At 42.6% G+C, this 245,241-nt stretch overlaps 17 protein-coding genes and 1 long non-coding RNA gene across 34 annotated transcripts; 12 read left to right on the forward strand and 6 right to left on the reverse strand.

Annotated features, from left to right (window-relative positions):
- Positions 1 to 866: 866 nt before the first annotated feature.
- Positions 867 to 12,644, forward strand: rnf41 (ring finger protein 41). 2 transcript variants are annotated; one of them, XM_052059536.1, is made up of 8 exons: positions 867 to 960; positions 2,146 to 2,312; positions 3,437 to 3,513; positions 3,590 to 3,704; positions 7,765 to 8,036; positions 8,387 to 8,522; positions 9,463 to 9,566; positions 10,893 to 12,644. In XM_052059536.1, exons 4-8 carry the CDS (start codon positions 3,615 to 3,617, stop codon positions 11,245 to 11,247), a joined length of 957 nt encoding a protein of 318 aa, XP_051915496.1. In that variant the 5' UTR covers positions 867 to 960; positions 2,146 to 2,312; positions 3,437 to 3,513; positions 3,590 to 3,614; the 3' UTR covers positions 11,248 to 12,644. The 2 variants fall into 2 exon arrangements, with proteins under 2 accessions (XP_051915496.1, XP_051915495.1); XM_052059535.1 differs by having other exon boundaries at positions 868 to 960; positions 3,434 to 3,513.
- Positions 12,645 to 17,722: 5,078 nt separating this feature from the next.
- dgkaa (diacylglycerol kinase, alpha a) lies at positions 17,723 to 45,121 on the forward strand. The gene is made up of 24 exons (XM_052059443.1): positions 17,723 to 17,942; positions 28,351 to 28,464; positions 29,894 to 29,970; positions 31,473 to 31,602; positions 33,024 to 33,098; positions 33,181 to 33,230; positions 33,544 to 33,618; positions 33,765 to 33,881; positions 35,259 to 35,376; positions 36,042 to 36,130; positions 36,224 to 36,343; positions 38,459 to 38,557; positions 38,685 to 38,762; positions 38,834 to 38,907; positions 39,221 to 39,295; positions 39,711 to 39,796; positions 39,961 to 40,050; positions 41,029 to 41,189; positions 41,306 to 41,370; positions 41,463 to 41,553; positions 41,614 to 41,800; positions 42,943 to 43,060; positions 43,509 to 43,569; positions 43,658 to 45,121. Exons 2-24 carry the CDS (start codon positions 28,389 to 28,391, stop codon positions 43,736 to 43,738), a joined length of 2,193 nt encoding a protein of 730 aa, XP_051915403.1. The 5' UTR covers positions 17,723 to 17,942; positions 28,351 to 28,388; the 3' UTR covers positions 43,739 to 45,121.
- An 869-nt stretch (positions 45,122 to 45,990) lies between these two features.
- Positions 45,991 to 55,180, forward strand: tamalin (trafficking regulator and scaffold protein tamalin). The gene is made up of 8 exons (XM_052059524.1): positions 45,991 to 46,435; positions 48,211 to 48,266; positions 49,290 to 49,344; positions 50,856 to 50,958; positions 52,093 to 52,186; positions 53,269 to 53,335; positions 53,694 to 53,760; positions 54,667 to 55,180. The coding sequence occupies exons 1-8, from the start codon at positions 46,232 to 46,234 to the stop codon at positions 55,158 to 55,160; spliced, it is 1,140 nt and encodes a 379-aa protein (XP_051915484.1). The 5' UTR covers positions 45,991 to 46,231; the 3' UTR covers positions 55,161 to 55,180.
- A 15,250-nt stretch (positions 55,181 to 70,430) lies between these two features.
- LOC127596696 (tubulin alpha-1A chain-like) lies at positions 70,431 to 72,994 on the reverse strand. Its single transcript, XM_052059504.1, has 4 exons — positions 72,827 to 72,994; positions 71,865 to 72,087; positions 71,641 to 71,789; positions 70,431 to 71,515 (listed from the first exon to the last, which is right to left on the reverse strand). Exons 1-4 carry the CDS (start codon positions 72,827 to 72,829, stop codon positions 70,535 to 70,537), a joined length of 1,356 nt encoding a protein of 451 aa, XP_051915464.1. The 5' UTR covers positions 72,830 to 72,994; the 3' UTR covers positions 70,431 to 70,534.
- A 4,660-nt stretch (positions 72,995 to 77,654) lies between these two features.
- Positions 77,655 to 80,684, forward strand: LOC127596695 (tubulin alpha-1B chain). Its single transcript, XM_052059503.1, has 4 exons — positions 77,655 to 77,815; positions 78,990 to 79,212; positions 79,289 to 79,437; positions 79,565 to 80,684. The coding sequence occupies exons 1-4, from the start codon at positions 77,813 to 77,815 to the stop codon at positions 80,543 to 80,545; spliced, it is 1,356 nt and encodes a 451-aa protein (XP_051915463.1). The 5' UTR covers positions 77,655 to 77,812; the 3' UTR covers positions 80,546 to 80,684.
- A 2,483-nt stretch (positions 80,685 to 83,167) lies between these two features.
- pmelb (premelanosome protein b) lies at positions 83,168 to 89,281 on the reverse strand. Its single transcript, XM_052059457.1, has 12 exons — positions 89,105 to 89,281; positions 88,155 to 88,250; positions 87,761 to 87,907; positions 87,376 to 87,504; positions 86,769 to 86,930; positions 85,966 to 86,298; positions 85,648 to 85,875; positions 85,159 to 85,296; positions 84,961 to 85,063; positions 84,459 to 84,664; positions 84,292 to 84,382; positions 83,168 to 83,569 (listed from the first exon to the last, which is right to left on the reverse strand). The coding sequence occupies exons 1-12, from the start codon at positions 89,163 to 89,165 to the stop codon at positions 83,407 to 83,409; spliced, it is 1,857 nt and encodes a 618-aa protein (XP_051915417.1). The 5' UTR covers positions 89,166 to 89,281; the 3' UTR covers positions 83,168 to 83,406.
- Positions 89,282 to 91,602: 2,321 nt separating this feature from the next.
- Positions 91,603 to 97,245, forward strand: coq10a (coenzyme Q10A). 2 transcript variants are annotated; one of them, XR_007961529.1, is made up of 6 exons: positions 91,603 to 92,443; positions 93,835 to 93,984; positions 94,198 to 94,390; positions 95,022 to 95,123; positions 95,215 to 95,547; positions 95,624 to 97,245. XR_007961529.1 is itself a non-coding variant. In XM_052059554.1 (5 exons), exons 1-5 carry the CDS (start codon positions 92,307 to 92,309, stop codon positions 95,380 to 95,382), a joined length of 750 nt encoding a protein of 249 aa, XP_051915514.1. In that variant the 5' UTR covers positions 91,603 to 92,306; the 3' UTR covers positions 95,383 to 97,245. The 2 variants fall into 2 exon arrangements, 1 of the variants encoding a protein (XP_051915514.1); XM_052059554.1 differs by having other exon boundaries at positions 95,215 to 97,245.
- A 1,097-nt stretch (positions 97,246 to 98,342) lies between these two features.
- Positions 98,343 to 111,487, reverse strand: cs (citrate synthase). Its single transcript, XM_052059494.1, has 11 exons — positions 111,319 to 111,487; positions 107,381 to 107,431; positions 106,599 to 106,706; positions 105,354 to 105,419; positions 104,771 to 104,902; positions 103,675 to 103,863; positions 102,799 to 102,998; positions 102,022 to 102,151; positions 101,825 to 101,926; positions 101,281 to 101,490; positions 98,343 to 99,898 (listed from the first exon to the last, which is right to left on the reverse strand). Exons 1-11 carry the CDS (start codon positions 111,367 to 111,369, stop codon positions 99,728 to 99,730), a joined length of 1,410 nt encoding a protein of 469 aa, XP_051915454.1. The 5' UTR covers positions 111,370 to 111,487; the 3' UTR covers positions 98,343 to 99,727.
- On the forward strand, positions 109,813 to 118,573 carry LOC127596750 (uncharacterized). The gene is made up of 3 exons (XR_007961534.1): positions 109,813 to 110,137; positions 117,318 to 117,413; positions 118,295 to 118,573. It is a non-coding gene; the product is annotated as an uncharacterized LOC127596750 (long non-coding RNA).
- LOC127596662 (inactive dipeptidyl peptidase 10) lies at positions 112,334 to 152,492 on the reverse strand. Of its 4 annotated transcripts, none has more exons than XM_052059438.1 (25): positions 152,375 to 152,492; positions 139,667 to 139,781; positions 138,936 to 139,031; positions 137,605 to 137,699; positions 135,707 to 135,778; positions 127,502 to 127,554; positions 126,934 to 127,015; positions 125,790 to 125,910; positions 125,515 to 125,669; positions 124,733 to 124,830; positions 122,719 to 122,842; positions 122,249 to 122,290; positions 121,792 to 121,899; positions 121,282 to 121,373; positions 119,265 to 119,312; positions 118,326 to 118,444; positions 117,672 to 117,719; positions 116,824 to 116,922; positions 116,106 to 116,172; positions 115,809 to 116,003; positions 115,677 to 115,731; positions 115,484 to 115,583; positions 114,605 to 114,663; positions 114,180 to 114,252; positions 112,334 to 114,089 (listed from the first exon to the last, which is right to left on the reverse strand). In XM_052059438.1, exons 2-25 carry the CDS (start codon positions 139,725 to 139,727, stop codon positions 113,866 to 113,868), a joined length of 2,286 nt encoding a protein of 761 aa, XP_051915398.1. In that variant the 5' UTR covers positions 139,728 to 139,781; positions 152,375 to 152,492; the 3' UTR covers positions 112,334 to 113,865. The 4 variants fall into 4 exon arrangements, with proteins under 4 accessions (XP_051915398.1, XP_051915397.1, XP_051915396.1 ...); XM_052059437.1 differs by lacking the exon at positions 152,375 to 152,492 and adding an exon at positions 148,247 to 148,646 and having other exon boundaries at positions 121,792 to 121,896; XM_052059436.1 differs by lacking the exon at positions 152,375 to 152,492 and adding an exon at positions 148,247 to 148,644.
- Positions 152,493 to 152,601: 109 nt separating this feature from the next.
- racgap1 (Rac GTPase activating protein 1) lies at positions 152,602 to 161,088 on the forward strand. Its single transcript, XM_052059451.1, has 17 exons — positions 152,602 to 152,723; positions 153,828 to 153,928; positions 154,858 to 155,060; positions 155,184 to 155,326; positions 155,485 to 155,554; positions 155,646 to 155,699; positions 155,784 to 155,861; positions 156,058 to 156,178; positions 156,333 to 156,475; positions 157,076 to 157,240; positions 157,731 to 157,826; positions 158,027 to 158,225; positions 158,493 to 158,598; positions 158,685 to 158,817; positions 159,286 to 159,409; positions 159,500 to 159,599; positions 160,336 to 161,088. The coding sequence occupies exons 2-17, from the start codon at positions 153,844 to 153,846 to the stop codon at positions 160,406 to 160,408; spliced, it is 1,893 nt and encodes a 630-aa protein (XP_051915411.1). The 5' UTR covers positions 152,602 to 152,723; positions 153,828 to 153,843; the 3' UTR covers positions 160,409 to 161,088.
- Positions 161,089 to 161,323: 235 nt separating this feature from the next.
- Positions 161,324 to 165,100, reverse strand: si:ch211-210c8.6 (uncharacterized). The gene is made up of 5 exons (XM_052059543.1): positions 164,845 to 165,100; positions 163,286 to 163,391; positions 162,922 to 163,028; positions 161,741 to 161,913; positions 161,324 to 161,668 (listed from the first exon to the last, which is right to left on the reverse strand). Exons 1-5 carry the CDS (start codon positions 164,999 to 165,001, stop codon positions 161,390 to 161,392), a joined length of 822 nt encoding a protein of 273 aa, XP_051915503.1. The 5' UTR covers positions 165,002 to 165,100; the 3' UTR covers positions 161,324 to 161,389.
- On the forward strand, positions 163,413 to 171,482 carry bin2a (bridging integrator 2a). The gene is made up of 13 exons (XM_052059500.1): positions 163,413 to 163,599; positions 166,119 to 166,214; positions 166,300 to 166,380; positions 166,495 to 166,549; positions 166,632 to 166,726; positions 167,348 to 167,443; positions 167,801 to 167,908; positions 167,991 to 168,076; positions 168,176 to 168,251; positions 168,335 to 168,417; positions 169,355 to 169,919; positions 170,638 to 170,697; positions 170,790 to 171,482. The coding sequence occupies exons 2-12, from the start codon at positions 166,131 to 166,133 to the stop codon at positions 170,671 to 170,673; spliced, it is 1,365 nt and encodes a 454-aa protein (XP_051915460.1). The 5' UTR covers positions 163,413 to 163,599; positions 166,119 to 166,130; the 3' UTR covers positions 170,674 to 170,697; positions 170,790 to 171,482.
- A 681-nt stretch (positions 171,483 to 172,163) lies between these two features.
- On the forward strand, positions 172,164 to 176,369 carry LOC127596743 (small cell adhesion glycoprotein-like). 3 transcript variants are annotated; one of them, XM_052059591.1, is made up of 5 exons: positions 172,164 to 172,423; positions 172,597 to 172,711; positions 173,969 to 174,016; positions 175,694 to 175,747; positions 175,850 to 176,369. In XM_052059591.1, the coding sequence occupies exons 2-5, from the start codon at positions 172,639 to 172,641 to the stop codon at positions 176,020 to 176,022; spliced, it is 348 nt and encodes a 115-aa protein (XP_051915551.1). In that variant the 5' UTR covers positions 172,164 to 172,423; positions 172,597 to 172,638; the 3' UTR covers positions 176,023 to 176,369. The 3 variants fall into 3 exon arrangements, with proteins under 3 accessions (XP_051915551.1, XP_051915553.1, XP_051915552.1); XM_052059593.1 differs by having other exon boundaries at positions 172,167 to 172,423; positions 172,697 to 172,711; XM_052059592.1 differs by lacking the exon at positions 172,597 to 172,711 and having other exon boundaries at positions 172,169 to 172,423.
- An 892-nt stretch (positions 176,370 to 177,261) lies between these two features.
- On the reverse strand, positions 177,262 to 184,360 carry dazap2 (DAZ associated protein 2). Of its 2 annotated transcripts, XM_052059581.1 has the most exons (5): positions 184,173 to 184,360; positions 183,258 to 183,376; positions 183,153 to 183,185; positions 182,937 to 183,086; positions 177,262 to 181,627 (listed from the first exon to the last, which is right to left on the reverse strand). In XM_052059581.1, the coding sequence occupies exons 1-5, from the start codon at positions 184,183 to 184,185 to the stop codon at positions 181,499 to 181,501; spliced, it is 444 nt and encodes a 147-aa protein (XP_051915541.1). In that variant the 5' UTR covers positions 184,186 to 184,360; the 3' UTR covers positions 177,262 to 181,498. The 2 variants fall into 2 exon arrangements, with proteins under 2 accessions (XP_051915541.1, XP_051915540.1); XM_052059580.1 differs by having other exon boundaries at positions 182,937 to 183,185; positions 184,173 to 184,359.
- A 2,201-nt stretch (positions 184,361 to 186,561) lies between these two features.
- On the forward strand, positions 186,562 to 198,198 carry pou6f1 (POU class 6 homeobox 1). 4 transcript variants are annotated; one of them, XM_052059456.1, is made up of 12 exons: positions 186,562 to 186,920; positions 187,488 to 187,567; positions 190,436 to 190,515; positions 191,206 to 191,386; positions 191,473 to 191,612; positions 191,982 to 192,213; positions 192,990 to 193,255; positions 193,348 to 193,476; positions 194,750 to 194,983; positions 195,079 to 195,214; positions 195,307 to 195,475; positions 196,193 to 198,198. In XM_052059456.1, the coding sequence occupies exons 4-12, from the start codon at positions 191,215 to 191,217 to the stop codon at positions 196,536 to 196,538; spliced, it is 1,824 nt and encodes a 607-aa protein (XP_051915416.1). In that variant the 5' UTR covers positions 186,562 to 186,920; positions 187,488 to 187,567; positions 190,436 to 190,515; positions 191,206 to 191,214; the 3' UTR covers positions 196,539 to 198,198. The 4 variants fall into 4 exon arrangements, with proteins under 4 accessions (XP_051915416.1, XP_051915413.1, XP_051915415.1 ...); XM_052059453.1 differs by lacking the exon at positions 190,436 to 190,515; XM_052059455.1 differs by lacking the exon at positions 190,436 to 190,515 and having other exon boundaries at positions 191,476 to 191,612.
- A 629-nt stretch (positions 198,199 to 198,827) lies between these two features.
- On the forward strand, positions 198,828 to 208,455 carry tfcp2 (transcription factor CP2). Of its 6 annotated transcripts, none has more exons than XM_052059488.1 (16): positions 198,829 to 199,189; positions 199,369 to 199,567; positions 200,632 to 200,783; positions 201,459 to 201,535; positions 201,896 to 202,001; positions 202,289 to 202,395; positions 203,094 to 203,246; positions 203,351 to 203,461; positions 203,820 to 203,908; positions 204,001 to 204,049; positions 205,418 to 205,511; positions 205,659 to 205,749; positions 205,855 to 205,961; positions 206,215 to 206,357; positions 207,389 to 207,440; positions 207,517 to 208,455. In XM_052059488.1, exons 2-16 carry the CDS (start codon positions 199,446 to 199,448, stop codon positions 207,552 to 207,554), a joined length of 1,491 nt encoding a protein of 496 aa, XP_051915448.1. In that variant the 5' UTR covers positions 198,829 to 199,189; positions 199,369 to 199,445; the 3' UTR covers positions 207,555 to 208,455. The 6 variants fall into 6 exon arrangements, with proteins under 6 accessions (XP_051915451.1, XP_051915448.1, XP_051915447.1 ...); XM_052059487.1 differs by having other exon boundaries at positions 199,384 to 199,567; XM_052059489.1 differs by having other exon boundaries at positions 198,829 to 199,164; positions 199,384 to 199,567.
- Positions 208,456 to 209,001: 546 nt separating this feature from the next.
- Positions 209,002 to 221,218, forward strand: csrnp2 (cysteine-serine-rich nuclear protein 2). The gene is made up of 6 exons (XM_052059495.1): positions 209,002 to 209,609; positions 213,238 to 213,473; positions 214,245 to 214,409; positions 214,488 to 214,750; positions 215,852 to 216,148; positions 217,183 to 221,218. The coding sequence occupies exons 3-6, from the start codon at positions 214,250 to 214,252 to the stop codon at positions 217,834 to 217,836; spliced, it is 1,374 nt and encodes a 457-aa protein (XP_051915455.1). The 5' UTR covers positions 209,002 to 209,609; positions 213,238 to 213,473; positions 214,245 to 214,249; the 3' UTR covers positions 217,837 to 221,218.
- Positions 221,219 to 245,241: the final 24,023 nt, after the last annotated feature.

Genomic DNA, 245,241 nt, shown 5'->3' on the forward strand with positions numbered 1-245,241 from the left:
ATTAATTCGGTAGTATCGAGGGCTTTGACTATTGAATACTTTTAGAACCACGCAACTGCAGTGACATATGGTCAAAGATTAAGACCACCAAACAGTTACCACTCTGGATTATTTACCGGTATTTGTTTTGTTAGTTTTTTTTTAATGAAAGAAAAATGTGAACATGCTTTTTTCTCACCACACTGGCCTCTCGGTGGCCTCTTTTACACAGAGACCCGCAAAGGACATTTATCCGCCGATGCCATGAACACGAAACCTACAGAAACAGGATATTGCCGCAACCGTTGGCCATTGCAAAATTCTTGATTTCATCCATCCCTGTTGTGGAGTACAAGCCAAGTTTTACAGGGACAGGTTTGAGTCACAGACGCTATTCTGACTAATCAACTGTTCCCAACCTCCTCTGGCAATAACATCAGACTCTTCTATCTGGCAGGACCAGTCTGGGTTTGGCCAACATAAAACATCAGCATGTCTGTATTGTGCTAACTAATGTTTCCTTGGGAATGGATGATTTTTAGCTTTGTGAGAACTATGTGGAGAGGGCCTCAATTGTTTATCGGGGTAGACGGGCCATAAAGCCATGCTGGGATGAGTTTGGTGTGGAAGAACAAGAATGGATTCCTCAAGTCTCACAATTGAGACTTCTAATTTCATAACTAGACAAAGTCCATATTCCTAGATGATTGAATGTTGTTTCAAACATATATTCCTTTTTTTTTATTCTGTTAATTACAACTTCATATGCTCTTTTGTTATAGTGTGAGAAGAATAAAGGTGACCGTGTTCTGTGGTTAGAGTTTGCCAGTTGAATAGGACAGATGATAACTGCATGTTCATGTTTATGTAATTAACCTCACCTAACGAGAAATAGCAAACAGAGCCATCAGTTTGGATTTGAACTGACTCTTAAAGCGATTGTCCTGTCCCATCTCTACACTCATGCTGTTGAACATTTTGGTCAGTATTAGGGGCGTGCATATCTCTATCAAAAGAGGATTCAATATGTCTCGGTACATAAGGGTACAATATGATTCAAGAACGGTACATTTTCAAGTGGAATTATTTTATTTGGTTCGTTTCAATAGGATTTGATTCAATATGATACGACGGCCCGGTAGTCCAGTGGTTAGCACGTCGGCTTCACAGTGCAGAGGTACCGGGTTCGATTCCAGCTCCGGCCTCCCTGTGTGGAGTTTGCATGTTCTCCCCAGGCCTGCGTGGGTTTTCTCCGGGTGCTCCAGTTTCCTCCCACATTCCAAAAACATGCGTGGCAGGCTGATTGAACACTCTAAATTGTCCGTAGGTGTGAGTGCGAATGGTTGTTCATTTCTGTGTGCCCTGCGATTGGCTGGCGACCGGTTCAGGGTGACCCCCACCTACTGCCTGAAGTCAGCTGGGATAGGCTCCAGCACCCCCCACGACCCTAGTGTGGATCAAGCGGCTCGGAAGATGAATGAATGATACGACGGTAGCTTTTGTCACATTTATTCATGGAACAACATGTAAAAATCCCCAAACTATTGAAGTTAGTTAAATTTAAAGAAACATCAAAACTAATGACCTGTGCAATTTTCACAAAAGACGATTTGACACGTATCTCGTACACAGGGTGTGATCCAATTCAAGAATGGTACATTTTAAAATGTAATTCCGTTCAGTTAAATCCAAATCGATTTTCCAGTTGAAATTGGATTTCATTACACCATTAGTAAGTTTGCATTTGGAAACTAATCAGTGATTCTCATCTATATTAGTGTGCTGTGAGAGATGGAGCAAGATTCTTCACTTCATGTATTTTCGTATGCATTGTATTCATTTAAGAGAAATATCGATTGTAGTTGTCAGAAAATACAATTAACCTGTGGATCCAACTGTTGCAATTCATACAATAAAATAATACATATGCATTCAACTAAAAGGCCCACATTTAACAATAGCTACGTGCATTTGTGATTAGATGGAGACGAGATCATCATTATTTCAGTAGACTTTTTGTGACTTGTGTTTTCTATCTAAGATTTTTTTCAAACGTGTTTCTTTTCATGTTGAACTGGTGAATGCTGATTTAAAAGCATTGTGATCTACATCTCGACATACAGTATGTGAATGACCATGAATTAATTCCAACCTACATCTGATGAGATTTTGGCAGAACTTCCGTAGTGACGTCATCGACCGTCGGCGTTCGGGGTGACGCAGACGGCGTTGGACGTAGCACGGCAGAACGGACGCGACTAGCCCAAGCTAACAGTCACACGAACCAAGCTACACAAAAATCCTCACCGGCAGCTGTTTTACTACACCAGCGAGTAAGTCCGTCGCTTTGCTACGGTGTTTTGGTCGAGTGCGGATAAGGCTTGACAGGTATTTGTCGTTCCGTGGCTTGCTAATATTACAGCTCTGACTGGTTAGCTGCGAGGCTAATGTCCAGAGGAAAACAGCGGCAGCATCGATGCTGCTAAGTAGTTCGCTTGCTAACGCGCGACGTGACCGAGTCGGACACGATTGCAACTGCACTGCAAGGATATGCGCATTTCGATGTACATCCGGCGGCACATTGTGTGCAAAATCATTACGCTGCTAACTTTGAACCACGGCTTGTGTTGGGGGATTGATTCAGTGAGCGTGATGGGGGAGAATGAGGGCGCAGCATCACCTGATTGCCTGTGTGTATTCCATGCTACATGGCTGGACCATGGTAATACGAAAATATTAGTCTTGCGCTGATGTTGTTTTGATGTATTTGTTATTTTAATCGTAGCTGAAAATTACAATGCATATAGAAAATAGCGCATAACTACTCCACCTTTAAAATAATTAAATAATAAGACGACGACATCAGGGGTCCTTAGAATACAACGCATTTGATCTCCGGCTGCGACAGCTTTTCATGTTTGTTGGAAAAGTCAAGTCGCGTTTATAAAACGGCGGAACATGTATAGCATATATAATGCCGCAACACAAACGAATTCAGTCTAAACTAATGTTTGGAACCTTGATATATCACATTTATTTAAAATATAAACAGTAAAAGCTTCATTGTGCCTTGAAAAAAATAAACCTCGTAACTGCGCATGACGTTGCCAACCAAAGACTCCCTTTATGTAATTAAACAGGAACACAACAATGACAATAAGCTGGTTGTACACACCCTCTAATGCAAGCTTGAGTCTTTTGTCCACAGTTCTAAAATATTTGTTGGGCGGTTTTTGTGCAAAGTAATTTTCGTCTGTAATGTTTCTTGGATTGTCAATGGGCATTTCAGTGTTTTGTGTTAAAAATAATAGTGTGGTGGTAGTACTTCTGAAAAAAAACGTGTAGGTCTGTAGGATAACAAATCAAATCCAAAATAGCCCAAGAGATGTTTAGGGGCCTGTGTGTGTGTGTGTGTGTGTGTGGTTTATTTTATTTATTCTTTTTGTTTTTGCAGCAGCAGCATCTTTGTGTCGGTCAAAAGGTCTTGCCCAGTCACCAGCTGAATGAAATCATGCAAGGCTGTTTGTGAGTCAGGTAACCTGTCATTTTTTGTCTTCTCTGCTATCTTTTCCTCTCTTAAGTTGGCTATAAAAACAGAATTATGTGATAGGAGGTGGTCGTGCAAGTGATGCACCATGGGCTATGACGTGACGAGGTTCCAAGGGGAGGTGGATGAAGACCTACTCTGTCCCATATGTAGCGGAGTTCTCGAAGAACCAGTGCAGGTATGTCACTCGGTATATTTACATGCAGTTTAGAGGAGCAGTAGCTCAACTAAGGCTGGATTTGCAATGCAAGTGACCCACATTCCGATTTGTTTTTTTGTTATTACAAGATGGCAACAAAGTTGGGTATTTTTTAAATTTATAATCATTTACATTCTGTGCCGATGATGTTGACATGTAGTTGTTTGCTTGTTTTCTTTCATGTGTTCGCTAAAGGTAACCACTGTCAATGCTTCGTATGAAAAACATTTCTCACCCATAAAATATAAAGGAGTCAAATAAAAAAACGTCAGGATGGTGGTAGCTGAGCTTGCCTTCTTGTGCAACCTAATGAAGTATTCTTATTTCACACTGCAAAGTCATTCCTGCATGTTGTTCGTGATCTCAATATTAAATAAAGTACGGTACTGTGCTTTTTTTTCACTCAGCAAATCAATAATATTTGATGCTGATGTATCAATGCTGAAAATATACTTGCTTTCTGCTGGAATGACGTCAAGTTACTGTGAATGACGTACAACCTAAGATGTATTTTATTATCTTTCTAATTGCTCCACTTATGCATCTATTGGCAAAGCGATCAATGCACCGTGTCTGTTTTAAAGAGCCATTTGGCGCTTCACAGTGCCTGCAGGTTTGTGTGTATATAAACTTGCATGGCTTCTTTTGAGAGGGTCAACTCAAACGTGTTTATAGGACATAAAAACTGTCACAACGTGCTCTACAAAAAGAGTGAATAAAATGGAAAAAAAAAAGTCTGGTCTCTGGTTCAGATGCAGCAAAATTGAGTTTATGAAAACATAAAAGACAAGTAATAATCAAATAATACACATGACAAACACATCACTAAATCCAGGATGAGGATACATGTTCACATGGCTCGAGAGTTTCTCGTAATCAGTTTTGTGAAGAAGTGGACAAAAAAGTGCCCTTGCTTGTGGGGTAGGTGATCAGGGAGAAATGGATGGCCAAACTATGGTCGCGGGTTTTAAAATTTTTTAATTACCGTATTTTCACAACTATTCGACGCACCGTACGGTTGGGCGCAGTCTCATTAATGGGTGACATTTCTGTATTTTACACATAGACAAACCGCACTGTCTTAATGGGCGCAGTTTTACAGTGGTAAAACATACGCCAGCTTAAACATACGGCATGCATGCGCACACTCTAACATGTTAGCTTGAAGCATACGGTAGCATGCCAAGACATACAGATAAGATAAAAACACGTTTTTAAAAAGGCAACGAAAGCAGAACTGAGTTCAGGGGTATTTTATTTAGCCATCGTACAATGTTCTCACGTTTTTCGATCAATCATCACCCAGAAATCCATCAAAGTCCTCATCCTCTGTATCAGAAGCAGAGGACTGCACATCCCAGTTGTCAGTGAACGCATCACATGCTAAAGTGTGAGTTGCTACGCATTGCCGAGCGGAAAGAAGGAGCAGCAACAGCAAAGTCAACATTTTTCTCGTGTGAAGCTTTCCCACATTTGAAAGTAAAGAACAGAGCGAAACATGGTGGCAGTGCGTGTGTGTGTAGAAAGAATTGAACAATTGTGCAAGTACCGTAATCCATCAACAACGCCGCGTTCCCTCTCGTTGTTGCGTATTGTGGCGTAACTCGCCCAGCGCTGCCTCTCACTCTTTGTAAAGTTGTGTTTGCCATCGATCATCCATTGTTCCCATGCCGTTCGCAACTTTACTTTGAACGTCCGGTTGATGCCGATGTCCAGCGATTGGAGTTCTTTAGTCAAGCCTCCGGGAATAACGGCAAGCTCAGAGTTCATTTGCTTGACTTGGGTTTTTCACCGCTGCTGTGAGATGGGCGCGCATGCCAAAAGCATAACCGATGGCATGAAGTTTGAACTGAGCTTCGTAGGCGTGTCTCTTTGTCAAATTTATTTTCGGGGGTTCTTAGAAACCAAAACCGGAGTTGTTTTGCAACAATGCACATTGCCACACTCTATACAGGTGTTGGTACCTGCTTGCGGCGTCCCTTTAGCGTCCACTTACACGCCCACCCTTTACCCATTGGCGGACTGCTTCCCAGCATGCCTGTCCTCTCTCTCTCCCTCTCCATATATGTATATATACACGCCCACCCTTCCCTGATTGGCTGACTTCTTTCCCGCATGCTTGGCCACAGTCACTTCCGCCTTTTCTCTATATAAACAGCGTGTCAGCTGTCAGTCAGATTTTGGAATTCAGCGCATACAAAAGACGCTCCGCACCATAAGGCGTCCTGTCCATTTTGGAGAAAATTTAAGACTTTTAATGGCGCCTTATAGTCGTGAAAATACGGTACATGAAATTAGCACATCAAATGGACAGTTTAAACTTTCCATCTCCTATGGCTCATTGGTAAACATGTTCAAATAAAAAGCTGCGTTGAATTGCTCAACACAATGGCCAGCACACCACAGAGTTGGCTGGAGGAACTATTCCTTCATCTTTTTTGTCTGAGTGCTTCTCTGTGTGCTGTAGGGTGTTCCGCAGGGTTCTATTTTGGGCCCTTTGCTGTTTTCACTGTATTTACTGTCCCTAGGTTCTATCCTAAGAAAACATGTTGTTTCCTTCCTTCCTGCCATGTTGATATTTGGCTTTTGGATGAAAATTTAAACGTTTTATTTGTTTCCAAATGTTTTACCTCTCTGAGCTCCCCCACCTCTACGCACCTACCCAGGGCCTCAGGTCTGCGCAGCAGATGCTCCTGTAGGTACGGAGGCCTAAGCGGATGCTCGCAGAAGATCGTGCCTTTTCTGTTTCCCGTCCTTCTTTTAGGACTGACCTTCCATTACATTTTAATCTAACTCCCTCTCTGCCCATTTTTAAAACTCGTCACATTTTTATTCTTTGGCTTCTAATTCAACGTAAGATTTGGCTTGTTTAAGTGTTTCATGGTGTCTGCTGTATTTGTTAGTGTTAATTGATTGATGAATTGATTCATTAATTGTTCATTATTAATTACAAAAATATATATTTATGAATTTGTGTAATTAATTTACTATATTCACTGTCTTTGTTATTGTATGATTGATTTTTACTACATGTACCGCACTTTGTTTGCAGTAATGGTTGTTTTGAAGTTCTCTATAAATAAAGATGTGTTGAGTTGAAAAGTTGCAAATTCAGATGACATTTCCACCCTAAAAGCACCAGCTCTGAATATTGAGGTATCACACAAACCCACGTTAACACACAGTTAAAGATTGAGGTTATTCTTCCTCTAGAGGGCGTCCAAGTAGCTTGAAACAAGCAGAGACCAGAAGACATGTATGGCGTTACACATTTGAAGTGGAAATGTCCTGCCGTGCATTTGGTCCGTTATGCACATTAGGAAGTGGGTCCATTTGCAGACGGAACCACCCTTTTGCGTCAAACATTGGCCTCCATTCTAATAAGAGTTGTGTCTCGACTATCAATTGCCGGGTGTGTCCTGCACTTGTCCTCTTTCTAAATAGACACCACTGAAAGGAAGAATGGTAACTGTAATTATCACAGTGCAGTGATGCTATTTTGCACACTTACTCAAGTATTGCTCACGCTGGTGCTCACCAAAACAGGAGGCCCTCATGACTCACTGGTTCTGAGTTGCATCAACAGTCTCTCAGATGAATGGCAAGTGTATAGTCTTACCGGGTCTCTCTTGGGCAACTTTCACTGCAAGCCTTAGGCCTTAATGATCAATTTGGATTTTCCGGTGAAATCCGATTGTTTTCTGTGTGTGTGTGTTTGTGTGTCTGGGGGGCTCACATTACATATTAGATGCGACCTCCGTCTGTCTGGTGTGTGAACTTATGTGTCCCCCACGTGACCCCTCTGCGCAAAAGAGGAGGCAACGTCACTCACAACGTAGTGTTTGTGGAAGTAAATGTGGTTTGGCATGTCGGGGCCAAGCACGTGGTAGGGACTCATCTTTTTATTATCTCAGAGGAGCGGGGGGAGTAATACATATTTTGGGGAAATGAGACGAAGCTTTTCAATCTCATGTCATGGAGATGTCACGAAAGATCATGTCATTGCCCCACAACTGAACAACTGTGCTGTCATTTTCAGGCTCCCCACTGTGAGCACGCCTTCTGCAATGCCTGCATCACGCAGTGGTTCGCCCAGCAGCAGATTTGTCCCGTGGACCGCACGGTCGTGACGCTTGCTCACCTGCGGCCCGTGCCACGCATCATGCGCAACATGCTGTCCAAGCTGCAGATCAGCTGTGACAACGCCAGTTTCGGCTGCACGGCGACGCTTCGACTGGACCAGCTGCAGTCGCACCTCAAGGACTGCGAGCACAACCCCAAAAGGCCCGTCAACTGTGAGGAGGGCTGTGGGTGAGTGGCTGGCGTTCTGTTCATCTGATGCACTTCTTGTCCACTTGAATGATCTTTGTGAACATGCAGATCAGGTGTTTCCAGATCCAGTCCAAAGGAGCCACTATCCTGCACGTTTTAGATATTTCCCCCCTCTAGCACACTTGATTCAATTAGACACCCCTGCCAGAGACCTATTAAGTCAGATAATAGTGAAATCCACCATTGATTCTAGATGTCTTGACAACACACCTAACCCTTGCTTGTCCGGATATGATCATATGTAAATCCAACATGACAAAATACATTCTTAACAATCCAAAGCTGTCTGAGAAGCACCTCGTAGCTCATCCTTCTTCTCCCACCGGCAGCCTGGAGATGCCAAAAGACGAGTTGCCCAACCATAATTGCATCAAACACTTGCGAAGTGTCGTCCAGCAGCAGCAGAGCAAAATTTCAGATCTGGAGAAAACTGTGGCTGAACATAAACACCAGCTGGGCGAACAGGTAAGTGCGTCTGCGCGTGTCTTTCATAAGTCAAGTCAAGTCAACAGTATTTATAGAGCACTTTCAAACAGCCATCGCTGCATACAAAGTGCTGTACATGGAGCGATTTAACATACACGATAAACAGTAAGACGAATGGTAATAAAGGCGGTAGAAAGCACCAAGCAGTAAAACCAAGAACAAATCTAAGTCATGGTGAGTCAAATGCCAAAGAATACAAGTGAGTTTTGAGGCGCGTTTTGAAGATGGGCAGTGAGGAGGCTTGCCGAATGTTCAGTGGGAGGTCATTCCAGAGAGAGGGACCAGCAACAGAAAAGGCTCGATCCCCTCTGAGCCTCAGTTTAGTTCTTGGTACTTCTAACAAAGACTGGTCCACAGACCTGAGGCGCCGGGCAGGTGTGTAGGGGCGGATGAGCTCAGAGAGGTAAGGTGGCGCGAGATTATTTAGAGATTTGAAAACAAAGAGGAGGATCTTGAAAATAACTCTAAAATCAATGGGGAGTCAATGAAGGGATGCCAGAGTACTAAACAAATAGTCGTTCTTAGGAGCTGCTATAAATGTCACTTGCCCATACTCACAAACTGATTTGGTGTCTCTGCGACAGATAAAAGGAGACTTTTTCACCATGCTCATGTAAATATTTCTATTTCTTGGGCAAGTTCTCAATCAAACACGTCAGGTTCCCTCGCGTCATTGTCAGAGTCAGTCTCGTTGCCGTACGGCTCATCAGAATTGATTTCGGCTTTTGCGAAAGCTTGAACAACGGTGCCAGCAGACGTTTTAGCCCAAGCACCGGCTCTTTACAGTACGGTACTCTATTCTGTGCTTGCAAGTCCAAATTCAGAGTTGCGTATCGTCAGTTGGTGGTCACTTTATGACCTAATGACTGTTGAAAGTGTTGTGTTATAGCCTACTCACTGTGGCACTCTCCCACTCCAGAAGCGAGACATTCAGCTGCTCAAAGCGTACATGCGTGCCATCCGCAGCGCTAACCCCAATCTGCAAAACTTGGAGGAGACCATCGAGTACAATGAGATCTTGGAGTAAGTCCCTTCTTCTTCTTTGCTCTCACTCTGAACTCACCGCCTCAAACTTACCGAAGGCTTGAGAAGTCTCAGCATCTTTGCACCATTTCCACAACTGCGGCGACAATACGGCTCTTTTCGCTATTGATGCGTTTCCATAAGCACAAGCAGTTACTATTCCTCAGACCTTTTTAGTATGAAACAACAACTCATCGTTGGTGTAAACCACTGCTACTCGTTCATTGATCGAGATCAATTGTCATTGTAATGTTTGTGGATGCTTAGCTGGACTGTGCCATGATAAGCTTACGCTGTTGTCTTAGCTGACAATCTCCACTTTGGCCTCAAATAGCATTCACCTCCTAACCGTGCCTAACAGCCAGAAGCCATGAAATTACAGTTGCATCTCGATAAAGTACAAAAGTTAATTTATTTAGAAAATAATAAAAAATACAACACATTTATAAAGACATGGACACTCTAGCACACTAGTGTAAAGCCAATTCCAATGAAGCTGAGACATTGTGTTGAAGATGAATAAAAACCGTAGACAATGATTTGCGACTCCTGTTCAACCTATATTTAATTGAATCCACTCGAAAGACAAGATATTTAATGCTCAAATTGTTCAACTTTGTTTTTAGCAAGTGATAGAATTTTATGACTGCAGCACGTTTCAAAACAGCTGGGACAGGTGGCAAAAAAGACCGAGAGAGTTGAGGAATGCTAATCAAGTACCTGCTTGGAACATCGCACGGGTGAACAAGCTAACTTGGAACAGATGGGTGCCGTAAGTGGGTATTCCCTGAATTGCTCAGTCATTCACAAGCAAAGATTGGACAAGAGTCACCTCTTTGTGAACAACTGTGTGAGAAAATATGTCGAACAGTTTAAGGTTGGTGTTCCTCAACGTACAATTGGCAACATTTTTGTTATTTCATCATCTACAGTCCATAATATCATCAATAAATTCAGAGAATCGGGAGAAATTAATGCACGTAAGCGGCAAGGCCGAAAACCGACTTTGAATGCCCGTGGACCATTCTCATCCAAGACAATGCCACCGAACCCAAAACACAATTGAAGCTGCGGCTGCTCTCTGGGGAGTCAAGGGTGAAAATGATCACGAGGTTGACCAACACGATCATACCCTGATCTCGCCAATGATCTCCTCCTATTTTGATGGAATAATCCAACTGCTGTCTGTTTGGCACTGACTTGGTCTGCCTCAATTCAAGAATGTTCACACCTGACCGAATGAAGAGCACCGAGAATGAACATAAACTGCATCCATGGAGCCTTTTGCTTGCGCAAGCCCCCCTTTATCGACGGCTTGTTTTTCAGGTGGGTGAACTCCATGCAGCCCGCCAGGGTGACTCGCTGGGGCGGCATGATCTCCACCCCCGACGCCGTGCTGCAGGCCGTCATCAAGCGCTCGCTCATCGACAGCGGCTGCCCGCTCTCCATCGTCAACGATCTGATTGAGAACGCCCACGAGCGCAATTGGCCGCGGGGGCTGGCCTCGCTGGAGACGCGGCAGATGAACCGGCGCTACTACGAGAACTACGTGGCTAAGCGCATCCCGGGCAAGCAAGCGGTTGTGGTGATGGCCTGTGAGAACCAGCACATGGGGGAGGACATGATCCTGGAGCCCGGCCTGGTCATGATCTTTGCGCACGGCGTGGAGGAGATCCTATAACTACACTGCGACCAACAAATCTGGCTTATTTCAGGAAATTTAAAAAAAAGTGAACTGTTGATACCTATGCCTTAAGGAAGGACAAAGATGCTATCAACGTGGCAAGTAGAGCAAATAATGTGACTGATACAATAAACAATGAGTGATGTTTACATCAAATTATATTTAGTGCATTATACATTCTGATTGTTCTGGTAATCGCATTGTAGAGTGAAACACTTTTCAACGGTTCATTCGAAGAGGAACCGTTCTGCTGCATGGGTTTGCCATGAACTCTGAAGCTTGTCTGGCATCAAGCGAACCAATCGTGGCACAAGAAACAGTGGATTTTGAAACTATTTCAGCCATTTGGGTCCATTGTTTGTCAACACGCTATAGACTTTGCTTGCTAACGGGCTACTCGCGTCTTATCAAAGGCGTGCATGTACCACCATCCAGCACACTCCTATTTGCGCTGGATTCATGAGCACCACGTTATCAATTGTATCAATGCGTTGGTACCTCGACCATGTAAATGTTTGTAAATACAAATACTATATTGACACGAAGATGTCATTATCTTCCTCCCTTCTCTGATTCCATATTTCCCCTGCTTCTTTTTTTTCCATTGAAAAAAATGATTCTTTGGTTGGTTTCACATATTTGTGTTTAACGAGCCGTTTCCTGGCTTTAAGATAATTGTCGCGCTGTTTATATTCCTTCAAGGTGTCCAATTCGCGTTGTCGAATTTTCTGTGCCATTTTGTTTTATTTATTTTGTTGCCTTTCACATGCCCTCGCGCAAACACACACACAGTGCTTGAAGAAGAAGTTTGCCTTTTTCGGTGTATTTGAAGTTTGTTGCAGGAACAAGATATTGTGTTTTCTGTAGTTTTTTGTTGGTCAGCTGGGTGGAGATGTAAAGTGATGCGCTAAAGTTCAAGTTTAACATATGTATAGGAAATATGTGTTAACCGCAATGGTTGCCTTTGTTCTTTATGTTGTCCATGTAGTCTGCATTCAGCAAACATCTCGATCTAGTGGTCACAGCGTGGAGATTGTAAAACATATTAGTGAAGTCACGCTTGTGACTTAAAAAGTATATCCTCTCACCACTTATCCTCATAACTGTACTGAGACAAATATGACCCACAAGAGCAGTAAAAGCAACTTTGTATTGTATCCTTTTGTTATTCTCTTTGGTAATGCTTTTCATTTGTTTTGTGTTCGTGTATCTCGTGGTACAGACAAATGAATGAAATGTCAGAAGTTTATTGTCAGTGGGGTAACCGTGAAATTTCAGCATTCCAGTGCCCTTACAATAGGTCAGCAACCTTTTTGAAACGTCTGCTTCTTGGTTACTAAGGCTAATTAAGGCTACCACTTGTATGTGTGCTTCTGAATTAAATTTGTTGAAATTATGTTGGGTTAAATCATCACTTTGCACCCTCTGGCTTGTCTCCACCAATGCGATGTGTTGATTGTGACAGTTGACTGATTTTTTTTGTTTAATATTAGCGGTAGTAATTACCCAAATTTCACCAATGTGTGATTTAAAAAGGAGTGGTCACAAAAATGAGATACTGCTCACTCCTAATTGGTCAAAATTGTCCTGACTGCTGTGTACATACGATATGGGTAGGTCAACAGTATTATGCAGCTAAAGAGGTACTTGTGAAGAAAAAAAATATTGGTTACCAGAGGTTAAAAAAATATTGTAATAAAATAACCAATAGATTGAATATACTGTAGTCACTTTTTAAATTACATTATTGGTTTAAAAAATAGAAATAAACACATCCACTGTCTCATTGTAACTTTGCCTTTCTTTTAAACCTCATCTTTGAAAGACCTGGCCGATATGTCTGTTTTAGAAATTGTACATGGCCCTTGAGTACAAATGTCATCCCACCGATGCTATACAGTACAATTTGAACTACATTGATAAATTGTTTCATTCTTGGTATGTTTTTTTTAATCTACATTTGTATTGACAGTGTTCAGGATAGTTTGATAATATGAAAAAAATGGCGGGGACGCATCATCTTCAGAACAGACTGGATGGTGGACGGATTCCCCTGTCCTGTATACTGTAAATGCATTTCCTTTTTAGCCACACCGTGTCATCAGGAGCCTTTAGGTGGCGCTGTAGTCCCAGGGTGCTGTCATACATTTTGTAAAAGCTCAAATCAGGCCAGCGATTATTTCAAAACACGGCTCATTGCATTGGGGTCAAGCCGACGGAAAGTTTTAACCGCTAAACCGTTTCACGAGCGCCCGAGTCTTACCTCCCGACCTGGATGACCGCGCTTTTGTCTGACACCCACATGTTTTCCATCGCTATTATCCTATCCAGCCTGCCTCATCCTCATTGTGCCGTCTAATCCGTCTCCATTGTAGCCACTGGAATGTGAAATCGTGCTTCCCCAAACACTGTGGCTCTATTGTTGTCCCCGTACCTCATTACGGGATGTGGTCACAAAGGCTACATGCTCAGCATGCACTATTAAGTGAATGCTGGCCTCTGCAATGTCAAATTTGTGTAAAACTACTCAATGCTTACACAAGAGGAGGACATATTTATAGAAAACTAAAAGGTAATCATTTTGAATGTTTCGATATAGTATAAATAAAACTGTTTTTAAACACAGCAGTTTAAATCATATAGGCTATGTTAAAGTCCATGACTCAAAAAGCATCTTCTTAAATGGGAATGGGAATATTGAGGCTATTATGTGACACTCATTTTACAAAGAAAATAACAATGCCTGACTCTTTATTGGTTGGAAGTAAATGTTGCGTGAAGCCTTTGTGAGGAAACATTGATGTGAATTTTGAACTTAGGCTAGCTTGTTCGCAGCATGCGTAACTAGCCCTAGGATTGTTCGTGTAGTGAATTATAATCTAGGGTGCCGCCGGAAATGATCAAATTTCATTTATTTGAAACGAAAATTATTTATTTAACTACTGCTTTGACTTGCAAGCTAAAATCTGTGATAGCGCTGTATGTAGGCACTGACTGAACTCAATTTAGGGCACTTGACAACACGCACCAAGGTAAGCAGAATGTGAGCTTTTTAAAATCTGTGTTACAAATGTATGGAGGCACTGACTGAATTCAACTTAAAGCACTTGCCAGCAAGCGGCAAGGTAAGCAGAATGGGAGAGGGGGTTTGTTTTGGGTTTTTTTTAACAGCCTTCAGGCTGTTTTAGCCACCTCCCAGTTTGGCTTTACTGTCAAAGTAAACATAAAACAATGAGAATTAGGCATGTCTTTAAGACAATTAGCATATACGTTTCCTAATGGCCACGTAGTTTAATCATAACAATACTCCCAGAAATATTTTTTATCTGCTGCCAAAGAGACTAATATGACCACAGCTCATGAGGGGAAATATGCATGGTACAATACAATACATGCTGATTTATAGGTTAATTGAAGACTCTATATTGTTCGTAGGTATGAATGTGAGTGTGAATGGTTGTTTGTCTATATGTGTCCTGCAATTGTCGAGCATCCAGTTTCGGGTCTATCGTGCCTCCCGCCCCAAGTCACCTAGGATGAACTACAGCACACCCAAAACCCGAGAGAATAAAAGCAGAGCAGGTCAGGTACAGAGAAGCCATCGCTTCTCTGTACCTGACCTGCTCCCAGGTGGCCAAGGCACCCACACCAGAAGGAACAGCTGCAACATATTAATTGCATTTTCATTCATTTCTGTGGGGAAAGTGTTTTGAGCTCCATGGTCTCAGAGTAATTAAATGTGTAACACCTAAATCACAGCTGCAACTTGGTTCATCTATTTATGGCAGTGACATATCATGACAGAACAATAAATGCCCTTCCACTAGATGGCAAAATGTACAATAAATCAGTCTGTCTATTATCTCACATTCGTACAGTAGTTTAAGTCATGTTTCACTTACTGAAAGTATATCAGTTTTATTTTGAACTAAACCTTTTGGAAGTAAATTGAGACAAACGCATCATTATTTCAGTTTTTTGTTTGGTGGTGTGCCATGACGTCTTTCAATTATAAAATGTTTGCCTTGGCTCAATAAAAGCTGGGAAACATTGAAATAGCCTTAAGTGTTAGTACTGTGATGTTTGTTGTTTGACAAATGCCAAAGTATAATGAGGGCAAGGTGGCTGACTCAGTAGAATGTTGCAATGGTTTTTTTTAGTTTTTTTTTTTTTAACATTTCCTTTACAAAGTAGGTTATATGGTGTTCGGTGAAGTCAATCTAACACACATGGTTTCGGGGTTACAAACACTAACAGCATGAAATGAAGTAGTTTGCCCTGCGGCGTAACGTGTCATCATGTGCCAAAAGAAGAAGCCACACTCATTTATGGACTGCAAGTATTTTTCATACAAATATCAGCGTATGTCTGACTTGGGTTGGTGATAGACTATACCATGGTGTAAGAATCCCTTTTCACATGGCACAAGAGGGAACGCTCAGTTAATGCAGTATGTAGAGTTATAGCCTAGAAGAATCTAGACGACATAATTTGAGTATTTGAGTACCTGCTGAACATTTCACCCAAATGACATTAAAGAGGCTTCATTTGAAAAAATAAAAGATTTACTAACCAGTGATATATTCAAACAGATCAAGACATTGTTATCAATTTCACTAAGCTTCACAAACGTGTTTTCAACTTCCTCTTTGATTTTTTTTTGTGTGATGTCCTAATTCACTTGTCAGTTGTGTTTATGTTGTATTTCCTCAAAAATGAACACTGCGCACTCATTTGCTTGATTCAGCATATTCTGACAAGGAAAATGCGTCTTCATTGCAAGTGAATGTCTTTTTTTATTTACCATAAAACAAGAATGATCAAACATTCACCTAAAACTGAACTACCGTAACATTAAACTTACGCAAATTGCCAACATTATTGGTATTCTTCTGTTCATGAAAGAAAACCCCACTTTGGTCACAGAAATAACTGGAATCTGACAAAAGTCATATAATTAACCAACTGAAACTTGACACTGCTTTTGACATTTTGTCAACAGAGTTATTTTTTAAAATAAATGAATGAAGCTCATCTGGACAAAAATGATGGTACCCCTAGAAAAGACAGAATCATTTGACCATAGAGATAGCCATGGTGTGTCTTCCAATTACCGGTAGGTGTCTTCAAACTTGTAGTCAGTCACTCGGTCGATTTAAAGGGTAGGAAGTAGTCATTGTGCTATTCGGTGACATGGTGTGTGCCACACTAAAGATGGACCAGAGGAAGCCAATTTGAAAGTTATCTCCAGAGATTCTAAATAAAATTAAAGACAAGCACCTTAAAGTTAAAGGTGATCAGACTACTTCCAAACAGCCTGATGTTCATGTGTATAGTTGGAGCGTGTTTTTTTTGTCCCTCTCCCTCCCTAGTGGTTTCCTTTCTGAACTCTGACTGTAAATTTCCCTAGTGTGGGACAAATAAAGGATTATCTTATCTTATGAGACTGCAGTTGCACATATTCGGAAATTTAAGATCCACGCGACTGTGACCAATCTATCTGGATGAGGCTGCATGGAGAAAATTGATACATTGAAGAGATTGATATGAGAAATTTGAACTGAAGAGCCCAGGACGACCTCCAAATAAATTAACGGTGAATGCCCAAGTCAAAGCACATCAGTGTCAGATTGCACCATCACTCGTTGTTTGAGCCAAAGTGGAGTTCTTGGAGCGAACTGTGGAGGTGACCACAGTTAAATAAGAAATTCGAAAAAAGTGAGACAGGAGTTTGCTGAACTGCTTGTTGACAATTCACAAAGCTTCTCGGAAATTGTCCAGTGGTCAGACAAGACAAATCGGCAACTTTTTCATAGGACACGCCAACTCTGTGTTCACAGATGCAAAAATGAAGTATAACAAGAAAAGAACACTGTCCCTACTGCGAAGGAGTCTCTGTTATGTTCCAGGGTTGCTTTCCTGCATCTGCTACAGGGTGTCTTGAATCTGTGTTCTTCTACTAGATGACGAAGTTGCAGCTGATCCGTCCAAAGTTATGTGTCCATCCACCTATTGCCATCCATACAGGTGAATTATTAACTGCCATCATTTTAGTTAGCGGAGATACTTTGCTACATATTTTGTGCGCTGATATTTTTCTAAAATAATTTGTGGCTCAATAAATATTGGGGAACAATATCTTCAATTCACCTAGCTGCGTGTTTTTGCCAAACAACAATAATTTTATGACATTTGTATGGTAAATAAGTTGACTATTGTGCATTTTCTTCTTGATGTCTGGATCAAATCGGCCAGTGTCCTCTTCAGGGGGAATCGAGAATAGTTGTGTGAAATGTACTGAAATGAAGTTGTGACCTAACCCCGCACAGCAGTCCCTCTCTCTGGTTTCTCTCTCTCTATCTCTCTTTCTCTCTCGCTTTCTCTCTCTCTCTCTCTCTCTCTCTCTCTCTCTCTCTCTCTCTCTCTCTCTCTCTCTCTCTCTCTCTCTCTCTCTCTCTCTGTCTGTCTCACGCAGATGCAGCTGGAAGGGAGGGAGTGGGCAGGAGGATCCGAGGCGGCGCCTGCTTACTCGGCCTCAAGAGTCACTGTCAGCCCGGTTCACTGGCTCGGGTTCTCCTCCTCCTCCTCCTCCTCCTCCTCCTCCTGCTCTTCCAATTCCTCCACCTGGGAAAGTCAGCGGACACTTGAGGGCCCCCGGAAGCTCGGCCGACCAGCTTCAGCTCATTAGACAGGTAACGAACTTCAGCGGAACCGTCAAGTCCGCGTCTGTCCGTTCCGCTGCGCTCCGTGTCGGTTGCAGTCCCGAGAGCGGGACTCCTTGCAGCACAGCTGGTAGCGAATCCTCTACGCAAATGCACTTGCAACAAGACCAACAAGATCACAAAATGTGTTTCCTAGTTTTTAAATAGAGGCTTATAACACAGTAATCCACTTGACAGTTTAGAGGCGTGCATGTGTGAATTGCCTTTGCCATGCAGTCATGTCATCGCTATCGCCACTCTTATTAAGTTACAAGTGCGGGTCCCGACTATTTAAAGAGGACTCCGGGTCATGCGTCTGCAGTTTTTAGACACTCTCTGCAGACTTCCGGCCTTAATTGTTACTATTAGGTAGTGTAGTTGCGTTGAAATAAAACATTCTCAAATATCTACTGTAAAATCTTTTTTTGTGAGTATTCCAGCCACCATCGTCCAATGAAAGAAAACTCTTTGTCACATTATTCCCTACCATATTTTCTAGTCGACACGACTTGCGCGTGTGTCTCAGTCGAAATCCGTGAATCCCAAAATGTTTGTTGCGAATTTTATTACCCTCTCACCCCTCCAGGAAGACACACTTGCACCTGGTTAGCGGTTTTCATATGTTTTTTTGTTTGTTTGTATGTGTTCTTAGCCCTTATTCCCCCCCCCCCCTACACTTTTTATTTGAACTTTTTCAAGTTCATCTTTCTTTGTGCCTCATCGCTTCTGCAGGTAGTGTGTGTTGTGATAATGATGCTATCATGACACAGAATACAGTAGTCGGCTGGAGGTGTGTGTTTTCCACTCACTGTGCTGTGGGAAATTAGACGTTTTCACCAAATGGATCATAGAGTCAATATGCATCTACTGTACTACAAATAATTTATCACTGTTTTATTCATATCAGAACTCTTTATGCCAGTGACGTGTCGCGATAGGCAGAACAACTGAAAGCTCTTCTACTGAATGGGAGAAGGTACATTTAGAATGATAGCTGTGGTCAACTAAACCGGCCTAAATTTCACACTAAGTACCTTTGTGATATCTAAAATCAAGACGACATGATCATTATTTCAGCATACTGTAGTGGGTATGTTTTTTTTTCCTTAAAAAAATTTGGTGGTATGCAGTGAAAGTTTTGTGATATAAAGTATGTGCCTTGGCTCAATAAACGTCCAAACGTTTTTACAGTATGTGGGAAATGGATGACACTATTAGAACGCTGTAGCTGTTAGAGCAGAGGCCATTATTTGACCAAATACATTAGTGTCTATCTTCCATCCATTTTCTATAGTGCTTGTCATTATTAGAGCTGCGCATATGCATAAACCTATCTGGTTGACTTTGGGCAAGAGGCAGGGTATACCCTTCCTGTCAGTCAATTGGGCATAGATAGAAAATGTGTCATTCACCCTCTCATTCACACCCAAGGACAATTTAGACTATCCAACATACCAAATAGACACGTTTTTATAACGTGGGGAGAAGCTGGAATACCCGGAGAAAACCCAAAAAGAGCTGAGATTCAAACCCTGAACCACAGAACTTTGAGGCAGACACGCTAACCACTAGTTCTGCATCTCCTCTGTATCTTTATTTAATGCAAGCAGTCAAATTTGTGTACTTTGTCCCGACAGTTTTCTCATGTAAGGTAAACCTCTTCTTTCATTTAATTCATCTTTATAGTGCAGTGGTACTGTCTGTGAAATCCACTTTGTGGAACCTCAAAGTTCAAAAATCCAGCCTGCTCAGGGCTCAGCTAGCGAACATGACAGGTCCAAACTCAGAAAACAGGTGAGCCATGATTTGGTCGTTGACCGAGCCCCGAGCAAACGTGATGTCATTTTCATTCGAAGAGCAAGTCGCAAAATGGCCGCCCCCCCTGAGATGGCTAAAAAGGTGGATTTTGCTGCTTAATTCATACTCCACAAACACATTTTTAATGAGAGTACCGTGTTTAGACTAGTGGCAGCGGATAGAACATATAAAGTTAAAGAAACCTTTTTGACTTGACTTCCTCTTTGACTCCTACTAATACTTCAAGGTGATATCAGATGTGACATCATTATGTCTGTCTATCTTTCTGTCTGTCTGACTATATATACGTTTCTTCATTCAGTTGCTATCCAGGAGTGCAACATTAGCGCTGAATACAGATACTGTCATTGTGTCGATTGAACTTCTCTATACTACATCTGGTATTTGGCTTTCGCTTCCTTTTGTCAGGGCACTGCTGCCAGTCAGGTTGCACATGCAGTTACTAAAATCAAAAATCATGTAATGATAACACATATTTCTTCACATATTGGCAATCCCACAAGAGAGAAATTGTATCCAAACTTGTACTTTCAGCAACATAGTCATGCTCCGTGATGTGTTCATTTTAAAATGTGCTAGCTGTATTACATACTACTGTATATACTGTAGTTAACTCACTCACTTCCAAAGACGTTTTTAAACGTCTTTTCAGACTTGGTTCAGAATTGGCTGGTATTGAATGAGTTAACGATCAATCCATTCTTTATTTCGATAGCTCAAAGGGAGAGTCTAAATATTAGAAGCAGCTCTCCTCCCAGGTTTCATGAACTGATTAGCTCGGCTCAACACAAACATTTTAAAAATAAGTACCATCATTTTGTTCAGCTTTGACGTGTTCCCTCAAACTCGAAAATCTAACTGCTTCCATGTGAGTGATGTTTCTTTTCCTTTAGCATGGCATTGAAAAAAAATGGTTTGTGGTTTAAAAAAAAAACATCCTACAACGTCATGCTGGACTTTAGGGTTTTGTTTGATTACGTTTGCAGGCATGTTAGTGGCAAAAAACAAAAAAAAAACTGGCAAGCATATCCAAGCAATAAATCATACTGAAACTGAGCATTAGCTGATGGTTGGACTCATAATCCTTTGCCCATTGATAAATATAGTAACGGATTAATGTAAAAGCCCAAAGAAGTGAAACTGTCAATCAATTGTACAAATTAATATCTGCCATATGGACAAAAGTTTTAAGACAATTAATCAATCTGAAATTCCAACCAGATGCCTTAATCTTAATTTGTAATTTTAGGAAGCCATTTTATGCTATCGTTTGCTTCCAATTTTGTTGGAACAATTTGGGGAAGATCCTTTTCTTTTCCAAGTGGAAGGTCCATATAGACCTAAGTTTATTGTGGAAGCACGCCGCTCAGAAAGCTTTGGCAGTCGGCCCTACTTTACAGCCAAAACATCAGCGAACTCTGACACCGCCAATATCTCACCGACACACTCCAACAACTTCAACTTCCCAACAAGCTCTAAAAGCAACAAACACCACTTTGCTTTCCGCTGTGCACTTCCCGAAGGTGCCGTGTCCAAATATTTTTTTTCTGTATTCGTGTAGTTAACTTTCAACGACGAGCTCGGGTTGCATTTCACTTCCTGCTTCACATCGATCCGTGGGTGGGCGAAGCGAGACTCCCTGATACACGCGCACTCCCACCAGAAAAGCAAAGTGGCTGCTATGACAAGTCGGAACAGGTTGTTTCACCCCACCCACCCCCTCTTATTTTTAATGCAGTATGTAGCAGAAGGCTGCCCCCACAAGAAGCTCTTACATAAGTCACACTGCAGTCGGAGTGATAGGCAGCCAACCATTCCTCCCCTTCATTTTCCAAGAAATTTGTGATTCACAGCGCCGTGACTCTTTTGCCGCTCTTGTGTTATTTCATTTCACGGCGCTTTCTTTTCTTTCGTCTCGCTCTCGTCGGATGTCGGCGTGCGCGGTACAGCTCCTCAACAAACATGCGTTTTCAATCTCTGCTATCTTTGAATTGAAAGGTCCGCAACCGCATAATGAGCTGATACCAGACCAAAGGATCTTTGTACCCTGCAGTGTTTGCATAATGGTGCACCATGTTTTTTGTTTTTTACACACTCATACATACCGTACATTAAAGCAACATAATGCATGTCTGACCTGACAGGACAAAAAGCCTTTACTCAAGCTTTTGTGTTAAAGAAACTAGGCCGACTAATACCTTTGCGCCAAATCGAATGTTTCATATACTTAAAAAAAGAAAAGAAAAGAAAAATGAAACTGCATAGAAAAACATTGTTTTCATGAAGGAAAAAAAAAATAAACCTACACGTCCGTCAATGAACATTTTGTGTCACAAGGGCAATGAGTTGTATTTGTGTGTTGTGTTTCTCAACAAAGTGACATTGCCAACTCGTGGCCCAGCATGCATATAAAATGAATGGTTTGTTGAATCATGTTGTCTGTGAATGAAGATTAAAAAAAAAAAAAAGGATATTGTCATGTAAAGGTGCACAAAGTATATCTCCAAGTGTCTGCCACTTGTGAGCTAGTGCAAAAGATATAAAATGTCAAACAGAGGAAGTCGTGGTCACAGGGCTGCACGAAGCGGGAAATGTTGTCTTGGCTGTTTTATAGTTGGGTATTCTCATCAGGACTAAAGTTAAAGAAACAAAAAAAAGAAATTAGTTTACATTTTGCGCAAATTTGGTTGCTGACTGTTCATTGTGCTGTTTCTATCAGCTAAGGTGTGTCAAGTCTTTTAAAATGGTACTTCAGAGGCATGTTGTGATCTTTATTGTTATTTATTTTCTTAATTCTTGTTTATTGTGTTGCTGTCATTTTAACGTTAGCGGACTTGCAGAGTTGACTTGTTTTCGTGGCTGCACCGCAATTGCTTTGAAATTGAAGCGCTGTTCAGTTTTGTTTCCTAAAGTGCAAGAATAGAACTGTAGCTTTTATGTGAAAAGTAGCGAGGGAGCGTTCGCTCTGTTCCTGCTATGACTCACACAGTCACATCTGCATGTTGAATGCAGAGTGGGGGCATCGGCTTGATAGGCCACGTAAGGTTGGCGTGGGCGGAGGAGGAGGAGGAGCTACACAGGGAAGACTTCTTGCAACCGGGCTCCCCCTGTTTTTTTTTTCTCTGAGCTGGCTGCTTTCCGAGCTGTGTCCCCCCCACCCCACCACCACCACAACCCCGCCACCACCCCCTCCACCTCCCACATGTTTGTCAGAGGCTCTCTCAGCTGCTAATGGAGGGAAACACGCTCCTTAGCAACCAAATGTGTCCTCCGTCTCGCCGCCTCCGCCGCTATCTGCTGCACACGCTCCAGTGAGGCGGATGGTGGAAAATATTTTCTTCTATTCAGAGAAGTCTTTCTAATCTGAAAGAGAGAGAGAAAAAAAGTGGCATTTGAAGGTTGCACAACAGCAGATTTTCTCGTCGGAGGCGTGGGCTTTCACAACAGCCGTGTGGAGAAAAAAAAGGTCATTCCCCATGTGCACTTTGAAGTGATTCTAGTCGAGTGCTTCTTTTCTGACAGTAAGACTTTATTATGGCTGCTGATAAGAGGGATGTTTTTAAGGGGAAAATAAAACTGGTCAGCTGTGCATTTTAAACAGAGATGGCGTTTTGTGTGCAATTTTTGAAGCGGATCTAAAAAAATCATTAACTTTTTTTTCCCCAGATTTTGGAAATATTTTCTGATTTTGTTTTTAAATTCAGCGTTTCGCAGCCGAGTGTGAAGCGGTTGGGATGAAAATCAGCACCTCCAAATCTGAAACCAAGGTCCTCAGTCGGAAAAGGGTGGAGTGCCCCCTCCGGGTCGGGGAGGAGATCTTACCCCAAGTGGAGGAGTTCAAGTATCTTGGGGTCTTGTTCACGAGTGGGGGTAGGAGGGAGCGGGAGATCGACAGGCGGATCGGTGCAGCGTCAGCAAAAAAAATATATAGAAAAGTTTTTTTGCATCTCTGATTTAAAGAAAAGTTTAAACATTGGTTGACGAGTGTAATTGGTGGTGCAATCATACTACAATACAGCCGCTGTCATTTGTCAAGTACAAATCAAACCTGAATGCTGGTCACCCCCTAAATCCCCTCCCCATATTTTGGTTGGATTCCAAATTGTATTACAGTTGCAGTGCCCGGAATTTGACCTTTCGCTGCAGCCGGATTTTCTACAATGCATTCCATTTAGTGGAACCACTAAGGTCAAACATCATCCAGTCCAGTTGGTCGGTCAACGTTCCGTTTGTTTGCCCGACGTCTGCTGAATTTGCCCCCACGCATGTCCTTATCGAAGACAAGCTATATTAAAACTGGCTGGAAAATTCCATTGCGAATATAGACATTATTAACTGTTATTAAATGTGTTTCGCTTTCTTAATTTTCATTCAAGTTTAAAAATACACAAATTTATCACTGTACTGCTGAAATGTTGTAACTTGACAGAAGTGTCTCATGACAGATGCACCTCGTTTACCTTTTTGTTTACGCTTTTAATTAATCCCTTTTAATTAAAAGGGATTAATTTAACCCTTTTTTAAAAAAATGGCCAGTGCAAATGGTAAAAGTAGTAACTTGAGATATGAGTTTCGTTTGTTCTGTTACCATGCTCATAACGCAAAACAATTCTTTCCCCATAAAAATGAACGGAAATGACTTAATTAAGGCAACTTATTACCATAACTATATTCCCCAGCCCTACTGCTGTGTATTAACAACACACATTGGACAGAGAGAGAAAATCATTGTCATTTTCAGGATGGAATCAGGTAAAGCTCACCCTGCCTCTAGAGGCAAATCTGCATGGGGGGGTTCAGTTCTTACCTCCTCCATGGCTGTGATGTCCCTTTTGTCGCTCATATATCACTGTTTTATTCATATCAAAGCTCTATTTTTCTGCCCAGAATCTTCTGCAGAGGGTTGTCCAAATTGTTTCTAATTTTGCTATTTTAGCAGACCCGTGCAAGCCAGCATATTTAAAATGTGCAGTTGTGGGCGTGAGCACAGCCGACTTGCAGTCCGCTTTCCACCCCCGATCTTTTGTGAGAGTGCGTGTGTGTGTGTATGTATATATATATATATATATATATATATATATATATATATATAAAATACACACACACACACACACCAAAATATCAGGAAATGCCCTCAGTGCACCAGGATGCCCAACCAGCAAGGCATAGAGAGATAAAAACAGGCACATCGAAGCTTGTGCCTGCACGAAAATCAGGACCTGGCAGGATTTCCATATGCGCTGTCTGTTGAAAATAGAGCCCAAAATGTTCACCTCTGATATGTAAATACAGTAACATGACATCTCAACATGGGGCAAAAAGTGTCTGTCCCCCTTTGACATAGTTATGTCATCTTTGTAAAGACTGAAGGAGCTGATAAAAGGCTGGATGATCGTCTACCAGTTACATACTCAAATGTGACCATATTCACGTCATAAGGTTCATTTCACTGTACACATAACTAGTTACACAAATAGTCTGAACGGTGAAATCTGCTGGGCTCCCAGCAAGTAGGGCAACATTTTCTATTTATAGTCGTCTGGACCTTTTTTAAGGTCTGAAAATGATGGAGCCAATCTGCTCTGTTTTAACTGAAATCATCAAACTACAGTAACCGTGGCTTTTGATTGGAGGCCAGATGTCTGCACATATAAACAGACTGCCTCAAGGGAGGCCAGCGTTCTTTCTCTGCCGTCCATTCACTTGTGAGAGAGCCCTCAATCATGCAAAAAAGAAGGAATAATTTGCAGTATTATTGTTAGCTTTCATCTTGAATCCACAAAAAAAAAGACTCCACATGAGATATGAGGATTACCAAAGGGCACCCCATACATAATTCGGAAAAGTGATTACGAATCGCTTAATTACAGTAATTGTTCATTTTGATATATTATTGACTTACTGTATGTAATAGTGAGCTTGGTATATACCGATCAGAATACATTTCACCAGATTCGTAGCATCGCGGAGGTTTGCATGGCCCAATTTCCCATCGCTGATGTCACGCAGTTACTTCTTAGACAGCAAACCGCTTGAGTGACCCAACAGCGCCTCTCCTAGTTGAAAGAAGTTCATCATTGTCCACTATTACCGAAAACGATATACTTTTTGTGGGGGAGCACTTTTCTTTTTGAGTTAGTATAAGTTTGAATAGAAGAAAATCACTGAGGTTTTTGAAAAGTATTCTTAGCTTTTCGACTTGGCCGTCAAAAATTGCCCTCATTATTCTACATCCAAGTTCAGTGAAAAAATCAGAATGCCCTTGTGCCGTTTTAAAAACCCCTTGAGGTAAGCAGCAGGTCAGGGTGTGTCATGTGGCGAGTATTAAGGCTCCACAAAATACCTGCAAACCCCTGAATGAAATATTTATAGCTGCTTCACTAATCCAGATCAGAACGGCACCGTTGTTTTTCCAGAGTCATTCATTTCTAGGATGCTTTTTTTTCCACCTCTCTGTTTTTTCCTCTGGGGTCATTTGCGAGGCTTGATCAGGAAGTGATTGCAGAGAGGCTGGCGGACTGAATGACATAAAAAGAGCCTGATGGGAAATCATGCTGATTCCTCCTGTGGAAAGTGAACTTGAGAGGTCAGCAACTTGTTTTGAGTTGATTTCCACCGCCCTGCTGAGTCCTATTTTTAGATGAATCGCTTCCAAGGCATCGATCCTGCCATGATTTCTCCATGTGGCACTTGGCCATCCGTGCTTTCCTAGCCCGCTTGATCAGCCGCAAACCTGCTAGGCAACGCTCCTGACCTTTGGAGGGAATTAAATCAGGGATAGAGCAAAGCTTTTTCAGTGAGTCCAGCAAGAGCAAGCAGACCTTTTCACTTTTTTTTTTTTTTTGTCAGACAGCAGCACTTAAAACTTTAGTCATCATCAGTGTAGGATGGGGACTTCCTCCTCTCCAATTTTATCCGCCTTGTCAATGATTGATGACATTTGCCTTGTTTGTTTTCCCACCATTCAGGGATCTCCTTTTCGTTGTGTTCTCACATGGCGTTCAAGCCTCTTTCGTGAGTCACATGCTAATTCTTTACCCACATCGGACCTTGTTTGACATTTTGAGTTCTTGACTTTGTTCGCTGAGGCGAGCTGTGTGTGTATTTGTGCAGCTTAGCCAATGTGTTGGGTGATTCTAGTGAGTGGATGTCATGGGCGGATGGCTCAGTCCCGGGTTCCAGCCTAAAATACATCTCATGCTATATGGTTTTTATAGGCCAATGAGAAAATGCAAAATTATTTCGGGCCCATCGACTACCGGGAGTCAAAGTTTCACTTTTAGCCTGACATACTTTGGGGAAGACAGCTTGTAGTGGATCACCATTTATTATGAATGATGGCAATGCAAATACAGGCTGTGCAGTGGGAAGCGATTCGTAAGGATGCTGCCCAACATTCAAGTTTGTTTGGACAGAGATGATTCAAAGACATTATGAGTTTGCTGGAGGTCAATATGTGCTGTGAGTAACCGGAAAAACAAACAAATCATCGGAATAATCCATCTTTGCTGTTTACTTTTGCTCAGGTCAGAACTGAGACAATCTGAGTGGGATCATTCCGATTTCCCACTTTCCTCAAATGCAGCATGAGACCCAATGTAAGTGCAACCAAGCCATGTCTGTCATCTAGTGGTGAATGGTGATGTTACAACTTAAAACTACAGCCAATCCCCACAATCACAGTTCGGCACCCTCATGTTTCCATTTATCGATTTTGTTTCCTTTTTTTTCCCAATTTTTTTTCATATGTTGGATTTTTCCTGAGGGCCCCCCCCCCCCTTATTTTTTCTCATTTACTTAGTTTTTTCGAGGAAATGTATATTAAATGCTTATCAGCGGGCGGACCGGTGTTCCAGTGGTTAGCGTGTCGACCTCACAGTGCAGAGGTCATGGGTTCGATCCTGGCTCCGGCCTTCCTGTGTGGAGTTTGCATGATCTCCCCGTGTCTGCGTGGGTTTTCTCCGGGTACTCCGGTTTCCTCCAACATTCCAAAAACATACTTGGCAGGCTGATTGAACACTCTAAATTGTCCCTAGGTCTGAGTTTTAACATGGATGGTTGTTCGTTTCTGTGTGACCTGCGATTGGCTGGCAACCGGTTCAGGGTGTCCCCCGCCTACTGCCTGAAGACGGCTGGGATAGGGTCAAGCACACCCCGCAACCCTTGTGAGGATAAAACGGTTCCGAAAATGGATGGATGGATGTTCAGCAAGTTTTTTTTTTCAATTAAATAATTGGGGCGTTTGTAAAAACAAAATAACAATAATTTTTAAAAATTTAAAAGTTGTTCATTGCTGTGAATGTGGGTGTGAATGAGTGTTTGTCCAAAAGTGCCTTGTGATTAACTACCAACCAGTCCATAGTTTACTCGGCATTTCACCCTAAGGGAGTTAGTTGGGCAATGCTAGCTTTAACCCACCACCTTAATGAGGACAAGAGCTATTTAAAACGGGATGGATGGAAAATCAAGCACTCGAATGCTCTGCGTCATAGACGTCCACAGTGCGAGGTGTAAAAAGTTGTTTTGACTTTGCTTTCAAAAGCAGACCACAATCCGCCTACCTTGTCTCTTGTCTCCACAGTTTCGCCTCCCCGCGTCTCGCACCTGAGCTCACGCAGCATGTCCGCCCCCGCCAGCAAAGATGTGAAGGAGCTCAACCCTGTCGACTTCATCCAGCTCCAGCAGTACATTGAATGTGAGTACATTTATCGATATTTCAACCCCCTCGCCCCAGGCGCACATGCGCTCACCTTCATGTTGCACTTCTACCCACTCACACACTCGCCTGCAGCCTTGGTGTCTGAAATTGAGACAAGCTTTCAGTCTGAACACTGAACCCTACACCAGGCAGGGGTGTTGAATTAGATTTTTTTTTTTTTTTGAGTCAAACTTCCACCATTTTAAAGCGTTTATGAGCTAAAGGTCCAATCAAACCGGATGAACAAAAAGTGGCCATTCGCAAACCTGCTCTGAATAAACGGTTTGACGGCGTCGTGTTATGTAGGAGGAATTAAAATGGACACAAGTGGTCTGTGTATTTGCGTCATGCATACATTTAGTTTTCTAACAAACAGAAAAAGCGATCAGAAAGCTGCACGTGTTTAAAAACAATTGTGCAAGTTTGCTGTTAAATTGGAAGCGCAAGTTCAATTAACATGCCGCAGGACAGCCTTCTCAGGAACTGTGCTTCAGATGTTCACTGAAAGGAAATCTCATAAGATTGGCTAGTCACCTAATGTACGATGGCCAATCAAACGTTGTGCCACTTCGAGGCAGATTTTCAAAAGAAAAAATTTGCATTAAACCCCAAAATGTACATTTGCACCCTGTAACCTATAACACGATAAGCTGTCCACTGTAGTAACCGCCGTCCATGAAAGGGTTAAAGAAAGCATTTCAGATTGAATTATCATTTTAAAAATAATACATTTTAACGAGACAGCGCTTTTTGAAGTACTTGAATGCACTTTACAAAATCAAGTATAGCCCTTAATCACAAAAGGCAATAAAGAGCACAATCTAATTCAGTGTTTTCATTATTTTGAATGGCTCTCAAAGATGTAACTTGAATTGACTTTTTGGTACTTTCACATAGTCACTGATGGTGTAGTGGTACACTCACTCGCCTGACTAGTGTGTCAGGCAGCATGGGATCAGTTCCCACTCAGTGACGGTGTGGATGTGGGCGTGAATGGTCGTTATGTGCTCTACGACTGACTGGCGACCAGTTCAGAGTGTAGTCTGCCTTCCGCCCAAACTCAGGTAGGATAGACTCCGGCAAGTCCCGGCGTCCCTCTTAAGAATAAGCGGTGCTGAAAATGGATGGATGATTTCATATTCTAGAAATCTTGCAATAAAGACACCTTTTTGTATGTTCTAAAATCGTGAAATTTTTTTTCCTTCGATTAACTCATTCACTCCCAAAGACGTTTTTAAACGTCTTTTCAGACTTGGTCCAGAATTGGCTGGTAGAGAATGAGTTAACTGACTGTTCATTTTCAGTTGATTCATGAGGAAAATTCTCAACCCCTACCACACTCAGACCTTGTCATATGTTGCCGTCACGTGATAAGCCTCAAATATCTGCCCTTGCCTTTGCCCCTATATTCTGTGACCTCTTCCAGATTGCAGCCTGAAGGTGAAAGACGTGCTGCGGGAATTCGATGCAGATGGCCGCCTTTCCCGGCACAGGCATGGAGAGGTGAGAGCACGGCACAGCACGGGATGTCCTCTTCATTTTCAAAGCTGCTCAAGTTCTGACACGTGATGACTCGGAGCATGCAGAAAAGAAGCGCGTGATTCATTCTTACGTGGGCACGTATTAACAGCCCGAAAAAGGGCTAATGAGATTCAAAGCCGCCGATGGTGTTGACTGAGCACTCTTGTGAGAGGCGGCGCCGTTCTACCGAGATTGCAAATGTAAATGACGTCCTCGCCCGGGCCCACACATCGAAGCCTTGCCGAATGATTTCAGAAGTTTGAATCCACTTATGCAGCGAGCTAACGTAGTCATTTCTGATGGCCTATTACGGGGGGCATTTCAAATTGGTTTTCCTCATAAAAACCAAAAGAATGAATCCCTGGCAGCGTGGCGACCTTGTGGTGGACGCGACTGCCTCAGATATTTGCGGTTATAGCAAGTGTTTTCGAATATGGACGGATGGATAAAAGCTAGCGTAGCACCAAGTATGATACAGCATGGCGATAACACAAGGAAGTATTCCAGTTAAATGTCTTAGTGGGGTTGCAGTGAGTGAATTATTTATTAGTGGGGCAGCACTGCAGGGCATCGGCGTCAGCAAGAAATGGGTTTGTGGTTCAGCATTATCGAGGGAGTTCAGTTTAAGCCCTGCAGCATCCAATCATGAAATTCACTCCTACCAGGCCAGAGAGGTTCGGTGCGCACCTCTGTACCGACTTCTGCTTTCTGGCATTGGAGGGCTTGAGTGCCGAAATACAAGCGGGAGTGGCGACGGATGAACACTCAGTGGGATGCGCGCTGGAGTGCTGCATTGGAAGCAATCACTTTCTTTACCCAACCTACTTCTTGCTTTTGCGAAATAAAATGAGCTGCTTTGAGAAGGCAGCCCAGACTCATGGCCTGGACATGTCACGGTACGCAAACACCACTGGCGTCAACATATTAACCAAGCAATTATATGTGCCGCTGATCATCTGTTAGCGAACGCTAATCCATGCAGCCAACAAGATACATTGGAGCTCCTGCTCACCTTTTGACTTTGATACAGTTATGATCGCAGAGGCCTCACGCCCGTGCGCGATCGTGTTTCAGACAGCCTGGCCCGGCGGCCGTTCTCCAGCCGTCACTTGAAGGTGGATTTTCGCTCAGCTTCACTCCTTATTTCATACGTCAGGCATAGTGAGGCGCGCTTATTTGCGTCAGTTCGTGCCTGTGTTACGTAACGGTGGTACGCAAGTACAGTTGCTGTCGAACAAATTGTCAGAAATAAGCATCAATAACTGACGTCTGTTCTAATTGCCATGAAAAAAAAAGGGGTGGCCACACAAATAAGCGTGGGAACAACGAAAAAAAAAACATTTACAGATTTTAAAGACAAACAATTTGTATACAAACATTACAAAAGTAATAAAAATGGTAACATAATTGATCATTCTTGAAATTTCTTTCAATATCCGCTTTGAAAAAGACACGCCTTTCACTCAAAGTTTTATCCGTTCCAGTGCATCAATGAAGAAGGCTTCCGTCTCTTCTTGAAGACTTATTTGGAAGTGGACGACTTCCCATCAGATCTGTGCCAGCGACTCTTCCGCTCTTTCCAGAACTCCGAAACTGCCCGGGAAGACAGCAGCAGTAAGAACACACACACACGGATCGGCACGCTTGCAGCCGGCGACAGTCTTATATCAATGTCAGACCAGTATGGCAATTTTTCAGCTTTTTGTGCTCTTCCAAGATATTGAAAAAAAATGATCACAGAGTAACCCGTAGCGCAATGTCACCAAAATATTTTGCACATGTTGATGATAGTATACGTATATTTGAAAAACATGAGGCCATTATTGTCTTTTTTAATGTTTATTTTATTATGTTAATAGAATGTCGCGGACACCCCTTTCAGTAAATAGTCAAGGAAAAACTAATAAGAATCAAACATAATACAGTATAGGTTTTCTAGGGGTTTCTGTTAATAATCAGTGTTGGTGTTCTGGTCCATTCTTATGACTTCCTTGCAAGCAGCTTAGTTTGTGTAACGTGTGCAATGCTCGAAAGAAAGTTTTTCCTTCGAGGAGCAATTTTGCTGGTCAATGATTTAATTTGAGGAGCAGCTGTGTCATTTTGAGGAGCAATTTTTTCCAGGTTAATCCCACAGATCTGAACTAAATATTTTAGTAAACAAAACAAACCGACACCCCCACCCCCACCCACTCCCAAACAATATAATGGGGGAGTTTAATGTTTGCCTGTTGCAGTATTTGAATATTCATCCATTCATTCATTCATCTTCCGAACCGCTCAATCCTCACTAGGGTCGCGGGGGGTGCTGGAGCCTATCCCAGCTGTCTCCGGGCAGTAGGCGGGGGACACCCTGAATCGGTTGCCAGCCAATCGCAGGGCACACATAGACGAACAACCATCCACGCTCACACTCACACCTAGGGACAATTTAGAGTGTTCAATCAGCCTGCCATGCATATTTTTGGAATGTGGGAGGAAACCGGAGCACCCGGAGAAAACCCACGCAGGCCCGGGGAGAACATGCAAACTCCACACAGGGAGGCCGGAGCTGGAATCGAACCCGGTACCTCTGCACTGTGAAGCCGACGTGCTAACCACTGGACTACCGGACCGCCCAGTATTTGAATATACAACTGAAAATTCAATTCAGTATACTAATTCAGGGTTTTAGATCAAATATAGTTTTACATACTGGTAATACCTGTATGTAAAACTATATTACATACAGGTAATGTAACACCTCGTATCAAACAAGAAATGGGTTTCCTTTTTTTTTTTTTTTTACATAAAAGTTTTTATTCATTCAATTCACATTGTGAATCGCATTTTATTGTCAAGAAGCATTTTCAGTAGGGGCGGGGAAGCAAACAGTACAATCCATATTGATGCAACTGACCAGGGGTGTATTTGCCTTTTTTCCCTGAATCGTCTGAGATCGTTTCCAGCTCACCCACGGCCCTCATGAGGGCAAGAGCTTTTAAAAAAAAAAAGAATTCATGGACAATATCTGTTGTTCGACCGGCTTCTCTTTACAGAGGAGGTCTTTCTCAAGGATGTTTCGTGTTACTTCTCGCTTTTGGAGGACGGTCAGCCTCGAGACAAGCTGGAATGTAAGTCCTTTTCTTGTCCCCCGCCGCCCTTCCCCTCCAAAATAAACGTCACTGTTCTTTCATTTTGTTTCTTTACCCGCAGTTGCTTTCAAGCTCTACGATCGAGACGGCAATGGCGTTCTGGACAGCTCGGTAAAAACATGCACCCCTGAATATAACGGTTGATCACGTGACATCAGGCAGCACGACTGCTTCTGAAGGCATTGGGCACATTTGATTGAAATGGCAACACAAACGCATTGATGCAATTTGATTGGGCAAAATGATCTTCCTTTGTACGTCCTCATTAGCTCCTGAAAACCACGCGGCCAAGAGAAACACGACAAAATGAAGGGAATAGACTGTTAGGAGCACCGTTATGCAATTGAATAGAACAAATGTGCTTGGAAACGTCGATTAGTGCTTCTGATCATATTCAATTCTTTTTTTCTTTTTTTCATGGCAGGAAGTGGATCGAATTATCGCCCAGATGATGCACGCTGCTGAGTACTTGGGATGGGACGTGTCAGAGCTCAGGCCGGTAAGTCCCATGGTGGCCCCGCTGCACCAGTTTTGTCAACTGACAAGCTTCCCATCCAACAACAACGACGACGACCAACCTGACACTACTCCTAAAAGCTGAGAAACCAGTTTTGCGTTCAAATGATTACGGAGACATTCCCGCAGGTTCTCAAGGACATGATGACTGCCATCGATGCTGACAGCAGCGGTACTGTTTCTCTGGAGGAGTGGGTGGAGGGAGGCATGAACAACGTCCCCTTGATGGTCCTACTCGGCCTGAAGGTGAACGACGTGAACGCTTTTCGGGCTCGTGCCAACGTCTCGCCGGCCTTTGTCTCCTAGTTCTCATCTCTCTGGCTTTTTTTTTTACATACGGCACTCAAGCACGACTAAGTGCATGAATGTCATCACCGACGTGTGAGTGCTCTAGCGTGCTTTTTTTTTTATGTTTGCACAGGTGTTGGCGTTGACTAAAAAGATTAAAACAGAAGATAATAAATGAGCTTTTGGCTATGATTGTAAATGACATTTTTTTTTCCAACAGCAGTTACTGTAACTCTGATAAACCAGAAAGCTGAAAGCACATATTTAAATTCATATTTAAAAATTGCTACTTGCTGTCACTTTTTGTGGAAACAACAATATTTACTTTGGTTAAACGCTCCCAGCACGGCGTCATAAAAACGGCGCCCCAAACATCTCCTTTCTGAAAGCATTCATTGTCACGTTGCGTCAAAAGAAATGAGGCAAAAAGTTAAACAATGGGGGGGGGGGGCAAAAGTGTGTTGCAAAAAGCAAAACCCAAGTTGAATTTGAATTCGATTTTTCCTCAACTGTGCACTCACTCATGTGGAATGCTGACATCTATCGTGACATCACACACATGTAAGTTTCTTCACATGCTCCCCCCCCCCCCCCAAATGTTTGCCGATTTATGAATTATATTACGTTTTTGTATGACCTTGTAACACTCTATTTTGGCTGTGATAATGATCTCATGATACCGGCGATACATATTGATGTCTGAGAAACTGAAAAACAAGACAAACGTTTTTTTTTCCCCCCTCGTCCTGCTTGAAGGATGCATAAAATGTTAATGTGGTAATACAAAAACAGTGACAGAGATGTTTAGAATCGTTTTTTAAAAGCTTAACATTCAACAACAACATCTGTCGCGTATCAATTATTAATCGCCAAAGCTATTGTGACCTCTCTGTCCCTCTTATGCTATTTATAACCGGGCAAAGAGATGGATTCACCTGGTGGAAGGGAGGCGGGGGGGGGGGGGGGGGGGCACTTTCACATGTAATTTGGATAAAAGTACTTTTGCCCAATTCCCAGATTGAAGCAACCTCATCATTTTGTGCGGATAATTTGCGAAGATTAGCGTGCTGATGTGAACGCGCCGTGCTGCCCGGGACGCAATGACACATTCTCACATAATCAGCAATGTCATTAGTGCGAGGCGAGGCTCGCCGCGAGTGGGTGTGAAATAAATGTGGGACACTTCTGTTACGAAAGGAGCTATGTTGCGAGCATCGGGAACGGACGCTCAACTGACCTGAACTCAACTCTTTGTCCTGTTAATAACCTTGATAACCGAATTGTCGCGTTGTTTTTTTTTTTGTTTTTTTTTAACCTGTGTTTGCTGTTTCACAGATGACACAGACAGACGGACAGCACCTGTGGAGAATGAAACATTTCAACAAGCCCGTTTACTGCAACGTGTGCCACTGCATGTTACTGGGTCTCAGGAAGCAGGGCCTGTGCTGCACCTGTGAGTAAGCGCAACCCGACGGCGTGCTTGCATACACGCAACCGGAGCATCCGTCAACACGCTTTCTGTTGGTCTTATCTAGAGCCGTACTGGAAATTCCACATTAGTGGCTTTTATTCGATATCCAAGCTTACTTTTACACTCTTCATTTTTAACCCATACTAGCACAAATAATGATAACCTACATCAGGATTCTTTTCTCAAGCGTCTATAGGCATGGAGAAAAAAAAAAATAATGGCATTGTCTGGCAACACACATAAGGGTCCATTGCAGTGGTTGATGCACAACTGTGACATTAAGATGAATTAATTGAAGCGAAAACAACATTTGAATAGCCGTCCACTCTCGTAACCGCTGTCCCTGAAAGGGTTCAAATATGATGTCAGTACTTTTTACTCTTTGCTTATGGATCTTGCTTATTAAAGCCAATGCAGAGGACAATAGGGTGTAAAATAGGCGTAAGTACAGAGAAGTAAAGTCGAGCACAATGTAAATGAACGAAAAAGAGAAAGCCACTCGTCATTCTATTTTTGCTGAAATACGGGAGCTGAATCAGCACTTTATGCTTTTACCAGTCGTGTCTTTACACAAGTATCTGTATTTATACTTAAGTTCAGAGTGCGATCAGTGTGTTCAGAGTACTTTTGTCACCTCCAATCGACAGGCTGTAAGTACACCGTCCATGGCCGATGCGCGAACAGGAATCCAGCCCCCTGTGCCAGAACCTATGTGAAGTCCAAGAAAGAAACAGGGGTACGCTACAGTCTTCATGGAAACCTGAACGGACTGTGTGTGATTTTTTTTTTCTGCCCTTGTGGCCACAAATGAGACTTTCCTCTTTTTCAGGTTTCAGCGCACGACTGGGTGAGTGGCAATTGTGAATCGAGGAAGTGCGACAAGTGCCAGAAGAAGATCAAGAGCCTCCAAGGCCTGACAGGCAAACACTGTGTGTGGTGCCACTCCATGGTGAGGAAGGCCTGTGCATGAGTGACTCATGCTGGTTGGAGTTGAATTATGGGTATCAAGACAAGACATTTTGTTCAATTGTCCAACTTTGGTTGGAGGAGGCCTCCTTTTTTTTCCTCCATAAACGCATGCTTGGATGAGTTTCGGGTTGAAGAAAAAGTCTGTCAAACACCTTTGTGGTCATAAGAACAGATTGGTGATGTCAAAGAAAGCGTGTGTGTGCGTGCGTGCGTGTGTGTATGTACAATATGTACTGTATATATTCATATATGTGTGTGTGTGTGTGTATATATTTATATTAGACAATTGACCAAAATGTCTTTTGTCTTGATCACCCATTTTATATATATAAATATATATATATATAGAGAGAGAGAGAGAGAGAGAGAGAGAGAGAGAGAGAGAGAGAGAGAGAGAGAGAGAGAGAGAGAGAGAGAGAGAGAGAGAGAGAGAGAGAGAGAGAGAGAGAGAGAGAGAGAGAGAGAGAGAGAGAGAGAGAGCCTTCTCCATGAATACATCAACGAGAAGGCTCCAACGGATGACGTACTCAGAGAATGTCTCAGACAATAGGGAACAGAAGATGAGGCGCTGGAGGAGGGACCATCATGGGAGGACAAGCCCCTACACGGGATGTACCACCGGACCATAACTGAATTGGCCGATCTCAAGAAGTCCTATCAGTGGCTAGAGAGGGCTGGGCTGAAGGACAGCACAGAGGCACTCATCCTGGCTGCTCAGGAGCAGGCCTTGAGCACCAGAGCCATCGAGGCCCAGATATACCACACCAGACAAGACCCATGGTGTAGGTTGTGCAAAGAGGCACCTGAGACGATCCAACACATAACTGCAGGGTGTAAGATGCTGGCAGGGAAAGCCTACATGGAACGCCATAACCAGGTGGCAGGCATAGTCTACCGAAACATCTGTGCGGAGTATGGACTGGAAACCCCAAGGTCAAAATGGGAAACACCTCCGAAGGTGGTGGAGAATGACAGAGCGAAGATCCTGTGGGACTTCCAGATCCAGACTGACAAGATGGTAATGGCGAACCAACCAGATATCGTGATCATAGATAAAGGGCAGAGGAAAGCCGTTGTAGTGGATGTAGCGGTCCCAAGTGATGGAAACATCAGGAAGAAGGAACATGAGAAACTCGAGAAATACCAAGGGCTCAGAGAGGAGTTGGAGGGAGCCTGGAAGGTAAAGGTGACAGTCGTGCCTGTGGTGGTCGGAGCACTCGGGGCAGTGACCCCCAAACTAGATGAGTGGTTGCAACAGATCCCGGGAACAACATCGGACATCTCAGTCCAGAAATGTGCAGTGCTGGGAACAGCAAGGATACTGCGCAGAACCCTCAAGCTTCCTGGCCTCTGGTAGAGGACCCGAGCTGAATGAGGGACGGACACCACCCGAGGGGGGGATTTTTTTATTTAAAAAAAACAATTATGTTTTAGTCTTGCTGAAACTATCATGTTTTACTGCTCGGCCAATTTGTTACTGTTACGACTTGGGGCATATCTCTGAGTGGTTGCAGTTTGGTCCCAGAATTTTTAAAAAATGTGACTGTGAAGTCTGAAGCACAGGTCAGCCCCTACAAGAGAGTGTGGCTTCGGTTTTCCCTGATGGAGTCAGCAAGTGTCTGGATTCAAGTTTTGGGATGTCACCGAGCAAGAAGACTAAATATTGTCAAAATAATGCGAATCTGTGCACCCAAGAAAACTCAAATCATTTCTGCTTGCCTTTTGGCATTGACATAATGTCATGTACTATGTCATGAGCGGAGAAACATGTTGCGGGGCGGTTGTTTTTATAAATCAGCCTTATTGTTTTGTAACAGTTGGTTTAAGTTCAGAACACGGACTAACTCATAGATGCATTTTCAGGAATAAAAGAATAAAGATTTTCTTAATGGCTTACGGTAATTTCCCACTTGGCGGGAAGGCGGGCGATCTAGACTCCCAACTATTGGTATGCAAAATGTCAAAAAGTTAATTTATATTTGTATCCCTCTTTCGCAGGTAAATGTGTTTTGTGAGTTGTGATGTTAAACCACAGATCCAGGAAAGACGTTTCTCTTAATTGTTTTTCTCTTTGACATTGTATTCCGCTTCCCAGCGCCACGACGCGTGTGCAGACGAGGAGCCGAGCGAGTGCACGTGTGGCCCACTTCGAGACCACATCCTGCCTCCGTGGGCTGTCTATCCTGTCATCAAGGTGGATGGATGGATGGATGGATGGATGGAACAATCGATCTATCGACCAACATTAGATAATCATCTCATGTCTGTCATCATCAATCATCTAATCAGCATTTACTTTCCGTGTTCTCTGTGGGATGAAGGAGCGATCGAACAATGGCTGCTCCGGCCAAATGGATGACGCTGAGCTCAATACAACACCTGATGGACAAGTCCTTCAGGTACTTATACTTGAAATCTCGTGAAATGATTAGAAAGCCAGCAATGTCCTCTTAACTTATTTCTGTGACAGATCAGCCCCGTGCCCAATACGCACCCTCTTCTTGTGTTTGTCAATCCCAAAAGTGGAGGCAAACAGGGAGAAAGGTGAGCCTCAACAACAAACATTTGTATTGATGCATCTTTGTACCCACGTTACGCAAATCGTTCCATGTGATGATTACAACTACAGGAAGACAAAACATGATAATGCCTCAAAACTTGACGATAAAGTCATGTGAATAGATTATAAATGTTAAAAAAAATCAAAAAGCTTGACTGAAAAAAAATAGTTCAAATGGGTATGTTACAAATAATTTACCTCCACAAAGCTTGACTAAAAATGATTCCTCATAAGCCATCTTAATAAATATTTTTAAAAATCACACATCTTTCAAGTTCGTTTTTTTATGCATTTCAGGGTCCTCCGTAAGTTTCAGTATTTGCTCAACCCTCGGCAAGTGTACAACCTTTCCAACGGTGGACCAGCTGCAGGGTGAGTGACTGCTGCCAGAAAAAAAAATGATGCAAACACCCTCAAACAACTGCTGTATTTGCAACAGCTATGTTTCCATAAACTACTGAGAACAATTTGGGCTACTGGGCTTTTTAATGAAACTTCAGGATGAACCAAAAATGCACAATAACTTTTACAGCTGAACCTAATTTGACCTTGTCTAAACTTGTGTCCAACTCTTCAATGTTTCGATCCTTTGTATAGAATTTGCTGTTCAGCAGCAAGGTGCTGAAGAACAGCAAAACTCACAATATCTGTTTCAACAGTTGGGACAGGTACAAAACTTCAGAGGTCAAATGAAGTCCACCTGTAAAAATGTTCGATTCATCTCAATGGCCTTAAAATTTTTATAAGTTGTGTTTACATGCATATTAAATTGTTGTCTCTTGATCAGCCTGAGTTTCTTCAGAAACCTTCAGGATTACAGGATCCTGGTATGCGGCGGAGACGGCACCGTCGGCTGGATCCTGGATGCCATCGGTGAGCTCGACGCACAAAATCACTTGCAAATGGGAGACCCAGGAGAGCACGGACCTCCGCCGAGGTCAAACGATTCTTTTCGGGTGTGCGGCAAATTAATATTTGTCATTTTGCTGCAAAATCTCTTCTTTTGTGTATCCTCCTACTTCTCTTACCCAATTCAGACAAAGCCAGTCTGCTGGTGCGGCCGCCGGTAGCCGTACTTCCTCTGGGCACAGGAAATGACCTGGCGCGATGCCTGCGGTGGGGAGGAGGTGGGAACAAATGATACGTTACAGCAACAACCTGATGTAGCATTTGTGACAAGATGCTCATACAAAGCGTAGCAAAGATTTTCACACTAAAAGGCGCACTGGATTATGAGGCGCACCTTGAATGAATGGCCTATTTCGTAATTTTTTTCATATATTGGATGCACCGCGTTATAAGATGCAATCTACAAAGCATCCACTAGATGGAGCTATGCTCAAGGAAATGCCAACAGAACACTACACTGCACCAAACCCTGATGTATATGGCAACGATCAGATGTCAGGAAAACTTATTTAATGAAGCAGCGACACAGTTCATTGAACCAACAGAAAGAAAGTTATAACAATGACTCGTTAACGTTGAACTCTCCTGCCGCTGCTCTATTTCCGTGTTCAACTGCGAAACCGATCGTCTTAAGTTCATTATAAGCATGTCTCTAGTAGGGAGCCATTTTGGGGTTGATATATTACCGTAATGACCATACACAAGTGCATCGAATTTTAAGGCGCACTGTGAGCTTTTAAGAAAATGGAAGGCTTTTAGGTGCGCCTTTTAGTGCGGAAAATATGGTACTACTCAACAAAGCCAAAGCATCTGAAAATGGATCAGCATTATATTGTACACCCTCACAAGCGGGACATGTCTAAGTCACTCAGGATGCATATTCCACACGTAAGCCCAAAGTCGAGCCTATTTCCTCTAATTGTGGCTTCTGCTCCAATTTGCGGCATTCATGTTGACTGTGACATTGGCTATCAGCATGTGTCACCGTCCATCCATTTTCCAAATGAAATGTTAAAATGCACCTCAGAACCGTGAGACAGATTTAGTAACCACTAGTCCACCGTCCCCTCTGCAATTAACCCTTTTGGGGACAGCGTTTACTACAGTGGACAGTTTGCCATGTTATCAGGTTAAAGGGGGCCCGAAAGGAGCAAATGATTTATCATATCAAAGCACGCTCCAACGTCACCCCTTAGGATACGACGGTGAGGACCTGAATAGGATCTTGAGGGACATTGAGGGAAGCTCTCAGGTTCTGATGGACCGCTGGAGCGTGCAGGTCATCATGGAGGAAGGTGAAGAGAAGGGCGACCCAGTGCCATATGAAATCATCAACAACTACTTCTCCATCGGAGTGGTGAGTCCCCACAAAGCTGTGTGTGTGTGTGTGTGTGTGTGTGTGTGTGTGTGTGTGCGTGTGTGTGTGTGTGTTTATGTTTCTGGCTCACTGATGCGGCTTTGTCACGCCAAAAGGACGCCTCCATCGCACACCGCTTTCACACCATGCGAGAGAAACATCCTCAAAAATTCAACAGCAGGTACAGACTGGATGACATTTTTGAGAATATCTCACTTTGCGAACCTCTTGAGTGTTAGTTTCTGTTTTGTTTGTTTTTTTGTGTGTGTACAGAATGAAGAACAAGCTGTGGTATTTTGAATTTGCCACCTCTGAGACCATCTCAGCCTCTTGCAAAAAACTGAACGAAAGTCTCACGATAGAGGTGAGATAGCAATAACGCAACAACAGCAAAGCGTTTGTTGATTTTGTCTTCTGTCGCCAGTGTTGCGGGACACCTTTGGAGCTCAGCAGCCTGTCTCTAGAGGGCATCGCTGTTCTAAACATTCCCAGCATGCACGGCGGTTCCAATCTCTGGGGTGAGAGCAAGAAGGGGGACGTTAAGGGGCCGAGCGGTCAGGATGAGCCCGATGTGATCGTGGACCCCGAAATCCTGAAAGTAACCGGCCAAGGTACTTGAACTCTTGATGGTCAAAGCAGAAGACTAGAATAGGGTTGTGAAACAACAGGACACAACATTAGGTACAGCTGCACAACCTATCCATCCATTCATTTTCAATGAGGAAGCACTAATCCTCATTTGGGTCACAGGTGAGCTGGAGCCCCTCCCAGCTAAATTTCATGGACAGTTTAATAGTTTTCAATGAACCGAATGCACATGTTAGCATGAAAACCCCATGCAAGTGCTCCAGGAACATCAAAACTGCACCCGAGAAGGCTGACGCTGGGTACATACAATCTGAACTACTTGCCAGCCAATCACAGGGCACACAGAGACGAACAACCATCTGCGCTCACAATCACACCGTGGGACAATTTAGAGTCTTCAATCAGTCTGCCATTCATGTTTTTGGAATGTGGGAGGAAACCAGAGTACCCGGAGAAAAGCCATACAGGCATGGGGAGAACATGCCAACTCCACACAGGAACCCACAACCTCTGCACTGTGAGGTCGACGTGCTAATCACTGGACCACCCGGGCCGCCCACTACAAAATCTAATGAGCGCCAATTCAGGAGTTGGATCATACATTCTGCTTTTCCAAAAGGTGGCAGCAAAGTAGCATTTTTGCAACCACTACCAGAAAATGGTCACTAGATGGCAGCAAATGACGATATCATATCTTGACGACCCAGTGTGGTCACAAGCAGCCATTAGTGGCCATGTATCACACGAACACGAAGCTGTGTTTCATAAATGGAAATTGTGGCATGCCATATTTTTGTTCTTTAGCTTTGGATATTGGTGGGCATGCTGCATTCTGGTTCAGAGAGGAAAGTAAACTAAAAGCGTAAAAGATGAGACTCACGCATGGTGATCGCCATCCAATCTCAACACACATCTAGACAAACAAGCATTGACACATAATTGGAGTATTCAATAAACATTTCGTATGATGTTGGAAAGTGTGTGTGTCGGGGGGAAGGCGGGGGGGGGGGGGGGGGGGGCATGCTGGTACGGTACAGGGAGAACATGCAAACTCTACACAAGAATGCCTGAGCTAAGATTGATAACCACTAGTGCACCATATTGTTACAAATACTTCCCTGAGTGAATAAAAAACTCAGAGTACTTTGATCCTATGGCTCTCCAGACCTGAGCGACCGTAGACTGGAGGTGGTGGGCCTAGAGGGCGCCATGGAGATGGGACAAATATACACGGGCCTGAAGAGCGCCGTGAGGCTGGCGAAGACAGCGCAGCTCACCATCAGGTGGGGAAAACACAAGAGACACATTCAGACTTCTCATTGGGAGCTGACAGTTTCGGTTCCCTTCTTTTCAAACATGATTGACTTCCTGACAAAAGGTTTGCAATGCTGAAAACGTGTCAGGCTTTTTCATGTTTCCAAAGGGCAACCTCAAGCACATAATTTGAGTCCTAGATGTGCTCCTCAGCATAGAGTTTGTCAAGATTATCTTCAATTAGAACACAGAACTCCACTAAGGTGCAACTGTAAACAAATGTGAATCTGTAGATGTTTGGTTTTCACACCGTGCAGGTGGTATTCCACAAACAGGGCAGGTTGGCCATCGGGAATTTGGGGAAAATATGCAAACTTTTTCCAAACGTCCGGTGTCTTCCCGGGTTATCACGGCCGCCAGTTGACGTTCAGTGGCGGTAAAAATGATCTGTTTCCGATTTGATTTGTTTCTACTCAGGACCAAGAAAGCGTTGCCGATGCAGATCGACGGAGAGCCATGGATGCAGCCGCCCTGCACAGTATGTACAAACATTTGGATTGTCAAACTGTCTGGGTGGGGTTTATTACTGTTGTTCTCGTCATGAAATGTTTGCATTGACTTTTCAGATTCACATCACGCACAAGAACCAAGCGAGCATGCTGATGGCTCCACAGGCCAAAGCATCCGGATTCTTCAACTACAAATAAAAGCAAACGTTCTGTCTGCAGGCAATATTGTAACTTCTAAAAAATATATATACACATTCGTAAAATGTAAATTCCAGAGCTACAAATGGACATCTGCTGTTTCTGAAGACTGACATGTCCTATCACTTTGGATTTGTCATTTCTGTTGAAACAAAACTTACAAACTATTATAGGAGTACCACAGGGAAAGAAAGCACTTACATCAACATTGCACGCACTCAGAGATGAAAGATTCAGAAAATAATTTAACCATTTAATTTTGTGTTTTTAAAGTGGTAAATTTCCAAGAATTCCAACAAGTACACTAGAATTTTAATTTTCCTGAATTCAATTTTACTTAAAATATGAATTACACAATGGCGCCTGGACCGCTCTACTCCGTGTACTTGATTATTGTATATAACCGACTGACATCTTACAAGGCTTTAACGTCACGCAGTGTAGATTATTTGCGTGATTGTGAGATTTAAAAAAAACAACAACAACAAGACAAAGAAGAAGGTCTTATTCAATACAATCAACGCCTCCAATGCTTCAGGTCGACTGCTGTGTAGGAATGTAATGTTAGTTTGCTTTGAGAAGGACGAGTGCTTTTTCGATTGCTTCTGCCTAAATTGGGTAGACACACTGGGAATTGCACATTCCTAGTTGTTGTACTTCTGGCTCAGAAGTATATTATAATGAGAATGTAATAATAATATTGATGACAATGATGATCAATGATGGTAATAATAATAATCATAATACATTTCAAAAGGACCATGAACTAAAGATTGAATGTGGCCGAAACAATTGTAATACTATTCTATTCAATTCAATTGTATTTATAGAGCACTTTTGAACAGCCATCGCTGCATACGAAGTGCTGTACATGGAGCAATTTAACATATACAATAAACAGTAAAACAAATCGGTAACAAAGACGGTAGACGATGGTACATTTAAGAAGGAATATCTGATAATGTGTGTGTGTGTGTGTGTCTGTCTGTCTGTCTGTCTTTCTGTCTGTCTGTCTGTCTGTCTACTGCCTCATGTTTGAGGGACGTAAGGCCATTAGACTTAGCCTTCAATTATCACCAATATGAGACAAATCGTTCAGGTGTAAAAGAGGGTGTTTGTGTGTCTGCCATGTACCCCAGTACCTAAAAGTTTTTGTAAAGGTTTACGTCACTATGTAAACGCTCTATGGAGTCAAATAATTTCAGTATACCAAGAGCGTGTTGTGACTACAGTGTGTTTGAAGGGACAGAATGTGCAATCAAGGAAATCGTGCCGTTTACTTTTCTGCCACAAGAGGGTGCCATTACTTGTGTATTGTTTTTTTCATTCCTAGTTCTGCTTTAGCTCGAAATTTGGATTAAAGACATCAAACTTTTTACAGTATTAATGTTGTACAAATATTGCCGCTACTCTCATTTGCTTTTAGTTAATAAGGAGTAATTTATACATTATAAATAAATACTGTACTTACTATAATGTCTTCCATTGCCTGCCTGCTATTTACTCCATTCATGTGGGTCTTGACTCCTGATAATAGGAACAAAATTATATAAATTCTTCTGTTACTTTGAATTCAAGAGAACTGCACAGATCAGAAGATTACATTTAAGGAAAGTTGGTGGAAATAGCTCACTTGTACGACAGTATTACCTGCTTGGTTGCTGTAGTGACATCATTAGTTTTCCCTTTGATTGAAGAGGAACAAAAGGTGAGAGTCGACATCTGACATGCACCGTTTCGAGGTTCCGAACATTGGCATCAGCGTAACATTATGTCGTCGCGTGACACAAATATTTAAAAGAGAAACAAAGACTGGCAAAAACGCCTACCGCACAACTTCTGCAGTGTGGCAACAACAAAGATAGCAATCGTGCTCAAGGATTAAATACACGTCCCTTTGACTGGTTGCTACATGTAATTTATGTACGTGATAAGCAACATAATGCTCAGACTTGTACCAACCAGGCTAAATAATAAACAGTGAAGCCCCTCCGTGATTTTATTTGATATTCTAAAATGTATAAATTTATTTTTCTCAGGCCTCTATGTATTGGTAAAGTCCCCCTCTAGCCCAGGGAGAGAACAAATCCTGGAGTCGTCCCTGATGTTAAAAAAAAATTGTCAGGTGGCACATGAAAGGCAGGTCCAAACGTGAGGTGGTGCACTGTCCCCAATTGACCGCCCGTTTCTGCCACCATCCCAAAAAGAATATTTCTAGTTAACTTTTGCGTTCAGTGGGGTCGTTTCGAGTCTCCAAAAAGTCCGGGGTATCCCCAACGCCACACCTCGGATATTTGCCAACAGCAATTGGGTATCCTTTCTTATCAAGCCCCGCCCCCTGCCTTTGCATCCCTCCCCGAGACAACAAGTTAAGGGCAACACACTCACAAGCTCGCACGCGGGCACGCAAGTACTTCAACGTTTGTCGCCGTGGTCCGCGTTCTCCGGCGGATTATTTTGGGTGGACTTGCAACAAATCTTTTTGGAAGCGGCATGACGTTCCGGAGGCTGAAGATGGTCGAATCAAACGGACCGGACAGTGCGGCGGCGTCTCTTCCGGACAACGATGTCTATTTCCCGTCGTCCCAGTCGGACAGCTGCCAGCGGACGGCGCCTCTCAAGAACGACTCCTCGGAGGTTTATAACTACAAGACGCTGGCTTACTCCGGAGGCACTCTGCCCAGAAACTTGAGAAAGGTAAAGTAATCACCTGTTGAAAGATTTAAACGGCTGTCAATTGTCGGCTGCATAGAAATCTTCGATTGGAAATTCAAAAGGAGTTAGCGTGCTGCCGTTAATTAACGTATGGAGCTGTTCTGCTGTGTTAAAAACCCCCAAAGTAACACTCAAAATAGAACATTGGACAACTGGGTCCCCGGGTCACCCGATTATTATTATTACAAGAATGCATTATTTATTCATCTTTTTTTTCTCGAATGATGCTATAAACGTTCACTGTACATCACACAGCATTTCACCAATTGTATTTTTGGCGCTCCGTTAATGGTCACGAATTAAACAAGTCAGGATGAAACTACCTAGAGATTCATTTTGTGTGAGTTAAGTTGCACAGCTGACAGAAATACTCACACTCTGTTAAAAAAATCGTAAAAGTAGAAATACGGATTCAAATTTTCCGAATGACTTTGCTAAAAATAAAGTGAAATATAGTATGCAGTAACAAGATTTGTACTTCATTACTTCGCACCACTGATTTGATGTGTAAATTAGTAATATTCAGTGCTAACATCTTTATAAATGTTTTTCTCCATTTGTTTTCAGGCGGTTTTTTACATTAAAAAACATACGTGCCTTCCGACATTACCACAGGATCAAACATCCACAACTATAGTGCTTTGATGTCGTCTCAACGGCCTGTATTCCATGCTACAGTGGCTCCTTTAAAAGTTTGAGCACAAACAGTTCCAGGGTCAAATTGTTCCCATCTTAAATTTTAAGACAGTATTATTTAACACGTTTAGTGTTGAATTAATAAAATCAGCAACGTTAATTCATAAATTCGCTTTGCATAATTCTCACTCGATTGTATTATATTTTTTATCTGATCGGCCATTGTTGAGGCTGCTGTCTCATTTTTTAAATTAAATCTTGAGGAAATTAAAAAAAATTCCTGGCCTGACGTGCTCTTGAGAACATTTTCATCATCAGCATGTTTTGCCACCTCTACGACGGTAGGAGTGACATAACCTTTATTTCGCGTTGCATAACGCTGGCTAACTGCAACACTTTTTTTTCCTGGCTGTTTCCCCTCTCTGGAGCCCAAAAGTCATTTGCGTGCCAGTTGGACATTTGGTAGCTGAGAAAGTTGACTTGCGCGTCCAGACTGGAGGTGCAACAAGGGCGCATTGTGGTATTGTGAGGGCAGCCATCCTTGCTGTAGCACCCCCCCCCCCCCACCCCATTCAGATGTTGCCCTGTGTGGGTATTGGGGGAATAATAAATGCTCTCATTGAGAAGTCTGCATGACAATTCTGTAAGTGAGGAGACTTAAAGAAAGCAACAGTTTACGAGCTGGCACAAAGCGGCCTTTCATCAGAAAAGGACTGAGTTGGAACAGAGCTAAGAAGTGAAGCCTTGTGGGCAGATATCGTCTTTTATTTATTTTGGTGGGCCCAGTTTGACTTGGGTTCAATGTACATACTGTGAAAGACTCCACCTTTCTTTATCCCTAATGGTCGGAAAAGCATGTAGAAAGGTGACTGTAGCTTCTGCTGAAGTAAACAAGTGTGACACACATTTGTAGTTTCATTGTGGACTTTCGATGACATCGGAAGCCTAAAAATACACCCGTAAAGTGCACATGTGCGTTGGCTTGACAGACCAGTTTGTGCGGTGTGTGTGTGTGTGAATGTTTGTGTTGTGTGCACACGTGAGGTGGGTGTGCCCAGGAAAGGCCCGGGAAAACCCTCATAAGTCAAGAGTGTCTTGACGTGCTTGTTTCTCTTTTGCAGGCTGGCGGCTCACAGAAATGGAAGCCCCAAATCCAGTCACCAGCAGAACCACAAAGGTAAAAACGCGATGACACACCTTGTGCATGTACAAGACAAGTAAAAAAATAATTGTGGGGAGCAAAACACATTGATGGCTGCCTCATACACAGAAGAACCTCTTAGTCTCCGGGGGACATTGATTGAAAAAAATAGCCCTTTCCTTTGCAAATAATAAGAAAAATCATAGAAATGTTTCATCCCGTAGTCTAAACCCAAACAGGTTCTACAGTCAATGTTTTAAGTAGAATTTTAACATTCTTAATTCATTCTAAGTGTAAAGAGAAGTTAATCACTGTGAATGGTCAAATGTAAGTGTACATTTAATGATAACAGCATAAGGTGGAGCTGAATATGTATCACATATACGCCTTATGCATCAAACTATCTTAACTGTCATACAAGTGTGAAAAGAAGTTCACCACTTTAGATGGATGTAGAGTGGTTCCTTTCTGAATTGTTCCAGTGTAAAAGTTCTGAGCATATCCACCACAAGCTTTTCTGCAATAGTTTCCTGGCATACCGCTTGTAATGGAGTGTTGTTAAATATTATTTAACACCCTTCTGATTTCTATGCATATTCATCACATGTAAAGGTTTTAGTTCATCAAACCAATTTTAACATCACACAGAGACTACCCGAGGAAATACAAAATTAAGTTTCTAAACACCAATTTAGTTTATTAAGGCACCCAAAAAAAAACTTACTGTCCCTATTGGAAAAAGAAATTGCCCCCTGAAAACTAATAGTGGGTTGTGCTACCTTTGGCAGCAATAACTGAAATCAAGCATGTGTGATAATGGGCGATGAGTCTTTTGCGTCCCTGTGGAGGAATTTTGGCGCACTCTTCACAGAATTGCTTCAACTACGCCATATTGGAAAGTTTTCTAGCTTGAACGGCCCGTTTCAATACTTTTTCATGGCACTGCAGTTGGAGAATAGTGTGAGACGACGCATCAGGAGTGAAATCTTTTTGGCCCTGCTGTTGCCACTCTACCAGTTAAAAATTCTGATGAATTTGCCTTTTTTTTTGCATCCCCAGGAAGGTGGTGGTGCTGGAGAGGATGGACGGACAAACGTTTGGTTTTGAGATTCAGGTAAGAGAAGCAGTCATTGGGGGTTTGTTTTCTGTTCAAAATGGTGTCCTCGGAGACGGATGTAACATGAAGTGGCGCACTGTCTCGACGCAACCATACATGACATTGTTATTTTTATGGTTTGGGTGATCTCCGGATCTCCGCCCTTCCTGCATCTTTCTGTAGCCAGAAGGAAATGAACTCAAGAGGCTCAGTTGGGCCACCATTTTGACGTTCCTGTTTTCTTTCGTGATGTGCGCCATGGTGCGCGTGTGTTTATCAGGTGGCCCGGTCTGGTTCCTTGTGGGTTCTGTCCGTGTCATAAGAGCATGTCTGCTGTCGCTCTGCTGACCGATGCAGTGGCGCACATGAGGAAGTCGCAACAGCTGTTGTCATAACAACAAAATGTTATGTTAGCTATTGAGGTTTTACATAAGCGCAACTAAATTCTGGCCTGAGACCGATCGATGTACATTATTGACAGTTTGAGGGAAATGGCACCACACATACAGTCTACACTTTGGATCCCTCAACATGCGTCATTTAACATCCAAACATAGAATTTCTCATCAAAATGTCCATGAAAATCCTTATCTCTGCTGCTTTGAAATGAACAAACTGGCTAACCCGATATGAAAGGTGGTTTCAAATAAAAGGTGACATGTACTGAATTTCTTTTACGATTTAAAACAGCCCCCCCCCCACGTGACTCTTGAAATCGTGCTTATGTTCATTTGTGAGACACAAACGCACACAAAACTTCCTTGCTGAAGGAATAGCTACTGACGACCAAATGCTTGTCCTCCAAAAGACATCTTCTGTTGTTTATAGTCAACTAATGATGCCGTCGTGCCAAGCGTCTCAACCGCATGAACCACAGTCTCATCTTTGGAAGGTTGTATCAGGGCTGAACGGGTTCCCCGAACGGGCTCGGAGATAAACTATTTCTTCTGTGTCCCAGAAAGAACTTTTAGAAAACGCAAAGAAAATTTGCTGTCCTGCCAGGTCGTCGTCATGCACAGTCAGTGAGATGACACTAAAAGTGCACATCACCGCAAACACTGGAGCCCTTTTGGTGCAGATCTAAGCATTTTCATTTTTTTGCCATTAGAGCCTGCTTGCAGTCAGTGCCAAGTATGACAGCACTCTTCCAAATCTACCGCTTGGCCCCCGCTTGGGAAGGACAGAGAGAAACATTCTCACAACATATGTCCAACAAACAAGTCAGACATGCTTAGCATTGTACGCCACTGACTGTCATGCATTTGTTGATGAAAGTTTCAATGGCTGATTGTTGCGCGGCAGCGCGACACCTCTGGATCTTGAGCCACGTGGTCTGCGGTCTGCTATGGCTTCCTGCGCGCGTCATTCTCTGCTTGCGTTATCAGCACACTGTCACACGGCGCCCACACTTCCAGTGCAGTGACATCAATCATGTGGCGGCGGAAGCTCCACGACAGCAAAGAGGAACTTCTTCTTTTTTTTTTTTTTTCTGGTGTTCAGTCTGACGGAAGGCCTTGTGTGTCTTTCAGACTTACGGCTTGCTTCATCAGGACCAAAACACGGTGGAAATGTGCACGTTTGTGTACAAGGTGCATGATGGCAGCCCGGCCCAGCTTGCAGGACTTAGAGTTGGTAAGTTTAAACTCCATCTAGTTATTTTGTAGCGCTCATCCGGCTCAGGGTCTCTGCTGAGCTAAACCTATGCCGATAGACTTTGGGTGGGTCAAGGGTTGCTGAGACTGGTCACTAAGTCGATTACAGGGCACAATCAGGGACCTCAACCATTCACACTCAACCAAGACCACATTTAGTCATGACTTAACCCATCTTAGGCATATTAATAAGAGGAAACCACGGTGAGGTTATCCAAACTTAATTCAAAAAAGGCCAGAGCTGTTTGTTTCGAGCCCAGACTGAGACACAGACGTGCTAGCCACACGCCTGGCGAAAAGCAACAAAAAAGCCCAAACTGTATCACTCAAAGGCATAACAACCATGCGGGGTTAGACCACAGTCTCCTTAACTCCTCCTCAACATTCGAGTGGTCATAATTGATCAAATATTTTCAAAGCTTGCACATCTTACTCAAACCTATTCTTCTTAGTTTAAAACCTTGAACGCGAACTGTTTCGGAGACCGGGACATTGGTGAAAGGAGGACTTTGAGGGATTTTAGGAAATGGAGATAAAATCATTCCCATTGTAATGGCTTAAAATCATAAACCCCTTTTTGACTATGTGAATGTTTCAAGTAACATTCCTAATGGTCTTTCAAGTGTAAAAATAAGAGTTAAGGTTCCAGTTGCGGATGAGCTGGTGAATGCTGGGCGGGCGCCAGCCAATCACGAGGCGCTTGTAGACAAACAAACAGCCACGCTGACACTCCACACCCTTGGACAGTATCTGTCAGCATTCACATGAAATGGTTATTGGGATATTGTTACTATTTTTAGTGTCGGTCAATACCAACCTGTGAGTGGTTTTTTTTCCACTGATATAAGCTGAAACAGAAATAACAATGTTCCCAAGCTAGTCACTCCGCCATCTACTTCCTTCTTCCTCTTGCTTCAGTTTCACTTCCTAAATTCCTCTAGCACGCTATTATGCTAACACACAAAATGAAGCCCAGGCAGGGAACTGTGCTTCGGGATGGAAAAAAACAAAACCGCTTCCACTTCCCCTGAGAGATGCACATGTCTTACCCGTATGTGGAATCGAACCATTCGATCCAAACGGAACCAAGTGACAAATGTGTGCGCTGTCGCAGGGGAGACCATCGCAAGTGTGAACGAGGCCCCTGTGGAGGGATTTCGACACAAGGAGATTGTCCAGCTCATCAAGGCGTGTGGAAACACTCTCAGGTACAAACAAGTTTAACACACACACACACACACACACACACACACACAAAATGTTTGTTTGTTTTTTTTGGGTTTTTTTCAATTCAATGCATTGATATTCCACAATACAATACATCTTTATATAGTGCTTTCACATTAGCTGCTTCTGGAACAAAGTGATTTACAGAACAGTGAACATAAAATGACGGAACATATAAAAGAAACCCATCATAACCGTCATACCATTGTAACAACTATTCCTGCATAGGCCTTGTTGTTTGAAGCGGTTATCGAATCAAAGTCTCAAAACGTACATGCCGTCCCGCGTGTCTGCTACAAGCTAAGTTTGAACGTAAACAAAAAGTTGTCGTGTGCATTGACAAAAAAAGAGATTGGTTCACTTCTCTTGTGCCATGGAAATCCGCTTCAATTCCAAGCCGCGACTCTCTGTTCCAAATATGCGTCTGTGCTCCGTGCCAACGCTCCTCCCTTGTCATCCTCAACTATAGCAGCCATCCACCTAGCTGCACCAACGCAGACCGCCAACAACGCCGCTGAACGCCATCCATTTAGCTGAACAAATGCTGTGAAAAATGCTGCCCATGACAGGCGTAAAAAACCACAAGTGCGCCGGGGCTGTCGAGCGGCGACGGTCAAATTGCGCAGATACCCCCCATCATACACGCGTGCTAACGAGAAGGCGCAACGACCATTAAAAAAAAAAATCCCCCGCAAAGCTCCTGAAGATCTCTTGCATTATGCTCTACTGCTGTCACTTGGAAACGACTAGATGGAACATTAGCGGTACCCGTCCGTCTTGAAGCTTCTGCAGTATGAGGCGAGGTGAACCGCATCAGAGTCCCATGGCTGGTGAACACAACAACATAGACTGACATGAAGGAGTTCGCCAACAATCCCTCACAGCACAAAAACACAAAGTGTGAATGTGTAGTTCTTCTTCACATTGGCCTCCTCAGTTTCTGGTTTATGAAAAGTGCCTTTGATAAGGTTCAATGTCTTACCCACACTTTTAAGACTTAAAGAAAAAAAAATAACAACTTCCTCTTTTGGCTGTTAAATCCTGTCGCCTTCTTTCCTTCAAGGCTGGAGACGATTTATAGCGACGCCATCCGGAAAGCCGAGCTGGAGGCACGACTGCAGTATCTGAAGGTGAGCCGTTAGTCAACACACACACACACACACACACACGCGGAGGCCTGCCGGGTTCCCCCCCCCCCCCCGCCCCCCCCAATCCACACCTGTCACTCACACCTGTCACGTCAGCGTTTTCTCCAGCACGCTCTCTCACATTCTTGCATCGGAGCTGTTGTCGCAGCTTCCTGTCAAGTGGTCGAGCAGCGCCACTTTAACCCCCTAAAAGATTCCAGCAGCTGTGCCTTTAATCCCACCAGCCGCCAGCCCTCTCGCACACTAATCCAACTTTTTTACAGATTAACCACCAACCTACTGCATTAGACACTCTGAAAGGATGCTCATTTCCAACTGTGGATGTCTTGTTCCTTTGCAGCAAACGCTCCATGAGAAGTGGGAAGAGTATCGCTCGTTGATGGTGCAGGAGCAGAGGCTTGTTCATGGTAAGCCGCATCCTTTCTTCGTGACTCACTTGCTCGTCAGCCAGCGCACCTGTTTCCATTAACATCAAAGACGGTGTAGTCTTGCGATAAAGGTAACTTGCATGTTGTTCAAAAACATCAAAGATAAGTTGGTCGTAAACAACCTGATGAGCATTTTCAAACGGCAAAGGCAACCGTAACGTCACGTGTGCGTTTTGTCAGCAACTGACCAGTTTTGACTATTCCATATTCATTTCCCGTAATTAGCAGTCATTACCAAACCTAACTTGTTTCTTTATCACCGGAGAAAGTGACTGACAGCATTTAAAAAAAAATAATTATTTTAAACAAAGAAGAAAATTTAGACCTTCTGCAACTTAGTTTGCCCCCGGGCCATTTTTTTTTTTTCCGAACGCACAACCCTCAAAAACGTCGCAGTCCTTCACTGATCCCGACGCACATGCTTTCTAGTTCACAAGGAAGATAATTTAGTCTTCAATAAACCTAAACGAGAAACATCAAAGCAACCAACCGAGCAAAATTGTTTTCCTTTCGTCAACCGACCCAAACCAATTCGACAGATGCGCAATCCAACCAGCCTCATGTATATTCTTATCTCATTCACTCCCAAAGACGTTTTTAAACGTCGTTTCAGACTTGGTCCAGAATTGGCTGGTACTAAATGAGTTAATTGACTTTAGTAATTCATAGCAACGCTAACATGTTTTCAAAGCCACCAAAGGCAATGTAGTCTTCAGTGCACAAGTGTTTTTGAATACGAGACCTTATATGCGTGCGTGTTGTTGTAAACATCTGGGGAACTGTAGTGTGACAATTGAAACGGGGGTCTGTTTTTATTGGACATAAGCCACCGTGTCCAAACTTTATCTGATCCAGAGGCGATGTATGTATCATCATGTATCTCAGGTATCGTGATGAGCGACGCCTCCGTGTACGAGTCCCTGGAGTCGGCGGGCGTGTACGGCAGCCTCGGAGCGCCCAGCCCCGCCGCTCGCCGCTCCCTGCACGGCACCGGCAGCTCCAGCAGCAGCGCCAGCGTCCTCAGCGCGGCCACCGAAGACGACCCCCTCTACCAGACGTGCTTGTATCACGCGGACGCCGCAGGCGACTCTGACGTCAGCGGGGGCAAAAGGCACAAACAGCAGCAGCAGGCGCCGCCGCCGGCAAGGAAGCAGCGCCTGCGGCCCGCCAGCGAGCTCTTCGCATCGGCCAAGACGCAGTTGACACGCAGCGCCAGCACTCGCAGCCACACGCGCGCGCCCTCGTCCGCGCCCGCCGCCGCTGACAAACCGCCGGGCTTCAGCTCGTTGCAGAGGAAACACAGAAGCTTCCGGAGGCACCTGCTCAAGTTCATCCCGGGCTTGAACAGGCCGATGGAGGAGGAGGAGAGCAAACTGTGATCTGGCTTCCCCTCTCAAGACTGTCTGGGCAAAAATCCTCACAAAAGCTTCAAGTGACCAAAGGCTGTTTCTCCAGCCGCCCGTCTTCCAAAGCTGTATAGAACTGCTAAGTTTACTTTTCATTCTTTTATTTATATTTGGTTATTTATTTATTGGAAATGTGTCTGGCTTTAAGTCTACAATGAAGAATGAAGGGGTTCTTTTTCTGTTTTTACTGCATGGAGCAACTTTTCTTGTGAAAGCTGACGAATCATTTTGTAAGTTTGATGTTTACTCTAAAGAGTCATGTTTTTTCTGCCAAAAGTATTGTTTCAAAAAAAGGCATTTCAGGTTTAATTCCGGTTTGTTTGTTGAAAAAAATAAAAATATAGAATTCTAGTTTGTTTGCCCTTTTTTTACGCGGGTGACATTGAATTAATTGATGATATCCACAAACATGACACAAAACGAGATGGGAGATACTCACATACTAGAACGCGCCACCGCATTTACACATTCCACTTCCATTGTAACATACAAGTAGAAGTTTGACCAATTACCCACTGAGACTTTCTCGAACACTTTCTAATTTTGATTAGACACCTAGGCCGGCCCGTGACTTTCCAATTTGTGGATTTCATTGTGAATGTCTGCAACGTTGCATTTCTGTGCACATACGAGTGTTGGAGCATCACATGTGCGCTGTGAAATACAGAATAATCCTTCATACTGTCGTCATTACAAGCGAGTGTTGGTGGCTTAAGGGGGGGTGTCACGCATGTGAGGTGTGTAGAATGGTGGCTCTTGTATCAGCGCTGACACACTTTATTGTCAGGAGGAATGTGGAGAGGAAGGCATGACCCTGAATTCCAACCACAACCACTTTCTTTCTTCCAGCTGCTCATTACACCTCTTCCCATATTCCCATGGCTGCCTATTTGTGTGTGCATGTGTATGTGTGTTTGTGTTGGAGGTGGGCGCTGGAAGGCTTTTCTTTCTTAGCTGACCCCTGAGGTCAAGCTGGTCACTCGCTCGCTTCATTCAGCAAGGCTGAGCCCTTTGTCAGCAGGTTGAACATGGCGAAGGGACGGACATAGTAAGCTGTTTTTTTACAGCCGAAAAAGACGACCATATAGTAAGGAGTTTTTTACCGGAAAAAAAAACGATCAGGGATAATTAGGATTTTTTTAAATTAAAAAAGAAAAGACCAGGTATAGTAAGGCGTTTTTTACCGAATCCCCCCGCTTCCATGTATAGTAATTAAAGCCAAGTAGACCCCTCTTCCCAGCCCCCCCAATGAGTTTTAATGTAAAAATAGAGGTTTTGTGAAAATCATATTTTTCACAACAGAATTCATGGTATGTGGCCATGTGTTTTGCCCCCTCCCCCCCACACACACACACACAAACACACGCCTACCTCCTTCCATCACTCCATTGCCCAGCTTCCATTACCTCCTCGGAAATTTATTTGCACATGAACTGAGACAATGCAGTGAGGTGTTACACTGCAAAAACACTAACGAAGGACTGATTGGGCATGTAATGGTTCTCATTACATCTGAATGGGCCGTTAAGGACCCACCGGAGTCCTGTGGGGGGTCTAGGCCGGAATACTTTTGTGAATGTTTGAATGGCACCCTGCAGTGAAAGCTCAGCTGTTGACCAAAGACAAATGAAGCTCAGATAAACGTGTGTGGTGGCCCCTTTGTGCACTACCAAAATGACTTCTTGAAGTTTCCCACATTAGGTCAATATCCCACTTTAGGAATTTGGTGACCCGAACACGCAGCTGTGAGGGCACTGGAGCTAACGCTCCTGCCAATAAATTTTAGGTGTTAGGATGTGAAGTTGTGGTGATGTTCTGAAGCATAAGAATGGGGGTGGCGATGACAGGTTGCGCTCCAAATCGCATGCTTTTATTCATGACACAACTTCACTTTTAATTCTCAAAGGTGTTTAAAAAAGTGAGACCAGTTTAAAATCCTGTCTTTGTAATAGCTTTTTACTTCTATTCATCAAATTACTGTACATTGAGAACACATTCACTTTCTATTCCAAATCAAAACATCAAAAAGGTGTTATTTTATGTGTCTAAATGTATCTTTCTAAACATTGGTTCTGGAAACTGCTGTTGCATGGAGTTGCCCAACAGACACCTGTGACCTCCTATTCCAGCCAACAGCAACTAACAAAATAATTAAAATGGGGGTGGGGGGGGTAAAAAAATAATTGAAGAACGACAAAAATAAAACTAACTGAAAACATGTTACGTTTAAGTAAACAAACACTGATGAATATCATTGTGATGGTCAAATGGTGGTTTACCTTGCTTCAATTACACAATACAAAAAAACCCAACTAAAACAAGGTCTAATTAAAGCATTTCCGGAAAAAAAAATAAACTATCAACTTGCTCTTACAAAATCTCATTAAAACTAACTGATAATAAGCCATAAAAGTCAAAGCAAAAATGAAAACTGTGTTGAATAATGCCAAACTATGAACACCATGCCTGGGAGTATACATCGGAAATGTTAATGCATTCATCTGCCTGGAAAAACAGCTCATAATGAAGATTTTAAACTTCACTTGAATTGTAAGCACACTGCTATAAATTTTAATCTGACTTTTATAGTTGTCAATCACGAAGCAGAATTGGACTGCAGTATTGTAGATTAATTTCCCAATGTGGGATGCAGGATGTGTGCGGCCAATGCTTTCGGATGTCTGCCGTAAAGATAAGATAAAAAGTTTTAAAATATCATCTCCAAACATGTCATGGCGACAGAAGGTGCAATCAAATGAGCAAACAAGGAACAAACCTTTGAACAGTTGACTGTTAAAACAATGAAAAGCAATTCCACACAGAGGTGACAATAGTAGTAAGGAACTGTTAGCTACATTACCGACTTAAAAATTTCCTGCCTCAAGGGTATAAAATCAATGGGAATGTTGCATCAAGTGTCATTAAGTAACCGACCATGATCTGTTACCATCTTTCATGGCGTTTTAAACCGTGAAAGGCCTTACTATACATGGTCGTTTTTTTTCGGCTAAAAACGCCTGACTATGCATGGTCGTTTTTTTCGGCTAAAAACGCCTTACTATACATGGTCGTTTTTTTTTTGGCTAAAAACGCCTTACTATACATGGTCGTTTTTTTTCGGCTAAAAACGCCTTACTATACATGGTCGTTTTTTTGGCTCAAGATGCCTTACTATACATGGTGGGGGGGGGGGGGGTGTTCCATCTAAAATCGCCTTACTATATACATGGTTGTTTTTTTCGGCTAAAAACGCCTTCCCATACATGGTCGGGGTTTTTTCGGCTTAAAACGCCCTCTTATACATGGTTGTTTTTTTCGGGTTAAAAAACGGCTTTCTATACACGGTCATTTTTTTTCGGCTAAAAACGCCTGACGATACATGGTCGGTTTTTTTTTCCGGCTAAAAATGCCTTACTACACATGGTCGTTTTTTTTTTCATCTAAAAACGCCTTACTATATACATGGTTGGGGTTTTTTTCGGCTAAAAACGCCTTACTATACTTGGTCAGGGTTTTTTTCGGCTTAAAACGCCTTACTATACATGGTCGTTTTTTTTCGGCTAAAAACGCCTGACTATGCATGGTCGTTTTTTTCGGCTAAAAACGCCTTACTATACATGGTCGGTTTTTTTTGGCTAAAAACGCCTTACTATACATGGTCGTTTTTTTTCGGCTAAAAACGCCTGACTATGCATGGTCGTTTTTTTCGGCTAAAAACGCCTTACTATACATGGTCGTTTTTTTGGCTCAAGATGCCTTACTATACATGGTGGGGGGGGGGGGTGTTCCATCTAAAATCGCCTTACTATATACATGGTTGTTTTTTTCGGCTAAAAACGCCTTCCCATACATGGTCGGGGTTTTTTTCGGCTTAAAACGCCCTCTTATACATGGTTGTTTTTTTCGGGTTAAAAAACGGCTTTCTATACACGGTCATTTTTTTTCGGCTAAAAACGCCTGACGATACATGGTCGGTTTTTTTTTTCGGCTAAAAATGCCTTACTACACATGGTCGGGTTTTTTTTCATCTAAAAACGCCTTACTATATACATGGTTGGGTTTTTTTTCGGCTAAAAACGCCTTACTATACATGGTCGTTTTTTTTCGGCTAAAAACGCCTGACTATGCATGGTCGTTTTTTTCGGCTAAAAACGCCTTACTATACATGGTCGTTTTTTTTTTGGCTAAAAACGCCTGACTATGCATGGTCGTTTTTTTCGGCTAAAAACGCCTTACTATACATGGTCGGGGTTTTTTTCGGCTTAAAACGCCTGACTATACATGGTTGTTTTTTTTCGGTTAAAAACGCTTTACTATACATCACTGGTGTCAAACTCATTTCACATGGTGGGCTACATACGGCCTCGGTAGATGTCAAGTGGGCCGGACCATTAAAATGATACCATACTTTGCTATAAACAACCAAAACAATATGTCTTTCCTTTGTTTTGGTATAAAGAAGCCCAAGAACATTTAGAAAGTGTTAAAATTTAACAAACGTATCTTTTATAAAACAATACAATACATGCAAGATTTATAAAGAAAGGAGGTTTTAAACCTTTTGCACATGCATATAAAATCTAAATGTAATCCCTGCCCAAACTTTACAAACCAAGGAGAGTGCTATTAAATGTATTAATGTGAGAGGGCTATTGATAGCGTCTGCTGTCATGGGTCTGTCTCAGTGACGGACTGAGGCTGCTGGTGTCTTCTTCTCTGGTCAAAACATATCCCCTAGCGGATACTTAATGAATTGCACCTTATTAAAAATATAAAATCCGTGTTTTTTGGCATTTTTTTCATTCTTAAATTATCCTGCGGGCCTGATTGAACGTCACGCGCACGTGTGTGTGTCATGAATGGAATTCCGCATCATTGTGCAATTGTAAAACAAGGCTGTGTGTTGAAAAAATAAATCTTAAACTGCATTTAAGGGTGGCTCAATACTGGCTGGCCATATATGGGCCAGAGTTGTAAATTAATTTCTGGCCCAAATACTTCACTCCACAACTGGCCCTCATCTGGTTTGCCAGAGACAAGCCAGTGCCTCCTTTGCCACTCCTGGGCCATGTTCGGCCCACATGCATTATGCCAGTGCCGACTCAAGGCCAGCTGTGCCAGCTTCATGCCGAATCCGGGCCACATGCCTTTGCTGACTGGGTGACTATTAAAAGGGTACGTTCTGACAAAAAAATACATTTACTAAATTCTTCAGTAAAAACTTTGACGACGTGTCAAGCGCTAACATTAATGGGTTGAAATGGAAGCTGCCTTTCACTGGAAAGCCTCGAGTAGACTTTTGGACACACAAGAGGAAAATGATGTCCTGCTTTAGCTTGTTCGATGAACGCCAAGCGCCTTCTCTGATCAATGTCGTTCGCCGTCCACATGTGGAGTCACACATCTGTGTTTGATCCAGTAGAGGCAATTGCAGCGCTAGCTTGTTTAGAAGATGTCAGGCAACTCAAGAAGAAGCGATGTTCTTTTGTGGACAACAACGTCCAAATTATTGGTAGGGAGGACTGCTGCTTTGAAACAGCTGGAAAAGGATACAAATAGGAGAACATTAGGGACATACTGTACAATACAATACATCCCAATTTATTTAGAGCAGTGGTCACCAACATGGTGCCCGCGGGCACCAGGTAGCCCGTGAAGACCACTTGAGTCCAGTGCCTGGACATTGTGATTTGCTAGTAGAAATTATGATTTAAAAATGCAAACATTGGCAGTACTGTGAGACATTTCGAAACACGATCAAAGTCTGACAATTTAAATCATCAAGTATTAAAAATAACACATCCTCATATTATTGAAGGTATTTTGGACAAATATGTTATTTCAGACGTGTATCAATTTGGTAGCCCTTCACACAATCGGTACACATGAAGTTGCTCTCACCCTCAAAAATGTTGGTGACACCTGATTTAGAGCTTTCACAACAGCTGCAGCTGTAACAAAACAGTTAAAGTAAAATAATAAAATGCCTATATTGTCTCCCTATAAGTCCTGACATCTCTCCCCCTGCGAGGATGGGCTCATTCAACAGGAAAAGTGGCCCTAACGAGTCGTTTCACTACCAAAGGACTGACTCATTGGCATGCAGAATGGTCATTTCACTGACCATATTGAGCAACAACAACAACAGAAACACTCTCTCGTTGACCACCACTCAAGAACACACCTACCAAAGTATTCTGTATTTTGAGTGACTTGACACCTACGATATTGAACTTTAGAAGCTTTTGGATTCAAGGTGAAATTTCTTCAGGAAACAACAACAATGCATTTTTGCTTTGTTTCAACCTGTGCTGATTCGTAATTAGATGATCCAACTACAAATAGCCATACTGCCATTAGGTGGGGGGAAAAAAACACAATGGCAACGATGATTGTGGGCCATTTTTAACCTGGACTGGTTATGCAAGACTGCTCAACATGGGGAAGGTGTATTGGTGGTGTTTGCATGTTATCAGGCAGGTTCCTCTTTTGTTTAACGTTTTTAGAATGTTTGAACACGCACACGCATACGCACACACTGGGCATTGCGTGACTTTTTTTCCCACTGCACACACTTTTTGCTTAATGGGATGATATGCAGGAAACATTCAAATGTATCCATGAGGCACTCAATGTGTTCCACACATCCACGGGCACAACGACGAAGAAGCATTTAAAAATAAAACAGCTAAAGGCTGTTCAAAGTAAAGCACAGAAATTCAAAGTATCTTATTGAAATTAAAAGACTGAAGACATTTTAACACCGTTGCAAAATATTCAAAAGGGAATAAAAGAAATAAAAAGTCGCTTTTAATAATGATGAAATGTAATAAGATAAGATATCCTTTATTCGTCCAACACTGGGGAAATTTACAGCCTCCAGCAGCAAGAATGTATGTAGAAAGAAGAAAGAAGAAAGGGAAAAAAACAACAAACATCTTTCAATTAAATGCAATATGAACACAAAATGGATAAATCGCAGTACTATTTACAATTTTCCTTCACATCATTTAATTATTATTATTATTATGATTGTTATTTTTTATTCATCAGCCTGACAGCAGTCGGTAGGAACGAGCGTCGGTATCTCTCCTTCTTGCAGCGCGGGTGTAACAGTCTCTGGCTGAAGGAGCTACCAAGTGCTGTCAGGGCGGGCTGGAGGGGGTGGGAGGGACTGGCCATCATAGCTTTTAGCTTAGTTAGCATCCTTCTGTTGCCCACCTCCTCCAGAGTGTCAAGGGAGCACCCCAGGACAGAACTGGCCTTCCTGACCAGTCGCTCCAGTCTCTTTCTGTCCCGGGCTGAGATGCTGCCTGACCAGCAGACAATGCCATAATGGATGGCCGAGGCCACCACCGAGTTATAGAACGTCTTAAGGAGTGACCCCTGAACCCCAAAAGACCTCAGTTTCCTGAGTAGGAAGAGTCGTCTCTGTCTTTTCCTAATCAGTCCTAATTAAATATGAAATTGATGAATTAAATGAAATTGATTTAAATATGCTTAAAAGACCATTAGCTGAAGGCATGGAGAAAAAAAAACATTTACGCTTGTGGCTGACTTCACTTCTGTTGGCAGTTTATCCATTTGCATCCAGCATAACAGCTAAATGCCACTTCACCGTGTTTACTTTGAAAAGCAAAACACACACGTGGAGTTAACCTTTCAGTGAGATAAAGGCTGACATAATTTGCTGACATCACAAATGATGACAGTTTGAACTACAAGCAGTTTCGATGCATCATTTTAACAAATGTTTGAACTCAGACTGTACCACTTTCAAAATTTGGCAATTATAGCATGCTAACTAGCGAACTGTATTCACTTTTTCTTTATTTAAAAATGAGACATATGTGGTCATACACGACCGCAAAAGACATCCATATAAAAAGCAATTTGATATATGTAAAGGTAATTGTGATATTTTTTAACCAAATTTATGGAACTGTCTTGATTACTGAAGTGGTTGTACAGCTGCTGTTGCTAATATTTTGGTCAGCTCTCTTAGCTTCGCAACAGCTTTGAATATTAGACAATTATCTCAGTACAATACATTTAAGTTCGACAATGACGATGATAGCCAACAATATGTTGATAGTGATACCTCAAAGCTGTTATTGACTCATCAGAACCAGTATTGTATCTCATCATACTGTGCAAGTTTACCTATTCAAATGTCTAGTGAGCGTTGGAGATGTTATCAGCAATGTCAACAGGCGAGTTTCGGAGGAACATCTGGAAGGTGAAACTTTTGAGTTCTGTGTTGAGTCTGTAACGTGTATGTGTGTGTGTGGGCGCGTGCAAGCAAAAACACAAAGAGTCTTCAAAGACAATAGCAGGAAGTGTCATGGGGTCGAGTTGAAAATACAGCGGGCCCGCTTTGAACTATTTTCCCAAAGAAAGACAACAAAGATAGCTGAGATGTCACTTGCTCAAATAGCGTTACAGATGTTTATGATAATGTTTTGCGACAGCGTGACACCCTTCTTTCCTCACGGCATCCTTCTGTCTTTAAAGGCAGGAAGCAGCGAGGATCAGCCCGTTCTCATCGGCGACGACGGAACGTACTCATTGTGCGTGAAAGTGAAGGACGTTGTCCTATTGTCCTCGCTTCCAGTCCCCACAATTCATGAGTGCAAAATGAAATCAACATGGCAGGCTGAGGCCTTCAGGAATGTTGCGAGCTGCGGTGTTTATCCAGGAATCTACAGGATATTGAGTCACGGGCTCTCGGAAAAGGCGAGAGGATGGAGCCAGCCGAGATATATCCTCGTCCTTTTCCAAGAAACATTCAAAGAGTGTAGCGGAAACATCATTTTTATGTCAACGTGGAGCTTCATCAAATACAGGAGTGTGCTCAGGGCTCAGTCCATTTTTTTTTTAGCAACAGTTGTATTGCGCAACTTTTATAGATCAAACTTAAAATTAAAAAAAATACCTCAAAAAGCTGATGTGCTTGACAAACATCAAGCTTTTTTAAAAAAATCTGCATCAAAAGTAATTAAGGTCACATATAGATATCCCTAATTAACACTAGCTGCTGAGCAGTGTTATTTTTGATGCGGGAATTTTAAGTTGTTAGTGTATGCAATGCCGGTTAATTTATTTTGACACCTCAAAATGTAGATAAATTTGCTTTTTACCTCATTAAAGGAGACACATATTGCTCTGCAGTTTGTTTTTCCAAAAAGTTCCCATGTCTGTGACATACTTCGGTCAACTCAAAGGATCAACTGATTTTGCATTTTCCATAGGCTAGTTGTTGCCCTTTGTGAGACGGGCAGTTATGTAAATGATCCTCACTGTTACATGAGCCATGCAAACGTGCAGAATGGCTCGCTCGGAAACACCCTTTCAGAAATAGGCAGAAAACAAAACAATAACTTGGTTGTTTCTTTTCACGTTAATGGCCGAGTCAATTTTCAACGTACCGTGCAGAGGTTCCTTTGACTCGCAAGTTTAATTTCTTCTGTGACCACGCCCGTAACGCAAACCGCAAAATCAACTCTCGAACGGGAATTCCATTCATCTGTTCACAACCTACCAAAAACCGACCCCCCCAAAAATTGTAAAATATAGATGTAAACATTAATCAAAAAGAATGTCAAGAAATGATCTTATCAAGTATAATAAGGTCAAAAAGCCAGCTTCTTTATAACACAGCCAATTGCGCATTTTACTTTCTTGGAAAACCACACTGAGAGATCATTTTTAGCGGGAATGATGTTTCCGCTTTAACACAAGTAAACACTCTCTGTGGATATCAGGAAGCACAGTCCATAAACCAAGGCAACGTTTGCCCAAAATGTTTGTAAACTGATTCGTTTGTGAACTGAAGTTCCACAATAACTGCTCAACAATTGCTTGACGTTACTTTTTTTATTTGTTTACATTGGCATGACAGTTTATTAGGTTAAAATGTTACATAAGAAACCACTGATGAAAGGTTTGACGATGGAGCATGTTTTCCCAGAAGCATTCTCGTATTTTCTTTATTTCCAATGGGAAAATGATTTCGCGATTTGAAAAAAACTGAGGTTGACCTCAAAGGTTTCACTGGAGAAGCTCGAAGGCCTGGACATTTTCCACAGTAGTAGATATGAGCAAATCGTATTTGCTTGTTCGACTAGCGATGTCTGCCCACAGAGCACAGAGCATATACGGAGCATGCGCAGTCGTTCGGCACTAACCCGGCAGTTCTACAGATGATGCGGTTACGTTCCCTCTCTGACCGCGATGGCAGTCCAAAATAAATAACCTCTACTCTCCAGAAGTTGTATTATTGAACGAACCCGCTTGGTTCGTCAGGAAACGTGCAGAGATTGCACATTAGTGTGCAATCTTGCTTATCGTATGTGTCCTGCCTTTAACTGGTTTTACTTTGTCAACACAACTGCTGTGAAAAAAAAAGTCCGTAAAACAGCAAAGTTAGAAGTGGACTAAGATCTTTGCGCAGTTGCTTTGAATTCATTGAAATTTAGGAATGGTTTCAAAGAAGAAGGAGCCATTCTCAATTTCCAGCTGAGTGGCAGCTATGGATGTCATGTTGGACATTTTCTTTTCCAGAACGCCACCAGTTTCTTCTAGTGTGGAAGAGGCAAAGCTTTGCATTGTTTCATGGTTTTGTTTTGTTTTTTTGGGAGAGGGTGGGTGACTTCACCCTTTTGGATGATATACCCTTTGGATAGTTTCCCTGCTCATCACAGTCCAGGAAACTTTGAGGCAATATCGAGTGTATGTGGAAAACAACCCCCCCAGCCCCCCAAAAAAAGCAACGAGGAAAAATGTGAAGTCGAAAAAGAAGGGGGGTGTTTCAGAGGATAGCCAACATTTGTGAGTCAGCCATGGCGACTCTCCCAGGCAGGCCTGGAGTAGACACAGAAGAAAAACAGGCTATCGGAGGCCTGCGAGGACACGCTGCAGTTTCCTGGACGTGTACTGTTCTGCCTTCAAGTGTTCACAAGGCTTCCGGATGCTTTTTCCTGTGGACTTTGCCCACCCTTGTCTGAGTTCTTTGCTCGTAAGCGATGAAAATCTGAGGCGGGAATCAATGCAAACGTATTCCAGCTCACACGTGGCTGTGATTGTTTGCTGTAAAGTTATGGAGAGTAACTGAGTACTCTACTTCTTGAAATACATATGCCTCGATTTTGTTCCTTAGACCACATCTGTTTCCGCCCCCATCAAAACAGAATTTATTGGTAATGTAGTGATATCCAAGCCACGCACTCAGTTCCCACGCACTACTAACTGCCTGAATATGATACTGAGAACAAAGGTGTCAAACTCAAGGCACCCGGGTTCAGACCACTTCATTTTATGTGGTCCACAAAAGCAAATCAAGCATGTCAATCTCCGTGATGTTTGCCAAAATCTGGACCAACATTTCCAATTGTCATATGTAATAAATAACAATGTTGACATAATACAATGATTTTCTTGTTCTGTTTTTACAGGAAGTTGAGCAATAGTTGAACAAACTATTATATTTGATTTCAAAACGAGTCATCCATCAGTTTGTTGTGTACTGGATATGTAATAATGAGAGGTGAATAAACATTCGTATGGTGTCAATCATACAGGCTGCCCTTTGTCGCCGATTCTGTTCATAACCTTTATGGACAGAATTTCTAGGCGCAGCCGAAGCGTTGAGGGGGTCCGTTTTGGGGGCCTCAGTATTACATCCCTGCTTTTTGCAGATGATGTGGTGCTGTTGGCTCCTTCAAACGGGGCTCTCCAACTCTCACTGGAGCGTTTCACAGCCGAGTGTGAAGCGGTTGGGATGAAAATCAGCACCTCCAAATCTGAAACCATGGTCCTCAGTCGGAAAAGGGTGGAGTGCCCCCTCCGGGTCGGGGAGGAGATCTTACCCCAAGTGGAGGAGTTCAAGTATCTTGGGGTCTTGTTCACGAGTGGGGGTAGGAGGGAGCGGGAGATCGACAGGCGGATCGGTGCAGCGTCTGCTGTGATGCGGACGTTGTATCGGTCTGTTGTGGTGAAGAAGGAGCTGAGCCAAAGGGCGAAGCTCTCAATTTACCGATCGATCTACGTCCCAACCCTCACCTATGGTCACGAGCTATGGGTCGTGACCGAAAGAACGAGATCCCGGATACAAGCGGCTGAAATGAGTTTTCTCCGCAGGGTGTCCGGGCTCTCCCTTAGAGATAAGGTGAGAAGCTCAGGTGGGGCTCAGAGTCGAGCCGCTTCTCCTCCACATCGAGAGGAGCCAGATGAGGTGGCTTGGGCATCTGATTCGGATGCCTCCTGAGCGCCTCCCCGGTGAGGTGTTCCGGTCATGTCCCACCGGGAGGAGACCCCGAGGAAGACCCAGGACACGCTGGAGAGACTATGTCACCCAGCTTGCCTGGGAACGACTCGGGATCCCCCGGGGAGAGCTAGAAGAAGTAGCTAGGGAGAGGGAAGTCTGGGCTTCCCTGCTAAAGCTGTTGCCCCCGCGACCCGGCCCCGGATAAGCGGTAGATGATGGATGGATGGATGGATGGATGGATGGATGGATGGATGGTGTCAATCATAACGCCCCTCCAAGGGAAAGTGTAACTATAATACAAGCCCACATTTGACAAATATTACTGCTTCTTCCTTATTCACCAACAGAGTTATCATTTATCATTGTAACATTTCAAGATTTGTTTTTTTTCTTATCTACTCCACAGTCTCCAATTTGCTGCACCAGGCCCTTTCTTTGTTGCCCACAGTCTCTTTACCATGGCTGGGAAGTAAATAGAGGCAACAGATGATTGCTCTCCACTATTGTTGTTCACGTGTCATGTTCCCACTGATGCGTTCTGTGCACCATGTTTCGAGGGTAGCTACTGCAAGGCGACCGGAACTCATGCAGTAGCACCGGTGGCCTCTGTGCGGCCCAGTGTGGAGGAATGTGCCAGTAGGAGGGTCTCAATAAAGGGGGGACATTCTTGTCATTCACACAGTAAAGACATTGTCCTCCCGAGTGACAACAAGGAGCGCGGTGACAAAAGCTTCTTATTCAGCATGTGCGCAGTTCGGGGTGTTTGATGTCACCACGCAGGGCAGGTCACTTTTACGATGGTTCAACAGTGAAATATACGTCACTGTGAATACTTGAATGCTGAATGGTATGACAAATGAGCGTCTCACAAATAAACATTGAGAAAACTTCTCAGTGAAAGTCAAACCGTTGGCAGAAAATATGCTGATTTTAAATGCATGTTAAAAGGAGACTTTTTCTAATTATCTCAATTTTTGGAGGTTGGGGGGGGGTGTTATACAAATTATATATGACAAAAGCATGAACATTATTTACTTTTATGTCATATTTTGAAATGCATCTTCTGTGCGTATTTTCCAGGCGGCATATTTATTTTTATTTTGAGTTATAACGATAATGCCTGAGAATTAAATGTTAAAATGAGGGAGAGGAAATATGAGTATTTTTATATAATCTGTGTTGTTACATTTTACTTTTAGAGAATCTGCAACCTGTGTGAGTGACGACAAAAGTGTTCTGGGTTTACACAGGATAAAAAAATGTTAAGAACCACTGTCAATGATAAAAAAAAATGTAAAAAGTGAAAACCAGGCTGAAGATCAACTAATTCCAGGAAAGGCATTGGAACGTCGCGTTTCCAGCCAGCCCAGTTGAACAGTCTTGTGGCTATACTGCCCTCTAGTGTTCAATATCAGTCGACTTGTGGAGGTGCAGCCTCCGTTTACTCTGAATTGACATCAGGAAATTGCAGGGGGCCCTTTTGAGCGGTCGTCAAGTGACTTCTTGTAAAAGAAGAGAAGGATTACGAGGATGGAGACATTTTGGGTCTAATAATCGCAGTGGACGACTGGTTAGTACGTCCGCCTTACAGTGCAGAGGTACACAGTTCGATTCAGTCTACGGCCTTCTTATGTGGAGTTTGTGTGCCTGTGTTGGTTTTCTCCGGGGACTCCCTTTTCCTCCCACATTCCAAAAACATGCATGGCGGGTTAATGGAACACTCTAAATTGTCCTTAGGTGTAACTGCGAGTGCGAATGGTTGTTCATCGCCGGCACACGCAACCAGTTATGATTTAGTAGATATAAACACATAACGGGGTAGGACTAGATAAGTTTTTTTACTTCATCCTACTCCCTTGAACATAATAACTGTGTTGAATGAAGACTGATTTCTTTCTTTTACTTTTTTATCTACCTTATTTTCTGTCAAATTATTACTGTATATGTTTTATGTTCAATAAACAAACAAACCAAAAAAAAAAAGTTCAGGGTGTACCCCACTTATTGCCTGAGAACAACTGGGTTAGGTTGAATAATCGCAGGGATTACCTGGATTGACGTTTCACTGCTTTCCACTCATCCATCCATTCATCCATTTTCTGATCCGCTTATCCTCACAGGGGTTGCAAGGGTTGCTGGAGTCCATCCCAGCTGTCTTCGGGCAGTAGGCGGAGGACACCCTGAACCGGTTGCCAGCCAATCGCAGGGCACACATAGACAAAGAACCTTTTGAACTCACAACCACACTTAGGGAAGATTTAGAGCAGGGTTAGGGAACGCCGGTTCCTTGAGAGCCATTTCCTGCCTGTTTTAGGTCCCTCCCTCCTCCAACACACCCGATTCAAGCGATCAGCTCATCAGTAATCTTTTCAGGCGCCAAATAAAGATCCTGATCATTTCAATCAGGTGTGTTGGAGGAGGAAAACGCTTAAAACCTGCAGGAGTGGCCCTCAAGGACTGGAGTTTGACACCTGTGCAGGTCTAGCTGGATTCCATCCTGCCAACTATCACAGTCCATCTCACTTGGAGTATTTGAGTCTCACTCGGCCATGGCCAAAACGCAACTGTATGTGGAATTGGGAGACACAAGTGCACAATGTCTTAAGAGTTGCCTGAGTAGGTCAAATTTGGTCATTTTAAAGAGTCACAAGTTCTTGTAGAATTAGCTGAATTTGATTGCTGCACATTTCACTGAATTCGACTTTGATGATTGACTGGCATCCAGTCCAATTTATTTTTCACAAATGGTCACCTGGGATAGGTTCGAGCTCACCCAGAACCCTGAGCAGGACACGCAGCAGAAAAATGAATCACGATTTCGTTCTTTGGGCTCAGGCCCACCAGTAGGGGGAGCAGTAGACTTAAAAGTGAGCAGCAAGTCTACATGGTGAGATCGTCATATGAAGCTGATGTGGCATTTGTGGCTCCAGGTAGGAGTGAATTAATGCAACATTTAAGAATCACTCATGAAAACAAAACCACTTCACATGTTTTATTCCAAGTTTATGAACATGTCATACTTTGAACGACCAACGTATTGGAATGCTTTAGAGAAATTTCCTGTATACCAATCGAGTGCCTTTTAATATTCTTCTCCTTCCTCCTCTCCTTCGCCCTCAATGGAGTCGACGCCAACCTCCTCGTAATCCTTCTCCAGAGCCGCCATGTCTTCTCTGGCCTCGGAGAACTCGCCCTCCTCCATGCCCTCGCCCACGTACCAGTGCACAAAGGCGCGCTTGGCGTACATCAGGTCAAACTTGTGGTCGAGGCGGGCCCAGGCCTCTGCGATGGCTGTGGTGTTGCTCAGCATGCACACGGCCCTCTGGACCTTGGCCAGGTCCCCACCGGGAACCACGGTGGGAGGCTGGTAGTTGATACCCACCTTGAAACCAGTGGGGCACCAGTCCACAAACTGGATGCTGCGTTTTGTTTTGATAGCGGCGATGGCGGCGTTGACGTCTTTGGGCACCACATCACCACGGTACAAGAGGCAGCAGGCCATGTACTTGCCGTGGCGAGGGTCACATTTGACCATTTGATTGGCGGGCTCGAAGCAGGCGTTGGTGATTTCTGCCACGGAGAGCTGCTCGTGGTATGCCTTCTCAGCAGAGATGACGGGAGCGTAGGTGGCCAGGGGGAAGTGGATACGGGGGTAGGGCACCAAGTTGGTCTGGAACTCGGTCAGATCAACATTGAGGGCACCATCGAATCGAAGGGAGGCGGTGATGGAGGACACGATCTGGCCGATCAACCTGTTGAGGTTGGTATACGTAGGACGCTCGATGTCAAGGTTCCTGCGGCAAATGTCGTAGATGGCCTCATTGTCAACCATGAAAGCGCAATCGGAGTGCTCAAGGGTGGTGTGAGTGGTCAGGATGGAGTTGTAGGGCTCCACCACAGCGGTGGACACCTGAGGAGCCGGGTAAATGGAGAACTCCAGCTTGGACTTCTTGCCATAGTCTACGGACAGACGCTCCATCAACAGGGAAGTGAAACCTGAGCCGGTGCCACCTCCGAAGCTGTGGAACACCAAGAAGCCTTGGAGGCCAGTGCACTGGTCGGCCTAAGGACGCAAACGTAACAGACATGACATTAGAAAAGAGACAAGTGTACTCTGTCTTCCTCCCTCAGTCTAAAACTATGCATGTTAGTGACATAGAATCATGTCATGTTTGGAAAGGTACACACCAGTTTGCGGATCCTGTCCAACACCAGGTCAATGATCTCCTTGCCGATGGTGTAATGTCCGCGGGCGTAGTTGTTGGCCGCGTCCTCCTTGCCGGTGATCAGCTGCTCGGGGTGGAAAAGTTGGCGGTAGGTTCCAGTCCGCACCTCATCTGAAGAGATTCAATAAAAATTGGTTTTAGATTTTTTTCAAGAGGAGAACAAACAGATTTGTATGAGAGTTTTACCAATGACAGTGGGCTCCAGGTCCACAAAGACAGCTCTGGGGACGTGTTTTCCAGCACCGGTCTCGCTGAAGAAGGTGTTGAAGGAATCATCCCCACCCCCAATTGTCTTGTCACTGGGCATCTGTCCGTTCGGCTGGATGCCGTGCTCCAGGCAGTACAGCTCCCAGCATGCATTGCCCATCTGGACGCCAGCTTGACCAACATGGATGGAGATACACTCACGCTGTGCAGTGGGGAATAGAATTTAAATTGAGACTTCATGTAAAGTTGCTTACATTGAAGTAATTTCACCACAAATTGATTTTTTAAATTAACCAAAACATCAACTTTTCAGGAGCAGTCTACAATGTATCAATTTATTTGTAACCACGCAAATTTAACAGATGACGTTGCAGGTTTGTGGCGCTTGAATAACAGCTGACTGTTGATCAATGTTAAATTATTAGCAAGCATTTTGAAGGCCCTGCGAGATGGTGATGGTTCGTTGCCTCATCACAAACCAGCCCCACCCTCACCCACCCACCCATCCATCCATCCTCCTCCTTCTCCTCCGCCTCTCCCGGGATTGGGTGACTCTGGGCGTAGGTCATGTAATGGCAAACGATGTGCTCACCATCACCCATCCGAATGCGCAACTCTGTAATTAGGGCCTGCATGTTTGGATTCTCAGGGACTTTTGAAGAAAATGGCGGGTCGGTCTGTTCTATCAAGCGTAAGTCAAAAGTGCCGCGTGAGCAATCTTCTACGTCAGTCAGCTTGCTACGTGTCCGCCCAGGGGGCTTTTTATGGCAAAATGTTACATATTATAAACACAATTTATGAGGAATGGCTCACCAAACGTAACAGTTAGTTTTTTTAAAAATCGACATTTATTTCGACTCCATCTCTTACCCGAGAGCAATGGGACACAAAGATGCCTACTATAGTCAGCAACTCGTGGAAGTTTTTAAAATCACTCTTACCATTTTGCTTCTCTTGAGCGGCCAGTCGAGGAAGTTACAAGAAAGTCCGTTGAGAATGTCTCACAATGCGACTGTAACGCGGTCGATGTAAGACGTTATGGCGCTCGCCGGGACTTTCTACACTATTTATACTCGCGCCGCCGCCTGCTCTGTCTCCATTGGCTGATAGCAGGCGCGGCGACTTCGAGTTCTCTCCTATTATTGGGTAGTTTCCTATCAGTCAACCAGACGCAGGCGATTTGCGGCTTTCTATTGGCTGATATCAACCGCGGTCACACAGACGTCCTCCCTGACCCCACCCGGCATTGTGCCGCAAGCATGGCTCGCTGAGAGGAAAATGCTGCGTAATTTCAGCGTGATGCTCATGCTACCAGCCAGGCAGGCCCCAGACAACTAGTTGGAAACACAACGTTGAATTAATTCGTATCAGGCAAACCAATTGAAAACTGTTTAAATATTTATTCCATAGCTTGAGGACCCTATACTAGTAACACTCTACTAGTTAGAATCCAGCGAGCTTCTTGGGCAACAGAACTATTGTCTTACTTGTGATTTTCAATATTTCCTGTCTGGGTATAGCCAGAGAAGGTCATTCAAATGATTTGTTTGGCACAGTTGTTAGGCCAAATGTTCTTCCCGATGAAACTAAGGTCTATCAATTATTTTATTTTTTTAATCAAGGCTTGTACTTTGGTATTGGCGTGCTGGCCACAAATCGAACCCATATCTGGTTGAAAGGCAGCAGAAGGTACTACTTAGTACTCCTTTTAACAATGATATGGAATAAATGCTGTTTGGAAAGTAGCAATTTCCTAAGTAACACAACAAGGTCCAACTAGTAGTACAACAGTATGTATCATGCCCTAGTAGGCTCCTTATCAAGGATATTGAATAGATGCTCAAACGGCTTTCCATAAAGCCATTTGTGGATTCATTTGATATCCAGGACAAGTCCATGAAGTAGTATGCTGTTAATTGTCCACACTAGTAAGAAGATTCACCACACAAGTACAATGACTAGGGTGTGACAGTAGAACAATTGTGTCCTACTTGGAACAATTTTTTCCACCACTAGCATCACTTTTAGCCTACTAGTATACAGTTAAATCTAGCTAGTAAACTACTGTGCCGTGCTTGTAACACTATGAGGTCCAACTATTCAGCACATGTCGTGTACTAGTAGCCTCTCGATCAGGGATAGGTTTTTATTTGAATTTGTAGCATTTATGTATCTAGAGTATTAGATGCACAGGCAGGCAACATTATGGATTTACTGACCCTCATGCATAATGCATGTAATTGACCCGCGAAGGCAATATCCATTTGGATGTATAATTGACCCATCCTCCCATAAAAGTTGTCCTGCATTATTCACCATTGGAATTGGTGGCACTTAGCAAATAGCTGATGAGCTGATTAGCTTTCTACTCTCCGAGTGACAAGAGCTAGACAAGTTTACAAGGTTCCATTGTAGGTGGTCCTTGTTTATTAAGTAAACGACACATCTTTTTCTAGGTCCCAGACTGATTTTGTGCCCAATCTTTGTATCCCAAGGGTTTAGCTGACAAATGAGGTCATCCTGTCCAGTCATGTACAAGCACAGATGGCCCAACCCCCATTCCTCCTCCCAAGATTTAACGGTTGCTAGGGAATGAATAGCCCCGTTGCCTGGATACAGACCCAGTATCCGCATGAGACCACCTTTATCTGCTTATCACGTGACCCGGCTTAAATAGCAGCTGCCCTGTGAGGCTGAGGCTGCTTCCTGACAACTTCACGCCGATGTCCTCAACTTGAAAATGGTTGCACTTATTCAGCTTTTTAGAACAGTGTTCAATATATTGCGGTGAGCATATACAACAGGATGTGTTAAACAGTTATAAAGATCAATACTATTGAACAGCTTAGCACCTCGGTTCCTAACACGACAAAAGAAATTATTTGATAAGTTGCCTGAAGGCGTGAAATTTTCTGCCTTTGAATATGATGTGGCTTAAAATAGATATTCAAGACTGTACCAGGTCAGCTCGTTTGGCCCCTCCTTTTTATATCTCAAAATCAACTGACTCACTTTAGTAAATTACTGTACTTATGTCAGAATTCTTATAAAACTTGTGTTGTTTTACTTATGCTATAATGACCATATATACTGTAGTGCGGGACTCTGCCATGGTTGTTTTTAGGGCATGTTTTTTTCTAACTGCAACTGGGGTCTTAAGTCAAGGTGGAGGGAATAAAAAGCACTTGCAAATACCAGTTAGAGTTAGAACACCCATCTGACACACGTTTGAACGTGATTGGTTAATTCAGAACATAGACGTTGTTTTAACTCACATTTTAATGGAGAAAAAGGGTTGCCATTTTATTTATCACTAAAACCTGGTGTTAGACTCGGGGTGTGTAGCAGTAAAATACCTTTTATTGTTTACATACAGATAATTGGGTATTTCGGGTGTCAGCTCATCCATCAAATGTGAAATTAAACAACCAAGCGACTGACTCTATTTCCAAAAATGTGTTTTTGAGGGACTTTCGCAAATTCAGCTAATTTGCATTTTTTTTTCCATCCTTGCCTTTATAAAAATTTGACTGTCGTGCCTTTGTCTGAAAACCATTCATTTGGTGTCGTCGTCTCTGATTAGGCCACAAAAAAAATTGTTGCTGTTGCTTTTTGAAAAATTGCCAGGAGGAGTCAGAAAAGCGGGCAGAAAAACTAGTAGGCAACACTAAGTAGTCGCTTGCTTTGTCACATGGCCTCGTTCTGTCCCTTGTCATCCTAACAAAAAACTGTAATGTGTATTTGCATGAGATAGAACCACCCCACAGAACTGAGTGATTTGAACAAGTGACAAGTGCGCTATAATTCTATTTCCTTTCAATAGTGTGACTGAAGAATGTCATAGACTATTTATTAAGACACCTGGGAGCTGTTTTATATTGTATTTTTTTAATGCAGAATTCGTCTCCTTTAACAGCGTGTTGATGTATGTATTTTGACACTTATATGAAAAATGTTACTTCAAATATTGTTTGTTCAATAAATAATTCCCATCATTACAATGTGGAAATGTTTTTTTCCGTTCCAAACAAAGTCAAGGTAGTATTGTGTTTCCTTCACTTCAGTAACTGTAAATATGCCACAATGTAATTTGTTTTTTATGATACACTTGAAAACACTACATGACAAAAATCATCCTAAATTGGCTGCTGCAATGCAAAAATGGGATGAATATATTTGTGCTGCGCTCAATGGAAAACATGCTCTGTCATTGGGGAATGGTGTCGTGTTCTCTTCGCGCGATGCAGCCCAGTCGCTTTGGTGCCAGTAGAGGACCACTCCCATCTTTTCAGAATTCTACTCTCGGAGTGCAGCTGCTTCAACTCTCACTTGGAACAGCTGCTAACATAGAATAGAAGGAGGAGGAGGAGGAGAGAATGTTCTCGAGGCTTCACTTCCTGTGTGTCTGCCCAGCCGTCTGGCCTCCCATTCATCTATAGCCATCCATCTTACTACTTACTGTTCCTTCCATAAAATCTTCGGGGTGTTCTCTTAAGCAAACTGTACTATCTAGGCCTTATGCTGGCAATAGAATAAAAGGTCTGTGAAACTAAACACTGCCACATCTTATTGCTTCGCACATCACAACAATCCACAGCAGTCATTTTCGGTTCGCAGAGAGGTTAGAAAGTGAGGAAACGCCCCAAAACCACAGAGTGAGTGACTGAGTGACGTGGAGGTCATGTGATCGGCCCACAGGATGACATCACTGCAGAAAACGAGGGCACAAAAGAGGGTGAAGAGGAAGGTGGGCAGCCATGATGGCGAGCCTATGCGATCATGGTAGCCACAATTTAGTCATACAGTGATTCAGACATGTAAATGAAAAAAAAAAATCAGCTCCATGCTAGGTTTGTTGTTTCTGCGATGCTATTTTAACCATTTTCCATGCAGTCTCATTATTGGAATAAAAAATTGAACACAATAGTAATAATTATGACAAATATGATAATACATAAAATGAATGAATGATGAGTTGTGATAAAATCTGAAAATAAAATAGATGGATGGACAGAGAGACAGACGGACGGACTGAGAGAGAGTGAGAGAGAGACAGATAGATAGATAGATGATAGATGCAATACAATACAATACATCCTGACTTATATAGCACTTTCACAACAGATGCAGCTTTAATAAAAAGCATTTAACAAAACAGTTAACATAAAGTAAAATAACAAACGCACCACATAACATAAAACATGGACAGTCATGCAATCCTAACCACTTTTTCCCCTCATACGTTTTGTTGTTTAAAGCAGTTTGAGATGAAGGGGGAGATAGATAGATAGAAGCTGCGGTAACCATACCGTACAATAAAGGCACATAGAGGCACAAAATCACATTAGAAATACATAATGGCAAGCTAAAATTGTGACTGTTGCAAAATCCAAACTGAAAATGTCCAGCAAAACAACACAAAGCGCAGATTACACCCATGTGCGTCATGCTGCTCTCTATTGATTGCTAAATGCCACGCCTTAAGAACTGCACGCATGGTAGGGTTTGTCCATGTCTCTGCAGGATGACAAGCGGCCCTCACATTCTGCTTAAGTGCAATAAAGCATGATTGCATACAAGTAGCAAAATTCATGACAACTATTTGCAATTTAACCTTAATACAGTAATAGCGGATTTTGAGCACGGCGGGTAAACGTAATGCACACACGGGGTTAAGTCATACATCCCTAAAAACATATATAAATGTAACCAACAAGGGGCAGTAGAGTGGTCTTTTCGCTCTGCCCCAATGCCGCCGTGCGTGTATAAATGTGCGAGCACCGCCCTCCCATTCAGCAGTTGTTGCATCGACCCCGTTGGGTACAACACGCAACGCAAACGTCTTCAAAAAAGACAAAAAAAAAAGAAAACCAACAAAAAAATCATTTTCTTCCTTCTCTCTCCTGCTTTGAGCCCTAGACGAAAACATGGTGAGTTCATCGATCGTCTTTTGCACAACGGTGTTTTTTTTATTATTATTTCTTTGGATAGAGGTTCTTTGGGGGGGATGAAAAGAAGATTGTCGTGTCGGCTCCTTCCAGCACGCCGCCGTATAGGCGCTGTTATGTAATGTGATCTAATTTACAACATGTAAGACAAATGTATTGTTAACACTTGATATAGTTAACGAAGTCATTAAGGACTATCAATTTGATTTGCCCTATATCGATTGTAGCAGGTTGCGATGCCCTACGTTTGTGTGTGTGTGAGTGTGTGTGTGTGTGTTGTGTAGATGCGAACAATGACTGGTGGTACTGAGGTGGGAGAAGCTCAAAGCGACAAAAAACATCTCAATATTTAGTTAAATTTTCTATCCCAAATTTGGGACTACGAACCAACAAAAAATATTTACAAATAAATGTGGCACCTTGCAAACGACGTCGGATGACAGGGAGGGGCTTGGCTGTGTGGAGATGCATAAATGATTTTCTATCGCAGCTCATTTTTAATTTATAAATTCGTTTTTATGAATTCATTCATTAATTCATAATTCATTACTGAATATTTTTAAAGTCTGGTATAACATATGCGTCGAAAACCGTGCTTCGTTCGAATAAACTGGGAAATGTGTTTTCTCCCCCGAATGAATTCATGTGGATTCTCCTCTCTTTTCCAGTTACGGAATTTCCAGTACGTAGAGTTTAACCGAGCATTGGATTTGGAACCCTTTTTTTTTACCAGTACAACGTCGTGATTGTGCATCCTCGGTGGAGGAAAGCAAGTGGAATATTCCAGACCTTGTTCGCACGCGCATGCGCATCTCATTTGCATTTCCTTGTCAAAAGAGGAGAGTGATGCAGGAAACACAAGAGAAGAGAAGGAGTAAAAAAAAAAGACAGCTCATAACAAAAGGACGTTTTATTCTTCTGTGGGTGGGGTGGGGTGTGTGTGGGAGATGTGGAGGGGGTTTGGGGGGCGGGCAGCAGCGATTTGGTGTGGGCTGTCATGCAGCAGGGTGGCGTCTCATGCTGCAATGCGTGCAGCAAACGATAGGGGCGCAGTAGACTAGTTCAACGTTAATGTTTGGTTTTATTTTTAGGTACAGCAATGACACTCGAAGTACAAAGTAATTTTAATTAACTTGAATATTTTTTCCCCGCACAGCGCGAGTGTATCTCCATCCACGTTGGTCAGGCCGGTGTCCAGATCGGCAATGCATGCTGGGAGCTGTACTGCCTGGAGCACGGCATTCAGCCGGACGGACAAATGCCCAGCGACAAGACACTGGGCGGTGGAGACGATTCATTCAACACTTTTTTCAGTGAGACCGGAGCTGGAAAACACGTCCCCAGAGCCGTCTTTGTGGACCTGGAGCCTACTGTCATTGGTAAAACTCTCATACAAATCTGTTTGTTCTCCTCTTGAAAAAAAATCTAAAACCAATTTTTATTGAATCTCTTCAGATGAGGTGCGGACTGGAACCTACCGCCAACTTTTCCACCCCGAGCAGCTGATCACCGGCAAGGAGGATGCCGCCAACAACTACGCCCGCGGACATTACACCATCGGCAAGGAGATCATTGACCTGGTGCTGGACAGGATCCGCAAACTGGTGTGTAATTTTCCAAACACTTGACATGACACTATGTCACTAAATTGGATAGTCTTAGACTAAGGGAGGAAGCCAGAATACACTCGTCTTTTCTCTAATGTCATGTCTGTTACATTTGCGTCCTTAGGCCGACCAGTGCACTGGCCTCCAGGGCTTCTTGGTGTTCCACAGCTTCGGAGGTGGCACCGGCTCAGGTTTCACTTCCCTGTTGATGGAGCGTCTGTCCGTAGACTATGGCAAGAAGTCCAAGCTGGAGTTCTCCATTTACCCGGCTCCTCAGGTGTCCACCGCTGTGGTGGAGCCCTACAACTCCATCTTGACCACTCACACCACCCTCGAGCACTCCGATTGCGCTTTCATGGTTGACAATGAGGCCATCTACGACATTTGTCGCAGGAACCTTGACATCGAACGTCCTACTTACACCAACCTGAACAGGTTGATCAGTCAGATCGTGTCCTCCATCACCGCTTCCCTTCGCTTCGATGGTGCCCTCAATGTTGATCTGACCGAGTTCCAGACCAACTTGGTGCCCTACCCCCGTATCCACTTCCCCCTGGCCACCTACGCTCCCGTCATCTCTGCGGAGAAGGCATACCACGAGCAGCTCTCTGTGGCAGAAATCACCAACGCCTGCTTCGAGCCCGCCAATCAGATGGTCAAATGTGACCCTCGCCACGGCAAGTACATGGCTTGCTGCTTGCTCTTCCGTGGTGATGTGGTGCCCAAAGACGTCAACGCCGCCATCGCCACCATCAAAACAAAGCGCACCATCCAGTTTGTGGACTGGTGCCCCACTGGTTTCAAGGTAGGTATCAACTACCAGCCTCCCACCGTGGTTCCCGGTGGGGACCTGGCCAAGGTCCAGAGGGCCGTGTGCATGCTGAGCAACACCACAGCCATCGCAGAGGCCTGGGCCCGCCTCGACCACAAGTTTGACCTGATGTACGCCAAGCGCGCCTTTGTGCACTGGTACGTGGGCGAGGGCATGGAGGAGGGCGAGTTTTCCGAGGCCAGAGAAGACATGGCGGCTCTGGAGAAGGATTACGAGGAGGTTGGCGTCGACTCCATTGAGGGTGAAGGAGAGGAGGAAGGAGAAGAATATTAAAAGGCATAAGAAATAGGGAATTGAATTGCTATGTGTTCTTGAAGGCATTCCAGACAAGCGTCAGTCAGTTTCCAGATTGGGTGTTTAAAATTCTTCAAAATGTTCGTCCTGGCTCCAAATAAAATCCTATGACAAGTGACTTTGTCTTGCGTTTCTATTTAGGTTTCATTTTATCCATCCATCCATCATCTACCGCTTATCCGGGGCCGGGTCGCGGGGGAAACAGCTTTAGCAGGGAAGCCCAGACTTCCCTCTCCCTAGCTACTTCTTCCAGCTCTCCCCGGGGGATCCCGAGACGTTCCCAGGCCAGCTGGGTGACATAGTCTCTCCAGCGTGTCCTGGGTCTTCCCCGGGGTCTCCTCCCGGTGGGACAAGCCCGGAACACCTCACCAGGGAGGCGCTCAGGAGGCATCCGAATCAGATGCCCAAGCCACCTCATCTGGCTCCTCTCGATGTGGAGGAGAAGCGGCCCGACTATGAGCCCCTCCCGGATGACTGAGCTTCTCACCTTATCTCTAAGGGAGAGCCCGGACACCCTGCGGAGAAAACTCATTTCAGCCGCTTGTATCCGGGATCTCGTTCTTTCGGTCACGACCCATAGCTCGTGACCATAGGTGAGGGTTGGGACGTAGATCGACCGGTAAATTGAGAGCTTCGCCCTTTGGCTCAGCTCCTTCTTCACCACGACAGACCGATACAACGTCCGCATCACAGCAGACGCTGCACCGATCCGCCTGTCGATCTCCCGCTCCCTCCTACCCCCACTCGTGAACAAGACCCCAAGATACTTGAACTCCTCCACTTGGGGCAAGATCTCCTCCCCGACCCGGAGGGGGCACTCCACCCTTTTCCGACTGAGGATCATGGTTTCAGATTTGGAGGTGCTGATTTTCATCCCAACCGCTTCACACTCGGCTGCGAAACGCTCCAGTGAGAGTTGGAGAGCCCCGTTTGAAGGAGCCAACAGCACCACATCATCTGCAAAAAGCAGGGATGTAATACTGAGGCCCCCAAAACGGACCCCCTCAACGCTTCGGCTGCGCCTAGAAATTCTGTCCATAAAAGTTATGAACAGAATCGGCGACAAAGGGCAGCCTTGGCGGAGTCCTACCCCCACTGGAAACGATTCCGACTTACTGCCGGCAATGCGAACCGAACTCTGACATCGGTGGTATAGTGTCCGAACAGCCCGTATCAGGGGGTTCGGTACCCCATACCCTCGAAGCACCCCCCACAGAACTCCCAGAGGGACACGGTCAAACGCCTTCTCCAAGTCTACAAAACACATGTAGACTGGTTGGGCGAATTCCTACATACCCTCGAGGACCCTGCTAAGGGGGTAGAGCTGGTCCACTGTTCCACGGCCGGGACGAAAACCACACTGCTCCTCCTCAATCTGAGGCTCGACTTCCTGACGGACCCTCCTCTCCAGCACCCCTGAATAGACCTTACCAGGGAGGCTGAGGAGTGTGATCCCTCTGTAGTTGGAACACACCCTCCGGTCCCCCTTTTTAAAAAGAGGGACTACCACCCCGGTCTGCCAATCCAGAGGCACTCTCCCTGTTGACCACGCAATGTTGCAGAGGCGTGTCTACCAGGACAGCCCCACAACATCCAGAGCCTTGAGGAACTCCGGGCGGATCTCATCCACCCCTGGGGCCTTGCCACCGAGGAGCTTTTTAACCACATCGGTGACTTCAGCCACAGAGATAGGAGAGCCCACCTCAGAGTCCCCAGGCTCTGCTTCCTCTAAGGAAGGCGTGTTGGTGGAGTTGAGGAGGTCTTCGAAGTACTCTGCCCACCGGTTCACAATGTCCCGAGTCGAAGTCAGCAGCGCCCCATCCCAACTGTACACAGTGTTAGTGGTGCACTGCTTCCCCCTCCTGAGACGTCGGATGGTGGACCAGAATTTCCTCGAGGCCGTCCGGAAGTCGGCTTCCATGGCCTCACTGAACTCTTCCCACGCTCGGGTTTTTGCCTCGGCGACCACCGAAGCTGCGTTCCGCTTGGCCAGTCGATACCCGTCAGCTGCCTCTGGGGTCCCACAGGCCATAAAGGCTCGATAGGACTCCTTCTTCAGCTTGACGGCATCCCTTACTGCTGGTGTCCACCAGCGAGTACAGGGGTTTGCCGCCACGACAGGCACCAACAACCTTACGGCCACAACTCAGATTGGCCGCCTCAACAATAGAGGCACGGAACATGGTCCACTCGGGCTCAATGTCCCTCGCCTACCCCGGAACATGGGAAAAGCTCTGTCGGAGGTGGGAGTTGAAACTCCTTCTGACAGGGGATTCCGCCAGACGCTCCCAACAAACCCTCACAATACGTTTGGGTCTGCCAGGATGGACCGGCATCTTCCCCCACCATCGGAGCCTACTCACCACCAGGTGGTGATCAGTTGACAGCTCCGCCCCTCTCTTCACCCGAGTGTCCAGACCATGCGGCCGCAAATCCGATGATACAACTACGAAGTTGTTTCGGTTTCATTTTAGAGTTCATGATTCCATATGATGAAATGTTTGAAAGTAGAATACATTGATTATTCACTTTGATTGCTCACAGGGCCAAGCTACACCATCTGTGCAGCTAATAGTTGAGGTTGAAAGGAAAGAGGACATAAATGCTCAAAGCAAAGTTTAATGGAAAAAACAAACTCAGTGGTGATTCAATACTTTGATTTGATTGGCAAAATTTCTTTATCAAGGACAAAAATTTGGCATAATTCAGTGGCATGTTTTGATTCACAAGAAGCTGATACATTTGTTTATTGTTAAAAAAAAGTACATTTTAAAAAAAGTACAAAAAGGGAGCGGTGAGGAGAATTTGCTACGTCGTCGAGATGCTGGTGGGGGCCTGATTCACACTACTCTGTCCTGCAGCAGGGGGCGTTGATCGACCACTCCTCGCCTGTTGAGCAACTTCCACAGCATTGTTGTTGAGGAACCACTGTGACACAAGACAGCCCCAGGGTCCTTGGCCCCCATGATGTCTTGCTTCAGCTGGTGGTAGGACTTCAGGCGCCTATTGAGACAACCACATATCTTAAGTACAGTACTGTAAAAGTTGGTTCACATTAACATCACATTAACAAAAATGTGATGTTTCATACATAAATCTGATTACATTTAGTAGGCCGACAATGCAAATTAATTATCATCAGCTATGAATACCTTACTTTCTTTTCTAAGTGCAAGGAATCGAAAGTAGAGATATTTTTGTGTAACTCTATGGCTGGTGTGCCCTTGTTTGGTTCTTCAGAGCTCCTATCTAGCCTGTTTTGGATGTCTCACTCCTCCAACACACCAGCTTCCATTGATCAGCTCCTGATCATATTTTGATACACCAAGTTGGTCTGGAAATGATCCGTTTCTGATCATTTGAATCAGGTGTGTTGGAGAAGGGAATCACGCAAAACAGACTGGATTGGGTCTCTCGAGGACCGAATTGGGTACACCTGATCTCAGGAATAGAGGTCAAAAAAAGTTTGGAGGTAAAGTGCACACCCTGCTGTCGGACTGAAGTATTGCAGTTATGACTGAGTTTGCTGACCCTGCGAGTTTCATTGTGTGGGGTAAATAACACTGATTCATTCTAATTAATTAAAAAGTAGTAATTCATCATTTTGTAATTTTAAGAAAAAGAAAAATGGCAAAACATTGGCCTACCAGAGCTAGCTAGCTCAATAACTATCTAGCTAGGTAACTAGCTAGCGAGAGAGATAGATAAATTACAAAAATATTTACTTGTAAGAAAATGCCACTACTCCCAGAGACAAAGTAAGGAGGATGACACCTAGAACAGCGGCGATGATGCTGGAAGAGGACAGCCCCGAGTCTGAAACAAAGACAGGGGTGTCAGTGACCAGGTTTAAGGCAAAAGAATGAGTGAAATGGAGCCTAACTACACTTACCCATGTCAATGTTGACTTTGGCACTGGTGACAGCCAAGCTGACGTCATTGGCCATGGACACGTTAATGCAGTAGACGCCGGAGTTGTTGAAGAAATGATGCAACACCAACTGGCACTCTTTGGAGGGCTCCACCATGTTGCATGTGGTGTGAATGGGCTTCAAGCACTCTGCATCCAGAATCATGCTGCACACCTGTTTGGGGAAGCTGAATGAACGAGAGAGACATCAACAGTAATCAATTCAAATTCAAATAACAAATGCATACATTTTGTGAAGTGGTCTTGCGCTCAAAGCAGTACCGGGTACATCAACATATGCGTCAATTGCTATCAGGATAAACTAGACTGATTTACTGCGTTTACGTTTTACGGTCATAACACAGTGGTGTGAGTGGTTAGCGCATGTGTGTCCAGTTCTGAGGTTCTTCAAAAGACAACCAATGTTCGGATACTGATTGATTAAGTTCCACTGTAAAGTATTTATAGATCTGGGTGCATTCACCTCCCCTGGCAGGTTACAGTGAGATCAATAGCCTTGTTGTTCATTCCTGGTGTTGCTATGATGCTGTTGTCCATTTCGACAATTTCGACTTTCTTTACAGCCTCTGAAAGGCAACGAGAACATTAAAGACTGACACTGAAAATCAATTAGGAGACATTTGATCAGAGGAGTGTTACTCAGTGATGACAAGGAACCCACCAACCACTTGAATTTCAGCGCAAAAGGAGCCATATCGATATGTCACACAGTCATCCTCAGTGGGTTTGTCCTTTGTTTCCCTTTTGGCAACGAGGACAACAGTGGCACGACCTGTCATTAACGATGGCCGCTTTAAACCTGCATCAAAAATAGAGTCAACACAGGGAGTCATTTGTGACCCAATCATGACCACGGTCCTTCTTTAAGCCATTGTGACCTACACTAGTGTTTCCCAACTTTGTTTTAATCGGTTTCACAGCACACCAACCAAAAAAATATCCCCCAAAAATACTTGGAATTGACTCACAACTTGAACTAGTGTGAGATCTGGGCCTGTTTAATTTCACACAAGGCTGTTATTGTTGTGTGAATGACAACACATGAATGCCGCAAATCAAAATACAAATTTCTAGGGCCCCAGTAAATCATGAATAGAATCATCATCACTTTTGTGCCACTAAGGGCAACTATGTTGGCAGCCATCTTTACCTTCCTTCACTGTATCGCTCGTCGCCTCCTCACTCAAAATGTTAGAGACAGAGTCGGCGTGTGCCTCATAGTTGGTGGGGGAGGGACTATTGGCCGCTGGCGCGCCTTCCTGGACGGGCTGTGCGGTTGAGGTCTCGTCCTCACTGTTGTCTTCCTCTGTGTCCGAATGAATTGCGTTGGTCCTCAAACCAGTTGCTTTGCTGGAATCCAGAGGGGGGACTGCAGGTGCTACCACAGGTCACATGTTTAATAACGATTAGCTGCATCCACATTATGAGGCTAATCATGTCATGTCATCATGAACACGAGATGGTATACCCAAGCTTTCTTGCTCAATGGGCAGCGCAGGGGACTTGGTTGTGGTATCCACTGGAGGGTTGCAATCCTTGTCTGGAATCACCGCCTGGACCACCACGCGGGGCTTGAACGAGCCGGAGCTCACGTAGGTGTGGGTGACGGTCAGTTCTCTGGAAATGAGGGCCCCGCTGTCGTCCCCAAAGTCCCAGTTAAAGGTGATGTCGGCGTCGCTCAGGAACTGGCTAGGGTCATGCAGACTGACGCTAAAGGCAATGGCCCTGTTCAGGACAAAGCTCATGTCACCAGCCAGGATGTCATCCACTTGGTCCAGGGAGACAGAAAATGGGATTTGATCTGCATTAAAAAAAAAAGAAAGAAAAAAAGTTGTTCATACTATATTGATCGCTTTGGATAGAGATGGTCTTGAAACGGACCCAGATGCAAAGACAAATATACACAAACAGATGCATAAGGGATGCAAACAACGTACAGCAGTGATGATGGGCGGGATGCAGACAGAGGAGTTCGATTTCAAATATAGGTGTTCAAAAACATGGGGATCCTTGTTTGAGACAACAAGGAATGATACTTGGTAAATTCAGTGGATGTTATGTGAACCACTGTTACATTTTACTTTCAGAAAATCAATGACAGAGAATAATGTCATCAATGTAGAACTCTTTATGTTTTGTTTTTTCCATGACTATATATCAAATAATGGTGCATCCGAATCACATGCTATTAGGAGGACAGCGACAATTCCCTCCTCTTCCCTTAACTGTTCCATGCAGGGTTCATATTCAAAATCCATCTGAATTTCCTACCGGTAATGGAAAATTGAGTGGAGGCGTAACCGAGAGGAATGAACTTCTCCTTGCTCCGGTAGTGGTAGATGACGATGTCCATGGTGAAGGACCCCAGTGGAATGTCGGCTGAGTCGATGGTCAGAGTGGAAGAGGGACCGTCTGCCACTTGCCAGTACTGACCTGCCCGGGGGCACATAATAGCTTTTTTTTTTTTTTCAACAAAATGCGAACAGCTCAATTAAATGACCTTTCAAATACAGTAATCCCTTGCTATTTCGTGGTTCGTTTATCGTGGCTTCAGTGCATCGCAGATTTTTTCAAACATATTCATAATTATTATTCAGTTTTTTTTTAATACACATGGAGTACAGTAGTGTACTGTATGTTGCTCTATGTGACTCGCTGTTGTTTTGCAGCTTCTCGCGGACCGTTTGCGGACTTTTAGCGGACTTTAAAATGTATTAATTTTTTCCCTGTTTTTTGGTCGCTACTTCGCGGATTTTTGTTTATCGCGGGTGGTTTTGGTCCCCATTAAACGCGATAAACGAGGGATTACTGTACATCACTGATACCCTACATGAGCTGCTAAATGTGAAATACATTGTAAGAAGACAGCTTTGATTACCCCATGTCTTCCAGACAAACACATAGTTGGGCTTTTTGTCCTTTTTGATTGGTGTCCCATCAGGGAAAACTGCTTCCCAGTCTGTCTTCTGAGTTTGGAAAACAGTCTGAGACGCCAGGTATTTGGTTCCTGGATGAGAATGCGACATAAATCATGAAGAATATCAGCTCTTGACAGTCACATTGTAAGGGGATTACAGCTCATATGTGGGTTGTTGGTAGAAGTGGTTGTGCAATAAAAAGATTGTGGGTGAAGTTCAATGGTGGTTCAAGCCATATTTGTTCAGAATACAAATCAAAATAGTGTACCAAATAAGTGTGACATTCCTATGTTGTTGTAGCTCAGAGCGTATTAAATATTGTGTGTATGCACACGTGTGTGTTACCATTAACAATGCAGTCTTGTGCCCAAACCACATTTCCATCAGCCTGAACTTTTTGATTGTGGGGGAATTCCAAGTCTATGGTGAAGGTCACTTTGGCTCCTGTCAAAGTTGGCGAGTCATTGGCGACATTGAATGTTACTTTTCCACCTGTTCAAAGAGCACACAGAAAACATGAAGCCCTGAAGTTTCTGAACATCCACCTGTCCATTGTCTATGCCTTGATTATCCTCATTCGGTAAGCTTGAGCCGATATACGAGCTGACTTTGAGCGAAACACCCCGGGACAGGTTCAACGCCAGTCAAAGGACGTGTGTCGTAACAAATATTTCAAAAGTACATTTTAGGTAGCCAAATACAAATATTTGAATCAATACCAACATGTTGAGATGCAAACCTTTCCAGGAGTCTGTGTAACGGAGGTCTCCATCTTTCCAGATTGGGTAAAGCTTGGTGTTCCAGGATGGATAGCGAGTGAAGCGATTTCTGGACTCTAAAATGAATATAATTGAAAAAGAAGAAGGAAATTATTTAGTTCAGGAATTGCTTTGTTTGTGCTGGGTGGTGAGTGGCGTTGAAGTCTTTGGTGGAAGTGCTAAATCATCTTATGAAAGATTTGGAGTTTGAACGAAAGTGGAAGCACTATCTTGGATGAATGCATAATTTTTATCTAACAGCTATGTCACCCAGTATCACTGCTGGGGGGGGGGTTCATGATAAAACATACAAATGTGTCCAACGGTGCTTGAATGTGTCCTTGCTTCCTTCAATCCTTCTCATGTGACCCTCAGCTGTGTGCGAGTTGAATGCAGATTAAAGAGTCACAGGTTTGAATTTGGATTAAAACAAACAAAAAAAAAGAAAATTTTATTTCAAATCGTTTTAAAGTGTCATCCATGCAATTTTTGCTGCATTCAATGTTATTATTATTTTACATATACATGCGCAGTTCTTACAACGGTTGCAGACAACTTTTCTACCTTCTCTATCGACATCCAGATCTTATCAAAGATTACATTTGCTTAACTTTTATTCATATGTGGAGTAACTGACAGGCCACAGAAATGAAGTAAGCTTACATGTTAGAGTGGTGCAGTGATCATAAAATAAAATAATGTATATATTTCCTGGGGGGGGTCTTGCAGATTATAATTAACACTCATATTAATTTATGAGCATTTCAATAAAGTCATTTATATGTAAATATTATACTACACGAGGGACGTGATTGTCATAAATTGCATGTCATGCTATTGCATTTGCCTTCGATTTTTCAATATTATAATAGCAGCATTTTTTAAATTATTTTTTTTTAAAAGAACAAAAAAAAGCACCTTCTCTACTTACTGGCCACAGCGTGCGAGGCGGCCACCAGCAGCACCAGCAGCCAAGCAGACGTCTTCATCATCTTCCTCCTTGTCAAAGATCCCTTTAGTGAGCAGCCAGCAATGGGAAAGAGGCTTTATAAACTCACGTTTGAGCGGGTGTCAGCAGACAAAGGAGGCCCTGCACACGCACGCACGCACACACACACACACACACACACACACACACACAGACACACACACACACACACAGAGTAAGGGTAGGGGGGCCATCTGGACTGACACTGATTATGTAAAGTATAAATGCCCGTCTGGAATGAACATGCAATATTGCGAACACATTTCGAAATGTGCACATGCATGTCGATCATGTGCGCAAAGATTCAGGTCGTCCCCACGCATGAAGTCTGTGACTTTTCTAGCCTGTGAAATCTCTGATCTTGTAACTTGGAACACGGTTAGAGGCATATGATCTTAACTTAGCTTTTTGACTGTTAAAAGGTCAAAGAAGTAGCGCTAAACATGAGCTCACTATTTGGCAAGCAGGAGGCCACTCTTGCTGCTCTAATCTAATGACTGAACTCTTTGGAAAAACAGTTAACTAACCAACTAATGTGTTAACAAACCCTATATCAAGGCTTCCCTTTTTGTAGTTTGTTCTTTAATATATTAGTTATCTTATTTAGAGACAACAAGAGACCAAAACTAATAGAATAAGTCACCCCAGTATGATGCAGTTGAACTTTATGTGACATAGGCTACACACTAGCAAACTACAAGCACAATGACAAACATATTGTTCAATTAAAACTTCAAAGATGAGCATTAGTATGTAAAGGAGTTTTGAAGGTGCGTGTAGGAGATACCAAGAGACAGGACACCTATGTGCAAGCTGAACCAGAGTAAAACACCACCGAGCCTCAAAAATTGACCACCATCTTTTGAGCTTATTACTGCATGCATGTGTTAATACAAGCCAACAAAGAGTGGCTTGACAAGAAACCTGTAACAAAATCATTTAATTAGGGGTATTAGAAATTCAAGAACTCATGCGCTCTTAAAATGCCACACAAGTGCTTCCCCTAAATCTTCTCAAGTCACCTGACCCATTTTGGGGGCTCGTTATTACACCTTGTGTGCATATTGCTGTGCTATGAAAATGAACATCTGATGTCAGATCAGCACAAAACCTTTTAAACAATGAAAAACTGGACATGTGTAAAAAAACACAATACTTTGTACGTATGTTACTACAACAAAGGGTCACACATGACACAACGACAAGGTGGCGATTTGTTGGGGGGGAAAAACTGGAGGAATGCAATGCTAAGGAGGATTATGGAAGCACTTGTGACTCCCTAAATTCATCCGGCTTTGTCATTCTCAACAGGCAACTATAAAGTCACTTTGTTATAAGCAGTTTTGTCTCCTCATCATGTGCATAACACTGACATGTACCGGTAGTTGCGTTCGAATAAAACGCCAACATGAAAAAATAAACAGATAAATGACTAAACGTATATACGGATAACTAAATCAATACATTGAAATACGAATAAAAATCAAAAATACAACGTCGGTATTCATAGTGTCGATCACTATATAGAAGCATCCATTCCAAAGGACAGTGATCAAACTCTTGATTCCTTTGCAATTTAAAACATCAAAAGGTTACCGTCAGTAACGTTTTATTGGAAATAATTCTACATGCTCTGTTTTTTAAAAAAAAAGCATTTTAACATCATCAGCCTCTGTGATACAAGGTGAACTATAAGATAACTTCAGTTAGAAGGCCAATTCAGATTGTGTAGGCAAACACGAAAGGGGTCATTGACTGGTTTGTTCTGTAACATATTCAGAAAATAGGCAAAAATGCTGATCATTGTTTTCCAAAGTAAAAGAGAAAGCAAATGTCTTATTTTGAAAAAAAAAAAAGATCAAGCTAATCAGTCTGGTTTCATTGAACACTACAGAAATCAGAGAATATATTTACAGTTGAAAGGCTGAAAATCGGAGGATTTTGGCAATACTAACTTTAACAACATAGCCAAACAATTGATCGATTGATCAACAAAAATTAATTAATTAATTTGATAATCCATTAGTTGTTGATTAATCGCTGCACCTCTCATAGATGCTGTTTAATGTCTCTTTGTGCTAAGATGTAAATAAAGTGAATAGTAAAGAAATAAAAGAGAAGATTGATTCTTGAGAAATGAGGGTACAGTACAGTTTAGTAAACTGGAGGTACAGATTATCAGTAAATTCTGTATTATTTTTCGCTTTCTCTGGCACAGTTAAGTGTTGGTAATGGTCTCATTTGGGTCATCAAATATACCTCGACTGTACTATGTATGAGAATCAGAATCATCTTTATTGGCCAAGTATGTAGAACACACAAGGAATTTGACTCGGTAGTACAGGCTACATGAGTATCGTTATACTTCCCCCTGGTGGCCAAGGCACCAGAAGGCGCATGTTTATTGTGTTAAAGTATGAAATCATGGTGCAAACGCGTTTAAATCTCTAACTGTGTTATTGTTGTATGTTTTAATAAAGTATAACACTACAGAGTGCTATTTTTCTTATTTTAAAAACAGACGATGGGGTGCTTTTGTTGTTGTCGTTCTTGTTGTTTGTGGGGCTGGAAGGTATTCATTACATTTATATTAATTTCAGTGAGGAAAAGTGAGATGAGATAGTCGTGATTTTATTTGAGTCGTTATGTCCTTTCCCGAAACAAATCCCGTCCAGGCTTTTCCGCCGCGATCCTCCGCCACACTAGGGAGCAGCATTTAGTCCAATCCGCCGGTTTGAACTGACAAGCAGAACAAGCCGTTTGTCCCACCGGCGTTTTGTGAGTGGCAGAAGGTCGTCTGGAGCTGACTAGAATTTGGCACCAAACGAGCGAAATAAATAGAGCCGACAATTCCGCCGTAGTCGATGACCAGGGACGATGTGAGAGTGCGAGTGATGTTTTGGCTTTATGTCGCGCTACTTCGGACTATTACGATACCTCACTAGCTGGCTAATGTTAGCTCGCACATAGCTAGCATCACTTGGACTCGTTACGTCGCCAGCTAGTCATCGAATGCTTCATTTGGCGAGCGACACGTCTTACCTCTACGTGTTTGAAAAGCGGGCCCTAGCCCCCGTCTTTTTTTCCGGCCTACTTAGTGTGCTCCACACAGGTGTTGTCATTTTGACACCGGGTGGCTGTTTTGATGGCAGCCGCGACCACCGCCCGGAGGTTGCCCATGGGTGTGCGGACTTTTAGCGACTATCTCCAGGTTGCCGTCGTGGGCTCTCCTCGGTCTTGCCGCCCAGCGGTGCCCCGAATGTGCACGCGACAAAATATCAGGTAAAAAAAAAAAAACACCGACAATCATAGTGTGACTGTCAGCTTGAATTACAATATAACGCCGGTTACTATGAGTCAATAGTACACGGCGTCCTCGGTTTCGAGGTTACGAGGCGCGCGAACAACTAATTTAAGTTGTGACGTCAAAAAAGCCATTCAAGCAAGGGAATGCCACGGGAATTACACACCAGAAGGCCAAAGGCGAAGTTTGAATCTAAAACGTCACAACTAGGAGGAAAATAAAATAAATGCATATGTGCAAAGTACTTTTCATTATTCATAATACATTTCTGAATGCATGCATCACAGAACCAGTCTTCATTACCAACGGCTTTAAACAATAAAAAAAATCCGACTGAAGTTATGATCCTACATACGGAGTTAGCATTATTGCCACTTGCAAATGAGACTGATCAAAAGGTGACACGACTGATCGCAGCTTCCATCCGGTGGCTGCTGGCTAGTTAGTAACGACTACACTGTTAATGTTTACGTGGACGGGCTGTTCAACTCGACTTGCATTTTTGGTACTTGTTGGAATGATTCAATAGGTTTCTGGCATCGCCTTGTTTTTGACGACATAGCAGGCACAACAGCTGCCTCGCCCACGTCGCTCTGGCGATACCTACAGAGGAGGAACTGCTCTTGTCAAAGTAGTTTCATCTTCGGAAGTCAATGCTAGCCAGCAGCTGCACATTTAGTTGTACGTTTGGTTAATTTGTTCCTTGATTGCATTCTATTTACTTCTTCTTTCATTTACTGGTGGATTCTGTTTATTTCAACTAGTAAACCAAAGTTAGAAGGGGAATTTCGATTGGCTAGAGTCACGCACATTTCCGCCACATTTGATGAAGCAAATTTGCTCACAGCTCACTGGTCTGTCTCTGCGCGGCCCGGTCACAAACAGGCCGACGCCCGGAACGAGTCCTCGGACTGGTGGTTGAGGACCACTGGTTTAGAGGGCCTGCCGTTCTTCTACCAAATGAATGTGTTTGTATGTCTTCCATTGTAATTTAAAGACATGCATTAAGAACAAATCAAAAAAATAAGGAGCAAAACAAGCCGAGTGGGATTTTACCATGAAGTCATTTGACTGAAAGGTGGTTTGTGTGTAACTGAAAAGCCAAAAGCCTTTTTCGAAACACCTGTGTCATTGAGGACAGAGTTGGCAGAGATATTTCTAGTCCCATCTTGGCTTGTCGCGGTGAGCTACCAGAAGCCACATTCCAACATCACATGTTGCCGGAGCAGTTATCACATATCAAATGAGAAAATGCCAGCAAGAGCGTGCCAACTTTGTGTGTCCCATTGTCACTCTGAGAGGCCGGAATTTACCCGTGGACACCTGCTTTCTTTTCCACACTCACAGGATGTCTTTTGTCCCCTCGCAGACATTTGTCCTCATGTGGCATTTTGATGACCAGATCTCCCAAAGTGCTGTGCCTTCACGACTGGGACGCCATGGCGAGTGTTCCCCAGAGCAGGAACTTCATCAGCCTCACCAACAAGAGGAAGGAGTACTCGGAACGCAGGATACTCGGGTAACAAAATTGTAACTCACACATTTTGTGGAGAAGACCACCTACATGTAAATGAATGCAATAAATATTAAATGATTCTTGGGAATGTAACTGCTGGGTGAGCCTAATTAATGAAAGGAGGGGGAGCGCTTAGCTATGCGGGATCACCTGTGCTGAGGCGGGCGCTCGTCCCCCTCCCACACGCCTTGCTGAGCGCGTGGCCTCTTCCGGCAGGTACTCCATGCTGGAGATGTACGAAGTGGTGGCCAATGTCGATGACTACAAGCTGTTCGTTCCGTGGTGCAAGAAGTCTCAGACCGTGGCCAAGCGGGCGGGCCACTGCAAGGCCCAGCTGGAGGTGGGCTTCCCGCCCGTCGTCGAGCGCTACACGTCCATGATCAGCTGTGTGCGGCCTCACCTGGTCAAAGTGAGTTCCCAGCAAGACTGGTTTTATTTCAGTTTCAGGTGGAGTTATTTGTAGCGCTGAACGTGAATGGAATTCAAATGTGCATTGCGATTTAGTAGAATGCCATTTTCAAATTGCAAATGGTTGTGATTTAAGGGCGGGTGGGGCTCTCATTCAAAGTCACACTTTTTTTTTCTTTTTTGGTATGTTTGGCTGGTCCTGCGACTTATTCTGAGGCGCAACTGACTACATATTAAAAAGAGCTCAGACTTGCACTCAAAATCTCTGCTCCATTAATCATGTTGATCGCAGTGAACAAGTTCCGGTTGGATTGGAAACTTCCGCTTCGAACTAATGGAAAGTTTTCCATTATGGAAGAGTTTTCCTTTTTAGTTTAATATGGCATGTATGATTGTCCAAGCTACCCTTGTGAGGATAAAGCGGATCAGAAAATGAATGCATGAGCTTGTCCAAGCTACATTTTAATGTATAAAAGTCGCACCTGAATATTAGTCGCAGGACCAACCAATGGAAAAAAAATGCAACTTATAAGTCCCAAGAATATGGTACACTATTTTTCAAAATCGTTTTAAAGGTTTTCGATAACAAATAACCTGAGTTGCATTATTCTCCTGCCGCTCATTACCTTCAGGCCGTGTGCACGGACGGAAAGCTGTTCAACCACCTGGAGACTATTTGGCGTTTCAGTCCCGGCATTCCCGGCTACCCTCGCACCTGCACTGTTGACTTTTCCGTAAGCCCCCCTCCGCCATTTCTCTGTGATGTCCACCATGCCCATTTTGTCATTTTACGTGAGCGTCCCCCTCCCCTCTCTGCCTCTCCAGATATCCTTTGAGTTCCGTTCCCTGCTACACTCGCAGCTGGCCACCGTGTTTTTCGACGAGGTGGTCAAGCAGAACGTGGCCGCCTTCGAGCGCCGCGCCTGCAAGCTCTACGGCCCAGAGACTCGTATCCCGCGAGAGCTCATGTTCCACGAGGTCCATCAAACGTGATGTCCGTCCGCAAAACGCCCACCCTGCATGAAGCTGCTGCTTAAGTCTCCCCGCCCGCCTCCCCGTGCTCCCCCGTCTACCTTTCCTGAGGGACGTAGTCCAGCGAGTTCATGTGCAAAACTATGTATCAAATACACCATCAAAGAATAGGTTTTTATTTTTATAGTTTTTTTCCCTTTTTTCTCTCTCAACTCATTCACTCCCAAAGACGTTTTTAAACGTCTTTTCAGACTTGGTCCAGAATTGGCTGGTACTGAATGAGTTAAAGGCAACCAATCCTGAATGGGATTTTGAAGGGGAGCAAGTCCAATGTTTCACCGTGACTTTGAAAAACCAACCCCACATGCTTCACTTTTAAATCTTTTGACACACTACTCACAAAAAGTTTGGAATATTAGCTGAAATTCCAGGAAGAACCTGAAATGCTCCAAAATGAACTTGGTTCATTCAACCTTTTCATAACTTTTAAATTTACTTATCCAATGCTTTAGTCATTCAGTCATTTTTTTCTACAACTGGCTGTTTTGAACAGCAAGCAAAATTCATATTTCCATATTTATTTTTATTTCCAGGGACAGCCACTTATATATGCCTTTTGGCGATTCTTCCAGTCTCCGTTTTGTGACTTCCCGATGTCACCGTCGACACTCAGTTTAGCTTTTACGATTTTTTTCGTACATTTTAGATTCATGCTGAAAAATTCCCCCAATGTCTCAAACTTTTCTGAGTAGTCTGTGTGATTTGCTGCATTATATTGAGCTTGGTGCTAAACACTTACATTAATTTATGACTTAGGTATTTTTTATTTTTTGATGGAGGCAGCGCATATAATGTGCCATGTTTGGGACAATAAGAGAGTGTAAACAGGTTTTATTAAAGGGTTCCACCTTTAGAGGTTTTCTTTCCGCACTTTGAACTTGCCGGCTGTCATGTGTGAGATTTGCATGCGTGTGCACAGATTTGGTAGCCCAGCAGTGTTACTTCCACCACATGCTTTGAGTCTGGTCGCCAGTGCTTTAGCTTTTTTTTTTTCTTCTTTTAATCATCTCAGGAAGATTCACGCCATAAATTATTCATTCAAGGGTGATGTGAGATTACATCTTAGTTCATTATCATAGCATGCATTTATTCTTGTGGGACCTAAAAAAAATCATTGAAAATAAACTACCGGTAATAGGCGAAATTGGAGAAAAACAATCTGAACAAGCGGAATCAGCAGTTGAGAGGCTTGAATGTGAATGTGTCACAATGCTTCATTATTTTCCCCATATGAGTTCCTTCATGTAAAGATTAGAAAAGCAATGAAAGATGTAAACGCCTACTTGAGGTGAAAGAGTGAACCGCAGTCCACTATTTATGTACACTTGTATTTACAGTGTACAAGTCCAATTATTTCAGATTTCCAATGTTATGTGGCACATCAATGCATGACAAGCACATACTGTTGGGCTATGAAATAAATCATGTTTTTCTTATTTCTGCACATCTATGCATTAGGTGTAAGTTGTGTGTGTGCTGCTCACACATTGATTGTAAGACGTACAAAGATTTAACTGAATATTGTTACCAAGGGTCTATGAATTCTATTTTTGGTTTACCTCACCTTCTTGGCCCGTGCAAGAAAAACAACCTATTGTTATAATTTGGAAGTGCTGGAGTTGAAGACTTAGTGTTGCTTTGCTGCACTGATGATTTAATATTGTCAAGCTTTTTTTTTTTTAATCTGCAGGGAAAACACTTGCAAGGCAGGAAAACATTTGAAGTAATTGTACATTAATGTGTTGTCCTTATGTTGTACAAAGGCCGAAGTGTACCTCTGGAGGTGTTACTGTATATATAAATAAAAGTTCCTTATTTTCAGTGCATGCAGCTTATTCATCTGAGTAACAGAAAAGTCAATTAGCCATTTCCTCAAAAATTGTAACCGTCTCAAGTTGCACCATGTCTAATGTTGAACCAAAATATCTGTTCAAGTGTGAATTCCTTCTTGTACAGACGCTTATCTAATTTTCAAGTGACACGTCACACATTCAAACTGAAGTAGATGAGAACGCTTGAGTTGATCATTCAAGCCATTTACCCTTTTTTCACTGTGCCTTGGTGCAATCAGACAACAGCACCACCTTTTGCACCCTGAAAGTATGTCTGCCGTCATGATGCGACATCCAGAAGTGATTGTCTTTATTAGGGTTGCAAGCGAGCTGGAGCCGATCCTTGCTGATTTTTGATGAAAGGTGGGGTACATCCTGCCAATTGCAGACAGCTTCCTTGTCATTTTTTTAGGGAAAGCAAATGTGGGTGACGACATGCAGTCCGGTTATTAATATCCTAGCAAATACAGAAAGGAGGGCTCATGTGACTTAGGAAGGCCATAGTGCCATTTAGCCCCATGATGCACAACTCAGATCGTTAAAAAGACATCAACTCAAGACGTTGATGAGATGGGCACATTCACTATACTTAACCGCACGGATGGGAAAATTCACATTACTTTGTTGTAAGGATGGGCATACTCACAATTCTTTATGGTGGGGATAGGTATTTTTCTTGGTTGCACACACAAAACAAATCTCTGATAAAGAAACATTTATGGAGATGTACCTGTATATTCTACTTGATAATAAAATCTGCATCCAGATCCATTTTTAAGTGCAATCACATAAAATAAAAGTGAGTAAATTCAACGAAAAACTTATTTCAGTGAGTCAATGAAGGCAACAAGTCACTAATACGTAGTCGATCAGGTGATAATTGCCTGCTAAAGGCCGGAAACTCAGCAATTATTCGGTTTTTATCCCTCTCAAAATGTGGATAGAATTCACGTTATTTTTCGTAAGCTTCACTAATTTGAAAAAACTGTCAAATAACAAACTATTTTAATAACATTAAAAAACTGGTATTAAGGTCAATAGGTGTGACTGTGTGCCAACATATCCCCCCGAAAAAAAAGACTAGGCATCGTTAATAAAAACCTTTATTTTTACTGTATTTTTTTTTAAAGAGTTGTTTTCCACTATTTCTTGCCCTGTCCGACCCATCCAGCCCCCTGAAGCATATCTGATGAACCCACCTTACATTTCATTCTCATTTATCACATACATCCTCCTCTACGATCAAAATAATGCCACAAGACGACAGACAGGAGGAGCACAAATAAAGCCAAAAAAAAAAAAGATTCTGAGTGACAAAAATGGAGTGTTGACAATGCCACAGATGGGCAGGCTGTCTTGGCAACGGAGCTCAAGAACAAGCTTGAAAACACCCTGGGGGAGAAAAAAAGAAGACACAAACATGTATGTACAAGATAGCTGCGGTTTCTACCCGATAGACTGACCTTTGACAGTTGGTACTCGGTGTGGCTGTTATGAGCAGAACTTATACATATACATATATATATAACCTATGTACACAAAGTATAAATAAAACCACATAACCCAACCATAACACCAGCAAGCTCAGGAAGAAGGGACACAATCAAGCAAGTGAGCGAGCGGTGGCGAGTTGGGGCCTCTGGTTTCAAAGGATGAGATCCAATCAATCAAACGCTGGTGTTGAAGCAATCCATATTGATAAAGCTCTCACGTGGGCAAAAACCAAAACCAAAACCATTAAAAAAAGCAACAAACAATTACAAGGACGAAGCCCACCTAGGATTCAAGCTTGCTCTTACGCGTCAATACGCTTGCCCCACTGTGTCAGTCACCGGGTTAAACTAGCGCCGGGCTGAAACAAAGACGGGCCGGTTATTTTGATCATAGAGGGAAGACTGGCCAGCACTAAAAACAACAAAAAGAAAGTTTTATGTTGAAAGCGGCTTTTGTTTTCTGTTTTGTGTTTTATGAACTGCTTGATCACGGTGAGAATGGTGAAAACTGGAGTGCTCATAAATGGGAGTGAAACGTTGCCAAAGGCAGGAGAGCGGCGGGGATGCATAGGAAAAATCAAAGTGACTTGTCAGCTGATTGATGGGGGACGTGGCCTTACCCGCTGAAACAAATACAGAGGAAGTGCAGTTCACTCCCACAATTCCCTTTAAGTGTGACCCTTAATTCGTAGAGGATTTGTAGGGTAGCTTAAAAACTAAAAAAACAAACAAACAAAAAAAAACTAAAACAGGTGGGAGTCTCTTATGGGTGGAGGTTTCACCTCCTGAGGAGGTAACAGGACAACTAGCAGTGGTGGGATGAGAGTCTTTTTGTGTGTAATGAAATTAAAAGTAAATTGTCTCTCCAAATCCGGTGGAATTCCAGGGATGGACCAGGGTAGGTCAGGGGGTAGTCAACTCATCGTAATCCGTCACTTTTGCACCTTTTCCCCACCACTAAAACCCCTCACGCGGTCGGGATCAACCCGACTTGGAGCCCACCAGAGACATGAGTCCATCCGTGCTCATGGACTTGGGGCGCTCCAGCGGGAAGCCCAGGGCTCGACTCCACACGAGTTGGGCCAGCACGCCGAGAGCCCGCGACACGCCGAACAGCACCGTGTAGTAGTTCATCTCCGTCATTCCGTAGTACTGCGGACAGGGACGTGCAGGGGTGCAGTTAGATTTGATCGCACGGACCCACATTTGCCGTAATGACGATTTTTTTCTCTCTCTCTTTTACTGCAATCTAAACTACACAAATATGCATTTGTTCCAAATAGTGGCCACTACGGCCGTGATTCCCAACCGGTGTGCCATGAGAAATCAGGTGTGCCGTTAACCAACATCCCGAAATTGATGAGTAAACATTTACTGCTAAAACGTATGCCAACTACATCCAGAAACAGTACAGTGAAGCCCTCCTATTTTGTTTCGGTACACGCCACATACATGGCGGTGTTGGTGTTTCAAGATCAAATCAGTTTCAAGTGCTTGCTGCTATCTTGTGGCATTTATCAATATTACAAACCCCTTTTAGTGGGAGGTTTGGGGGTGAGGGTCAATGATTCCCCACAAATGGTGAGGGTCCACTGCTATGAAAAATTCATGACAACACGTTGATCTCTGTACATTCTGATATAAAGTTTGATTGATATCTGTCTAGCTAAATAGTGTGACCACAGTCCATATTTAGTGATGTTAATGAGGTATGAGTGACTTTTACAGATCTCAAAGACAAGCTGAAATATTTTGAACAACTACTGTGTAAGATGCTCTTTTTGTGTATCGTTGGTCCTTCTTTAAAGAATACAAAATCATCTTTAGGGAGCAACGTACTTCCCTGCAAATGACGGAATTCGTACTTTGAATGCATCTAAAATACTTTTGCAAAGCCATCTTGAACACTGTTGCAAAGCAATACAGCATCATATCCAGTTAGTCTCTCAGTTGAATTAGTCTTGCCATATGTTGTAAACTAGAACATTGTTTACCCAGAATCTGATCTCAAAGTTATGTCAAGACAGGCCACGTCCGTAACGATAATGTTTCCAGTCACCAGGTAACCAACTTGTTTGTTTCTCTGAGCAGCAGCTCACCAGACAAACATCTATAACCACAGAAATTTGCAAAGCCTCTTGAACCAAGAAATCCTGAAAAACTGCCATATCAGAGCGGTTGCATACGATTTGGCATAGAAACGCCTGTAACATAGAACCCAGCAAAATTTACAGTGACATGGCATACAGCCATCAGATAATGAGATGCGTGACATCAGCACCAGTGTCCGCTGTGACGTCTTATTCATGGTTTGTTTTGATCATTGGGTTTAAGCCCGACTACTACTATTACTTTTACAGCAATTCAATCTTGAAACGTTGAAATGAAGTGAAATTCCATTAATCCGTTCTAGCCCAGCCACCCCCAAAACATTATTGTCTTTTGTCCTTTTAACATAGGTGCCATCTTGCTTCTGTTAAACCCGCCATAAAGCCATCAATTGAGACAACCGCTGTGGCGAGGTTAAGACTCACCTGCAGCAGAACGCCACTGTGGGCGTCCACGTTGGGCCAAGGGTTTTTGGCCTTGCCCTGCTCCAGCAGCACATTGGGGACAATCTTGTACAGCTGAGCCACCATCTTGAACATGGGGTCGGTGGGCAGGTGCTTCAGGGCAAACTCGCGCTGGCAGGTGTACCGAGGGTCCGTCTTCCTCAGGACGGCGTGACCGTAGCCTGGCACCACCTGACACAAGGATTGGATCCAATGTTATTGACGACTACATCTGCAAGTTTTAGTTTTAGGGACTTTGGATTTGTTCCCAGCTGTCACAATGCTCATTCAATTTCGTTGTTACTCTGCAGTACAAAGTGTTAGTCCACTACTGTTTTGGATTCATTTGTTTTTTCACAGCAGTCGCACTGTCAATACAGTAGGATTACAAACAAATAATCAAAACTTGCTCAACAACTCTTAATTGTGACACTAGTATAAACCATTTGTGTGCTGGTGTAAAACCAGCCCCTGAAGCTGTCTATCATTTACTTTCTATTCCATGGAAAGAAGTGGTGGTATTCACCCTTCCGGACTTGAGCGTGTTCCAGATGTAATCCCTCATCTTCTCATCTGAGACCTCCCCCCCGAGCTCCTTCTGCAGCGCGGTCAGCCACACTAGCACCTCCTGGGAGACAAAGAAAAGCAGAAGACATGTCAGCACAAACAAACCATGAATTTAAATAGATTGTCTGGCTGTGTATACGTCCGCCAATGACCAACCTGGTTTGCCAGGCCGTGAAGAGGACCAGCCAGGCCGTTCATGGCGGCGCTGAAGGACAAGTAGGGGTCTGACAGGGCGCTGCCCACCAAGTGGCTGGTGTGCGCACTGACATTGCCTCCTTCATGGTCACTGTCACATGACACAAACTTTAGCTTCTCTTAGACATGCAGTATAGATCAATTCAAATTACTCTAAGTAGGATTGGGGCAAATCCCTTTACCCAACTCGCATCCCACAAAAAAAGAGATTTCCTTTTGTTTTTACCTTCCGCTTACACAAAAAAAGCATGACAGTGATATTATTCAAAAATATGCAGCTTTTTGGGGATGGGGGGGGGGGGGGTTCCCCGAAGCTGGTATTTGGTTTAGTTTTAATCAAACCAAACATGCTTTGATATATAAAGATTTTGAATGAAAACATTTAAATCATCTTGAATGGAAAATGATTCTGGATCAAATCCAACCGATAGGCAATGGAAGACTTGCAGCTGTTAAGTATCAACAACACACAAAGCCAATTCTAAATGATCACACAAAGTTTGACCAATTTAAAAAAAAAATAAATAAAAAAAAGGTAACGTGTTGTAGACGTGTATAATTTACTTGTGGAGTTCATGAACAGAGTTGCTGCACCTTAAATGCTTTGTTACTTTAACTTAAAGCGCCTGAAATGTTCTAACTGGACGTGGAGTTCATTGAAAAGCATTTACTTTATTTTCCTCATTTCGTTCTGGCAAATATAGGACATCCTTGACCCAAGGGCAGTGTGTATCTTACCTGTGAATAGTGAGGTAGAGTCTCATGAGCTCGGTGAACTGGGCGTTGCTGTAACCCAGCATGTTGGTAAAATTATGAGACCAGTCCAAGTTGGAGTCGATGGCTCCGATGCTGCTGCCTTCACGGTAGAGGTTACGGTAGATCTTGGCCGCAATGCACGGCAGCTTGGCGATCAGGTCCATGGAGTCTTCATAGACATACTGAGAAAGGGTGAGAGGGTTTTTGAAAGACTCATTGCAAGTGATGTCACATCAGTTTCTGCTAGTGTGTTATTCAGGCTAGTATGCTAGCTAACACTTATCGATGAGCCTCAAGGTAGATTCTTTGTGTTGACTAACTTGACTCTTGCTTGAGTATCGTGCTTTATGTAACATGGATGAAATGACTATAGATGCTCAATGCATAGAGTTGATGCTTTCTTATCGTCGAGATTTTAAGTGTTTTACCACCATCAAGTTTTATCTATATGCAATTACAAACCTTTTTAGGGAAGGCGTCAGTTATTTGGATTTTCACTACTTGTGGCAATGCTCGGTGCCTATCTGTTGCAAATAGTGGTGGTTCACTGTATTTTTGTCTTCTGTACACATGCAAACTGTGTTTTAGGCAACTTGTTTGGGGATAAGGGTGAACCCATGCAGTGTTTTTCCATGGATGGAAAACTACATTAATAACTAACTTTAATTGTACAATGGCATTAATTCATTGTGTTACTATTTTATTTTCATTTGTCTGTGAAGGGGAAATTGTGCTTACACGTTACGAGAGGGAGAGAGAGAGACCAAGAGCCTTCTCCTTTGTACAAAGATGTTTAAACATTAATTTAAAACAGGACACATGAACAGGCTTAATGCCAATGCAAGTGTTACAACTCACCTCCCAGTACTTGGACTTGTGCACACCCTCAGAGTAGGCTCGTGCGAAGCTGCTCTCACTGTTAAGGGCCGTAATGGCAGCGCTGAATTGCGACATGGGGTGCAGATTCGTGGGGAAGTTGTCCAACATGGTGACGACGTGTGACGGGAGTGCCGCCCTCTTTGCCCACTCTTTTGATACCCAGTTCACCTGCCAAACAGGAGTGTATGTGGTTACACACACATTTTAGGCACATCAGTCTTACATATAACTTGACTGACATGGACTGTCAAGATGGTTTTTCTCTCCCAGCGTGTGTGGAAACAGGCTTATCAGTCTGCCTTGTCCGTACCGGCAATAAAATGAATTTTTTCTCCAGCAATTTGTCAAAAAATTTGTCAGACCGATTTCAGTCATAAATAATTTCAAGATGGGCGGCCCGGTAGCCCAGTGGTTAGCACGTCGGCTTCACAGTGCAGAGGTACCGGGTTCGATTCCAGCTCCGGCCTCCCTGTGTGGAGTTTGCATGTTCTCCCCGGGCCTGCGTGGGTTTTCTCCGGGTGCTCCGGTTTCCTCCCACATTCCAAAAATATGCATGGCAGGCTGACTGGACGCTCTAAATTTTCCCAAGGTGTGAGTGTGGGTGTGGATGGTTGTTCGTCTCTGTGTGCCCTGCGATTGGCTGGCAACTGATTCAGGGTGTCCCCCGCCTACTGCCCGGAGATGGCAGGGATGGGCTCCAGCACCCCCCGCGATCCTAGTGAGGATCAAGCTGTACGGAAGATGAATGAATGAATGAATAATTTAAAGATGTTGCACAGCGACTTTATGTTTACAACTACGTTTTTATGTTGTTTTACAACCGTTTGTAGTCACGCACTGTACACCGTGTCCCTAATGTGCATTTTTACACTGCACTTTTACACTGCATTTTTAGTGCGCAGTCCATTTGTCTATTGTTTAGTGATCTGTAGGCCCATCAAAAAGATTTCAACTGCTCCGAAATGGGCAATGTTTAGATTCTGACAATCTCCCATCTCTTCCTGGGAAACTAAAATGAATAAAGTAGAACATAGAATAGTTTTCTGTGGCTCCAATGCTCCACCCCAACTCTCACCTGCTCCTCAGTGGGCACCTGTCCTGTGACCAGCAGCCAGAAGAGGCCTTCAGGCAGCGGCTCCTCACCTCCTTCAGCTTTGGGCAATAACTTCTGACATTCAGGGATGCTATAGCCTCTGAAGCGGATGCCCTGTATAGAAACAGAAAAAGTCAAGCGAGCAAGAAAATTTACGTATATTTGTTTTCTTATTGTTTTGTCTTTTATTCATATAATTGTGAATCCTGCTACTGTGGCAATCCAATTTCCCTCAGGGTATTAATCGAACCATGAATCGAATTTATCTATCAAGGCATCAATTTATCTGTGTATATAGCAATGTATCAATCTTTTGTTTTTTTTGAACCAGGCAGAATCATGAGAAAAAAAACGGAATTTTGGTCCATGATTGAGTTCTTGTATGGTTGAAAACACATTTCAAATAAATACCAAGATAAAAGCATCACTGAAAAAACAGTGACGAAAACCAATGAGTTTTCTTTGAACATGGGTGTAATAATAATAATAATAATACATTTTATTTATAAGCGCCTGGTGCAGTATTCAGGAAAGGTATGCCAAAACGGGAGCGGTCACCACTGACCTCATCAGGATCCAGCACAGAGGTCTCATATACCAGACCCTTCATCCCCCTCATCCCCCCATACACCTGGAGATGAAAACACAAGTGCATGTTAAAAATAAATAAATATACAAATGTCTTTCAGTTGCACTCCACCTCCAAAGGGGGGGGGGGGGGGGGGGTTCTCTTGGTTGTTCGATGATATTGTCGGTGAGGCAGGTTATATATCTATCATTCATCAGAAGGGTACCAACGAACAATTTAAACAATAAAAGAATGTGCTATGCATTTAAGTAACGTGCCAACCGAACACATTAGGTCTTTTTCATACCCTCAAAACTGCTCAAAGTATTCCTCGCCCTCCACCACAACATTTTGACAACACATCTGCCGGCATGGCGGCTGGTGCAAGTGTGTGGGTTAGATCTTGAAATGAAATATTTCCATTTGGCAGATTATATATCTGCATGCTTAAATACTTTATATGTGGTGAATTGAATGAGCAAGCGCCACGGGTAACAAAAATGGACCAATCTGCTATTGCTCTTCACCCGTTATACTTGTACAACACTTGAAACCACTCCCTGTCATACAAACAAATGACTGTTTCGCAATACAGTATCTCTTGCCAGTACCTGTGTGAACGTTTGACTCATGACGCGCCGGGCAAGTAGCGCAAGTACTTATCAAATACCAAAGTCCATTCTTTGGCTACGATTTGCTGGTGCATTGCATCAGGTTGTCAAACGCTCTAATGTTTTAAAAGATGAGCAAGCCCCCCCCCCCCCCCCCAAAAAAAAGAAAGTCAGTGTGGCATCGTGCACCCCTGTGTTGCAGTTATTAGCTAGCACTGAGCGAGTAATTCATTTCATCTGTAATATCAGCAGATTTACAATTTTGGGGGCTGGTTCAGGATTGGGTTGTGAGCATTTTTCTGGTTCCGTGATTTGCTTAGTTTTAGTCTCACTGGTAGGACAACAATAGGGGCATACCGGTAGAATACTTTTCTTGCCGCACTGCATACTGATTTATATGTATGGGAGTAGGAGAGTACGTGGCTGCGGCTTACATATCAGAAAAAGCATAGGACTGTGAAAAGCATATTGCAGTACAAAAAGAACTTGAAATAATTCTTACAAAACGATTATATCAGTGACTATTCTAGATTTCCTGGTAAGGAGTCATGTTTTTTTACCCCCATCACATAAAAACAACATTGGATATACTTTGAGAATGAAGTGGATGGAGAGTTAGAGGTCTGCTCACCATGTCCACAGTAATCTGCCCGATGTTGGTTTTGCCATACTGCTGCTTAAAGCTCTTGATCCTGCTCTGTTCTTTTGGGATGAGGTCTGACAGAACATCCTTCAGATTCTGGATTTGAAAAGAAGCCAAACACACTTGAAGGCACAAATAAACTCCTCGTCCAAAAATATCACACAGCTAAAATACAATGAGGGATAAGATCAAAAGACCAATCGTAAACAAAATCAGCACAAAAATGTCATTTTCCTGAGCAGAATACTGCTTGGGGCAGTTGGAGGTCTGTGCTGACATACCCGACCATCTCATAGTTGACCAGGGCTCTAAATTAACTTTCGGACTGGTAGTAGTAATTGGTGAGACCAACTTTTTCAGTTGATCATACCAGCAAAATAATTTTCTTCTTTGTTTGCAACAAGCAACGGCAGACAAAACAGGTCAGTTATTTTATACAACTTTATAAGAAAAAAAATTATAATAATACCATGGTTAAAAACTTAAAACAACAGTAAAAAGTAGTGAAAAAATAGCCGACAGCTAAAACACTTAATTTGTTATATTTATATTTGCTTGAGAAAACAGAAAAATACTAATTTTAATGCTTTAAAAAATGAAACTACAGATTTCAGGCCTTGCACAGAGTTGTCAACACAGGATTTACTGATCTTTACTGTAGCACAGAACACCAAAGTGATTGCTCCCGCTGGCAGAAATGACGAGTGGATGCTTCACCCACACTGGTGATGTTAATTGAGACAATCGAGGTGGAGGTCAAAGGGACTTACTGTTTGAGAAGCGCTGGCGTTTCTAGCAGCTGTAATGAAGTAGGTAGCACTCTGTGGGACAAGAAATAAGCAATGTTACAATTGTGACGCATTGTCAAAGGAGGAAAATGGGTATAAAAAAAGCAAACTAAAGCAATTAAAACAGTAAATTATTTTTCGAGAGCAATATTTTGTTTCAAATGAAACCGTCCTCTGTGGATTGAACTCATCTTTATTTAGAGACCAGGTTAAAGTAACGACATCTGAAACAAAGTGCTTCATGTAAATAATGCTGAACAACTGATACAATCTAAAACGGATAGTTCAAAGTACTCATCATCATCAAGGACAAAAAAAAAGCATGGAGCTTTTACTGCACACCCTATCAATAAAAGAATCAATAAGCCATGTAAATTAATAACAAATCTCCCCACAATTCTCATTAATAAATAATCTTTATTCCCCGAGCTGGCTTTTCATAGAAGCATTGACCAAGTGTCCCTGTGGGAGGGCCTATTTTCATTTGCAGTTACTGCTGTGGTCAAAATGTTTACATACACTCTTGATGGGCGTGAATGTCATTACTGGTGGAGCTTTAATGGTTACTTTGAACAGTTCTTTTTCCATGGTGGAATGATACTGTATACCTTCAAAAAAAAGTGTGTGTGGGGGGGGGGGGGGCGCAAAAAAGTGAGGGGGGGGGCATCGTGAACAGAATCACATGTCCATTCATTTCCTGACAATTTCTTTTTTTCCTATTCCAGCAGCGTCACACGATCTAACAATTGACAATATAAACGATATTGTCAATTGAGATCATTGTCAATGATTTACATCTGCATCACAACGCATTTGGAATCACTCCCAGCAGCCCTCATACTGCAGTACAAAAACTTTGGCCTGCTGCATTATGCCACTGAAAGTTGACTTCTCCGTCAGTTAAATGAACAACTGGAGGAGAGTCGGGTTAAAGGGTTTGGGTCACTTGGTTCTAGTTCTACTGAAATGATGACTGACTACAAAGTGGTTGGGGGGGATGACTCATGAGGGTCAGCCAAAACAAAAAAAGTAGGATCTTATATCAACACACACGGCTGAGGGGTGCTTATGTAACGGGCCGGGGAGGGCTCAAATATGGAACGCGAGTCATTGCCCACTTCCTGAGAGGAGCACAAGGACGGGCTTTTTTACTAGCACCTAATAGCGAATGTTCTCTATCGCTGTCTAGAAATGAGAGAACAGTTCTCCAAATCACAAAGATTGCTTGCGTCTGTGTAAAGTCGAGGGGAAATTACAGACACATTTCCTCTACTCAAGTGGGCCCCAGTATACTCAATTCATCTGCTTGCAGTTTCCCCACCCCCATTGTATTTTAATTGTGTTTTGGGAGGACACAACCCCCATTTTTTGTGGGAAACGCATCTTGGATGTTTCTCAGCATTTTTTGAAGAATTTTTGGAGTTTACACCCACAAGAGAAAAAAAAAAAATCGTAATACATTTTAAGAGTCACAGATTAAATGTGGAGTTTCGCTATTCGCTGGCAAGCATGCATTTTGTCCAGAATTAAAATGGCATTTTTGACATACTGTTCATTTTGTTTGGAAGTCAAATACTGCTAATAAAAAATTGTGGTCGCCTCCATCATTAAGTTGCCCATCCTTGCCTTAGATCAGGGGTGCTCAAACTTTTTGGATCAAAGATCTACTTTTCAATCAACTAACCTCCCGGGATCTACCCTTACCGGCGCGCGCACACGTGCACACATGCACGCCCAGATGAGAAACAGCCTGAAACTGAGGCATGCGACGCACTTTTTCAGCCTGTTAACTATCGTAGCTCGCACGTACAGTTTTAAAGTGCTTCCCTGGGCCCTCCAAGATTCCTATCCTTTGCCCGTGCCCTCGGTGAATTGTACACGAAGCAAACTCTGAATGAGAATAATTACGATAAAAGATAGAGCGCAACAGTTCTGATCACAAGCTGCAATTGCAGACTGCTGAGAGCTAACAACTTCCGGTGACGTAATCACGCGCCACCATAAATTCAAAATTTACCTGCTTTATTTTATTTTTAAATATTTTCGGGTGAAAATGAGACTGATAAGATGATTGGGGTGCAGTGTACATTAACACAAAAAATATATATTATTAACATGTACAAAGACACACAAATGGTTGTTTGGTTTTTTTCTCCTCGGATCTACTTGGGACCTGTCTTAGATCTACCAGTAGATCAGGATCTACCTAATGAGCACCCCTGCCTTAGATAGTTGCCCAGCATGTTGCAGCACAGGCAGCCAAGTGCAACATTAAGTATGCTCAGCTGTGAATCCGGACTTGCCCGTTTCAAATTTAATAATATCCTTCATGAAAACCAGACCCGGAACTTTTGTGACACACCTCCTAATTTGCAGTATCTATTACTTCCTTGACACTGGTGGGTTAGGTTTATCTCCCAAAGCTTTCTTTCCAACATTTCACTAAATTTCTGTCACTCCGTCAGTGAGAATATTTACTTGTCAGTGGATGAGAGAATGATTTTTTCCCCCTTACCTCTTCCCATTCCCACTTTTCTTCAGGTTACTGCTGAAATGTTCAATTGTTTTTACTTCAGAATTCTCTGCACTCACTCTTTAAACCCCGCTTTAGCATCACAGATGTAATTTCTGCTGCACGGGCAATGTGTGTTATGGTAATGATATCAAATGTGACTAGGTGGCGACTGGAACCGCCCGTTACTCATTTCATGAGGGAAACCACAGAGGTATCTTTATCAGGTATGTAATTTATTTTAGAGGACAAATCCTTCAATACATTTGCATTGCTTGAAAAATTATGCAATTATAAATGAATATGTGGTCTTTGAGCAGAGAGGAAAAAAGCGGTGCGTGAAGGACACCATTAATATATCCTACTTTCAACCTTGAGAAAGCTCCTCTCCGAGTACGGGTTCACTTACAACTGCAAAAAAAAAAACAACCGTGTGTAGCTCCAGGTGTTCTGTCAGTCACTTTTGAGATTTTACAATCTTACAGGCTTGTTATACAAGAACAACAATAAAAAGAGACAAACAGGGCAAAGCCTGACCCAAGAAAGGGGAAAGAGGTGAGTGTGACAGAGGTTATCTAGGAAATGAAGCCTGATAACCATTGCAGTTTGTACAGCATTATAAATACAGACTATCCAGCAGGTTTTAATGCAGTTTTACCTGATATGAGGTAATTTAGTGGAGGTAAGTGGAGTAAACTAGTAGGTTGCAAGATGGTTGCAATCAGTGAGGACAGGCAATGTGCTTGATAATCTCAGGACCAAATGCATTATACAACCTCCAGTGATTCAAGCTCAATGTACAGTAATGTACAGTTAAACCACGACTACATTACACTTCGTCAAATGTAAAACACTACAGATTGGCTTTATATTGGAAATTCGCACTGCAGAAAATCCAAGAAAGAAGTCTCTAATATACTAATAAAAAAGTATTTTGAGGATTTTCTCACAGAACTAGTTTAAGTAATGGGACATTTTTTTTAGTGAAGGTCAAACATGGTGGAGAATTCTTCAGTGTCACAACACTGAAAATCTAAATTACAACACGAATTAGATTCAGACAGCATTCCAGCTTTTAAAAAGTGACGTGATTTGTTAATCCCTTTCTCAGTCTGCTCTTACAATTCAATTAACAAACATGTCCAGATATGATTTTTCATAAAGAGACATCGACATGGTTATTACTTGTTTACGCAATTGGAAAACAACGATAACTGCGTTAATACATCAAATCTAACGTTCGGGGTTAGATGAGTCACTATGCAGCATTTAATCCATAGCACGACCACAGTTGTCCCACAATGTGGCCGTCGTAGCTAACGTTAGCTACCTTGCCGTTAGCCGGCTAACTTGACGGTTTAAGGAATTGTGATAAAAGTAACACGGAGGACACGCGCCGTCTTCTTACCTTTGAATTGAGGAGTTTAGGCGCTAACCTGCTGACAGTCAGGAACGACATCGTGTCTGTGTTGAAGTGTTAGTCTGCCGTGTTCCAGGAGATCGAAAAGCCGCTAGCAGTGCACCTCGGAGCCGCTTGAAGGTGCCCCTCTAAAGAACAGAAGGTTGAGAGGGATTCGGGCCCGCAAGTAGCATCGATGTTGATTGGACGATGGATCGGAAACGTGGTGTTGCGTTGAGGGCTGTGATTGGTTAGAGAACCGGTTAGAGAACTGCCTAGAGAACCGCTACACTTATGCTCATTTGACGGCATCAATGGCGCCATCCGAACATAACTGCATTCAAATTTGACTGTCAAAACTTGAACTTTACCTTAATTCCTGACTGGTCTGATATAGATGACACAGAGTCAAGCGTGTGTTTAAAAAAAATATACAGCCACTACCAACGTTAACGTTTACCAAATTTATCCATTCATATTCTGATCCGTATTGTTCTCACAAGGGTCGCATGTCGGGCTGGAGCCTATCCCAGCTGTCTTCGGGCAGTAGGCGGGGGACACCCTGGACCGGTTGCCAGCCAATTGCAGGGCACACAGCGATGAACAACCATCCGCGCTCACACTTACGCGTAGGGACAATTTGGAGTGTTCAATCAGCCTCTCATGCATGTTTTTGGAATGTGGGTGGAAACCGGAGCACCCTGAGAAAACCCACAGTCGTTCCTGACTGACAGCTCGAATAAGCTCCAGCATGCCCCGCGACCACTGTGATGATAAAGTGGTTCAGAAAATGGATGGATGGATATCTATTTGTTGTTGTTGTTGTTTTTTGGTCAATAAATAGTTTTTCGTCCAAATAAGTGACGGTGGATAAATTCGTGCAGCATACCTGATGACCTTTCACGGCACACTGGTTGGGACTTACTGACCTAGTCTCCAACGCGGGTACACGACGGGCATACCAATCAACTCAAATGGTTCATTTGAAACACAATGACAATTGAAATAAACGACAAAGAAATACGATTTTGCTGTAAAATAAGGTTTTATTTGTCAAGGCTTTGCTTAAAAACAAATGCTTGATGTGGCAAATCGGGGGCATGCAATCATTTAGTTTGATGGGCTGAACCACTGTCTTTGGCCAGTAAATTCAGTTACGTCTCATGCATTAAGAGAGACTCATTTACGGTTGCATATCAAAACATGAAGGTGATCTGTTTCCACTGCGGTCTTTGAGTCGGGGCTTGTTGTTGAATTGATGTAATTGACCAGTGCATTGTTAAATACATTAATTCACATTGTCACAGCAGTCCATTTGATGGACGTATTTTGGTACATATGCTCTGTACTATTTAAGTGCTGTAAGAAAATAGTTGTCACAATAACTCTAACCTTAAAAGGAATGTGGATTCTTTCCAACCAGCCTGGAAGCAAAATGACTCAAGAACGTGAGCTTCATTTTGAAATTTAGTCCTGCTGCACTCTGAACATGAAACCTGTAAAGTCTCTTTGTCTCAGAATGGAGTATTATACTTCAAACCATGATGACAAAACACAGAAAATGCAATCTACTTGACATCATGCAGTCTTTAGGTACACTTTAAAACCTGTAAACATTTGGCACAATTATCAGTGTACATCATCATACATATACAGTGGATATAGAAAGTCAGTTAGAGCAGTCAACTCCAACCATCGGGCCACACAGATAAATTGGAGGAAAAAAACCCCATTTTTTTGTAGGAGAGCATATTGGCTCCACTAGCCCCGCCCCCCAGCAATTAGTTTTCCGATCGGGATTATACATCTGCACCCCCACCGCGGTGTTAACGAATGGTTTCTGGTCCATGAAAAATCTGTCCCTGGTGGAAAAAAGGTTGAGAACCACTGTATTAGAGAGAGAATACAAATCATGCATAGTCAGCAGCCATTTTTGGTGGAAGTCGATCAGCACAGCATGTCTCGACTTGAAAATAATTGCACACTCCAAAAGCACTCCAAATGTGACAGATGGCAAGGGCAATGCCTCCTCCAGGTCACTCCACACAGTTTTACTTCAGCTTTCAGTCAGACATCAAAAGGATTTGCTCCAAACTGGACAGATATTTGGAACTGTTCCATGGTGGCTAAAGGCCTAGTTGCAGAAATCAAGGTATCATCACCAGAGGAATGGTGTTCTTCCAAAGATGCAGTGTTGTTTTTGTGCATCAGATAGCGCCATCCGAAACTCATTTTTCTCTCGTTTTTAAGACCTGATGATTTTTTGGGGCTAGGGGGAGTGGGTGGGGCAAATTTTGTGAAAAGGTGCAAAAACAACACAAGGGTGTGTTCACTTTCTATACCCACTATATTTTGTAAACAAAACGGGGTCCCGAGCAGACAGTAAACATCAGAAACAATTGTGTGCAATAGGTGTTGAGTAGCTGCTTCATTTTCCAGAAGTTGTAGGAGCTGATTTGCTTGGCTGGTAGTGTTTGGTCCGCACTCCTGAACTTAACATCAGATTCACCGCCAAGGCGTAAAAACCTACGATAATCCTTCCAGAGGTGAGGGCAGTCAGTCATCCTCCTCCTCCTCGTCATCCTCCTCAACAGTATCCAAGAGGATGCTGTGCTTGAAGCAGTTGTGAAGGTAGTTGACCACCGTGCGCTGGAAATGCTGGACGCTGCGCGGTTCCCGCAATGTGTGGCCTTCGTCTGGATAGAGCTGCAGGGAATAATTGGCCTCCACCCTCACCAATCGGCTCAGAAGCTCTGCGCTGTGCTGAAAGTGTACCCTCGCTGTGGTCAAACGCACATTGCACTTTGCCTGTTAGGATTCGGGTAGGATAACAAACTGCTCGTGATTTCAATAAGGACAGAAACCAGTACCATCTGCTGTTCCGTGTAGAAGAAGAAAGTTGTCATCTTTCAGTTTGCCGACCTCCTCCAGCAGAGAGGCAGTCTGCAAAAATACATTGGAATGAACTCAACAATAGCATAACCTACCGTTTGGAGGCCAAAAATAATACAGTATCATTTCAAAATTAAACTTGCCTCTTGGGTGTAAATAATTAATAGAGCCGAACGTTTTTTGAATTGTACTTTGCAAGAATACTGTGGGCTCACCCACAACAAAATCTCACAGGGAACGTCACAACACATACGATAACAGAATGATTCCAATAAAAAGGCAAAAATTGTTGTGCACTGATATTGGCTGGCAATATTGCAGTACGTTTATTTGCTAACCCCATCCCTGTAATAGAACTAACCTGAACAGCCCAGTTCAAAACAATGTGACTTCTCAACCTTACCGAGTAAACATGCTCCTCCTTTGTTGGAAAGCCAAGATACCGCTCGGAGAATGCAGCGCCTGAAATGATACAATATACGTCAATATCTGGCTAACGATGCTATAGGGAAGGGGTGCCCATTAGGTAGATCCTGATCTACCGGTAGATCTAAGACAGGTCCCAAGTAGATCCGAGGAGTGTTGAGGAAAAAAACAACAACAACCATTTGTGTGTTTTTGTACATGTTAGTAATATTTTTGTGTTAATGTACGCTGCACCCCTAATCATCCTCAGTCTCATTTTCACACTAAAAAATAAATAAAATAAAGCAGGTAAATCTTGAATTTACGGTGGCGCGTGAGTACGTCACCGGAAGTTGTTTGCGCTCAGCAGTCTGCAATTGCAGCTTGTAATCAGAGCTGTTGCACTCTATCTTTTATCGTCATTATTCTCATTCAGAGTTTGCTTCATGTACAATTCACCGAGGGCACGGGCAAAGGATAGGAATCTTGGAGGGCCCAGGGAAGCACTTTAAAACTGTACGTGCGAGCTACGATAGTTAACAGGCTGCAAAAGTGCGTCGCATGCCTCAGTTTCAGGCTGTTTCTCATCTGGGCGTGCATGTGTGTGTGTGTGTGTGCGCGTGCCGGTAAGGGTAGATCCCGGGAGGTTAGTTGATCAAAAAGTAGATCTTCGGTCCAAAAAGTTTGGGCACCCTTGCTATAGGGAGTCTGTAGGTAATTGTCTGATCAGTTTGTAGATAGGTCGACTGAGTGTTAGGTAGGCAAGTTGCAAAAATATACTGGCCCCGTGGATGGGTTGTTAGGAAGGAAGGATAGGTACATACGTTAAGTCTAGATTATAATAATATTCGTGAGAGTAATAATGACAATAACTTACTGTAAAGCCTAAAATCCGTTATTGGGGCCAGAGCAGCTGAGCAATGAAAGAGCTTCTCTGTTGCAGTTAACATTTTCAGTGTTAAGTGTCCACCAAATGCCTGTACGGAAACCAAATAAATTTGAGTGCAAACAGAACATTTTGGAGTGCTACTGTAACTATTTAAAACAAACCCCCCACCCAAAAAAATTACCTTGCCATAGAGAGCCATGCGGCGATCGTCAATATACGGCAACTTCATCAACAACCTGCAAAGTAGCCATTTATTCAGTTAGTGTGACCGGCATCATTGCTATGTTTGCTGTTGCTATTGTGTGGCACCCACTCAACAACTTCCAAATGATCTTTGATGTGAAGTGAACCAAGCTTCCGTGAGTCTGCGGCAGCGGTCTTCGGTCCACGTCCCACCCTGCGCTGGCCATCCATCCAGACCAATGCCACATTGTGTGAGCTACAGAGGACCTGAGGCCAGCCAAGAGCAAACTCCTCCGTCACTGACTGACTGCCGGGAGAGCTGTCTCTGAATGATGACATCAGCAAGAAGACATTTGAAAGCCGAAAAGTTGAAGGGCGTGGGTGGGTGCAAAACAGGGGAAGAATGCCAGCAGATGTGTTTACTTACACAATAATGAGCAACGGGTGTAGGTTAACCTCATAATCTTGAGGCAAAGATAATTTCAGGTGAACATCTAAGGAAAGACAAGAGGAAATTAATTTCTAACTACCTCATCTCAGGTCAACTAGTTGTTTGTTGTTGCGCAATTATTCTTCATACGAGTGTAATGCGGCGAACAAAATGTCAACGTTGTTTATTACACGTGACAACTTGCCATTTTGGTACATATTATAGCAAGAATCATGGGAGTTAACACCTATTATTTGTTTTTGCGGGCCACATAAAATGTCATGACGGGCCTGATCTGGCCCCCCGGGCCTTGACACCTGTGCACTAAAATGATTAATTGATTGCTTGTGACTCACTGTCATTGATCAGTCAGTTTGGATAGGCTTTAGCCCCATGTGACCCGATCAGGGTAAGCGCAATTGAAAACGGACGAATAAGATAAGACAACAAAACCTTTATTAGTCTCGCAATGGAGAAATTGCCAATTCACAGCAGCAAAGTTATGAAAGGAAGAAGTAGAACCACAAAATATAGGAGCTGCTGGACATAATTTTAAACTCAAGATTTTAACTTTGAATTAAACAAAAGCAGGACTAAATACATTGTCAAAGTGAATCACGCTCATTTCCTCATCAAGAGCAAATGCGGTAAGAAAATGGCCAAGAGACCCACAATCAGTCATCAAATACTGTAATTGTTATGAATGCTGTCTTACCAAGGTTGTCAGTTGAAAGTGTCCTGAAAAGAGTCTCAGGAAGGCGCTTGTCTTCCAAGGCTTTGGACAGAGCACTGTTGTCCTCCAAGACAACGTATCCTCCAAAAGATAATAGAATATTTATTTCATTGGAACATGGAAAAGAATCCTGAAGAATCAGACCTACATCCATTTACAGTATGGAAATTCAGTGCAAGGCCACATGACAAGAAAATGTAGATAGAAATTTTACATGATGTGCTTTTAACAGGTTTTTAAATCCCATCTTTCATCCTCTGCAGCCACATTATTATTATTTTACTATCTGTTGAATGATCAACTGCTACCTTTCAGGCAAAGGCAAAGGCAAAGGCAAAGGCAAAGGCAAAGGCAAAAGACGCAGTGGTGCGGTTTGGTGATGTTTCCAGTGTAGTACATGAAGTGCTGCCTCCAAAAGTAAAATGCTTTAATTGTCAACGTTTTTTTTGTTTGTCTATTTATTTTTTTTACTCTAGGCTCTGCTTTCACAAAAGAAGCTGCTGTAGCAGAGGTCTGCCCCCCATCATCATTTTAACCAAAGCAGGACTCGCCATTGGCCCAGCAGTGTACGGGTGTGGTATATTGTTGCTAGCTTGTGCGAGGTCGAGTGAATCCCTTAAAATGGGCTAATTTCAGCAAGACAAAGATGTCTTAACTATCCTATTATGTTTGGTTTTGTATTTTGACAAATTGACATGTTCTTAAAACACCCAGAAACGACTTAAAATTCTGGTAAAATTATCAAAACCCCTCCTTATCACTGCTCATGTGGCTCATAACATAACCTTTGCATGTTTTTGTTTTTGTGTTCATGCAAAAGTGAAACTCACTGGACGGATCCTTTAAGTTATGGACTGTCACTTTTGGAATTCCTGGACCTGGAGAATGTTTCAGAGGACAAACATTTTCAAACCATGATGAAATTTGATTTAAAAAAAGATCAACTCTTTTAAGTTAAACTGCTGGGTTGTACAATTGGAATGTGACCGAAATGATCAGGAAAAAAAAATATCTCAAAAGACATTGGAGATTAGCAGCAGTATATACTGTAACTAGAGATGAGCAACAACTTAGCATAGAGTTAATTTAGTTGAGTTTTGCTTGCTTTTTCTCAATGCTTTTTAATGGCCCCATTCAGTCATTAAAGAGAAGAAGTGAAGAAGAATAGACACAGGAATTTATGGATTTATTGTGTCTTCAGCCTCATTGGTTATCAGTTGTTATCAAAGTTCCGATTGTGTTTTATGGATTCTACCGTATGAACAAAGCATCATTTTTTTTACACACACAGGGCCACTGAAATGTCATGTACATGCTGTTCTCAGTTTGACCCTGGAATGGATTCTTTCTATCCTGATTTCCCACCAAGGTTTAAAATAAATCCATAATGCATTGTATTGAAATATGACCAAAACAGAGGACAGCTAACTTTTTATTGTGTTTGACATTGCAGGTTCCATGACGACTATGCGTCTCACACTCACCCAGGCAGCGCAGAGTGAAGTGCGTGAAGTTGGGACTGAAATCGGCTTGAAAAAAGTGGCAGCCCTCGAGGAGTTTACATGTGATGCACTGCCGTTGAAATGCTCCTTCCACGTGCACACTTTTAAACAAGAAGAAAAGCATTCAGACTCACACGGTCACTCCAACTATACACACATTCATATTACTGCTTTTGTTTACATCTTAACACTGTGGCGCGGCACGAAATAAATCTGGAAGTAAACTGAGACACGACATGAGTTCAGGCAACACTGTATACTTTCTGTGACATATTTTGCTTGGCGGTGTGCTGTGATATTTCACTTATATAAGATACGTGCCTTGGTTCAACGAAACACTTCTCTATAACACTGTGACTGTGTCTCCTGAAGCCTAAAGCCAAGTGAAATTTATTTAGCAGCACAAAGAATTCTTGTCATTCTGACCATGTGTCAGGACGCCCCTAGCTACAGCACACTAAGTGAACTTGAAATTCCTATAATGGGTGAAGATATGAAGTTGACAATGAGCAGCATTCCATCAGAGTGAGCTGCATTGACAGTAATTAGGGCGAGAAGTTGACTGTCCTTTTGGAACATCAAATTCTGCCCAAATTTTAGCTGTCTTGCGTTTGAAGTATATTTGAAGCAAGCCAATGTACTGCTGTGTATGCTGCATAATTACACTACCCGTGAAAAAATAATGGTTCAACTAACTCGTTAAAAGCCCCCGTTTAATACAACATTAATGCCCATGATGGCGGTGGGCTTTTCACTACGCAACTCCACATTGCTGCTTCTTGGTGATGGCCTGGAGTTTGTAAATTGGACTTTGAGCTGCATCCCACCATACATTTCCTTGCAACAAGTTAGAAATGTTGACTTGCCAGTTTTCTGGAATGCAGCATTAATCTTGAAGAAAATGCCATTCGTGCAATTTACCTGTAGAGGTGTCTGCCCTGTCTGGATTCCTCTGTACTCAGGAAATAGCTGAAGACCCACAAAAATAATACAAGCTAGTTATGTAAGAAGAACAACAACAACAGCAGTAATCTTCAGCTTTTCATGAAGGGCCACATAAAATGATGTCACGGGGTAGATCTAGCCCATGGGCTTTGAATTTAACACCTCTGGCATAAAAGATAATACCGTTTGTCCTGACTGGGATTTCCACCAAGGCCCCCGTTACCAAGGTCATCACTGTTACCAGTTTAGTCATCCAGGCATTGATCCCAGCAGCAGCAGTAGCCCAACTCGGGAACGACCTCCAATCGGTGTCGGGTGTGCCTTCGGGCTACAAACAGTTCCCAATCGACAACCAACAACTGGATTTTTAGGTACCCAGGACGCAGCAGCTTTCGAAGCAACTACGAGGCTCAGTTGGAAGTTGCTCAACAACAACAACAAAAGCAGCAGCAGCAGCAGTAGTAGTAGTAGTGATAACAGCCGTCATGTCAGTTTTTGTTTTTGTTCCAGCATGAGCTGGAGTAAAGGGTGTTTCCCACCAGCAGGCATACCCGTTCCTCGTTCCCAATCAAAGCCTTACCTAGTATTTAAGGACTGCCAAATTGCCTACTATGTGTCAGATTATTGACCTTGCTTGCGGTTGATGCTCAAGTGTTGTTTTCTAGACTTCTCGATGTCGTTCAAAGTTGTTTTGTAAGTATTGGTATGATTTAGGCTTTTTGATCTTGTTGTTTTCCGTGTGAATTAGACTCTTGTTATTTCATTTATATTCTCGGTGTTAACTTTAGCTTGCCTTTTGCAAGCGCTTTTTGTTCATGCCTTGTTTTTCTCCTTGTGACCACCGATTTCTGTTTGTACTCTGTCAGTGCGTTTTTCTGTCAATACATCTTTTTGTTATCGCAGTTTGTCTGAAATTGCATTTCTGGGATCCTGAAACATTATTCGGTTTGGTTTCGAACCTAACAACAACAATAATAATAATAATAATTTGTAATAAAATCAATTCCTCTCGACTGAGAGGCAGACATGGTAATTGCTACGTATTACCCGTAATTGAAATACTGTACAAAGCATCATCATAACTGTTTCACTTGAATTAATAATAATAATAATACATTTTATTTATAAGCGCTTTTCAAGACACCCAAGGACACTTTACAATAACAAAAAACACAAAACAATACGGGTTGAGCAAAGGCAGCCAAAACGCGCCAGCGTTCACTCAACCCGAAGGTCAGAAAGAAACCACAGGGGAGGGAGAGAGGGAATTAAGAATTACCGGTACCTGTACTTTTAATAAAGTTTGATTTCTGACTTGATAAATGATTGATAAATTCAGTGATGGCAAATACATATGCAGCACAGTGTTGTGTGCCAAAGTCTTGACAGATTGGAACAAAAAATGGGAATACGTAGTTAAGTGATTTACAGTATTTGTCCATCTGTTTATGAACAGACACTCCCTGGTTGACAAGAAAAATAAGCAAACTGAAGCTAGCATTATGAGTTTGAGAGGGATGATGATGATGGCAAAGTGACACCAATACAGAAAATATAATACCGGTAAATAAAAATCCATACTCTTATCCAGATCCTCCGTATAATGCACTGACTTCCTTGACCCAGATTGCAGCCTTTTTTTGTGTGTTTTGTGTAATCCAGCTCACTTTATATGTCCGGCTATTTACTGTTTTGCTATGTCAAAATATAATCTAATTGTGACACATTAACATTTGTGCAATCAGATTTAGCCCTCTGTGGGATTAAAATCTCTTTTAATTTATCGCTATTCAGCGATTCTTGGACTGTGATCCATTTTTGCTTGAGGGCTTTCTTTACACAGCTGGATCATGACAGAATTACGCAATAATTCTTCTCAAGAATGAGCAAGTAATCACAAGCTCTAACATGTTGCTTGACGTGCGAAAAGGTGAAGAAATACACTTGGTCCTGGTGTAGTGATCATTGAAAGAAAACGGGCAACGCCACTTACATCTTTCCAGCCTTCTCGTCCAGGGCGCAGAGCGAGGTGACATCCCAGCTGCCCGATGTCAAAAACCGAGGAGGGCTGGATGGACCGGTGGGCTGGGTGGACATAACGGAATAATCATAATAACAGGTGTAGCAATATATTATTTGTGAGCAATGAAGAGAGATTAAATTAACACTCAGGGAGAAGATGCCTCAATTGCATCTTAATAGGAAGGGCTCACCTAATGGCACATTCACATAAGTGTTAATGAGAAATGACAAACAGGAAATAAGGTCCATCTGTATCATTTCCGAAAGCACCATTGCTCTTTTCTTAATTTGCCCTGCCTGGGTGAAGATTAAATGAAGCGTCCCAGCAAAGCATTACGTCGTGACTTGATCATGATTTATCTGTACTGAGGGAGAGAGTGCAGTCAATACAAACGAGAAGCCCTGCTTTAGTTTGCCCTCGCTGAAGTGTTAATGGACAATTAGGAGGTGATGTATGTGAGTGAGCCTCAGATGGACAGACCTGGGCTGACAGAGCGGCGATGTGACGGAATTCTCCGCGGGCGCCCTGCTTGGCTGGCAGGGTGGCGTAGAATATGGAGCCGTCATCTGAAAACAGCGGCACATCCTGCTGAGATAAATAAATAACCATCAGACTCAAGTCATGAGAAGCACAGTCGTGATACATATGGGGAAGGTTGCACAACAAAATACCGCATTAAGGTAGGGATACCATCATTTCAGTTTTGGCGAGATTAAGGTTTTTGAAGTAATATTGGTCAGCCACAATAAATAAATACATAAATAAATAAAAATCCCCAACTACTTTTGCTTAATTTATGGTGCATTTTTATTTATTATTACTTGATCAGTTTCAAGTTAGTTCAGTGACCATTGTGGTCTTTGTGTCTTTAAAAGAAGGATACCATCATTTGTACCCACGTGTGTAAGCGAAGAGGATTCATTGCAGTGCTTCATACCTGCCATTGGCTTTGCATTACGTCCATGGTCATCTTGTGTTTCTTTGGAGGGGAATAAATCAGAAATATTAGTGCATTCAAAATACAATGCATTGGTTTGGATCCTTTTAAATTATGTGGCTTAAAGCCATGCATAATACACCAGAGTTCTATGCATGTGTTTCGTGTGTGACATGAGGTACACGTGCAGCATGTCAAAGGTGCAACAGATGTGGAAAATTGCCGACCAAAAGTTTAGTTTTTAGTAAAATTTAATACCTGAGAATACCTGTCCACACACCACTGCACTGAAATCAATTGTCGCAAGCATGCTGACATCACCACACTTCAAACTGTCTTAATTAGGTAATCTGCAACTGCGCAAAGCAAGCAGAGTTGGCTATTGCTGTGCAGAAGCCAAATCAGAACTTTTTCCATTCGGGCCTTGAGAGGTGCTCGCATGTCATTGTTTATCATACCATTCACCTCACCTCTGAGCACGCCCCCGTGGTGGCCTCGCACACGCAAAGTACAGATTCGTTCTGAGCCCGGTTGAGCCAACGAACCGCCAAGCGGGTGCTGCTGGTCCAGGTTACCATGGAGATGTAGCCTTCTCTATAGGGAATCACACAGGTGTTATGGAAAGAGACATTTAGACAATTACTCTACAAATTGCACAGGTTAGGTAAACACCGAGGATTTTAAAATTGATTTAAACGACAGTTTTGAGTGCCCAATTGCCTGCAATATAATCATATATTTGCATATATTTTCAAATGAAACTATACCATGCATAGACATCCAAAATGCATGTAACCAAATGTCAATTTGGGCAGCGACAACATGGAAGTACTGTGAAAGAAATAATCCATGTTTCATACCATTTAGTTGGACTGAATTGAGTCATTTCCGAATAGGTTTAAATGGAGGGAACCTATGCTTTTCCTTCCTTAATTTCATAGTCTGTGAATCTTAAATGTAACCTTTTAATACACTTTACGCTCTGTCTGGATGTTTAAAAAAAAACTAAAACATATCCACATATCCTATGTCTGTTGTTTCAGTGGAGGTGAGTCTGTTCATTGTCATTTGGAGGGCTGGCCGATCAAATGATTTTTGCTGGGAATGCTGATCGTTTATTTATTAATTACCGTATTCAGATTTCTCCTCGCTGCTTCCATAGTTTGCATGCATGCTGGCCCGCACTGCTTGCACAAACAACATGTCATCTCTCTGATTGCAGACAGAGATGAGCTGCTACTTTACAAAAGCACAGTCAGTATTACTTAGTATTGGTCACGATATATAGCAAGTTTTATGACCGCTCTCGTAAAAAAACAAAACAAAAACAAAACAAAACGACTGATGTTAATTACTGTGGGAAACAGTCAACAGAAGCGGACCAATTTCACATTACTTTGACCATGTAGCCATCATGGAGTAAATTGAGCTGAACATTGCCAAAAGTGTTGTGCCTATGTACAGTATATGTTGCAAAAGCAGTGATTTATCGAGATGTTGGGTCCGAAGCAACAGTTTGTGTTTGCAAGCCGCAAAAACTTTGCGAAGGTCGCCTCGCCTTTCCTGTACAACTCTATACGAGAAAAGACCATAAGCGGTATTCACTGTTGAATATTTATGTTCATTTATTAACAATTGTGCTAATTTGAATGTTGTGACAAAGAGGACAATTTTTCAAGGCGGAAGTGCTTACTTTAACGTTACGGTCAAAGAAAAAATATTTGTTCATATTATTTCTGTAGATGGTGCAAGTTATTGCTGTGGGGGGGACTATTGTCCTTGTGATTTGATTTATTTTCAATAAATACAGGGGGAAAATTTTTAATTGAAAATGAAATTTTTGTGAGAAAAAAATTACGATCTTACTTCAAGGCAAAGCAGTTTGATGCCGTCAACCTCAAATTGATGAGGTAGATCTCCTCTCTCCTTTTTTATTGCCTTGACCCAGCTCCGAATCCAACCATTTTGGCATTACATATCAGAATTATTACTGGGTCCATGCAGTGCAAACCTAGCATCATGGTCACTTTATTGTGGTATTGCATAATGGGTACAACAATCCGCCACATAAAATGTCACCATTGTAAAGTTTTATGATATCGTCCATGAACAAGGAAGCGGCCTTCAAACACACAAGCACGTAAAATTAATTGTGTTTGGTCCTTTTCATTATTAGTGACTGTCTGCTGAGAGCTTCCTGGAAGTATTAATAAGAAATATTGTAAAGGTGTGGCAAAAGTGCCAATTGAAAAGTTGTTAGATTTTAGATTCGAATAAACAAAATGTATTTTCACTTTCTACCGTTACAATCCGCTCGCACTGGATCCAAGGGTCACAGTGACCAACCAGATCCAGCAGATGGCGCAACACCCACAGGAATTGAGTGGAACAGCGCGGTCTTGCATATCATGATTTGTGACCAAAAAAAAGTCTCGGCTTCAGTGCAGCTATATTTCCTTCATTTTTCAAAACGTGTTGGCCTACCTGGCACTGAGTGAGTCGGGGGGCATCATCTGCACCGTGTGAGCCGGGCCATACAGGTTCACGACAAACAGGCTGACTGATGGGATATTGGAGCCCGCCTATGAGCACAATCAGTGAAACGTGCATTGATGACCAGCTTCACGTTATACAATGATCCCTCGCTATTTCGCGGTTCGTTTCACGCGGCTTCAGTGCATCGCGGATTTTTTTCAAACATTCATTAAAAAAAACTGTATAGGTTAATTGGTCGCTACTTTGCGGATTTTCATTTATCGCGGGTAGTTTTGGTCCCGATTAACCGCGATAAACAAGGGATTACTGTATTACAAAGTCATATTTATACGCTCTGCGTTATGTTTGAGTTACTGTTCTTTCACCAAAAATAACTGTGGGCTGTGGGAGTCACACACCTGTTTCTATTAGTTTTCAACTAAATACGCCAATGGTTCACACGAAGTACCGGTAATCAGATTTGTGAGTAAACGGTGAAAAGATAATTTCAGAATACATCCTTTTGGTGACATTTCTTTTTAAGCAGTGATGTGAATGAGAGTGTGTATGTCACTTATGAGTTTTACATGTCTTTCATTGTAGACACAAACTTGGTATTGTATTGCGGCCCATTGTATCTGCACTATACAACCACAGTAAAGGCTTTCTATTGTATTCTATATATTCCTTGGCTCAGTGAGGGTTAGAAAACACTGGTCTAGGGAAACCTGCTTGTGTGTCTGGGTTTCTTGCGATGAGCAACACAGTTCAATACAGTATATACAACCCACCTTGGGGTAGGGAAAAATCAAATTGGAGGGGTACAGGCCACCCAAAAACTGAGGTAGTTCCACAAGGGGTGTGGCAGAGTTGTTGATGCTCAGGTATGCTAGCCGGGCGCCGTCCATGGACCACCAGTGGGCAGCATAAGACAGTAGCACCTCTTCTGTTTGGTTTCAAAACACGTATACAATAAACATACATAATAATAATTTACATACTGTACATACAAATGCTTTTATAAGAATGACATCTTGATGTGCTAGCCGGAATGTGTAAATCCCACCCTCGTAGGTCCAGTCCGAGAGCCCGTTCACCACACTGTACCGGTCGCCAGTGGATGTGAGACGCAGGGCTTGGCTGGTCACACTGGGCTTGTAGTAGATATCTCCATCAAATACAAAAGCCTGGCAATGATACACACAAAAAAATCCTTTCTCTAAGACGGTACAGTTACAGGTTTTGTAGCTGGCTGCGGGAACAAAGGAGGGAGCGGAACAACATCCAAGAGGGAATGAAGCAGTTGGCAGCACACATGCGGTTAGTTCCAGTCAATACATCTTTACTTGCCACGGTGAATCATGATGAGTGTGACTCGCTCCATTCGGGCAAAGTGTAGGAATAGTTGTTACGATTGTATACTTGTCAGTGTTTTTATGTGATGTATTCTGTTGTATTATTGTTTTATATTAAATGTTTGTTACGGCTGCAGCTGTTGTGAACACGCCATACAAGTAAAGATGTATGCTTGTATGTATAAACTTGAGTTCATGGCGGCTTTACTTTAGGATATTTCATACACAAGGTAACTCAATGTACGTCACTTAATTCAAAGTACAGGTACAACATTTAAAAGCAGTTGTAAACCAAAGTGTTGAGGACATTTAAAAGCAAAGCAAAGGAAAGGAATAAAAAGCAGCTTACGAAAATGACTCAGAACTTACAATGCAACAAGATAATTTAAAAATGCTTTGAATGACCTTCATTGTAGACATGGGAAAAGAGCATTATGTTTAAACCTGGATTTAAAAGCATTTACACATTATTCACTCATATTTTTCACTCGTATAATAAAGGGTAGCAGCAAATCAACTGCTTTTATGGGTGATTTTGTGGGGGTGAAAGATATAATCGTATAATTACAATAGTGGGGACAATTTGACCTGAGAACAGATTTTTATTCCCATGATTTATTTCTGGTGCTTGAAAAATGCTATTGTGTTAAGAATTGATTGACACTGCAGTCACATTGCCAGAAATTCCATTGATATCGGACAACTGAGGCCTGATTAGGTTTTTCTCTTTTCTACTGCTCACACAGCAATAACATATCGCCAAATTCTGAGACACGGAAGGAAAACTAATCATCACCCTTGTAGTGTAAAGTCAGCCCGAGGTGATGCAAATGACAGAATCAGTGCCTGCCTCACCAGTTGGTTCCCCTGAGGCCCCCAGGAAGCGTACTGCAACCCATCCTTCTCCTTCACTGATGGCCTAAGTTCCAGCAGATCCCTGCAACACACATGAAACATTGCACATGATGCATCCACGAGGGACCAGTATCCTTTAGAAAAGACCTCCGTGGTTCATCTGCACCCTGGTCTGGAAGATGCTGTTATGCCTAAGCAAGATGCAGAGAGGGGGAAACAAAAAGAGAGAGAATGGTGTTGGTTCATGCAGGGTTGCAACATCTCCAATCCTTTTTTTTTTTGGCTTCACTGCCTCCAGGACAAGCCTCCCCAGTATCACCGGGCGATGATCTACTTCACAGCTCCTCCTTGAGTCCTTTCCAGAACAGTTCCCCTGGAGGACCACCTGCCCCTTTTTACTCACATTATGGTGAAAATGATGCTCAGGCAGTGGAATCTGAGGAGAGAACACTAATGAATGAATGTATGTCTGACGCAAGCACGAGGCTCTGATCGGATGAGAGGAGTTGCTCAGTCTGCACGTCCGTCGGCATGCAGCCCATGCATTAGCATTCAGGATTCCACCTACCCAGTGGTCACACAGTAGATAGCATAGGTGGCTGTGAAGGACTGAGAGAACACCTGAAAGAGGTAGAGCATATCATGCATACGTACTGTATGTGGGGAGGCTGCGCATATCACCCCCCACCCAAAAAAACCCCACAAACCCGCACATGGAAAATAATGTCATTCAGCAGACACATTTGATTTTCTTCTGATTAGAAACTGATAATAGAAATACAGCACAGCAGTATCCATCCATAATCCGCTTATCCTCACGAGGATCGTGGGGATGCTGAAGTCTATCCTAGCAGTCTTCGGGCAGTAGGAGGGTACATACCGAACTGGTTTCCAGCCAATCGCAGGACACACATAGACGAACAACCATTCGCGCTCACAATCACAACCTAGGAACAATTTAGAGGGTCCCATTAAACTGCCATGCATATTTTTGGAATGTGGGAGGAAACCAGAGTACCCGGAGAAAACCCACGCAGGCATGGAGAGAACATGCAAATTAAGGCCGGAACCGGAATCTAACACCTCCGTACTGTGAGGCAGACATGCTAACCAGTCAACTACAGTGCCGCCAATTGCATACAGCAATATTATTTGTTATTGCTCTTGAGTAGACAGATGTTAACACCAGGGCATTTGAGAGTTGAAAGTTAGTCTACCAGTACATTGATTTAAATCAACCGATATCTGACAGCAGATATGCAAAATTACATTATTTTTCAATTGTAATATCACAGTAAGATTCATAAGGATTTCACTAAACACTGTATTGTATCGTACATTGCCTTGACAGTCAGAGGTAGTTAGCTAGCTAACTGCATGTCGCAGACGTACTGCTAAACACTGATGCGAACGAGGGCATTCAAGTTTGGGTGGAAAGCCACTCATGCCAGAGACAAAGTGTGTGTGTGTGTGTGTTTTAATCAAGCCCCCCAAAAACAGGAAACATTCAATTTTTATCCATGTGTCTTGTTTTCCAAACCTATACTGTGCTCCTTCCTTATACAAATGTGGGGGGATTATTAGGGGGGTTTTTTTCTATTCTTATTTTTTTGTTTTCATCCCCCCCAAAAAATAATCACAGCGCTGTCTGGGAATCTGTCAGGCTTCCAGTTCTGTCTCCCTCTGTCATTGCTTTTTAATGTCTCTTGGACAGGTTGTAGTTAGTAAGTGAATTTTGTTGCTCCGTTCTCATGGCATGTAAAGTGACAAGAAATTTGACTCTATTCAATTGCAGAAAAACAGTTTCATATCTCTCTTCACACGATCCAGCGGGTCATTGTTCTCTGTCTTTGCAGGTTTTCAGCTGTTATCTTCAAAGAGATACGATGCCTTTGGAAACAAATCTCTGTATTGTCTTTACACGGTTAGTTAATACAATACAATACAATACAATACATTCTGATTTATATAGCGCTTTCACAACAGCGGCAGCTGTAACAAAGCGCTTTACAAAACAGTTAACATAAAGTAAAATAATAAACACAACACACAACATAAAACACAAACAGTCGTGCAGTCCTCACCACTTTTCCGTCACACGCTTTGTTGTTTGAAGCGGTTTGAGATGAAAGAGGAGAGAATCAAAGTGTCCTTTAACCAGTGGATCAGAGACGTCATGCTCAAAATGAGCACACGTCGGCTACAAGCTAAGTTTCAAAGTCAACAAGAAGCTGTAGCATCCATTGACGAAAAAAGAGATTGGTTCACTTCCCCTGTCCCATGGAAATCCACTTCAATTCCAAGCGGCGACTCACGGTTCCAAATACGCATCGGTGCTCTTCGCCAACGCTCCTCTCTCCTCATCCTCAACTTCAGCGGCCATCCATCCAGCCGCACCGACGCCAACTGTCCAACAGCGCTGACATAGCCACTGAACAAATCGGGGTTGTGAAAAATGCTGCCCATTACTGGCGCAAAAAACACAAGCGCCCCAGGTCTGTCCAGCACCGACAGTCAATGGCGCCGACATTCGTCCCAATCAAAATCTGTGCTGGTACAGGCGTGCTGCCGAGAAGGCGCAACCACCAAGCACAGATACTGCTCCTTTGACGAATGTCGTGGCCAAAAAGCGCTGAAAACAGTCCATATCAGGTCCACACGATCAAACAACAAACAACATGTGACAAAACAAAAGACAAAAACAGCAAAAAAGAACAAAAAAGCAAGGCTCTTGAAGAGCACTTGCCGAAGGCTGCCTACTCGGGCGCCATTCCAAAAAAACAAAGCAGTAAAAAACAAATTATCACAACATACTTTGGTCTCATTGTTACTATTCTATTGTTCTGAGGTTGTTAGGTTCAAAAAGAAGAACGAATACAAGACTTGATTTAGATTCATTAGGTGAAGTTTCATCCTTATTACATCACGATGGAAATCAGGTCTGAATATAATAACATTGTATCACAGGAGTACTCTGAGGTACAAATGAGAAATAAAGTGGTGATAAAAAAAAATAATAAAAAAAGACCAGAAAAGAAAAGTTATTTGTCCACACTGCAGCCAACAATCTTCCCAGTGAAATCTGTGGTAGCTGGCAGTGACGTTTTATTTGTGTGTGTGCGCAAGTGTGTGTGCGTGTGTCTGTTTTTGACTGTCTGTGTGGATGTGCAGGCTGCAATTGATCACAGCATCACCTGATGAATTTGAGGTGACACAAACTTTTTTTCCCCACAAGGCTGGAAGGAGACAAATTGCCCTCCGGCATTAGAAAGCTTTCTGGAAATCAAGTTCTGAAAGAAATTAAACGTCTCATCCATTACAAAGCACTCTTTAAGAAAGGTTATTGGTTTTGTCCCTTTGTCGACAGGTGTGGACTGACGCAGGGTGAAGGCGGCAGGGATAAAGGAAGGTCAATTCTGAAGCTCGTGAGGGGAACTTGGAAAAGAATTGGCACCTCTCTAGGTGCTATTCAACCCTTTGATAAATCAGTGGTCTGATGACTTCATGATGACTGTTAAATCCATTGAAGTGCAGCCCGGTAAGGCTGAGGAAATGCAAGGGAGTAAACACTCCATGGTTCAGTGGAACTAGATTGAAAAAGAAATCGGGCGGGAGGGAGGTCAGGCGTTTACCTTAACCCAAGACCAAGGTAGCAGCGTTGCCTGTCTGAAAGTGCTTGTATAAGGGTGGACGTTCCTCCGTGATGAACGGTCAATGCATTTTGGGTATCTATGCATTTTGTACCGCTTATCCTGTTGACAGGCATGGGTGAGCTGGAGTACCCCATCAGACTTTGGGCGAGAGGCAGGGTACACCCTGGATTAGTCGTCAGTCAATCGCAGGGCATATATGGACAAACAAGCGTTCACACCAATGGACTTGATTTACTTAACTTCAATGTGTGATCCCCCCGGGGCATCTGCAGCAGAGTAGCACAGCTCCTTTAGAATCGATTCATCCCAAAGGTCTTTGTACTCAGCTGTGCGTAAGAATCCCAGAACCCCCCACCTCACCACCTCCCATCCCTCTTTTTAACTTAGTATTTGATTTTCATCTCATTTTCAATTTCTCTTTCCTCCCTCCAACCTCTTTTGAAGGTATTTTTCTCCAATGATTCCTCCCCAATAGCCACGTGGCTGAATCTCTTTGACTGGCTTCCAAAATCTATTTATTGCTCCCCAGCAGGCATCTCTGACAGCCTAATCGAAAAAGGGACTTTCCACATGGCTTTTTCAATTGTTTCTCTCTGCTGCAGTGCAACTCAGTGAGAACCTCTGCCATTCTCAAACGATAATCTCTGTGATGGATTTTAACCGGCCAGTGTATCTAGTCATGGAATCCCATTTCCTCCAAGCCAATCAGCACTGCCACAACCTCCCCAATTCCTCCACCGCTACTCACTCGCTCCTCTTGCTCACGGCAGGGCTGCTGCAAACTGCACCAGTCAGCATAAATTGCCCCGAGATAGAAAGAAAAGAAAAAGTGAGTGTGGGAGATGAAGCAGTGGCGAAAGGAATCGGATTGTGGGGGAGTTGTGGTTCGTGAAAAGACCACCATGAACCTTGGTTGAATGGTCTTTCATCCCCTCTCACTAGCCTGCCATGTGTTGGCAGGGTGGGCTCATGTGATGCCAGGGTGGGCTCATGCTCTCAGTCATGAATGCATGATTCAAGTTTTGCAGGTCAGCGACCCCCATCCCATTGATCATCTTATCATCTGGCTACATTGTACATCTTACAAAAGGCATGTCCAAAGTCCGGCCCGCGGGCCAAATCCGGCCCGCGGTCGAATTTCATCCGGCCCTCGGCCCCCGTCATAAAATCAGTGCCGTCTGGCCCGCAGGTTGGGCGCAATGGGACACGTGTTGCATTGACTGAGGTCTCGTAGACTGGTGAGTGATGTTTCATAGAGTACTGCTTCCCTCTAGTGGCTAAATGAGTAATAGCATTCACTAAATGAGTAATAGCATTTAGACACTAGAGGGCATCACTCACGAGTTAACAAGACATCACTCCGTGTTTATATTGACTGATATGTCATATTTCAAATGAACCAAAAGAAATTCTTAAGATTGTTGAAATTAAAATAAAAATGGAAATGTGAAACAGACTGGCTTACTAAAATTTGTTGAACAATATTGTTGTTCAATGTAAAGAATGTCAGCCAAGGTCGGCCCCCCGACATTTTACCACATAAAATCTGGCCCCCTTGGCAAAAAGTTTGGACACCCCTGTCTTACAATGTAGCCATATCATTAGGGTCGCAGGCGAGAGAGGGCAGAGGTCAGACAAAGCAAAGGTGTAAAAGCACCCAAATATATTTTGATTCAAAGGTATTGAAATTTTAGTCGGCGGCCCGGTGGTCCAGTGGTTAGCGCGTCGACGTCACAGTGCAGAGGTTCAATTCCAGCTCCAGCCTCCCTGTATGGAGTTTGCATGTTCTCCCCGTGCCTGCGTGAGTTTTCTCCGGGTACTGCAGTTTCCTCCCACATTCCAAAAACATCCCACATTCCAAAAACATGCATGGCAGGCTGATTGAACACTCTAAATTGTCCCTAGGTGTGAGTGTGAGTGTGAATGGTTGTTCGTCTGTGTGTGCCCTGCGATTGGCTGGCAACCAGTTCAGGGTGTCCCCAGCCTACTGCCCGAAGATGGCTGGGATAGGCTCCAGCACCCTCCGCGACCCTTGGGAGGATAAACCGGCTCGGAAAATGGATGGAAGGATGGAAATTTTAGTCTTTAATAGTGACGTCGCTAAGTATTCCCCAATAAATTACAAAACAACCTTCACATTCACAATCACCCACACTAATCACAAACCTATGGACAATTTGGAGTCTCAGTGAACCTAACATGTGGGAGAACGCCCACACAAGCACAGGGAGAAGAGCTGAACTACCAAAATCTGAAACCTCAGATCTTGGAGGGCAGATTGATGAACCAATAATCCACCATGGTGCCATTTATGAACATACCGTTGTCTGAATAAGTAATTTGCAAAGGGTGGTATGATGAGCACTGGAGGCTCATTACATATACAAATAAAGAGAATATGAGACAGTAGCAGAATCAGTGGGAAACCCACACAGAGGTAATAGCATTCAAGTCTCGGTTTAGGTAAAAACGCACAAAGAAGTTGGTGCTGGCATTCGTTCCGTCCAAACGTATTTTTATTTGCTTGTAAATTACAGCTTGTCTGTCGATTGAGGAACACATCAGGCAGTTCGCAAAGATACGTAAATATAGATCGGTGCTGCCAACGCCCCCCCCATGTTCAACTGAGACTACAGACCCAGACCCATGCCATTCAAACCAGCTTTTCATTTGGACCTCCCCACTGAAAAAGACGGCCAGTTCCATTACCTTCATCTCCTTTATACCCCCTCCTGCTCACCCCTCCCCAACAGCTTTCACCCCCCCCCCCCCCCAAAAAAAAAATCTTTCATCCCTTCTCACTAGCCTGCCATGTGTTGGCTTAAATATTGAGCTCCCCGCGTGCTCTCCTAGTAAGTCACTTGGTGTCGGTTTTATCGAGCCAAAGAGCGATGCAGTATGGCTGGAGCACTTATTTTGCGTTCACACCATCTCAATCGTCTTTTAAGATGTCAGCATCTATTGCAGGAATGGAGAACCTGTTTGATGTGCCTCACCATGCTAGTGTTAAAGTAAATAAAAGCTTACAGCAACTGTGATACAAAGCCCCAAAGCAATTACTGTACTCTGAAATGCTCATATAATATACAGTGAAATAATAAACAGTTTGTGTACAGGACCTTGGGTACTAAAATGGCCTCTGATCAGAATAAGGTTCCCAAATGATTCACAGTCACAAATTGCGTGCATTTTATGTGTGCTGGTGAAAAATGCCTACCATTTAGACACAAACGCAACTCTGTTGCACACTCTGGAAAGAAAAATTTAATCACCGACGCTTGAATCACCATTTAACACAAAACGATACAGTGCATGAGTAGTTCAAATACATACCAGACAGATGGCCAATGCTAATTTGCTAAAAATCTCCGACTTGCGTTGGCACAGCATAGTTGAGAATTATGGCAACTCGACAAAAACAAGAAACTCTAATTTAACTTCACAAGAGCATGGCCAAATGTCCTATCTGCAATTAAGTTCCTCCTGCCCCGAAGATATTCATCGGCAAATTTTCTGAATTAGTCACAGTGCCAACTAGTGGTGACAAATCGTAAATAGTACTGTGATTTATCCATTTGTGTTCATATTGTATTTAATTGAAAGATGTTTGTTGTTTTTCTTTCTCTTTCTCTTTTCTTCTTTCTACATACATTCTTGCTGCTGGAGGCTGTAAATGTCCCCAGTGTGGGACGAATAAAGGATATCTTATCTTATCTTTACCATTGAACAATTGTGAACATGCAGGCGGTTGCAAACCTTGACACGATCGCACCACATATTTTATGGTGATCCGACCTCTTGGAAAGTTAGGACAATTTGATGTTGATAGTCACAGCCCAGTCTTAACAGTCATGTGCCATCCACCTGAATTGAAAAAAAACCCAATCCAGAGGGTCCTCGGTTTATGACGAGTTTATGAAATTCGTGCAATGAACGAGTTTATGCAGTAGCATAAAAGCAGGGTTCCCACAGCAGGACAGTCGGACAACAACTTGAGTTTTTTTTACTCCCTCGTCAAGCTCTTTAATAGATGAGCGATGATCCTGGGGTGTTCGCAGAGTGACTTTGACAAAAACAAATAAGCGAGAAACTGGTTTTGTTGAGTGTTTGAATGTGACATTCAATGCAATGAAAATGACAAGCAGAAGAGTTTGAATTTTAAGGTACCGGTAGTGATACTAGGGAAGCTAGTGGAAGCCTAGCTTCCATTTCTTCTTCATTTTTGTATTTTATGGCCATTTGGATGCGGTGTGGCACCATGCTGCCTCTCACAGGTCACTCTTTGTACAATGACAGATTTCTCACTTGGGAGAAGGAACTCACTTGTTGGAAGAGATACTGTGGTACAATATTAGAAGAGTAAACACACACCTCACATTTTTTTCCCTCATTGTTGTTCTACTTTTTCCTTTCATCACTTTGCTGCTGTGAATTGGGAATTTCTCCATTGCGAGACTAATAAAGGTTTTCTTATCATGTGTATCCCACATGTTTAAATATGTTCCACTGTTTAAAATCAACATGGGTACCCCGGCTTAGAATACGTTGCCATGTGAAGCGAGAAGGCATCAAACAGTTTTTCATCCAAATAGAGTATTTACTATTACTATAGATCTACCTCTGCTCTGTGTTCCAAATTATGCACAAATTCAGGTCAAGTAGAAACGCAACGCAAGGCCCTTGTAAACCAAGGACCCCCTGTAGATCCTTGTACTGTACTGGAAACACATGGATCACCAACTCCGCTCCTCAAGGGCCCCTATACTTAGTGTTTTAGATGTCTCCCTCTTCCAACACACCAGATTGAAATGATCAGGATCGTTATCCAGCTTCTGCAGAGATTTTTGATGAGCTGATCATTTCAATCAGCTTCTGTTGGGGGGAAACATCAAAGAACATGTACGCTAGGGGGTCTCGAGAACCAGAGTCGGTGAGCCCCAGTACAATCGATGTATATGTTATGCATTTGTTATGTTATGTTATGGTGCCCACCAAAATAGAATTTTATAAACTTCAGAGGGACCAATTTCCTTCTACTCCTTCTGTACAGCCCAAATTTTGCAAGCTTCGACAGACGTGGGGATGAAAGGGCTCATTCGCTCCTTGCTGCTTTAACTCACCGGCTTAATGTTGTAAGCCAGGAGCACAAAGCTCCTGTCTGCAGAAACTTGGAATTTGGTGGTGGTCAGGTCCTGAAAAACATACATATACACACACAGAAATAAACAGCACACAAATGATTTATGAGAAAAGTAGGATTCTATCGTTGAGATGAATGATTTGGTCCCATTTATTGCAGCGGTGCAGCTCCCCTCGGCTGAGTCCTTTTGTTTTCTTTTCAAGTGTTGACTGTTTTCTTTTATTCATGCAGTGGTTATCTATGTTTACAGGGAGCTGCGGTTCAAGTGGATTGTGTAACTTTTAAATTGCCAATATTTGTTTTAGGCTACCAGAATACATTGCCTATTATAGCAGACATTTTGATTAATAATCTACGATTGAGGAACATTTGCAATATTGCTTTACCGGTATATGTTGTTTTGTTTTGACTGTTGTAAATATCATAAGACTTCCTCTTTACAATAACTCATGTGCACATTAACTCATTCAATCCCAGCCATTTTCACTGGAGCAACCCCCTCAATCCCAGCGTTTTACCGGATTTTGACTGATCTTGCAAAGCCCACGGAATATTTGGTTCAAATGCTATTTAAACATACCAAAATAAAGTTTGGACTCTCTTCTTTCAGCAGAAAAAAAAATTAGTTCCTATCTTTTTCCATTCATCAGCAAACGGCATTACAAAATGGCTAAAGTTCATGAAAATGGCGATTCCTGGGCAAAAAAACTGAGAAAAAAGATTTTTGTAAAAGCATGCATTTCAAGCACGTGAGGCACCACTGCCAACTACTGGTTGCTTTTTTTTTTATACCTGATTTACAATGCAAACGGCTTATTCTCATTCACAGATTGCATCAGACCCTCCTCCTCTCTATGATGCAAAAAAAAAAAAGAAAAAAAAAGACTTAGACGTACAAGTACGTCCTTGGTAGGCGAGGCCTAATTTTAAAAAGACGTACCAGTACGTCTTGTGGAATGAAAGAGTTTATGATTCCAAAAAAATGTGGGCAGTCTATTTTATATATCTAAAACAAATATATATGTTTTTGTTTTGTTTCATAATCAATTTCTATTCTCTATTTTTTTGCTGGCTCTTTCCTCCAAACCTTGACATGACTTTTAGTGTCTTTGCTACAGTGCTCTGTCAAAGTCCACCATCAGCTTTGTTGTCTTAATAACATCTTTCACAGCGGTCATTTTGATGCAGGAAAACAGCAAACAATAAGCCATTACACCCGGTGTGGTTGTCGTGTAGCTTGAGATATTTTTAAGCCTATTTTGTGTTTACTGGTTGCACTGAATCATCATTAAACCGTCTCAAAACAACACATCTAATGGTGGCCCTTGTGCTCAATACTTTGTTTTCATTTATTTGGGGAGACCCAATTACACCTCATGGTGCACACCATATCCCAACACACTTCATCTTGAGCCTGACAACGGCAGCCTGCAGTGACCCACATACTGTGAGGATGCGTGTGTCGCACGCAGGCGGCTAGGACTGATGATGCCCATGCTGGTGCGAAAAAAAATTCTCTTTGAAATAACAGAGTAGAAAAAGGAGCTATATTCTGTCACGCCGCCAAAGCACATTATGCTCTGACTGCATGGGTGTAACATCAGTGATTAGGCATATGCAGAGTATGTTATATGTTATTGTCGAGCAAACGCATCTCGATGAGCTTTTGGCCCACAGTATCCCATAGTTCTTATTTGTCTTCAAAAAGCACATTTTGTCGTAAAATAGATTTGTTTTATGTCATTTGTAATTGAAGTTAAGTGTATGACATTTATCAAAAGTTCAGTGCCATGACGCTGGTCAAATCACAGTTAGCCTTTACACACATTACATCCAGTTTTCCTTCATCTGGCAGTCAAGACAAATATGTGCACTCACCAGTGAAGTGTTGTCCAGCAGGGTGGTCATCAGGTTGTTGTGGAGGCTGAATGACAGGACGTGTCCCTCTCTGGTGCGCAGGACAACTTCGTTTTCTGCCAATATTACGGGGGTCATATTAGTGAAAATCTACTTTTTAGTTACTTGTACTTGTATGCAAATAGTTGAGTCTATGCTGTAGCTGTAGCAACTGTGAAATACAAAATGGAAGTCAAGTTGCTGGGTTGCTCCCTTGACACTCTGGAGGAGGTGGGCAACAGAAGGATGCTAACTAAGCTAAAAGCTATGATGGCCAGTCCCTCCCACCCCCTCCAGCCCGCCCTGACAGCACTTGGTAGCTCCTTCAGCCAGAGACTGTTACACCCGCGCTGCAAGAAGGAGAGATACCGACGCTCGTTCCTACCGACTGCTGTCAGGCTGATGAATAAAAAATAACAATTATGATAATAATAATAATTAAATTATGTGAAGGAAAATTGTAAATAGTACTGCGATTTATCCATTTTGTGTTCATATTGCATTTAATTGAAAGATGTTTGTTGTTTTTTTCCCTTTCTTCTTTCTTCTTTCTACATACATTCTTGCTGCTGGAGGCTGTAAATTTCCCCAGTGTGGGACGAATAAAGGATATCTTATCTTATCTTATCTTATCTTAAGTCAAAAATGTTCTTTACACTAATACAGTATGTGTTATGAGGCCCCACTAGTTTAAACACTGTATTCTTATTAATATTACTTTTGTAGAATATGAATTAATCGGCACAATCCACCCGTTTTTTTTTTTTAATCCATCTCAGGGGGCGGACATTTTGGCTCTTGCTCTCCACTAAAAATGATGTCACAGGGGTTAATAAAGTCCGGTCTCATTCTTGAGATGTTTGGACAAAAGCATGTCACAGGTTTGTTATCAAGACACCATAAAAAAATAAATAAAAAAAGAGCATAATAAGTCCCCCTCAAAAAAAGTTTGAAGAAAGGTACAAAGCCTACATCTATCTACAAGTCATCTTCAGGTTATTGAAGTGTTGATAGCATTCAAAATCAATAGGAGACGAGTCAACTCACTTTAGCTCAAGACATCAAAGGTCCCAACATAACTAATCAATATAGTAACTTTAGTGACCCATGAACACTTACAGGGTGCTGAAGAGTGGACCTGGATCCAGTTCAATAGGAAGGACACAAATATGTCCTGCGTTGTTCTTTCCTTTTGTTGACTTTACTTGTGACTTCACATTTGATTTCTTGCTAGTGATGTGGTTGATCCAACAATTGCACTGTGCGCCAGATTGATTGGAAACGCACTGTCGAAAAGAAAGACAGATCCTTACCCGATAACCAGGCCACGCAGGGGTCGTGACCTTTGAACTCTTCCCTCTCCAGGTCTTCCAGAGTGAAAAGGGAACGGCGTAACAAGTAAGATTCATCTGAAGATGGAAGCCGGAAAGAAGAATTAGTCCAAGTGCATTGTTTATTTTATAGTTAATGGTAAACATTTTTTTTATACTTGTGTGATAATGAAGACTGTCAGAAAACTAGATCGGTGAGAGGAATCACCAAGAATTGTGTAGCATGTATGTTTTGAAATACACTTGTTTTAAACCATGAGTGTCCAAGTCAAGGCCCGGGGGGCCAGATCTGGCCCGCCACATCATTTTTTTGGCCCGCGAAAGCAATTCAAGCATGTCAACTTCGATGATGCATGCTAAAGTCTGAACCAAAATTTCAGACTCTCATACATAATGTCATAATTACAATGTTTGAACAATCTATTATTCTTGACCGATGATTCTTTACTTCTAATGTCAAAACTAGTTACCCATCTATTCGAAGCTCGCCGAGTTTGGAATATGTGGGGGCGGTTCAATATTTATATGGTTTCACAAAATTATATTCATAATGGCCCTCCGAGGGAAACCGAAACTACAATTGGTCCACGACAAAAATAAGTTTGACACCCCCGTTTTAAATGTGAAAAAAATGACTCCAAACCTTCAGTTTTAACTGGTGACAGTTTGATGCTAGAAACACAATTTCATTATTTCCTTTGCATCTGTCTTACCAGGGGTGAGGACGATGACGGAGAGAATGACTAATGACATGACAGCCAAGATCACCATCATAGCGATTCCGATGCCCTTCCAATTCCGCGGCGGCCCGTCTGAGCTCCCCAGCTCCTGTCCCGAAAAAGGATGACAAGCAATGAATGTGCCCGTTTATACGGCTTCACTTTCACATTGGAGTAACAATGTCTTCTTTCAAATCAATTCCATGTCCATATCAAAGATGAATTCCCCTGTTATGAGATCAGACTTTCAAATGCTGCTGCAGCTGCTTTTTTTGCCGGAGCGATCACTTTCAATCACAGTGCACTTCATTTAGCTTAACTGACTGATGGGCAAAGTGGTGCAGCTTAAAACAAAGTGTGACGTGTGCGGTGTGCTTGGAATTTTGATGAAGCTGGATTTATTAAACCCCGTTCCCCCGGATATTGCTCGGGAATGCTGAGTGATGCTGTTGCCTTGAGGATTGGAACAGATGGTTAAACATGGCAGCACATCAATCCCATGAGATGCTTTGGGTAAAGGCAATTGACTGAAGTTTCTCGATAGGGAAGTTTTAAGATCAATGAATAAAATGACATGTACTGTAATTGGTTGGTAGTTGGTAGAAAGTAGAAGTACCCCCCCCCAGGGAATCATCTAACAAGATTTGTTTTGAAGGGGGCATATTATAGAAAAACATTATTTAATGTTTTCGACACATGTAGCTGTGCTTTTGGAATGCCTGCCTACCAAACATATGCCAAATTCAACAACCAAGTAAATATTTTGTAATCGTCTTATTTCTTAAAATATGTCTGTGAGCGAGTCATTCAGCCCCATTACTGTATCATCAAATTGTGGTGCACATTTACCTATACTCTATCGCTTTGATGTTGGCACTCGCGCCATTGAGTGAACATGTCATTCCCAGTCGACATCATTTGACAAAATGCTCCCCCCTCATTGAGATGGATGAAAACGTGTGCATTTTCACCTAATTCATATTCCACAAACTCAATATTAATCAGAATGCTATGTTTAGACTAGTGGGTGTGCACAAAACATTGTAAAGAGACTTTTTGACTTGACTTCCCACTTAAATGGCCAAGTGAGACGTCTCGTTTCTCAGCAAAAGCCAATAAAGCTAAAAGGAGAGCACATCTCACATCTCTACAAGGTTGCAGTCATCACATTTAAGCTGCTTGCTAGTCATCATTAGTCACAATTAAAGACAATGGTGCGCCGTAGGCAGGCGCTGTTGCATTTTATCACAATGAATGGCTGACACTGCTGGCTGGAGTTCAATCATCCGGTGGCCGTTAAACTCAGCATTCATCACGCCTCACCCACCCTCGCCGCACAGTGCCGGCAAAGTGTACTGCCAGGCCGGAAACAAAGAGTAAAACAGACTGCCGCCCCTCCTTGCTCTTTGGAGTGCACCAGCTCTATTTTTGAATCACGAATAATGACCACATGAGCATAAATAGCACCAACACAGGTGCTTCCAAGGAATATAACACTTCATTAACATACAATTACATCAAGAAGCACACTGAACACTCATCATATGATAATCATAATGCTTATTCAGCACCGTGTGCACGACTGGCGCTAGAATTGAATCCAGTTAGAAGCATAAAATTGCACAAAATGTTCTGATAACATGAAGACTTAAAATTCTGGGACAACTATGGATTGTATATGTTTTATTATGTTTTTATTTATTTTTTGGTAAATGTTTCAACCCTTTCAGGGACAGTGGTTAGTACAGTGGACAACTTTTCATGTTATCAGGTTACGGGGTGCATGAAAGCTTTGATATTTGCCTTTAGTGCGTGCTGTCTTTAAGAGTATTGACAATTTTACCCTAAGCTTTTAAGATTTAGAGTTGCTCATACTGTATGAATGAAGACCGATTGCATGGCTATGGCTGAAGCACAAATCCAAAAATCTACTCCACAACTCCACTGATGCATGCGAGAAGATTTTAGGGGGAAAGATCCATCCATCCATCACTCACATTTGCCCTCATTTGGGCCATTTGACTTTGTATAAGAGAAAAGAACAATGAACTAAAAGAGACGTGTTTTTGGAATGTGGGAGGCACATACTCTGAGATTATGAGGAGAACCACGAATCTCCAGAACGAAAGTAGAAGTAAACCCCACCTGTGAAATGCTTCCGAATGACTGAGTTGCACTTTCACGCTCAACCTCTAATTACTCAATATAAAGACTGAAGCATGTTCCCACATGCACCCATCCCCCTGCCCCCACCCATCACACATAGGCATATACATGAAATTAAGGATATGTCAAAATTAAAATATCCTTAAGGGTCATCTGGGGAAACACGTGGATTTGGACGAGCAGAAAATGAACCCCCAGAGTGAAGACAGATTTTGTGGCCACCTTGGCATACGTAAGATAAATGAGTCATGAAAAGTGCTGGCTCAAGCTGTACGTGACAATTGAGCAGAGGGAGGATCTTAATCAAAATGCTGATGCACCAACTAGTTATAGTGAGAGCTTCAACACCCAGACCTACAACGAATAGAAGGAACTGGTTTATATTTCTTATTAGGTGTTTTAATTTCATTAGACATTTAAAGGACACATCTTTTGTTTTTATGCAGAGCAACATAGTTTTAAAATTTATATTTCCTGGACAAGGGCAGCCCGGTAGTCCAGTGGTTAGCACGTCGGCTTCACAGTGCAGAGGTACCGGGTTCGATTCCAGCTTCGGCCTCCCTGTGTGGAGTTTGCATGTTCTCCCCGGGTCTGCGTGGGTTTTCTCCGGGTGCTCCGGTTTCCTCCCACATTCCAAAAACATGCGTAGCAGGCTGATTGAACACTCTAAATTGTCCCTAGGTGTGAGTGTGAGCGTGAATGGTTGTTCGTTTCTGTGTGCCCTGCGATTGGCTGGCAACCGATTCAGGGTGTCCCCCGCCTACTGCCCGGAGACAGCTGGGATAGGCTCCAGCACCCCCCGCGACCCTTGTGAGGATCAAGCGGCTCGGAAGATGATGAATGAATATTTCCTGGACATATCCCTTCTTGCTCGTCAAAATTTGAAGGAAACAATCATTGATGTTGAGTCTTCACGCTTGTGTCACAAGTGTGTGTTCTAAGAGTTGTACAATCCTGAATTAAGTCGTAAAGTTCAACTCTTGGCTTAGGCCCTCATATGTAAAGTTCCTCCTACATTCCACAAAAAAGCCAGTTAAGTCCACTCAAGGCTCTAAATTGGCCATAATTGTAAATTAAATTAATCTTAAGTGCCTTGCTCTTGACTGGCGACCATTCCAGTCAAGTTTAGCTGGGATTGGTTCCAGCTCACTAGCGACTCTTGAGAACAACGGCTGTAGAAAATGGAGGGAAGAATGGAAGAATCTCTTGCTTAGGGTTTTTGAGAAGCAGAATTGGGTGGGCACAGTGAATTAGCATGACCTATGATGTTTCCATGGAGACGGGTAAGAAGGAAGCAAGTAGAGAGCTCGCAGTAACAACAACAAAGTCACTAACAGACCGCTAATGGATTGAGTACAAAATGAAATTTCACAATTGCATCACAAGCACTGTATCGCATGTAAAAGTAGCAATGCCATACACAAGATGTTGCCGTTTCAAAAGTTCACTTTACGAACACAATTCTAGCTGATCTTTTCCCTTAAACAATTCATTCAACAATTCAGATTGTATTGATCGTGCACAGACTCCCTTACGCACTTAAGCGCTACAAAGCAGACCATGCACGATCCAGGCACTGTGAAGATTTCATAAATTAGACTCAAGAGACCTTCTTTAACTCCATCTTCTGTGTTTTTGAGGCATCATGACTCTGCCGATAAATCACATGAAGAGGAGTGGTGCAGGCAGTTGGGGGATACTGGTTTTGGATTTGCATATGCACCCCAAAAAAAAAATCCTTCTCCACATCAGTCAAAGATGTTAGAAGTTATTTAAGAAGGATGCCTACATCAGGGCTTCCGTGGCAGATATGCAGCCCACGGTATTTCCTACATGGCCCTGACTTTAATGATGCACTGTAATTGCACACAAGGGAAAACTGTAGATTAGCAAGTAGCCCACGTATGCATCACCTTGTCAATATCTTGCTCAGCGCAGAGGTCGTCATTCAAACAGGCTGTAAGTTTGTAGCAGTTGGGATAACGCAAGCCCCTCACTTAATGAGATACAGCAGCGGCGTCATATTGATTCAGATCTCTGCAAGTCTTTAATTATATCGACAAGACCGTCAGAGCTCCATCTTGCCATCACTCTGTGTTGTAACAGTCACCGAGAAACAGAGTACCACTAACTTGGCTGATTGTATTTTTTGCGGGTACTAGAGTTTGTTTGTTTTTGTTTTGTTTTTTACGCAACAGTGGTTCTCACAAGCTGATGTTCTTTTGCTACACACTTTATTAACGATATTACTGGGGAAAACTTTCCAGACTCAATCAGCGGCAACCGATACAGCAAAAGCAATATAAAGTAGAGCGCAGACCTTTGTCACAGCCAAAGAGTATAAACCATGGCATCCGGGCACATTTGATGAAAATAATCTTGAGAAAGGGCAGGCCTCTCACACAGGCTAATTTCAACAGGACACAAAATAGGGTGTGTAAAGTTTATCAGAATTCTCTATGCTTGGAGTACTTTGACAGACGTGTTATCAAGATGTCTAAGAAATGTTTGAAATGGAGGTGATGAAAAGCATGTCTCGTTTATAGAGGTAATTAATGCAACATCACCTTGTTAAATCCAGCTTCTTTCACCTTAGACAGCTGGCCAAAATAAAACCTCTCCTCTCTTATGAACACTTTGAGACAGTAATTCATGCCTTTGTCACATCCCGGCTCGATTACTGCAATGCCCTTTACTTTAGAGTCAGCCAGTCCTCCATTAAGCGCCTTCAGCTGGTCCAGAATGCCGCTGCTCGGCTCTTGACTCGTACTCGTAAGAGGGAGCATATAACTCCTGGCATCCCTTCACTGGCTCCCCATTCATTTTAGAGTTATTTTCAAGATCCTCCTCTTTGTTTTCAAATCTCTGAATAATCTCGCGCCACCTAACCTCTCTGAGCTCATCCGCCCCTACACACCTGCCCGCCGCCTCAGGTCTGCGGACCAGAAGAACCAAGAACTAAACTGAGGCTCAGAGGGGATCACGCTTCTCTGTTGCTGGTCCCTCTCTCTGGAATGACCTCCCACTGAACATTCGGCAAGCCTCCTCGCTGCCCATCTTCAAAACCCTCCTCAAAACTCACTTGTATTCTTTGGCATTCGACTCAGGATGACTTAGATTTGTTCTTGGTTTTACTGTTCAGTGCTTTCTACCGTCTTTGTTACCAATTTGTCTTACTGTTTATTGTGCATGTTAAATTACTCCATGTACAGCACTTTGTATGCAGCGATGGCTGTTTGAAAGTGCTCTATAAATACTGTTGACTTGACTTGACTTGTTCGATAAGGAGATAAGTGACATTTTATAACCCAGTGGCGCGACCTTTGTCGAAAAAACATGCATCCATATTGACAGCGGCTGGCTGTGGTGTGAAATGTCGCAACTTCTGCCAACTACTGTATGTGCTGTCAGTGAGCCCGGTGAGAGATAATAAAGCAGCAGAACTATTCCTCGGGTGCTGCTCTCGAGTTTGCCTGAGATGTCATCACATCAAAGTAAAAGCACACAAGGTTCTCGTGCGACTTCGCAACAGACCTTGCTGGGCTCTGCATGGCATTACATTTCATTGTTTCAAACCCTTTTCTCCACTGGGACCACTCTGCACTGATCTCACCAGCAGAAGGGAAAGAGTATGCTTGATCATACAGAATGTGGTAATTAGTCCACTCCGTGAACTTTAGCATTTATGCACTTGCAGCATTAGAAAATTGAGCTTTGCAATGCATTACATTTTTATCCTTTGTTAATCAATATACAGGAAATTAACCAAACTTTGGCAAGTCCTTAAATACAGCCACTGTGATGTGATAAATAAAAAACGTTATGATGATGTTATAATTACAAAGTGTATTTTTTGTTTGAGCTAGTTTGTTAGGTAGGTAGGTAGTAACCAATTCACACACACACACAAATCTATGTGGTGGATTAAAAAAAAATTATACTGTTCCAATCTTCGTACATTAGTGCCAAATGGGGCAGTGATCATCTAGCAAATCAAAGCTGCGGTTGGAAAAAAAAACGTGTGTAGCAGATGGCATCCACTGTAATGTGCAATGTCTGCAGGAGGCCACTCTGGTTATGAATTGCGTTGAAATCAGCCATCAATATAATTACTCCGGTCTAAGAGTTTAGCACACACATGAGTGACCTTTGGTGCATTGCACTGCAGCGTTAATGACCCTTCGTGAATGTTATCAAGAACTACAAGAAGAGACCAGCATCATGAGGAGCTTTTATGGAGTCACTTTAAATTTCAGCTCTGAGCTAACTGTGTGGAACGGTTTTGAAGAGAAATGAAGAATTTCAAAGTGAATTCAATCAGTCAAAAATGATTTTTAAACATCTCTCTCTCATTCTCTCTCTCTCTCTCACACACACACACACACACACACACACAAGTAGTGGATAACCATCATTTGATCCCTCCCCCCACCTCATGAACTTGATTTACAATCTTACCTTCTTTTTAAAATTAGTATTCATGGATACCTTTTTTTTTATTTCAGAAGGAAAAATATGATTTTGGTGAGAGTTTTTAAATGTCATCATTACGTAAGTCTTGTCCAAACATTTTAGTAACTTCCAGAGATTCTGCGACAGGGCAAACAACCGAGGCAATTTCCTGGGATCCTGAGCCGCAGGAGGCCCCGAGAGACTGCTGACATTAACCTCGATCAATTACAAAGCACTGCAACACAATGTGTCACTGTTGGGAATCTAGTTGTTGCGAGTAAGGGGCCACGAGAGATGATGCTGGAGATTCTATTGGTCTAAATCGGTGACAAAATTACACTGTAAAAACACAACCTGTATTTTGGGGGGCTAAAATGTCATCTAAATTGGGACAACTTTAAAATGTGAATGATTGACATTTTCAGCAACAATGTTAGTTAGCACAACAAAGCGAGCAAGTTGTTGCTCCAAAACTATTAGTGTAGCTGCATAGTTTTTTTCCAAATATTTTTAAGTTGGGGGAAACAGTTTACCACATTCTAATCATATGCAACCAATGGATTGGATTTGGATGCAACTTTATTGTCAAATGTTTTTCCAGCCTAGATTTTATAATTAATTTTACAAATCTTCACAAATGTTCAATATGCGTTTCACTGTCTCCAAGCATGTTTTGACGAACACACAAAATGCATTTTCTTCTGAACGACAAACTGGACTGGTCTACAAACACGGACACCCTGATTAGGAAAGGACAGAGCCGACTCTTCCTACTCAGGAAACTGAGGTCTTTTGGGGTTCAGGGGTCACTCCTTAAGACGTTCTATAACTCGGTGGTGGCTTCGGCCATCCATTATGGCATTGTCTGCTGGTCAGGCAGCATCTCAGCCCGGGACAGAAAGAGACTGGAGCGACTGGTCGGGAAGGCCAGTTCTGTCCTGGGTTGCTCCCTTGACACTCTGGAGGAGGTGGGCAACAGAAGGATGCTAACTAAGCTAAAAGCTACGATGGCCAGTCCCTCCCACCCCCTCCAGCCCGCCCTGACAGCACTTGGTAGCTCCTTCAGCCAGAGACTGTTACACCCGCGCTGCAAGAAGGAGAGATACCGACGCTCGTTCCTACCGACTGCTGTCAGGCTGATGAATAAAAAATAACAATCATAATAATAATAATAATTAAATGATGTGAAGGAAAATTGTAAATAGTACTGTGATTTATCCATTTTGTGTTCATATTGCATTTAATTGAAAGATATTTTTTGTTTTTTTCTCTTTCTTCTTTCTACATACATTCTTGCTGCTGGAGGCTGTAAATTTCCCCAGTGTGGGACGAATAAAGGATATCTTATCTTATCTTAGTTTTTATTGCTAATGAACGTCACTGTTCACCATGTGAAATAGTAAAACAATTCAGTAAGTAAAACATGAGTATGCTGTAATATCAAAAATATCAATAAACTTAGTTATTGACAACGACACAATGATGTATCATATTCACATTGTAATATCTGCTGTTTTAATACATGAATGCCATTATTCGTTGTACAATGTAATGATGTAATAACTATTTGCACATTTTGTAAAAAATATTGGCCCTAAATGAATGGCTACTTTCAGCAGTTGAGCAAATAACGGTTTTCAGTCGCAGAGGAGCGGATATTTAAAATATTTGCAGTCAGAGAGACAAATTAATAAATGGGGCACACAGACACCATTCAAGGTACCAATGAGGGGATTCGTTTACTCCACCAAAGCAGAAACGGCTGTTATCGGTGCAAATAAAAACGACATGAGCACATCGCCTGCACCACAGGCAGTGTGTGGAAAAGGATCACGTTGATTGCAACAAAGTCCGATTCGATACTCATCCTCTTGTGGTCAATCACGAAGAACTATCGAGCGCACAACCGAGGTCGGTAGATTTCACACTCGCAAACACACAAATAAAGACACGTACCAGCTCGGTAGTCATGTTTTGTTGAGTTGTGGCAATCATCGTGTTGTCGTAATCCAACAAAGATCTGCAGCCTCTCTGTGTTTGTGCGCGTGTTCGCAAAAACCGCCGAGCATCTGCACTGTCTCCGCTTCTTGCAAGTTTGTGCTCATCGGGTTGGTGGTGCTACCCGCTTCGCCCCTCCTTAGTCTCCCCACCTCCCTTATGCGGTTGACTGTCATGGTTTTGTTCTGTCCGTGTTTTGTTTTCCGCACCAGTTGGAGTGGAGGGCGTGCCTCTTCAGCGATGCACCTGTTTCTCGTAACCTATCAAATTTCCACGTGCGCCCGGTGGGTCAGCGGTTAGCGCGTCAGCGCGTCTACCTCACATTGCAGAGGTCGTGGGTTTGATCCCGGCTCGGGCCTTCCTGTGTGGAGTTTGCATGTTCTCCCTGGGTTTTCTCTGGGTACTCCGGTTTCCTCCCACATTCCAAAAACATGCATGACGGGATGATTGAACACTCTCACTCTGAATCGCCCCTAAGTGTGAGTGTGAGCGCAGATGGTTGTTCGTCTCTGTGTGCCCTGCAATTGGCTGGCAACCGGTTCAGGGTGTCCCCCCCCCCCTACTGCCTGAAGACTGGGATAGGTTCCAGCACCCCCAGCGACCCTTGTGAGGATAAAGCGGATCGGAAAATGAATGAATGAATCAAATTTCCATGCTACCGTCGATTATTGACCCTACTTCCTGTTATGATCGAGATATTTTCGAGATTTTATGTTCATAGTCACCCCTTTTCTGATAGTTGCTTGTTTTTAAAATATCGTTTTCCAATTATTCTGGTTTGATTTAAGGTTCTTGGTTTTGGGCTTTTGCCGTTTGGTGTATTTACAGTTGTCAAATTTTTCAGATTCAGAAAACTTTATTTATCCCCATGGGGCAATTAGAGTTGTGTGAGAGCGGCTTATTAAAGAGACAGTCAGAGCAAAGGAAATACAAAGGCTTACTTAGCACTTGAGGTCATGAGGCCGTGGTTCCAGCAACAAAACAGTATTGCACATCGAGCAGTATTGCACAGTAAGGACACAGTAAAGACATTATTGCACAGTGAAAACAGTATTGCACGTCAAAAGTATTGCACAGTAAAACCGTATTGCACGATGGGGGTGTGCGAGTCTGTGTGGTGTGGGCCCTTGTCAGGGTTCCTTGGAATAAGAGTTCAAGAGTTTAAGAGGAGAACAGCCTGGGGGACGAAAGTGGATCTCCTCTTCGCCATCCTGCAAGCTGGGAACCGCAGCCTGCGGCCAGAAGGCAGCCATTCGAACGTGGGGAAGAGAAATTTGACGTTTGCAAGCGCTTTATGTTCACATTTGGTTTTCCTGGCTCTTTGTCGCCAATGATTTCTACTTACACTTTTTGTCAGTCCTAAAGTGTTCTATAAATATATATATATTTCGTAGTTTGTCTGTGTCTGCGTTTGTGGGATCCGCGTTTCCAAACTCTCAGACTCTTGGGTTTTCACAATCCAATAAAAGACTTGATCGGCACAAAGATTAATCGTGGAGGGGTCAGTTATATTTTGAAACCAGACAGTTGAGTGACAGTCTCATAGCCAATAATGACATCCATTTTTCGTATAACTGTGGAGGTTGATGTAATATTTGCCCATTTTGACAACAGGATACCATCAGTGTGTAAGGGGTCCTCGTTTCATGACGCCGTTCCAGGAAACCCAAATTTGTAGGCTATATTGTGGGAATGCGCCATAGGCTAACGCCTCACGAACCCAAGCAGTAGAAAATGAACATTACGGTAAATATTTGCATGAAAAACACTTTAAGGTACAAAACAAATAAAAGGACTATGACAGTAAGTGAGAGTGCCTTCTTGTGCCACGTGAGAGCCACAGTCGATCACTAATGTACGCTAATGCACTCGGAAAGGCAGAACTACAGTAAATATTCATAACACCTTGAAGCCGCACAAATAAAACATACAAATGAAAGGCAGTAAACGAGCTTGCCTTACGCTGCTGCTGCACAAATTAGCTCATTGCTGTCATGAGGTGCATGATGACGGAGGACCAAAAAAGCAGGGAGGCAGGGCGTACTGAACAAATTGTATCAACAAAAACATTTACAGGGGCACACTAGACAAGCTAAATCAATTTTTAAAAAAGTCCTGAAAAACACAAAAGCTCAGGACAGTCACACAAAAATAGGACCTCGAGTGGTCGGCGTGGCAGTCCTTTTAAGTTAAAAGAACTAATGACCAACAGGTATGACGCTGGAGGAGAAGCCCTTCAATGCCACCTGATGGTCACAAACTGAACAAATCCATGACGGTAAATTAAAAAACAAAACCTAATCTAAACAGAATCATGACAGTACCCCTCCCCAAAGGGACAGATCCCAGACGTCCCAAAGTCACACAGTGGTGTTTGCAGGATGTGCGGCGCCAGAACTGGGATGGGCCATGCACCACCGGAACAAGAAAGGGCTTTGGCCGCAGGCTGTGCACCGCCTGAACAGGAACAGGTGGCGGCCACAGGATGTGCGACACAGGAATAGGTGGCAGCTGCAGGCCATGCGCCACACGAATGGGTGGCGGCTGCAGGCCATGCAGCGCCGGAACAAAGATTAGTGGTGGCTGCAGGCCATGTGCCGCCGGAACAGGTATGGGTGGCAGCCGCAGGATGTGCGCCGCCTGAATGGGGACGGATGGTGGCTGCAGGACATGTGCCAACGGGATCTGCTCCTGCAGGGTCCATTTTTGGTCAGAATCTTCTGTCATGAGTGCCGAAGGCAGTGGACCAAAAAAGAAGGGAGGCAGGAGAAGCAGGGTGTACTTGAACAAAATACATTCACAGAAACACTCACAGGGGCACCCTGGAAAAACTCAATCCATAACAAAGTCATGAAAAGCCCAAACTCAAAATAACAAAAAACAATCCCATGAGAGTAACATAACAATGCGACCCCGAGTGGTCGGCGTCGTCGCGGTCCTTTTAACTGAAAAGAACTAATGACATGATGACCAACAGATGCGAGTTGGAGGATAAGACCTCCAATGCCATCTGTTGGTCACAAACAGAACAAAACAGTAAGCTATGAAATAAAACCAAATCCAGCTATTCATACATTTTTTTTCTCCACCGCATATCAGGGTCACCGTGGGTTCTGATGCCTATCTCAGCTGACTTTGGGTGGAAGGCAGACTACACTTGGGATTAGTTGCCAGTCAGACGCAGAGCACATATAGAGACAAACAAACATTCATATCCAGAGCGATCACACACTTCACAGTCACAAGTCAGGCAAGTGTACCAATGACTACAAATCCAAATGTAATCTAAACAAAAAAAATAATTATGACAATTGTGTGTCGTTTGCATCTTTGGAATGTCATAATTGCAGTCAATATTTTCATCAACCAAACTTGTAATGTATAAAACAATCAAATGAAAAATTGTTGTTGCATCTGCAACTGAATGGTCCTCCTTAACTCCTTCATGGTGTCCCGTTCATCACCTTAAACTGTGTGGGGCTATAATTATTTTAGTGATCAATTAGTCCTTATGGTGACGTTTCCCCACATCAATGACAAAACAATGGTACTGCTACTGCTTTCGGATCCCCCCTCTCGGGGCCCCTTAAAGATGTTGCTGGTTGGTGGCTAGAGGCGGCTGACACACCTGGAAACTCTTGCAATGACATGTCAGGATCCAGGAATCTCATTCAAAGCGCCCCTTGCTATATCAGGCTTGTTGTCAAACAAATCGACAAGAAAATGAAGCAAGTTTGAGCTCTGTTACTTTAGCCAGCGTAGCTGCCAATCATTGGCTGAGAAACTACATGTGTGGATAATATCGTTGGAGGCAGAAGTGTCAAATGGGTATCTCACAGACATTTTCAGAAATATGCAGAAAACAAAAGATTTACTTGCGTTTATAATTTCACACGTGAATGGGTGGGTAGGTTCTTACAGAACTCCAGAGATTCAACCATTTGTATGCAAATAATCAAAAACACAATTTTCCACAATACAGTACAAGGTGTGTCTCAACTGTATCATTCCTTGTCATACACATACTATTTTCAAAAACAAGATTAAAATCACCATTCAATGAAATTTCCCTGTTTTTCTACATACCTTGTTCAAATGATATTTGGGGTGTTTTCACTCGTGGTGCTATCGTGGGGGCGGTTGTCAATCGTCTTTTGACACGCGATTGCCTTTAAATTTGAAGGCTTCAAATGAAACCGTTATGCGATTTATTTTCCGGCCATGACGTAAACAACGCGTGGGCGGTGCGCTTTGCTCATTGGCTAGCGACGAAATTTGAAATATACACACGCCCGTTGCGGTCCAAGGCGAACTGAACAGTGAACTGGTGGCTGGTCGTTTGGTAAAAACTCGAAGCACGCCGCGCTGGTGCGATTACAACATCGCTGGTGCGAGTTTGTCGCCGGATAATTTCACTAATCCTACTCAGAAAACGGTAAGTAAATAATTGCACTCGCTGGTTTACTCTCATTTGTTTGCGTATATTTGAGCGTCTGGCAACACTCCGTTGCGAGCGTCTCCTTCCTGACTCACTATCGTAACCGTCATTCACTTCATCCATTCTTTGAATTATATATAACGTTGGGACGAAAAACTAAACGCGAATTTAGTCAATCTAAATAAGTAGCCAAAGTTTTCTTGTTTCCTAGACTGCACAGCAGCAAGGTTACTTTTTTTTTTTGGTTGCTGTAATTTCACAGACGATCCGATGCCAACGTGATATACATATATATATAAAATCACGATTCAAAGGCATGAAGTGGAACAACAAATGTATTAGTACGCCAGTCTTCTTACGGATCGCTTGACTTTTTCATTTTTCGGTTTGAAAAAAAAATGATGCAGGCAGTTTAAGTGTCACAAAAGGGAACCTGACAGATGCAAGAAACAGACATCAACTCGGAGGTCGTCAACATACTGCTCGCGGGCACCACATAGCATCAAACGACCTTTTTTTTCGTGAGCGGTACAAAAAAAAACTCGCCAGCGATGGGACATTTTGACTTAGAACTCGTAAGCCAGTGCGCTCATCTTTCAAGCATTGACAATGAATGTGTGGTCGCCGGTTCCAGAGCAGCATGCCCATTATTTACACGCATGTGTTTTTTTAACTTGTGTAAATATTTGTTCATAATTTATTCAGAGGATCTATAAACATGATCCGTGCCTTACTATTGATTTCAAACTCGATCGGCAAATTGGTGCCGTTGTTAAATCGAGCTTCTTTCATCTTAGACAGCTGGCCAAAATAAAACCTCTCCTCTCACATGAACACTTTGAAGAGTATGTCAAACTACACGCCCTTCATTCTAATCGGTACCCAAAAAGTATCAGTAATGTTTAAAAAGTTTGATGACCCTGCTCTAAATTAACCTTAACAGACATTTTCACACACTCATTCATAACATGTTTTTGCAACGGAGTAACTGCCCTATTTTAACAAATACACTAGGAAGAAATTGCTAACATAGCTACGTTTCTAGTGTGGCAACAACAGGGTCCAACAATAATCACTCATCTCTCTCTCTCTCTCTTCCAGTTACCTCAAAGACACCATGGAGACCGCCGTGCTGAGCCTGCAGAATTTGTATGAGAAGATGCGCTCGCAGGTTGAACTTCTCAGCGAGGGCGTAGAACCCAGTGAGTTGTACTTTTCTTCTTGAGCTTCGCAGTCTATTACCATATAAATCTGACATGAGACAAAATTCAATGCAGCTTCCTTGATACAATAGATGCTCATTTTTATAGCACTGTAAAAAAAGAATAATAATAAAACTGCAGCTGTAACATTTTAAGACATGTAGCTAATTTCAGAGATAATGCTAAATGTTATTTTCCCATTAAAATACACAATAAAAGCTCCCTTCACATTGGTATTTGGCGTACTGTAAGTCTCGAAATTTATTTAAACTTGTTGCACAGTCTACACCTTGTGAGAAATTGTTCGTTGATGAGAGAGAAAGTACCTGATTGAAGTCTCCATTGACCACCGTTAGGATGCCTGGATGCTGAAATTGTAATGTTGTGATGGTAGTATGACGTCACTCGCCATAGCAGCAAGCTTCACTTTGAATATAAAATAACATCTGCTGTTTGCCAACAGCTGGTAGCTCATTTGTTGACAAGGGACATACAAGGAGAAGGAGTGGTTCAGATCCCATGTCCTATTTAGTTCAAGTGCTCCCTCCTTACTTAATTTCCACGCTTGTCCCACTTCACATCTGCTCAGCTGGGTGCTTTGAAGTAGATGTCGACTGGCTCCATGTGATAGCGTCAAAGACAAATAGTATTCTCTGCCTCAAAAATCACTGCTAAAACACATTAATAGTGCGAACGGTACAAATGGAGGAGAAAGTTGGCAGAGCTGCTTTGTCGAAGAATGTCACAGCTAAACTGCTGGAAATAAATGAAACCGCCTCACGGTTAGCATAATGCAAATTGAACACTAAATGGTGGAAAAGTCCAAATGAAGGAATAAACTTGGCAGTGCTTTTATAACAGGCTGTTGACCTAAAGCCACCTCTTTGATGTTCAAAGATGTTTAAGAAAACATTGTGTCTTGCCACCAGGCTTCATTCTCATGGCTCAGAACTTTGAAGACTGCAGACGCAAGTGGCTGGTGGCAGAGGAGAATCTCACCTCCTGCAAGGAGGTTCTCACCAAAACCGAGACCGAGAGGTCTTCTTTGGAGGTCAAACTGAAGCATGCCCGCAACCAAGTGGACGTGGAGATTCGGCGCAGGCAGAAGGCTGAGGCTGACTGTGATAAGCTGGTGTGTGTGTGCGCGTGTGTGGACTGTGGAGCGTTTGTTTGCAATGACCTGTTCTTTCAGTTTGTCTCGGAATGTGTTTGAATTGTGTTTCTTTCTCAATCTCGCAATCTCTGTTGGCCGCAGGACCGGCAGATTCAGTTGATCCGGGATCTTCTAACAAGCGAGGGCTCTTCCAACAGCATCCAGCTGAGTGCGGAGCAGCGCTCGGCACTGGCCTTCCTAAACACGCGCGGCCAGGGAGCGGCCACTGTGAATACCAGTCAAAGGTGACAATCGCATGTACACAGCAAAGTCTTGAACTTTCGCCTCGAGCTCAGACGTGATCCGCATATGCTCACAGTTGTGTCTCAAACCAAGTGTCTTCCCCTCTTCCTCAGTTCACCATTGCCACTGTTTTTCCCTTTTTACTTGAACCATTTTATAGGCTGACCACCATAGACGAATCCGTCTCCATTATGTCAGATATCAGCTATGACAAAACTGATGACTCTCTTGTAAGTTACCTTTGTAGAATGTTTCAACTCACTTTTTTTTGTCATCATCAACAATCAAGTCGCAAGTTAATTGTGCTTGACATGTTATTAGGATTGGGACTCGTCTACAGTGAGGCCAGTGCGACTCAGGAAGCGACAAAAGCGGGTATGTGAAGTGCTTGGGTGCCTCTGTTTGAAAGGTGTTCCTTCCTCTGTGTAGTCCATGACATAATTTTCATATGCATTTCAGCGCTCGTCTAGACATCATGTTGATGGCCCTGCGGGGGTTTCAAAAAGAACTCGATCAACAGCTGTCACACAAGAGGGGGTAAGACCTTTTTGTTAATTGCAATAGAACCATCGTGTGATCTGAACATGATCTGCATAACTATCTTGAACATGATCTGCAAAACTCAATTGAGTGCCATTCACCCCCCCCCCCCCAAAAAAAAACCTTTGCTCATCAGTAACTCGGCTTTTATGTTGTTTGAAATGGAATTGGGTTAATATTCATTGTCTGACAGGTAAATGAGAGCCTCGTGACCACCACTACAACTGTGACTGTTCCGGTGGACGGCGGACCCGTTGAGGCAGTTGCTACCATCGAGACGATTCCTTACTGGACTCGTAGCAGGAGGAAGACTGGTAAATAAGATGCGACAGTTTACTGTGGCGCTATATCCATAAATATAACCGTATTCACTCAATGCAATGAACACATGCACCCCACTCTGCCCTCTTTGGGTCGAGTCTGCTACTATGCAGACATCATCACTCATCAGATTTGTTTCTGGCTCAGCTGCCATGGAGTGGGAGTCGGAGTCTGTCACGTCGGAAGATGTTTTTAAGCAGCCCGTCAACCCAGAGGTGGAGAAAAAAAATGAGGCCGGCACGCCGCAGAAACACAAAGGTGTGCGTCAGCATGAGTTTGTCTCCAAAACGGTAAGAATACAGTATTTGCTTTTTTTCAAATTTTGGAACAATGAAAGTCGTCACCCGTCTTAGTTAGTGATTGTTACATCGGCATAATTGACTTAAAGAATCTCATTGGAGCTCTATTGTTGTTAAACTGTTAGTCTCGCGAAAAAATCTCCCGCTCACTCATAGTCGCGGTTTGGAATTGAAGCGGATTTACATGGGACAGGAGATGAGACAATCTCTTTTTTCAACAAGGAAATACAGCTTCTTGTTTGCTTTCAAGCTTAGCTTGTAGCAGACGCACATTTTCAAAATGATATCTCTGATCCACTGGTGAAAGGATGCTTTGATTCACTCCTCTTTCATCTATAGCTGTTTCAAGCAAAGAGTATGCAGAAAAGTGGTTAAGATTGAATAACTGTGTCTTATGTGTTGTATTTTGTTATTGTGTTGTTATGACTTCAATTTGACGCCGCGAGAATGGCTCCCTTTACGGCAGCTCCTATACTTTTTGTTCTTCTACTTTATTCCTTTCATAACTTTGCTGATGTAAATTGGGATTTTCTCCATTGTGAGATGAATAACGGTTTGCTTATCATATATTATATCATTTGGCTTTTCCAGGTCATCAAACCCGAGTCCTGCGTGCCTTGTGGAAAGAGGATTAAATTTGGCAAGATTGCATTGAGGTGCTGCGACTGCAGAGTAGTTTCCCACCCAGAATGTCGGGACCGATGCCCTCTGCCGTGCATCCCCAATATGGGCAATACACCAGTGAAAATCGGGGAGGTGAGCCAAGTCAATGCATGGGGGAGTCATGCTTGGCTTTCCGTGCAACTTTTTTTTCTTGCCAGGATACAACCATGTAATTTTAGGTTGGGGTAATATTGTGGTTTAAACCTTGTCTTAGAATTTTTCTTATCTGCTTGGGTGATTGACAATGAAGTACCACATTGTGATGAAACTCATGTGACCCAGTCTGGCTCAAGAGTCCGCCTGTTGCAAGGTCTACTTTTGAGTACCGGTAATTGCCAATCGAGCGCATGGTTAAATTTTTCGATCCCGAGATTTCTACAAAAAATACCCGCCTTAAAGTCTCTCATTTCATTTCCCAGCAGCCCAGAAGTTAAAACTGTAGTCAAACTGCATCAAAATAGCTGATTAGTGAACCGTCATCATTGGCATCTCTTTATTTAGCGAATCTTTTCTTCTTCCGCTAACAGTGGGAATTTGTGATCCTTTGAAACGTCGCATTTGAAATGTTTTTGTTTGTGTCCAGGGCGTGCTTTCAGACTATGTCCCAGACATTTCACCAAAGATTCCACCTCTCGTGGTCCACTGCATCGGTGAAATTGAGCAACGCGGCCTGCACGAGGTAATTTTCTCTGCTCATGATATTCTGTATTCAAGCTTCGTATGCCCGTTGCTCTTATGTAACATATCTGCTAAAGCCATCCATTATATACTACCGGTATATCCCCATTTTCAATTCACCTCCCATTTGCCATACTCTTTTTATTTGTCTAAAAGTATGTATGTTGTGAATCATCATTCACAACCCGTGACCACTTTTAGGCTGGACTGTACCGACTGTCCGGTGCTGATCGCACCGTGAAGGAGCTAAAGGAGAAGTTCCTTCGCAGCAAAACTGTTCCTGTGCTGAGCAAAGTGGACGACATTCACGCCATCACTGGCCTCCTCAAGGACTTCCTGCGCAACCTCAAGGACCCTCTCCTCACCTTCCACCTGAACCGTCAATTCATGGAAGCAGCCGGTAAAATAGCTAGCCAAATCTTAGAGAAGACATTGGTTGTTGTGTTTTTGTTGTTGTTTTCCCCACAATGTAATTCTTGACTCGATTGCATCAAACACAAATTAATGTACGATTGCACATGAATTGTAATTTCATCAGTGAAATCTGCCAGCCTGAGTAATGCCATCATTACACAAATCAGATGATACCCGCCTTAATATACTTGTGTTTGCGATTGTTCCCTTCAACTGAAAGTAACACTTGCTTTGGGTGCATTTTTCATTATAGAGGCTTCAGATGATGACAACAGCATAGCCTTGATGTACCAAACCGTCAGTGTTCTGCCACATGCTAATCGAGACACTCTGGCCTTCTTGATCCTTCACCTTCAGAGGTTAGAGGGTGCCATCTGCCAAGACGAGAGATTTTGTGTCCCATGTGTTTCATCAACAACATTCGCTGTCTGTGAAAACATCGCAGAGTGGCTGAGAGTTTGGACACAAAGATGGACATCAGTAACCTGGCGCGGGTGTTTGGTCCCACAATCGTGGGTCATGCCGTTCCGAGCCCGGACCCCTTGACCATTCTGCAGGACACCAAACGGCAGCCAAAGGTAAGGAGTGTTTGCATTATCAGCTCAGCTCAACTTGCATGGGAATCCTGCGTGGAACATTTCGAGCTAGACATGGCATGGACCACGAGTTCTTACAATAAACCATTTCCGTTGAGATGACGTTTTTAAGGACAACCATTTATTTATTTTGCAGGGGGTTAGGCCAGGTACGGACTGGAGGATTTTTTTATTTTTATCTTAAAAGATTTTTCGTCTTTGTCAGAGTCCCCCATAAAATGGATAAAAATCCAGGCATTTAACAGTTTTGGTTGTATTTTGCGAGCGGTGCTCATGTAGTCTCAACACGGCTCCCCACGCACAAAAAGACTCTTCCACCACCGGTCAAGAATACAGACCTCTGAGGGAGAGCTCTTGTGTGATCACATGTGACTTGATAAACACAAAGATGACCGCAAGAGAAGTGAGGCCCACAATCCTTGGCCATGGTACTCACCCCCCTCTGCTCAGGTTGTGGAGCGTCTGCTGAACATGCCGGCGAGTTACTGGGCCCAGTACGTGAAGTCCGAAAACGAGCAGCCACACCCGGACCACCTGATCATCCAAAACTCAAACTACTACACTCCTGATCGAGGTGAGCATTCATCAGGGAAGGTCCCCATCCTGTCCAAAGGAGCGGATGATCCCACGTGCTACTCTTAACTGTTGCTCCCGTCCGCCCCAGTGACTTTGCTCGGCCCGCTGACGACTCCGGAGCAGCAGCTGAATAAAACGCCGTCCTCCAGCTCGCTGTCGCAGCGCTTTAAGTCCTCTCTGACACCTCGGTAAGAACCAGATCGAGTTGATTTTAACATTTTTAGCGATTGTTCTCTGCTCCAAATTACTTGATTGGGTTTTCAAACGCGGTCCATTACCCTCCACAACAAACCATATGACATCATGAGGCTGTCTATTTCCACGTTTGACATAATCGATATCGCTACCAAAGGTCACAATATTATATTTGGGATTTTTTGAATTTACACACATTTGTATAGATTAAATGCCTGTATTGAAGTTCTGTCCGAAGACGCTTACAAAAACGAAAATGCAATTTTAGGAAGTTAATCTTAAAACTCTCGACTCATTATGCTAGTTATTTTGTCGTACGTAGGAAGTCCGCTCACCTATTTCCCAGGTTTGGTGACGTGACTTCTGCATAGAGTGCATTGCAATTATCCTTATACCGGTAATTGACACACCTCTAATTTTGTAGCGTATTGCGAGTCTCTTGTTACATTTTTTTTAGGTTGCTATTTAATTTGTTCATTTGAAATGTCACTTGAGCCAAACTGAAAATCAAGCTTTGATTGTCAGCCTGAGACCATGAATTATTGTGTGGACTTGGGCCAAAAAGTGCCATCTCCCCTCCCTGTTAAGAATTTATGGAGTGCCCCCCCGCCCCGCCCCCCCCCCCCCCTCAGTGCCATCATATCTTCAATTAAATTGGCAAGTCAGTCACTGGTTTTCTTTGAGCTGACCTTCTTGTCACTGTGTCATGATTGTGTGTTTGTTTTAAAGATTTGGAAGCAAGAGCAAGTCTGCAGCAGCACTTCCTCAAGGGAGGTTCTTTCAATCTCCACTTCTCAAGTAATCCAGATGATATCACCCCAAACCCCCTTGCATCACTTGTTTATGTCTCGCGTCACAAAAAGATGTTCTTTCGTTGTTTTACCTGTTTTTGAAACTCCCTCTACGCCCCCCCTCCCCCCAATCAGACTGAATGACAATGTTCTGTACACGTTTGACATATGGGCATGTTTGAAAGATGGAAAGCAAGCTATGTTACCACCTGCCATGTTATGACCACTTGCATAGTATGTCGTATGCAAGAGCTGCATCACACATTTGGCCTATTTCAATCTTGTTTTGATTGCCACTGTCAGAGGTATTCGTTTTACATTGAATATTGTGATTGGAAGTTGCATTTTTGGGTGAGCTCTTTCTCATATCTTGAATGTCATTTAGCTGACATACCAGTTAACAAATATAGATTCAGTTGTGTTTGTGACAGTCAATGAAGAACATATTTGTTAAGGCAGTTACAACTCTTAAATAATGCACAAGTGGTCCTAATGTCACAGCTGGTTTGTGAATTCAACCATTTCTTGAGACAGCTTTTCAACTCATGTGTCACTCAGAAGTTGAAGAGTGCATTTCATTATGACTGGTACACCTGCCTGTTTTTACATTTACTGCAGTTGAATTTTGTATACTTTTAGACAACTGTTTGTCATCTTTTACTTAATTAGTTAAAATATCCTTTTTCAAAAATGTACGCTTCTCGTGTCATCTATGCTTGATGTACCTGTGTGTATTATACTGGATGGGCAGTTCGTCAGATGCCCACCAAACATTGAATTCAAGCCACACTGCATATTGTTTCTGGTGCAAATTTCTCAATGTTTATGAATATTATTATGCCGGGCCTATTTATTGCACACGCACAACACGTTCAAGAAGCTCGATCATCAAGCAAATGACATTCCCATTAAGAAGTGTCAAAGGCTATTGCAGAAGGGATGTCATTTATTACATTGGTTTCCATGGAATTATATCATCATACAGCAACATGTCAAAACCTTGGCCATGGCCACAGTAGAGGAGTGTTCCTGAGGTATTCCTGGAAACCTGGGTCTGACCCCCACTTTTTCAAGGCCTGCCTTTCCAGGATGGGAATGCCGCTGACGTAGCGCAGCAAAAACCAGACAAAAAGTGGCGACGCCACACTTATGTACTGAGGACCTTGCATCACTGATGAGGCTGAGAGCCATAAACCCGACCACTGCAGTATCTCTCCAAAGTAGTTGGGGTGTCTGCTGTAACCCCACAGCCCGCTCTGAATGAATTTACCCTGAGGGCAGGGAACACAAAATGTTAGTAAGTGCATACAAGATGCTGTGTCATGTTAAACAGGTTTACTTACAACATTATCTGGGTCGCCTTTGAAAATCCATTTTTGCTGGTCGGCGATGGCTTCTGTGGCAAATCCGATGCCCCAAAGGCTCCAGCCAACATAATCCCTCATTCCCAGAGGAGTGTTGCGCTTTTCACTGTTGAGCATGAGGGTGGGCAGCAGGGTCACAAACACCCACACAGCTGAAAAAATATATATATTTTTTGTTTTTTACAGTCCATGGCCCCACTATCACAGAAGTTAAAGTGATCTTGATTTTGTTTTTAAAGTAAAAAAAAGCAGTATGTGATGATGTACGCACAACTGCGGATGTAAGTTGTCAGAACTGGCGTTTCTGAGTAATGAACCTAATGTCAAGATGCAAGTTTACCGTTTCATATGGATAAACACCCCCAAATTTAAGACCACTTGTCTAATTTTTAAAATATTTTGTGATTATTGTTGGCTACGATTGGAATTTGCCAATATTGTAATTTTGTCTGTTCATTGTAGGTTGTGGTGCTTATTGTATTATATCATAGTTTTATTAACTGAATTTTTTTTATATATAAATATTCTTAACTGTCAAACACACGTGTAGGTTTGAGTTAAACACTTGTACGAGCTCAGTGGCTGCATTCTGAACTCTAGTTGCAGGTGGCGGGAGAATGTGAGACCAGCCTTGCTGTTTGACCACTCGTTATAACAATACAGCAATTCCTGTGTGTTTACATGTTTACCTTGAATGTCATTGAATGCACTGGCACACCAGCAAGATGGCAGCCTTCATGTCCATACACAGATATCCTCTCTGCCCAATTTCAGATCTTTTGATTAAGTACAGTGCTACTTCGCGGTTCGTTTATCGCTGCATCGTGGATTTTTTTCAAACATAAATTATTGTTTTTTTTTTTTACATATACATGGAGTACAGTACTGTATATGTTGCTCTATGGGCCTCACTGTTTTGCAGCTTTTCGCAAACCGTTTGTGGACTTTAAACTTCTTACCTGTTTATGTTAATTGGGATAATATTGTGGTTTAAACCTTATTACCTAAGTAGCCTTTGTGGATTTTCGTTTATCGCGGGTGGTTTTGGTCCCATTAACCGCGATAAACGAGGGATTACTGTACATATATAGTTTCTGGGTGATATTTGTTAGATTTTTTTTAAACTATTTAATAGAGATCACCCAATCTGAGTTAAGTACCTTGAATAGTCCAGTATACAAAAAAAGTCCCCGGGCTGCCTCGGACATTGTTAAACCTTCGATCATGTCCGTCCTTCAAGATTCGCATGAAGAGGAATGTGCCCAACCTGCGGGAAAAAGTTTTGTTAACCGCCAGTCCCATTAACCGAGGCATTACTCATTAACCCGACTTTCGGGTTTCTCCGTTGACCTCAGCGGCCCGGCTGAAATTTAATTCTCCTTGTGTTAGGAAGAGTGAGGTGTCTGTGATTAAAACCACCATCCTGCGTGCCCATTCAGAGGAATTTTATCACATTGGCTTTATTTTATTATGCACCCCCACCCCCTGGCCCCATGAAAAATAACCCGTCCCAAACGAACATACCTCAGCCCCCACGCCGTCACCAACCCGGTCTGAACATTCTGGCGAAGATGGGCGGCACCTCCCCACAGACGGCTCAGGTGGGCGAGCAGTATAAACGTGCCAGATCCTGAAAAAGACCAATAGACAGAATCACACATTGGCTGGCTCGCGGCCGAATAAGGCGTGTGTTCATCAATCTTTTACCCAGGAAACGGCAGGTAATTGGTTCCAAAGTTCAAGGGTGACACCGCCAAGAAGCACAGTAGAAGGGCGACAAGTGACAGGAACGGGTGACACTGAAGTGTCAAGGTGAAATCGGACGGCCACATTGAAAGGTAAGCCAAGTGATTGACTCGTAACAATGAACTAAAGCGGCGCTTCTGAAATGTCAAAACCAATTATTGGGGCGACAATTAAAATGTACCGTTCATTAATAGCCTCTGAAAACATGTCAATTGCCTGTGTCAACAGTGCACATTTTCCAAGTATCTTTCAGATATAGTGCAATTAAATCTCTTGAGGTGTAGAAAATTTCACTACATCTTGGCACTGATCACTTTTGAGGAAACTCCCTTACCCAATATTTGAGAACTCGGCATGGCAGAGTAACAACTGTTCAAGTAATAACATTTATTACATGTTTCCAAATTTTATTTTTCAAAAAAATATTCAGCCTGGGATGCATTTTACAGTGGTGAAGTATTCCCGAATTCGTGCGCTAGTTCGAACATGACGTCGTCTATCTCTAACCTACTATGTAGTCGTCAGAACCACACACACACACATACATATATGTGTGTATACAGTATGTACTGTACATATATATATATACATGTATTCAATCCAGTGAAAAATATTAGCTTCTAACTGAGAATGCCTTCTTGTGTCGCGTGTTCCCATATTCAAACTTGTTCATTACGCGTCGTTCAGAAAATGAGGCCACCGTGTCATTTTTTACAGTATCTTTCTCGATCCATCATGTGATGATCGATGGACTAAAGAGTTAACATATGTATTTTTTAATAACCTCACATTTTCCTTCTTTAATTAGTACGTTTAAAGGCTGATGAAATTGTGTAAATGAAAATAGAACCACCAAGATTCTACTTTGTTCTTTTTTCCAACTCAATAACATAGTCATTTATAATGTCTTTATTCATTTATTTGATGGTGATTGATTGTGACATAATGCTGATCACATGCGCCCTTTCTATCTCGCAAACCACTGAGAAGGTTGTTTCACAACAAGGTTGTTTGTTTCACACTTATTACTTATTACTGATTCGTCTTACTGTTTATTGTATATGTTAAATCGCTGTGTACAGCACTTTGTATGCAGCGATGGCTGTTTGAAAGTGCTCTATAAATACTGTTGACTTGACTTGACTTGACTTGACAACAACCTTCTCCGTTTTTTTTTGTAATACGATTAACACGCAGACGCATTTGCAATGTTACGGAATCCAAAGACAAATCATATGAAAAAGAGCCATTTCAATAATGAACCCAGCGTCAGTTTATCTTGCAAGTTACGGCAGGGAGAGAGGCAATGGGAGAAAAGGTTTAGGTTTCGTTTTTACCTGCCAAGTCGTAGAACTTTTCGGTCTTGAGCGCCGCCGCCACTGCCCAGCCGGCCCACTGGATGGCGAGGTCGGCGACAGCACATTTGGCCACAGTGCTCCCCATGATAAAGTCACTCAGATCGGCCAGCAGCTGCGAAGCTGGAGACGTTGTCATGAAGCCACTCCTCTTCCGTAGTTGGTGGAATAAAAACTCATAAATTTACCGGTCATAGTCCGGAGCCGCCATGTTGTTGGTGGGACGCTATTTGTCGCGAGGGGTTGTGGGTAACGTAGTCATTACAGCCCCACAAATAGTTAACATAATTGACGTAACTGGCATAATTGACGCCGAGTGAAATGCATTGCAAAGAGGAAAAAAAAGCAAACCCAAATTATTCTATAAATGTGAATACATTTACAATGTACATTTCCACCCCCATAAAAATCTTGAATATTTTATTTTACATAGACACAAAGAATTGATTTTAAAATAAATGAATGTGTGTGTCCTGAACCCTAAATACTTGGTGATCCACTGTAGTAGAAGATACAGATTTTTTTTTCTTTGGTGACATTAATCAAGAGTCCATTCAGAGTGTGATTGCGGACCGCAGGAATGTGGTTCTGTATCAGTTGACTTGTTCTGGTCATGGTTAACTGGAGCTTAAAGCAGCTGACTTTGACCGTCAGGCCGTTTTGAGAAAGTGAGGGAGAAACCAGGCCACCTGAAGAAAATCCATGCAAAGAATAATCAATAGAGATTTGAACCTGTATTTCCTCATTGTGAGATAGATAATAATAATAATAATAATACAGTTTATTTATAAGCGCCTTTCAAGATACCCAAGGACACTTTACAATAACAAAAAACACAAAACAATACGGGTTGAGCAGCAGCTTTCAAAATGACATGAAGTGTCAAACATAAACCGTAATAAAAGTAAAAGAAATTACTATTACTATAAATGTTATGATGATGATGGAGCCTATCCCTGCTGTCTTCGGGCAGTAGACGGGGGACACCTTGAACTGGGTGCCAGCCAATCGCAGGGCACACATAGACAAACAACCATTCGTGCTGACAGTCACACCTAGGCCATGTACGTTTTTGAAATGTGGGGGGAAACTGGAGTACCCGGAAAAACCCACACAGCCACCGGGAGAACATGTAAACTCCACACAGGAAGGCCGGAGACGGAATCGAACCACGAACTGTGAGGTGGGCATGCTAACCAGTTGGGCAATGTGCCGCTTGATGATGATAATGATTATTCTTTTTATATCATACTCAGACGAGACTAACAATGGCAGACCGCACAAGTCCTAAAGGCAGCACCGGAGACTTTGCCAAAAAAGTCCAAAAACAGCTGTCCAGAGGCAAAGAAAAGGTACAAATTACAGATCTCAAATGGTGGCATTTAATCATGACACATATTGCCTGTTGTCTATTTTTACTTGTTTTTTTTCTTGCAGGTAATGCAGAAGCTTGGGAAGTCAGAAGAGACCAGGGACGATCAATTTGAACAATATGTGCTACAGTTCAATGACCAACAGGTAATAGTATAAATAAATGGTCATTCTGTGAATTGCTGGATTTATTTTGGATGTAAAACAAACGACGAGAGGCACAATACTTGACATTCATGTTCACTTCTTGTCTGTTGGCAGTATGATGGCAACAGAATGTACAAAGACCTGAGGAACTACATAGAAGCAGTCAGAGGTGACGCCCTTTGTGTTTTACTGAAGCACGATGCTAGATAATGTGTGTTTTTGTCTGACATTGCCACTTCTGCTCCCTCCAGACATGCGAGAAGCCTCAAGACGCCTTGCGCAGTCTTTGTTCGATGTTTACGAAAGCGACTGGGTGGGACAAGAAGACATTGGAGCCATAGTGGAGGTCATACCTGACACTAGCCATGTTCAAACTAGAGCTGTTAGCATTAACCTCATGATAACTGCTTAGCATTCACATATATTAACCCTTTCATGTACCCTGGAACCTGATAACACGATAAGCTGTCCACTGTAGTAACCGCTGTCCCTGAAAGGGTTCAGATGATACTCTGTGGTTAGGTTTGAAATCACACAACCATACTCTTCGCCACACCTTTTAGGTACAGTTTTTTTTTTTTTCAGCATTGTCATTCTATCCAGCAGGCCAAGCAATGCAGCCTATTTCCATTTTGGCGTTCGCCTAATGTTCAATACATGATGAGCCAACAAATAGAGCTCTTGGAAAAATTGTGCCCTCTGCGGTGTTGAAGCACGTTGTTGTTGTTGTTGTTGCTGGTTATGAAACAAAATTTATTTTTTGGGAAGTTTGGAGGAACAGTGCCTGCTTCACAGATGCGATCAATCTTTTATTTTTAATTGCTTTGTATTGAGTCTGACTGTCTGACCCTAATCTGTAATGAGTGAATTTTTTCCCAGAGTTGAGCTGAGGAAATAAAGCAATCCCAGCCTATTTTTGGAGTTTTACTTCCTGTATCTCATTTTATATATCACGAATCTCTTTAAGGGGGAGGATCTTCTCTGGAATGACCACGAGGTGAAGCTATTGGACCAAGCCGTTCGGACCATGGAGTCCTATGTGGGTCAGTTCCCAGATGTCAGAGTAGGTTCACGCAAGACATATGACACTACACAACAACTGTACATATAACCAGCTCCTTCACAAGAGCTGTGTCATAGATTCTGCCTTCAAAAAGACAATCACGATCAATTTTCATGTCATTGTCAGTGAGGTATTCCTTCCGAATGAGTACCGGTAATTGTGGTCAGTTTCTTATGACAAACGGTACACAAACGGTACATATCTACTGTACTGATAAATCAATATATATTTTGACAGCGTGACTCCAAACTCAACATTTTTATATTTGTAAAGGCAGAAATGAGATGCACGTTTGATTATGTCGGTGTGTCCCGAATGAAGCGGCCAGTGCGTGGATATTTGCATGTGACTTTTTAGGAGAAAGTCTCCAAGAGGGCGAGGAAACTGGTGGACTACGACTCATCCCGTCACCACCTGGAGGCCCTGCAGATGGCGAAGAAACGAGATGACATCAAGATCAGCAAGGTTCTCAGAAATACTCATGACTTAGTGTAAATTGTCCAAATTTTTTCAGAAAAATAAAATAAAATCACAACTTCTTTTGTAGGCTGAAGAGGTGACGAACGGTGCCAAACGTATCTACGAAAGAATCAATAATGAGCTCAAAGAGGAGCTCCCTGTGCTGCATGAAAGGTCTTTTTTAGATTTATGTTCAAAGACATCTTCCTATAGCGGCCTTCCCCCCCCCCCCCCCAGCACATCATGTTAATTGTTTTTTTTTTTTAATCGCAGCCGCATCGGATGTTACGTGACGGTCTTCTCTGCTGTATCAAGTTTACGAGACATCTTCTACAAGGAAATGAGAACGGTGTGCTGTATGAGCGCTGACAAATGACAGCAGCAACAAAAAGAGAAAATATTTCTTTTCAAACTAAACATTCTCTCTTTTAGCTCAACATAGATCTGCACAATGTGGTGAAGGAACTGCAGGCCCAGCATCCAGACAAAGTGTTTGCAATCAAGGGAATTCAAAGGTGAGACACTTTTTTTCTCCTTTTCTTTAGGCTTCATTTTTTTTTCTGAGCTCATCCACCCCTACACACCTGCCCGGCGCCTCAGGTCTGTGGACCAGTCTTTGTTAGAAGTACCAAGAACTAAACTGAGGCTCAGAGGGGATCACGCCTTCTCTGTTGCTGGTCCCTCTCTCTGGAATGACCTCCCACTGAACATTCGGCAAGCCTCCTCGCTGCCCATCTTCAAAGCCCTCCTCAAAACTCACTTGTATTCTTTGGCGTTCGGCTCAGCATGACTTAGATTTGTTCTTGATTTTACTGCTTGGTGCTTTCTACCGCCTTTATTACCGATTCGTCTTACTGTTTATTGTGTATGTTAAATCGCTCCATGTACAGCACTTTGTATGCAGCAATGGCTGTTTGAAAGTGCTCTATAAATACTGTTGACTTGACTTGACTTGACTTTTTATTTGGGTCAAAGTCTTAATTGAAACTTTGCTATCTAAACATTTACAAATACATAATCGGTATATGACAAAAAGCATAAACATTCATATGATAGAAGAAAACAAATAAGCAACACACCAAAAGGTGCAATAACCGCAATTACCTCAGTCCAGAATGCAGAGCGGGATCTTTTCAAGTAAGTAAGCCATTTTAAGCTAAAAAGTAAAACTTTTTGATGTTTTAGTCGTCAAAACAGTAGCAGGTAGCCACAAGCGTACTGCCTGCCGCTGTCTATTCCATTTCAATAAATTACGTTTGCAAATTTGGACACCCACGTATCATAGAAATACAGCAACAACTATAAGTGCACTCCATTTACCATTTTAATAAAATTGAAAGTGCAAAATGCTAATAATTTCGAGCATCACTCACTGATGTTTAAATGGCAAGTGGAGAATTGGGGTGCGAGGCCAAGCCCAAATTTTGATCAAAATCTTTGTCTTTGTTTAAGGTATGGCTCCTTGAGGAGACGAACCCTAATGTCCCCCAAGGCTTGGAAGAGCAGTTTCTCAGAGTTCCACAGGAGCTACAGTCCAAAAGTTGGCCAGAGATTTAGCTTCAGGTCCCCGGACAAACCTCGCCACAGCACTCTGTCCAGAGAGAGCAGCGCCGTCGCAGTCTCACCGCTGTCACCTCCTCCGGAGAGCACCACTGAGTCGAGGGGGTCGAGCCGCATTGAGATCCATGACCCTTGCGTGCAAGAGGATTCTGAGAAGAAGCCCGAGTCAGTAAAAGAAAACACAAATCTGGATGATGAGGAGGAGGGTTTGAAGACAGAAGAGTCTGAAGCGAAGAGTTCCGCACAAGTGGATAAGAAGCAAGAAGACGCTTCGCCGAGCGAGAGCAGCGGTGAGCTGAATAACTCGTGCGACTCTGACAGTTTGGAGCTCCAGCTGACCGGAGGAGACGACGGTACACTGCATGTTGACGACGTAGAGAACAGCCACGACGCTCCGAAGGCCAACGGACTAGAGAATGGGGACGTTCCGTCATTGAACACTGAGGAAGTGGACAAGGTTTGACTTTTGCTCTACCCACTTTGGAGTCCGTACGAGCCGTATCCCAAGTGAGAAGCTGTTCCTTTGGGCTGCATTTGAAGGCTCAAGGATATTCCAATACAAATTCAAATATATCATAGGCTTCTTTTTTAAAGTTGATTGGAACACTATTAAAGTTCCCGTGAAAATGTAAATATGTCTTGTCATTTTGACAGAACACAGTGAAGAGTGCTTTTAAGTTCTGCTAAATTTGAATGGACAAATAGTTATGAAATATGGCTTCAAAATTGTGCAATATCAAGTAAACACTGATAAACAATCATGCTCTAGTGGTAATGTACATTTGGGGCATTCATGCTGTACGAAAGGGATGGGCAACTGGCGACTTGCTAGCTGCACACTTTGAGGAGCCCCATGATTCATTTTCAAAAATATATACAGGTAATTAAAAAAATAATTAAATTGTTTTTGAAAATTAAAAATGTTTTAAATTTTAAAATAAAAAATTACAACCCCCCCTTACACTGGGTCTTAGACTGCCTTTTACTACACCGTGAGTAAGCCTAATAATTGTTTACGTATTTGGAATGATATGCAGGACAAAAATTGTAGGCACGACATCAATAATCTAAAAATTTTGAGTGAGTTGTGAATAAAATGTTAAACTTGTTTTCATTTTAAAATTTGTGGACCTTGTAATTCCTGTGAGAAACCTCTCGCGTTGTTTCCTTCCTAGGTGACTTCTGCAAACTCCAAGAGTACGGATGTCTAACAAATCCACTCTCTGTGCCTCAAGGTTTGTGCTTTCTTCATGCAGCAAACTTTTTGACTTTTGCCCATTTTGTCTGTGCTTGACCTTTCCTTCATGTCATGTTTTGAATTGAACAGCTCAAGGGGATGGAAGACGGAAGCCAGCAGCTGCAGAGGAGGGAGGAACAAGACTGCATGCATCTGTTGTTGTCCAACACCTTCCCACATTCTCAGCATATTTTTATTTTTATTTTTAGTCCACTTTTATATACAAAGCGCATAAACACAATCAGGGCGTGTAATATTTTAGTACAAAGGCATTTGTTAATGCATAATTCCACACATACTTAACTGATGCTGTAAGTAGTTTATTGTGAAATGAACTCTGCCAATTTTCATTTATGGCCATAGGGATGAGCATAATCATCGCTGAATTGTATAATTAAAATGAGGCATGAATTGAGGCAAAATGGAATGTCCTATGGCTGTAGCATGAGCGGTCAGCATGTCTGCCTCACAGTTGGGGTGCCATCGGTTCAAATTTCATCTCTGGGCATCTGTGTGCGTTTGCACGTTCACTCCGTGCTTGTGTAGGCATTCTCCAAGTTCCTAAGCTTCCTCCCAAATATGAACAATTAGTTATCAATTAGTCATAATTATTTATTAAGTTGAATGCCTACCTCTGTAATAATTATCTTAACAATGCATCATCTACTTTCTCTTTGTCGTAACCCACATTAGATTAGATTGAAATAATTTATTGTGGCCAAAAAGCAATTCACGTACTGTCAAAATAGCTCTGATTGCGTAATAAATCAGCATTAAACACGTTGTCAGTGTGATGATTTTTATTCTGCCTCAAGCAAAAGATTAAAAGACTATTCTGATGTGATGTGACGCATATTCATTTCACATTTTCACTTATTTATAACGGCCACTATACTTCTAGTTCAGAAGAAGTCTAGTCAAAATAAAATGGGAAAATATACAATATTCAATATGCACACGAAATGCGCACGAAAACCGGTAGCCATTCCAATAGTTTATTTCCTCGTGCCCCTAAATTCTTAAACAGTTGACTTAGAATTCCATAATGATTTTTTAAGATACGGTATTTTAAAAACGTCACCACGTAACAGACGCCGGCACGCTCAGTTACCTCCGCTCTTTGTTTATCGTTTGTTTTCTATTTTATGCGTTTGAAGTGTTTGCCACACCGAAATGTAATGTAATTGCGACGTTACGACCGCGGTCGCGTAAATGAGTGATGCGTCACGCCGCGTTCCGACCTACATATGCTTTTCGGGTTACGTCGCCGCCGTAAGTACGGACTTCGTCGTCGATCAATGAATGGCCCAAAATAGTCTGCCTCACATCCGAAGTGGTAATCATTTGGACACACGATCTTCGCACATCAGGGCTGAGAAGGCCTTATAGGCGCTCACTACGAGAATGTATCGGCTCCACGTTTTAACGCTATAGTGGTGCACCACGGCTTCGACGATCTTTGCACATACGATAGGGCGTGGCTGAGTACGCTCGTGCACGACGCGCTCATTGTGAAAGTCACGAGCGCTTTGAAAACGAGTTCGACAACGCCAACATATTTCCGAGACGCCACTTTTAACGCAGTCAGCTCAACTGTTGTTGACGCTTGACAAGATTTTATGTAGTTTGGGCTTGAGTGAATCTCACTTTTCTCCCCTGTCGAAGTTTGCAAACTCCAGTAAACCGCCGACCAGCTTGCTTGTTTGTTGGTGGCACGCACCCAGGTAAGCTCTTCAGACGTGCAGCTGTGCTGAATGAAGCGCTCAACAATGAGCCGACTTAACGCCTAGATCCCGATAGGTGCATTTCAAGTGACATTTGTGTCTGATTAACTAATTTTATATTAATTCAAAGATAATTGAAATGTCTTTGACCAAACATGAAACGAAAACGACAGGGAAAGTCAGCCGAAATTAGCGAATGGCGTCGCTAAACGGAAATGGCGATGTTGACGATTTCTCTTGCTTGTTTTGCGACCGACTTCTGTTCTGGTTCAGCGGATTTCACAAAAAGTGAGTTAAGATTACAAAGTTAGACTAGGATCAATAGTTGCCAAACATATAGTTTTCAGAATAAGAGTATAAGAACTTGGTGACGTCGAACTTGAAACAAAAAATCGATCCTATTACTCAGTGTCATATGGACATGCTTTTGCCCATCAACATATAATAAATACTTATACATATCAGTGTATTTGCTTACTACTAGAGGTGCATCATTCAATCTACAGCTAATCGCTTATCATATTAATTGCTAATTATTTTTGATAATCAAGTCGTTGATTAGAGATCCTATCTAACTTGAACATGTCAACAGTTTCTGAATTTCTGCCTCTCATTAGTACATATCCGATTTCTTTAATGCTGAAAGCAGGCCGATTACACTGTTCAACATTAAATTTTATTCTGAGATGGCTTCATGTGATCACAGTATTTTCATTCTTTGTTTGACCTATAAAAGCTTGCGTAATAGGCATTTTTGCATGCGCTGTAATTTGTGGCGCTTATGTTTCAGAAAGAAAACACCTCTTGTTGAACCTAACCCTTAATTCATAAATATGAATATCTTCTTCTCCTTTCAGCTTGTCCCTTTTCAAGGGTTGCCACAGCGAGTCATTAATTTCCACCTTTCCCTGTTCTCTGCATCCTCTACTCTGACTCCAACTACCTGCATGTCTTCCCTCACGGCATCCATGAATCTCCTCTTTGGCCTTCCTCTCTGTCTCCTACCTGGTAGCTCCATTCTCCTACCAATGTATCCACTGTCCCTCCTCTACATGTCCAAACCATCTCAGTCTGGCCTCTCTAACTTTTTCTCCAAACTTTCCCGTCTGAGTTGTCCCTCTGATGACCTCGTTTCTGATCCTGTCCATCCTTGTCACTCCTAAGGAGAATCTCAGCATCTTTAACTCAGCCACCTCTAACTCTGCCTCCTGTCTTTTGCCAATTGCTATTATTCAAACATTATATGCTAGAGAAAAAAACACAAGGGCAGTTTTCGAGTATACCGAGATATGTATCAAATTGTCTTTTATTGGTGTGAAGGTTTGAAAAAAAATGTGCCAAGCAATGAGCTTGTATTCCGAGCAGATATTAAGATTTGGTTTTAGTTAAAAACATTCTATTGGGCTCAGTGTTGGGGCTTTGTGGTGTAGAAAATGCTCGGGTGAATACATTTCTGTAAAATGCTGATGACATTTGCCGTGTCACAACTCTTAGGTGGCAGCCTTCTTGCTTATTAAACGGGCAACTTTTAATTTTGTCTTTCAGCTTTCGACATGGCGACACAATCTCCTTACACTAACACAACGGAAAATAGTAAGATGACTTTGGTACTCTTACAAATCTTGATTTATTTATTTTGTTGCCCTCTTGCTTTCATCAAGCCACACGATTGCTGATTGTTGTTGGGTTTCACACCCCCACTTATGGAATCATCATATGACTTGATCAATTTAGATGTAATTGGATATAGAGCTCCCTCTAAAAAAGAATTGGAAGTGCAAGGTCAATTCCATCATATTTGTTGCATACTAAAACCTTTGTGTTTCAGATCAAAACATGAATATGGGACGAAAGTTCAGAATTCCAGCTTTTATTTCATGGTAGTGACCTATGTCAGAGCCATTGTATAAATGTTGGGCATTGACAATACAATTTGGAATGTCATGAAAAAGAAATTCCCGGTGTACTGAGCAACAGACTTGGACCCGTTATCGCAGTATCAACAGCTGTTGACGGAAACAAACATTGCGTGACATGCGAAGAAACACCCAAATCAATTCAGAGGTTGACAAAACCATCAGACTGGCCAAGTCAGTCACAAGACCTTAACCCAAGAGAGCATGCATTTCATCTCCTGAAGACGAGGCTAAAGGAAGAAACCAGCAGAAACAAACAACAACTGAAAGAGGCTGCAGTAAAGGCCTGCAAAAGCATTTCAAATGAAGAATGCAACTGCCTGGCAGATGCCGTGATTGCACGTAAGGCGTATGCCAGGAAATATTACATGTTATTTACTTCAGGTGACATTGAAAAATGTCTGTTCCCATATTTTTGCTCACTTTTCAAGCAGATGGCTTCAAACAAAAAGATGCTCTGTCCTGAGTTGTCTAACTCATCTGGATATAAATATCATAAAATAAAAAACTGGAATTCTGAACTTGTCTCATTTTCACATTTCGATCTTAAACTAATTGTCTCCACAATACCAAAAAAACAAAAACATAGGAATTGATCTTGCCATTGTCATACTTTTGGAGAGCATTGTTAAAACAAGTTATAAAATACCGCCCAATAATCACCTCACTCTTAAAGGGTAACCTAGCCCCTTACCAGACTCTTGCTCCACCCCTCACTAATATTTTGATAACGGCACCCAAAGGGGAGCGTTGCCCCGACTTCTTTTGGCCTTGCGAGGGTGAAGACGTCTGGGTGTGGTCTGCCTGTGAATGACAGCAGCAGATGACCCAAATAATTGCTCTACTGTCAAGTCAAGTACCGGTACTACTTTTTTGTCAAATGTACTGCAACAAGCAATGCTAAATAAATTACATAACCAAATAAATCACTAGCCTGTAATTGGATATCAAGATGTTTTCAAACGCTCCCATTTCAACTCCCAACTTGCTACGGAGGCATGTCGGCGACTGAGCCGCATTTTATAACCCACCGTGGCAGGGTGACTACGAAGCTTCCGAAAATGATCTGAAGATTCCCCGCTAGTTTAATCAGGGGACAGAAATCCAAATTCACACGCAGTGTACTGTTTAACCTGAACATGGTGCCCCAAATTCAAGATTCTAACAAACATGCAAACTGTTTCTATAGTTTATCAGCAAACAAAACAAAAATGTTTTGGGGGTCCGAGTACCCCTTTAATAAACTACCGATGACTCTGCATTTGCCACAACATGCTAATCATGGCCATCATTAGCTGTCCTGCATGTTGACAACACAAATGAAAGAAGCGCTCATGGTCTTGTTTCTTTATAGTTACAGCGGTGACATCTACAGTCCACTTAAAACCAAACACCGCAGTTATTGCAGGTAAATATATACTGTATATATTTTTATTATCACCTGTGATCTGAGGTCAGTGGCAGCGAATGACAGCGTGTCTGAATCCCTCTCATGTGCCCGCACCTCCAGTGGTAGTGACGCTCATCGTGCTGACGGTAATCCTGCTGAGTGTCTTGCTGTATCACTACATGTGCCACAACAAGGGGGACTACAGGACCACGGGGGAGCTGGCCCCCGGCGAGGACCTCGACGAGGATTCCGGTAACCAGACCGTTGGCGAAAAGAAGGAATACTTCATTTGAGAGACTGAAGGCCACTCAAAGGAGGAGTCGGAAGGAGGACCGCACACCAGCAGAATGCCTATCTGAAGAAAATCTTGCGGGTGCATGACACCAAAGAAAATGTGTGTGTTGTATTTTGGGACGTGTGGCATGTGGCAGACATGCATGAAAGCTGTTAAAACATGACTTTTTGTATTATATATTATTGTGTGCTACAATATTTATCAAACATGCCTCTTGGGGTAAGAGACTCCATGTTTTTAGCTGTTACCATTTAAAAACATTTTTTTTGTATGCTTTCTGTCATACTTCAGTTTGTCATCCATGTTTGACATAAATATGGAAGGCAATAAAGATGTTCTGGAAAATGGATCGTTCATTTTGTGACGCAAGTGGAAAACGTTTTCAGTTTGAAAATTAACTAGTTTCCATTATTTTTAATGAGCGCAAACAATCACTACTACAAGTTTCCACTGATTTGATACAAAATGTCCTGTGGTCAGACCCAAATTCTTTGCAGATTATACTGAGGTTGTCTACAACGGTGCATTTTGAGTTTGAACTGTTTTGATTGGAACCTGATTTTGCTGAGCAAATTTTGATATTTACTCGAACGGTATCAAACAATGCTGCAGTAGTTCCCGACCACTGGGCCACACAAACGCATTATCCATCTCTCCATGCATCATTTGAAGCGCTCATCGTCACGAGAGTCGCGGGTGTGCTGGAACTTATTTTCGGGGGAGTAGGCGGGGTGCGCACCCTGAACTGGTTTTCAGCCAATCGCAAATATCGAAGTACTTTTTGGGTTGCAGCGGAGCATAAACTTCATGATTGGGAATGCATGTCATCAGCCTCCCTCTGCATTTAGTTTGCGGTTGGGAATATGCATTAGTAATTGAGAAAAAAAATCAGGAACTGGTTCGTTGCAGAAAAAAACGTTGACTAGTAACCACTGAAATAGGCTTCACCTCTAATTGTAGTGTGCCTTTACTCAAAGTCAGATGGAAAGCAAATCAACTCCTCTTGAATTCTGAGGCGCTTTCACAACAAACAGCTGCAGCTGTAACAAAATGCTTTCAAAGTACCGGTACTTCAGTTATCACGGCTCCAAGAGAAGTGCTGCAGAAATTATTGGTCTACTATCATGCGGTTCTAAGTGAAGTTGTAAGAATGTAACCTTGTGAGTAATTTGGCAGCACCTGTTCACTCTGAAATGAAAAAAAGAACAAAATACATTCATATTCTCATCACATTACAAAAAAAAAACAACAAATGTCCTTTATTTAGCAGTGTGCCCCCTTTGAATACATATGTGAATAAATTTAAACAAACTTCTCAAATCCCCAAAATAACATTGATTCTAAACTTACACTTTTAAATCTTAAGTTTAGTATAAAAAAGTTAAGTGCACCTAAGTCGTTGACACTCATCTCCTTTAGTCATCTGACGACAGAACATGTGCATAAGAAGTCCGTTGTCGCTTTAGCGCTGCGGCTCTCTTTTTTTTTTTTTAAACATCGGAAAGAGAATCCCTGAATCAGGAATGTCCATGATCCTTTACCAGAGAGGAAGCCTGTCGGGTTGTGGTTGGCATGACTGCTGTACTCGTACAGGAAGTACTTCATATTGCTGGCACCACCGTCACAAAAAAAACAAACAAACAAAACGAAAAAAACCACAAACAAAAAAACTAAACAAGGCCGTTCAAGTTTTGGAAGCTGTGCCCTGCTCTTCTTCAGGAGCTTTTGCCTGAATGACTCTTTCCACAACCACATCACCGTTACAAGAACCTTTATTTTGCTTCCCTCTGGCGACAGCCTCCAAAACCTGAACGCGGTTCGTCGGATACCCAGTGAAGAATATCTGCAAACAGCAAATTCTTGTTCAAATTGTGTAGTTTAAAAACAAAAAGCACAAGTCACAGCATACAGAAAGAGAAAAAAAATGAACATTTTGGTTCAACTCTGGAAACAAACGTGAGTGCTGTAAACCAGCAATTATCTACCCTCGGATGTCATGGAAATTGTTTTGAATAGACTCACCCAACCATGTAGTATTTTACTGATGAGTGTATGGAGACGTAAATTTTCGGGTAGAGGGCAACATGAAAAATAAATGTATCTGAGGGGGTTTCATCATCTTATCATGCAGCGTTTTTTTTTTGTTTTTTGCAACCACGGATACAGCCCGGTGATTGGCTAAGCTCAGTCACGTGTCTCCATTTGGTGACAAATCCCCACCATTGCCCCTAATTTCACCTCAAATTTGTCTGAGCTATACAGTTGCAAGAAAAAGGATGTGAGCCCTTTGGAATGACCTGGATTTTGTGTATAATTTGATTATGAAATGTGTTCTGATCTTCATCCAAGTCACAACAACTAATGCTGTCTCACCGTGGACTGATGGACAACAAGGCTTTTAGAGATACTTTTGTAACCCTTCCGAGCTTTATGCATGTCGACGATCCTTCATCGTAGGTCTTCTGAGAGCTCTTTTGTGCGAAGCATGGTTCATATCAGACAATGGGGGTCTTGAGAATAGCAAACTCCAAAGTTGTGTGGGTTTTATAGGGCAGGGCAGCTTTACCCAACCACTTCAATCTAGCTAATTGATTGGACTCCAGGTGGCTCACTTGTATTATCTTATTAGAGGGGTGTCAAACTCATTTTAGTCGTGGGCCAATTTGGAGCTACGTCTTCCCTTAGAGGGCCGTGATGACAATGAAACCACAAAATGATTACTTGTACACAACAAATTAATAGTTTACTAGTTTTGAAATCACTCAAGTCGATTAAAATGTTTTGATCAATTGTTGTTCAAATGAGGGTAAGCAGGCTCACAAAATTATTGCAAAATCTCAACGTTATTTACGACACATGACAATTTAATATTTCAGAACAGATTTTAGCAATTTGACACAATTGATTTGCTTTCACGTGCTATGTAAAATGGACCCGGTCGGCCGGATCTGGCCCCCGGGCCTTAAGTTTGACACCTGTGGCTTAAGGGTTCACATTCTTTTTCCCAACCCACACTGTGAATATTTACATGGTGTTTAAAAAATAACAAAACGAGAACATAAAATTGTGTGCTATTGGTTCAAGCAGACTGTGTTTGTCTGTTGTGATTTAGACAAAGATCAGAACACTATTTTATGAGCAATTAAATCCAAGTACCGGTAATTCCAAATGGTTCACATACTTTTTCTTGCAACTGTATCGTCCTTCCCAACCCTTACACGGCCTGTACGCTAACTTTACATTACAATATTAAAGTAAGACATGAAATAGTCAAACATAAAGCTAGTAGTTGTTTTCTGATTGGATCTTGTTAAATAAACGCATTCACGCAAACAGCAGTAAAGCTTCTTAGTACAATATTTCACAGTTTTCTGCAAAAAATAACCACCAACATCCTTTCTGGAATTTGTCATTTTAGTTTAGCAGTGCATGTCGGATTTCATTAAATTACCAGTAATGTGCAAATTAAAGATGATGAAACTCACAATATTGTTTGAACAATTGTGCAAAAGCCCATAACTGGTTATTGGATAATATAAAACGTCGTTGTTTTCTTTGGTAAAACTGACTTGAACTGTTGTTGTTTTTTTTTGTTTTGTTTAATAAACAAAAAATTGAATGAGCCTCACTAATGGAAACCAAGGAACCTATTCAAACGTGCCAGATTGAAAGGGGTGCGGGGGCGGGCTTTTCCTCAAAAGTAAATTAATACCAAATTAAACAACAGAAATACTTAGACCGATAAGCACGCTTCAGACATTTAGTGTATAAACTCTAGGTATCCGACAAAAAAAAAAAAAAAAATGAACAAGCTACAAATGTTATACCAACCAGCCTGTCCCAGTCAACTCATTTGGATTGAAAAAATCTTGTTCCGTTTTCTTTTGAACGTTTTGTTTCTTTAAACGGGGACAATCCCCCAGTGCTCTTTGGCACTTGACTATGTTAAATCTACACGTTGCCCCACAAGGTACAGTAAACCACTTTTTCTGCAAGTGCATTTTTACATTTCTTGACTTTCAGTTCTTTAAATGCGACTTGCTTTTTTATGTTTTTTTAAAACATCGAGGGCAACAAATTCAATCTAGCTCGATGCACGTTTTTTTCTTGAGAATTTCTTGTGATAGTCATACTGATATTTACATGTAAATACAACATCCAAAAGTTTAACTACACTAAAAGGCTTTGAAAGGAAAAAAAAGACGAGTGGGGATTTTTTTCCCATTGCGTTCAACTTTGCAATTGTGTTTCACTTTCACTGAAGCAGCTTGACTATCATAAACGACATAAATTGCCTATTGCCTAATTTCTTTTCGATAGATGCAGAATTAAGTGAGATATTTTGGTCTCCAGACGAGTCATTTTCAACTGGTTGTCAAAAATAATTTTAAAAAGGCATTAAATGGCCAGTTGCACTCCTTAAGAAACAGAGCAGCTTAGCGTCTTGACTTCAGATTTGTGCTGCTGTCTTTGTGTATTTGAATATTTTCTCATATTTCACTTCACTTTTAATTTGTGGCCTTATTGTGTGGTGTTGATGATCAGTTTAACTTGACTCCTCAGTTCCCCGTAATGCGCTCCGATACGTTTTCACACAACAATTTGGTTTGATATCTGATAGAATGGCCAAAGGGAAAAACATATGAGACCAGTTGAGAATCTCTGGTGCAGACTTGATCACAGACTTTTATATGATTTTATTTTGAGCCAAGGTGGTGTTATGATGTTATTTATTGGTTTGGTAAGTGATGCTGTTTTCCAAATGTTGATCTCTTAAACGGGAAGTCAAGTCACACGGTATCCTGATTCAAGTGACGTGTGTGGAATAAAAATTCACCTGTTTTATCTTGTACACCACAGCACCTTAGAGCAGAGCTCGCAAATGTCACCAAATGACCAAAACCAGAAAACAGGTGAGCCATGAAGGCCGTTTCCAGAGCAAAATGGCCATTCCTTGAGATGGACAAAAATGGATGGATTTTCCGCTCAATTTATATTCCACACACGCAATATGAATCTGAATACAGTGCTTAGAACAGTGGAGGACACCAAACATATTATTGTCAAGAAAAATGTTGACTTGACTTTCCCTCTAAGTTGACTTTATGGCGTTACCGTAGAGAGCCTAACCCTTGCAAAATCTATCAAATTTAGCTACCTGGCTAACCTACTTAACAACGAGTGTCAAAGCACAGGCCACCATCCGCGTGAACCTGGAATGACCTAAACTAAAACCAAAGCAAGACGCAATGAAATATGATGGGATGGATTCGAGTAAAATACTTGCGTTGGTCATTTGATCGCTAGGTTACAAGTGGAGTACTGTACCTTTCACAAGGGCTCAAAAACATTACATTCCATTACGTGATTTCAGTATTGTGGCTAAGCAGCCTAAGGAGGAGATGGGGAGGGACGTGATGTTGGGGAAGAGGGTGGGCGCTGGATTGGGTGTAAGCGCGAGGGAGCAGCTGCTGTTACCAGATGGTGTAACCTCCGCTGGAGCCGCCCAAGAAGAAGTTGTTCTTGCGCTGCGTCATGACCATGTTGGCGCCCTGCATGGCCGCCAGTTGGGCCGCATTTGGGGCATGCCCCGGGGGTGGGGGCTGAGGGGAAATAGAATAGACCATCAATTCAATCACTCCCCAAGTCCCCAAAGGAAAATTCTCAGGGAGTTGTTAGCTTAATTTTTGCACTTTTGTTCATTTTTATAATACAAATGAATCGTAAATTCAGAGTGAGTTGTTTGTGTTTGATTTTAGACTTAAGTTCTCTCTTTCAGTCATCAATCTTACTGAAATCATTTAAAATGATTTGTCATTGGTTTAACAGAATTTTATCAAAAGGACTAGTGGAATCGGTTATGAGGAGTTGAATAATCTTGCCAATATTATTCTGAAAAAAAATGGTATTGAACATCCCTAAATATAAAACAAATAACCTTCAAAATAAATAAGTACTATAAGAAAAATTTATAAACACTCATTTATGATTTTCGCCTGCATCACATTCACCTATCTATCAACCTATATCATCATCTTTAAAGGCCTCCTCAAAACTCACTTGTATTCTTTGGCGTTCGACTCAGCATGACTTAGATTTGTTCTTGATTTTACTGCTTGGTGCTTTCTACCGCCTTTATTACCGATTTGTCTTACTGTTTATTGTGCATGTTAAATTGCTCCATGTACAGCACTTTGTATGCAGCGATGGCTGTTTGAAAGTGCTCTATAAATACTGTTGACTTGACTATAAAAATTCACTTCCTCAACTTTTTTTCTGATTTTTCATCGTTTTACAATTTTGCCAGGGAGATTACCACAGGACTGCAGTTCAATAATGCCCACGCACACATTTATTAATAAAGACAGAACCCTAAATATTTTAGTGACAATGGCCAATGTGAAGACATTAACAAGGACCAAAATCAAAACATAGCTACACTTCAACAAGCCATGGCCGTGTGTATTCCATTGAGTATTAATTACTAATGTGAGAGTAGGACGCAGTGCACTGTCCGAATGTTTCAGAACCACTTTTCCTCACTCGGGTGGCGAGCATACAATAAAGTCATCGTTAGTCATAGTCTGCGGCTCTGAGCATTATTGGACATATTAATGTGGTGATGAAATTTCACTTTGTGCCATGGTTCAAGTACAATTGCATTGAAGCATGGGGAATCAGAGCGTGCAGCCGAACTGCGATGCTTATTTAAGCGAATGGGACACAGACAGTTAGTCCCCCCCACAAAATTTTTTCCCCAAGCTTCAAATTAATATGTATTTTCGAGCCGAGGCGACATTGGCTGATTGTACAAGTATAACTTATCATATTTTTTCAGTTGCCACATCGCAAAATTCAGGCGCGCACAGAGCCCTGCAATGGTATGTCAACATGCTGACGGCAAACACTCACCGGGATGGAAACGCTGCTGCCAGCGGTAAAGCGAGCGCCAGCATCGAAGGCACCCTCAACCATCACTGTGGAACCAGGGGGGTACACGGCTCCCATGGGATAGTAAGCCAGGGGGACGTTCTGGGCCATTGCCCCGACGGGCATCTGCGGCTGCATGGGCATGTAGACCTGAGTACCCACATAAGGGGAGGTCATCTGAGGTACCTGGCCAGTTACCTGATGGGGAAGCACATATCTGGGCTGGTAGATCTGTGGAAACACACAGAAGAAGTTGTTAACATTTTTTACAATCTGGCTCATCGCCACCATCTCTACGGTTACCTCAGAGTATGCGGGTGGCGTGTCCGTGTAAGGAGGCGCCTGAGGAGAGATTTGCATAGCATGGGGGTAAACAGGGCCGGTGCTCTGCTGAGGGTAAACACTCTGCTGTGGATATGAGCCTGCAAGACAAAACATACCTTTAACAAATATACACATACTGGAAAACTCAAACAAGAATGCTGAAAAAGTGAGAGATTTTTCTTTTGTCGTCTTCCTTGGCCATAGAAATTGCCCATCTGGCATTTCTACAAGGACACCTGTTTGGTCGAATTTTCTTAAGTTGTCATAGTGAATGCTGAAAAGACTGCAAGTCAAAGTGTTTGATAAGTTAATAACTCTAATTTAAGTAGATATTTTAAAAAGTATTTAATGTTGATTCATAGTATATCTGCCTTTGTTTTAACACAAGCCTAACATATGAAAACCAAAACATGTATTATAAATTATCTGAGTTGTAATACAGATAAATTGTTGCTTATGTTTGTTTAAAAAGAATTGGGACAAAAGAACGTACCGTGGCCTATGTCAATGTGTTCATTTGAGCAAGCTATAATAGCGACTATTAATATAACTGAGCCGTACAGACATCAACTCTCTTACTCTTCCTGGGAAAATGAATCCATAAACAGCTCGTCCAAAACTGACCACATTACATGATCGCCTGATAATAATCAATACGATATCATCTGACCACACATCCCTTCGTTTGAACTAAATCGTGTTTTAATTTTTAATCTGACATTATAAAACGCTAAATTCAACGTGTTTCTCAGAAATTCCGACGGCCACCGTCAGCGTATTGTTAAGTAGCCCAACTCGGTTGTCCAAAACACCTAGCATTGCTACCTTTAGCGTTAGCGACGCTTAGCAAGCAGCTGACGGGGTGAAAAGACTCAGTATGTGCGGATAAAATACCTTTGTTGTTCATTGTTACGATCTTGTTCGAAGTTCAGAGGATATCAGTGTATATCTGGAGACTCTGCGAGTCTTGTCACAGAGTCGCTAAAACGAACAGAATCACGACGTTGAATGGCAATAATCCACTTCCTTGTTTTTCTGCCTCTTGTTGTTGTGGACAGTGGTGACGTCACCTGCTCTCTTTCGGCGGGCAAGCGCGGCTGGTTGGTTATTTCGTAGCGCGTCCCCTACCGGTCAATGGTGGAGCTGACGAGTGAATGGCGAGAGTCAACTGTTGGGCCGTGATAGATAGATAGATAGATAGATAGATAGATAGATAGATAGATAGATAGATAGATAGATAGATAGATAGATAGATAGATAGATAGATAGATAGATAGATAGATAGATAGATAGATAGATAGATAGATAGATAGATAGATAGATAGATAGATAGATAGATAGATAGATAGATAGATAGATAGATAGATAGATAGATAGATAGATAGATAGATAGATAGATAGATAGATAGATAGATAGATAGATAGATAGATAAATAGATAGATAGATAGATAGATAGATTTTGGGCTAAATTCGAGGTACCCATGAATGCTCTCCAGTCAAACTGCAAGGGCACATGAAGACAAACAGCCATTCAAATTTATGCTTAAGCCCTAGGAACTTTAGAGTCGGCGTCACCTATCTTGTTTTGAAACGAAGAGCAACTTCTTGTGTGCTGATTCGTGAAAAGGGCTACCAATTTGATACACACTTCTGAAATAACTCGTTTGCACAATATACCTTCATGTATATTATTAATGATGATGGTGACGTTCATCTATGTAAAGACCCTGACCAAGTGACCATTGCACTGTATGTTATGTATTTAACAAGGTAAGTGATTTCTATCAATCACTGCAAGTGTTTTCATCTTCAAATATTATTTATTTTTATTTCACCTTAATTTAATGACCAGGAATGTCCCAGTAAGATTAAAAAAAAAACATTTCTCAGGGGAGTGCTGGCCAAGAGGTCAAATTACAAAAAGCGCAATGACAAAAAGTTACAGCTTCAACACAATTTAAAATAACACTCAAATTAGATAAAACAGTTGCAGGTTAATGAGACTGTCTCAAGTGCTCTTGGCCTGGATTCAAGTCATTTCATGAGACAAATTCCTTTAGTTTTCAGTCCTTTTGCAACAGTTTCCATGTTGAAGGGACAGAAAGGGCCCAATTCAGTGCATGCAAAATGAACAATTAGCAACAACATTGATATTTGAAAGCAAGGAATCAACACTTCTATGTGTGAACAAGTTACATTTGCAAAGGGCAGTAGTCCAAAAATGGCATCGTAAATAAAAGTGAACTTGTTTCTAGCCCATCTCATATTTTACAGGTCTTCATAATTTAACATGGGGGAAAAAAAGTTGTAGTTCAAATTCAAGGTGCTTGTAAAGCAGATTTGTAACCCCCGATTTCATTTTCTCTTAAGATAACATGCATGAGTGTTTCTATCAGCCCATAATGAGGGGAAGGGCGTTCAAAGCCCCCCTAAAATTTAAGATATTATCTGTTTTTTTTTTAAATACACGTCCTTTTAAAACAAGAGAGAAGTGCGTGTTTACATCCAGTACAATGTTGAAACGTAATATTTTCACAACAAAATGAAAGCATCGCTCCCGCGCCTCAGCAATAGCATATCTTCTTGTTGCTGAATTTCATTGTTGCACACTATTTATGTTGTTGGGTAAGAGTTAACTGACACTTTTTTACCTAGCCAGGAAACATTTCAGGTGGTCAGAGATGGCGCCACTGTCCTTTGTTTACTACTGAGAAGATAAGTCGTTGGATGTCCATGACCAATAAGTGCTATGCTTATCTCTCATAAATGTGGGAATTAAATTGCATTCAAATGTACAAAATGTTTAAATGTCCAGGGGCACGGCACCCCTAAACCTCTGGCCCAAAACTTGCCCCTGCTAATGAATGGTTGAAAGATTTTTGATTTTGGAAGGAAACGGAATACCTACACATGCACAAAAAGAGCATGTCAGCTCCACACAGGAATGCCAGAGCCAAGAAGCAAAACCTCACAACTTTGATACAGAGGTAACCACTGCACTGACTGTCCTGTTCGATGTTGTGTAAGATTAATTGTAAGATATTAATATTCAAAAACTAAAATGTAACCCCCCAAATGTGACCCTAGTTATTGCCTCTATTTTCTTGAATCACCTCTGCTGTGATAAATGTAGCAAAACAAAAATAAAATGTGAGGTATCCCTTCGTACTTGAAACTAAAGTGAAACAGGGAAGAGTCCCGGTAAGTGAGTTGATGGTAACATTACGCACACTTGCAAGCGCCCGTGTCTGGGGTCTGGACCATATTTGGTGCGCTGGCCCTTTAAGAGCGCCACGGCGCCTCTCAACTCGCGGCAGACATTTTCAATGCAAGATTTTTTTCTTGCATAAATTATGTTCATGACGTAGTGGCGAAAAGGGCACATTTCAGGCGATTCCCACCGACTTTGGGAGCTTGTGAGGCACCCGAAGGCTTTTTTTGGAAGGTGGGAGGGATGAGCCGACGTGTTGGCATCGCGGCGAGGCGACGCAAGAGGCCAGATTCCCCAAAACATTGCAGCCCTCCTTCTTATCAATGCAAATGGCTTTTGTGTGTGCAGCCACTGCGCCTGTCTGGGAGCTGAGATGCATTTTTAATTAGCTGCGACTGAACCAAACTGTGACAAGGATCTTTTAGAACCGGTAAGTTTTCTGTTTAAAAAATGACAAAAGAAAACATAATCATAAAAAGCACGACTCTTGTCACCTCGTTCGCGCGCAGCAGTTAAACTGCGACAGGAAATGAGTTTGGGTTCATATGCAATGCTCGCAATTAGCATAATTTATATATTTATGATAAAGAGAGACCGATTCATAACGGCGAATATGGCAGTCTAGCGGCGATGTCCTAAAGTGACCGACGAGACTTTTATTGGTTCGAACGGAGGGGTCGCGCATGACGGCGAGACCATTATCACCCGCTCAACTTTTGGCACATCCGCATGTCTGAACTGCACCTCAGTGGCAGGGAAAGCGTTACCCCGATTTTCGTTTTGGCTTTCAATTTTTGCATTCACCTCATGCCTGTTATCAGGAGAAGTCATCCAGCCCCCATCTCATCTGCAGCCAAGTGCAACACAGGGGGGCCTGTTTATAGGCCCCTCTAAATAGTCTGCCCCACAAATAGCCAAGAATACCAAACGTTCCATGTGTTTCCATTTAAATGAGTATCTTCAAAGAGACACATTTGACTGTTTATTTGCAACCCAGGAGGATAGAGGTGTTACAGCCAAGCAATGAAGCCCCAGGACCCTCCTGTCAGAGATGCTCCGCTTGCTGTCAACGAGCAGGTAGCTCACTTTCCAAAGACCTTCTTCTTCTGCAGACACTTGAGATATACATGCAGAACGCATACAGAACTTGGAACGAAATTCCAATAGTATAATTTCCAAAATATGCACTTTTCACTCGGCGAAGGACACTTTGATTCTCTCCTCTTTTCATCTTTTTCAACTGCTTCAGACAACAAAGTGTATGCAAGAAAGTGGTTCAGATTGCACGATTGTCTATGTCTTATGTGTTGTCTTGTATTATTTTGCTATTTTCTTTTTTGCTATATTCTCTTCACCCGCAGCATGTTGTCTTGGGAGGGAAGAAATTTCATATGTGCTGTACAGCACATTTGACAATAAAGTTGTACTTGACTTGATTAACAGCACAAGCTTCAGGTTGCTTCCTACCTGGCTATTCTTCCGTCTGATGTCACGGAGTCAGTGATTGGCCAAACTCTGTGTTTACCACACGCATAAGGACATGTGATTGTAAATATTACAAAAGTTTACCATTTACAATTTTTGTCTCCAACAGTTTTCTGAGCCGATCGCGGTCGAAAAATATTTTTTAACACACACCACACTAGGGCTGCAGAATATTTTGGTATGTGGATATCCTACTCAACTGAATCAAGAAACAAACAGGACAATATTTTTAAAAATTAAAATGAAAAATTTATTCATTCATTCATCTTCCTAACCGCTTGATCCTCACTAGGGTCGCGGGGGGTGCTGGAGCCTATCCCAGCTGTCTCCGGGCAGTAGGCGGGGGACACCCTGAATCGGTTGCCAGCCAATCGCAGGGCACACAGAGACGAACAACCATTCGCACACACACTCACACCTAGGGACAATTTAGAGTGTTCAATCAGCCTGCCATGCATATTTTTGGAATGTGGGAGGAAACCGGAGCACCCGGAGAAAACCCACGCAGGCCCGGGGAGAACATGCAAACTCCACACAGGGAGGCCGGAGCTGGAATCGAACCCGGTATCTCTGCACTGTGAAGCCGACGTGCTAACCACTGGACTACCGGGCCGCCATGAAAAATTTAAAACATTATAAATGTTCATATAAATACAGTAAATCAATTATCATTTACATATGTGTTTTCCATATTTAAACAAATGTCTTGAGACAAAATGACATCACATCCATGAGCGATTTTGCTGGCTAAAACAACACACTGGAGTCAACCAGGTTTGTTAAACAGTGATCCGTAGGAATGGCCACTGTGTCGAGCTGTTAGCATCAAAATGTGCTGTCACTTAGCGCAATTAAAACTGCCTTTGAATAGTAATCCGACACCTCTTGCTAGCTGCTATCGGCTATTGCTGGCAACAGGCGCCGTACAATATGTTCTCCCCGGGCCTGCGTGGGTTTTCTCCGGGTACTCCGGTTTCTTCCCACATTCCAAAAATATGCATGGCAGCCTGATTGAACACTCCAAATTGTCCCTAGGTGTGAGTGTGAGTGCGAATGGTTGTTCGTCTCTGTGTGCCCTGCGATTGGCTGGCAACTGATTCAGGGTGTCCCCCGCCTACTGCCCGGAGACAGCTGGGATAGGCTCCAGCACCCCCCGCGACCCTAGTGAGGATCAAGCGGTTCAGAAAATGGATGGATGAATGGATGGCCTTCCTGCGTTGGCGGTATATTACTCTTGAGCATAGCATGAACTATTGCTGCTATGGTTAGGTGAATAAGCTGGCACTCGAGGAAAAAAAGATGAACTCTACCAAATTAAGACATGGGAGGTTCGGGCCCACCCCCAGAAATGTTTTTGTCACAAATGTGTGTCATTGACATACAGTGACAGGTAGAGCAATATAATGCTCTCCCATTCAATGGAAAGAGGTGGAATTAACCTGTTTATCCGAATTTTTGTTTGGTGGTGTGCTGTGTACCTGAGGCGGATATGCGGTTGCAGATACAGTATGGGGAGATATCTATCTATCTATCTATCTATCTATCTATCTATCTATCTATCTATCTATCTATCTATCTATCTATCTATCTATCTATCTATCTATCTATCTATCTATCTATCTATCTATCTATCTATCTATCTATCTATCTATCTATCTATCTATCTATCTATCTATCTATCTATCTATCTATCTATCTATCTATCTATCTATCTATCTATCTATCTATCTATCTATCTATCTATCTATCTATCTATCTATCTATCTATCTATCTATCTATCTATCTATCTATCTATCTATCTATCTATCTATCTATCTATCTATCTATCTATCTATCTATCTATCTATCTATCTATCTATCTATCTATCTATCTATCTATCTATCTATCTATCTATCTATCTATCTATCTATCTATCTATCTATCTATCTATCTATCTATCTATCTATCTATCTATCTATCTATCTATCTATCTATCTATCTATCTACAGTATCTATCTATCTATCTATCTATCTATCTATCTATCTATCTATCTATCTACACATATAAATTTGCCTCAAATATGTTAATCTGATAGCTGAATGAATTAAAAGTGTTGGTTTTGGAAAAGTGGTCCTTCCTCCTGTTTGTTTTTCTTGAAAGAAAGAGTTTGGACAACCCTGCTTTCAAGCTTACATTGATATTTCTTTTGAAAAATCGTCATTGACTCCCTGTCCTACTTTGTATGCTTTATGTATGATAAATTCCACCCTGCAGCACTTTGCTTTTTTCATGGTCTAAAAACGGCTGTTGTGTGTGGATGGGAAGGATTGCTCTGTACTGGTGTGCCAAGGGATGTTTGAAAGAAAACACTGCTTGAGCCGGTTGTTGGCTGGTGCTTACCAATGTTTGTTTATGTTGCTGTACTCATGCTCTCCTCATTTGTATTTTAACATGCTCGGCATCTTTGTCCTCCTTTAGCTGTTCACTGTCTGAGCGCAGAAGTCTTTTTTCAGCCATTTAAACCCTGCCATTTGAAATTCCCTGCCAGAGGCAACCAGGTATGCATCCCTTTTCTCTCTCTCTCTCTCTCCCCACCTTGTTCTCCGTTCATCTCACATCTCAACCTTTCACATTTGTGTATCCTTGAAATCAAATTCGTGGTTTATTCTGAATGGAACTTCTCAGAAGAAAACACAGCCCAAATTGTATCAAATCAAGTTTTGCAAAGTCAGACGGAGTGTAAATTAAGTTCAGCATCAGACAAATGCGCCCCAATTCCTCCCTGTCGGTTTTACACACTTGGAAACCAGTGATGGGTATCATAGTCAATTGATGGAGTGACTGATTGTTAGTCATTATAAATTGATATCTAAATGATTCTATGATTCATTCTAAATTGACAGTTCCACTATGACGGTGAGATTTGAGAGGCTTATTTCCTCCCCCAAATTTCTCCCAACGCTGAGTTGTATGGCCACTGAAAATTTGCCTTGAGCGGTCCACTGCTTGCTCTCATTGTCATCCATTTATCTTCAACTGGAATCCTTTCAAGTTAAGCCTTGTAAGCTCCAAGTGTGATGTTTGCGACTTTCCAGCCTCTCTTGAATGCAGCATAATGGTCTCACGTGGGTGCTAACTGTGAATGAGCTTTATAGTTAGTCTGTCTCCTGAATTTTGAAAGATCAGTTGAACAGACTCAAATGTGCATCAGTCTTCTGTTTCATACTAGATTGTCCCTTCATCTTCAGGTCATCGTGATGTCTGGCCATGAGACGATACGCGTCCTAGAGGTTGAGGTTGATGCGTCTTTGCCTTCATCGGTACAAGAAGGGAAGAGTAGTGAGAGCAAAAGAGAGGAAGCAGGGGCCCAACGCGAGGGTAGCCGGCCACGAGATGACCATGCCGGACCCCAGAACACAGGGGGAGTTGGTAAGCTGAAGCCACACTTTTGATTTTCAATTTGCGCGTCAATGTGATGCGACAGCTTTGCCACCTCACCCGCTGTCCTCCTGCAGTAGCTGGTAAACAGCAGGCGGCATCAGGAGAGGCGCCATGCAATGCTGTCCAAAGCCTCAGTCCGACTGGACCCATCAGCGTATCCTTGGCGCAGCCTCCCGCGGCCACCGTGCCCGTCACTGTGCAAGCTTGTCCGCAGGTATGGCTTTAGACGTTCACAATTTACACTACACATTTTTAACATGATTCAGAAATTCTTTAGGAAAGGTTGATCCCGAACATAACTGGACGCATACACACCCGTACCCGCACATGCACGCGCGCATACAATTGTTCCAACTCAGATTCCTTTTGTAGCCCCTTTTTTAGCTTTTTTTTCTTATTTCTTCTTTCTACCTACATTCTTGCTGCTGGAGGCTGTAAATTTCCCCAGTGTGGGACAAATAAAGGATATCTTATCTTATCTTATCTTATCTTAAATTTACGAGCTATGTATTTTTTTTACAGTGTGCCGGGCTTAAGGAATGCCCTGACATCATCTGAGTTATTGTGCTATTTTACCACACAGGTTTTGTCACAAGAAAATCTGGCCACCCTGATGACTGGCATGTTGGCCCAGACAGGCTCCCTGGGCCAGCCCTTGCTCATCCCTATCAGTATGGCAGGCTCCATCGGTGGTCAGGGGGGTCTGGCTGTTCTCACCCTGCCTACCACCAATGTGGCCACTCTGTCTGGACTTGCCGCCGCTGCCGCCACCCAGCCAGCAAACCTCCTTAAGCTGCCCTTTGCTGGGCTTCAAGGTAATGATCATCATGAGTCATGACGGTCGACAATGATAATGTTGCCAACTGAGATTTGAATCGTGCATGTGGGTCAACACCAACTCTGATGCTTTGATATTGTGGGCCAAGTTTCATTTTGCCCTAAAAAGTGTGAACATATTGTTTGTTGGAAAGTAGTAGTAGTAAAATCATGTTTGCAGCAAGAAATTTTTCACAACAGGGGACTTTTCACTGTAGCAAAATTTATCTCAGACGTAAACACGAACACACACAAAAAACGTAAGAGAAGTTTTTTGTTAAGAAAAGAAAAAGCTATGCAAAGGTCCGTTTGGTTGCCATTTTAGCAATGCGACGTTCATGCTGCGTCTGAAACAAATACTTCCTATACTACTGCGCATGTGTAAACCAGTGGGGTGGTTGCTGTTGCTATTTCAGAATAAAGCGGTAGAGGTCGTTGTGGCATGCTGAAGTTGGATTAGACTTTTGCAGAAGGCTTGTTTTCGTTGTAGTGAATCTCGTTGCGAGGCAAGAGCAGAGAAAAAGATTTCGCAAAACGGAACGTTGTAGGGGGAGCAGAAAAGTGGGAATGGCTTTCATACGTGAACATTTTTTCACACAAGGAGGTATTTTCGCCCATGTAGGTTTCGTTGTAGAGGAGTTTCACTGTACTAGGTATTTTCCCGAACATGATGAATAACGGCAATTATCATGATTACAATATGGACCTAAATAATTGTGATGATCATTTTGGCCATAATCTTTTTGACTTACCTCTTGGTCATTTTCCCCCACAGCTGCGACGGTTCTCAATTCAGTTCAGCCTCCGCTACAAACCAGCACGGAGGCGGTGTTCCAGCCTCCAGCAGGTGCCATACAGCCGGTGCAAACAGCCTTGCAGCAACCATGCATTGGCTTGACGTCTCAGTCGACACCAGCCGCGATCATTTCGGCTGCTCAAGAGGTCCTGGCTCAAGCCACGCCACCCTCAGCTGTGCACTGCCAGTCCAACATTTCGGCGGCTGCACTGCAGACGGCAGGACTCGCGATCAATCCCGCACTTGTATGGAAGCCGAAACTGAGATTTACCTCTGACTATTGCGCGTCTCTTTACTTTTCAGTTGTTCATTCAAAGCATCATGTTCTTCTGCTCAGATCAACGCTGCATCGCTGGGAGCGCAGACCCAGTTTCTGAGTTCCCTCACCTCCAGTCCCATTATCACCAATGCCATGTCCAACATGGCAGGCATCACCAGTCAGATCCTGACCACCACACAAGGACAGGTTGGTCTGGACCTCAATCAGGGGATAGAGTTTTTAAATGGCCAAACTTTATTCATGTTTTCACCATATTTTAGCGTTCCCAGGTGTCTTAGCAATGGGCCACTGACGTTCATCTGTAATAGTACACAAAGGATAAAGAATTGCAGCAAACTTAATATCCACTTCTTTTTTAGTCACTCAATTTTAAGTGGGCAGTTCAAATTCCATTGTATTTTCACGAGTGGTAGCAGCATTTATTTGCCAACCTCAGAATTAAACCTTTGCATGACCACATCATGTACCATAGACATTACCATATGTAATATACAACAATTTTTAATTTCTATGGCGCTTTCACAACTTCTGCAGCTGACATGTAATAAAACCACTTGGAGCTATTTTAACACCTTGAAGAATTGACTGACACTGACTTTTTCACACTAGGCAATTCATACTGTGGGACAGCGGGCATGATGTTAAAGGGCCCAGTTAGTATGCATCCTCGTTCTGGAAAAGTGAAGTGTGTTGTGGCCACAATGACGAATACTAGCCAATCTTTTCCATCCTCAAGCACTGTCTGCTGTCCAGGCCCCAGTTCAGATGGTCGAGTATATTTCGTCATGGTACGATTTCTTGTGCATAAGCACATGCTTGGGGATGTCATCAGTTCGACCACTGACGGACAAACTTGGCAAACACTGTCACAGTTGTCTCTCGACGGCGTCGCCTAATGGATAAGGTGTATGACTTTGGATCAAAAGTTTGAGTCTCTTTTTTGATGGAGCGTCTTTAATTCCCTTAGAATACTGTAATGAGTTTATTAATTTATGTAAGACGGGTATTAATTAGCAGTGATATCATGCGTTTTGTTTCGTTAATACATCTGAGCCGTGCAATAGCGCGGTGGTGGTTGTGTTGGCACAGTGGGATGTATAATGGGAGATTTGGACATGTTCCTGACAAACCCCATGGCAATTATGTGCCGTCTGTCGTAATGGATAAGGTGTCTGAGCTTTTGTCAGCAAATCGCGCTTCAAGTCTCTTTGTGGTCATTTTAAGTCATTTTCCTAAAATGAAGAGTTAAATCCGAATATCTGGTGGAAAATTCCACTCTGGTTGGAATACAGCTCCATCTATAAATGGTAGTATCATCATTGTGACTGGTAGAGCCCTGAAAAATACCTTTTCAGTCTCACTCAAAATCCAATTTTGACAGTTTCTCTAATGTGTGCTAATCAGGTTTTTTTTGTTGCTTAAATTCGACCCATGAGACATCTTTTTACACTGTTCCCAGGTTATAGGAACCCTTCCTTTGCTAGTTAACCCAGCTTCCCTGGCTGGGGGGGCCGCCACTTCGACCCTCCCCCTCCAGGGTCTGCAGGTCCAGACGGTCACCCCGCAGTTACTCCTGAACACCCAGGGTCAGATTTTTGCCGCGGTTGGGAACAGAGCCGCCGCGGTAGCAGCTTCTGCTGCTGTTCTTCCCAAACCCGCTGTCACACCCACACCTTCCAAACCAACCATCCAGGTACAGGGGATTCTGTGTCTTCCTTACCAGTGCTTTGCATCTTTGCCTCGCAAAATGTTTCTGATTTGTCCTATTTGTACATGATCCCTCGCAAGGCACCGGCAACAGCTGCCGCCCAATTGCCGGTTGTCATAGCCCCACAGCCGTCGATACTCAAGAGCACCACCTCGCCATCCTCATCGCTCCCCATCACCTGTGGCGATATGGCAAAAGTGGGCCAGCTTGTCAGCAGTACGTCCATCTGCTCCTTTGATGCAAACACAAAATCAGTACTATGTGCATTTCAGTTTTATGTACCATATGTATTCCTCCCACCCTGACAGAGACCCATCAGCCCGCCAGCAGTGAGGAGGGCATCAATCTGGAAGAAATACGAGAGTTTGCCAAGAATTTCAAAATCCGTCGGCTCTCGTTGGGACTGACACAGACTCAAGTGGGACAGGCTCTGACTGCTACAGAGGGCCCGGCCTACAGCCAATCTGCCATTTGCAGGTGAATTCTCATCTTTTTTTGCAAACGGGGAAGAGCATTTTACACTTTTTCATTGGTAAGGAAAATTGACAGTTAAATCCTCTGGTACCAAAGTCCTCCCAAGGTACCAAAGTCATTCATCAACCTGGTAAAACTTTCACAACGGTCTGTGTTGTTCATCTAGAACAGGGGTGCCCATTAGGTAGATCCTGATCTACCGGTAGATCTAAGACAGGTCCCAAGTAGATCCAAGGAGTGTCGAGAAGAAAAAAAACAAACAACCATTTGTGTGTCTTTGTACATGTTAGTAATATATTTTTTTGTGTTAATATACACTGCACACTAATCAGTCTCATTTTCACTAAAAAAATATTTAAAAAATAAAATAAAGCATGTAAATCTTAAATTTGTGTGTGTGTGTGCGTGCGCGCGCCGGTAAAGGTAGATCCCGTGAGGTTAGTTGATCAAAAAGTAGATCTTCGATCCAAAAAGTTTGGGCACCCCTGATCTAGAATGTAATTGTAACAGCATGCTTTGTTGAGCTCATGCTTTGGGTTCTACGCAACTTAATGTTGGCCCCACCAATTATTGATGATTTTGTCATTCGGCCTTCCTACAGCAACGTTAATGCAAATGTTGTAATTTTTTTTTTATGCAAACAAAAAAATGCATTGTCCTGTAAGAGGTCCTAAAAAAGGTCTGTGTTGATTTGTTGAATGAAAAATCTGTCTGCTGCAGATTTGAAAAGCTGGACATCACCCCGAAGAGTGCTCAGAAGTTGAAGCCAGTGTTGGAGAAGTGGCTTGCCGAGGCCGAGCACTGGAATCAGAAGGGCCAGCAGAAACTGATGGAATTTGTTGGCGGCGAGCCGTCGAAGAAACGTAAGCGGCGCACCAGTTTTACGCCTCAAGCAATCGAAGTCCTCAACTCCTACTTCGAGAAGAACTCGCTGCCGACAGGCCAGGAGATCACGGAAATTGCAAAGGAGCTGAACTACGACCGAGAGGTGGTGCGGGTTTGGTTCTGCAACCGGCGACAGACGCTGAAAAACACGAGCAAGATTAACATTTTCCAGGTCCAGTAGAAAATGGAATCTTGCAAATTTGACTGTAAATATAACAACATGAAGTTGCATATAATCTAAGATTCAGTGCAAATAGAGTACTAAAGTGAGTCTTTGGGGTCCAAGACTGAGTGTATGTGTGCATGGTCCTCCTATTCATGATAACACACAGGTAAGTTCCATAAATATGTTTAGTGGCATTATCGTTCATATTTGAATACAGTGGAACCTCTAATGTGGAAGATACCAGTGTTCTTTTTAGGAAAATCACCTGCAAGAGTTGCACAAAATATCAAAGTCGGAATGCGAGATGACTGCGAAGAACCCTGGGGTCAGCTTGTAACAAGAGAAGAGCTGTGGGGCGTATTTAGCTTTTTCTTTGGCTGTTTGTGGTCATTTTGAGATCAGACTCCACTGTCAACACCACATTTGACATCACTCGTATCAAAAGTAGGACTGTTGTTTTACAGTGACAACATTATTTTACACTTGTACAACAGTTACAAATGTTAAACTGTTCCTTTGCCGATGCCGTTGACATCAGCAATGGTATTTTTATGGTGACAGTTTAACCATGGCATGGGAAAAAATAATCCAACTGCGAGTAACTTCAGAGGTTCCACTGTATCAAGTTTATTGCTGATTCCATTCACGGCTTGTTAGTGCAGCCACAACACAATCTTGCAACCAGTCAGGGACAATCATCTGTTTGGTATTTTTGATAATCATAAAAACTGAAGTCAACTGTATTGATTTTTCTTTTATATATTTTTTTTTTTTTTAAATAAGTACTTTCATACTAGTTGTTGATGTTTGACGTTGCTACGTTAATTTTAGGCGTTTGCATACATGACCACTAATTGAAATTTAAGTACAGTTTGCCATTAATTTGAATGATTTCGTCACAATGTATTGCTGGTTTTTGTGCCTTCGCTGTCTTTTTTTCAGTGATAACAAACCATGCTCTTCATCTCAAGTCAGATGTGTTCTTCGTTTTATAAAAACAATTATTAACAATTTAACTTTCAAAACCGCCCTACACCTTCCTATTTTAGATAAATACAATGGTTCCAGTATAAATTAAGTTGATGGAATTGCGTACGAGTTATGTGTAATGTAAAGTTGAGTGAGTGTGTTGCATGTAATGGAGGATTTTTCCCCCCACTTCTAACTGTCAGTTATGTGTAACTTTTATGTTAATTGTCAAGGATTCTTTGCACTTTATTAACACCTGAGGGGGTTAAAACATTTTATGAATTATTTTCTACTGCAAAAATGACAGCCATGTTGAGGGGCTTTATGTATATCTGACTTTACAGTCTTTCGATATTGAAATGTAGCAACATTCTCAACACAGAGCAGTTACTGTTGTGCAGATTAAATATGAATCATGGTAGATCTGATGATGAAAACAAAATGCCATACAATAGGCAAATTTAGTTTTTTGCTATTCTGAGATCATACGTCTATTAGATGCTAAATACGCTTCATTTTGCTTGAGATGTGCTTTATAGAAAGATGAAATGTTGTTAAATAACATTCAACTAAACTATAAACAAACTAAATATGAGAAATATGGTATCTATAACTTATTTTGCTTGACTGGAATGGCAAGCCTTTGCAAGAAGTGAGGATTTGTTTTTTTTTTGTAAAATGTAAATAAACTGTCTTTACTAATTAATGATTGTTTTTTTTGTGGTTATACATTTTCAGGTTTGTGCCATTTGATCTCTGTGGAGGTGATGGTTTTATTTGGATTGATTATGACTGGAGCAGGTGCAGAAAAACTTGCTCGAGTACCACGTTTGATTTTTCAACCAGACAGATGGGCCACATCTTCTGTAGATGTGGTTAAAAGAAGTTAAATTGTGTAAAATATTATTTAAAATAGAATATTGCGTGTTAATGCTCTGTTATTGATTGTAATTAATAAAATTCTAACATAGTTTAATGAGATAATTTAATAAAGCAATGCTAAGAAAGACATTATAATTAACAAATTAGGTGGGGTAAAAGCAAAATTCTAGCAAAAAATAAATAAACATACCAATACCCAATAAAATAGTTCTTCTTTTAATTCTAATAAGGTAAATTAACTGATAAAAAACATGTCGTCAAATAATCATTCACACGCATATTCATCCCAATGAAAAATGTTGAAACTTCAGTGAATTTAGCATGCACGTTTTAAGAATGTAGAAAGAATCCGGAGAAAATATACGCAAGTACAGATAGACCTTGCAAACTCCACACAGGATCTTTCTTGTGCGGAAATGTTTTTTTTTTAAAAAATGTTTCCTTGTCGATAGGCAGCAGCATTGTGCTTAAATAACGAAGAAGAGCCATGCACGGAAATTACGGCAGTTCCGTTTCCCAAGCTAGATAAATAAACAAAAGGAACATAAAATTCGACCATTTTGGCTCATTCACGGTTAAAGAAATGCTTCTTGTGAATTATGTAATTTTGCCGCGAGACCTCATGTAGGGAGCTTCGGCCGAGGAGCACTAATTGTCAGGATCGCTGTTGCTAGCTGGTTAGCATGACGAGCTCGACATGTTTATTTTAGTACCGAAGCGACGGCACACGACATGATGGCATGATAACCTCGCACTATTAGCAAGCAGCTGCGCTCCGCTTCGCTGTAAGGTAACCCGGGCAGACCCCGAAACCGGTAAAATTAAAATAATTTGCTAAGTGGCTAACAGTTTTGTGTGATGCATTGTTTTCCACCTGGGCGAAAGTTCAATGCACCACTAATATTCCCGTTCGAACTTTTCTTTTTCGCCATGATTACCTATTCTTTCCTCTTTACAAAAATAATTTCTACAGTTATGTGGAAATTTAATTTAGTGTTCTTCGCCGAAGGTTGAAACTTGATCGAAGGCGCTATCAGGACCGAACCCCATTGAGATTTACACACAGTCATCATGGCATGGGCTCTGAAGTTGCCACTCTCCGATGAAGTCATTGAGTCCGGTCTGGTCCAGGACTTTGATGCCAGCCTGTCGGGCATCGGTCAGGAGCTCGGAGCTGGCGCATACAGCATGAGGTACTGAAGCTGTATTAACTCAACAGGACATTGATCCTACAACTGTTATTATGCAGTCATAACTGTTGTCACAATAATATTTCTGGGGATGCCAATCACTTTGTCATTGGACGATGAGGTTGTCAATGGACGTGTCCTTAAAGCCAGCCACACACGAGGCAACGTGACCGGGAGGCACTAAACATTAAGTTGTGCTGCGGCATGTGCATGGTTGTGCAACTATTTATCACTTGCGAACCATCCGGAACTAGCTTGGCTGCCATTCCGACCCTTCAAGTGAATGGCGTTGCACCGGCACAGACAGTTACGGCCAATCACAATGCTTGGATATATTATGTGATCTTGCAAAAAAATTACGGTGTGGTTGGTGTGCATGGTATCATTGTTGCCCAGTTCGTCGCACAGTACTCCAGACTGCCCTTAATGGTGGGATTTTGCCACTTAAATAGAGTGCAAAAACAATTTTAATTTACTTGCACCAGTGCAACCAGTATATTTACTGATTCTTTTTCATAGTTACAATTCTTGAATGTGTTTTGCTGCTGACACATTTCTGCTCCACAGTTCAGCCAATTTATGAGTAATATAGGGAAAATGAACTTTGCACGTCAATTTACAGTGTGTGCCCCTAAATCTAGTTAGTCTGCAGCCCTGAAATTTAAGGAACTTGCTGCACCCCCCACCCCTTTTTTCCCTTTCTTTTTAAATGTGTCACTGTTTCGTTTGGAAATACTTTAAAATATTGAATTCTTTAATTATGTGAAGCAGCTTGTGTCTGAAATGCGCTATATAGATAAAGCTAGTCTGGCCTCATCTTACAGAGACATATTCTGCCCTCCGTTTCATTGTCAAGCTGCTCTGCTTCACGATCTACTGTTTGGATTGTAAATTGCTGTGTTGAGAAGAGAGGTGCCTGGATATTTTGGTATTTGCTAGCGTCGGCTTGATTTTGATTAATGAACTGCAGTAGGGAATGTCCCATAGGGAATAAAAGGTTGCACGCTTGAATTCGTTGCACTCCTGAAAATGTACTAACAGTTGTTGTGTGTTTGTCTGACTTGTAGCGATGTACTCGCCCTGCCCATCTTCAAACAGGAGGAGTCCAACTTAACTCCGGACACTGACAACAAGGTCCTACCCTTCCAGTATGTTCTGTGTGCCGCTACCTCGCCAGCTGTTAAACTGCATGATGAAACACTCACCTACCTCAATCAAGGTCAGCACATGGGTATCAGCCGTTGTAGTTAATACATTACATTACATAATGGTAACTCCGATTTGTAAAGTGCTGAATCACCACAAAGTCTGACTGATAGCTCCAGTTTGTTGGATAACAGTAGAATCTCCGTTGTTGCCCAGGGTGGTGGAATTTGCACTGAAGCCAAAGTTTCATGAAAGAAAAAGCAAAGTCACTTCAAAGCAAAGTCACACAAAAACATTTGGCAACTCTCAGGAGACTAACAGTTCTCCAAATGACAGGCAAAATGTTCGCGCTCCAAGCTCTTCATTTGTTTGTTGATTAAATCTTCATTTAAAATACTTTCAACATAGTATCATTGCATTTTGCGTTAGTTAAAAAAAATCTAAATCGCTTATTCATTTTCCACAAAGTAATTGTACCATACAGCTGATAACAAACTTACGGTAACTACTGGAAGCATTATGACTTAAGACTAGGGATGTGCATCTCTCCAACACAAGATGATTCCATATGTGGACCAAACAAATTCCTTTCAGGGTTTTGAAATTGAGCAATTTGGAAGTCAACCAATGTCACATAATAGATGGTTTCAGACATTGGATGTCTCCCTGAAGTAGTTAAAATCAGAAAGTGCAGTGGTTTTCTTTGTTGACCATGTGTTATTAATACCCTGTGTACTTGTCATTACAGGGCAGTCCTATGAAATTATCATGCTTGATAATCGAAAAATTGGTGAACTTCCGGAAATCTCTGGTAAAATGGTTAAGGTGTGTTATACTAAGGCGCCTGTGTACAATTTATTTGATGTTTGTTATTTTTAGCTTATCAAAACTTATGTTTGCCTAAAACGACTTCAAAAAAAAGACTAGATTGATATACTGATGGAAATGTGGCATTATTTTTTTTATCTTTTTTCACTTTCTCTGGTCCAAATCATTTGATGGCTTTGTAATCTTAGATTATGATAAACAAACTTTCGTCAAGATTTGTTTTTGAGGGTGACTATTACGTCATTGGGAGCTGGACAAATTAAAATAGTTTTCCTTAATCACTGAATTCCTTTTCCCACCTTTTCAGCAACATTTTACGCGAATCTCCGTCGTAATGCAAATGTCTCTCATACACAGAGCATCATTCGCGTGGTGTTTCACGACCGCCGACTTCAATACACGGAGCACCAGCAGCTGGAGGGCTGGCGCTGGAACAGGCCCGGGGATCGCATTCTGGACCTGGGTGAGTGTCTTAGAAAGGTAGAAGGCTCATTGACGGTTGCTGTTGCCGACTGCGGTGTTATTGGAACAGATTGTTCATTTCCTTTGGGAAACGCTGAGCATTTTTAGATGTTAAAAAAAGAGCAACCATTAACATAAGCTTTGAGCCAGTGAAACAGAAACTTAGGACATTGGTACAAAGTATTTCCACACTCACTGTTGTTTTGAAACTACCGGCTAATATTTGCAATCACAGCGGATAAAGTATTGCGTTTGGTTAAAAGCCTGTTGTGCATTGATCTGTTGCAGATATCCCCATGTCAGTTGGCATGATCGACCCACGGGCTAACCCTACTCAGCTTAACACTGTGGAGTTCCTCTGGGAACCGTCAAAAAGAACCTCAGTTTTTATCCAGGTAGCATGAGCGCCCTGATTGACTCCCTCTTCTTGATATTGTTGCAACACATATTTCACCTGTGCTGCATCAAGCATATTTGACAATAAAGATGACCTTGACATATGGCGCAGTTGTCAAACTCAAGGCCTGGGGGCTTGATGTGGCCCGTGAAAGCAAAATCAAACTTGTCAACTTCCATGATGCTTGCTACAATGTCTACCAAAATTTAAAATGTTCTTATGTAATAAATAAGAGACACATTATAAGCATTTTCTTGTCACCAAACCACTCTAATTGCCCCACGGGGATAAATAAAGTTTTCTGAATCTGAATCTCAGTTCAGTAACTTAAACAATAGTTGAATAAACAGTTATTATTGGTTTTTTTGGGGGGGGGCGGGCTTCAGTTATAATGGCCCTCCAAGGGAAACGGTAACTAAAATGAGGCCCACGATAAAAATGAATTTGACACCCCTGACATAAAGGAAGATTATTCAGGTCAATTGTTAAATCGGAGTGCTCTACGGGAAAAAAAAAAGTTGAGATATAAATTCATGAACCTTGATGATTGTACATCTGGATGTGTTGAACAACTCAGGACAGCGCTAGTCAAGTTCAATGGCAGTTAACGTGGCAATTGACTGTACACAACTAAGTGTAATGATTTGTCACGCTTATGTCTCATTTCTGCATCAAATCGTCTGTCTGGTTTTCAAGGTTCACTGCATCAGCACAGAATTTACCATGCGCAAACACGGCGGGGAAAAGGGGGTTCCCTTCCGCATCCAGATCGACACCTTCAAAGAGAACGAGAGCAGCGAGTATACTGAGCACCTCCACTCCGCCTCCTGCCAGGTCAAAGTTTTCAAGGTGATGAGTAGAATGACGAGAACCCCGATGAGACAAAATTCACTTGTTTGCCGGTTTACGTGGATGTGCAGTCAGGTCAGTGACTCGATTGTCACCTCCTTCAGCCTAAAGGTGCGGACAGAAAGCAGAAGACCGACAGGGAAAAGATGGAGAAGAGGGCACCACAGGAGAAGGAAAAATATCAGCCCTCGTATGAAACTACGATCCTCACAGAGGTTAGTGTATTAATAACCTTGTTTTGATCTTCACGAAAATAAATCAAAGCTTTATTTAGAGCGGCACAGAAATGTGTCCTGATCAAATGTAATGGGAGTATTGTTGTTGCCAAAATGATTCCAATGAGTGCTCTGTGTACTCACCTCTTGTTCCGAGTCAGCTATTTGCAAAATGTAGCGAATAAACCACTTTAGTAATTCTCTTGTCAAGTCATCTCTGAACAGGAAATCTTAAGTCTGTGAACAACTCCCTAAATGCCTCCTTAACCTTCCTTGTTCTGTTGGACCAGCTGCCTTGGCCCCACAATGCACAACAGGCCCACTTGATGCATTAACAGAACCTTTGGACTCTTGACAGTGTTCCCCCTGGCCCGAGGTCACCTACACCAACAACTCCCCATCACCGGGTTTCAACAGCACACAGAACAGTTTCACAGTCACAGAAGGGTGAAAAGTCTTCTTGGCGCCATCTCGTGCCCCGTGGCCCCTTCTTATTTCCTAACACACTCTTTGCAATGTTTTTTTATCCTTTTTTTTAGAAATGGATCACCAAATCACCAGCCTGAGCCTGTTGTTCAAGTAGCTGACGTAAGTTCAAGTGACGTGAGAGCATTGCCAGGATAAATACATGCGTCTTGATTAAAGCATTAAAATAATTGCAGTTCCACTTCTCTTCAAAATGTGTAAGAGAGAAATATTAAAAATATAGCACATGAAAGGGTGCAGGAATTTAGCTCACGTGGATCAACACTAGCCGGGTTTACATGGAGACTTTCTTTTTGGATTTCCTATTAAAATCATTCCGAATGATGATCCTGGGACACTTTTTTTTTTTACATGTTATGTGATCTTTTCTGATCTCCTGTTTGTTTGCCTCGTTAATCAAGATCGGCGATGTGACGCGATTTGTCAAGATGGAGTTCATTCATCTGTTTAGCACAGTAGTTGTGATGAACACTTTTGTTAAAGCAACATATTGATTCAAAATGAATCACAATTACTAAAAAACAAGTTCTCCCGACGCAGAAGAGCTCGTTTGTGCCGCTTTCAAGTGCGTATCTGACAATGTCGCAGTGCATTGACCTTAACAGAGCATGCGCAGACTGGATGCAGCTTGGCTATTCCGATTGGGCTGTTTACGTGACACCCGTTTGGATCGGCAAAAGGAATATACCAAGATAATAAAATGTGGCCCACAAAAGATAATTTTTTTTCCTAAGTGGTGTCACTTATATGTGGATTTTCGCAATTTTTGGCCTGGATTGGTCCCTCTCCCCCGCGAATCGCGGAGTTTGACTGTCCAGTACCGTAAAAACACAAGTTGTTTAAATAGATGTATCGCGCCATCTTCCGGGTCACGCAGAGATCACCGAATAGATGAACCAAACACAAGTATAGGAAAGAGCAAGCGAAAAACAATAGGTTCAAGGTTAGCAAATGTAATGTTGGCTAACATGAAAATAATCTACCATCATGAAAATACAAAGCAGTGTGATAAATTATACAAATACCGGTAATAAAGTTTCCTTTACACCTGCCAACCTGCTGTAGATGTTTGATAGAAGCACCAAATTGCAAACTTGTCCACTTCCTGCATAATATATTTTGCATTATTCATTCAGATATGAGAGAGACAAATGCAGTGTCGAGGGAAATAATAAGAGTGGCAATTTGAATTCCGCTGCACACTGACTGCTCTCTAAGTGTCCCGAGCAAAGTAATAAAACTCAGTTCATGGGTGCAGTCACCATTAGCGCTTTCATCCTTTAGTGTGTGGCGTGCATAAAAAATATACAATGAAGGAATAAATAATATTGACAAGATGGTTGATTAAGAAGTGATAAATGTTTATTGGGCAACATACAGTGAGTGATTTCTTTGGGGGTTGGTGGCGTGAAAAAAAAGATGTCCGTTTACTTGTTGAGGCTGATAAAGTGACTTTATTTCTCTTTTAAGAATTTGTTACCTGCGGCGACGCCACAAGATGCACAACAGTGGCTTCTCCGAAACCGCTTCTCGCCCTTCTCTCGTCTCTTCACCAACTTCTCAGGTACAAACTCATTGACCGCTGTGGATCGCAGCAAGAATTGTGTTGTGTGGAAAACAAATGAGCTCCAAATAGTCCACAACCATCAAAATAGTCATCGAGTTTACTGACCCGTTTTTAGTATATTAAGTTTTGATTTGTAATCACCAGGGGCAGACCTGTTGAAGCTGACCAGGGAGGATGTCATTCAGATCTGTGGCCCAGCAGACGGCATACGACTTTTCAATGCACTAAAGGGCCGGTGAGCACATTTAGACCCCGTGGCAGTCTTGCGCTCAGTAATTGGGAGAACGGAGGTAACGGAAAATGGGCCTTTTAATTGTTCTGCTGTATGTGTTGCGCACAGGGTGGTCTGTCCCAGGTTAACCATCTACGTGTGCCAGGAATCGCAGCAGGCCCGCGATCAGCAGATCAAACATGAGAATGGAGATGCTGCAAACATCACTTTCTTTAGTCAGTGCACATTACATTGTTTCCGACTGTAAAAAAAAAAGAAAGTGCAGTAAGAACGTAGGGGCTTTCGATGGGAATTTTAAGATTTTTCCGAATTTGAGAATGAAAGACTCTTAAAGATGATTTGACAATTTATCCTGCTTGTTTGTTGTATCAGACAGTCCTTTACCAAAGACAGCATGTATTTCCACTGTATGTTGTGTATTCCTAGAAAGAATTATTGCTTGACGCGGTTTGTATATCCTGCTTGCAGTATATCATGCAATCTACCTGGAGGAGCTAACTGCTACCGAGCTGACCGAGAAGATCGCTCAGCTTTTCAACATCTCGCCCCGACAGATCAACCAGATCTTCAAACAGGGCCCGACTGGCATCCACGTGCTCGTCAGTGATGAGGTGAGCTCCTGGCTGTTCACTGTCGTCCACCACGTGTCAGATATTCTAAACTCTTCTTTCTTTGACCTGGTATAAATAAACAATCCGCTGAACAATTTCTGCTAAATAGACGGCTACAAATGTACTGATTTGATCTTGTCAGATAGCTACGTCAGCCATCTTGTGTCATATATTCAACATAAGTAAGCGTCTTGCTTTGACAAAGCTGTGCAGTTAATCATCGGAATATTTGGACAAGCGGTGACAATGTATTAGATTTTTATTTATTTTTTACCTTAGCTACTCCCTCCCACCATCTGTCCTATGTAATAGAAAAGTAATCAACAGAATATGTACAAAGATGAAAACAAACAATCATTTGTTCATTTGTTTTCTAAATTCGGTCATGTGATGTGATTGGTCGGGAGACCTGAGCAACTGTGATGGCTGCCCTATCAGATGGATAAAAACGGGTGGATTTTGCTGCGTAATTCCACAAATGCAATATGAATCAGAACACTGAGTTTCAACTAGTGGGAGTGTGAAGAACATATTATTGTAACTGTATTTTTCCAAGTCGAGCAACTTACCTTTTAAATAGTCAAATGTTAATTTCCGCACTTCATTGGAGAGAGAAAGACCCCACTATTTATATCCAAACGATTAAAAACTCTCTATTCCATAACAGGCGCCTTTTAAAAAGTGCAATAGAGGGTACAAATATGAACACATTTAATCTTTGGCTGCTTTAGCCACCGTCTGTGCCATTCAATCAAAGGCAGGAGAGTTCTATTTTTTGACACAAGATTTAAAGGTCGCATTGCCAGTAGATGTGTCCTGATTTGTTCCCAATCTGCCCTCATTCAAAATCCTGAATGATGGTTGATGAAAGTGGTGCCCTATGGACAGTATTTGGAAGTATTTGCATTCATTAGTTTCTTTTGTTATCTGCCTGCATGCGTTGGTGCACTTGCTGTGACACGTGAGTAATCTACCTGCCCTTCTGCATTTTGAACATTTCTCTCTCTTCTTGTATTTTATTATTTTTTTAGATGATTCAGAATTTCCAAGATGAAGTTTGTTTTGTTCTGGATACGATGAAAGGTATTTGACCTGTCAATATTTTCTCAGTTCCGTTTTTTTCTCTTTCGTCCTGTGACTGTCATTGGTTTTGTTGCAGACGACTCAAATGACGGCTACCACATCATCTTGAAGTGAACCAGATCCAGTCGGCCCTTTCTTCTATCCAGCTTCACCCACCTTACGCTCTCCCGGATCACATGAAGACACCGCAGGAAGCCTCTTGAGGCTGCTCGGCAGAACATGAACCACCTGTCCTCTTCATTTCTTACTTGGGAGGGAGTGACTCTGTTACCCCGGTGACAAAGTGTAGCTCCGGTTCTCAACATGCCGTTCTCTCCCCAACGTGACTGCCTTTTTCTTCCTCCTTTCCGTATGTCTCCGGAATGAGTTTGGCTGGTGTGACTGCCGCATCTGATGTGCTAAAGGTTGGCGCCTCAGAATCACAATTTTCTTTCTTTTAACAAAACAAAACAAAAAATCCTTAACTGGAACTCAAATCAGTCCGAAGTGAATACACTGTGCCAGACTGGGATTGAGTTGAAAGACCAACTAACAGCCAATTCTTTCAGGAATTTCAAGGGGAAATGGAATCCAGCTATTAACATTTCTAGCATCTACTAGCTAGTAGTTGCACTAATTCAGATTCTCTAAATAGTGACTAAAATGCGTGCAAATGATCGAGTTATTCAGCACAAAAAGCATTTTAAGTAGACTTTCTTCAACATTATATTTAAATAGATTTTTATGTTCAAGCAGTTTCCTAACAAAGCCCCCATTACTTTCAGCATTTTTAAAGTCTTTATTTGTATCCATCCAAATGGTCACAGTACAGGTAAAATGGGGCACACCAAAGTCATGGGGGGAGAGTTTTTACGTTTAGTCTTTGCTTTCAATTTGATGTTTTACATATTCTTCCATCTCGTCAGCATTGATGCGCACATCCATGTTACAATTCACCACGTTGTGTATTAAATACCAGCAAAAATAAACAGATTTTCTTTAAAAAAAAATCAACAATAAATACCTTTGTCAGTTATTGTTGTATGTGGTCCTATTTGCACTTAAATGCCCTGCGACACCGATTTGAGAAATCTGATGATAGTTGTAACAAGATTAGGTTTTAAATGTACATCCATTCGGGTAAATATGCCACCCAAAAACGGAAATCACTGTTCAAACCATCATGACATATTTTTGTACTAGAAGTCCTCCTATTAAACACAACTCGCTCAAATAAACATCTAGTACCCTGCAGTGTAGGAAATTAACATGCTCTTCTGCACTATTTGAGCAAATGCACTATATTGAGTTACGTGTTGTACGTATCTATAGGTACAGTTGCTGTCGTGACTTTGAAGTAATATAAGGTTTACTGCAGGCTTATTTGATCCATAAGGAAATTGTCAGTGGCCTGTTTTTCCATTTCAACTTTTTGAATTCATCCGGCCAGACACTTGTTCATTTTACTCCCATTTTTAATTGCCAATTTCAATGAAAAAAGATGAACAAACAAACAAAATAAGACGTATCCACTACACACTAATTTTCCCGGCATCCATTGGCGCAGAAGCTCCATATGACGTCACTGACAGTACATATATCAGTCCGCCGGGAGGAATTTCGGCCTGCCATTGTTACGCTCTCGACACCGGGGCCGGGACCGGTTGCGGGGCGAAATAGACTCCAAGCCCGTCTTCTCGCCGCAAAGACGGCCGTGACATTGACACCGCAACCGCGCGACGAGCGAGAAGACTCAGCTCGGCCCTGCGGACCGCTCCCGGCCGGGTGAGGATGTTGTAGAGGTGGCGAGCGAGGAAGGGCGGCTAAAGATGTCAGCGGGCTTCTCCATTTTAAAAGCCCTCGTCAAGAACAGGAAGATTTAAAAAGCAGTATCTTCATAAAGCGCACTGGTAACGTGAAGGCCCCCTTGATGTTCTTTTTAAACTACATGTTAAGTTGACTGCGGTGCCCTCCTTCCCCCCGTTCTTCAGAACAATGAGCATAGATCGCCAGTAGCCTCCTCCAGCCACTGAAGAAGTGGTACGCATAGACAATCACTTGCAAAGGCATCGCTGCTGGTTCCCGCACCAAAAAGGCGTTTTAACAGGGTGTTTAACATAATCAATGAACAGAGAACAACAGACAAGAGCAACGAGCTGATTGCATTCAAGTTCCTCGTTTGTGAACCAGGTAAGAAAAAAAAGCCACTTTGTCATTGTGAGCGTGTCTAACACCCCTGCAGTGTGGACGTGAAAACTATTTTTGCATATCGATACAATCACTAAGTGCTCTCGTAAATCGAGTGCCTGTTCGAGCTACAGAGCTCAGTGATGCTCCTGTTTAAGATTCTGTAAACTGCACCGTCATCAGCAGCTTCTATCTCTACTATTCATCCTTTATTAATTGGTTATTAATCTCTATTCTACAGTTACGTATTTTGTTGACAAGCCACACAAAGAAAATTACGTACAAATAGGCAATCCGTATTTCCAACTGATAGATTTTTTTTTTACTTTGAGCTTCTAATTGGATGGAAAAGGTTGACAGAAGACGATCCACTTCCAAATCCAATGAATGATTACTGCACACATCCAGACAGCTTCTCCAGACGATTTAAATGCGGTAAAGTTGCTGCAATACAAGGTCGCTTTATTTGGTTTGCTAGTTAAAAATAACAGCATCAAGCAGGAGATGCAACATTGCTCAAACTGATGGCCCAACATCCCCTATTTATATTTGGTCAGATTAAATGCTCTGCAGTTTCTTCAAGTAGGCATACACCGTAATTTCCTGGTAAAAGCTCTTTATGATTTGCGCCTGTCAGTAACCATTAGTAGATTGATGGGAAGGCCAAAACTTAATACCCCGGAAGCTCTCCAGTGGGACATGTTCTGTTCAAAAATGCTGGTTGACATCAGATTTGTTCCCATAGGAAATGATCAAAACAGAAATAACCCACTCCAAGGTCAACTGTCGCCATCATAAAACCATTTTTATATATAAGGTGTTCCAGAAAAAAATCCAAGGCTGGTGTCACAAAATATATCAGATCCAAGCTACTACAAGCTTTCCCCTTTGAAGTAATCTGCGGAGGTCCCAGTCTTCTCTGCTACACCTTTATGCACTCCTGGAAGGATTCTTTAACATCTTTGTGTCATCCACATCCTCAAAAAAAGGCCCATCGACGTCGTCATTCCCCCCCACCAATGAGCCTGGTCGGGCGAGTAGGGAGATTGCTCCAACACAGTGATGTTCTTCTCAGTCAGGAACTGTAGTATGCTCAAGGGGCTGTTGGTATTGTCATTGTGACGCAGCCATGAGATTTCATAATCCTCTTAATTGGCCAAATATGATCAGGGACTTTGCCCAGTAGTTGCAGCCACTCTGGTACCACTACAGATAGGTCACCATGACAAAATGTACATTTAAGACAATACATAAACACAAATATCATCATTAAATAATATAAAGTGTCCAGTTGTGCAGTGATACTGATGCAACCACAAATTTGCAAAGACCGCAGAGTTAATACAGGTTATTAAGGTTATTTATTTACTTCTTTTAGTGTCGTTGGCTTACTAAGTTGGTGCTTCGACTTGCGGTCTTCTAAGCATTCACTATGACAACTTCACAAAATTCCACCAAAACAAGTGTGACGTAAAGATAAGTCAGTAAGTCATAAATCAGAATGGATGACAACAATAATGGAAACAAATATGTGGCTTTTTAACTTTCGTGGACCATACTTATGACACTATATAAATAAACAAACAAACAAGTAAATAAAATGGGGCGCCACGGGAGTCGAATGTTTAGCACGTCCTCCTCACATTGCAGGGGTGCAAGGTTAGATTCCGGCTCCAGACTTTCTGTGTGGAGTTTGCATGTTTTCTCCGTGCCCGTGTGGCTTTTCTCTGCGTACTCTGTTTTCCGCCAACATTCCAAAAACATGAATGGCAGGTTAATGGAACGCCCTAAATTGTCCCTGGGTGTGATTGTGAGTCTGAATGATTGTTTGTCTACATCTGTGTGTACCTTGCGATTGGCTGGTAACCAGTTTAGGGTGGCCCGATTTCTGCGCAAGAAGGAAGGCGTGCGTCCCATAGCCGAGCCCGAGGTGCTACGCAAAATTTCAACTTTCACGAGAAAATAACAAGGAAACAATGAGCTGGTTTTCGACTTAAATGTGGGTGTTCTAAAATCTGCGGAAAACCCTCAATTTACTTCAGAGTTATGTCCCCCCGCCCCTTTATTTCCTTGCATTATTTTGCAGGCCCGAGCTATTAAAAAAGTGCCAATGTTCAGACCATGAGAGAGACAGACCCTTTAAGCAGTATGATGTGTTCAGTAGTGTGGTAATTCTGACAAGCGTAATTGTCAACATCAGCATAGCATACCGTATTTGCTCTGCCCACTGCATTATCTCAGTCAACATAAGAGAAACCGGTCTTTTTAGGATGCTTTTTGAGCCCAACCTCTTTTCTTCATGGGCTGATGATGAAGTAGGCCAGTGGTCCCCAAACTTTTTCCTGTGAGGGCCACATAACTTTTCGCTTCTCTGATGGGGGGTCAGTTTGTAACAGCAAAAGTGTGACTGCAAGAGTACAGTACCTAGATGTAAAAATGTATTGTTTCCCAGAAACCCACACAAAATCAAATAACGTTTTTGATACACTCGTGGTATTAAAGACGTCTTTCTTCTCGGGACACACCACCTGCGCGACAGCATTCATGCATTTCTTGACAAACTCTCCCTACCGCTGCTTGCTATCAGTTGAGCAAACCGAAAGCCAGCCCGAACAGATGGCTGGTTCAGCTGAGCTTGGCGTACAAATGTATTTTGCTGAGCTAACGTTCCTCTTTTTAGCGTTGACAGTTTGTCTGCTCTCATTTGCCCATGCAAAAAAATCATACTTGTTTTGCGACAGAATTCATAGTGTCTCCGCAGATTGTATTCTTTGAACATCGCCACTGACAGATTAGACAGACAATCTTTTCTTTGCATTATAAAAAAAATCATTTCTCCATTTTGGGTTAAATTCCCTGTATTCCGACTATTTTTTTTTCTCTTACCTCACCTTTTCGCCATGATTATGTTCTCTTTGAGAGGGACGGGTTTAGGATTTTTTTTTCTGGGGTTGCCAGATAACGGCACAGACCGCTGAAGGATGGAGCAAATGTCACGTTATATGTGTTTTGGAAATTGTTACTAGCTAATAGTTAATCATGAAAATAGTTCATAACTAACGAATATTTTATTGCAAAAGCCACATTTTATGCTAAAATACAAATATAAATAGATGAAAAATAAATCAAAAGACTCTGGTATTGTTCAGGGGGGCCGGACCAAATGTGGAGGCGGGCCGTAGTTTGGTGACCACTGAAGTAGGCCCTTTGGCGTCCTCACATCCTGGTTATGTCACCACGGTAACAGTTGTGCTGTCTCTCGCCATCTCAAGGCTTTGTGAAGAAATGTGAAACTTGGCCTGGTTCAAAATGCGCAGTCAATCATCAATTCTGGTTTAAGGTAATTGAAATGCTTCATCAAAGCACGAGGATGAACTTTAAAGGAAGGATAATTTTCATTTAATATAATCATTTAACTCTCTGCTTTGATTTTACATGAGTTTAAATGGTGCGCTGTCATGTCAACACTGAAGTTGAACTTGAAATGCAATTCCACTTTAGCTTATAGGCATAGCGATATTTTCAGAAAAAATTAGTCTGAAAACCAAAGTTTAAAAAAAAAGGTTCAGTTACACAAAGCTTACTTTTACCTCTGTCTTTCTGTCTACTGTCATTTGTTGATTTTGTTCAGATAAATCATATTACCGAATATAATCCATCCATCTATTTTGAACACCGCGTATCCTGAAGAGGGTTGCGGGGAATTGCTGGAGCCTGTCCCAGCTGACTTTGGGCGGAAGGAAGACCGCACCCTGAACTGGTCGCCAGACAATTTACAGGGCACATATGGGCACAAACGACCATTCACACCCACATCCACACCGCCACTGAGTGGGAACCGATCTCACGCACACAAGTCAGGCGATTGTAAACGTTGGAAAACGTTGAGAATGTTTGTGTCATGTTTTTCCTCCTACAGAAACTATATAAAAAAATATATATATTTCCCTCCCCCATCTTTTTCCATTTTTGAAAAAGCTCCAGGGAGCCACTAGGGTGGTGCTAAAGAGCCGCATGCCGCTCTGGAGCCACGTGTTGCCGATCCTCGTATAACACCGTCAGCGACTGCTATTACTGAATATCTGTTGTAAATTCAAGTCCTCACTTGGGAAATTTTGTTTTCAAAGTACTGTTTATATTTTGCAGATAAACAAAAGTTTGGTCATCTTCTATTGGTCTCTTCATTAATTTTCTCTAAATTGCCCATAGGTGTGAGTGTGAATGGCTTGTTTGGCCTACAACCAGTCCAGGGTCGACTCCAGCTCACTTGCCATTTTCATATGCTGCAAATGGCTCGACGGCTGGATGAATATTCTCCATGGTTGATTATGGAAATTTTGCTCAATGGCCCATCGCTTGTCTAGACATCTAGCTACAGTTTGTGATTCTACCAGTTTTTCACTCTAAAACCTTATGGATTCTGTGAGAGTTTTTATTTTTTTTTTTATTATTATCTGTGTGCCCTGCGATTGGCTGGCAACCGATTCAGGGTGTCCCCCGCCTACTGCCCGGAGACAGCTGGGATAGGCTCCAGCACCCCCCGCGACCCTAGTGAGGATCAAACGGTTAGGAAGATGAATGAATGAATTATAATTATTGCCTTGGTGATAACTGGAGCTGCCCTGTATCCTCAGACAGTTTCCATGGAGGCAGGCTCGTCCCTCAGCCTCAAACGACGATATGAAGAGGTGGACAACGGCTCTCTCTTTTCTACACCAAAAGACTCTGACGATGATATCTCAAGCAGTGACAGTGCTGACAGCTGTGACAGCCTCAACCCCCCCTCCAGGACAGAGTTCACTCGTAAGGAACAAAAGAAAAAAAAGTGCAAATATAGCGAATAAGCATTCACTTCCATACTGAATGTCTCTTGTCCCCCAGCCACCTCAATCCTCAGACAACACAAACTGTCGCCGGGAGGCAAGCGGGTGCGTTTCGACGCGGTGACAGTGTATTATTTCCCCCGGAGGCAGGGCTTCACTAGCGTACCCAGCCAGGGGGGCAGTTCGCTGGGCATGGCTCATAACCACTCGTCCATCCGACGTTACACGCTGGGGGAGTTTGCTCGGGAGCAGGAGAGCAGTCACCGACACACCTTACGCCAACACCTGCGGCAGGAAAAGCTCAATGCCCGCAAGCTGAAGGTAAGATGTTGATGCAAGCCTCGAAATGGCCACTTAATTAGGTACATTAGAAACCAGTCTGCATCGTTTTTTTTTTAAATTTTAATCAGCCCTACCCACCATGTACATTACAGAATATTATTTTGTTGTGTTAAATTTGTTTTATTTGCCCCCGTAAAATTGGTCAATTAAACGTTGAAGAACTCATGGGATAGCTTCATAAAAGCAGGGTTCCGACATGTCCTTAAAGTTAATAAAAATCCATAAAAAATAAGTTGTAAAACTATGTTCTTAATTGTCCTTAATTGTCAAGGAACGCTTCTCAAATCAATTAAAATCCTTAAAAATATATTTGAATTTGAAAATGAATTGAAGTTTTATATTTTCTAAAATTAAATTTTTCTTAGTGTACTTTATTTGAGAATGAATTCAAGTTTCTTTCGTTTTCCTGTAAAATAGGAAAATTAAAATGTGACATAGTATGTCAAATAAAGGGTTAGCTGATTGCCCCTAAAATAAAGATGTGCCCTTCCTTTGGCAGCAATGATTTGAACACCAGCTCAGTGATATGTGACTTTCTGTTCAGCCCACATATTGCTGAGCGGGCAATAAATCCAATGTGATTCCCTTGCTGAATGGAAAAAAAGTCCTTAAAATGGGCTAAATTAGCCCTCAAAAGTCCGTAAAAGGTCCATAAATAAAAATTAAGTGGAAGAGTGGGAACCCTGTGAAGTCCAACTGTTGCAAGTGTGCTCAAAAGCTGCCTGGCATCTACTTTTCTTCTGCAAAAAGCCTTGACAGTGCAACTGAGGAATCCTACTGGTATATGTGAGAGTGACCCTTTGAGTCTCCTCGATGCAGCACCTCCTGCCCCCACAGCTCGTAGGGGTTTCTGTAATGGAGCATAAAAAGGCTCAGGAACAGACAGAAAATAGGGCTGAAATCCTACGGCAACTACTTTTCGGGCAGAGGGGTTCAGCAGTTGATTCTCAGGGGGAGGCATCTGCTCAAGCAGTGTTTTCCCAACCTTTATCGAGCCAAGGCACACATTTCACATCAGTATCAATATTTGTTTTTCCTCCACACTTTATTTACTTTAGCTGGATTGATTGTCATACACAGCTGACCAGGAACGGCACAGTAGAGTGCGCCCAAGCCGAACTGCTGACTCTGGATGACGTTTCGGACGAGGACCTCGACGTGGACGCCGTGGAGGTGGACGACTGCTTCTTTCTACAGCCTCTGCCCACTAAGCGTCGTAGAGCTCTTCTACGAGCCTCCGGAATTGCTCGCATTGACGCCCGGGAGAAAATGGAGCTGCGAGCCATCCGCCTATCCCGGGAAGAATGTGGCTGTGACTGCCGTCTGTACTGCGACCCTCGACACTGTGGCTGCAGCCAGGCTGGCATCAAGTGCCAGGTAGGATGGTCACGTTTTGAATTTGAAGTTTTTGTCAGTCCTGTCAAGATGTCGCTGATGGGAAGAAGTTGGATTTATACTGCACTGTTGAAGTAACACAATTCCAATTTGTTTTTGCTCTCAAGTGGCACAACTGGGATATGCGTCATCCAAGTATAAATAGAAAATAAACAACTAATTTAAGTCAAACTTTACTTCAGAATCAGGCCCCTTCCAAATATGGAAAATTATTCACTTCATATTGGGCAGCTGACAGTGCAGACTTGAAATCATCAAAATACATGGATTGCTGACATTCACCTGTGTTTGTTTCAAACAGTACAATAAAAAAGGTGAACGACCATTTGCTGTGAATCTGAACCAAAGCAAAAGCATAGACAAACAATATATTGAAGGTGAGTTTTCAGGAGGACGGTGTCTTATACACTCGGAAATTATGGTAAATAATCTTTAAAAGTGCTCGCGATAGGGCCTCGATTGAAAGAGCTGGAGTTGGAAATGACAAAATTCGGAAAAAAAAGTCTCCACCCGTGAGAAATATTTGCATTAACGCAGCTTAAAAAATATTTCAAAAAAAAGAACGCAAGATGGCCACAATTGGCCTATGTCAAACCCAGGAGGTTAATATTTATATTAATGATGTAATATTGTTTTGCTCTGATTCACTGATGGTGTAGTGGTACACTCGCCTGACTTGTGAGCGGGCAGCGTGGTATCGGTTCCCACTCACTGATGGTGTGGATGTGGGTGTGAATGGTTATTCGTCTATCTATGTCTTACGACTGACAAGTGACCAGTTCGGACTGTCGTCCACCTTTCACCCGAAGTTAACTGGAATAGGCTCCAGGATGTTTAGTTCTGTGTCATTGTTGCCTGCAGTTGACATTGGTGGAGTTCCGAATGCGCAAGTTGGGCTTCTGCATGCACGTGTCGGTTCGTGTGTTCTGTGTAAACCCGGACCTGTCGTGTAAATCCAGTTTAAGAGGGGTTGAAGACAAAAGATAATACATCGCGAGACCTGTTTTCTCCTCCAGGTGGACAGAATGTCCTTCCCATGTGGATGTTCCAGAGATGGTTGTGGCAACTTAGCGGGCCGCGTCGAGTTCAACCCTCTTCGTGTCCGGACACACTACCTGCACACTATCATGAAGTTGGACCTGGAGAAGAGGAGCGTACTGCTACAAGTGCCCGGGGAGAAGTACGCCGAGTCGGACCCTGTGTGCTCTCTGTTCTCCAATTGCCCCGCATCAACGGGCCCGGATGAGAGCGGTGTGCGTGCATGTCTCTTGGAGGCAGAGGAGGACATCCTTGAGCGGGAGAATGAGACCGCCGTGTTGCACCTGCAGAGCGCCGTGGAGCAGGAGAGGCGGGCAGAGGAGCCGCAGGTGGAGGAGGTTCTTCTGCAGGGGCCTTTCCCAACCGGGACCGCCGTGCTCTGCATCAACCAAGATGAGGAGAGTCCCACAGACCTTCTCAGAGACTCTGCCCCTCTCCACTACTACCAACTCAGCTCCATCGAGCCGACCATCCTGGAGCCGACAGAAGAGGAGGTTCAGGAGGCAACAGGAGACGATTGTTTAGGCAGCCGGTTCCAAAGTGATCATTCGAAGCTCCACCATCGTGAAGAGTGTCTCGAAGAAAGTGCGGAGACAGCGGTGGCGACGCAACCTCTTCCTCCTGACGTTTAGGCCCAGCTTACCTGCAGATATTTTGCACAAATAAAACAACATTTCGCGTCGAACTCAGTTGCATTTGTAGAGGCTGGAGCACATGGAGATCAGGAGTCATACGTTACGGTATATGCAGTCACGTGACTTTCATTGTGAATTGTGTTGGGGGTAGTAAACACAGCCTTATGCAAAAAAAAAAATGCAGGGGAACGTCCTGCTTGCTAACTTCGGAGACATCCCAGAGAAAAAGCGAGTGACTTCACTAACACTTTGAATCGCAGCAGATGTGTCTGAGCTATAGTCCAGCCAAATTATGGCATAAACTGACCTAATAATCCTGGAAATACTTGTTTTCTTGTGTACTGTATAAGTGTTTGTGTGATTGCGAGGCCGAGCCGCCGGTGTTTGCGCGCACGCCGAGCTCGTCTGCGCCGGCCTTTGCTCATCTTTCACAAACGCGATCTTTGTGTCGTCGTTGCAACGCCTGTGATATTATGACATCTTTGTGTGATGGATCGCTTGTGGTTGAGGTGCTACTGGAAAATTGTCAACTTTCATCCACCTGGAGTTGTGCTAGAATGGTAGTTTGTTACGCCGATTTCCACATTACGTTCACAACGCTGCTTAAATCCAATGTGATCTTGTAATGTTTACATACGGATCACTGCTAGCCACTCTGGACCACTTCTGAACAGACAGACAGACATCGTTGCACTTTGTACTGTATTCTTCTTCGGGAAATAAAAGATTGGTCTAGACTGCAAGCTCTGCCGGCTGCAGAGAGCAATGATAGGCCTGTTCCCCGGCTGGACCTGTTCCAGTGTGTCCTCAAACAACCCCTAGATTACATTACCCGCAGCCCTGTTGTAGCCCTATTTTAACACTAGACCTGTTCTGGTGGGCCTGCTCTAGAGTGTAATGTCTGTCCTTTGAATGATTCTAAGTAGGGGTATGCTAGTAACGATATCAATGTGCGAGTGTGTGCGTGTACAGTAAAGTCCTCCTCAGCAGTTGTTAGCACTACAGCAGTTTGACACATCAGCAAATCCTCCTTTGCGTCAAAGAAAGGTCTTTGTTCAATTTGTTGTCATTGTGTTGAGTGAAATTGTATGTCAAAAGTACTGGAGGTATTGCAACTCCTTTATTGGTGAGCAGAGTGAATACTCATTCTGATATTGCTCTTAAAAAAAGGTGGTGTTGAACGTCCCTAATTCTAATAATCTCTATCGAGAGTCAAACCTAAAACTCTCCCTTGAGTGTGTCATGTCAGGCCTGTTTTCGATTTTCACTCCACAGCCTGTAAATTGTCACCTAACCTTGCTCAAGCATGTTGTACGCCTTTTATTCGACTACCTGCTGGCCCTTCTTTAGTTTAACCGTAAACCCACGCTGTACTGTCCAACCAGATGTTCTAGAATGTAACCGTGGATATGTTCTAGAACACAGGTGTCAAAGTCAAGGCCCGGGGGCCAGATCTGGTTCACCACATCATTTTCTGCGGCCCGCGAAAGCGAATCAAGCATGTCATGTTCCATGATGCTTGCTAAAGTCTGAACCAAAATTTCAAATTGTATGTATGTAATCCACAATGACAGTCATTATTCTTGACCTTCCACTAGTTATCCATCAATTTGTTGTGCGCTGTGTATGTAATATGTGGCGGTGATTGAACACATACAGGTATATGGTTCCCCAAAATTCATAATGGCCCTCCAAGGGAAAACCGTAACTGCAATGTGGCCCGCGACAAAAACGAGTTTGACACCCCTGTTCTAGAGGATAAAATCAGGACCTATCCTCAAACCAAATCTCGAGAGTTTACACTGGAACTACTATACGTAGATGTTAAATTTCCCTTTAGACTCCGACCATAACTTGAGTCTGACAAAGGTTATGTTCCAGAATGTAACCTGGACCTGTTCCAGAGGCTTGACTCTTGAGTGTAGCTCCAGTTCTGTACTAGAGTTGAACAAAATGCCTGTAAGCCTGACAAGTAAATGTCAGCCTGCTCTGGAGTGAATGTCCTGTCCTAGGATGTCACTCCTGGCCTGTTCTAACTGGGTAGTCTGTGATCTTTTCTTTTCAATCCAACCTTTTCACAAGTACAGGTTTGACTCTGTTTGAGGGTGTATTTGTAGTGTGATCCTTGGCCAGACCTAGAATTCTAAATAAAATCTGCGGGAGTGTGTCAGGAGTGTGACAATACTTTTTAACCGTTCTAGAGTCACACCTCAACTGGTTCAAGAGGGTTATCTGGCCCTTCTGATATTCTGTAATGATCCCTGTGGCCAGCTTTGGGACTTTTCAAGAGCCCCAAGGCTCTTGTACAGAATACCATGAGGCATGTTTTACAAACTTGTTCCTACACAGAGCCTGTACGCCAAACTATGCTAAACCAATTCTAGAATATAGCCTCGGCCTGCTCCAGAGTGTTGGGGCTTATTTGTTCTGAAAAGTTCCCCGACCTGTTCTAAAGCATAGCATTGGATCTGTTCAAGAGGGTACCTCAGTCCTGTTGCTGTTAATGTTTCCACAAGTCTGGCAAATCCAACCCGTTCTAGGGTACCAGGCCAGGTCTAGTCTAGAGTGTAACTGCAGGCCTGTTGTACAGTGTATGGTGAGTCCTACAACATTTTTCAATATCGCTCACATGAATGATGAAGTATACTGTATGTATTGATGCGTCAAGTGTAACAGCAGATTTTTGCACCGTCGCCTCTGAACAAGAGATGTGTCACATGAAGAAAAGAGTGTTTAAAGAGAAATATGATATTGCGTGGTGCAGCTTGATAAGTGTGTGTGTGTGTGTGCGTGTGTGCGTGTGTGTGTGTGTGTGTCCACAGATGTACTGTATTTAGGGGGCTTGGGAAGCATAACAATGAGGAAATCCTGTGTTTTGCAAAGGTGCTTTTTTTCCTGTAACGCTTCATGCAGGAGGTCAAGGAAGGCGATTGCTGCTTTACTGTGACACATTCTTGTGCTTATGACAAAATCGTGTCTGTGATGTTTTAACTTTTATGCTACTTAAATGTCATTTTTAAAAAAAACAATACTAAACCATCTTTTTCAATGTGCTGACATGTATGAGATGTTGATGTCATTTGCCTTTATTTGTTTTGTCTTAATCCAAGTGTGCGTCACCAAAGCAGTGGTCTTCACTCTCCTGAGAGGATGACTCTGTAGTTGTGGCCTGCCCTTCATCACGCTTGGCTGTTTGCGATCACTCTCAGTATAAATGTGTGTGTGTGCGCGTGTGCGTGCACGCGAAGGATAAGTGTGATTGTTAGAATGCCGGAAAGACTTATTAAAGAGCTGTGGAGAGCCGCTCTCTGGAATCAGTTCTCTAAAAGTGGACAAAATAAGGTCTTTTTCTATATAAAAATAAAGTGCACATTTAAGACCGGTGTCTGGTGTTGTCAGTTTTAAATTTACTCACGTTGTGATTCTCAATGTTTGCTATTCTCAAATTAGTGATTTTAAAAACACTGCTAACTGAATTTTGACAAAGGAAACGTCAGGGAAGTAAATCATTATTGCCTTTCGTCACGGTACACATGAAAAGTCACCAAAAATATTTTGTTGTATTTTTTTCATACTTGTTCTATTGTGGATGCATTTATTGAAATGTATTGCATACGGTACATTTTTCATTTAGGTTTTCATGTTCAAAAAAGTTATTTTATGCTTTTGTAGTTACCGCTTTTAACCCCTAAAACAGGGGTGCCCAACCAGTCGATTGCGATCAACTGATCCCAAGTCGATCTAGGGGAAAATAGAAAAAAGTGTGTCTGTGTGCGTGTTATTAGTATTTTATATTTGCGTGTTAGTGCACACTAAGCGCCCGCTCAGTTTCGCTTTCATAAAAAAATAAAAACGAGTCACCTTTAACCTACGGCGGCGCGTGACGTGCATCACCGGAAGTTGTTTGCGGTTAGCGGTCTGCATTGGCTGCTTGCGATTAGACCTGTCGTCATATCTTTTTTTCTCATTCAAAGTCTGTTTCATATACAATTCACCGATGGCATTAGCAAAGAATGGGAATTTGAAGTGCCAGGAGAAAAAATGTAAACGACACACGTGAGCTACTATAGTTACGTTGTTGCACTGAAGACGCTGCCAAAGTGCGTCCCATGACGCCGCGTCAGGTCTCGACTAGGGTCGTCACTGATTCCTTTTTCCGAATTCACAAGCTCTTTTATCCACTTCATTTCATTTTTGCTGTTTCGCTCGTGTTCGGTGCTCTTATGGCTGTTACTCATCGTGGTATGCGTGCGCGTGCGGTTGCGCGTCGATCAAGGGAGGTCGGTTGCTTGAAAAGTCGATTCTCGGTCAAAAAAGATTGGTTACCCCTGCCCTGAACTATTTTGTCCCCATTGGCTTTATTGGGTGTCCTACATTTAATGGCCAGCCGAGGGCAGCACTGATTCACTGCATGGCTGCAATCTCGTCGAGCGACGTCACAACTTTGGCCCGTTGAGTGCTTGACAGGAAACCTCAGACGGAGGTCAAGTCGGCCCGTCACACTGTCTCTGCGTTTTTACCATTACCATCCACCATTCATTGATTCCAAAAAGTGAAATAAGTGAAAGAATAGCTTCCAGGTCTGGAATTAAGTCCATATCATTAGCTCAGTGTCTGGCCCTGTGCCGAGCTTTGTTCATGGTGGAAGTTTCATCGAATGCACTCACAGTGGGGCCTTTGTGCATTAAACAGCAGTGGGCAATATAATGTAAACGTGCTTGATGGTGGAAAAAGATGACTCCATCTCTTTGGTATCCAAACTGTACATTCTACCTGATGAACCTTGTTAGCTAGCTAGAAAACACGTTGTCAACAGCACATACTGTTAATAATATCTTATATGGTATGGACACATACGTCGTCAATGTCTTCAAATTGTGACACGCCTCTTACATAATGTTAGATGTAAGTTGAAGTGATGGGAAGTTGAAGTCTCCCACAATGCCAGAGTTTCCATTTCTAACGCATTCCACAATCTCCAGTTATTTGTTGAATACCTTTAGTGAGTACCCTGTTGTTAGGAATCCGGTGTTTTCCTGTATTTTATTATTCATTAACTGTTAGTTTTGTTGAATGTAAATTCACAGGGCATGTTATCGATAAACAACTACAGTGCACTCCGCTTAATAGAACACCATTGGGCCGAAGCGCTTCTGTTCTACTAAGCGGGGTTTCTATTAACCGGAGACACTTTATTAGGTACACCTTCAGACACGTCGACGACCAAGTTATGCACGCAGAAAAACCCCTGCTGACGAGTTAGAAGAGATATTTCGACTGTGGACGTCCATATCTTTAATCAAACAACAAAACAACAACTTTAATCAACTTCAGTCAAACATCTCAAATCACGAGAAAAATTTCGTTACTTTTTTCTGGAAACAGGAGTCCGTAATTTTGCGGTTGACTTCCCTCTCAATGCGCTGGATAAGATGGAAGTCCTGGAAACCGCGGGCGTACCTTCTGAGAATCCGGCAATGCATCGTATCGTCTGAGTATGTCCTTCTTATCCGCCGGTGATAGCCCTCGTCTCTTGAATGAAGTTGAAGCCATTGTGACGTGCGTGTGTCTATGTGTGGAGTGACGCGTGCTACCTGTTACTGTATACGGCTAGAACTACCGCGTTTTCTCGCGATAGTGGTACAGTATCGCGATAGCTACACTTCGAAAACCACTAGTTTACAATGTTCATTGCTTACGGCCTGTTCTATTAAGCAGAGATCTGTTCTACTAAGCGGAGTATCTTTATAGGAAATTGCATTAGGCAAATCCGTTCCAGAGCCTTTTGCTCTATTAAGCGGATTACTCTATTAACCGGTGTTCTATTAAGCGGAGTGCACTGTATTTACCACAAACCTATGACTAATTAGGAGCCTTAAAAGAATGTGCATGTTTTTGGAAGCCAGAGCACTTGGTGAAAGCAAGTGCACAAAGTATGTTTGTCCTGTGACCTTAAATGAGCTCAAGTGGTATTTGAAAAAAATATTTTAGATTACGGTAGTAGTAGAAAAAAAGCACATTCTTGAATCTGGGAAAGGAAGTGACTTCCTGTCCATGTGTCTTATTCCCTGAAGCACACATTGAGTGAATCATGTAAAAATTCCCTAACCACCTTCTTGTCACTTTTCAACATGAATACCATATCACTGACAATCCATGTTGTTTATCTCTTGCTGGCATAACAGGCCACGTTCCCAGCATGCTGTGCAAACAAAAACATGTTCCCATTCGACCTCATTTCCTGTTACACACATGGATCCACTGCTGTACCTGTAAAAACAGATGTGGGTGTGGAGCGGGTCTTTCCATGTTGTCATGGGAACATGAATGCAGCAGAGTTAGTTTGATGACAAAAACAAAGAGATTCAAACTTTCTTGAGTAGCATGTTAGGCATTTTTCCCCCGCAATTTACAACGATTCTCATATGTCTCAATGACACGTCTGCGGCAGGCCTTTGTCTATATATTCCAAGGATAAAGGATTATTGTATACTTCCCACACCCTATTTCTCATGTTGCTGAAATTCATCCACTGGACACTTGGCCCCATGTCGAACTGGGCCAATGGTGACTACACATGTCGTTACCACATATATCTCCAATGAAAGCATTTTGAGTCATGAAATCAGCACATAATACACTACACTGCGTGTATGCGGCCGCATCAACAAACACAGATAGAGACATAATAAATTGCATGTGTGGTGTTTAATCAGAAGATAGCACTGCTTCTAAACACCAATGTGGGCACCCCCCCCCCAAAAAAAAACCTCACCGGGAGCTATTCAGCTATGCTTACATTTTTGGTTTGAAAACCACCGGATACGTTTGATAGAATGTATCATGTTGTGTGTCGCTTAGGTTTTTATCTTTGCTGAAAAATAGTATGAAAAAAACGAGAGCTTTCTGTTGCACACCAAGGGCCATTCCCACCTCAGTCAAATGTCCGCATTTATAATCTCACAGTCAATTTGGGCTGGGAATCTCAAATCCAGGCTCAGGTTGCAGTTTGGACTAAAGGCACAGCGTGGGACCAACAGGTGATGGCCTTAGAAAGGCCTGGGCACAACGCAGCCATGGCAAGAAAACCGCTTCTGGAAATTAATTACACATCCCAGATGACTTGAGAGGGTTATTTATGGTCCATCTTGAGGGATTTTACTGAAAGAGGATCTCCTCGTGCTCCCTGTAAGGGACTGCTTGCCTCATTGGGCGTTTTTGCTCATCTGTGAGCTGATGTCAACGTTTGTAAGTATTTGGAAATGTTTAATAGATAACAGATCATTTTAAGCAAGAGCCTCTTTAAGGCTTTGGAATGTTAAACGGATTTCTGTTTACACTTTTCCCTACTATCCAGCTGCATCAACATTCCACTTTTACTTGCACGACAGAAAACATGCAAGTAAAAGTTGTTTAAAAAAACAAAAATCTTCACAAAATGTATTTAACTTTTTAAACACATGTGGAACAGTTTTTTTTCCATCTTCACTAATTTTAAAAATGTGAGCAACCCTACAAAAGCTGAGGAGAAATTTGGTATGTGTTTTTTTACGGACCTGCGATCTTAATGAGGATAAGTGGACTAAAAATTGAATGGATACATTAGATGTGCTCACGAGCTTGTTCCCCCAAACCGGATGTGTCGTGTAGTACCAAGACTGACCTGTGAGAGGCAGCACTTTTCCACAGAGCCTCCAGACTGCTGTAAGAGAAGCAGAAGAACAAAATAGAAGAGGCTCGGCTCACTGCTTATGTGGTAACTAAGTTGTGGCAAGCTCTTTGCCTTGCCATTTTCATTGTGGAAAATGACTTTTAAGATATCATACCAGTATGTTACACAACCACTACAGTAGTTTTCTATTCAGCTATCGTCACGTTTTATATCACATTGACAGACTAATAAAATCGGATTAAAAAAATCACCCTTTTCCAAACCATACCCGGAATACACAGAGTTGCCAAATTGCGCGGTACAGAACAAAAGTCCAACACTTTATTCTCTGTGCTTCAATGAAATTAATGATGCATTTGAGTTTTTGTTGTGTGTAGTCTTTAATGTGTTTTGTTCTATTTAAAAGGTAATTATGGTTAAACAATCTGCTTGGGGTACTACACATTATTTAAGATAAGATAAGATATCCTTTATTTGGAGAGGTTCAAGGGAATTTGTGTGTGTGTGTGTGTGTGTGTGTGTGTGTGTATGTGTGTGTCTGTGTGTGTGTGTGTGTGTGTGTGAGCGCGTTGAGCTTCAAAAACCCAAACTGAAACCAGATAGATGCAGACAATGAACAAATCTATGAGATTGTCCGCATAAATTATTGAAATCCGAAAAAAATATACCTTGACCTGCTCCACTATAAGCAATGTATACTTGTATTATTTATTGTAAAACAGTAGTATACTGTTTTTTCCCTCGCTAACCAAAATATGATCGTGACAGCCTAACACTCGTGTGAGAGCTAATTACTATCTGTGATGCAAGCAATCCGAACATGCAGTAACCAAATTTGTTTCCTTGTCAGTAATGCGCCATATAATGTAGCTCCCCACAGGAGTCATATGATTCTTTTTTTTTTTTGTTTTTGTCTTTTTGTCTTACCTGAGCCTTACAAATCAGTGGACATGGAGATAATTTATTAGGAGCCAAGAGGTCAACACTGGATTCATCCCACGCTCCAGCTGCTCCCAGGGAAAACATTATGGTTGAGCGCTTCCGTGACATATGCTACTTTTCCCAGCACACATCCACAGGGCTCACACAGAAGCGGGATTTGGTTTGGTTTGAACAATCCCAGAGAGCATCCCGTTGGCACATCTGATATTAACTAACAAAAAGGGCAGTGAGTTTTTTTGAATGAATGTTCATGGTGTAAAATAAATTGCTTGAAGCGAGACCATTTCAGCAATTCTTAACTATTTGTCGAACAAACAATTGAGTGTTTAGAGATAAGAAAAACTAAACCAGAGCACATTGACACAAATGGAAACAGGAGTGGCAGATTTAACATTTGCGACACAAAACCAACCATAATCCTAATCCTACTCCTAACCCTAAACCTAACCCAAACCCAAACCCTAACCCTAACCTGAACCTAACATGAACCTGAAATCTCACCCCAAAACGCTAACAATAAACCTAACCCAAAATCCTAATGCTAAACCCGAACCCTAACATCTCACCCTAACCCTAAATGCTAACCTCAAACCCTAACCCTAACTCTAAATCTAACCTTAAACGCTGACCCTAGCCCCTAAACCGAACCGGAAGCCTAAACCTGAACCCTACACCTAACCCCTAACCCTAAACCTAACCCCTAACCCTAATTCTGAAACCTAAACCTAAACCTACACCTAACCCCTAACCCTAACCCCAACTCCTAACCCCTAACCCTACTCCTTACCATTACCCTTAACCTAACCCGAACCCTAAACCCTAACCCCAAACCCTAACCCTTATCGTTACCAGAACCCTAACCCTTTTGTTTAGCTAAACAAAATGGGCATTCTTCCGAAATTCACATTGAATCATTGATAAATATTAATATCCACCTTTTACAATGGCAAAGTCAATAACGGTCATCGTGAATGCTCATAGATATAATGTTAAATTTGGTAAATGTTGAACAAACATGAATCTCCTGACAGCTGGAAAATTATAATTAATGTGTTCTGTCAGGCCCAGGGGGAAAGTCGTCATTTAACATCCACACTTAACAGGAATACTTCAAATCTTTTCAATAGTGATTAAATCGTATGGAGAAATGAAACATGCACGATGGGGCTGTAGTCAAGTTACTCTAACAACTTGAGTTAAGATACGGCAAATAATTGGCTCCCCCCCACTCACACACACACAACCTAACTGCTGGTCTCCGTTGATTAGAGAGCACCGTAGTGTGTCAGCATGTGACCCCGTTCTCGGACTCCATCATCAGGCCCCTGCGGAGTGTGACCACTCACCCAGGGAGGAGAGGTCACCCCTCTGCCCCCTTAACAGACTAATCACAGACTAAACTACCGAACTCCACCTCTTGGCCGGCGGCCAGCAGGTGGATCAACGCACTCTTTGTAGAATCACCTGAGGGTCTCCTTTCTTGTTTGTTTGCCGATGATGGCTTTAGAGCAACACACATGCCTTTTATGATGAGTTTGGTGCCGCAGCTGCTTCTGTTTGTTACGTGAATGCTGAGCGACAAGCATCTGTACATGACACTCTTTTTCTTTTAACCGAAAAGTGTATTGTTTTGGCTCTGTGTTTACACACGGTAAAAAATACAGCTTCTACTTTTGGGTTTAAGGTGGTATTGAAGTTCTCCTGAGAAATTGCAAGCGAATGATGAAGGGTACTTGCGCGTGTTTATAAGTGTACCTTCCCAGGCAACCGGGAAAATTCCGGGAAGGATCAAGTGGAAATGGAGTTTTGTAAGGAGGAAAAATAGGATAAAGGAGATTGATGTTGCTTGAAAATGTGATAAATGAGCGCTGAGGAACATTTGCAGGAGGGGGGACCCCCATTTGAAATATCTACCTATCAGAGGGGATTGCTCTAAGACTACAAGGGAAGCTGAGCTTCCCCTAAAATGTCAAAAAGTAAGTGATCAAATATATGTGTGTACATACAATTGTGTGTACATGTCATGGACTAAATATGCGCTACAACACGCTCAACTTTTGTTCCGAATCAGCTTCTTATTACTGGTTACGACGCGACTCTCTTCTCATTCATTCCCGCAGCTTCACTGTGCTTTAAACTGTGTGGACGCTGAGCGTCTGCAGCGTGGACACTGGGTGTCTCGAGAGTTCAGAGTAGGTTGTCCCAATGCATTGAAACGAGACAAGTCATTGGATAAATGCTGCTTTTGTCCAGCCCGTCGGACGCTCAGCGTCTCCGGGAGTCTATTTACAGTGGGCGTGTATCGACCTGCCCGGAGGCTGAGCTTTTCTGCATGATGATTGGATGAACTGTCTGAGGCTGAATCTCTTTTTGATTGACAACGAAATGAGCCAATCACCGATCTTTTGGTGTAGGCATCCATGGGAGCATTTTTCAATTCTCATTCTGTTCTGAGCTGAACTGGAGACTTCTTCTAATAATTTTAGCGACACTCTCTTTGTTGAAAGCGACTAGCGACAAATTTATCTTTTATTTCTGGTGAGTTTTATTTTAGTTGCTTGTGTTCGCAGACTGACTTATATCACCACAGGGTCACAGATCATTTATAAAAGCATTCTTCAAATGGTCTTGATATCCTAAAAACAAATAAAATAAAATCCGATTGTATTTAGCCATTAGCTGAGTGCAGTAAACTGGTCCAAATCCCCTTTATGGCTCCAAGTGGAAAATCCAGTGGAGTCATACTGAACATACCTTCTTTAGGTGCGGGAGTGTGTAAGCGCAAGAGAAATACTGGGCATGCTTGAAGTTTTTCATGGAAAGAGACGAGTTCTGGTTAGTTCTGTTGATGTGAAAATGACAAGTGTCCTAATTAGTTGCTGGGAGTCTTGTATACAGAAGGAAAATAAATACCTCCCTCAAATTGACACATTTTTTTTCTCTTCAGAAAAAATTGCAGTCAACCCCCTAATTATCTCACTTCAAAGATGGATAGGTAGATAGATAAAACACCAAAAACGAGGAAAAGAAGGAAAAACGCCAAAGCTTGTGAAGAACAAAGCAAAACCTCCGTCATCCAAACACACAGCACTTCATCATCAGTATGGACGCCTCCTTCAATGGACTCAGTCAGTAAAGCACCCCACCCAGCTGAGCCGAGCCTGTCCTCCACCTGGGCCTTAACATCATCAGTATGGCTCGCAGCCCAACTTGCAGTCATGGAAGCAATTACAGACATGACAACATGCCGCGCCGTGGTGGTGGAGCATCAGGGGAAAGTAACTTTATGACACATTTGGCTCTGTATCTCGGTACGAGGATGTCGTCACATGGATTATTCTCATCACTGGGGAGGACCGTAACTTCGAAAGTGATAACTTCCAGAACTTCCCTGGAAGCTTTCAAGTTTTTGGCATGAAATATTACTGATTGACTTATCTCAACTCTTGCCTCGGTCAGTGTACATTTTTCCCTGGAATGTCAGGAGTGGCGATGAAGGCAGGAAGGAGGCCATTAAGTGTGACAAAAGAGAAAAAAGTTACTGCAAAGACGATGCCAAATTGGGTTTCAAATACGCATGAGTATTAACATAGTACCCAATTTTGACTGTAATCCGAACTATTCCAGAAAACTCACAAATTTTTCACCATTTTGACATTTATTATTATCCTTTGTATTTGAACAAACACTTCAAAATATATATTTTTGATGAGACTGTAGTTCCTCTTCCACACACACACGAGCATTAGTTGTGGGTTCACTTGGGACGGAGAGAAGGATGGCAACTGTTTCGTAAAAAATGGAAGCCTTTATTTACAGCGGAACACAAGCGCAAGCTTACGCCAATGGCTAACAGAAAGCAGACGTGTCCGAGGAGCGAGGCTGAAGCTGTCACGCAGATGAGTGAGTGTGAACTCCCATTTGGGAATCTGAGCCTTGCCCATGGACCAAGAGCAGCACATGAGTGATAAGAGAGGTGCCAGAATAGAGGAAGCATCATACTCAGATGAGATTATTCTCGAAAGCTGACAGAGAAAAAGCAGCTGCCATGTTAAAAGACAAAGAACGTGATCATATGCGCATTCTCATAAATGTCCTTTTGAAGTAATACAAATAGTGTCTAAACGCGAATTCTCAAGGAAGCACTAACCTGAAGCAGTGTACACACAAATTGATAGTCCGACCGAATTTGAGCATTTATCCTCTCTACCGATCAGTCAGTAAAAGCTTGATTTAGTGATACATCACTAAAACAGCGATCCGCTTCGATTAGCCTTGGTACATTAAAGTGCCATGAGAGGATAAGTATGCAGCTAAAAAGTATCCAGTTTCACTTGAATGGTCAGAAAATGTGCATTTCCTTTTATCCTGCTAAATGTGAGTCAATTGAGACCAGATCGTCATCATTTCAGCATGTATTATAGTAGATACACTTTTGCGACATTTACGCTTAAAAATAAGTTCTTTGGCTCAATAAAACCTTTGGTGTGAGTGACGAGTGATTATTCCGTTTGCGGTACGAGCCAGCAATCTTAAATGCCGAAACTGTTAAATACTATCACAAACCACTGCGATTGACTGGCAACCAGTTCAAGGTATTCCTCGCCTACTCCCCGAAGACAGCTGAGAATAAACGGATTAGAAAATGGATGGTTCACAAACCCGTTATAAATCTGGCAAAAATTTAAAATGGATTAGCCACGGACTGCGTGACTGTCACAGACGAATTGAACGAGACTTCATAAAATATCCCTGCACTTTGGCCAATGGCTGGACTCTGGCTGGCAGAGTGACGATGTCGATGGAGACTCTTCCAGATACCGTCAACTCCACCACATTGAGGTTGTTCCCTTTCTGACTGTTGAAACTGTCAGAAATAGAGAAAGCAAACCTCTTGCTGTCCTGAAACAACCTCGGCGGTAGCAATCCTGATTTGATGGAGGGACTGTTGGCTATGCTGGGGTCTGTTGAGCCCTCATTCCTGTTTCTACACAATTTCCTGCACCAGCTTCTGCGCTAGCCATTTTCCTCTCTCCTCAAGCAGAGATTCACGGTAATCCTCCATAGACAGGATTTTCTTCATCCAACAACAGTTTTCCATGAACCGAACTACTTACTCCCCTACCTACGGTGAATATAAACTGAATGAGTCCGACTTTCATGGCCATTCGCACATGCGCGGCTCATAAACTACGAGAGCAAGCCCGGTTTACCATGTTTGGAAATTTGGCAGGCGCTTGCGACACACCGAGAATGTTTTCTATCACACTGTTTCGGTGCACCAGACAATTCAGCGACAAAAAATCGACTCGACTTTAGACCAGGTAAAAACAGGTCTAAGTTGTGACATAATGTGATTTTGGTGGTTTTGATTCAGGCGCAGGGAGACAGATCCACTGATATGTGTTGGTGGATGTCATTGATTTTCATTCATAAATGATTGGCTCGGAATCAAGTCAGCTCCCACAAACCACAAATGTCCATTTCTAACTGCCTGTCAAAAAATAAACAAACAAACAAAAAAAAACAAACCATACAGACAGTTAGATTGCACTTTTAGCGAGACTTGCGCTATGCATGAAAATAGGGTTCAATGTTTTAACAGACTTGGCATTTCAAGCGACATTTAGGGTACAGCATCTGAATCATTTGAGTGCTGTTCCTTTAAGGTACAGAAACACAATCTTGCTTTATAAGTGTTTCCCCCCTCCCCTCCCCCACAGCACGTTCATTCAGGAAACGTGAGCATTCGCTGCTATTGTGATTCATCTCTGCCACCCGGAGACGAAATGTCTCACTTGCGAGAGCCGCTGACCATTCATGGTAATACCTGTCGAGTGTGGACACCAACACTAAATGTTTGCTTTCTCATACTGATTCATTTCCTCTAATGAACGCACTGCCACACCATCCCCCCGTGCTTTGTGACTCAAAGCTGTCTCCCAGTGTTCCTCTAAAAAAGTCAGCCTCTTCTGTTGCTAACGTCATCTCAAATGCACAGCGTTTGCACTTTTTGAACAGGAGACTCAAGCCAAGCCTCCTTTTCCCACTCTTCCAGGGTCTCACACATGACTGCCTGGGTCTGCAAACATCTTATTCCCCCAAAAATGTGCACTATGAATCATCTGATTTCATGTCTCAATGTCCCAGATTGCCCTATCTTCCGCAGCAGTTTGATTTGAAAAACAACCGGAAATTGCTCTGAAACTACAGAAGTTACTTGCCAGTGCTGGGAAATGCTCTCAGGCTTTCTATCATCGTCATCATGACAACTTTGCTCATTCTTTGAGGGTATAAAGTCTCTGTTTTTGGGCGGTTTGATGCACTTTTTCTCCGACTTGCACCTCAGTTGTGCAGAGTAAAGTTGAATTAGACGTGAGACACAGGTGAGTGGATGTTGTTTGGTTGATGAAAATGTGGAAAAAAAAGCCTCAGCATAGGACAACAACATGTAACAAGTGCATTTAAAATGCACTACTTTTCGATTAAGAATAGCAATTTCACCAATGCCACCGTGCTACCACATCAGCTGCCTTTGCCTGGATTCCAACAGTATGATTAAAGTTTTCTTTTGGAGTGGCAAAATTTGAATGCGTCATAGCAGCGTAAAATTATTATTTTTTTAAATACATGGCAATGCGTATCTTCATGTCAGAGTCGGGCCTCTTCAAAAAGTGCATACAAATTTGGAACATAAGCCAAAACAATGCACATATGGGATATATCCTTACATCACAGTTTGGCATTTACAAAATCACTTAATTGTTTGGGAATGTTTCCTCCATTATTTGCTGAAAAACTCATCTTTTTGCTGTTTTTGTACTCAAAACCATGTTTTATTTTAAAAATATTGTTTTGGTGCCATCTTACGGCTTCTTGAGGCCAAAGTGCAATGTTGAGGTGAGGGGAGGACTTCCAATGGGTCAGGCCATAGCCTTATCTAATGAAAAGAAAAAGATTATCCACCATCTTGTGGTTTCTATATCACTTACAAAGCATTTGGCGTGGGAATCAATTATTCGCAGTTATCCGCTATCCATAACAGAGCTCGGTCTCCCCTTTCCTGTGAATAGTTGGTGTTCCCTGTGCACCTTTCAAAATCATCTTGAAGTTCTGCATCTGCACAAACTACACTAATATTCATTCATTCATTCATTCATCTTCCGAGCCGCTTGATCCTCACTAGGGTCGCGGGGGGTACTGGAGCCTATCCCAGCTGTCTTCGGGCAGTAGGCGGGGGACATCCTGAATCGGTTGCCAGCCAATCGCAGGGCACACAGAATCGAACAACCATTCGCAACCACACTCACACCTAGGGACAATTTAGAGCGTCCAATCAGCCTGCCACGCATGTTTTTGGAATGTGGGAGGAAACCGGAGCACCCGGAGAAAACCCACGCAGGCCCGGGGAGAACATGCAAACTCCACACGGGGAGGCCGGAGCTGGAATCGAGCCCGGTACCTCTGCACTGTGAAGCCGACGTGCTAACCACTGGACTACCGGGCCACCCTACTACACTAATAAACTTATCGAAACTGCAGTGAGAGCATAGACAATTATCTAGAGAGATGTGCGTTATGAAATAAGGACCTCCAGTTTATTCCAGTCTGCCTTGGATTAGAAGCGGCACAATGGACTGGTTTTCAGCCAACTAAAGGGCACATGTTATGCATGTTTTTGGACTACGGGCGAAAATATTGCACCAGAGCTGTCACCGAGATTCAAACCCCGAGCTTCAGACCAGCATGCTGTCTTCAGTATTTACACATGTGAGCTTGCCAAACATTCTTGTTACGACATATGGTTGGTGTGTCCATGTATTCTATGTTTGGGTGTATTACAGCCATCATGATTTTACTGTTGAAAGAAGTGAAAGCTAACTGCAGCTTCCCCCTTCCCGTTTTTTTTAGCCGTCAGGCACAGCGACATCTGAGGTCACATGACTGCATTTGGCTTATTGGAGCAACTCCGTTTCAATCCCCGGCAGGATAATGTCCTCCAAACCTCCACTGTTCTGTTGTCGTTTCATACAAAGGTCACCACTGATGAGCTCATTTCTTTCAAGGTTTGTTGTTGACTGTATATTTTATCACTCTTCCAACCCCATAAGAGGACTTACTGTAGATGTAAAGTGAAGAAGATCACTCCCGAATAATCCGTTTAATATGACACAACGAGTTTAATGCAATTCATACCGTGACCGTAATTGGGCTTTGCTGTCACATGCGAACATTTCAACACGTTCAACAACATACAGCTGTTGTTAAGTCGTGCAAAAGACTCGTTTTATCTTGCGACATTCTGTATTCTCATCAGAGGCATACCACACAACATTCCTAAACACAAACACAGGAACTCTGGGATTGTTTGACCCTCCGAAGAACACCGTGCCTGCGGAATACAAAGCTGCTCAGCCCACCTTACAAGCCAGCACAAAATGCATCATGCCGTAGCTATTTATAGTCCACAACTGGCTCTTGGAAGAAAGGATTCCTTGCGGCCTGGAGAGGAGTCATATAAACTGCAGCAGATTGACTATTAAGGACAGTCCTGAAAGCAAAGCGCCTCATTGGAAACATTTTCCAAGACGATCCCTGAACTCCATTCCGCTGCAATAAAATTTTTTGCCTGCATCCTTTTATTTTTTTTTCTTCTCTGCAGACAATTGTTTTTAGTTCCTCTAATGACTGCAAAATACATGATCACGTTATAGATATGTAACAGCGAAAGCAAACTTTTGGCATTCTTATTTAAAAAGATATGCTCGCCCAACATTTTATTCGTCACCTACAGGATCGAGGGCGGCCCGGAGGTCGAGTGGTTAGCACGTCGACCTGTCACTGCAAAGGTACCGGGTTCGACAGCCCAGAGTCTGGAAGATGAGTCAATTCAGCCATTACACCGTGACACACTAGCGTGAACAACTTCAAAATAAAATTGCACCAAGGGAGTGCTGGCCATATAGTATTAATTAGGAAGGTAAAGTTTATTTTGAGGTTGGCTCTTCTTACCCCCATCTCCAGCCTTCCTGTGTGGAGTTTGCATGTTCTCCACGTACCTGTGTGGGTTTTCTCCGGGTACTCCGGTTTCCTCCCACATTCCAAAAACATGCGTGGCAGGCTGATTGAACACTCTAAATTGTCTCTAGGTCTGAGTGTGAGTGCGGATGGTCGTTTGTCTCTGTGTGCCTTGCGATTGACTGGCAACCGGTTCAGGGTGTCCCCCGCCTACTGCCCGAAGATGGCTGAGATAGGCTCCAGCACGCCTTGCGACCCTTTGTTAGGATAAAGCGGATTGGAAAATGGATGGATGGATGGATGGACCTGCAGGATCTAAGTCTTAGGTAGTTCATATAGATTAATTTGCTGACCAATTAGAAACCAATTCAATTTTCTTGTCCTCATTAGGCTCGCGGATGAGCAGTAGCCTATCCCAGGTGACATTGGGTACGAGTTACACCCTGGATTGGTACTTCGTTTACTCAACTCACTGGGCACTCTGAATAACCGAACGGCACATTTGAACAAAGTTCTGAGTTTCTGAACAGCCTGAGTGAAGCAGTGTGCTGGGAGCGTATTTCCAAATCCACCCATGATAAGAGAACGGACATTTTGGGGGTGACAACCTCTAATGTTCATGGTCTTGGATTTGTAAAACCAATACCTCCTACCCCAAAAATAAGAATTTTCTGACTGGTCTAACTTTGAAGGAAGAAAAACAGCAAGAAAACTTAACATATAGTGAGGTAAACCCGCAATCGATGAAGTTATGCTGAGGATCATTATCAGGCTTCTGCAGAGCTTGAATGTCAGAGGAGGGCAATATCAAAAACATGCAGGATAGGGCCCCTTGAAAAGTTGGTGACCCTCGTGTTAATTAATGTCATTTTCACCCTAACTTAGTTTTACGAAGCCTTTTCCACAAGAAAATTATTCTATGAAGAAATTCAGATTTTGGTGAGGAACTGGATCAGTAAATACCTGAGTGAATGAATTAAAATGTATCAGTTTAAACATTTTTGGCGTTTTTCCTTCCTCGACCAGCTGGGCCAGTGGTTCTAAACCTGGGTTCGATCGAACCCTGGGGGTTCGTTGAATCGTCTCAGGGGTTCAACGGAGCTTCTGCCATGGAGGTTAAGACACGCCTGACTCAGCGTGTCAATTAGTTATGACATGCCCGCTTAACCATCACTGGCTGGTTCATTTTGTGCACAATTAAAAAAAAAACCTTTATACTTAACCTAATTGTGTTTACTTTTTCAGTTTTTAATCAAAGTGTTTTTTATGTCTTGAATTTGTTTTTTTTTAAAAATCATTTTTTTATTTTCCTCTCATGAAGGGTTCGGTGAATGTGCATATGCACTGGTTGGGTTCGGTACCTCGAACAAATTTAAGAACCACTGAGCTGGGCTAATATTGGAAAAGACCACCCCACTGCTGATGTGACCAGAAAATAACCAGACATAATAAGCATACACAACCACTGCGCATTGAAAACATACACTTTGGTTGGTTATAAAAATGGGCCGAGGGGGCTCTCATATTAACCAGACTGTTGAACAAATAACTGCACGGTTCAGTGAGGTAAACGGGGGGCCAGAGAACAGGTGTAGAATATACATAAGGATGTGTCACATTTCAGAAAATCTGCGTCGGAACGATAATAACACTGTTGACCTCGCAGCCTTTCATTAGAAGACACCTCACTTCCCCGTCTTTGTCGACTCGTTCGTTCTCATGGCTTCAACTCTGTTTGGCTAGAAACCCAATCCCGACTGAGGACGCGACATTCGCCGAGGCTCCTTAATGAATCTGCTGACATTGCACTGTCAATCACTTTGCGTCCTCTGATGTCCTTGCCCCGTATTGTGATAGACCTCCCACTTGCACTGGATTTAACCCCAAACACGAGGCAGTACAAGCTTGATCGTAAGCTCGCTGGTGACGTCTATATAAGGCGAGCCTACCTAGGATAGCACGTGAACATAAACAACTGGCATAAAAGGAAGCAGGAAGGTGTCGCAGTGTAAAGGCTGTTGTGGACTCACCCGGCACGTGACATTTATTTGAAATATGACACTGCTTGCGAGCATGCGGCATTCTTATGAGACCTCCGCTAAGTTCAACGGCGGTTTGCCTTTTGCAGTCTAGACAAGGACATGCATAAGGAAGTCCTCCAGCGAGATGTCAGAGCAGCGTGACGTAGATGTACATCATATTCTAGTCTTTTTACACATCTGTTGAACTTGGTGGTCACTGAAGTGCACAGGTGTTAAATGCCAGGCTTGGAGTTGAGATCCGGCCTGCCGCATTTTTTTTGTGGCCCCCGAGAGCAAATAAAGTGGGTCTACTTTATTTTTCTTGCAAAATACATTTGTTTTTCACATGATTTTGACAGAAAATTCTGTCAATATTGTCAACCAATATTAGGTTGTTTCTTTTCAAAATGTGAGTCTGACTGGTTGTCTGTCCCCATGTGTGTTAAAACTATACGGTATGGAGCATAATTACAATGGAATTGTCTCGAGGCATTCATATGAAGAGAAAGAATACATTCATTTGATTTTCAGACTCATGACTGCCCCTGAGGGGAAAAAAAAACATGCTGTGGATGATACTGAGTTAGACACTCCTGAGTCGTGGTTAACTCGCTTGTCTTTTGGTGCAGGCAGTGTGGATTTAGTTCCCGCTCAGTGCGAACGGTTGTCTGACTTTACGGCCTCTGTTTTCATCCCCAGCGCACAAGTCGAGCACAAATGGCAGTTGTTGAGAATGAGTGGAGTTTTCTTTCTTTTGGTGTTTTAGTAGTCTTGTGCAGATAGAAGAGGGCGTTTGCGCCATTCTGGGAGGGAAATTAGGCGACTCGGGGCCTATTGAAGCAGCTCCCAGCTCATTCCCTTTTCAATTCAGCTTAGAGAGAGGCTATGCAGGAGATCGGTCTACATTTCCAAGTGAAATGAACTGTGATAAGATCTTCACTTGCGGAAGAAGTCAAGTTGGCCGCTGTGGATTGGCACCGCCTTTCACCCCCGTGTGTGAATAAATGCATTGTGACAATGTTGAATGTTATACATGTGTTGTTTGGGCAGAATTTTGTATTTACTTCTTTGCTTCTGGCCTCATCCTAATTTGAAGTCTCGCTCCACGTCTAGAAAAAGAAAATTGCAGCAGGCGAGGGGTGGGCCTCTGTTGTCGTATTGCTATCTAACATCCCAGGCAGAGGTGGCATTTCCCCGACATTGTTAATTTTTGTGTAAACAAGCAGTGCGGCTGAGGAACTTACAGAAGTAGAGGCAAAACATGTCGGCATGCGGCCGATTAATTGCAGCGGAGTTACGACATTACCGGCGCTGTTTTCATTGGCGCTCTGAAGTGGTCACTGTGACACCAGCTTTAAGGCCTTCTACTGGGTGAGGAACCATATTTGGTAACTCGGAGAGAGATCTCAAATTGGAAGTGCCATGACTTAATGTGATGATTTTGTCCCTCCCAAATTTCATTTCTGTTACATTTATTTCCTGTGGGCATATGTGAGTCAACTGGATGCCCAGATGTGACAAAAAAGAACATCGATAGACAACGATGGTGAAAATGCTATGTAAGGTATGTTTTTGTTTGCGTCTGAACGCATAAGAGGTTCAACCTTTAGGGAAAGTGGGCTGGCTATTTCCATGTGCACTGTGTCAAATATATTTGGGTAGTGGGTGTGAGTGGGTGTTGGAACAAATTGGAGGGAATATGTGAACGGTTATACATGTGTGAGTGCGTGTGATCATGTGTGTGTATGTCTGTGTGATGGAAACAACATCCAGAGGATGAACACGCATTTACACACATTTTACAGGTCATAAAATGACCACAAAAGAAACACAAGAGGGGATACCTGGGATTACATCATTACACGGAGAGACAAATCGTCCATCTAAATAGAACATGACACAACCTGGATGGAAAATTAGGTTGGTGCATGTGCATCTTGACCCGCATGGTGGTGTTTATTGTTTCATTGTCAGTAAAACCTGATGGCATTCAGGTTTTTACGTATAGCATACATGTTACATTTGAAATTGCTGTGTGAAAGTGCGGGCACTCGAGTGTCTTTACACTCCAAACCAATAGGTGCCAGTATATTCCAGCATTTCCTTTGGACTCACTAAAGTAGCTACAGTCATACCTCTATTTTCGACCATAATCCGTTCCAGAAGGCTGTTCGAAAACCGATTTGTTCGAAAACACAAAACCACGCTCTTTAAAAATATAAAATCTTTATTGAACATGTCTGTTCACCATGGAACGCTAAACGAGGAAGCGTCACTTCCTCGTCTACCCGAGGAAGCGTCACTTCCTTGTGTAACGAAGGCGAGAGGAGTCAAGTGACGCATTCAAGTGCGCTCAGTTTGTTCGAGAACCGAAATTCGGTCGTCATCCGAGGCATAAAAAACTCAAAATTTTGGGTCGAAAACCGATTTGGTTGAGAACAGAGACGTTCGAAAAGCGAGGTTTGACTGTACAAGGAAATCACATGACTACCCATGTAGCAATGGTGTCAATATTTGTGATCGCGACCCCAATGGAAGTAAAATGAAGCTGCAATACAGCATTTTGAGTGGCACACGCTTCTCTGTTTGGGTGCTCAGTACAATATGGCTCAATCAACGATAAGTTGACAAGAAATAATTAGGCAGCGTGGTAGGTTCAAGCCACAAAGAACAAAGTCTGGACTGAAAGGATTGCAATCACGGCACTTTTTTGCATGTTGTCCCCATGCCTGCTTGGGGTTTTCTTCAGGTACTCTGGTTTCCAAAAACATCCACGGCAGGTTAATCGAACACTCTTAATTGTCCTTGGGTGTACAAATTGTGAGTGTGAATCGTTGTTTGTCTGTGTGCCCTGCGATAGCTGGCAACCGGTTCATGGTGTAACCCATCGCCTACCCAAAGTCAGCTGGGATAGGCACCAGCACGTCTGCGACCCTCATGAGGATAAAGCGGTTCAGATAATGGATTGATGGATGAGACCAATGACCATGCCACAGCATGAAAGCCACTTAGGCCCCCCTCACACCTTTTAGTGCATGCACAGTACATTGTGTTCATTTTAACGATGCGACTGCCGGCACAACAATGATTAAACTAAAGAGCCTCTGGGAGGATTTCTTCATCTATGAGAATCACATTGCGTCTCGTTGCTAAGCGCGTGTGTTGAAAACAAAGGGCGGGCCGCTCTGCAACCGGGGCCAGCTCATGACTTCCGTCGCTTCATGACTCATCTGTCATCCAACGTGCCATATCGCTCAGTCTGGAACAATCAGCACCACTCTGGGGAGATGGGAGACCAAAGGAATTGAGCGTTTCTGTGGACCAGAGTGACCAAGAACAAGAACTTCATGAAACAGGAAGCCAGAACGGGCTTTTACACCCGAGGAATTTCCTGTCTGCTCCATGTGTGCTGCTCCAGCTGAGGAGAGACATGAGGAAACAGGAGGAGGAAGGAAAATGAATATGTGTTTTGAAGGAAGACAAGCTTAGATTTTGGATCACGAGTGGACTTACTCTTGAGCCAAAGAGTCCATTTGAATCAGAAGCTCACTTTCTCTCAGTGGTGTGGATGTCCCCCCTTTCTCTCAAGAACCACATTTTCCATCATCACATCCAATGCCCTTACTTGACAGCATCAGATTCAAAAGGAAAAGGGAAATGGCCCCAAGGAACAAACGAATTGCGTACAAACCGCGAAGCTACCGCTTGTGGCTTTTATTTGCTGTCTGTACTCGAGTGATAAAATGTTATTTATTCTGTGACTTAACAGTTGCCGAATGTCTGGCCTCAGGGTGGCCCTAGACCCCCCACCCCATCAGCGTCAGCCCGCCTTAGAGTGTTAAATGAGGGTGGGAGTAACCTGCCGTCCTAGAGTATCTAAAAGTCTGTCATTAAGTGCATTTGAGTAGCTGGCCACTATGTCCCAACAAGACTGTGACACCAGCAAGGAGTTTTCAGAATGACTCCCCTTTTCACACTGCATTTTGCTTATCGTCTCAAAGGGTCGTGTGGCAGGGCAAAAAGTCGATGGAGACATTCTCTCTCTGTGCCAAGCTTAAATCCACCCAAATCACATTACACCACCTGGGCCACAATTTAGACCTTCTTTCACGTGGTCTAAAGTCGAGCCTACTTTCTGTCAACAAACTCTCACGTGCAACAGGTGTGTGTAATAGAAAAAATCTTTGGTCTGCCAGAACACCCAGCGATGTGTAGCATGGTCTGCCAAATTCCCGAACACGGGAAACATAAAAATAAAATGAAGATGCACTCGTTTTTATCCTGAGCGCACATGCGCCTGTCTATGAAAATAGATATTTCAGTATCTTGCTCAAGGACACTTTGACATGGTCGCACGCAATGGCCGGTGATCAAACCACCAAATGCTGGATTGGAAAACGACCACTCTGCCACTGAGCCATGCGAAAAGGGCTTAAACGTTTGGAGTGGAATTAAAGGGAAATGACATGGTAAGCCTCTAGGGTGGGTGAAGGTGTCAAAATGATTTGACTGAGCATTTCCTGCAATGGTTAAAAAAAAAAAAAAGAACCAAGCTTTATGCAGTCAAATAATTTCTACACAAGATAACCCACACCGCAAAAAAAGACAATTGAAGTTTGAAGTCTACAAGGAACCTGTGGATCCTTAAAACATTATCTATGACGGATGATGGCAGCGTAACCCCAATGATCAGAAAAGTCATTTTTGTTTTTGTGTTTTTAATGGTCTCCCATAAAGAAAGAAATACAACATATTGTGTATTACATGTGACTACTTAGAAAAAACTGCATTTGCCTTCTAATATGTAAACAGTATAAGAATTAAGTACAAATTTCCCATTTAGAAACAAAAATGCCATTGTTTAAAAAAAACCTTTCACTTTGAGACATGAGCTATGTATCATTTTTGTTTCTTATTTTCTAAACTTACTTAGATTAATTTCCATTCAATAATGGGAGAGAAAAGTGTGTTAAAAACAGTAAATGGCACTTTCTAATTCTGTTGTCAAGGTAAAATTAAACTTTTGGACATATTTAGGCATACAAGATACATCTGTATACATTATGACATAAACACTCAGAAACACTATCGTCACATATCCCGGCGGCCATTTTTCATCACACATCATTCAAACACATTGGTGTATTTGCTCTTGCAAAGGAAAAAGCAGTCAACAAAATGATTGGTGGAAAACACCTTGAACCTTTAGTTTGGACACGTTCATTGTTATCGTCCAGTAACACTTTTATATCACACTTGTGGCGATATGACCTACTTGTTGAACTATTAATATGTTGACCGCTCCCATTATATCGCGAACATTCATTCACACTTGAAGAGTCAGTCAATACGTGCCTGACATGACTGCCTATCCTGTACATATAATCGCCAGGCCTATTTTTAAAGCATTCTGTCAGCTGTGTCAGGTCGTGTGAATTGCTCTGTGTGTGTGTGTGTGTGTGTGTGTGTGTGTGTGTATACGTGTGTTATAGCTGTGTTGCCATGGCGGCCGCGCGGTGATGCCAAAGCTGAGGCGCTGAAATAAAACCACGCCCCCTTTTTTCATCACACTTGGAGCGAGATGGAAAATACTGCTCATTTAGTCAAAGCCAATTATTACGCCGAACTGACGGCAGCAAGGTGGGTATCGTGGTAAGCATGTCTGCCTCACATTTCTGAGTACAGGGTGCGAACCTTGGCTGCACCCTTCCTGTGTGGAGTTTGTATTTTCAAAATGGATATTTAATTCACTTGCATACAACGTGTTGGGTCTCTGGAGTCCGTGCCCAGCCATCAAGTGTCAAATTGAACAAGCAACTTAATGTAGTGCCTAGTTCTGAAAATATGTTGCTTCAGTGACGTTTCTCCCATCAACGACTTGGCAACTAGGTTGGATAAAGTACCAGAGCAAAAGAACCACACTGAAGTGGCATGCAGAAGTCATAAGACATTTACAAAAGCATGTTATTAGGACACCAGGGAACCGTGGTTAATTTTTGAAAGTATATTTCTAACATCGCTTTAAAACATGTCTGCAAGGTTGATCGTGTTTTTTATGGCAACAGTTGAACCTGGAATTTCCATCATTTAGTATGATAAATATCTATAACTGCTTCAAACAACAAAGTTCATGCAAGAAAAGTGGTTAAGAAAGCACGACTGTCTGTGTCTAATGCGTTGTGTCTTATTATTTTGTCATTTTATGTTAACTGTTCTTTTGATGGCGGCACGGGCACACGCAGCGGCTCCTCTTGTTGTCTTGTCTGGTTGAAGAAAGAAATTTCATCTGTGTTGTATGTTACACAGAGAGCACATTTGACAATCAACTTGTAATTCAATTGAATTGAATTGAAATAGGCAGCGAGACAACATCCCGCAACGGATTGTCGTCAACCACTGTATTTGTCCTTATCCCTTAAAAGGCCAAAAGGGTAAAAGCTGTATGAAGATAAGAAGTGTAAGGTAGCAGACAGCCACTTAGAAAGACAATTAGGAACGTAAACAAAATAATCTGCTTGTTTAGACTAAAGTCACAATGGAGAGGCGATGACGGGATACCTACAAGCCATGAGTTAAAACGTCAACAAACTATTATTATTTTTTTTTCCACTTTTGAGCAGCCAAGCTCGTACTTGTTAGCACTTCTGCTTCACAAACCGGTGATTTGCGCTTCGGCTTTCCTCTGTGGAGTTTGGCTGTTCCTCCCACGCTCCAAAAACATGCATTGCGGTCTAACTCATTCGTGGTTGCGAATTTGAATAAGTACAATTGTTCGTCTATATGTACAATTGAATAACCACGGGTCTCCTACGATAAGATCCAGCTCAACCTAATGAGTGCACCGTATATCGAGAATAAATGGGTGGACCATTCAATCTCCTATACAGTATTTATTATTTACGAAACAGAACAAAACATTAGAGTTAATGGTCGTTAACACAAAATAGATGTCAAAACAGCATTTTAGAAAACCATCTTCAATTCACCTAAAACACATGTTTTTGGAATGGAGATGGAGAAAACATGCAAACTGTACACATGAGGCCCTGAGATGAAATCTGAACCCAGAACCTTTCGACTGTATGGCAGATGTGCTAACCACTAACGTCTGTAATAAACATGTTACAAAAAAAAAAGTATACACATACATTTGGAGTGTTGTGGCTTTGAAACACTGGTGTCATGTAATCGAATAGTTCTCAACCGCAGCAGTTGCTCAGCTTGATCAATCAGTCTGTATTTTTCATTGAGAAAAGCATTTGACGTAGAAGGTTAGACCCTTTAGGGGGCCACCCCAGCAGCTGCGAAAAGGCCCTCCAGACATGGCAGATTACTGCCGTCACTCAGTTCGCTACCCATGTTGGGGTGCTCCGCCTATAAATACGATAATGGATAGGAGAGTTCATATTGCTGCTCCCACGTGACCAAATTTGGGCCCACAGTTCTAGCTCTGAAGCCGTCCAGTGAATCAGCTGAAGCAACAGTAACTCACTCCAGCTGCTGTGTTCAAGGTCACTCTTTGGTGAGTCGTTTCTACCAACGTCACAAAAGTGATCCTCCAGTCTTGCGTGTGAGTCAGTACCAAAAGTCCAGCATTGCCCTCCTACCCCCCTCCACAAATCCCCATTAGACAACATCAGTCCCAATTCTGTCCAATGAGGTCATCATACAAATATGGACTGACTTCATATCTTCCACACAGGTTATAAATCGTACATTTGGAACCTGGTTTGGGGCATTAAAACGAAA

Source organism: Hippocampus zosterae, chromosome 2 (genome assembly GCF_025434085.1).
Source record: "Hippocampus zosterae strain Florida chromosome 2, ASM2543408v3, whole genome shotgun sequence".
NCBI lineage: Eukaryota > Metazoa > Chordata > Actinopteri > Syngnathiformes > Syngnathidae > Hippocampus > Hippocampus zosterae.

Bases quoted from the DNA above. Each gene is read 5' to 3' on its own strand.
- rnf41 (XM_052059536.1), top strand. From the start codon at position 3,615: ATGGGCTATGACGTGACGAGGTTCCAAGGGGAGGTGGATGAAGACCTA. The intron at 3,705-7,764 runs GTATGTCACTCG...TGTCATTTTCAG, and splicing joins TTCTCGAAGAACCAGTGCAG to GCTCCCCACTGTGAGCACGC. The intron at 9,567-10,892 runs GTAAGTCCCTTC...CTTGTTTTTCAG, and splicing joins GAGTACAATGAGATCTTGGA to GTGGGTGAACTCCATGCAGC.
- dgkaa (XM_052059443.1), top strand. From the start codon at position 28,389: ATGTCCGCCCCCGCCAGCAAAGATGTGAAGGAGCTCAACCCTGTCGAC. The intron at 33,099-33,180 runs GTAAGTCCTTTT...CTTTACCCGCAG, and splicing joins GCCTCGAGACAAGCTGGAAT to TTGCTTTCAAGCTCTACGAT. The intron at 38,558-38,684 runs GTGGATGGATGG...TGTGGGATGAAG, and splicing joins CTGTCTATCCTGTCATCAAG to GAGCGATCGAACAATGGCTG.
- tamalin (XM_052059524.1), top strand. From the start codon at position 46,232: ATGACGTTCCGGAGGCTGAAGATGGTCGAATCAAACGGACCGGACAGT. The intron at 49,345-50,855 runs GTAAGAGAAGCA...TGTGTCTTTCAG, and splicing joins CGTTTGGTTTTGAGATTCAG to ACTTACGGCTTGCTTCATCA. The intron at 53,761-54,666 runs GTAAGCCGCATC...CATGTATCTCAG, and splicing joins GGAGCAGAGGCTTGTTCATG to GTATCGTGATGAGCGACGCC.
- LOC127596696 (XM_052059504.1), bottom strand. The intron at 71,790-71,864 runs GTAAAACTCTCA...GAATCTCTTCAG, and splicing joins CCTGGAGCCCACTGTCATTG to ATGAGGTGCGGACTGGAACC. The intron at 71,516-71,640 runs GTGTGTACCTTT...TTGCGTCCTTAG, and splicing joins TGGACAGGATCCGCAAACTG to GCCGACCAGTGCACTGGCCT.
- LOC127596695 (XM_052059503.1), top strand. The intron at 79,213-79,288 runs GTAAAACTCTCA...GAATCTCTTCAG, and splicing joins CCTGGAGCCTACTGTCATTG to ATGAGGTGCGGACTGGAACC. The intron at 79,438-79,564 runs GTGTGTAATTTT...TTGCGTCCTTAG, and splicing joins TGGACAGGATCCGCAAACTG to GCCGACCAGTGCACTGGCCT.
- pmelb (XM_052059457.1), bottom strand. From the start codon at position 89,165: ATGATGAAGACGTCTGCTTGGCTGCTGGTGCTGCTGGTGGCCGCCTCG. The intron at 86,299-86,768 runs GTAGGAAATTCA...TTTTTAATGCAG, and splicing joins CACTCAATTTTCCATTACCG to ATCAAATCCCATTTTCTGTC. The intron at 85,297-85,647 runs GTAAAGATGGCT...TTTTTGATGCAG, and splicing joins GAGCGATACAGTGAAGGAAG to GTTTAAAGCGGCCATCGTTA.
- coq10a (XM_052059554.1), top strand. From the start codon at position 92,307: ATGGCAGCCGCGACCACCGCCCGGAGGTTGCCCATGGGTGTGCGGACT. The intron at 93,985-94,197 runs GTAACAAAATTG...CTCTTCCGGCAG, and splicing joins TCGGAACGCAGGATACTCGG to GTACTCCATGCTGGAGATGT. The intron at 95,124-95,214 runs GTAAGCCCCCCT...CTGCCTCTCCAG, and splicing joins CCTGCACTGTTGACTTTTCC to ATATCCTTTGAGTTCCGTTC.
- cs (XM_052059494.1), bottom strand. From the start codon at position 111,369: ATGTCGTTCCTGACTGTCAGCAGGTTAGCGCCTAAACTCCTCAATTCA. The intron at 103,864-104,770 runs GTGAGAGTTGGG...CCTGTTTGGCAG, and splicing joins AGGTGCCCACTGAGGAGCAG to GTGAACTGGGTATCAAAAGA. The intron at 102,152-102,798 runs GTAAGATACACA...GTCATGTGACAG, and splicing joins CTCTACCTCACTATTCACAG to TGACCATGAAGGAGGCAATG.
- LOC127596662 (XM_052059436.1), bottom strand. From the start codon at position 148,285: ATGATTGCCACAACTCAACAAAACATGACTACCGAGCTG. The intron at 124,831-125,514 runs GTGGGTTGTATA...TTGTGCTCATAG, and splicing joins TGATTTTTCCCTACCCCAAG to GCGGGCTCCAATATCCCATC. The intron at 114,253-114,604 runs GTAAGGTTGAGA...GTATTTTTGCAG, and splicing joins AGGAGGAGCATGTTTACTCG to ACTGCCTCTCTGCTGGAGGA.
- racgap1 (XM_052059451.1), top strand. From the start codon at position 153,844: ATGGAGACCGCCGTGCTGAGCCTGCAGAATTTGTATGAGAAGATGCGC. The intron at 155,061-155,183 runs GTGTGTGTGTGC...TGTTGGCCGCAG, and splicing joins AGGCTGACTGTGATAAGCTG to GACCGGCAGATTCAGTTGAT. The intron at 158,818-159,285 runs GTAAGGAGTGTT...CCCTCTGCTCAG, and splicing joins ACACCAAACGGCAGCCAAAG to GTTGTGGAGCGTCTGCTGAA.
- si:ch211-210c8.6 (XM_052059543.1), bottom strand. From the start codon at position 165,001: ATGACAACGTCTCCAGCTTCGCAGCTGCTGGCCGATCTGAGTGACTTT. The intron at 163,392-164,844 runs GTAAAAACGAAA...GGTCTTTTTCAG, and splicing joins AAAGTTCTACGACTTGGCAG to GATCTGGCACGTTTATACTG. The intron at 161,669-161,740 runs GTAAGTAAACCT...CCCTGCCCTCAG, and splicing joins AAGGCGACCCAGATAATGTT to GGTAAATTCATTCAGAGCGG.
- bin2a (XM_052059500.1), top strand. From the start codon at position 166,131: ATGGCAGACCGCACAAGTCCTAAAGGCAGCACCGGAGACTTTGCCAAA. The intron at 166,550-166,631 runs GTGACGCCCTTT...TGCTCCCTCCAG, and splicing joins CTACATAGAAGCAGTCAGAG to ACATGCGAGAAGCCTCAAGA. The intron at 167,909-167,990 runs GTTCTCAGAAAT...CTTCTTTTGTAG, and splicing joins ATGACATCAAGATCAGCAAG to GCTGAAGAGGTGACGAACGG.
- LOC127596743 (XM_052059591.1), top strand. From the start codon at position 172,639: ATGGCGATGTTGACGATTTCTCTTGCTTGTTTTGCGACCGACTTCTGT. The intron at 172,712-173,968 runs GTGAGTTAAGAT...TTTGTCTTTCAG, and splicing joins TTCAGCGGATTTCACAAAAA to CTTTCGACATGGCGACACAA. The intron at 175,748-175,849 runs GTAAATATATAC...CCGCACCTCCAG, and splicing joins AAACACCGCAGTTATTGCAG to TGGTAGTGACGCTCATCGTG.
- dazap2 (XM_052059580.1), bottom strand. The intron at 183,186-183,257 runs GTAACCGTAGAG...GTGTTTCCACAG, and splicing joins CGCCACCCGCATACTCTGAG to ATCTACCAGCCCAGATATGT. The intron at 181,628-182,936 runs GTGAGTGTTTGC...ATTTCCCCTCAG, and splicing joins GCAGCAGCGTTTCCATCCCG to CCCCCACCCCCGGGGCATGC.
- pou6f1 (XM_052059453.1), top strand. From the start codon at position 187,514: ATGAAGCCCCAGGACCCTCCTGTCAGAGATGCTCCGCTTGCTGTCAAC. The intron at 191,613-191,981 runs GTATGGCTTTAG...TTTACCACACAG, and splicing joins CTGTGCAAGCTTGTCCGCAG to GTTTTGTCACAAGAAAATCT. The intron at 193,477-194,749 runs GTTGGTCTGGAC...CACTGTTCCCAG, and splicing joins TGACCACCACACAAGGACAG to GTTATAGGAACCCTTCCTTT.
- tfcp2 (XM_052059486.1), top strand. From the start codon at position 199,446: ATGGCATGGGCTCTGAAGTTGCCACTCTCCGATGAAGTCATTGAGTCC. The intron at 199,568-200,631 runs GTACTGAAGCTG...TCTGACTTGTAG, and splicing joins GCTGGCGCATACAGCATGAG to CGATGTACTCGCCCTGCCCA. The intron at 206,358-207,388 runs GTGAGCTCCTGG...TTATTTTTTTAG, and splicing joins ACGTGCTCGTCAGTGATGAG to ATGATTCAGAATTTCCAAGA.
- csrnp2 (XM_052059495.1), top strand. From the start codon at position 214,250: ATGGAGGCAGGCTCGTCCCTCAGCCTCAAACGACGATATGAAGAGGTG. The intron at 214,751-215,851 runs GTAAGATGTTGA...TGTCATACACAG, and splicing joins TCAATGCCCGCAAGCTGAAG to CTGACCAGGAACGGCACAGT. The intron at 216,149-217,182 runs GTAGGATGGTCA...TTTCTCCTCCAG, and splicing joins AGGCTGGCATCAAGTGCCAG to GTGGACAGAATGTCCTTCCC.